Raw genomic sequence first — 236,981 nt, forward strand, 5'->3', positions numbered from 1 at the left:
CTAGTGCAGTGTGATTGTCTGGCACACCGTGTGCCAGGGGAAGGATCCTCTTATGAAGATCTAGACCTTGGCTCGACGGCAGGTTACTTCGGTATAATTTGTCGCTCGGGGGTGTGAATAATCCACATCCCTGAGCAACGTAAGTTACGCTGACCTAAGCGCTGCTGTAGACAGCACTGTGTGGGCGGGAGATCTTCTCCCACTGACATAGCCACCGCTGCTCGTGGAGCTCTCTCCCGTTGGCTTAGAGTGTCTCCACCATAAGCGGTCAAGTTGCAAGTGTTATAGTGTAGCTGCAGTTCGCCATTGGAATTTCCCAAAATCAGGGGTACGTGCTAAAGATCAACCAGGAAGGGGGCCATTAACTATGTATGTAGGCCTTTAACACATGGAAGTGATGCACACAGGAGACAGGTGGTTGGTTTCGTATTCCAGAGAGGGGGACTCAGCTTTCAAAAGTTTGGGAAACACTGCACTACAGTAGTAGTATCATTCATTTACAAAGGTCCAACGTGCCTGGGGCTGTACAATGCATGTAATAATAAAAAAGAGCCATCGTTTGAGCTCCCTCCTCTTATTGATTCATTGTGATTTGTGCCTGTTTTGTGGCATTGACAGCAAGAGGCCCAATGGAATGTATTGGCAACTTTATCACAGAAAGATGAGTCAGTCACAGTGCTAAGTAGTCCATTGGTATTGGATTCCTACTGAGTTACCACCAAATCCTACAATTACTTCTAGGGGAACTCCCATGGTCCTGCTTCATAGAGGTGAACTTTTCCCCCGGAACAGACTGGTAGACTCAAGGGACTCTTAGATCATCTGAATCAGTTTCAGATTCCAATTAAAAACCAGACAGTTGAAAAACTCAGCATAGACCACACAGCGTAAGAGTGGGGACTCCTCAGATCTACATGTCTGAGTATAGGAATAAAACAAGTTTGAGCTTGCCCAGCTCTAACGGTTTGAGGACCCTATGATAGACCCTCATGTGCTGAAAGATGCTCATTCTTGGGGCATCTTTTGAAGCGGTCACCATGTGCCAATGGATCTGTCAGGATAACACCTCCTCTCCCCCTGTATGACATACAGGGAAGAGCAATAAACATCTGTGCCCATGTGGCCAGCCAGGCTTCTGGGAGGCCACCCAAGGCAGCAAGTACAGATTGAACAATCTGTGCAGCTATTAAATTTGTCAACAAAAGTGCTGGAGCAGCAAAACCAGCCCCAAACTGCAGAACGCTTCTGTCTGGACAAGAACTGTTAGTGCCCTTTGTTAAATAGTAGCAGTTTCTGAATGTGCTTTTGAAATCCTCCTTTCCACCACTCAATATAATAGCGTGCTCTTGCCTCTCTAATGCACAGGGTGCTGGTCACATGGTTTCACAGTACAAGCCAGGCCAGGCTCAAAGATATTTGAGTGCTTTCTTTCCAACACTGCCTGTATCTGACCTGCCTGGCTCCTTCCTGCCTGTGAGTAAATACAGCAGGAAAAGCTGTTGAAGAGAATTGAAGCTGGAGTATCTGCTCTGCTTTGTATTATTCTTTTCAATCATTTTGTAAAACAGTAAAATTGATTTAAGGCGTGTATAGATATGAATAAACCTATTCGGTCAACAGATCGTTATGTGTTTATGCTTAGTCTCTGATTAAAGGGGGATCACGTTACTTAGTGGCTATCCAGTAGGGACTAACCCTCTCTTCCTGTTCGGAGACATCATCCCTCAGTTAAAGGAGTTCATGTTAACAGTAAATGTACATTGGACCTAATCAATAAGGCCTAATCAATGCTTTTCAGAAGCTTTGGGCTACTGGCTGAGGCTCAAGGGTGAGTTGAGAGCCATGGAGATTCTCAAAGCTGATGGGTGGTTGTGCCCAAGTTTTCTGAACGAACATGGGCATTCGTGCTTCAAGGGGGTGGAGCAGGGGCATGGTTTGGGGATTGGGAACTTGTAACAGGGTGGTCTGCCTCTCTGAGGGCCAGAGAGCAGGTGGTCCTGTTCTGGAGGAAATCTCAGCAGGCAGGTGCAGGGGAATCAGCCCCCCTACTTGGACAGCAGCTAATGATTCAGGCTGATTTCCATCTGGAGGATATAAACGAGGGGCAGCTCCAGCTACATGGGGGAGCCTGGGATTGCTGAGTACTATCGCCTCTGGCTGCAGCAGCAACCTGTGATAGGGTGGGCAGGCCTGCAGACTGCCTATCCCCCTCCACAGCTGGGGAGGTCCAGACCTAGGATATGTCTATGCAGCAATAAAAGACCCATGGCACAGCCCTGGCCGGTCTGGGTCAGCCGACTTGGGCTTCCCGGGTATAAAATGGCAATGTAGACAGTCGGACTCAGGCTGGAGCCTGGCCTCTGAGACTCCAGGGCTCTTGCCCAAACCTGAACAGCTACGGTGCAATTTTATAGTCTCATGAGCCTGAGTCAGCTGACCTGGGCTCTGAGACCTACTTTTAAGTACTGGAAGCCAGAGGGCTCCACAATCTCAGACAAAAACAAGACTATTGCTTTTGTTTTGTGTTAAAGAATAAACAGAGCCCTGAACTAAGGGCTAGGAATGGAACTGGTGTGGCTGATTGATTGTCCCAGGCTGGTGATCAGGTCCACCAGCCACAGCCCACAAGCAGTCTTTTCAGAAGGACTGCAAGGTTGTCAAAAGTTAGTCAAATCAGAGGCAGGAAGGGGCAGGTTAAGGGTGTGCAAGCAGCAGCCCCCTCGTTGGCTGGTCTGCAACAGGATGTGGAGTAAGGATGCTGTCACCAATGCAAGGAGCTGGTGAAGAACCCTTATGTAAATCTGACCCAAGTACTACTCATTTCTAACGCAAAACTTGACAAGCTCAAATGAGAAATGCAATAAATAGATCCACCCTTGCAACAGCTTGAAAAAAGTGATTCTATATTGATGGCCAAAAGAAAACGCTCAGGCACCTCCAAGCAAAAAACTTATTGAGACAACAGTGATAAATTTGCTGAATATGGAGTGGTGCTGTACAAAGACAATCGAGTCCTAACACAGACAGCATGAAGTTGGAAATGTGAAGCATAAGCCACAGTGCCTAATGAGAAGAATAAGAACTGGGCTGAAGACGTCCAAGGATGAGTGCTGCTCATAAAGAGAGAGATGATAAAGAGAGAGACCCTCAGCTGTGTTCAGTACAGTGGGTGGGCACAATAGAGCAATTGGGCTGGTTCTGACACACGTGTTTTAGATGTGTGTATTTTTATATGGATGTATTTTTATTTACACAACTGTTTGCAAATATAAAACTTCACATGTGTAGAAATTAAGGCCTTTAGGCCTTCTGTAAACTGGGGACATTTTCATAAACATTCAAACAGGTTTACAGATTCCAAGTCTTTTGGAAAACTTGCTCAGCGTAGACAAAGGTGTATGGTTTACAAGAAGAAAACAGGGCAACATAGGTGTGGCAGCAGAAGGGACAACAGGCAGAAGGTGCCTGCTTAGGACATGAAGCAAGGAACAGAGGCTGGCTGAGGGTCTTTGATCAGAGTTGGCTAGGGAAACTGGGAAGCCTGTGAAACAGCCACAACTCTTCTGTTTAAAATGTTACACCCATGGCAGGGAAAGCTTTGACTGATGCCCAAGCTTTCTCCAACTGGTGCTCAAAGCATTTCAGGAAGCCAAGTTCCTTCTGCTTCACATAAAAGCTTTGAGCTCCATGCTTTGGAAGCTGGATTGTCAGTTAAAACTTGGTCAACTGGTCATGCAGTTTTAAACGCAGGAGATGGAATTATTTAACTCTGCTGCTCCCCAGCTAACCCCTTTCTCCAGACAGTTAACTAGTCTCCAGCCCTGGGTCCTTAGCCCCATGATTACATATATTAATTTAAAAAAAAATGGTAAGGAATCCGCCACTCCCCCCAGCAAAAAAAACCTCTTCATTAAGACTCAGGACTGCTCAAACATATTTCTTCATAATGCCCGTGGTAAAGAGCAAGGAAATAATAAGGTAACATTCACACCCAACACAATACCATTCTCCAAGTGTTAGCCAGCTACAATCATAACACCCATCTCAGCATGCGTACGTCCTTCAATTCAATGATTCTGCCAACCTCAATGCACCTCAATGCACCCAACAAAGGCCTGAAATTCAAACTGCAATGCACTGCATGCTCCCACCTGTTTCTGTCACTTCATTGTATTGCTGATTCCAAATACATATTGTATTTGAGTTGCAAAACTCAGCTTTTTTTCTCCAGGCATTTGAAAATGGGGAGTGTAAGGGTAGGCAACTGTTCAGGGGAGGTGGGCATTTAAGCTGCCCGGCTCCTTGGCTATGGCTATCTTAATTTATACTGCTGTACTTCAGCTGTGCAAACTATTTTATGAGCAAATTGGGACTTGAGGAGTTCATAATATCAAAAAGTTCAGAAAACTGAGCATCTCAAAATTACAGCAGGCTCAGTGCACAAGATGCAGGATCATAGATCACAGAATATCAGGGTTCGAAAGGACCTCAGGAGGTCATCTAGTCCAACCCACTGCTCAAAGCAGGACTAATCCCCAATTTTTGCCCCAGATCCCTAAATGGCCCCCTCAAGGATTGACATATGTACTGGGTTTTTTAGACATGAATATACTTTGTGTGAGCCGTGAATAAATAGCAACAAATCTGTCCTCTATTTTGCTTGGTATGTAATTGGTGCATTAATTTTTCCATAACCACAACCTCCTGTATTTTTGAACCATTCCTCTCGTGTTGGACTATTTTTCGTTTTCCTGGCTGGCATTTCCGTAACTCTAACGGAGAAATGTGACACGGCCCTGCACAGGCGCCGGTCTCTCCCCGGGACATGGGGCCGCCCTGTGCCCTGGTTCTGGAGCCAGAGGTGGCTAGGGAGTAGCCATGTTTCCGCGAGGCGCCAGCTTCCAGCCCAAGCCATGCGTGGGGCAGGCCAGGCGGAAGGAGGTGCCGCTGCCTGCTTGGCTGTGGGCAGTTCTGGTCTCACACTGGTTTGACGGTGGCACATTCCCATTGACTTCAGGAGTGACTCCTGATCTGCGGTGGTGCAGAGCAGGCACCGACTGTCTGATCCGAGCTGGCACCTGCCCTGGCTCGCCAGGTCCTTTGCCATGTGCAGAGCAAGTGAGCTGGGCCGTCATGTGACACGGCGGGGGGGGGGGGAGCTGGAGCCAGGTGGACTGTACCATCGCATAATACCTCAGGGGGAGGCGGTGAAGAGGAAAGATAGGTTTCAGAGTAGCAGCCGTGTTAGTCTGTATTCGCAAAAAGAAAAGGAGGACTTGTGGCACCTTAGAGACTAACCAATTTATTAGAGCATAAGCTTTCGTGAGCTACAGCTCAAACTGAGCCATACCACTACGGAACAGGGTGGCGGGGGAGAGCGCGCATGTGTGGGGGCGGAAAAGGGAGGGGGTGGGGTGGACTGGACTGTACCATTGTGTCGGTGCTCATGGGGGGAGAAGTCTACCCGGGTTGGAGTGCAAGAGGTAGGTGGACTGTACCATTGGGCGCACTGCTTACACCATGAAGCAGCGCCTCAAGGACTGCACCATTGGGTAGCACCTGACGGGGGTACCGCGCAGGAAGTGTTGTCCCTCCAGTTGGGGCTGGGCAGCCCCTCCTCTTCCCCAATGTCTCCGCTCTCGCCCTTTGCGGCCTCCTTCACTTCCCCTTCCTCCTTGCCCAGCCGCGCTCCCCTGCCGTTGGCCGGACCCTGTGCGCCCAGCGGCCTTCACTGAACGCCGATTGGCCGCATCCCTTACGCGCAGGCGCCCTGACCTTTGATTTGCAGAGGGGAGGGAGGAAGGCCTCCATCCCATTAACCAATCAGTGGCAGGCCCTTGCTTTGGGGCAGAAACTCAGCGCTCCCATTTCTTCCCCCAATGAACCCCAGTCGCTGATTGGGCGGATCCCACGAGCGCAGGCGCCCGTGCCGCCTGCCTGGATTGTGATTGGCTGGAATCCGCGTGCGCGGGGAGGAGGGCCGCGGCCCCGCCCTGCGCCTGGCGTGCCGCGAGGGGACTGGGGAGGGGAAAGGCCGCGACGTGAGCGCGCGACCCCGTCCGCCATTTTGTATTGAAACCAGCGGAGGCGAAAAGCTGAGAGAGGATAAAAGCGCCAGAGGCTGAGCGAGGCGCCTGCTGCGGCCCCACGATCCCCAGCCCTGCCGTCTGAGGTGAGAGCCGCGACGGGGCCCTGGGCTGGACGCCTGGGAGCAGGCCGCGGGTACGGAGGCCTGGGGCCGGGCTCAGCCCTGGGCTTAGAGTATGTGGGGCCCGGGCCCAGGCGAGCAGGAACGGACCGGAAGGATGGGAGCGTGGGGTAGCCCGAGTCTTGTGGGGGGCTCGGAGCGGTGCTGGGGCGGTCGTGAGGCGCTCGGGGGCTAGGCTGGGACGTGACCCGCAGTCTGGGGGAGGCGGGAGCCCGGGTCCGTAGAGGGGGCACCCCGCACGTCGGGGGCAGGACAGCCCGGCGCCCGCCCGGAGCGGCGGGCGGGCTTGCGGCGGTGGGGCCCGTGAGCCCGGCCGGAAGCTCCCGGTAGGGGGAGCCCGAGTGGAGGCTCCGAGGCCCAGCCGTTTGCGGGGCTCGACCGTGTGTAGGGCTGGGCGGTCCGTGCTGGACCAGTCTGCCTGGCTGCTGGGGCTCTCGGCGGGGAGTGGCTGGACTCCAGCTCCCCAGTTTTCCAGGACGGGCGGGGGGCAGAAACTTACCTTTCTCCTGGGGCTACGGTTCTTTGAGACACCAGCGTTAATGAGCTTGCTAGGAGGGAGCCTAGGAAAACCTGCCTCTTCCCTGGTGGGTGAGGGAGGATGGACTTAGGCTACCACATCCCCTTGGGCTCCTTTTGGATCCCCATGAGTTACTGGGTTTGAAATGAGTTGGATCAGGTCTTTGAATACCTGGCCCTCACGGATCGTTTCCAACCTCTAGGCTGTTGGTTAACGTAAAGAGCCCGTGGTAGGCCTGACCTGACATGGGTTCTTGAAAAGCCGAGTAAGAGGAGGTCTTGAAAAGCCCAACATTTACAAGACAGGGTTATTCTGTTACTTTGGCTGATGAAAAATAAATATATAAAAATGGAGTTACATATTCATACAGTAAGTACTGTGAGGACATGGTCTTTAATTACAAATTATTTCAGCATACCAGAAGTGGCTGTGCTATTCAGTTGAAAGGAAAAAACATTTCTAAATTCTATCATCCAGTTAACTTGAGTGATGAGCAGCTGCTTAGTCCTAACATTTGCTTAGTTCAAAACTAGAAAACTTAATGTAATTGTAGTAACTTAGTGTAAACTGTTCTTTAAAAATAGCTCCCTTGAAATGGGCATTCATTGCTTGTGTAATAGCCTTCCCTTCCAAGGTCTTGAAACTGAAAGGTGACTGCCAGCTAACTTTAACAAATTGCAAAAGATTTTGTTCAGTGCATACAACTGCAAAAAGAGTGAGACGTGATGTACAAGGGCCTTAAATATAATGAACAGATAAAAGTTGACACTGTGACAGCCAAATATAGACTTAGTGCCTGGAACATAAAACTTAAAGTTTAGAAGTCTCCAGTTTTGTCATGTGATCGGATAATGCAGATGCTTTCTGAGCTCAACTTCAAGGACTCTATGATGGAAAGCAGCTGTCAGATTGTTAAGCTGGTAGTGAAATACAGGTATTTCTAAAGAGACTTGTATGACAATTCATTCTTGATACATATAAGTAACTTCAGGAGGCTTCCTGTTTCCAAGGTAACTATACTTTGGATTGAATAAAATGAAGGCAAAATTAGCCCGGATGAGGTAATTGCCTTGTAAACAGGAAGCAGTCTTGGATGGCTGTGCAGAAATGTACTTTCCATCCCACTCCTGCATCTAGATTCAGTATTGTCCTTCACTTCATATCCCTATAAACATGGCTGTCTAAATTTCTGACCCTCATCCTGTTGCCCTACAACTCCAGTCTTGAGTCTCCCCTGTGCTTCTCCCTAGAGAGATTTATTCCTGTCCATTCTTCTGATCAGTGTTTACTTTAAAATTGTATTTAATAGCTGGAGTTGGATAGAAATGAGATACTGAGTTGGCCATGTTTAGCTATTTGGATGGACTGTACTGAAGGGAGTAGAGCAGAGATTTTTATAACTGCTGTTACTGAGGAGGAAAAATTAATCAAAACATTGTACTCTAGTGAATGCCCATCAGTAAACCAAAGTGCAGGGAGAAGTGTCATTCATTGAGTACAGTATTCCTGTGCTCTAGCGAGATTCAGTTTGTGTTTTTAGTTAATAAATAACACTGTATGTAGTATTAATCACTGAAGTTCTCCTTTAAGGCGCTGGCATGTAACATTTATCAACAGTTTTAAACGTGTTTTTGGTAGAAAAAAATCAGTTCTAATCCATCTTCACTGGTCACTGAAGATAGGTCCTATCTATTGTAAACTTAACTACACTGACTAGGGAGAACTTCAAACTGCATTGTTAAACTGGAGTGCAAATAGGATATAAATGTGTATCCTGGTTGCTCTACAACAGTGGTCACCAACTGTTAGATTGCAATCAGCTGGTCGATCCTGGAGCCTCTGACAGTCAAATGTGATCTCTGGCTGCAAAAAGTCCAGCAGGGCTAAGGCAGGCTCCCTGCCTACCCTGGCCATGCACTGCTCCTGGAAGTGGTCAGCATGCCCCTGCAGCCCCTGTGAGGGGGAAGGGGGAGTGGTCTCCATGCTGCTCCTGCCTGCAAGCATGGCCCCCGCAGCTTCCATTGGCTGGGAGCGGGGAACTGCATCCAATGGGAGCTGTGGGGGCAGTGCCACATTCCCCTGCCACAGGGGCATGGTGGCCGCTTCTAGGCCAGGGTAGGCAGGGAACCCATCTTAACCCCGCTGCACTGCTGACTGAGGTAAGTGCTGCCTGGCGGGAGCCTGCATCCCAGCCACCAGCCCTGAGCTGTTCTCCTGGAGCCTGCACCCTGTACCCCCAACACTGCCCCAGCCCAGAGCACCCTCCGGCACCCGAACACTCTCCTAGAGTTTTGCACCCCAATCTCCTGCCCCAGGGTCAGCCCTGAGCACCTTCTCATGCTCCAAACTCCTCTGCCCCAGCCCAGAGCCTGCACCCCAACCCCCTACCTCAGTCTGGTGAACGTGGGGGAGAGCGAGTGATAGAGGGGCGGAGGATGGCATGAGTGGGGCAGGGCCTTGGGGAAGGAGCAGGATAGATCCTGGGTTGCACTTAAATTCAAAAAGTGATCTTGTGCATAAACAGGATGGAGATCAGTGCTCTACAGTATGTACACTACCTAAGTGTTTTTCACATTCTTCATTTGGGACACTAGCAAAAGGTACTTGCTGTGTTCCCCAGGATACTTACCAACATTCAACACACTCAATGCAAAAGAGGCTGGAAACTGATATTTTTAACTAGTTATAATGCTCTGTAGCACAAAATTGCAAGACCATGTATTTAGGCAAGTTTGTGGCTGAAATGTAAGTGTGGGGCTACATGTTGACTGCTGAAATCATATTGACTAAATGGAATTTATAATCTTAAAATAAGGGAAGGATGCCAAAGCTTGTTCAATAGCTAATTAAAGAAACATTTAATTGAGTTACTACTATGCCAGTTGAGTTAACAAACTGCTTTCTACAAATTATTTTTCTCTAAAGTAAACCTAAACTTTTGTTGGAGAGTAGCTGTTTGGGGTTGTGGTGAGAGTTACTAGACCAAATATTAAGCTTGTTCTACTATATTGGAAAGAATGAGTAAAATTTCCCAGTAATGTAATTAAATTGTCATCCATGTGGCTTATGCAGTGAGTTTTCTCTTGCCATAAATGTTTAAGCAGTAACTGTCTTGTAGTCTAAATTAGCTTTGAAGCATACCTCCAGTTTCTTCCCTAACTGAGTTTTTTGAGGCACTAGCAGAGTACTTCATAAACTCTAGTTATGTGGCTTTGATGGGAGGACAAGATGAACATATTCCACCAGAAACTAGTTCAATAATTTTGCTCCTCACTGTTTCCTTATGCAGAATCTTATAGAACTTGCATTCCTGTAATGGCCTCACATTTTTTGGCTCAGATAAAATGCTAACATCCACATTGGAGGTGTGATGTTGTTTAACTACTGCCTTTGAAACCCAATGGAAATGCTTGTCTCGCACCTTGAAAAATTCCTAACATTCAAATAAAATCTTACCTTTCCTGAGCCATTTTAAGACTACTTTTGTAGAGTGTCTCTTGTTTTGAATGACAGATTTCAGAGTAGCAGCTGTGTTAGTCTGTATCCGCAAAAAGAGAAGGAGTGCTTGTGGCACCTTAGACTAACATTTATTTGAGCATAGCTCACTTCATTGAATGCATGCATCTGATGAAGTGAGCTGTAGCTCACTAAAGCTTAAGCTCAAATAAATGTTAGTCTCTAAGGTGCCACAAGTACTCCTTTTCTTGTTTTGAAGTATTTCAAAGCACTTCAAAGGCATTTTCAGTTCACCCTCCTCAGTGGTAAAATACACAACTGAACTGCCACATGCCTTTAGATTGGAATACTGTATGCAACTGAAGTGTCACACAGTAACTGACAGTGCATTTCCATTTACTGGATTTATAGATTAGTAAAAACGTTTCAGTACTGAATACTGACTTTTCTGTGGAGACTGAAGTTTGTGCTCACTGCTAAACTATTGGATTCTTGCCTAGAATTTTATTCTTGTGTTTATAGCCCACCTGAATTCCACAATATTAGAGCCACTTCAGAAGTGGCTCTGATTACCAACTGAAACTTTACCTGCTATACGAGTTCCTTATGATATACTTGTCATTCTCTTTAGGAAGTGTAATGATTCCGTGCAAGATTTATAAGTTGACTAAAGTGGGTATGCTGTACCACTTGAAATAAAATTTTATACTTTGTGTGAGAGTATGGATAAGTGCTAATACAGATGACGATAATAATTTAAGGGGTGACCTAAGGGCCAAATCTGTTATGAAGGTAGTGCCCCTTGTAACGCAGGAACTATATCTTAAATAATCTAAATAGAGCCCTGTGCAGATACAAAACTTGTATCTGCATCCGATCTGCAGACATGGTCTGCATATTTGCAGGGCTCTAACTTCAAATATGCTGATAAAATTGGCTTGTAACAAAATGTCTTGGGCTGAGCCTGTTTATCTTAAAGTAGACACAAAATCCTAGGTGCACTACACCTTGCTTTTTTAGTTACTTTAGGTGAAGGAGTGCAGTCTGATTGTCCTATTGGGTCACTCACTGAGTTTTGCAATGAAACATTCAAGGAGAATGGCTTTCCTTGCCTGTTACATTCTAGACAGTCTTGTTTTAAACATTACAGCTGAATAAAAACCATTTTGTCCCTGTTGATGGCTAGCTAAACCAATGCAGTATTCTAGAAGTCCATTCTTCATAATGTTCTGAAACTTTCATATTTAAGACTTTTATGAAGACTGCTAATGAGGAAATTCCAAAACATCATTTGCATCAACCGTGACTTCTAATGTCTTGTCATTCAGTTGCCATAATGCTTTCAGCTTCATAGTTTAAAAATTAAGTCATACACAGTCTAACATGAAATTTATGATCCACAAATCAGACGTTTTTCTGCCCTGTGAATGACTCTTCACTTTGGTATATGATCACTTCAGCTGGTTAGCCTAATTTGTAGAATAGGCCAAGTAGGTCATATCTGGGCAACAGAAAGATGAAAACTACTGTGACTTTTTTGGAGTGGTGGTGAGGAAAGGCAGCTTTCCACATGCATTACTTAAGACCAGGGACTCTTACTGAATTTTTCCTTCTTTAGAAGATAAGGCACTCTTGATTAGTTAAAATGTCTTTTGGAGAACTTTTCTATAATTGACTGGGATCAAGTTTAATATCCGTTGCCTGAACTCTGACACACGTCTTTCAAGTGTGAAAAATGACTAGATACATACAGTAACTGATTGACATAGTGAAAACATTCTTTCTTGCTGAGTAAAGTGATGGATTTCTCAGGGTACATCTTCCCTGCCAAGTTAACATAGGTGATTATCATTGAGGTTAGCCTAGCCTGTCCAGATGTGAGCAGCCAAATGTGAGTTACTGTGTCCTGGTGCTGCACTGCTCATCAGCATGTTAGGACTTCTATGGGCATGTCACAACTGCTCTTATTGCTGTAGTAAGCTGAGTCACTCTGATTCTTTACTAGTGAATTGTGGAAGAACTTGTCTGTCCTGCTGGGCACATGGGGGGCTGGGAGGGGTGGTAGGAAGGCATTGGAGGGCTGTGAGCATTTGGGTGGCTTATCCTCTGATCCTCATTGCAAAGTGGTTGGGTACCAGCCCAAGTGAAAACCTTTCGGGTGTTTGATGTGTACCCTTGGACAGCCCAACTAGCACAGGTTGAAACCACCACTAATCGTGGATCAGGTTTTGTGTGGATCGGAGGAGAGTGTAGTGATTGTCTCATGTCATCCACATAGTTCTTGTTGGGGCATTTGATGATCTGGATGAGCTATACTACATGTTGTGATCAGCATGTGTAGAAACCATGAATCTTGAAAGGTGTGGTGTGGGTGGAGTATCACATGCTTATCACACTGGATGAAGTATACCACATGTTGTATCAAATGCCCCATAACTATATGGGTGAAATCAGACCACCATTATGCTCTTGAAGGAACTTGCACAGAAATATAAGACAAAAACACCATATCACCTGTGGGCAAATAATGTGATAACTCCATATCTGATTTTTTCAGTACCCCTCCTCAAGGGAAACCTGCACAACACCTTCAGAAAGCAAGCCTGGGAACTTCAGTTCGAAACTCTGCTAGACACCAAAAACTATGGACTTAACAAGGACACTAATCTTATGCATAGTTCATTACAACAACTTGTAATACATCTGCACTATCTGCTACCCTTAATTGCCCACTTCAAAACCTTTATGCATAACAATCTGACTCCCAATTGCTTTCCAATGCACTTTACCTCTTCTGCTTATCAATCTGTCCCAACTTGTATTTAGTTCAGACGCTGCTTTCTTCCCCCAAAGAAGAGTTCTGAGTAGCTCTGTTGATGGAAGATACAAGCTTTAGAAGTTGGTCCAGTGGAAGTTATTACCTCACCTACCTTGTCTCTGAAGAATGTACTTGCCTAAAATATCTACTTATTTTCCCCTGGAACTCTCTACTACTCAAACTCACTCAAGTTTGATCATTCAGTGAATGGTGCAAGACATATCTACTTGTGCAAGCTCTTTCCCAAGTACTGCATTAATTTTCCTTATCTTATCAACAGTCATTGTCCTTTAAGAAGGTATAATGATAAAGGGTTTATAAGGTATTTTCTCAGTTGACATAGTTGCCTTAAAGTTCTCTGTAATGGGAATAAGCACAAAAGCTTGTAACAAATATAATCCACCCCTCCTTAACATACTTTATATCTTGATGTGTTTAGAGCATTGAGATGAGGCTCCTTCCTAGAACTGTATGGGCCGTTACTACTGTATTTCATCTTTGAGCCACAGTATCACTTCAGCCATTCTCAAATCCTGCTGACTTTAAAATGAGAGCCAAATTTGGGATCCTAATTTTGATTACTGTATTGTACTGTGAGATGCTGCTGCTCAAGGCTTGCAAGGAGGAATGCTTGTCATGGCGAGGTGAGATGTCAGGAGAAGGGAGTAAGTTCCCAGCTTCCTCATAAATTAAGCCCTTGTTTTACTGTTGTTGCTGCTAGCTTTTCTAAGCAGGGCAGAGTGAAACTTTAGTTGGTGTTGGTCCTGCTTTGAGCAGGGAGTTGGACTAGATGACAACCCTAATCTTCTATGACTCTAAGCTAACAAAGCTGTGGTCAGTTTCACTGCTGTTCACAGGGTACTGCATAGTAGGTGATGAAAGCAAGAACCATGTCAACCTCCTATCAGCAGCAGAACTAGTTGCTGGAGCCATGTGGTAAGAGGGCCCAAAAATACAAACTGAGTTTTGGGTGGTACAGTGGTGACCACGCTACTCTCTCATCAGTCAGATGCTCTTGGGTTGAGGAAGAGTTCCTTCTCACTTTTCAGCAGCCACATGGGTGAGCTTTAAGATTTTGATTTGGTACTAGCTACCCAAAAATAGAACCCATGAGCAAAATCTAGGTAGAGTGCTGTTCCTAGTCCGTACCATAGCAATCACTGTGGAATCCAAGTATTCTAGTAAAGGGAGGGTGATCAATTCTTGTCAGCATCTTGCTGATGAGCTCAACTTCTTAACTGTGCTGTGCTGGACCTTGCTGGTGGCCATTCCCTATCTGCTATACGTATAGTAGGTTAGTATGAAAAACTTCTCAAGCTGTACAGTTGTTGGGCCAGTAAGCTGCCTCTGTGTGTGCAGTGAGAACTTTTGAAGAATGTACACTTGACGTGTTCAGGAAAACTAGTCATTGAAAGATTTATTTATGTATTTATTTTAAATGGGAATCTAGTAATCTTTTTTAACTACTTTTTTTTAAAGTACATATCTGCTCAGAGTACTCCTGAAGGTCTTTGTGGCCTTAAGTCACCTTTTGTTTCTTTTCTCTGCTGAGTGAAAGACCCCCAAATAGGGTGAATGGATTATATTCCTGTGCAATGCCCACAGTAAAACTGAAGGGACTTCTCTAATCTTTTAGTTAGACATGTTAGATGTCTGTAACTTTCCCTTTGCAGTACAGTTAACTGGCACTTTTATAAGCTGAAAGTCTCTCTTAGGATTCTGGAAGTTGAAGCCTTTTAATTCTAGGGAGTTTCTTTCCTCCCAACTTCTGAGCTTGTAATTTTTTCATAAATGGTGGCAATTGGGTCATACACACAAGTTTCAGTAATATTTATTTTTGTAGCATAAGGCAGCCGTAAAAATGTGGGCTTTTCTAATACAGCAGAAGAGTGGCTTTAAAAATCCAACAGTGGTCTGTAGGTTGATAAAGAATGTATATAAATCTTTTTCCTCTCGCTTGCTAGTCCAATTATGCTTTTACCAGAATACCAAAAACGGATCTGTTGAATATAAAAACTAACATTTTTGTGAAATGTAATGAGCCCCTTTAATTTTGGGCATAATTGAGAAGAAGCATGTCAACTTCTTAGGTGTGGAAGACTAACTTACATTTTGATGGACAGTTGTTAGCTAGCTAATTGTGCCCCAGGAGCAAATGTGCTGCTTATATGACTAAAACGATCACCTGGTCAAGTCCTTTGGAGTGACAGCAATCTGTGATACCAGAAAAGTACAAAATGCCTAACCATGTGTACTCCTCCCACTCCAAGCATAAAGCCAATGTCAAATAAACATCATAACTTGCAATCCTAATTGAAGGGGAGGAGATTCCTTTATATAAATGTGGGGAAATTCTTGGTTAAATTTGAGATGGCAGAGGTTGAATAGCACAGCTTTTTCAGATTTGTTGATATTGTTACTGTTGTCATAATTTTTGTTGAATCCAACTTTAAATTCTTGTGTGGCAGAAAAACCCTTCTGGATAAGGCCATACCTTTTAAAGAAGTAGCAAATCAACTTAGAAAGCCACAAGTATGAGAGTCAGGGTGAATGTTAATAATCTATGTCTGCCCTCTTAGTGCTGAAACGCAGCCCATGGTAACATGTCCCAGCATGTATGATCACATTTGGTCAGAGTATATTCCTCAGTACCTTGTGGCAATATAATGTTTTCTCTGAATAAGGTGACGTCTTCAGATTTCTGGCAAGTTGCCAGCTTGACTTCTGTTTTTGTATACTTCAGATAAATGGCATTTCAATACAGTGACTCTCAAGAGTTAGTATGATGGCTGGCTGATTACAATGTCTTTTATCAATATAGCTTTCAGTTTCCTATCAGTCTTAAAGATCTAGAAGACTCTTCAGTGTACATTCTTGTTTTGGCATGCAATTTTACCCCACTGGCAGAGTCCTTAACTTGACAAGCCAGATTTCACATTAAATAAGATTTCATACTGTCATAGTAACTTGTTAAGCTGTCAAGCTTTGGTTTTGTGGTTGGAAAGCTGGTTTATATAAAATTTTAGGGTCTGTTGCAGATCCTTGTATTTACTCTTTACAATTGCTTGGTGTGATCTATATGGCAAAGAAGGACTGCACACTGCAAAAACTTTCAAATAGTGAATTGTCCCTAAAACCTGTGTCTGAAGCTTGGAATGATTGACTGTCGGTTCTTGCTCTCTGTGATATCTCATGTGTTATGTGTCTCTAGTACAGCTGACAGATTAGAGCTGTTGAAATATCTGCAGTGATCCCTTTGTCTGTTTTGAGCTCTTTTTTTCCTCTAGCTCCTCAAAGGTTGCTGGAGACCTGCATAAACAAGGCTGGGCTGGGGGAAAATCTGTAACAGAACTTCCTTCTATGGACACTACACTTTATTGGCACATGCACATAGGCTACCATGAGAAATGATCCAAACAATGTTCCATGTGTTATGGTAGGCCTTTACATCAAAGGGAAGCTATCAAATCATAAAATTCCTTGTTATCAGTACCTCAGACTGTAAAACCTGGTAACTGACTCCTTTTCACCATTTATTTTGCATTTCACTCCTCTTGGACAAAACCTAAATTGTCTTCTGGTTCTTATGCTGTCATAATGCTCAACTTCCACCACTGCTGGAAAATATATTTTCCCAAGTCTGGTTTTTAATGGAAATACCTAAAAACAAAAATGCAGGAAAACTTTTCTGTTAAGCTTTGTAAAAGTTCTTTTCAAAACTCTACCCTTGAAGTGATTCAGAAATGCTATGTGAAACTTACAAGGCTAGTTAAATATTATACTAGTTTCAATGAAAGACTTAAGTGAATTTCAGAAATCTCTGGAAGATTCGTAAACTAACACAAATTCAACCTAATGCAATGCTATTTTGTCTTCTAGGTGCCATGTTTCAGAACAGAATAAGAACACTTGGAAAGAAGAGCTGAAGAAATAGCACAGAACAGATATAGGCTAATTGAACAAAAATTAACCTGTCTCTGAGGTGACTAAAGGGGAATAATGGTGATTTTGCGCCGGGCTCGGCCGCCTGCTTCCGCCCCAACCAGCAATGAATCTTGACTCGCTCTCGCTGGCCTTGTCTCAAATCAGCTACCTGGTGGACAATTTAACCAAGAAAAACTACCGAGCCAGCCAGCAGGAAATACAGCATGTAAGTAAATTAACAGAAGAGAGTGCTGCAAAGGAAACTTTGAATGGAAGAATGGAAGCATCAGATGTGGTCTTTCCCTTTGAGTTGTACCTCACAGCATTTGTAGTATATTTCTACACATTTACTAACTCCTCTTTTCCCCAAGGTCCAGAACTGTAGCCTGATTAACCTAATTGACTTCTATGGTGAGATGACTGGCTCTGTGGATGAGGGGAAAGCAATGGATGTGTTTATTCCTTGACTTTAGCAAAGCTTTTGATATGGTCTCCCACAATATGCTTGCCAGCAAGTTAAAGTAGTATGGGCTGGATGAATGGACTATAAGGTGGATCGAAAGCTGGCTAGATTGTCAGGCTCAATGGGTAGTGATCAATGGCTCCCTGTCTAGTTGGCAGCTGGTGTCAAGTGGAGTGCCCCAAGAGTCAGTCCTGGGGCTGGTTTTGTTCAATATCTTCATTAACTATCTGGAGGAGGGCGTGGATTGCACCCTCAGAAAGTTTGCAGATGACACTAAACTGTGGGGAGTGGTAGATGCACTGAAAGGTAGGGATAGGATACAGAGGGACCTAGACAAATTAGAGAATTGGGCCAAAAGAAATCTGATGAGGTTCAACAAGGACAAGTGCAGAGGACTGCACTTAGGACAGGAGAATCCCATGCACTGCTACAGACTAGGGACCAAGCAGCTAGTCTGTAGCCCCCCCTCCCAAAAGCTCAGCAGAGTCTGTTACTAACTTCATTTTTTTAACTACTGATTAAGTGTTCTATCAGCCTCCTGAGAGAATCTACTATGCAAATATATCTACCTAAATTCCTTCATATCAGGATCCTTAAGTTTGTACCATTGTTAACTTACAAGGCTATTTGCTTGACACTTCTTGTTCAAAATGTTCTCACTGAAACCTTGGATGCAATAAAAGATGATAACTATAATTCTAGAGTCACTGTTCAATTTCCTGGCAAAATCTGAACACTCCTTTAAAAGGATACCATTTTAAACACTTCTAATGGTCCTTGAATCTTACAATGCTAAATTTAATTGGCTAACTGTTGGATGCTTGTATAACATGTAAAATAAGTCCAGTTTGCTTTCTGGGTTGCAGATAAAACATAGAAGCTTAAAATGTCCACTGTTAACACTTTTTTTTAGGTTTGAAATGTTTTGACGTATTTGTTAAGATTCAGGCTACATCTTGAGTTCATAGCTTTTTACTGTAAAGGGAACCCTTGGGGCTGAAAAGCCTTGTTCACAGTGGATTGCTGAGGAGGAAACACATGTTACTGAACCAGTTTCTAGAACTGGTTTGCCTAAAGCAACTGGTCTTCCAGACTTGAATGAAACCGGTTTAGTTAGTTCAGTTCCCAGCAGGCAGATAACCATATCAGTTTGCACTAGTCATCCAGTTGAGCAATGTCAACCGAAAATCAAAGGGTTGAATGAGTGTGGAGACAGAACTAACCTGTCACTTATAGAGGGGACATTCTAAGTCAGGATTGAGACATAGTAGCAAACATAGTGGGCACTGTTGCCTCCTGTGAAATCCTGCTTTTGTGGAAAACTTCACTTTTCTAGGTCTGTCGTCATGGTACCTTTTTTGAGCAGTAAACTAAAATGTTTTCACACTTTTCGTTATCTAATGCAGATAACTTTAATTTTTCAAGCTGCATGCCACAAAACGAGCATTTGTTTTTTGAAAGCCCTTGAATTATTGAATGTGTCTGTGATCATTGTGTCTGTGATAGCTGGCTCCTAGAACATACCTGTAGTGTTAAATATTTGGATTTTGCCAAAAAAGTGATTGTAATAACTAAATCTTAATGTTTCATACAACTTCCTTCAAATTCACCCAACTTAAATGTTGCTGTTACTTAAACAATGCCTACCTCTTTTCCTGAAAATCTGTCTGTAATCTGATTTATACATCTACTTAGACATTTTTATTGCTGAACTATTTGCATAAGATGCTAAGAAACAAACTCTACTCTAACCTATGTTGCTGAGTAGGCAGTAGTGAACTTGCCACTGGCTGTCAGCCAAGCAGATACATGATGTAGTACAGTGGCTTTTTGTTTTTATAAATTCACTGTATGAACAAGTGGACTGACCGGGATGGGAACATCCTCAACTGTTAATTTTCCTGTAGCAGGAATCATTGACCCAAACTGGCAATTATTCTACATTTCCTTGAGGAAAAATTTAAGTGGATGTAGTCCTGTTTGAAAGGTACTAGAAAGCATTTAAGTCAGAGTTGTGCCTGTGGAGACAAGAACGGCGGGGGGATAAGTTTTCCTTCACCCTGCTCAGAAATGTACCTCACAGTAGGAAATAAAACATCTAAATGAGCAAACAGCTTAATTCTCATGTTATGTTAGTTCATGGATGCTAATTAGTGCAGTGGTACAATTGTAATGGTGGCTTTAACATGGATACTCATTCACTTTTCCTACCTTTAGTGACTCCGTTGAGTCCATAGATTTATTTGGTATAGCACACTGAAGAGCCAGGGGTTTGTAACTGCCTTCAAATGCCTGGGACATAGGCGTGGAAGCTATGTCTGAATACCAATACTTAAGTGATTTGGATTGCCCATAGTTCTAGATGCATTCTGAAGCCTGGATTGACAGATTCACACTCAACAATTTATCTGAGACTTTTGGTGTACTGTAAATACATCTGGACTTTTCATTCTCCTGTGTGAGCATGACCTGCTGGGAGGCCCTCGCAGTCAGGGAGTGGGGTAGTTACTCTTGAATAGAGGGCAGTACTACTCTGTCCTGTTGCATAAACAAAGAAACCTATTAAAAGAGAAGCATGTGGAAATAAGTAAAATGGGAGGGTAGGGAAATACACCATGGAAACTGAGTAGGCTAGACTACTGAAATGTATTTATACACTATTTCTGTTTCACAATTTAGTGCTTGGAGGAGGTGGTGGTGGATTCTGCTCAGACTATTACTGACTGGGCTTGTAATGGGGCAGGTGACTTAAAAAAAAATTACATAGTTATCTAAACTTGGGGAAGGAAATGGTTAGAAGTAGCAATAGTTAACAGATTATGTGTAAAAAGCTCATGGTAGTTAAAACAGCAAGGGCCTGGACTTGAGCTGTTTAATAGCCAAGAACTTAGAAACATAAGACAAGAGGAAGGCGGGCTTTAAAGACAGTATACTACAACCTCACTAAGTCGCTGTGATGGCAAGGAGGCCTGTTGCAAAGTAGCTAATTCATAAACTATTGATGCTGTGCCTTTTGACAAATTAGTTTTAATTCTTCAGTTTAGGTATAAATGGACTAACGTTGGAGGGGAAAGTGTTTGGTGCAGAGCCTCCACCACAGCTGTCTGATGTAAAATATATGTTGAAAAGCTTGCTGATCAGTGAGAGTCTAACTCAGATTACAGAAAACCCTAGTATTTAGGGGTTTATTAAGGTAGTAGGGAGAACAATGGGAGGCACTGATAACTGACACTTGTTCCAGTCTGTGTGTAGTTCAACACCATGGGTATGGGTGGATGGTGATAGTGAATCCAGAGGGGCTTGTGATCAGAAGGATGTGGTGGAGCATGCTGGCTTTATGGAGCTCAGTATATGGCTACTAGTGCAAGGTCAGAGTTGACACTACAGAACTATCCTTCTGTATGACTGCTGAGGGGAAGAGTCTGGAAGTTTGAACAGGTGTCAAGACAGCTGCAGTTTTATGGGATGTGGGGGTAAAGTGGGATGTAAATGAGAGCTGAATCCCCAAGATTCGTCTTAACCCTGTGCTTTTAGATATCTTTATTCTGTTATATAGATAATTTACCAGTTGTTTTAAATAGCTTTGTTTAAACTAGGATGTGCAAAAGGCCATGCTGAATGAGCATTTCCACACTTGCAAGAACTACACAAGAAAAATAGTGGACTAGACTGAAGGACATGTCAAAGATCTGATGCTTGTTTACTTTCTGAATGGCCTGTAATCTTGGCATCCTAACTTAATGAGTCAAAAATTCATTTTAGCACTTAGACTCTCACTATATTTCCTTGCCCACTTGTATACTCCCTTTACCCCTGATTGCCGCCTCCTTCCAAATAAAAGAATTGAGGTACTAGTGTATTAACTCTAGGAGGTCCCCAACCTGTGACATTGGTAGAACCAGGTCAAATCTGGCTCTAGCATGCTACTAGATAAAACAACATTCCAATTTAGGTGGGTCACTGACTCAAAAGTTCAGTTAAGTAACTTGTAAAACACTAATCTTTTTGGTTTCATGTGTTGGTATCTGACAAAATAAATGCCAAACACTTTTCAGTTCTGCAGACTGTATAGATAACTAGGGATTCTCCCATGTGTTGGAGCTGAAACACTGCTCACACCACTTTGGCTCACAGAGCCGTCACTTGGCACAGTGCAGGTTAGTGGCATGAGGCTCATTAGGATGTTAAAGGAATTCTCTTATGTACTGGTTCCTTCCTCAAAAACAAACCAGTTGAGTGCTTAAGCTGGTGTGCCTTAATGTGGGCAGAAGCATGATCAAAGACTACAACTTCGAGTTAGGAGATTGAGGTTCTATTCCTGTCCTCATTTTACTGCTTTGATTCTGTCTTTCCATCCCCAAATGAGGTTAACCCTTACTTCACAGGGGGTAGTGGTATCTTGGATCCTCAGTGCCTCCTATTTGAATTGGAGTATTCCATTGTACAAAGTAGTGAAATTACTACAGTTACCAAAGTACTGGTGCCCCATCTGTGTCTGACAAATTTCCATCAAAATTGTTGGATGTCTTGTTTTCTAGATGGTTTGTTCTTGGTCTTTCAGATTGTGAATCGGCACGGTCCCGAGGCAGACAGGCATTTACTACGCTGTCTATTCTCGCACGTGGATTTCAGTGGCGATGGTAAAAGCAGTGGCAAAGATTTCCATCAGGTAAATTCTAATTACACTTTTAATTGGCTTATTGCAAAGCTCTCAGGCCATTTTAAGCACAAAAGCAGGGTACAGGTTAGAGTCTTCAGTTAATTGGTGGAAAATAATCTGCATAGCTTCTGAATTACAACCCCTTTTGTTGGCTCTAAACTAGTGAGAAGGTAGAAATACTGAGAGCTTGTCTCTGGCTTTGAAAGAACTGACTCAGAAAACCTGCTACTGAAGTATGCTGGCCCCACTTTTGCTTGCCCCATGCAGTACCTTCTTAAAACATCCCTTACCTTTTTAAAGCTTAGCAGCTCATTGTATTGCTAGTTTGGACTATCTTACATACTTCCAAGATATTTAGACTTTTGAGGCACACCTGTTTCCTGGCTTAACCTCCATTCTTTCCTAAAATCTCTTGAGAAACATTGATTAACTTAGCATACTGTGCTCCTGTTTGGCATACAGACAGTGTCTATGCCAACATCTGTAGGAGCCTGAGACAAGTGAAATAAAGCACCAGACTTGCACATCGAGTTTACTGTGCAAGGTGACTGCGAAACATGTTTGGTTAGCTTGTCTAGTCTGGCAAATATTAAAACCTAAATTTTAATGACAAGGAAAGTCAAATTCTGATGGACACTAGTCTGTCTCCTTCCATGTTTCTTTGTACAAAATACTGAATTCAAAATCTCAGGTGCTCCGTAATCTGACTGGGTTATTGCTACTATGGCTGTGGAGTGGAAAGTAGAAGTGATAACTAAATACAGATTCAATATGTCCAAGCAATAGCGGCTTTACAGTTACCTTGTTCTTTTCAGACTCAGTTTCTGATCCAGGAGTGTGCGTCGCTGATTACAAAGCCAAACTTTATCTCGACGCTGTCCTACGCCATTGACAATCCATTGCACTATCAGAAGGTTTGTATTCCCTGTTTTAAAAGGGTCCGTCATGGAAAAACAATGCAGTCAATGAGTTGCATTTAAAATATTTTTTTAAACGGGAAAACTTGTCAAACAAGGCAGTAACATTCTTGCAGTGTGTAACTGCACTAGCAAACTAAAAATCCAACATGAGGAGTGTGACAGAGGTTTTGCTAGAGTTGGAGGGGAAATGGATTAACCCATAGGAAGGAAACCTTTACCCTTCAAGAACTACTATTTTCTAGATTTAGATGGATTGAAGGGGTGCTAGTGCAGGAGGACTGAGGACAGTCTTTAGCATTGAGAACAGGATCCTTATCTAGAGTAAGACTTGACATGCTTCCATTGTTGCCTGAAATCCTCACTGGCCTTGCTTTTTTTTATAGTAGTTTATACCCTCTATTTGTTTTTACTGGGATTTAATTTCTTAAAACTTAAGCTCTTGTCTTTTTTAGTACCATGAATTTTAAAAACTGAATAGTCTTACTCTCCTTATTATCGCTCCCTGTACTTCACTCAGGTTTCCCCAGTAAATATAAATTAGTCAATTTCAGGTTCTTATGCATTCCATAAGCAATATTTGGATTGCAAACACTTGATGGGAGTACTTAAAACCAAGCAAGACTCAGAGCTCAGTTTGTTTCATGAAAAAATATTTGAGTTTAAGCCTTTCTTTATAAACCCGAATGTTGGGTCTAAATTGTATTCCCTTACGATATTAGCTAACGCTAGCTGTCCGTGTGGACATCTGGGATTGCACAGTCTGCTATATCTAACTTTATTCTCCTGCTACTCATCTCACTTTACCATTTTCACAGAAGCACTGTAGTAGTGTCCAAGCCACTTTAGAAAGGGTCTTTCTCTTGATTTTGAAGTAAGCTGGTTTAATAGTGTTAAACTTTTGTGATTTTGAACATTTTGTTATAGACCTCAAAACAGTGAAAATACAAAATAGGTCCCGAGTGCTACTATATTTTTATGTTGATGTGGGGGAGGTCCTGAAAACAATGACTTAGTAACTGAACTAGTGTAACTCCCGGGAAGTATGTCTGAATCTGAACTTTCTACCAAGCATGGATCACCTTGATATTAACTCTGAAAATGGTAGCTTTTGCTTGTTTTTTGACTGCCCTATTCAGGCTTTGTGAGCTAGTCTACTGCAAAATGGCTTCCTTTCCTGCAAATAAATTTCCCTCTCCTGCACATAAAACCTCCGGGCTGTCTCTCATATTACAAGCTAGACCATCCATAAAAATAATTCATACTTTATTCTGTTTCAGAGTCTAAAGCCTTCGCCCCATTTATTTGCCCAGCTGAGTAAAGTTATCAAATTAAGCAAAGTTCAAGAGGTGGGTAAACATTTGTTTCCCAAACTAGCTGGTTAAGTTTTTACAATACAAAGCTTGATTGAAATTAAATGCGTGATGGGTTTTTACTTTCCTCTAATTTGTTCACAGGTGATTTTTGGTCTTGCTTTACTGAACTCCTTCAGCTCAGATCTACGAGGTTTTGGTAAGTGTGGAGTTTGCAGAATACTACAGCAGAGACTCACCAAATTTAAGAACAATCCTGACAATGGTTTAGGGTCTGGGTTACCTGAGTTTGCTGCTTCAGTTGAAATCAATAGGCACTGGAACAGGAGTTGTTCCTCCTTCCTTTCCCCGGTTCTGATTCACTATAGCCATGTCTGTTCCAGACCTACTGCGAAGTCTGTCTTGCCTACTAAAGGTGGGGCTGAGGGGTATGGAGCATGAAAAGGATATTGTCTATCAATGGTAGACAACTACGACGTGGTGTGGAGTGTTCAATTTGCCCAGAGCAATGCATGACCAACCGAACCAAATTAAGTCTTTGACTATGCTACATTTTTAAAGTAACTTTCAGGCTTTAACTGTAGCCTCTCTTTCTTAAAGCTGCCCAGTTTATTAAACAGAAACTTCCAGATCTTCTGCGTTCTTACATTGACGCAGACGTCAGTGGAAATCAAGAAGGTGGCTTCCAAGATATTGCAATAGAGGTCCTGCACCTCCTCCTGTCCCATCTCCTTTTTGGGCAGAAGGGAGCCTTTGGGGTTGGACAGGAACAGATTGACGCTTTCCTCAAAACATTACGTAGAGGTAAGTAGAACATCCCCATTCAGGAAGCCTGTTTGAATGCCTGTCATGATGCACCAGCAGCCTGTCATTCCAGTGGCAGAAGTGTGATGGTGTAATAGGATGCTTAGTGCATAAGGTTTCGACCAAGTTATTTTTCATGAGACTAAATTCACTGAGAACAAGTACTCTGCTGCAGTGTACTACGTAATCATGCTGGTTTGAAATAGTTGGAATCTTCTTTCCATTGGTATGTGGTAATGTAGTATTACAGTATACTAAAAAAAAATCTGCAGAATTTGAGGGGAATGCAGCCTTTCTTTAGGGATATCCAAATGAACGGGCTTTAGATAGTTCAGAACTTCTGTCCTGTGGCAAAAGTTCATTTGTTGTATATTTTCCTTCTGATCTTTCTAAAACGGAATTTTTCAGAATGCGAAATGAAGAGCTACTGGATTGATGGGATATAGTTAAGGCTTCATAATATTTACATTAAATCGGTGGCTGCTGCTGCAAGTCCTAGAATACATAAGTTCCGAGAACGCGTTTAGGGGAACTTTCAGGGAACATAACTTTGCATATGAACTTTATTGATGCCATGCATGTTGCAGAGACCATCTCTGTCTGTGATGCTATGGCCGTTTAAATATATGAAATAACATTTTCCCTGGTGTTCAGTGTGTGAAGTGGCTTCTGGCAAAATATCTTTAATAAAGGGGCCCTCTGTTCCTGATTTAAACTTTTAATCTTCTCCCTGCCCTTCCTCACTCCTCCGTAGTTCTAAAAAGAAGTAGATATACAGTGTGTATAAACAGATACATAGAGCAAGACAGCTGCTTTTTTTGCTTTAGAGAATTTGGTGTGCTGACCACCATTAGTTTCCCTTGATCAAGCCAATAACTTGCCACACAAGCAGTCGCACTAACTAACTTGTTTTGAGGGAAGGCTAGCCCCTAGGTTGTTTCCACTGGGCTAATCTGTCCTATTGTGGATGGGTTGCTGGCATAATAGCCCAAAACATAAGTCCTTCTCTTGTCCCATGGTGCATCTGTGTTTTGAAACCTCTGTCTCATGGAATGGAGAGGAGCACCCCATGCCAGTAACCTATTACCAATACTTTCTGGTGGAAGGGGACAGCTGCTCTGTCCTACTGTGTTCTTCTCCAACCTGTGCTTTTTGGGTGGTTGTCCCCCCACAGGAATAATTCTAGCACCTGTTTCTGCTGCAGTTAGTAGCTTTCCCAAGCAGCTGCAGTGAAACTGTAGAAGTCTTGTCAATTTCATGCTGGTCCTGCAGCTTGAGGAAGCTGTAAACAGCAATAGAGGACCTAGAGCTATGTTGGCAGGCTAGATGCAGTGATTTTTCTTAGCTTACATTTGGTAGATTTTCTTTACGACTGTAGTGGCTAGAAACTTAAAAGCTTCAATTCTTCAGGAATTGGAAGCTTTCCTGAGGGAGGCTTAAAGCCTTCATTTTCCAGGGGTAATGTGTAATTGTCTTGAAAAATACTATTGTCATTTGAACATAAGCACTTAGAAACAAAGAATCCCAATGGTCATCTGTGACTGGAAGTAGTATTGTAGAATTTCCTGTTTGTTAGGCCATTATAATGCTCCTGAATACATGCTCTTCTCTCATTTTTAGATTTTCCCCAGGAGCGTTGCCCTGTGGTGCTTGCACCACTTCTATACCCTGAAAAACGGGACATCCTAATGGATAGGATCCTGCCTGATTCTGGAGGGATAGCCAAAACAATGATGGAGAGCTCTCTGGCAGACTTCATGCAAGAAGTAGGCTACGGCTTTTGTACAAGGTTTGTAGGAAAACTGTGCGTGCTCTCTCTCCACACACGTATCAAGCCTCCTTGTCTGGGAACGGTCCCTTTTTTTCTTGAGGTAAAGGAAAAGAGGGAGACTTAAAGTAAACTACACTAACCTGTATCCACCAAGTAGTAATATGAGATCGCTTGTTCTTGGTTTATGGTATGTTCACTTCCAGTGTGTGTTTGTTTGTTTGTTTTTTTTTTATTTTCTGATTGTAAATGTAAACTACCTTCTGCAGGGGGAGAGCTGGGGGAGTCCTCTCTCCCTGCCCATAGCCCCAGAGCATCCTCCTGCACCCCAAACCCCTCCTCCCCAGTCCTGAGCCCCTCATCCCTGGCTCTACCCCAGAGCCTGCAGCCCCAGCCAGAGCCCCCTCACCCTGACGCACCAACCCTCTGCCCCAACCCTGCGGCCCCCTTCCACACTCTGAACTCCTTGGCCCCACCCCCACCACATAAATTTTGTTGTGTGCACCAATGTGAACGTGATTTGTCACACCACCTCCATAGAGGTGCATATAACAAAATTCATTCTGCACATGTGTGGGGAAAAATTAGAGGAAACACAGTTCCACACTTTCAAAAAATTTCTTCTGAATAGCCTTAAACGCTTTCCTGCCGTGTTTGCCATCTCTGGTTTCAGTGTCCAAAAGTGAAAATAACTTTGGTTTAAAAAAACCTTACTCTTACTCATAATTTGTGCAGTTTATGTAAATTATTATTTTCCCAGTTCAGACAAAAATCAAAGGTATTCGAGTTTCCTTTAATCATCACAATTTTTTTACCAATTCTCCTATAGACTGGGTAAATTTTCAGAGAGTAAAATGAACTTTGAAGGATATAAAGACCTGAGCTGTAGGAAATTTAATTTACCTTTTTGTATTTGACTCCTGCAGTTAGGTCAACTGCTAAAATATTTCATGAGTTGAAATTTCATTGTGTAGTTATATTAAGATGACCCTTGGTCTAATTGAGGAAAATTTGACAACTGTAGAGTGAATTTATACATGCTCATTTCCCACAAAGCATGTAGTCATGGTCTCAAATACCTGTTGCAGATGGGTGGCACTTAATGAAGCTTCTGTAACCTTTGAGTACTCCAACTATGTCAGAACCTAAGTTGGTGTTCATGAGTAATCTACCCATAGTCTTTTTGACCCCTTTCCTGTCTAATGGAGAGCTGAGAGAGTGGCAGAGTCCTACAGTTTAATTTGTATGAACTATGTGCAGTGGTCAGATACAGGTCACATGGTTATTACTTAGTGGAGATATATGGTTTTGAGTTGAATATATGGCAGTTTCCCAAAATATCTTTATTGCAAACAGTGGATTTCTATGAAAGTTTATATATAGTAGTGTGAATTGGAAAGCAAGAACTCTTCTAACTGAAAACATTGCAAAGCCCAAGCAGTTTCATAGTCCTTATTATATACACAATCAGGTTGAAATAGCTAACTGTCTCAATGTTTTTTGTTATCTTTAACCAGAATATCGCACTCTAGTCTCTCTCATGTTATGTTATGCTGGCTGTCATGGTGAAACCTGCTTTGGTACTGAGCTCAATGTCTATTTCTTCTGGTTATATTTTTAGTGTTGAAGAATGTCGCAACATAATCATGCAGTTTGGTGTTCGGGAGGTCACAGCTGCCCAGGTTGCCAGGGTTTTGGGAATGATGGCTCGAACTCATTCGGGATTGACAGAGGGTATTCCATTACAAGTGAGTAGTCTTATTGAAGAGTGGTAGTAAACCGTGTACATTTACATTTTAGTGAGAGGAGTGAACTTGTTGCTAAAGCAGGGGACACTGGGAGTTGGTGCTCCAGTATTCCATTTCTGGCTCTGCAACTACTGTTACCTTAAGCAAGTCATTTAACTTATATGCTTCACTTCACAGTTCATTCCTATTTTGCAGAGGGGTATTGCATCACAGTGAGGCATGTCTGTAAAATGCTTTGATTCTTAGGTGAAAGCCTTTCTTCCTGCTTACTTAACAGCTTGATTTTGCTCATAATGCAGGATGTTCTGAAGCTGTTTTCTGGTGCTTGTTTTTTAAGTTTAACTAGTATCTGATCAGATGCCTTTAATTTGTAGTCTATTTCGGCTCCTGGCAGTGGGATCTGGAGTGATGGGAAAGATAAAAGTGATGGAACGCAAGCCCATACCTGGAATGTGGAGGTCTTGATAGATGTTCTTAAAGAGCTGGTGAGTTTGTGACTTCTTGCTTGTAATATATCAATATAGACTGCTTGTAATTAGCATTCGGAGCAACCAGTAGTCACTTCTGGTGTACTCTTCTTAGGCGTAGAGTACCAGCATTTCTGAACTGCCTTTATTGCTTCACTTGAATAAAAAGTCTCAAAATAATACCACGGGAAACTAAAGATGCAAGAATGGCTAACTTGAGTGACTTTTTTTAAACAGTGACTATTTAGACTCACTATTTAGAGTGACTATTTAGACAACCTTTTTTTAGTGACTAGACAGAAAACCTTTATAAGCACTTTTGCCTCAAGCAGTATGCACCTTGCATGGAAGAGAGTAACACCTAGCCAGAATTCAGATGCTGCAGTCTTTTCTGGTTGTGATGCCACTAGTTAAGTTTGTCTAACACTGTTGTAAGAGCCTGTTTTCAGTTAAATTGTAACTTTGCCAAACTATCTATTTGTGCTGAAATTTTTCCATTGGAATGCAGTAATCATTGATTGCCTGGTGCACTTGCAGAAAGTATTGAGGAATGTTTATGGATGTTATCTTGATGCTGGGTAACCTGTTTTACTGGTTGCAGAATCCTAGTTTGAACTTCAAGGAAGTAACCTATGAACTGGACCACCCTGGGTTTCAACTTCGTGACAGCAAGGGTCTGCAGATTGTGGTGTACGGTATCCAAAGAGGGCTAGGCATGGAAGTCTTCCCAGTTGATCTCATATACAGACCTTGGAAACATGCTGAGGGCCAGGTAGGCTTGTTCTGGAGCTGTTGCCAAATTCATGCTATTGGGCAGTTTACATGCTTAACAGTTACAATTGTACTGGGTTATTATCTTTGTGTAGTAAGGAACATCATTCAGGAGTGAAATAGCAACTTAAATAGACTAGTCCAAGAACTAAGAATGAATTTGCAATTCTGTCTGGGAGGGACTACAGGCCAAGAGCACATATCTGAAGTATGATCTAGTCAACTGTGTAGAACTAGTTTATCTGAAGGCTTAAGGCATATTAAAGCACATTGAGTTGAAGAGCACGACACATCCTTGTTAGGGAAGACGGTTACTAACACTATTACAATTTGTAGTGTAGATGGAACTGGAACTATGTTCAATAACTGCATAGTGCCAAGGCTTTAACCTGGTTACACAATAAGATTAAAGTCCTGGATACAGTACAAACTGAACAGTTTTTAACCAAGTCCCCTGACATAGGTGTGTAGATGTGTCCTGAGAAGTCTAGGTGCAAAACACACACTAACTTTTGGGTCCCTTCTGAAAATCTCTGTCATGGTGGCTGAGGAAGAAAGAGGGTATGTAATTTTGCTGAAGCTCTAAACTGCTTTTTCTGAACACTTGTTCTAGCTCTCCTTCATCCAGCATTCCCTTATAAACCCGGAGATCTTCTGTTTTGCTGACTACCCCTGTCATACTGTTGCCACAGACATCCTGAAAGCACCACCAGAGGATGATAATCGAGAAATTGCCACATGGTAAACCTGGTCACATAGTTGGATTTATATTCTCATAAGTGGAGGATAAGACTAATTTGACAGTTAACTGTGGCTTTTTCAAATGACTTGAGTTTTTAGCTGCACGCATATTCCAGCAGATGAGCCATTAAGTATTTTGTGTATAATTAGTGCTTGGTTCTTGCATTATCAGAGCACTTCCCATATATGCCCATAGTAACACTTGAAAAGCATGCTGCCAGTTGATCCTTCCACTGGTGTCTTTAGTAGGAACTCTTCCAGACGATGTGTTTTGGGAGTGCTTTTTCACTTCTAAAAAATATATAGGTATTCTATTCAAGAACAGGGTTCTCTGATGCAGTTGGGTGTGTTCTAAAGAAGTAGAAATATCTGGGAAACACTAAGCACAAATGCTGTGAGCTGACTACAGGGAATGGAGGAGATATAATTTCCGGTTGTCTTTTTTTTTTCTTTCCATGACACTGGAGGAGCTTGCTTCATGTACCTGAAATAAAACATGAGTATTTAAAGCATATACATATAGCCACAGTTTTCAGTTGTATATTCAACCTGAAATATCTCAGTTGGAGGTGGGTTTTTTTAAATCCTCTTCACCACAAGAGTAGTTGACTCTGACCTTTTGAGCCGTTTATTAAACACTGAGTTTTTAAATACTTAATGAAAATTAAATAGGAATATTCTCATTGCAGGCTCAATTGTGTTCAACAAAAACTGTAACAGTTGTATGAAGTTTGCTTATTTGAAATTGGCATTTTAATAATGCTTAGCATTGCCTGCAGACCAGAATCCTGTTAGTCATCTAGTATGTAATTTTGTTTTTGTTAGGAAGAGCCTGGATTTGATTGAGTCTCTGTTGCGGTTGGCAGAAGTGGGGCAGTATGAGCAAGTTAAGCAGCTCTTCAGTTTCCCTATCAAGCACTGCCCAGATATGTTGGTATTGGCCTTATTACAGATCAACACTTCCTGGCATACCTTGCGCCATGAACTCATCTCTACACTTATGCCAATTTTCCTTGGCAACCACCCCAACTCTGCCATCATTTTGCACTATGCGTGGCATGGACAGGTAAGTGTTTCAATTGAGTATTCAAATGCTTTGATTACTTTTATTTTAGAAGCTTGTGTTGGATTGATTTGGCAGCTGGAACAGCAAAGCATTGAAATGTCTTCATTTATGACCAGGGTATTGTAAAAATAATACTTTCTATAAAATATTGCAACTCACTGGTGACAGCTTACCACTTGGATCTTAAGGCAAACTGCTGTGACTTGGTCTCTTTTTTGCATTGTGTAAATAAGTACTCTTTAGCAAAAGATCAGCTTAGGAAACTCAAACTTGAATATAAGCTCAATCTAAGACCTTGTAAAATTAAAACAAGTCTTTTCTCTTGCTGGTTGGCACACAGGTTTTTGGGTTTTTTTTTAAAACTCATCTTTTGTTTCTCTGTCTCCTGTAAGAAGTGCATTATCTTGGGATATAAACTGTCAGGTTCAGGCATAAGCCCAATTGTTAGTTTTCCCTAGAGATTGGCTATTCCATAGTTATACATCCTGGGCTGACGTATCCATACTGATCACTGTCTGGCAGTATACGCTACAGATGTCACACTTGTCTGTTGCAATATTACAATTCCTGTATTTTTTAAACTGAGAGCTGTCATTAAGTGACTGCCTGTGTATCCTTTTAGTGTATGCAAATGTCAGGCACTAAATGAGTACATAAGCAGGCTGTTTTGGGGTTACCTGTTGCCCTCTCCATGCTATAGCTTTCACCATTGCTACCACTGATGGAGCTGCCCAAATGCTTGGAGGTAAGGAAAAGATGGCTGTAGCTGAGACCCCTGTCTTTTGGCTAACTGCATTAGAAAATCTTGTGCTCAAGTAGATCTGAACAGTGAAGTTCAATGATACAAAACCGACCTGGTCCTGGTCTATACTGACTACAAAGTCATGGTCATTCAGCATTGTTGGTCATCTCAAGCTCTTCCAGTTGTGGTGGGTTTTTTTGGTTACATTAGGAAAATCTCTTAAATTGAGGGCTAGAGTTGTCTTTATTGCTTGACCAGAGAAAACTTGCTGCAACAAAGCATGAGTTGAGTAAAGATCTTAACTGCAAGATCTAGCATTTTCCACTGGCCCAGGTTGTGGCATAAATGCAGAACATTGGTCTATCTTTCATGATGCAGTTCCATCAGCTGGTAAAACTTAAGTGTTCCCAAGATAAAAAGCAGGGAAGGGATAGCTCAGTGGTTTGAGCACTGACCTGCTAAACCCAGAGTTGTGAGTTCAATCCTTGAGGGGGCCATTTAGGGATCTGGGGCAAAAATTGGAGATTGGCCCTGCTTTGAGCAGGGGGTTGGACTAGATGACCTCCTGAGGCCCCTTCCAACCCTGATATTCTATGATCTATGTGAACAGCTAGACTTTAAAGACCCTTGATACCAATGAAAAGCTGAATTCTGTTTGTTTTGGGATCTCACTCCCATTCTGTCTCCAAGAACATGTATTAAACCATGAGATATGGTATTCCATTACATAAGTGCAGATGGGATGCTACAATAGCTTATTCCAGTCTCCATTCCTGTGTGAATGGGAAAAGAATTAGACTGGTTTACTGATGGAATAATATGGGATGTGAACTCAACTTGTTTCACCATTCAAAAGGAAATTCAAAGATGTAGAATCATGTCTAGGTGGTGATTTTAGGCTCTTACAGTAGATTAACTGAGTGAACTATAACTGGTATTAACTACAGAACTTGCATGTAAACGCCATTAAAACTGTCACATATAGGTGAAACATCCTGCACAAGTGTGAGTGAGCTATTCCAAATGTAAACTTCTGTAACTGTGTGTGGGGTTTTTCTAAGCAGCTCTGAATAAAGTGAAATCACAATTTAACTTTCCCTAGGGCCAGTCTCCTTCAATACGCCAACTTATCATGCATGCGATGGCTGAATGGTACATGAGAGGGGAGCAGTATGACCAGGCAAAATTGTCCCGTATTCTTGATGTTGCCCAAGACTTGAAGGTGAGTGGTTTTGAGAGGCATTTGTCATTATTTAGAGTGTTTATGAACTTAATGTTCCTTTTTTATAAGGGGAATTAAACTAGCAAGTGATAGAAAGTTAGTAAGAACTGTATTGCTAGAATGTGTTTGGATTCAGATGTTGGCATAAGTGGGTATCAAGACTACAAAAATTATGTAGAACTATAAGAATAGTTTCAACACTTTCTTTTCTTGAAGATGCTAGAAGTGGGAGCATAGGAAACTTATTTTAGAAAATTAAACTTTGTTTAAAGAGCACAGTTGTACTTAAGTGTGGTAAACAAGTGACACTAGTTCAGTAACTTTCCATACTAGTTCACTGAAATTGTATGTGCTGTACAGTTTCAGCTGACTTATTTTTGAGGTATTTATCACCTTTTTGAGGTATCTGTCACCTGTTAAAGTGGATGTAACAAATTTGGGGTGTCATTTGGTATAGCTGGACAGACTGCCTTCTGAAAAAAAATTTCTGTGCATCAACTACCGTTGACCATGAGGCACATTCAGAATGGATGTGAAATACTCATATGTTGTGCTCAGGGAGTGATAGGATAATTTGATTTGATTTCTGTGGTGTTGCAATAGAAACTGAGTAACTTTTTTTTTATTACTCTGCCACTTATTGGTAAGGCTTCATATTAAGACTGTAAAAGCCCAAGCACAAGGTCAAGTCTAGTTGAAGGTAGCGTCATGCTTTCAGATCTAGAACCACTTGCTTAGTCTTATAAGCAAGACTTAACTATGAAGCTAATAGCACCAAATTTTTTTTGTTGACCAAGAAAGCAGTAGCAGCATGTTGTAGCAAAACTTGTCCAAAAAGCAGGTGGGGAGCAGAGAGCGTGAAAGAATGGGTAGGGTAACCTGATATTTTCACTAGTAGTCTTATTTTTTTTTCTTTAGGCCTTGTCAATGCTGCTAAATGGTACTCCATTTGCCTTTGTTATTGACCTTGCTGCACTTGCCTCTCGACGGGAATACCTCAAACTTGACAAATGGCTCACAGATAAAATTCGGGAGCATGGGGTAAAGCAGGATTTTTATTTCATTTCTGCATTTTATTTTTGGTGACTTAGTTAAGTCACTATAACAGTTTTAAGTAGTATTGAAGTTGTGGAAAACTTCTTTAGTCTGACAGTTCAGTGAAAATGTTGAATTATATAATAGCTTAGTGCAATTCTTTCCACCTGGCAATTGCTAAATTTGAAATCATGGCTGGTATGTGGTCTAAATAGAGATTAAAAGAATTTCTCTTCCCCAGGAGCCCTTCATCCAGGCCTGTATGACCTTCTTAAAGAGACGATGCCCATCTATTTTGGGGGGCCTTGCCCCAGAGAAAGACCAGCCCAAAAGTGCTCAGCTTCCTCCAGAAACACTGGCAACTATGTTGGCCTGCCTGCAAGCTTGTGCTGGGTAAGAAAATTGCATGCTTATGGTAACTGCATACGCTTGAAGACTCAACTGCAAGTGTCATAGTTGCAAAAGTATCTTAAAACTTGAGGTTTGGATTCCCTTGGTGCATGTGAAAGACGGGGCTGTACCATTTAGAGCCAGTCCCAGATAGAGCCAGTGTGTTCAATCTTACTGCTAAATTCCTCTTGACAGTACTCTCAAGTGTTATGCATAAGCTGTTAAAATTTTGTTTATCTCTGGATTTAGAAAGCTTTAGTCTGCATAGTAGTCACTTAAGAACAAGCAATAACTTTGGCTGTACTCTGAATCCTAATGTCCTCTGGGCTGGAGAACTAGAAGGTCCAGAAAAATCTTCTCAACCCTTTGTTACTTCCTCTTTTTATCTAAGAATCTGAACCACTTGCGCACAGTAAAAAAAATTACTAAAGGAGACCAGATTGAGAAGAAAACAGTCTTGTATGCAGGCTTTCCTAATCCCAATCACAGGTCTGAAATCTTGGATTTCAGCCCTAATCAGAAACAAGCATTTTAGTAAACTTTCTGGCTAGAAATTAATTCCCCATTTATTGTAATTTATGGGGGAAGTTGTCTCCCAAACATTTTACCTTGAAATTGCACCATGGTGCAACATGTATTTAGGAAGATATCCCTATAACTAAAGTGCTGGTGAATCTAGTTTCAACACACGATGTGCAGGAACTTCTAGCGATGCCAGAAATGTCCTGGAAACCTGTTTGTTTTTGTTTTTGACCAAACCACTTTGTCCTTATGCTAGTAAAAACCGCAATCTTGTTCTATAGCAATAAGTGTTTTAAACAGTTGTTTACTCTGAAGAACAGTTTGTAGTGAAGTCAGACAAGTGTAGACACTGAAATCTGTTCATCTACTAAGTGTCTGATAAACTCACAGACCACTAAGTTACTTGAAGGGAGGGGGGAAACAAATCTTCTACTCAAGGAATATGTATGTACCGAGTCAAAAATTAGTGGTAACACCTTTTTTAATTTTATTTTTTAAAGTACTCGTGGCAACTTTTTAGGGTCATGAAACCCCTATAAATGTAAGTGTCCCCCTAGGTGCAATCACTGGGATGAAATTGATGCGCATGTTCTCTTCCCCCACTCCTCCCAAACATTCCTTGCCTGCTCTGTGTAGAGGGATTAAAATGAAAAGGTTTCTTCTTTTCCTCTTTCTTCCAAGAACACATCATTTTCTCTCTCTCACCCCTAGTTCCTGTTGGTGCTGACTGGCTCCTGGATCATTGTATCTGGCAGAGCCAGTGGGGGGAGGAGGAGGAACAGATACTGCCTCACTTCCTCCTCCTTCAACAGTTTCCCTTCTCTGAGCAGGGCTAGACTCATGTTGAGGTTGAAGGGGCAAAGTAAGTGGGAAGAATAACAAGTGCAAGTGTGGGAATCAAAGGGCTTGGAGAGCGAATGGCTGCCTTTGTGCAAATGTAGGGGAAGGAACTACTGTAAGACATGGATAGAGAACTGAGGAGGAGAGGCTGCTTGTGTGGGTGGGCATGAGGGGGTTGGGACATGCTTGGCACATGATACATGGACTGCCCATTTGGGCTCCTGGGAAGCTGCATGAGAGTGAATGTTTCTTTTTGGGGAGGGGGGGAGAAGGAGGGTTCTCAATGCCTGTATACGTGCTTGATTTTTGAGGAGAGGATGGTAGTGTGTGGACTTCAGAGGTGTGAGGCTGGCTGATGAACTTCTGTCCTGGGAAGAAGTATAGGAGACAGTTTGGGGTAGGGGGAGGAAATGGAGGTTGAGAGAGTGGGGAGACTGAATAGTAAACACAGGAAAGGAGTGATAATGTGGAAAGGGGCAAACACAATGTGGGAAAAGAGAGGACAAGAGGGAGAATACAGGAAAAAGTGTGTGTGGGGAAAGTAAATAGGCTTCACTTACAGGAAGGAATGATACAATAACACTTTTTTTAAATTTAGGTATTTAAAAGGGTGGGATTGAATGTTTATGGAGCCAGACCTAACTGGCAATGCAGTCTCTCCAATTTTTTTATATTTGATGAACAAAATTTTTTGATCCTCTTTTCCTGTGGTTGCAGAGTAAGTAGGTGCGGCATCTTCCTGTATTTCTCAATAGGGCTGGTACACTAAAAGCAAATGGGCATCCACGTTTCATACCAATTCTAAATGATCCTTTACAAAGTTAACATTATGCAGAGATACTTAAATTTTAAACCTAGAATTTTACATAATGTACTTCTGGGGGCAGTCTGCACCAAAACATTAAAAATTCTGCACACTATTTTAAAATTCTGCAAATGTTTGTCAAAATAACACTACATAATCATGCCAGTTTTTCAATTATTTTGGTAATTTTTGTTTCAGAATACTGGTCAGCAAGTGTTTATAACAATACATACATTTACGCTTCCCCAGGAGAAGTTACAGAAATCCCTATCACAACCCAGTTCCTGTTTCTTTGCCCCCAGACACCCACACCCTCTTCTCCCCCCGCCCCTCCCTGAGCCCAGCTGCACATGCCCCCCATACCCCACCCCAAGCCAAGGGATCCAGAGAGAGAAACAGCCTGATGCTCAGTCCCAGGCTTACATGGCGTTTCCTGTGCGCTGCTCTCTCCTTCCCTCAGGGCATGCTGGCAGCTGCCAGGAATCTGCTGGGTCCAGCAGTGGCTAGCAGCACTGCAGCCTGTTTCTGTGGGGGGGAAAGGAAATTCTGCATGCACATTAATTTCTGCAAAATTCTGTGTTGTGCAGAATTCCCACAGGAGTACTAATGTTATAAGATGAAAAAAAGAGTCTTCAATTTTACCTATTTTGAGGTGTATCAGTTCTTTCTGCTGCCTAGATATACTAATGTCCTGACGAGAGATTCTTGTAGAATTCAAGGTATATTAGGTTAACATTTGAGTTTTCAAACAGGGTGTAGTGACTTCAAATCGCCATTAATTAAATTTAAATCAGCAAGTGGGAATCATTAATTGATATTAATCCTGTTTTTCACTTGTCTTTTTTTAGTTATTTTCCTAAAGAGAGGTTGATCCTCATTGGTGGATAACCATTAAAACAGATTTAGTTACAAATCAACATAATGTTATGCTAACCAGGAGGATATATCATAACTGTACACATTTATTCAAGCAATTAAACAGTTTAATTTACACTTATTCAGATTCTTAATTTGAACTTAGTATTTTAGAAAATGGTGGATAATGCATTTCTCTTCTACATAATTTTTTTTGCTTGTGATTTGTCTATTTAGATGGAAATACAATTTAATTTTATTGTGCTGGAAACATACATGTTTCACTAAACTTGTTTTGCATTTAAAACTGATTAATGAACAAAGGAACTATTCATTGTAGTTTGTGTTCAGAAATCAGTTCAATTTACTATATCCTTCAAGATTATGTAACTAGTAGATCTCATCGTCGCATCTAGTATGTGTGTACATGGGTTTTTTCCAATCTAAGTTTTTCCTCCTTTTTTTCCCAACTCCCCAATTGGCTTACCTTAGAAGGAATTAGTCATTGACCTGAAGTAGTTGAATAAACTGAAATGAAGAAAATATTCTCTGCACCTGTCTACAGCTGCTTTAGCCCTTCAAATTCTAGTTCCAGGTGACTAACTAGTGACTTTCACCTAGTCGGTTATTTGACTTTCTTTAAGACTTGGCATCAGATGTACTGCTTAATATTTTTAGTATTTATTTTAATCATTTTAGGTCTTAACATAGGGTGTTAACTTCAAATTTAATCTTAAATGGGTTAATTTTTTTAAAAGAACCTGTATTTAATTTCAATAAAATTCTTTTTAGTTTTTATCCAAGCTGGCTTCAAACTTTCATAAGTGTGAGCTTTATTTAAATAACTCCATAATGAACAATCTCATCCTCCCATCCACGTAGTATCCATGCAGCAACTACAGCAATGGCTTTCATAAAAAGGGCTGCTCTGAAAGCATTTAATGTAACTGACTGACTCTCTTGATGTGAATTAACAACTACAAATGAGAATGCATAAGGAAGGATGGCCTAGTGGTTGGGGGTTAGCTTCCGACTCTGGAGACCTAACGGAGCAGGGACTTGAACCCATCTTACTTTGTGCACTTGAACAAATCACTGTGTCTGCCTCAGTTCACCATCTGTAAAATGGGAATAATAGCACTTTCCCTACCTCTTGGGTGCTGTGAGGATAAATACCATAGGGGTTGTGAGGTTCTCCTCCTACAGTAATGGCTGGTTATAGATGGAGAATAGGCAATACTTGGGGCATGCCTACACAGGGGGCATCCAGGAAAATTAATCCAAATTAATTAAAGGTGTGAATTGTAAGTGGATTAGTTGAACTGCATTGTATAAATCCCTGTGTGGATGTTTCTGTTCAGAATTGAAGTGACCATTATTCAGTTTAGTTTTAATTGGTGAATTAAACTGAATTAAGGCCACTTTAATTCTGAGCAGTCCGTGGAAGGGGAGAAATAGGGAGAAATAGCACTTATACAAAATGCTGAGGTCTGCTTACTGGGTAGCTGCTCACTTCCCACAATGTGGGCGCTATAGCGAATATAGAACAAGGGATTATTTTTATAAAGACTTGTCTTGAGAGGCAAATGACAAGTCTAGTCTTGGATCTATTTCTGTATGCAAAGGCCAGTTGTAATATTTCAGAGGATAACAAATTAATAGTTTTATCTTCTGACTACTTACTACTATATAAGGTCTAAGATCCCACTGAAAAATGTCCTCGTCTTGGGCAGCATGCACATTTGACATTTACTTAAGGCTTTCTGAAGCAGTACAGCCCTTTTTTGTCAGAGATCCCCGTGCCCAGCCTAATCAGTGGTTTTAAATCAAGAGGAATGTGGGTTTTTTAAGATATATTTTGGGATGGTCTCTATCCTCCTAGTGTCCCCCTGAGATCAACAATCTTAGAATGGCTGGGAAATGCCTCTAGTCCCTGCTTCAAATTATTTCAGATAAAAATAAATTTCTTGGTGAAGTAATTGCATGTGATGTTGAATGTTCACCTCTTTTCCTTGGCTTCTGAAAATTTTATATATACATACATACGCACCTGGAATTCCACTCAGACTGCAGAGGTTCATTGTCCTTTTTACAGATATACCACCAAGAAGGGAGTCAGAGCTGGGGAGACCTAGGGCTTGTCTACATTACCTGCTGGATCGACGGGCAGCTTGGGGAAACTTGAGGCACAGGGGAGCTGACTTAGAGACACTACACACCTCTTGCCATGACAGTGCTGGACTTCTAAAGTCCACATGGCTGAACTATAGATAATGGTAGCCCACAGCATGGGAGTGGTAGGTAAAGAACTCTTTGAGGTTGATCTGGGACATGTTGCTCTAGTTTGCAGAGTGTGGGAGTAGAAACCATGTTGGAGAACTGTGGTGGTATGAAATATCTGAAAGGGTTGCTGCTGAGCAATGCTTAGACTTCTTAAAAACTTGAACTTCCAGGCAAAGAACTTGTTAAGGTAGAGCTGAGGTTGAGTAGACATAGAAAGCTTTTTGAAAACATTAAAAAGAAAAGGAGTACTTGTGGCACCTTAGAGACTAACCAATTTATTTGAGCATAAGCTTTCGTGAGCTACAGCTCACTTCATCGGATGCATGAAAACATTGTAGTTAAGCAGTTTTTTTTACCTGGAAATACTTGTTTCCTCTTAAACATATGGAAGTAAGTTGATCACCCAAACATCATTAACCTTAAATGCACCTTTAATTAAACATCCTTCACCCCCAAAGATTTAGCACCTTTGAACAGACTATTGCTAGTTGTCCCTGAATTAGGACGTAGTCAGTCAAAATAATCTCTGGGGTTTACTAGAGTAAGTAGATCCACATCAAAGTTAAATTGTGCAGTTCTTGTGCAAGAATATCTACCCCACTGTCTTGCAAACTAATTCAACAAATATACTATTGGAGCAAGAAACTAATCTGCTGAGCATGAAAAGTAGGCTTACTAGCAATGGGTATGCTCTCTTGCAGAGAGAAAGCACTTTGACTATTCCCATATTATGCCCGTCTCTTGAAGACCTTATTTATTGGATCTTGCTTTCTTGGTCTCTATAGAGAAAGCTGTTAGTGACTTGTCCGGTCTTTTCTTTCATCTAAATATATTGAATCCTCCTGAGATCTTCTTAATGTCTTAGATTTTTCACTGTTGCTTAAGTCATGGAAATGCCCGTCCTCTTAGAAGCTTTCCTGTGACGCTAGCTAGCTAGGTCAAACCATAGCCCCTTATGGCTGCATAAAAATGCTAGAGAATGGAATGAGAGCAACGCAGTGATGGTCTTGGACTTACAGTAACAGAACTCTAATTATATGGTGTATAACCTTGATACTCCAAGTACAACATGATGAAATAGGAGAACAGGGTAGTCTTATCCAAAAGGAGACTTCAACCTTCCCCCTCCCTCTTAAACTACTATCTCATTCTATTCTTCTACAGAGCTCATGTTTCAAATGTTGTCCAAGAAATAGACTAGGGCTTCCTAGGAGTCTGTTCTTTCTTTAAACCCTGTTAAGAGGCATATTCTGTTTTTAGGAGACCCAGTATGTCTTACATTACTGAATAACTTTTATTTTAGGATTATCTAAGACATGAGTATTGACATAGGGAAAATCAAGTGTGGGAAACTGGTTTCCCTATCAAGACTGTCCTTTCCTATGTATCTAATGGAAATCAAATAAAATGTAGCTAATATTCAATACACAGTTATGCAAATGTTTATGTACTGACAGCTGTCAGCACTTATGAATTGATACCCTGATTCGACTTACAGTTGGTTTCGACTTTACGACGCTGGGTCCTGCAATGGAGTGGATTGTGGTTCCAGGTTATTTGTTTCAACTTACAATGCAATTTTCAGAAATCAATTGTCTTAAGTCTGAGGACTGCCTGTACACCAGAGGGGGCAGGGTTTTGTTGCTTTCTGGGAGCTAGAAGGTACTCCATGTTCACTGCTAATTACTCCTTATGTTCCAGTGCCTGGTCAAATGTGGACCTGAAAACATACATCATCTTAGCATGAGGGGATGTACCCACACATATTGACTTAAGTGTGTAACTTTTCACTAAAGATGGTATCTGCGGTCACTCAGTCACTGGGTTTAAGGTCTAGTGTAAGTCTTTTAGAAAGACATGCTGCGGTTTGTAGGCTCTAGAAGTCTCTAGAGTGCTTCTCAAGTTACTTGACTGCTTAGTGAGTCTAACAAAGATGCAACAGTAGGGATAGTATAATTATTGTAAAGTAATTGCAAAATCTTTTATCTACTTCTCGAAAGCCACACTTATTGCCTGTCTTGAAATACATGGTCCCGTTTGCTAAAGAGAAACTGAACAGGCTGGATTGGCCAGTCTTAGGAATGCTATATGGCTTATCACCCAAGTCTTCTCTTCTTAGGAGTGTTTCACAGGAGCTGTCAGAGACCATCCTCACTATGGTAGCCAATTGTAGTAATGTCATGAACAAGGCTAGACAGCCACCACCTGGAGTCATGCCAAAGGGACGTCCACCAAGTGCTAGCAGCTTGGATGCCATCTCTCCTGTACAGGTAGATTAATGACATGCTACAGTTTCAGAACAGTGGTAATTGGCATTTGTTTGCTGCATAAACTGAACTCTGGTAACGGAACTAAATAATATGTCAGTTGGCTCCCTTAAACTACTTATGCATGCATGTCTATATAACTTGCTTGTGTTTTAACTACAAAATAGTGTGTAATGGGTTTAGTTCAGAGCTAACTTTCACTTCTGGAATGTTTGTAACAAGTAACTGAAGCTTAGCAGAATGGGAGCAATAAAAAGTGAAATACAAACTTGGCTTAATTAAAAACTTAGTGAAGGTTTCTTTAAAGTGGTAAAGAATTTACTTAGACTTTTGAGGACTAAGCACTGCCTTTGAACCTGATGTGTCTTGTTTGTAGCTTCACGGGCCAAGCAACAGTGCTAGAGCATAAGGACTTGTTATAACTGGGGCTCTTCAGCTCTCAACTGAACTGCTCTTTTAAAAACAAGGTACATTTTACTCCCTGCCGCTCACCACCCCTTCCTCCTCTGGGAGCAACACATTCCAAACAGATTTTACTTCTTGCAACTACATTCGATGGCACATTGAAATGTTAAGAAATGAACTTTTCCCCTATAAATTAGTGGCACTTCAGTATTCCTATAGATGTCGAAGGCATCAGTATTTTGCAGGCTAAAGAAGTAAAGCAGTTTAACAGCTTTCAGAAGTGGGAAAACTACTCCTTAGATAAAGCTATTAAATATCCTGGGAACACTACAAACTGCTACTGTGAGCAATTAGAGCAGCAGAATGTTTTGGATAACTAGTCTGTAGCCTGGCCATCTTCTGTATAGCTGGTGCAGTTTCTAGAACTCTCACCTCCTAGAGTCAGCATCTCTAATTATAGGTGCTATATTGTGGGACCTCTGAAGGCCTATGCAAAAGATCATGTTCCAGTTCTCTTAAAATTGGACACAGTGGGATCCCTTATACAATGCGATCTATAAATAGTGTTCATTAAAAAAACGTTACTGGCTGCAGTAAAATTTCATGACCTAAAACTGAAAGTCATAAGTTGCTGTAATATCAGATATATAAGTATTGCTTTTTAACCCAATTTTTTGTTAAAGTCAAATGTGTAATATTAGGGTCTTGAATCTCAAAGCTTTTAATAGACTTGGATTTTACATCTATAGGGTTGTAGCAGACTTAGGTTAAATCTAAAAATGTGATAAATGTCTAACATTTTGTAGATAAACAGGATCTTGTTGGGGTGACCGGTATGATGTCATAGGCTAAAGTTACAGCTATGTGTCCAAAATAGTCCCTAAGAGAGTATTGGAGTGGTGTCTAAGTTATTGCCAAGAAGAGCTGATAAATGTATATGGCTGTTTATAATCTGCATTTCTTTATTCAGATTGACCCGCTTGCTGGGATGGCATCTCTTAGTTTAGGTGGTTCAGCTGTTCCACATACCCAGAGTATGCAAGGCTTCCCTCCAAATTTGGGTTCTGCTTTCAGTACACCTCAGTCACCAGCAAAAGCATTTCCTCCCCTTTCTACCCAAAATCAGACAACTGCTTTCAGTGGCATTGGAGGACTCTCTTCACAACTTCCAGGTACTACCTGTTTGCATTTTGAGGTAACAAACTGTTCAAGTGCTGCTACAGTTGCCTTGGTCAGAGGTATTGGGCAAGAACAGCAGTATGCTTATTTGTTAGGATTTAATTAAAATTTGCTCCCGCTTCCACACCAAAGTGCTCAGTGCAGCAAAACAAATCAATATAATGTACTTCAATAAAGGGAGGGTCCCATTTTAAAAAAAAAAAAAATTATGGGTATGCAGTTCTGACCTCTTGGAATGTTTTGCCCATTTAAGACCCTCTGAAGTATATTAAAGTGCTGCATATGAATAAAAGGATGAAATTTTGATTGGGAGCAATCTGAGCCTTTTGACAAACTTCAGTAGACCACTTGAAGTAGCGTAACATGGACTAAAGAAAAGGAGTCACCTTAGACTAACAAATTTATTTGAGCATAAGCTTTCGTGAGCTACAGTTCGCTTCATCGGATGCTGTAGCTCACAAAAGCTTATGCTCAAATAAATTTTAGTCGCTAAGGTGCCACAAGTACTCCTTTTCTTTTTGCGAATACAGACTAACACGGCTGCTACTCTGAAACCCATCATTATGGACTAAAGAGTTGCATATGAAATTGGATAACATGGGGATAGTTATTACGTGACCTAGCTGGTCAAGTTTGTGGGAATAATCATTTTTTCTTACTACATGCAAGTAGTGGAGTACAAATGAGATGACTGATACCTTGTTTGGCCCCAGTAGGTGGTCTTACTACGGGTAGCCTAACTGGTATAGGGACTGGGGCCCTTGGCCTCCCTGCAGTGAACAACGATCCATTCGTGCAAAGGAAACTGAGTACATCTGGACTGAACCAGCCTACATTCCAGCAGAGTAAGATGAAACCTTGTAAGTGGTAGTGTTGTCTGTGACTGAAGTGTGACTGTGGTCTGCAGTTAACCTGCATTTCCTCCAGGGCAGGCTTGCGGCCAGTAGATGGCAGATCCCAGAAATATGGCTCTGGTTTTCACTCTGCAGCATGAAACCGGCTACTTTAAAACTGCTGGCATTAGAAGCTTGCAGAGTAGCCCTGAGGGAGTAGAAAGAAGCAGTTTTATAGTGAAGTAAATAGCTCAATGAAATGTTATAAATCTGCATGAACAGTGTTGCTCTGCTTCTTTGTTCTGCTGTATATTGAACAAAATATGCCCCATCTTTTTATAAGGGGTTTTATATATATATGTGTGTGAGAGATTAGTGTTACAAAAATGAAATTATGTAGAGAACTAATAAACCAGAGGTGCTTTAAGTGGGATATTACCAATCAGAGGATTTAATAAAGGGAGGAAGTGGTAAATTAGGATGTTAAAACTGGGAAGAAAAACAAATTCAGGCTAGTTTGTTTCTGAGAACGGAATATTTGGTCTCCCCAGTCCAGCCAAGAGTCTGTCTGGCTGTAACTGGCACAGCTGTATCTCTTGACTGCATACAGTCAAATTTCACACCGTTTGCTTTGGTGACTTTCTAAGATGTGCAATCGGATATTAAACCTTTCAGACATTATTATGTCAGTAATCCACTACCTGGCAGCTTGTCCATAAAACTGAATGTGTGAAAAGCTAATCTAATAGGTCCCCAGTGAACATACAGCTGGAGGTTGATTTGACCCTCTTTCTGCTACTTGGGCTGAGCATTCAGTGACTTGGCTTGAAGTGCACTGGTTGATCTGAAAGTGCTTGTGTGAAAGACTGTCTGCATGTTAGTGTTGTGTAGCATGCTCTTTTTATGTTCACTTGCACATTGGGTTAGGCTTCAATTTAATTTTAGAGGTGAAATATATTCTAGGAGCACTAGCTTAAGATTCAGTTTATTTCAAATTGATCACTGTTAGCGAAACACAAATCTTACTAAGTTAACAGACCCATGGTTTTAAATAAAATGTGCTCATTAAATCAACAAAAACTACTTAAAAGCATATCAGCCCTGTCAAGAGGATTAAGTAGGTTCTACATATGTTTGAACAGATATCTGAAAATGAATTGAAAAGAACAAGAAAAAAGTCATTTGCTAATGAATTAACTCGGATGTTACTCTTTACTGTCCATTTTCCCAACAGCTGACTTATCTCAGGTGTGGCCAGAGGCAAATCAGCACTTTAGTAAAGAAATAGATGATGAGGCAAACAGCTACTTTCAGCGCATTTATAATCATCCACCACACCCCACCATGTCTGTAGATGAGGTGAGTTTCCTTCTGCAATGATCACATCACTTGTCCAGAGACTTGTTTTATGGTTGAAACTAATTCTCTTTAAGGTCTTTAATAAATATTGAGGCAATAGCAACATTGCTTTTTGTTTGGTTGCAGTTTGAGGAAGTAAATTGAGTGCACAAATTTTCAAGGACCTGTCTGTGGTACACTGGGTAAAAACACCCAGTTGCACTTGTGCATTAAGTGCAGTTTTAAGTTCTAGCTGCTGAAAATGTTAAATTGGATGGACCTAGTCATGTGAAATCCAAGCACAAGTATTCAACATTGGTGCCAAAGCTTAAAGGGACACCGTCAACTTAAACCATATTTTTATCTGAAAAGAATGAACATATGCAATTAACATCTAAAATTACTATAAATGACAAGTGAAAAATGCTCTTTTCAGTTTTAGCTTATACACTTGACAGTACTGTGTAGTGGTTTACTTTCTCCTCCTGTCACTAGTCAATTTCCCCTTTCTTGGGTGTCTCGCACAACAGGGAGAGGAAAACACTTTATTAAATTTTTTTTAAAGAGACACAAATATCAGGGAGACTCAGTGGCAAGTATAATCCCGAGGCTAAGTTCAATTTGCTTGTTGAAATAGACTATTTCAAGTTAACGATGTCCCTCTAAATATATTTGCACACTTACGGATTATTGAAAAGCACTGTTTAATGAGCTCTACTTCCTGTATTTCAGAATCAAATTTAGGAGCAATACAAAGCAATATTAAAGTCTCATTTGAAGACCATTGCAAATAAATCTGACAAATGTATAAATATAAACATGGTCTCTATCTGATAAAGGAAAAAATGAAATTATGAGCAATACTGTAGCAGGTCTAATCTACAACAGATATTCTTGGGAACCTCCCCCAGCAATTATTTCACAGTCCAAATACTGTAAAAATCTAATGCTGAATTTCCAATTACTTCATGTGTATTGAAGGGGGAAAAATTTGAAAGTAATTACTCTGCTAAAATGACATACAAGGGATTGTCTTTAACTCAGAAGCAAGCATGTTGGAAGTATTGTTCTGACAAACTAGAATGTCTGAGGATTTGAAGAAAATGGATAAACTGTCCATTTGACCTGAGTAAAATAGGATTTTGCTCGTTTATTCCTTTTTGCTGAGGCCACAGGTTTGAAGAAAAATCACCTTTTTAAAAGCAATATACATGCATATGAGGCTGCTACTTAGTACAGTCTGACATTTTATTTGCACAGATGGGCATAATTAGTTATTGGTGAGGTGCACAATTAGTATGTAAAGTACTTGCACACTCGTTCTTTACTGTGTGCTTGAAACACTCCTGTTGTGAAGCCTTGAATGTTACTTTCGTGACTATTTTGAGATTCCTGGGGAAGATTTAAAACTATTATACCAGTTAAAATGACTTCTTGGGATTCCATGTTTTGATCAAACTCAATCAGATTTACAACTAAAGATCTGTATAACTGCCAGTCCTATAAACTCAACCTTAGAATGAAATTCAAATGAGAGGGGTGTGCGACTTGTGTATTATCCCGATGATTCTGCAATCAGAATGTACTCTGAACCAAATAAAATCTAGCTTTCTTTCTCATTTCTGTTAGCTGTACTGTGCTAACAAGAGGTCTTTCTTAAAATAAAATAAGGCCTAAAGCAGACATCACCTGGGATATGTAGAGAGCAGATCTGAATGAGAGGTAGTGGTTTTTTTAACATGGTCCCTTTTCTGACCATAATTGCACTTTTCAGTGCTTTAAAAATTAATACTTTTGGGCTGATAGTATGTACATAAACTTAGCCCAATTTGAATATGTACAGCTGAAATGAAGCCTCATGACCTGTAAATGTAGCAGTGCTGTCAGATTGACAAACTACTTGAAAGCTTTTGCAAAAAAAGATACTGGCCTGAAAAATTGTAAGAAAGCTACAATACAAACAGATGAGGTTTCTAGCATCCACAGAATCTGCATAACAGCTACACTAAAAGCTAGTTGTCCCACCATTTCTTGACAAGACTTTAAATAATAAATAAATAAATTTGAGTTTTACATATAGATTCCTGCCCTCAGGTTTGGCAGTTTTGCACTGGGAATTGGGTTTTCCCAGTGCAATTTACATTAGTGACTAGTTGCAGGTGCTCTTGAACCCACTGGTGTGAAAGGGCTGAGATGAAATAAGTCTCTTGGTAACAGTTTCTATTTCTTTGCAGGTGTTAGAAATGCTACAGAGGTTTAAGGACTCCAACATTAAGCGGGAACGAGAAGTGTTTAACTGTATGCTGAGGAACTTGTTTGAGGAGTACCGTTTTTTCCCCCAATACCCAGACAAAGAGCTGCACATAACAGCCTGCCTCTTTGGTGGGATAATAGAGAAAGGACTGGTTACTTACATGGCATTGGGTCTGGCCCTGCGCTATGTTCTTGAAGCCTTACGAAAGCCTTTTGCATCCAAAATGTACTATTTTGGTATTGCTGCACTAGATAGATTTAAAAATAGGTGAGTGATTTTTGTAATCTTTCAAAAAAAAATGCATGGGATATCTTATTAAACTTATGTCTGCTCTAGTTATGTGCTTCAGTAGTAGCAATACAGGATTAATGGTATATGTCATAATACTTGCAAATCTCACAACTTGAACATAATGCACCAATTCCAAGCTCTCTCTCAGCCCACGGAAGATAATCAGTTTGTGTTAAATATAGTACATTTAGTCAACATAGGTTGAAACTACATTCAAACATCTCTATCTCTAAAATTCAGCTGACCATATTTTATGAAATCTAATTCAGTCAAGTGTTAAGGCTGGTGGTATATCAGTACTTTAGAGACTAAGTTGGTAAAGCTTGATTCCCCTGGTTAAGAATTCTGTACATGTGCACCCTTATCATTCAAGAGTAACTGAAGTTGCTTAAGTGTGAGACTGGTCAGACACTTAAGTGCTGCTATAGAACCCAAATTTTGGTCCCTGCACTAAAGTGTTAAATCATCTCAGATGAGCCATGTTGCAGAATGTTTTACTTAACTGGCTATCTATAGGGTTACAAGAAATACCCCTGTAGTAATACAAAGAATCTCCAAACTTCACCATCTGCGTACGTTTCAGCCAGCAGATGCTTAATTTTTCCTCTTTCCACAAAGTGCCTATGAAATATTGTCAGTGAGACCACTTTCTCAGACACTTGTAGACTTTCCCAGGTATTTGGGGCAAGGAATATAGGCTGTTTGCAAATGGCGAAACTGTCCAGAAAGTCTGGCTCTATAGGTATCACTGGAGACACAAGGGAAAACACTTTATTCTTATAGTTAAGAAGACTTCCTTAATTCAAAGGTGCCAGTGTAGCACCTTTAAATGTGTGCTCTAAAAACATGATTCTACCTGAGATGCTTCTGTCCTTATTCCACAATTTCTTCTTTATCACCTTATCCAGCCTTGGAATATTTCAGGCTACATTTAAGATAGAAACAGCTGTTTGTATATCTTAAATGTAGCCTGAAATATTCCAACAGCTGTTTGTTTTTGTATAGCTGGATGTCTTGTTACAGCTATTAACATTCTCTAGCCTAGCAGAATAAAATGGCACTGTCAAGACTGACAAAAGCAATACTTCAGCAGCCTTTGTTACTTCTCTTGGTAAAATGCACATACCATTATAAATGGGATTTTAAAACTTAAAGCACTAATAAAATTGATGAAACCATCTTGCATTTGCAAATACACAGAATAAAACCACTGTACATACAGGGAGAGGCTTCATTGTCAGGTATAGGGGGTAGTTCTAAACATTCAACTAGAAGTATAATCAAACTGCCATTGTTGCAAACACAATTTAGCGTCTAGTAAGATTGTTGCCTTGCTAAATAGTAAACTGTCTAGATGTTAAATATTTGGGAATAGATGGGTTAATTGGACTTAATAGCAGTGCAATGCAAGGGTAACTGCTCTCAAATTATTTTGCAACAAATCCTCATACAAAAATCACTTGTGCAGCAGAGCTGGAAAGTTTAGAAGCAACTTTGATGTGTTAAGGGAGCAACATAGCCAGTAACCAGTTTGTATTGCTCTGTGGTGTGTTCTTGATCAGGGCTCATGCTTTCTCTCTGACTAATGGATAGTTTTACTGTTGACAGATTGAAGGACTATCCCCAGTATTGTCAGCACTTGGCTTCTATTAGTCACTTTATACAGTTCCCTCATCACCTACAGGAGGTGAGTGTTTAAAAATGATAGAACTAATTCATTAATTTGAGAAACCATCTACTGAGTTGATTTGTATTTGCATTAAAAATGGCCTAAACTTTCATAAGTTTTGTATGACAGTACAAGTCCATAAACACAAAATACAAACAATTTTTAATGTTTTGTGTGAGCAAATTATAGACTTGAATGCATTTTCCTTGGGTTTGGGGAAATGGCAGTAGGGGTAGGAACCAGTGCCTTCCATTTTTCTGTAAGTTTATTTGGCTTGCTTGTTTTGAAATAAGTACCTAACCTGTGTAGCCATATGGCCATCCAGGGCATATTGCCACTTAAAAAGTGATGTCATGTATTAATGTCTTAGATCTAATCCTTGCCATGAATCTTCTTTCGGTTTATATTCCTGTCTCCTTCAGAATTTTGGGCTTCCCTATTGAATAAATGCCTCTCTTCTGTGGTTAATGATCAAATTGTGTTCAGACCTGCTAAAAAGTAATCCAAACAAGGGACAGAAGAACTAGATTCCTGAAGGTCTGATCAAAATAAAGGGAATGCACTGTAGTCCAAACAGTAAAAGCAATGTTGATTATGGGTTTGTCTCAATGATCCTTCTGTTGGGGTGGGGTGGGAGGAGGCATGTACAGAAGGTTATCCTAAGGCCACACTCTTGAATGTTTAGTTGCAGCTCAGGAAAAATAAAGGTCTGCCATGACATCAAGTAGACAATACCTTTACTCCACAAATAAAGCAATTTCATAGCTGTCTCAAGTGATACATCTGGCATCTGTGTACTTTTTGATTGGTGCATTATAAATATCTAGGCCCGTGGTTCTCAAACACTTATATTGGTGACCCCTGTCACACAGCAAGCCCGTGAGTGCAACCCCCTTATACATTTAAAAACTTTATTATAAATGCTGGAGGCGAATATTTTTTGGTGTTTAAAGTGGGATTTGGGGTGGAGGCTGACAGTTTGCAACCCCCCCACATAATAACTTTGTGACCCCGGATGGGTCACACCCCCTAGTTTGAGAACCACTGATCTAGGCAAGTGCACCACTATGGAAAGAGAGTCTACCACTGTAGGATTCCTTCTGTGGGTGCAGAAATTTAAGGCAGACTATTGGAACTGGCTTTTTCCTTGATCACTGCATGGTTCAGGCTTCCTCTATCTTTATACTGTCATTGAAGTCTTTGGGGAAGACTTTTCTTGTCCACTCTGCATAGTAGGTCTTTTGATCACACATTCTCCTTTATATTTTTCTCACTCTGCAGGCCAGCAGTGTGGGGAATGCTGGGTGGCTGTCTGTGGACTTGGAATGGAGTCAAGCCTTGTGGCACTCAGCAGCAGCCTGTCTAGCTTGGGGATAGCATTCATGCCTCTGAAGGCCATACCGTTCAGCCCTTTACCATTAAATAAGCAGGGACTGAAAAGAGGCTTCTTTGGTAGAACTTTTCTTAACAGGGAATTCATCTCTAGGTTTTGCTTACTAGATTTTTTTTAAAGTGAATTTACGAATGTTCTACATCATACAGAGATTTTAATTCTGGTTCTGGAATTACCCAGAAACTCTCCTACAAAATTGCCAGACTGCAACTTTCTGTAGAGTTCAATGCAGTGAGCTAGAGTTGGGAGGGTTCTAGTATTAGGATGCAGTTTCATTGCTACATGTGTGGATTTTAGCGTCTCTCTTGTCTGCCTCACTCTAGTACATTGAATATGGGCAGCAATCCCGAGACCCTCCTGTGAAGATGCAGGGTTCAATCACCACCCCTGGAAGTATTGCACTTGCCCAGGCTCAGGCCCAGGCTCAGGTTCCAGCAAAAGCTCCTCTTGCTGGCCAAGTCAGCACTATAGTAACCACCTCCACCACCCCCACCACTGTGGCAAAAACCATTACAATCACGCGACCAACTGGAGTCAGCTTCAAAAAGGATGTGCCGGTAAGTTACCCATCACTTCATGGGGCTCTTATTGGGAGAAGAACAGCATTATGGAAACAGCTGGCTCTCAGTGAGTACCTAGAGGTTAACCAGTCATGAGAAGTTTTATATTTTAGGTTGTCAAGTTGTGATCCTGTTTGGATTCATATTTGTAGCTTAAAGCATTTAGTCTCTTACAAGTTTTTGTCATTGGTTGTAAGTAACTTTTTGTTCTTCACAGGGCAGCCTTTTGCCATTGAATCTTTGGCTAATATTGCTTTTTTGCCTAGCAAATATTAAGGGGTAACATGGTTTTTCTGTTGCAGGGTACCTTTTTTTAAATAGTGGAACTATAGACCTAATGAATGGGGATTGGGTTGAATAGTCACACTTCATAGACACTATATTTTTTCCACTCTTTAGGTCATCTTTCTCAATAGAAGATCAAAGTACTAACTTTAAACTGAACAAAAGTCCTCCTTGACCTCTTGCCTCTTAATACTGTCCCTCTTTGCAATATGTTTTTTTTCTTAATTGTCATTCTCTTTCTACAGCCTTCCATTAATACAACCAACATTGATACCTTGCTAGTGGCAACGGATCAGACTGAGAGAATTGTGGAGCCCCCAGAAAATGTTCAGGAAAAAATTGCTTTCATCTTCAATAATCTGTCTCAATCAAATATGACACAGAAGGCAAGTGTGACAGAACGTTACCTTGTTTCATTTTATTACCTGTTTCTAGCAGGAAGTAATCTGTTCTAATGTCATGGATGATGGTGAACAGAAATTCTTGCAAAAACAAACCTTGTAGATCTTAATCTAACTACAACTATATTTTGTAAAACATTAACTAATTTCCTCTCATCTCAGAGTCTTGAGTTAGTAGCCCTTCTACTGTGGGAGTAGAAGATGTATATTCCTACAGCACTGCATTGAATAACTCCCATTTCCCCCCCCCTTTTTAGGGAGACCTACTTGAAATCTCATTGCTTACATTTTTTGGTCTTTTTTTTTTTTTTTTTAAAATAGTTTCGGGTGCGACTGATGTACAGGGGTAGGTGTCACACAGAAACATGCTTTGTTTAATAAAAAAAAAAAATTTTGATGGCAAATTCAGGGACCGCTCTAGTACTTGAAACTATTACTAACTTTTTAAAATGGACTAGATTTCAAGTAAGTCCTTCTAAAAGATATTCTTTTCATCCTATTTTCAACAATTCTCCCAAAGACAAGAGTACCAAGATGAAATAGTAATGACCAGTGGGTGGGTGAGATTCTGTGGCCTGCGTTGTGCGGGAGGTCGGACTAGATGATCATAATGGTCCCTTCTGACCTTAGTATCTATGAATCTGTTAGTGTTTCTATATTTCACATCAAAGAAATATGTGGTATCCAGTAATCTTTGAATAGTTAACTGCTCTTGTTCAATGGTGCTGCTTCATTCTTGTCACAAAGCAATATCATTTGTCTAAACTAGAACTGTGTATTGTCACATTCTCTTCCCCTCTGGTTTCAGGGGAACACTTCCTAGTAGGTAGCTGCTATAATAATGTTTTGTACCAGTCATATAATTTTTTGGACAATACTTTGATGGCTGTTTTTGGTGTGATCTAGACAAGTGTTCACATTGCAGAAAATGCAACCACAACAAATACCTGTTTTATGATCAGAGCTAAGGATTGTATAGACAGAGAGTAAGCTGCTCTCCTCTTCCACTAGAGTCTCTAGGTTAGAGTTTAGACACATGCTAACAGTAGAAACCTACTCTGGTGCAGCCACCCAGGGTCTCTGTTCTGTGTACAGACAGCTTCCTTGTCCAGGGCTGTCCTTTAGTAAGTTATACTAAATTAAACTTTCTTTAATGATCTGTACTGTAGTAAACATCCAAAATGTCACAAAAGATGGGGATACTGCACTCTAGTGCTTGAAACAGATTTAAGTTGATTCATTGGCTAAAGTAATCCTGAATGACCAAAATGGTTCTGGAATCACTCAGTCAAAACAAACACTAAAATATTTAGTAAAATTTATGATCACTACTGATCAAGTCATTTGCCCACAATCTGTTTTCATTGTAATTTCTGTGATTTTTGGTTTGTGGTGGAGCCAGGTTGAGGAGCTGAAGGAAACTGTGAAAGAAGAGTTCATGCCTTGGGTTTCACAGTATCTTGTGATGAAGAGAGTCAGTATTGAGCCAAATTTTCACAGCCTATACTCAAATTTCCTTGACACTCTTAAGAATCCAGAGTTTAACAAGATGGTTCTGAATGAAACCTACAGAAATATCAAGGTGGGTAGTATATCACTTTTCTTCTGACACTTCATTGAAGTTTTCAATAATACAGACACTGCACTGCTATCCAAATATGGCATGGAACTTCTAAATTATCCATAACTTATCAAGTAGACAAGTTTTTTTCATAATGTGGGTAGGAAAGTGCCTTGAGTACTACAAATGGCCTTTTAGATGGCCCTTTCTAAACCTTGAGTAGGTTTGGTATCTACCTGTGCTACTATTTTGGCTGAGCACTCTCCTGCAAGGCTTGGTTGACAGGGACAAAAGTTCATTATGAAGCTTTTTGTCATGGGAGGATGGGGGAAAGATGTTTTCCTTAGCAGACTGCATACCTCCATAAGACTGAGACCTTACAATGGTGTATTATTCTTTCTGTTGACTCTGCCTGTTGGTTACTAACAATTAAAATAATGTAAAGAGACATTAATAGGGACACAATCAACTTAAAAACTGCACTTGCATCTGGAGAATTATATACCTAAAAACATACGTGAAAGATTAGAGGGGGAAATGTTTGCATTTGACAGCACTCTGTATAGGTAACTTTTGTGCTACTGTTAGAAATTGAACAAAAAAATCTCCCCCCTCCTACACACAGAAAAGATTATTTCTTTAAAGGGAAAATGGAGTTATAAAACCAACTGCTTGGGAGACTCCAGGGCAGGTGTAGTATGTTCAACTGCTGTTTACTTATTTTTCTATAGACTAGTTATCTGTTTTGGTGTTAACATACATAAATCCAACAAAATTAAAAAATGCTTTTCTGAAACATTTGAATTAAATCTTTATATTAAACCATTCAGAATTTCATATAACATGGGAAGACAGTGTCCAGATGGTCATTATTTTAACAATCATAACTTTATAGAAAGGGGAGCAATCCCTCAATTTTATTTCATGTAGAGTAAGGTTTTTGGGTTTTTTTGGACAGGACTACTAAGTTCCAAAAAGCCTGGTTCAGCAGACTTGGAGTAACTGAGCTTATGTCAGGAAATATCTATCAACATTTTTTTGGCTGCTAGTTATCTATTACAAAACCTGTTTAGTATAACAACGCTTTCGGTTTAGATAACTAGGTTTTGAATCTGACAACGAAGACTTCAGTGTGTAAACTGACTGGCTTGATAGCAGTATGTTGCTACTTTTTTCTCTATCAGTGACTTGTTAATTTTCAACTTCTTATAGTAACGTTATTGCAGTTGGGATAGACTTTAATTAAATACTTGTGCTTACAGACTATAGTGAACGGCCAGCTGAAATACTGTACCTATTATTTGTACCAAGAATCGGAGTTGCAGATAGAGCCTTCTTGAATGCATATCCAGGAAAATGTTGACCAGTTAATGGATGTCTTATAGGTGTCATTCGTTGTAATAAATTGAAGAAATTAAATTGTCCTGTTGGAACTGACTAGTTCGTTACGTAGGATTTCTGAAGCAAAACACTAGTGCCAGTCCTTTTAAATAAGACATGCAGTGACATGATGAATCTAGGGGTGTCAGTCCTTGATCCTACAGTTTACACCATTGAAGGACTTGTCTAAATGGCAAGAGTTCTGGCTGGTTTAAAGGTGTGATTAGAAATCAACTCACTTGTACTAGTAAAAAGGTTGTGTGGATGCTCTTACTTGTTTTAAATTGGGCTCATTTTTGATTTAGCTTAAGTTGATATGTTGAAGCTAAATTTAAACAAGATAGTCTTAAACAAAAGTAAGTATCCACACGGTTTGCAGTGGTTTAACTGTAACCTTGTAAATTGGTGTAGACAACCCCCGAATTAAATGGGCAAAGCCATGCAGATACACAATATACTGGCTTACTGCTGGATAAACTTAATCTCAAGGCAATCATGTTTTTAAAAATGTCTTCTGCGAAGTGTTTAATTGTTAATCCACAAGTCGTGTGCCTTAATTTTAAGGGTTTGCATGAATGATAGTGGCCATTTTTCTCAGTGAGTTCTCAAGTGGAAAAGATTGCATGGAAGGTGTTAAGGCAGTAAAGCAGCTTGAGGGAAGCATAGTTTGTGTACTGCTTTGGCAACAGAAGTGTGAGGGAGAACATAAGAACGGCCATAGTGGGTCAGACCAAAGCTCCATCTAGCCCAGTATCCTGTCGTCTGACAGTGGCCAATGCCAGTTGTTTCAGAGGGAATGAACAGAACAGGTAATCATCAAGTGATCCATCCCCTGTCTCCCATTTTCCACTTCTGGCAAACAGAGGCTAAGGATGCTATCCCTGCCCACCATGGCTAATAGCCATTGATGAACCTATGCTCCATGAATTTATCTATTCTTTTTTGTATCCTGTTAGTTTTGGCCTTCACAACATCCTCTGGCAGAGTTCTACAGGTTGCCTGTGCATTGTCTGAAGAAATACTTCCTTTTAAGGAAGCTTTAAACCTGCTGTCTGTTAGTTCCATTTGGTGACCCCCTGGTTAGAAGGGTGTTAAAATGAAAATGGAAGTGCAGGCAGGGGAAGATGAAATCCAGCCCAGTTTTAACATAAGAAATTTTTCATTTTCCACTTCCCATTTCTACAAAACGGGAGTGAATTGGCAGTATATGTCAATTAGCACTATTCTTAAACCTGTGGATGGGATTTCTCTCCACTATAGGTTACGCTGTAGTGCAAAATAATTCCTTGGCACTCTTCTGAGCACAACTGACCACCTATTTGGTTGATGCTACTGTAAGCTAAGGAACAGAACTACATGTTTAAAAGGTTTTCAGAGACCAGAACTGACTCAAACTATATTTGGGAAACTAACTACTTATGCTTCACTGCTGATGGTTTACATGCCGTTCTATGGGAGGTATGCAGTGTGTTTGTAGCCATGTTTGGTCCCAGGGTATGAGACAACGCAAGGTGGGTGAAGTAATACCCTTTTTATTGGATAGACTTATGTTGGTGAGAGAAGCTTTCGAAGGCTTACACAGCTGCTTCACATCTGGGAAATGTGCTTAGTGTCACAGCTAAATACGAAGTGAAACAAATTGTTAATCATAAGAAGCTTTCAAGGGACCATTGAAGGTGATGTTAACAGGTCACTTCACCTTGAATGGTCCCTTGAAATGTGCATTAGCTACTTACGCTAAACAGTCCTTTCCACCTTGTATTTAGTGGTGATACCTAAGGCCTGGTCTACACTGTGCACTTAGGTTGAGTTAAGGAGCCTCGCATCGACCTAGAGGCCAAAGTGTCTTCACTTAAACTTGTCTCCTTCAACAGAAGTGCCCCTCTATGCTGATTTAGTAACACCACTCCGAGTGGTGTAGAGTCACTGATGTAATTTGATCAACAGTGTCAGTGTAAATACTGCGTTGCTTATGTGGATTTGTTGGCCTCCAGGAGCTGTCCCACAATGCCCCACACTGACAATACAATTGATAAAGTGCTCCTTGTGAGGAAATGCATCACTGACACGAGCCAAGTGTGCATACAAGCAGTTTAACTGTAGTGTCTCTATGCTGACATAAGTTAGGTCAACATAATTTTGTAGTGTAGACATGGTTTGAGTACTCTTTCCAGGCCTGAAGAGCTTTCTGTAAGCTCGAAGCTTCTCTCCAAGAGAAGTTGACCTAATAAAAATAGATATCACTTCACCCACACCCTGTCTCACTAGGTAGGAGGGATTTCTAGCTGTTTCTCAAGATACATAGGTGTGGTAGTCCTGGCATGGAGTTGTACTTTTCTATATCTTGTCAGTTTACTTTTTTAGGCTCCTTGAAGGAGAAGAACTTATTGTAGTTCTTGTTACAGGACAGGCTAGTAGGGGGACTGTTCCTAGAAACTTGACAAACCATAGTTTCAGTGTATTCAAGTCAAAGGACTGTCTCCTTCATGGTTAAAGTGCAGCTAAATACTTCAGTGGTCTAGAACTCAAGACTTTCTAAAGTCAATGTGTATTAAATGCTTAAATTGGCTTTGGGTGTTTATCTCATAGTTTTATGTTTGTTGTTCTCCTTTTTAATCATCTGTTAGGTGCTACTGACATCAGATAAAGCTGCAGCCAACTTCTCTGACCGTTCCCTTCTGAAGAACCTTGGCCACTGGCTGGGAATGATCACACTGGCTAAAAATAAACCCATCTTGCACACGGTGAGCTCCTAATCTGTCCCCAAAAACCTGTTGACTTCAAATCTGTCACAAGCTTAAGAAATTCAGCTAAACTCTTAGTTCTTTCCTTTTTGTACAACAAGTTTGCTGAAGTACAAAAATCTGATTCTCTAGTTTAAAAGGCTTATGAACATTTTGATACCTTGTTTATCAAAGGTTCCTAAATCCATACTTTTGTGATATTTAAGTAACTTTGTCTCCATAAATACACATTAGGTACACTTTGAAATGTTTACTATCTTGTGTGCGAAGTAATTACTTCCCACAAAAAGTAGCAGCTCCATAAAATTCTAAGGTCTTGATTCAGCAAATGTCAATGCTATAATGAAACTGTAGCCCTACAAGAAATAGGAGTGTTTATCCCACCCCCAAGTTTAATTGACATATTTTTGTGTTTTTAGGATTTGGATGTGAAATCGTTACTTCTGGAGGCTTATGTTAAGGGGCAACAGGAGTTGCTTTATGTAGTGCCATTTGTTGCCAAAGTCTTAGAATCTAGTGTCAGGAGTGTGGTAAGTGAACTCAAACCTGCTAAATGAGACCTAACTATTGAAGTAGCTCTCCAAACTAGCTAGCAAAATATCATGTAACAAATGTAAACTAAATGTAGATTTTTTAACAAACGATTAATTCAAAACTAAATATCTTATGTCAGGTGATTGGGAAGGAAATGGATGGAAACAAGGTGTTCAGAGTTTAGAGATATTGTGACCTGGGAACAAAGGGAAAAGAGATCTTGTAGATGTTGCACTTTGTTCTGGAAGGTTTCAGAGTAGCAGCCGTTAGTCTGTATTCGCAAAAAGGAAAGGAGTACTTGTGGCACCTTAGAGACTAACCAATTTATTTAAGCATAAGCTTTTGTGAGCTACAGCTCACTTCATCGGATGCATTCAGTGGAAAATACAGTGGGGAGATTTATATACATAGAGAACATGAAACAATGGATGTTACCATACACACTGTAATGAGTGATCACAAAAGCTTATGCTCAAATAAATTTGTTAGTCTCTAAGGTGCCACAAGTACTCCTTTTCTTTTTGCAAATACAGACTAACAAATTTGAGCATAAGCTTTCGTGATCACTCTCATTACAGTGTGTATGGTAACATCCATTGTTTCATGTTCTCTCTGTATATAAATCTCCCCACTGTATTTTCCACTGAATGCATCCGATGAAGTGAGCTGTAGCTCACAAAAGCTTATGCTTAAATAAATTTGTTAGTCTCTAAGGTGCCACAAGTACTCCTTTTCTTTTTGTTCTGGAAGAAAGGGTTGGTTGGAATATATGTGCATTGTTCCTCTTTGCCCACAAATGGGGAAAGTCCCAGAGCCCAGTTTTCTTCTAAATCTCATGAGCTTTGTGTCCCTTTCTCCTTCCTGGATCAGCTTTTCTGTCCTCCCCAATTCTACTTCTGCAATGGCAGTGTTGATCTGGCAAATGAAAACCACAATGAACTGGCTCCTTCTAATGTTCCTGTTTGGAATTAACTTTAATGCTAAACTGAGGTGTTCCCCCAAATGTACTGCTGGGACAGAATATTGCTATACTCTACATAAACGCCATTATTGAAAAATATGTCCTTGTTCTTTCACAGCCATACAAATTGCTGTTAATGTGTTTGTGTTTTAAAGTACACTTGTGCTGAGTTTTTTAATTTACACCTTTTGGAAAGGAATTGCTTTGTCTGATACACCTCTCTCCAATTCTCTGGTAGGTTTTCAGGCCTCCAAACCCCTGGACGATGGCAATCATGAACGTTTTAGCTGAGCTGCATCAAGAACATGACTTAAAAGTAAGTTGCTTTTAACATTTTTCTACACTTACTGAACATTAATGGATTTTCTTGACTGATCAGCTTAGCAAAATGTAATGCAGGAAGACTGTTGGATTTCCAGACTTCAGTCCTCAACTCCATCTTTAAAGAATTGCTTAATTTGACTGAATTTAGATAACTTATTTAGTCATGGTGCTAACTTTGGTGCTTCTAGACAGTCCCTTTGCAGAATATTGGTCTAATGCCTAGAGTCTTAAGATATGAGAGGTAAAATGGAAAACATAGAGGGGTTCCTTTATTAGTGTAACCTAAAATGATCATACTGGAATTGTTGTGCAGCTAAATCTGAAATTTGAGATTGAGGTGCTCTGCAAGAACCTTGCACTAGACATCAATGAGCTGAAACCTGGAAACCTCCTGAAAGACAAGGATCGGTTGAAAAATTTGGATGAACAGCTATCTGCTCCAAAGAAGGATGTAAAACAGCCAGAGGAGCTACCACCGATCACCACAACCAGTAAGTAATTGGAGTTTCAGCTGTATTGCAAAAATACAATCGGCTGCTTTTGAAGTTTAAAATGAAGCTTGCTAAATTACTTCTAGCAGCAGGGTTTAGTGATAGTGTATATTTGGTGAGAACCCAGAATCTGGAGAAGGAATTGAGGAGAGAGCTTCTAGACATGTTTGCATGTACCAAAAACTGAACCCTCCCTCCTTTCCCAGATATCACTTAGGGGACAAGTAAAGCTCCCATATTTGTCATGCTGTTTGCCAGAATGGCGCGCTCGGTTTTTTTACAAGGGTACGTTGTTTAGCCTATCCCCTGATATGGAGACCAGTGGGCTGCTTTTCATCTGTTCCCTATCCTTTGACCTGTCTGAGTTGGTGCTCTCCCACTGGTAGAGCACTTGGGTCATTGACATGTCATGGTGTCAAGCTGCAGTCCCCAGTGAAGGATGTACCAAAAACTGTCCACATGCTTGGGGTGTGTATGCACCATGGCCTTAAACAAAAAAGCAGGATAGCGAGGATCACTTATTATTCTGCAGGATTGTTTTTAAACTCTTCATAAGTGTAATATAAGTAAGCAGTCCTGTGTAACTTACGCTATCTCATAAAAGAATCTTATGTAGTGGGCTTGAATGAAAAGTGTACAATTACAAAGTCTCAGTGCTTGAACAGACAGACTGGGACATCAGTGAAGTGAGATGCGTAAACTATAGACTAAATTACTTTTTTTTCAAAAGAAATGAGTGGAAATGATGGTATATATCAGGATGGTGTAAATAACCTGTAAATACTGTATGCTGGGGAGGGTGGCAAGATGCACTTGCAGAAAAGTAGCCAAGGATTGCTATAATTGTGCATGACACAGTAAATAATGCTGTCTTTCTACAAGCTAAGGTGGAGATATGGTGTAAGCTGTTACTGGCTTATCACCCTGCTTTTTCAGAAGCTTTGCGATTAAATGGTTAAAGCTTAATTTTTCAAATGATGTACTTTCCAAGTGTACGAGACAAGCATAGAACTTTAGTTTCTTAATGAATTAGTTTCTAGAAAGGAAGCAACTCTAAAGAATTCTTCACAACTTCTATGTTCTACAGCTGCTTCTACAACCCCAGCTACTAACACCACTTGTACAGCATCCGTTCCTCCACAACCTCAGTACAGTTACCATGACATCAACGTCTACTCTCTGGGAGGGCTGGCTCCGCACATTACTCTAAATCCGACTGTAAGTACTAGAGCTCATTGTGGTTTGTTACAGAAAGTTTCTGTAGTCCAGAGTAGAAGATTGGCCTGCAGGGTCTTTCGCCAAAAAGCACTCTGCTTCTGAAATTGAAGGAACTAGTTATGTTGACTTACGGAAGTTAAGCACAATGTATACAGGTGGTCTGCATCTTTCATACAAGTATTTCAGTCCTCATATGTCCTGCCAGAACTGTTTCTGCACCAAGCTCCTCCTAGAAGTGGTGTCAAATTGCCTTGAAACTTTTTAGGCAAGGATCTACTAGAACCAGAATGAGACCTATCTGTACCTTGTGAGTTGAACCAAATTTGAATTGATTTTGTAGTAAGGTAAGTGCAGTTAGCATCTCCGCATCTACTGGAGTAAGTCCAATCTGTGGTAAAGAGATTCAGTCTTTTACTTCTGAATGCCTGATTATTCTTCAGTTCCAGGTAGCAGCAGTAACTAAGAATGCTTTTCTGTTACTAGCTAGTACAGTACAGACCCGTTTACGTGTGAATCCGCTTAATGTGCGGTAGCGCCATGCCTCCCAGTGCTACGTATTTAACACGGGAGACTTGTTAACACGCAGTACAGGCACTTGCTATGTAGCTCTAAAATTTTTGCTCACTAACTCACTGACCTAGAAATCGACAGGAAGTGCAGAGCGGAAACGTGTGGTACGTCTTTACCGATATTGGTAAAGACGTATCGCACATGTTTAGTCATGCTAGAGAGAGATATATATATATAGATATAGATATAGATATAGATATATACTACATTAGAAAATTTTAACCATATGCCTATATAATGGCAGAAGGCAAGCGTCAGCGTTCCTACACTGTAGAACGAGTAAATAGTGGAGAAACCCAGGCCAAAGTTTCAAAAGATATTGGGATTGCTGAATCTACTCTAGTTTTTTAGCCATCCTCAATCTAAACTGAACAGCTTTGTACAAAATATCGATTCTGCCACGGGGCTTAGGCGAAAACATGTGCGCTGTTCAGCAAAACCCACAGTAGACACAGCCATGTGCATGGGGTTTGCCCAGGAAAGGCTGAAAGGAATGCTGCTAAGTGGCCAATTCTTCAAGCCCAAGTGACAAAATTTGGAAATTTAAAGGGATGAATCCTTCCAAGCCAGCAAGTGGTTTATAAATCATTTTAAAAAGCGTCATGGCATAGCGCAGGTATTGATTTCTGGAGAAAACCGATGAATCGGCCGTGAATGCGTTTCCTGCCGAGTTAAAATCTATTTTACAAAATGAAGACTACCACGAAGAACAACTTTATAATTGTGATGAAACAGCTTTATTTGCAAAACTGCTACCTGATAAGACTTCAGCCTTTAATTACGAGACACAGAAAACAGCTGGATTTAAAAAGAGAAGATCGTGTGACTTTTTTTTTGTAGTAATAAGATGGGCAGCCATAAGCTTGCCCTTCTTGTTGGCAGCTTTCATAACCCTCGCTGCTTTAATCACCTCATAGAGCCAAACTGCCAGTAATATATGCTAACAGGAAAAATGCTTGGATGATGAGATTGGTTCCACAACAGCTTTATTCCAGCTGTTCATAAGCCTCTGCAGTTGAAGAAACTCGAAGCCAAAGCACTTTTGCTACTTCACAATTGTCCAGCCCATCCTCCAGCCGAATCACTGGTATCAAGTGATGGAAAAATTTGAATGCTATACCTGCCATTCAATGCAACATCAAAAAGTCAACCTTTAGACCAGGGCATTCTTCAGAATTTTAAAAGCAGTTATTGAGGGGAGCTGATTTCGGTGATTGTGTCATGCACGTCTTCAGGCATTTCCAAATTCCTGAAACAGTTAAACATCCAATGAAGTGAGCTGTAGCTCACGAAAGCTTATGTTCAAATAAATTGGTTAGTCTCTAAGGTGCCACAAGTACTCCTTTTTGCGAATACAGACTAACACAGCTGCTACTCTGAAACCTTAAACATGAAGGAAATTTATTTAGTTAAAGCTTGGGACGGAGTAAGACAAAAGTCTGGCACTGATTCAGAGCCAGACATGGAAGGATTTTTGGAAGAAGGCGTCCTACAAACATGTACTCAGACAAAAGAGGATAAAGGTTAAAGGTAAACTTCTTCTCTTTCAAATGATAAAAGGTTTTAGTTTGGATATGTCACCGGAAATCATTACCAAGTGGCTGGAGATGGATGAAGATTGTCCAACTTCAGAATTTCTGTCCGGGGAAGAAATATTAACAGGCTGCAAGGCTACGTCGGACCACGAAAGTGATGGTGAGGATGTCGTTGAAAAGGTCAAAATTTCACCCACAGAAGCCCTTAGTGTTGTAGAAACTGTTGTAAGATTTATGGAGGAGCAAAATGCGGAAAATATCGAAATCATTCATCTGTGGCAAGTGAGACTTCATAAGAGGGGAAAAAATGCGAGCCAGAAAGAGCAGAAAATAACGGCGTTTTTTTCTAAGTGAATCATAGACACTTTTTTCAGCATGGCCCTTTTAACCCACGGTCCGTTAACACATGGTTGCGACTGCTTGACTCCCAACATCTGTAAGGAAACAGGTCTGGACTGTAGTTATGGTCTAACATTGCTAATGTGGAAGAGGTGATACTTTTATTCACCACCAGGTATGACTATTGCAATAGGCTATATTTATCCCACCCTTAAAGATCCTTTCAAAACTTCTGCCTCAGTAGAATGCAGTCGATTAGAGTAACCACAGCTTACAGGAGTGCACAAAGCACAGGTGTGGCTACATTTTTTTAGGTACAGTTTGAGTTCCTTTAATGTAAAAGTCAGTATAGTTTAGGATTAACTGCATAAAGACCGCTTTACTACTGTTATGACAACTGAGATCAGCTGAGGCTGCTTAGCTGACTCAAACTGCACCCTGCTTCTAGTCAAGAGTGAACATGTTGGAGTCAGTGAGCATAGAATTTACTCTGGCAGGCCATCAGAACGCTAACTTTCACTGATGTGCAAAATCAATCTCTTCAGCCAAACCTCTGTGGAATGGGTCAAAACTAAAATGTTCTGTGTTGAGTTGTGATATTTTTCTGTTGTGAACTAACTGCAATTGTCTAAACAATTGTACGTAGGAGTACCTCAATGCTAAGTCTTTAATAGGTGCAGGGAAAGCATCTGTCTGTGTACACTAGACAATTTTTAGAATGCTGGTACTGAATACTTAATTTCATATAATTTTCATCTGTATGTGAAGCTCTGCTTGGTTTAGTATTTTAAAATGAACTGATGTCATGAATGAGTGGACACCTGAACCTTTTTCAGTTAGCCTACTGTAAATTTTGGTTGCCTCACTTCCTCATTGGCATTGAGAGAAGTTTTTTTTGTAACCTTTGTTTTAAGATACCAGTTGATCCTCTAGTAAGCGAAGGCCCTGAAACACTCTTGTATCAGAGGCCCAGTCTGAGGTCTGAAGCCTGAACCAAAGTACTTCCAGGCAGTGTTAAGCAAAGCTGGGCTGTGAGCCAGAGGCAGGTGCCACTCTCAGAAGTTGGCAAGAAAAGGTTGTTAAAAGCACATGCGCACACGCACAAGTGCTAATGAGAGGAACTTGCTCCAGGATGGCATCAGAACACTCCACAGACATAACAAGGAACAGGCAGGTGCATCTTAAAGACAGGGTCAAAAGAAAAACATGATGGATAGATTCGTTTGAACTACGATGAGTAATCGGTCCTGCAACTGTATAAAAGTAGGTTCGGGAGCTCACATCTTTGTCCAGCCTAGGGGACAGTGGAGTGTCCCGCCACTGACTGAACTGTGTTCATTGCCAGGGAGCACAAATTGGTAGTATGCCCTGTAGAGTCTACAGGGAACTATTACTGTGCTTCGTTTGACAATAAACCTGGCTCGGGTTCCTTCATACCTTACTAGAGTCTGGTTTTGGGGGGTTCTCTCGGAGCCTTCTGTGTTAGCTATCTGCGCAGAGCGGAGGCGGCACAGAGGGAACACACGCAGCCGACTTACCGAACAAGAGCAGAGCACCACACTGGTAGCTACCAACGACAGATTCCACCGGCAATCTGACTGAAAGAGCTGTGCAGAACAAAGCCTGTTGAACTTGTAACTCTCATTTCACTCTTGTGCACACTTGAACATGGGTGGACAACTGCACCAACAGAAATATTTTAAGGAGACTTAGTTTCTTTCAGTTAGTCTCAGGTTTTACAAGTAACACTAGGAGGTGTGTGTTTGTTTTTTTTTTTAAAAAAAGAGCATTTTCTATTTTTGTGCATTGGGATAGCACTTTGTCTATCTTCCCTTTTTGTATGGGTTTTTTAGAGCAACAGGGAAAAAACAGTTCACCGGGACTCAGAAGGGGGTGTACTACCTGATACTATCATTTTTAATCCAACTTTATTTTAAATCCCTTTAAGGGATGCCCTTTTGCAAGGTAAAACTGCAGCTTTGTAGTTTTGCTGCCCTGTCTCCTATATACCTCCCAGTTTCTTTCTCTTTGCTTCTTACCCTTTTTAAATGCCTTTCTGTTCATTTCCAGACTTTTTTCTCTAGTTCTTTTTGAAAGGGTTACTTCTGCTCTCTTGTAGCCAAAAGCACTCTGCTACCAATGCTGTCAAACAAGTACCTGTTGGTTGGCTGAGGAGTGAGTGTCTTGTGAGCTGGAAAGCAGTGGTTCACAGCTAAAGTTGCTAATGTTTCTTGGCAATCCACATGTGATTTTTTTTTTAAAAGATCAGAACTATGATTTTACTATTTTTTAAAAATAGATGTAGCAGTTAAACTTGCTGTTTCAAGTGGTCAAACAGGTGATCTCTGGAAATTAATTATCATTCCATGATCTAATTCAGAGTGGTTGCTTACTTAAGAGCAGTCTAGGCAGCTTTCCACATGTTTTGGCCATCTCATCAGTTGCCTAGCTCTATTGGCAGATGTATTCATTGAGCTTTTATATTGCTACATCACCACTTCATGTGTTCAGATGTGTCCCTCCCGAGCTAAGTCTCTATTTTGAACAAATTATTTGGAACAAATAAGATGAACAAAACTAAATCTGACAATTTGAATTTCTGTGATCTACGTACTAAGCTCATACATCAGTCGTGGCTCTATATAAAGATTTAATGTTTTGAAATTGTGGATATTTAGGGCAGAGTGAGTCTTGGAACACTAGTATGACTATATATGTACCTGTTCTTTGACTTTGTTTTGAGCCTTCTGTTGCCTAATTACTTAGTGGTTTTCATTTTCCCTTGTAGATTCCACTGTTCCAGGCCCACCCACAGCTAAAGCAGTGCGTGCGTCAAGCTATAGAGCGTGCAGTGCAAGAGCTTGTCCATCCAGTGGTAGATCGGTCCATTAAGATTGCCATGACTACCTGTGAACAGATAGTCAGGAAGGACTTTGCACTGGATTCAGAGGAGTCACGCATGCGTGTAGCAGCACACCACATGATGCGGAACCTGACTGCTGGTATGGCCATGATTACCTGCAGGGAACCTCTGATGATGAGCATTGCTACCAACTTGAAGAACAGTTTTGCTACTGCGCTGCGGGTAAGATGGTGCAACTTCATTGAACTTCACCCACTAGCATTGACTTTCTAATTAATTGCATTGCCATAAATTGAGTTCTTGTCTATTGGAGTTACCTGGAATCATGAATGTGGGGGTAGAGGATCCCAGGGACCAAGAAGTTTTTTGTATGATTGGTGTGACAACATGGTTAGCTGAAGTGGAACTAAGTTTGCCTTAAAATAGTAGAGGAGTTAGCCCTCAGTCTTTACAGACCATTGAGAGGCATCTTCTGGTGTCTCTTTTCCTGATTGCCTTCACCTTTCCTGTACTTGACATGCATGGGCCTGCTACCTTTAAAATAGAATCCAAAAGCAATGGGAGATTAGCCCTTGATACTGAAAATTAAATTTCTTGACAAAATAGACATTTTGTCTTTGTATATGTGTATATACTTCAGACCATCCATTCCATTCACTTAATTGTTCCATTAGCAAGTATAAAATTGAGAGATTATTCTGTACAATTAAACTGCTTGATTTATTGGCTTTTCTAGAGGCTGTTAAGTCTTCTAACACATTATTTTAAAGCTTCCCCTGTGGTTTTTCTCCATTGGTTAAAGTAATGTAAGATGATGATACAATTTTGTTTTAAACAATTTATGAACTGCCAGCCCCTAACAAATCCATTTAGTAGGTCATTAGCCAGAAAACTTACCATACTTACCACCAGCACTCAAGTATACGAACCATTTTGGGTAGACATGAGGGTTGAAGCATCATGCAAGTTCAAGGTATAGCTGTTTTGAGGGGTAAAATTAGGGCTCCAGAAGAAATCTGTTTACATCTTGGTTATGGGCAAATCCCTTCCCCCTTTTCTGTGGCTGTGAGGGGTCATGTTGTAATGGAATGGCTCCATTGCATAGTAATGAGCTTAGGGCAGGATTTCGAGGATCTGTGGAAGGCATATGAAAGCCCCTGGGTTAAATTGGGGGAACTGCTGGCACAACTTCTTGACTCTGGAACTCCCCAATTCATCTGCAAGGGTTGAGGGGCATAGAGTGTAGATCAAGACCTATTATTGCAACGGGTGACTGAGGCATTAGTCAGTTATATGTAATTGTCTTGGTATGGTTTAAGCACTCAGAGGAATGGATGGAGGCTTCTGCCTATCAGAATAATCTGTTAAAAGATACTAACTTAGACTACCACCTTGTATTTTTCCATTTCAGTCCTAACACAGCTTTGGCAGTTGAGATCACTGATGGCATTGATAAATGCTCAGTGTAACTAGAAAAACATAGTGCATATCTACCATTGCAAACTTCTAGTCCTGGCAGCGCATGAAACTGTGAATAGGTCTCATTATAGCACTGTCTTGTTGATGATGCATCCAGGACTAGATAGCAAATTTATAGCTAGAGTACTGTTTGACTTCTTGTCTCTTCTTTACTTGTAGTACTATAATGGATTTTTATTTTGTTTTCTTCAAATGAACTGTGAAGGCATCTTATATAATCTCAGGATCACACTGTCACCAGAATGCAGTCTGAATGTAGATCAAATGTTGATCTGATATGCCTGATCCTTTAAATCACTTAACAGATTCCTTCCATTTCAGCAGTATGTGTAGAAACCCTGTTGCCAGGCCAAGAAGGACAGCGCAATCTTCTTCTGAGGTGTTAAAACTAAACCAGGAAAGCATTTTAAAAAATTCATTGCTTTAGTTCTCTGACTAAAACAGAGTGAATACCCCTTTTGGTCTGGCATTTGTAGTTCAAAGGAATTTTGTCAGCTCATCTCAAACAACATTTGCTGCTTCATAAATTGGCTTGAAGTGGCTTTGTGGAGGTAGGTGGGAGGGTGTCACAGATCCACAGGATCTGTGCTATGTCCCAGCTTTTAAACAGTCCTTTGGAGGAACACTTCCAGCGTGCCAGACCCCCAAAGGGTCCCATTCTTAAAGGTAAGCCAGATGGCTTCAGCATCTTGAGTCTTTGGGCTCCAGCACTCCTGTTTCACATCATGAGCTCTGTCTAGCGAGTCGAAATAAGACTTCTTCTGTTCCTAGACTTTTGCCTTCTTCAGGGATTAGTGCACCTCAGCAAGTATTTGCCGTGACATCAAGCAGCCTTTTCAAAACAGTAGGGTTTATTAGTCAACTGGAACACAGCATTGGGAAGTCCTCAAGATAGCATAGAAAAGTAAAGGTGGAGACAATTCTGACTGGCCAACATCAGGGTTGTACCCAGCCAAGCTACTGAAGAATCCTGTTTTGGCACGCTCCTCCTCTTGGCTTCTTTGATGGTCCCGGGTGAGATCCCTGTGTCTCTCAAAAAGCTATCGCTTGTCCTCACCCCATCAGCTCTTGGTCCTCTTGCAGGACCCTTACTCAATTTACATGTTCTGCCTGCCACAGTTTCCTACTGTTAGGAATTGTCCCGTTCTTGAGGCTCCCCTGGTCTTTCTGGATTCTCCTTGCACATTCCTTCAAAGTGTGACTGCCTAGTATGAGGGGAAAAGTAATGGCATTCCAAGTAGTTGAGGCTCGTATACAATTAAAAGAATGCTCCATTAGGCCCCAGTGAGATCCTGGAGCCTCCTCCCCATCTTGTCAACCTGAGCCTTTGGGTAGTGCCAGTTTGGCACCAGAGTGCTCTAGCTCAGACTCCTGCAGTAGGCCCAGACTCCAAAGGATTGTTTCTCCTCTCCCTCTTGGCACCAAGTGAGATGCTGTGCCCAGGGCTGGGTGCACCAAGAGCTCATGGTGGGGACAGCACCCCTGCTATTGGGAAGTGCTACCGCTCCAAAAGAGTCAATGAAAGGGACCAGGACTGACCCCTGCACCACACATGGGTAGAGGGAGTGTTCATCCCTGGAACACATCATAAGAAAATTCCTGTGCCAAAACTCTCACCCAGTGGATCCACCTGTACCAAAAAGAAAAGGAGTACCAAGACACTCTCCAGCACTCTTTCTATTAAGCCAGTGGTTCTCAAAAGTTCGTATTAGTGACCCCTTTCACACAGCAAGCCTCTGAGTGCAATTCCCCATATAAATTAAAAACACCTTCTTTTATATTAGCACTATAATCGCTGGAGGCGAAGCGGGCTTGGGGTGGAGGCTGACCACTTGCAATCTCCCATGTAATAACCTCGGGACCTCCTGTTTGAGAGCCACTGTATTAGGTCTGAATATGCTCTTCATAGGACCTGGCAGTTTTACACTGTTCCCAAGTCACTGATCCTTTCGGACCAGATGGTATCGGGGGACATCCCTAAATCATTGGCACATCGTTTGCCAGTCCCAAGCACCAGCCATGCTGTCGGCACTTGGATGCTGTCAGTGTACTATTTGCTGGTTACTGTGACCGTTTGAGTGGTCGCTTCGCCAATAGTTGGATAACTCCTATTCCTCAGACGAGCAGAAAGAGATACCAGTGGTTCCCCTGGGTGGTCTGAGTCCAGACACCAGCTCAGACAGTTTCCAGAGGCTCCTAGTTGCCTTCACCCCCTTGTGATCTGCAGTGTTGGGTTAGTGACTAGTAGTACCCTCCTTGGGAACTGACTCGTATCCTTATGATTCCACCGTTTGAGCTCCTGAGGTCTGTACTTTTGAGTCCCTGACTCTGAGGGCACTGGGTGGTGATCTTTGACACTGGTGCCCAGAGGAGCCTCAGTCCTTCCCAGATTGCTTGTTGAGCAGGAACAGCCAGTACAGCTGGAACTGTCAGCAGCACTTTTTTCCTCTCCAGACAAGGCGGTAACATTGGCCTCTTCCTCACCACTGGATGATCCTAGGCAGTATTGGGGACCTATTGAGGAGGATCACAGAAACTCTCTAGAACCCACTAGAAAAGGTTCACAATCTTACTTGTAAACTGGATAGTCTCCAGACTGCAGCTCAGTCCAAGTTGGCACTGCCTGCAAATAAGGCCTGATTAGAGCCCACTAAGACGTGCTGGCATACACCAGCTACCTGTGCCTCAACCCCATTTTGTTCTTTCCCAGGGGGCAGAATATTTCTTTTCCTACTCTATCCAAGCTCCAGGCAGTCAGGGAACAAAACAGGATGCACTAGCATAGGTATACCCCTTTGGACAAAGATTCAAGGAGACTAGAGCTCTTTGGCAAAAACTTTTCATCAGACAGTTTACTGTTCTGCAGAGTGAATGATCAGGCATTAATGTCCAAATAGGATATTAATTACAGTAAACTGTTAGCTTATTAGCAAGCTAATTCTCTCAGAAATGTAGGCCCAAATTCTGGCCATCCTGGACAAAGGGAAACTAGTTGCCAGATCATCTCTCTGGGCATTCCCGATGCAGTGGACTTGGCTTTCTGCCCAGTGGTCACTTCAGTGGTTGAGGCAGGCTTCTTGGTTGCAGTTTTCAGAATTCCCAAGGCAATCAAAGGAACAGTAGAGGATCTCCCCTTCAAGGGTAACAACCTATTGAGCGAGAAGACAGATGAGGAGCTTCACTCCTTCAAGGACTCTTATGCCACCCTCTGCTCTTTGAGGATATATACCCAGGCACTTCATAGGAAATGTTGCAGGCTGCCTTCTCATCAGTACCACCTAGCTGTATAGCCTGAGCTCCCTAAGAAGTGCTAGAGGATACAGCAGAAGAGATAAACCACAACCACTGCCTTCCCCTCTTCAGTCTCACCTGCCTCCTAGGAAGGCACCACCACCCCCTTAGATGGCTGCCTGACATGTTTCTCCTAATGTGGCAGTGTATCGCATCGGACAGATTACTGTTAAGTGTTATCTCTACTAGCTACCTAGAATTCCTTGCTGCCCCCTTCTCCAAACCTCTCTCCCTATCTCTTCAAGGACCCCCCTCTCAGAGCATTCTCAGACAAGAGGTGGGCTCCCTAATCCAGTTAGGGGCAGGAGAGCCTGTACCACCCCCACATGGGGGAAGAACTTTTATTCCAAACACTTCCTCATCCCTAAAAAGAAAGCAGGGCAGGCCTGAAGAGCTATCCTGGACCTTGCAGCTAAATGTCTTCATTCGTTCTTCAAGATTTAAGATAACTACACTGGCCACTGTAATCCCCTCCCTGAACAAAGGCATTTAGTATGTGCCTCTTGATTTGAAGGATGCTTATTTTCATGTAGACCTTCACCCCACACAGAAAAGCTTTCTGTGCATTACAGTGGGCTTAGACCACTTTCAACAGAGTGCCCATTCAGCCTCTTGATAGCCCTAAAGGTTTTTATGAAGGTACTGTCCATGGTAGCAGTGGATATGTGCTGACAAGGCAGCCTAATATTTCCCTACCTAAGTGATTGGCTGCTCAAGGGACAATCATATGAGAAGGCACAGGTACCAGTTGCCTCCTAACCCAACTCTTTCCTTCCTTGGGCTTTCAGGTAAATCTAGAAAAGTCTCCTTTAATCCTTGCACAAGTTATAGAATTACCTTGGGACAGAGGCCCAACTTTGGCTCAGCCCCCAGATGACAGTCCAATTCTACCTGATCCTGGTAGGCTATATGGCCTCATATACCTACATGATCCCCCTTTGCAAGGCTTCACTTATGGTGTCTGCAACCATGCCTGATGACAGTCTACACTTTGAGCAGGGTCTCCCTGGACAAATGAGTCTTGCTTCTGCAGAGCATCTGGCCATCACTCACCTGGTAGGAAAGGAAGGATAGTGTGTGTGGAGGGGTTCACTTTGTTCTCACATCACCCACCAAAGATAGGCAACACACACACGTGACTATACTGCTCAGGGTCTCCAAACTCTGCAGTAGTCCCGATTCTTTGTCTTCTCAAGCTTCAGGCAGTGCATGAAGTGTGCAAGATATTCCTACCCTTCATATGGTCCACATTTGTCCAGATCAGGTGGGACAAGATGACTGTTTTTGTTTTATATAATAAAGGGGAGTGAAGTTTGTCCCACTCTGCCAGGAGGCAATCAAGCTCTGGAACTGGTGCATCACAAGTGGGAGCTGTACTCTTCAGGAGTATTGTATAATTTTCAGCAGTAGGGATTCCCATCCTGGGACCTCTTTGCAATCCAGAGAAACATGTATGCAGCCTATTGCTCTCAAGCTGCCATGGGGCACAATTCCAGAGGGCATGCCTTCCTGATACAGTGGCTGGACTCAAGAAGATCAGGCAGGAAAAGGCAACAGTAATCTTGATGGTGGCCTTGGTGGTGGCCAAGGCAGTTCTAGTTCAGTGTCCTACAGATGGCCTCTGGCCCATATGTACACTTAATGCCTCAGAAAGGAAACAGGATCATCCATCCCAACCCAGCCTCTGTCCATCTGGTAGTCTGGATTTTGTATGGACAACAAATTTTTAGAGAGCATGTTCGCAAAAAGTACAGTCCATCCTCAGTGACAGCAGGAAACCCTCAAGAAGGAAGGGCTATACCGCCATGTAGAACGATTTTTCATTTGGTATCAGCAATGTCACTTATCTTCTGTGAGGAGTCTGCGGTGCCTCTTATCCTGGAGTATCTTCTCTCCTTGAACACATCGGCTGTATCCATTAGTTCACTACTTAGCAGCTATTAATGCTTTTCCTGCTTCAATGGACTACTGCTTGGTTTTCCTCATCCCACAACTGTGAAATTCCTAAAAGGCATTATTAGAACATTTCCTCCAGTATTAAAACCTGGTGCAGTCGGCACATATGAACCTTCAACTTGAACCCATGAACCCCTTATCAGCTCCAAGGTGCTGCCCTGCATCTCTACATTCACACTTTTAGTAAGCATTTTTACCCAGTGCAAGCTTCTGCCAAGGATGCTTCCTTTGTTTCAGCATTCCCGCAATTGTGGTGTGGAAAATTTCCTCACATCCTCCTCTGTGAGCACTATTTGAGAGTTCACCAGCAGTGCCTGCCCAGCATGTGAAGGAAGGAAGGTTACTGCTCTTATTGTAATGTAGTTCTTCAAGATGTGTGGTCCCTATGGGTATTCATGTCCCATTCTCCTTTTCCCTCTGTTCAGATTCTCACTTGATTCATGGCAGAGTAGGAACTGGAGAGGCAGTTGGTCTGCACCACCCTTTATACCCTCGGTTTAGAGCTTGAGGTGTAGGGCACAGGTGCGGACCAATTGAATATTCTTCCGGTCTTAGACGTATAGAGTGTATGCCGGAGTATAGGGAGTCCCATGGGGACCACACATCTTGAAGATCTCCAGTTACTATAAGGTAAGTGATCTTCCTTTTCTGACAGTCTAGCCTTCTTAGAGGTGAGATCACCCATTTCTGTAGACTTGAGTCATAGAAAATTGGATATGATGCAAGCATCCACCTCGAGTTTCATGCTTAAAATAGATACATTGGATTTTTGCCTGCAGATGCTGACAACTCTCTTTTTGGGAGACTGACTCTGTCAATCATGGCTAAAGCTATGATTATCAAAATAACCTGAGCTGGAAAAAAGGATTGATTAATCTCAGAATTTGTGGCAGTTTCTCAGAGTCAGAAGCAGGTAAATCTCTGCATTTACATGGTTTTCTGAATTAAGGGACAGCCAAGGTTTATTTCAGTTTTGCAGAGGCTCACTGCTTGTGTGACACTTTGTACTATCCTTGTTTGTAGAAATCTAAAAGCAGCAAGGATTTCTCTACCCTTGAAGCTACAGGGTATTGAAATAGAATTTTCCTGGATTACAAACTACCTTTACTGTAAAGTTATGCTGTTTAAAAAGATAATATGCAGGTGGTGAACCTTAAATCAGTTGTTAAATCCAGAGTATGTCCCTAGAACGGGTTAGTAAATGCCAATTTTAATATGTAGAGGCAATCTGGTTTTCAGAAAATAGTAGTAAAAAAGGAGTAACTCTGATTTTGTGGGGGAGGAGGAGAGGGAGGGAAGCCGAATGGTTCTGATAGTTTTGACATCTTGTGTATGCTCCTAAACACTGTTACAAAATGTCTCGATTCATAATGCCTTTTCTTGTCTGTCTTGTCTGTCTGAATGTAGCCTAGATTGTGCTGTTGCACACGTAGCATTTCCAAAGGGAAGGGAAAAATACTGTCATTCTAGTTAAGGCTATATTGTATATGAAAATTTGACTGAACCATATTGACATGGTTTTCTGAGGTACTGGGCACCCACATCCTATTACTGCAATGCAAGTTCTGTACCCCTGTAAATAGGTCTGTCTGTGACCTGTATTTCCCATCAGGACACATTAAAGTAGAGCAGTGGTCACTTAGTCTTTCTGGAGATGGAAGCCGTTGACAGATTTACATTTTTAGTCAGTGTTTCACACGCCATTGGAATAAATAGAGCAACTTACTCTGCTAGCTGCAGATGACTTTTTTCTTAGTTTGTGTGGGCCATAGACTATTTAACATGAAGCTTGTTTTCTCCTGCATAGGAACCGACTGCTCTGTCAGCCTAGTACTGATGGGCTTTCTTCCTTAATTCCGCACACTGGAGGTACAGGAGATCCCTCTTGATTTTATTTCTTGATCAAGTTGCTTGTTAGCTCCCCTACCTGCATGGTTTACTGAAAGTTTTGATATAAAATATAAAACATAAAGCATTTAACTTCATGCAAAGTGACTCATGTTCATGAGAACATGCCTGTTTGATACTGGCATTATGTATAGTCAGTGGCTCAAATTTCAAGATTAACTGATGCATTTTACAGTGGAAACTTACAGCCTTCATTAATATACCATTTTTTTTAATAGGCAGCATCCCCACAGCAGAGGGAGATGATGGAGCAGGCAGCTGCACAGTTAGCTCAGGATAACTGTGAATTAGCATGCTGCTTCATTCAGAAGACAGCTGTGGAAAAGGCAGGCCCTGAAATGGACAAGAGGCTGGCAACTGTAAGTATAGAAGTGTCTATTGTTTATGTGAAGCCTCTAGAAGATACCTACTGACAACTTCTCTGTATTATTGCTTTTGCAGGAATTTGAGCTCAGAAAGCATGCTAGACAAGAGGGTCGTCGGTACTGTGATCCTGTTGTATTAACTTACCAGGCTGAACGGATGCCAGAGCAGATCAGATTGAAGGTGAGAACAGACTTGCTGAATTTTAATTTTTGGTGATGTTGCTCTTCTCCCTCTCTTCCTAATCTTAAAACTGCAGGAGGAGGTGGCAACACTTAGCAGATGAGTCTTTATTTCTTTGCCTTGGTCTCATGGTTAATAATCCAACTGCTTAGTAGCTGAAACATATTGTGAAATAAGCTATTCAATTCTCCCCTTCCCTTCCTCTCAACTCTGAGGATATTGTATGTTCCTTCTAGAGCTTGTCTACAGTACTGCTTCAGTGGTGGTGGAGGAAGGTCACTAGAGTGTCTTCCATCTTTCTATTTTTGCTTCTCATCACCTTCTAAGATGACATCTGCTTCACTAAAGCTGCAGACAGTGTTCACAGTGGCAGAAAGAAATGGATAGACTGCATACTTAAGTGCAGCAGCATAGACTGGGGGATTTTCCTGCTTTGCAGTTAAGTAGGGTGTAGGGAATATAGGATTCCCGCCAATCCTGCACTGAACTCTTCCCCAGATGTGTACAGCTTTGAGTTTATGCTCTATAGGTCAGTGGCTCTCAACCTTTCCAGACTACTGTAGTCCTTTCAGGAGTCTGATTTGTCTTGCATATCCCCAGGTTTCACCTCACTTAAACTACTTGCTTACAAAATCAGACCTAAAAATACAAAAATGTCACACACTTGCTGAAAAATTGCTTGCTTTCTCATTTTTGCCATATAATTATAAATCAATGGGAATATAAATATTGTACTTATTTCAGTATATAGAGCAGTATAAACAAGTCACTGTCTGTATGAAATTTTAGTTTGTACTGATTTCGTTAGTGCTTTTTATGTATCCTGTTGTAAATCTAGGCGAATACCTAGATGAGTTGATGTACCTCCTGGAAGACCTCTGTGTACCCCCATGGGTATGCATACTCTTGGTTGAGAGCTACTTCTATAAGTCACTTGATTAGAACTAAAGGGCAAGTTGTGCAATTACAATTTTTCTCCACTGTCAGAGCCAAATAAAGGACTTGCCACTTTTTTTCATTGTAAAGGTTGGTGGTGTGGACCCAAAACAGCTGGCTGTTTATGAAGAGTTTGCACGCAATGTCCCCGGCTTCTTGCCTACCAATGATTTAACCCAGCCCACAGGATTCTTGGCTCAGCCTATGAAGGTACAGATTTCTGTAACTGTGTTGGCTTGAAGATATCAAAGCCATTTTGATGAGCCTTGCAGAGTTTCACATTGATTACCCACTGGTATTCTGGCTTTAATGGCACTTAGAAAACTTTTTTTTTGGAGGGATGTTGATGGCTTCTACAGCCAAATTGAAGGAAACGTAACACCATCCTCACATCATTGTGTGTGTGTTTTGTGTTGAGTTCTGAAATGCTACTCAGGGAACTGAGAGGACTAGATATGTAACTTTTGAGAATGTAATGGATAACAATGCTGGTATTTCTGGGAGCTTGTTAATGGACCAACTTGTAACTAAACTGGCATATTTGGATCGCCTCTGCCAGTTACACAACTTAGTATGCTACCAATATTTGACTGTACATTCAAGTAAAATATCACTAATCAAGCAATTAAATTGGCGTTTGAGTTAGGATTCTTCTTTACGATGCATTTTCTGGTGCCAGAGGTTCTGCTGCAGTCAAAAGATTAATTGGTATTTAATGAATTGTACATACTTGTTTGACTTTTTAAACCCCCCCCCCCCACCCCTCAAGTAATCCTTGCCAAGTCTTACTAAACATGTCCACTTCCTTTTAAAACAGCAAGCTTGGGCTACAGATGATGTAGCACAGATCTATGATAAATGTATGACAGAACTGGAGCAACACCTGCAATCCATACCCCACACCCTGGCCATGAACCCACAAGCTCAAGCCTTACGCAGCCTGTTGGAGGCTGTTGTGGTAGCTCGCAACTCCCGTGATGCGATAGCGGCGCTTGGACTGCTCCAGAAGGTTAGTGTAAACTTCTCCTGTCAGCTAATGTGCAGTTCCGTTTGCTTTTACGACTCCTTTTGCCTGTAGGTTACTTCTTGGCTGGCAGATGCGTAGTTAGAATTGAACAAATGCAGTGGGGAACTACTCGGTGAATTGTATTGAAGGACCACTACTGCCTTTTTCAGATGTTAAGAAATGAAAGAAGCAAAAACAGATTACACGCAAGATGCAGACACTTGACATTATGCCCTCTAGGATGCCAGATTTAGGCAAGTCACCACGAGGAACAAGTTCCAACACTATAGAGGTTCCTCGCTGAGACCCTGCAGCTGGGAGAATTAAGTCTGTGGAACTTAGTTAAGATCAACCAGTCTCTTAATGTGCTTCCAGATCAACTTGGATTCCTTTAAATATGCTCATCAGTACCTTTGAATTGCACCTGGAAGTAAACAAAACAAATCAGTGCTGAGCACAGGGGGCTATACTCCTAAACAGAATTGGCTGTGATGAGACAGCTGCATTCTGCAATAATTGAAACATCAAGGATTACTACTAAGTAGAGCATATTACATTACTCCTAACCTAGGGTCTGAGCATGGTATGTATGGCTTTATAGTGATGAGTGTCTAGAGATGACAAATGCAGAAGAATCTTGCAAGCTCTGTGTGGAAACTAGTATTAGACACTCGGTGCCACTGCTCTTTTACAATCCAGGAACAGTGATGGAGCCAAAAGTGCTAAAAGCTGAAAACCAGTGTGAAAGATAGTTTTACGTCCTCAGGAGGTGGTGTGGACACCCTCTACTGGTTTTTGTCTTGACTAGGTCTTGGCAGGAGCCTAGACTGCACCTTGATCAGCTAAATTGATCTACAACAGGGGTGGGCAAACTACAGCCCAGGGCTACATCCAACCCTTCAGATGTTTTTAATCTGGCCCTCAAGTTCCCGCCAGGGACTCGCCACTGCTTCCAGGAGCAGTGTGATGTCCTCCTCCGTGGGGCAGCCAGAGGGCTCCATGTGCTGCCCCCAGTCCCAAGTGCCTCCCTGCAGCTCCCATTGGCCAGGAACCACGGCCAATGGGAGCTGCAGAGGTGGCGCCTGCGGATGGGGCAGTGCACAGAGCTGTCTGGCTGCGCCTCCACACAGGAACCAGAGAGGGGACATGCCACTGTTTCTGGGAGCTCCTTGAGGTAAATGCTGCCTGGAGCCTGCACCCCAACCCCTTCCTGTGCCCCAACCCTCTGCCCCAGTCTGGAGCCCCTTCCCACACCCCGAACTCCTCATTTCTGGCCCCACCCCAGAGCCCTCACCTCTTCCCGCACCCAACCCCCAATTTCATGAGCATTCCTGGCCTGCCATACAATTTCCATACCCAGATGTGGCCCTTGGGCCAAGAAGTTTGCCCTCCTCATGTAATGCAGGATATCAGCTTGTAGATCAGGGGTGGGCAAAGTTTTTTAGGACTGGCTTAGATAACTTGTGTTTAAACCTCACCTGAACTGGTCAGGTCTACTAATGTAGACCATCTGAATGCTTACTTCTATCAACAGGTATAACTTCTCTCCCAGTTTTTCATCCACATTCTTATCTGAGCCAGACATAGAATTTGACTCTAGAACCTGGGTTTGATGAAAAGACATTGGCTTATTGATGTTGCAGCCCAAAGAGTTGCAATTTTTTTCTTATTGTTTAGTGTTTATATAAAATCATTGCAGAATACTTTGTTAAAACCTTTGTGGAGAATGAGCAGTTAACTAAATGCCCTCCATGTGGTAAACTTATATAAGACCTTTCCGGATATTCTAGCATTATGACCAGAGATCACTGGTTTTTGGATAGTATTGCAGCTGCCACATTTTAAGGTTAACTGGTTTTGGAGAAAAGTACTTAAAGTTCATTGATTTTCAGGAGGCAGTAGTGAAGGACTGGGTTTTCCATATGTGCTGACCAGCTGCTTCTCTTCTAGGCTGTTGAGGGCTTACTGGATGCCACCAGTGGTGCGGATGCTGACCTCCTGCTCCGCTACCGTGAGTGTCACTTACTTGTACTAAAAGCTCTGCAGGATGGCCGTGCCTATGGGTCTCCATGGTGTAACAAGCAGATCACCAGGTCAGTAATGGGAGGAAGAGAACACTTGTTTGAATACCTCATACCTTGTCCTCTAGTCTTGTTGAGTTACCATATGTGATTCCAGAACACTTGTGTGTAAAATGGTGTAACTGTACAAAAGACTAACTCCTACATAATTTGTCACTTCCCATTTGTCTTGAACTAAAACTAGGTGTCTAACTATTGCTCCTTTGCCCAAGAGGTTGATAGGAAGCTACTTTTTTTATTAAAAGGTTTAAAACATACCTCAGGCGTGACAGGTTTATCACTTTTTTTTTTTATATAGAGAATCTAATTTTAATAAGTCGTCTTCATGTTGATGTGTTTCTATTAGAGACTGATTCCAGGAGTGCTTGGTAGGTAGACATGTAATTTTCCATGCTTTGGAAATAGAGCTTCATCGGTTCAGTGTAAAAAGCCTTTTAAAAAGGACTGATGACTAGAGCTAAGATGTGGCAAAGCTTTAGACTGCTCTGTGATGCAGTTGAGACTGTTCTTAAGCTCAAACACTAACTTGGTGAACCCTGTAGAGGAGATCGCTGTTAGAGTTGAACAATAAATCAATGTCTCAAATCTATAGCTGTCTTGAGGTATCACATTTTTCTAATAAGTGCAGCTAGGCTAAACAAGCATGTCTTAAAAAGGTGTAATATTTATAGATGCTTGATTGAATGCCGGGATGAGTATAAGTACAATGTAGAAGCTGTGGAGCTGCTAATCCGCAATCACCTTGTTACCATGCAGCAGTACGATCTTCACTTGGCACAGGTAAGAGTTTTTTTCCTTTTGAACACACTTCATGTAAGCAGTTCATTAAAGGATTTACACTTCATATTCTTGACTACATTTTCCATCTTGGCAGTCAATGGAGAATGGCTTGAACTACATGGCAGTGGCATTTGCCATGCAGTTGGTGAGGATCTTGTTGGTGGATGAGAGGAGTGTAGCCCATGTAACAGAGGCAGATCTGTTCCACACCATTGAGACTCTGATGAGGATTAATGCTCACTCCAGAGGGAATGCTCCAGAAGGGTGAGACTGAAATACTGGTCAAATACTGAACTTCTCTAAGGTGCTCAATACTGATCTGATTTAAAATTGTTTAAAACTGTACTCTTTTTGCATATTCTGACTTAAACTTCCTCTCAGACACATTTCTGCACTAGATTAATCTACTTCTGTCTTGATATCACTGGTGTAGTTGTCCCCACCTGAAACTCTTCTATATTTAGATTGGTAGCCGTGTTAGTCTGTATCAGCAAAAATAACAAGGAGTCCTTGTGGCACCTTAGACTAACGCATTTAAACTTTTGCACAAAAACCTATGTGCACTTCAGAAAAGCAACTGCAACGAGGCTTGCTTTCTCGGGGTGGACAAAAAGCTCTGTTCACTAGATTCTCAGTGTCTAAGTTGGTTAGTCTCTCACTCAGCCATTTTAGGTTTGTCTAGATTAGATTAGGCAGAGACTGGCAGAGAATAAACCTGTATTAGCGAACATGTGGTCTCTAACCCAACCTACCTTTTTTCATCCTCAACAACCTTTCTGTTGCTGCAGCCAAGTAACTCCTGGCTTGCTCTGATGGTCTGAGATCTTGCATAAGGAACACTTTCAGTGCCGCCTACTCTGCTGTCACCGATCTGGGTACTAGGCCGTGGCATCTGTCACTGGTCCCTCTCCTCCTAAGGGCCCCACTAATCCATAGGAAGTAGAACTCCCATCCTGTGATGGGAAGGATGGCTCTGTCAAAACACTCAAGTTCGGGGAGTAGGGCTGGGCTTCAAAATTTGACTTTCCCTAAAAATGAGTTGATTTTTGATTGTACAGGGACGCTACGGGGTAAAGCTCCTTCCAGATAATTGTATTACATGTAGCACAATGAGACTAATATAAGGTATCAGAAGGGCAGTTGCTAAATGGTTTACAATATGCTTTTAATTTATTCTCAATAGCTTCTCATTTACATGCTGTTCCCAAAAATAAAATGTATAGGACTAATTCTTAATTTGGGTCTGTTTGACTAGATTACCCCAGTTGATGGAAGTGGTCCGATCCAACTATGAAGCAATGATTGATCGTGCTCATGGAGGCCCTAACTTCATGATGCATTCTGGGATCTCCCAAGCCTCTGAGTATGATGATCCACCAGGCCTGAGGGAGAAGGCAGAGTATCTACTGAGGGAATGGGTGAATCTCTACCATTCAGCTGCAGCTGGCCGTGACAGTACCAAAGCTTTCTCTGCGTTTGTTGGACAGGTAGAGCTTTTGGAAAGAAAGGTGCTTTTTATTCAACATAAGTAGGGTGTGATGCCCTCCATGTTAAAGCACAGTGTTATGTACCAGTGTTAAACATCCTTTTGAAGTTTTCATGAGTATGACTATCAAAATTCTGTCTATCTTATCTGCTATGGCATGTTTTTCTAATCACTGATGATAGACACTTTAGTGGAAAATCTCTCCTCCCTTCAGTGATTGTTGTTCCAATTCAGTTACCACAGCAACAAATTGTCAGTGCGGGTTGTGATTCTACTGAGTAAATCTGGCAGAAGGAGAGCTGCTATTGAGACAGATCTTGGTAATAGCTGCGTCAAACGAAATTTGGCTTAACATTGCTTCTCCCCTACACTTAGCAGAAACTGTGTGGCAAAGTCAGTCTAGAGAAACCAATGTCTGGTGGGTGGAAGTGCATCTGATTGCCTTGTCCTACCTGAACAGGAAACACCTTCAATTTTTATCCACTGTTTTTGGAGGAAACTGTTAAACTGGATGGGTTAAAATGGTTTCTAAACTTAGACAGTATAAATGCCATTCCTCTTGCTTCTACTTTAACACGCATGACTACAGGGTTTGCCTGAAGAGATGGAACTCTATCCACTTGGGTGGGAGTAGGATGGGGATTGCAGTGAAGAGAAGTGGGAATTAAGTAGCCCAGTGTTTCTACTGACCTTCGTTCTTTGGGTATGGACAAAAATGCAGCCGTTCGACATATGTTGTAAACTGATGGCAGCAAGACTTATGCTATAATGGAATTTGCAGTTAACAGCTGCACTTGCTACAAAGTCAACTTAGCCATGGCTGCAAGGAGAGGAAGTTCCCAGTTTACTCTGTAGATTGATTGCTGATATCACTTCCCCCTTCAAAACTATAAGCAGTGAGAACCTAGATAGTCCACAGAAGACTGATGAGCCACAAAGCAACAGCTATATGAAATCTAAACTGGAGTTCAGGTGTTTCTCTGAGAGGCCAGGGCAAGTGGAATGGAGCCTAGCTAAGGGGTATTGCTTTCTTTATCCATCTATTTGGGTCAGCTCTAACTCGAAGCCCCCCCATTCTTTCTTGATGTGAATAATCTAGTCTAGCTTGTAACCTTTTAGACTTGAGAGAGGCTGACATGCATTGCCAGTTGCAGTTCTCAGACTTCCGGTCCTCTCTTCAGTCTGGCTTCAGGCCAGGTCATGGCACAGATGGCCCTAGATTAGTCAGTGTTTTCCTTGTGAGGGATGGGAACTAAATTCATAGTCACTATTTGATCAGCTACTTTCATTACTGATGCCTGTGAAGTATTGCTGATGTAGCTATGAACTCTGACAGGCATAAAAGGATCACTTATGTGGCTCCTTTTTTGTATGAGGGGACCAAGAAACTAGTATGCTTTGCTCTTTTTCCCCTGAGTGCTTTTGTGTGACGTATAGAAAGGTACCTACTTTTCTTGGCTTATGTGGGGCTATTGAAAATGCAGCTCAATCACATCACTATCTTCACTTTAAGTCAGCTCTATATCTCCTTTTTATTGGCTCCAGGTGGTGGAGCCTCTTTGCTTCCCTGGTTTCTACAAGAGATTGAGGGCTGTATGAGCACTAGGAGGCTGAAACTCCTGGCAGGCCCTTGACTGTAAGATTCTATTCTCCACACTGGTCTAATGCAACAAGCATTTTGTAATCTTTTCTCTTTCCTTGTGGTGGTGGTGGTGGTGGTGCAGTATGGGTAAAAACAAATCGTGCACAACCTGGGCTACTCCATACACCCTCTAGGGAAGGGACCTCACTACCCTCCCTGCAGCCTAGACGATCCCCTTTCCCTGCACCAAAACATGTTTGTTTGAGTGAGGCAGATAACCCTATGTAAAAACCCTCTAGCCCATAAAAGAGCAACTACATAGTTTATAGTAATGTCTCGCTTTCTGGCTGGCTGTAAATACTATATGGTGATCTTTATAAAGATGGATACTGTATATGTTGCAACTTGCACCTATATTGATTTTTGTTTTTGTTTAACTTTCTCTTGTTGCCTTGCCATCACAGTTGGTCTTTAGGGAGAGTAAATTATGTTGTGTATGCTCTTTCTGCTTCTTGTCATATAACAACCCTTTATGGGTCTTGTACATGACGCTTTGTAGCATGTTTCTCTACCTCTTGTCTCCACTCTCCATGAGCTATTTCAGTCCCACTTCTGCCCCCTTAATGAACAATAAGAAAATGGCTACTTTACACTCTGAAATTTTAGGCTACTTTACACTCTGAACAAATTTCATTAGGGCTGCTAGATATTTCATAAGTCTTTATTTGGAAAGGTTTGGAATAACTGAAAGCTTTTTGAAATGCTTTGCTGTAGTCTTGACTTTTTCCTTAAGTTACATGAGACCAAAAGGAGCTCTGGTAATAATTGGACAAGGGGATAGGGCTCAAAACAGTCTGTCTGCTTTCATTAAATACTATCGCCTCTTCCCCAACGCCTCCTTAAATCGGGAAGGAGCACGTCTTACAACAAAGCAGGCATGTGCCTTCACTTTTCCAAAGCCACTTCATAAGTTCTAAAAGCTTCCCCAGAAAGTTTAACATGGCTACTCATGCCAGTTTCACTGCAGTAGAATTTCTGCTGCTTTTAAGTACGCTGTCAGCATGGCTGTAGCAACTTCCAAAAAGGTTTGTTCAAGAACTGCAAAGTTGGTGTCCACTACTAATCTGAATCTGGGGGGGATAGCTCAGTGGTTTGAGCATTGGCCTGCTAAACCCAGGGTTGTGAGTTCAGTCCTTGAGGGCCATTTAGGGATCTTGGGCAAAAATTGGGGATTGGTCCTGCTTTGAGCAGGGGGTTGGACTAGATGATGACCTGAAGTCCCTTCCAACCCTGGTATTCTAGAATTCTGTGATGCTAATAGCTTACTCCTGTTTAACCTTGTACTTTGGTAACAAACCCAAAAGAGATTTTTATCTAGAGATATGGGCACTGGCCATTGAAACTGTGTAGAGTTTAGCATTCCTTTTGGCATGTTATGTTCCTATGAAAAAATTTATCTTCCTTAACAGGTGAAGTACAGTATCCCACTATGACTTAACAAGTAGATTTGTAGCACTATAATCCAACAAGGCATCAGGCAAACTTTACCAACCCCAATAACTGATGCAATCTGTAGGCTCCTAAAGGTGAGGCAACTTGAACTCTTGCTTCCACTCTTCTCCTTCCAAGGCTTAAGCCACCAGTAGCAGAGGAAGGATACTGCTGCACTGACAGTGAACCACACTTCATCAGCTCTGTTGATGGTTGAAAAGTAGGATTGCGTGGTTTTTTCCCTCAATTTAGAAGCAGGTGCCATTGATAAAGTACTTTTATGTAGGCGCACAGCTTTAACTCTCTAGCTGTTCCCATTTGCTTTAGAAACATCTGTTTTGGGGTAAATGAAGGAGGTAATCTGCTGCCTGTTTCTTTTTATAGAGGTAGCTGAGTTACATCCATGTTGCATGGCAGATGAATTATCATAAAATGTTACTTGTTTGCTTCAGTATAACAGTGAAGTTTTTTTTTAATTACCATATTCTGTAGTTCTGAGGGTTTTTCTTGTCCTTGTAATAGATGCACCAGCAAGGAATCCTGAAAACGGATGACCTGATAACTCGGTTCTTTCGTCTTTGCACTGAAATGTGTGTTGAAATCAGCTATCGTGCTCAAGCTGAGCAGCAGCACAATCCTGCCGCCAATCCCACCATGATCAGAGCCAAGTGCTACCACAACCTGGATGCCTTTGTGCGGCTTATCGCACTGCTAGTGAAGCACTCTGGGGAGGCAACCAACACTGTCACAAAGATCAACCTGCTGAACAAGGTTGGAAATCTTCCCTCTTCCAAGCAGTACTTGGCATACTTAGATTACATAACCTGATGTATTTCTGCTTATGAGCTAATGCATAGGCCTTAACTTGGGGCGGGGCAGACTGTCTGAGATGGGAACTAAACTTTCAGATGACTCTTAAAATGGAGTATAGGCAGGACTGCAGGCAAAGCCAGGTAGCTTTCTCCGTGATACAGAACCTTTGACCAATGTCAAACATGGTATCTGTCGTCTTTGTTGCTGAAAAGGCCAATGCAGCCAGATTTTAAAAATGAACATAAAGTGCCCCAGATACAAAAAATAGCTTAAGGCTGAAACTTACAATAAATACCATTTGGTTGAGTGAGAACTCGGATCTGTTTTGTGAGGCTGAGCTGCACGCTTAATGGACAATAATCAATGTGATGCGCTCCGGTTACCAAAATGGCTTTCAGCTCTTCATAGGTACTCTGAATGCAGGCTTTGACTGTAGTGAAATGGTTTGTACAATTGACACATTAAAAACAGTGAAGCTTGTTGATTCATTTCTTTAGGTTCTTGGTATAGTGGTGGGAGTTCTCCTCCAGGACCATGATGTTCGGCAGAGTGAATTTCAGCAGCTTCCTTACCACCGCATTTTCATCATGTTGCTGTTGGAATTAAATGCTCCTGAACACGTGCTGGAGACCATCAACTTCCAGACCCTTACAGCCTTCTGGTACGTACTTCTGAATGAATGGCTGTTGCAGAGAACTTAAGCATTCCACTAGGGTGAGGACTTGGATTTAAAAGTAACTTGACCGCTCCATAGTGGCAGCTCTGATCATTTTTGTAACCATTAATATCCTGTATTGTCTAATTCATTATTAATGGAGGTTATTAGTAAAACAGACACTAATGTCTTATGCACTACATACATTCTCTCTCAACATTTGTGAAAACAAGTCTTACCGCTGTGCGCTCTTAATCACCTTTAACTTTTCTTTCAGTAACACATTTCACATCCTGAGGCCTACAAAAGCTCCAGGTTTTGTTTATGCCTGGCTGGAACTGATCTCCCATCGGATATTTATTGCGAGAATGCTGGCACATACACCACAGCAGAAGGTGTGGCTGCAGTTTATCTTCCATAAATTATAAAACTCTTACTGAGAAGGCTGCTTAACTGATTTGATGCTGTTTCACTTTTTTTAGTGCATTATTTGTATGTCTTCACATGTAGTTTTCTGTATTCATGATAACTACATGGAGGGGAGACGGACTGGGGAATTTTGTAAATAAGGGTTTCCACTGTAAACCAAATCATCAAATTTACCACAAGCTTTCTGTCACTGTCAGAGGTTGTATTGGTCATTGCTTTCCATGTCACTTAAGCATAGCATGCTTGGTGCTATACAAAACATAGAGGAAGACTTTTCTTAAATACACATTCCAGGTAACCCTGAGGCCCTCAGAAAACTGGAGCTGTACTGTAGTCGTTGACTAGTCGTAGTGCAAATGATCATTTCAAACTTAGACGGGGATATGTCTAAACATGATGTATCTCTATCTGACTCTGCTTTTTACCAAACTGTAACAATCTAGGTTTAATTGCTTTTGTTTATACGTTACTTATGTGGTGGTTTTCTCTTGGCAGGGTTGGCCTATGTATGCCCAGCTGCTAATTGATCTCTTCAAGTACTTGGCTCCTTTCCTTAGAAATGTGGAACTCACTAAACCTATGCAAATTCTCTACAAGGTAAACAGTATTGGCTGATGCAGGTATTTTCCAGGAAAGCACTTTGAAGATGGGTTAGAGTGCACAGGAAAGCAACTTATTTTTGTTAGCTGAATATAAATGACTGACTATCTTTTGTGAATTAGAGGTTAATTTAAGTACAGTTTAGGTATTTACACTGGTCAAGAAATCAGTGCTTGACTGTTAATCACAGGTAACTGATCAGAGGTTGATAGTATTACCTGTTTCTAGCAGGAAGTAATCTGTTCTAATGTCATGGATGATGGTGAACAGAAATTCTTGCAAAAACAAACCTTGTAGATCTTAATCTAACTACAACTATATTTTGTAAAACATTAACTAATTTCCTCTCATCTCAGAGTCTTGAGTTAGTAGCCCTTCTACTGTGGGAGTAGAAGATGTATATTCCTACAGCACTGCATTGAATAACTCCCATTTTCCCCCCCCCCCCTTTTTAGGGAGACCTACTTGAAATCTCATTGCTTACATTTTTTGGTCTTTTTTTTTAAAAATAGTTTCGGGTGCGACTGATGTACAGGGGTAGGTGTCACACAGAAACATGCTTTGTTTAATAAAAAAAAAAAAATTTTGATGGCAAATTCAGGGACCGCTCTAGTACTTGAAACTATTACTAACTTTTTAAAATGGACTAGATTTCAAGTAAGTCCTTCTAAAAGATATTCTTTTCATCCTATTTTCAACAATTCTCCCAAAGACAAGAGTACCAAGATGAAATAGTAATGACCAGTGGGTGGGTGAGATTCTGTGGCCTGCGTTGTGCGGCAGGTCGGACTAGATGATCATAATGGTCCCTTCTGACCGTAGTATCTATGAATCTGTAAGCTGAAACTTTGCTGTAAGACACTGGAGACCAGGGAATGGATTTGTCTGCTAAACACTGGCTGCTTAAACTCATTACCAGGAAGAAGAAACTTTTTGATTACATGATGCGTCAGGAGGGAAAAGGCCTCCCCCTTTCTGCTTGTCTGGCTGTGGTACAGTTGCTGTTGGGGGAAGCTCAGAACCTGCTAATTACATGCCCCATTCCTTTGTCTTTTGTAGGGCACTCTGCGTGTGTTGCTGGTCTTATTGCATGATTTCCCAGAATTCCTTTGTGACTACCACTATGGGTTCTGTGATGTGATCCCACCAAACTGTATCCAACTAAGGAATCTGATCCTGAGTGCCTTCCCACGTAACATGAGGCTTCCAGATCCTTTCACTCCCAACCTAAAAGTACGTAGCACGCTGTCTCAAACTATCACACATAAGGAAACAATGGGAAACGTTATTGCATGGCTTCTTTTAAATCTAATATGAAAGGGAGTGAAACTTCAGAAACAAAGTCCTATTTTGATAAACACAACAATCTAGAAGTTCCTAAGGTATGTAACACTTTGGATATGCAATTAATCATTGGAATTAGTTAAGTAAAATAGCCTGTTATAATTGCAGGCTTCAGAGTAGAAGCCATGTTAGTCTGTATTTGCAAGAAGAAAAGGAGCTGTAGCTCACGAAAGCTTATGCTCAAATAAATTTTAGTCTCTAAGGTGCCACAAGTCCTCCTTTTCTTTCTGTTATAATTATAACTTGGTATAATAGTCTTTAATTGACATTGCTGTAGCACTCAGTGTGCTAGAGACTTTCCAGAGAGAGAGAGAGAGAAACTCAGTCCTCATCCTGTAGAACATAAGTACAAGACCCTGGCCCTGCAATCGGATCCACGTGGATAGACAGCTGCACATGTGTGGTGCTTCACTGATGCCAGTGGATCTTTGCATGGCTGCAGGGGTCTGCCTGTATGGATCCAATTGCAGGATCAGGTCCTTTGGCTTTCTTAGCTCAGCTGAGGAGCATTAAACAGGAAGCTGGATTTCTCACAGTAAAATACCATAAGGGTTTTAGATATGAAAATCTGAAGCAAATAGAGGCTTTTTTGATCATGCTTGACTACTAAACACTGGAGCAAAGATATTGAGGCCACCACTTAAGACCAGTGGAGGTATGATACTGGGATTAATGCCCCCTTCTCTAGCATTCCAGTGTTATGTACTACACTAGTTTACCTCCTGTTCGCTTATCTGTGAAACCACTGACTACTTTGGCAGTCTTCCATATTGGTTCAGTATGTTCTTTTTCTTAAAGGAAGAAAGTCAGTAAAACAGAGCTCAACTGACAACTTACACTTCATTTCTTGGTCTGGTTTCTAGAAGTTGGAGGTATACAGTATATTTCATCTACCCTGGTGTATGCTTGGCTGGAATCCAGTTGAGCAACCAGTGAAAAGAGCAATTGTCCTCTCTATTGGATCAAAAAAATGAAGTGCTCTCTGTATGGTGTACTTATGACTCTTCTCAAAATACACATTAGTTACTTGCTGTCTCCAGTAATTTTTTTTAGATCAGCCATTCTGAAGTGTCATAAACTTTAACAGAATTACTGCTTTGGCCTATTTAAATCCTGAAGACCATAGTCTTCTAATCCACATAATGGGTACAGCTGCAGCAGTGAGAGTTTCCCCACAAGTCCCAGTGTGCCCTCGTTGCCAAGGCCAATGGCATATTGGGCTGTATTAGTAGGAGCGCTGGCAGCAGATCAAGGCAAGTGATTATTGCCTTCTATTCGACACTGGTGAGGCCAAACCTGGAGTATTGTCAAGTTTTGGTCGCCCACTGCAGAAAGGATGTGGACAAATTGGAGAAAGTCCAGCGGAGGGCAATGAAAATGATTAGGGGGCTGGGACACATGACTTAGGAGGAGAGGCTGAGGGAACTGGGCTTATTTAGTCTGCAGAAGAGAAGTGAGGGGGGATTTGATAGCAGCCTTCAACTACCCGAAGGGGGTGGGGGTTCCAAAGAGGATGGAGCTCGGCTATTCTCAGTGGTGGCAGATGACAGAACAAGGAGCAATGGTCTCAAGTTGCAGTGAGGGAGGTCTAGGTTGGATATTAGGAAACACTGTTTCACTGGGAGGGTGAAGCACTGGAATGGGTTACCTAGGGAAGTGGTGGAATCTTCATCCTTAGAGGTTTTAAAGGCCTGGCTTGACAAAGCCTTGGCTGGGATGATTTAGTTGGTGTTGGTCCTGCTTTGAGCAGGGGGTTGGACTGGAAGAGACTTCAGGAGTCATCTAACTAATATTCTGTGATCCCTTACTGCATGAACCACCTCTAGAAGTGGTAGGAGTTACGTTTTTTAATGGCCCGTTTTTGTTTTAGTCTTCCTTGTTGAGACTGCAGAAAAGAGAACTGAATGTGGATGGCAGTTTTTGATGTGGGAGCTAGAACAAGACTTCCAAATCCACTTCACACAGATATCCATCATGGTCTTTGAATGCTACCAGTCTGGGCTGATTTCAGACAGTTGATTTAGAGTGGCCACGCTGTGTATCCCATTATCAGTCTTATGACCTACCCAGTCTTCAGCAATTTGTAAGTGACATCAGATTAAGAAACCAGCTATTCTGAAGTCTGAAAACTAAGATACAGAGCTCCAGCCCTGCACCAGGCGAATTGAATTTCATGTTATACCTTCTGATATAAAAATGTATAGTTAAGAGTGGCTGGTATGGCGAACTTAAACTTGCTTTCCTTAGAAAGTCTTGCAACAATAATTTTGGATTAAAATAGCAGGAATTGGTTAAAGGATTATTAACTGAGTTTTTCTTTGGCAGGTGGACATGTTAAGTGAGATTAATATTGCACCACGGATACTCACCAACTTTACTGGAGTGATGCCCCCTCAGTTCAAAAAAGATTTGGATTCCTATCTCAAAACTCGCTCTCCTGTCACTTTCCTGTCTGACTTGCGCAGCAATCTACAGGTTAGTGGATCCATTCTTGAAAATGTTCTTAGAGTCTAAGGCTGAAAACCATGTAGGAAGTGAGATAATGTGACTCAGTGGGTATAAAATACCATGTGATGTACTGTTTGGAAGATGTGACTGGGATAAGAGCCTCCCAAAATGCTCTTTCCTGCTAGATACTCAGTGTTTTTCCCAGTGCATGACAAATATAATTTGCTAATTTAGTATCACCAAGAGGAATGTGGTGTTTTGACAGAGGGAGTGTTAACTGCAGTGATCCTCAAGCAATGTAGCTTTGAGAAGAATCCATCTTAGTCCTGTAGAAAAATAGGACTTCACTTGCCATTCAGGGTACCATAAACTCCTACTCCTGAAACTGCTTCAGTGCATGAATTGGCAAAAATTCTCCAAACCAATGTGTTCTGATGGTTTCATCCTGCAGTGAGAGCCTCTGATACCAGTGGGCTGAGGAGGTGTCCATGTCTGCTGTCTTTTCAGCAGTTCTCAAATCAGCTTAGCGTTTATAACCTGGACATCTTTGAGACTCTCACCAGACTTTATTGCATTCACCTCAACTAATCAGTTTCTAAAAGTGATTAAACAAGTTCGAGTCAAAGTTGCTTTTGAGTCACTTGTTAATGGAAATTCCTTTTTATTTGTGTAATTATACATTCAGATTTGGTACATGGTTTCATGCAGTTGCAGATGTTTCATGTATACACAAACACTTCTGAAAATCAGGCCATGGAAGCTAAAGACCACTTTAGTGTATGTTAAATGTGAATTCAGTAACTGCAGAGCTTGACCTGCCACAGAATTAGGTACTAAAGGTTGGCTATTAGGATCTAATTTAGGCTGTAATTAATTTAGAGTCTCTTGGGTCTGTCATACTCTGAAGGATTGTAAAAAGCTAACCTTTTTCTTGTGCTGTGCCTACCTAGGTATCAAATGAACCTGGCAATCGCTACAACATCCAGCTGATTAATGCACTAGTGCTCTATGTAGGCACTCAGGCTATTGCACATATTCACAACAAAGGCAGCACACCCTCTATGAGCACTATCACCCATTCAGCTCACATGGACATCTTCCAGAACTTGGCTGTGGACCTGGACACAGAAGGTAAGTGGAACTTCTCTGGATCGGTTGTTTGCTTCTAGCCTGAAATGGTTCTTGAAACCTTCTTAGTTAAGAGAGCAGATTAGTTCTGGTTTCAGAGTAGCAGCCGTTAGTCTGTATTCGCAAAAAGAAAAGGAGGACTTTTCATCGGATGCATCTGATGAAGTGAGCTGTAGCTCACGAAAGCTTATGCTCAGATAAATTGGTTAGTCTCTAAGGTGCCACAAGTCCTCCTTTTCTTTTTGCAGATTAGTTCTGGGTACTGTGGGAAAAAACTGAAATACCACTTAACTGCTAGTGGTTTTGTATTAAGCAACACTGCATTAGAAGATAGAATTCTGAATACCCTAAAAATATTTTATTGGAACTAAACTTATCTGAAACACATTAACAATTCGCTAAGTAAAAAGTTAATTTTGGAGTGAACTAGATTTTGAATCTTGTTGGAGAAATATTGATTCTTTCCTCTAGTGGAGACTTACTTATGTGCTGAGATCAGCTAGTCACCCTCCCACCCCCTTTACGCAGTATAACCTTTAAGTGTAGTGAGCTTTGCTTTAAGATGGACACCAAGGTCATGTTCTCTAGAGTCTGGAATAATCGGCACACAAACTGGTATTTCTGTCCTGGGAAGATTTAATAAATAGCATCCATCCAAGATTAGTAGTGGGTAAGATTGCAAAAGTTAGATTTACACCTGCATGGCTTGTGAAATATAAAAAGTGTTATAACAGGATAATACTTGGCATGTAACACTTCGTTTTGAAACTTCCATCTTTTAAAGTGCTTTATGAATATTAATTAATGTAATAGATTCTGAATTTGGAGTAGGAATGTTGCTTTGGCAGCGAATTTTGAATCGGTACAATGAAAGGAAATCTTGTTTAGCCTTCCTGGGCTAGCTGCAGACCTGAGGGGATGCACGACTTTGAAACACTTCTCATGAGGAGGAAGCCCAGACTCTTGGTATGAGAACTCCAGCTGGGATCGGTGTTGTGAAGCACCCCTAATTTTTTTTAGCTTTATTTAACTGAAGTTTCTTTAAACTGTGTAGTGCAGAGCCGTACAACTGAATCCATAAGCGGTGCTAGGGTGCTTCCTTGCGACATTGTGTTGTCTAAGGAAAACCAATTCCTTCCTACTAAACGCCTGCTCTCTTTCCAGGTCGGTACCTCTTCTTGAATGCAATTGCCAATCAGCTGCGGTACCCAAACAGCCATACGCACTATTTCAGTTGTACCATGCTTTACCTATTTGCAGAGGCCAATACTGAGGCTATCCAGGAACAGATCACTAGGTGAGGAGGGGCAGTTACATTCACAACCTTTATAGTTCAACTTTTCACTTTGCTTGACATTAAATGACTTCTAGTGTTGGAGGCAGGTGTTGAGTTGTATAATGTTACTGTCTAGTGCTACAGAAAAAGCAAACCTGTGTGTTCTCTTCACTGGGCTGTAGCTGTAAATATCTGTGTCTGTCTAGGAGATCTCTGAGCCTTCCCTGTTTTTTTTTCCTTTGTGTACTTCAGGGTACTGTTGGAACGACTGATTGTAAATAGGCCTCACCCATGGGGTCTCCTCATTACCTTCATTGAGCTGATAAAAAATCCAGCGTTTAAATTTTGGAACCATGAGTTTGTTCACTGTGCTCCAGAAATTGAGAAGTGAGTAGATAACTTTTTGTATGGTTTAATTACAAACTCATGCTCGCTCGGTTTATTCAGTCATGTAATGGAAATATCAGTGGTGATATTCCATTTCATACTAAGCTGACATAGGCCCATTGGATAAAATAGGTGACAATAAATATTACTATTTTGGCCTTGTAAAATGCTTTACGTGGATAGATATGTAAGTGCATCCATAAAGCAGGTGAAATAATTGCATTTTACAGATTGTGGGGAATGAGGCACAATGTTAGAATACGTTGGCAGAAGTGAGAATAGAACTTGTCCGACTCCCAGGACAGTTTACTGTCCATCTCACTGTAGTGCCTCTGTTTGCATATTTGATTGCATAACCCCATGACAGCATGTTCCCATGTAATTTGATATTTCATAAATCTCTAAATGTTGTGTTCAGTAGTGGAAGGTGGCTTTCTTTTTGAAAGTCTCAAATCAATGTATTCCTGTCTGAAAGCTAAATCAATCAAACTGGAAAAAGAACGATCCATTATGCTGTAGCTTCCATGACTGCTACTTCAGAATAGCATCTCAAAATGCAGCTTGGTGCTACGTGGGTTGTGAGCGCTTGTATTCCTATGGTTATAGGAAATCCCCGTGTTGAAAGTGTCTCAAAATGAAGATTTTTAGACTGAACTCTAGCTCTGTCTCTCAACTTTTTGCTCTTCTGTCCATGTTTAGGTTGTTTCAGTCAGTTGCACAGTGCTGCATGGGGCAGAAGCAGGCACAGCAAGTGATGGAAGGGACTGGTGCCAGTTAGATGAACTGCAGCTTGTATTGTAAGCGTGCCAGCCTGGAGGTCCCCTTCCCATCAAACTGACAGAAGAATCCTTAAAGCTCTTCCTGACCTTCCCAGCCCCTCGATTTGAGTACACACAAGCAGCCTTTGGGTGAAAGTCTGTGTGGGCATGTTCCAAAGTTTAAAGCAAAATTTTGACTCTTGGCCAAAATTCAGAAGATGCTGTGAATATCATTTTGAACTAGTGTAAATACATGGAACCGAAACGTTTGTCTGGACTTCTTGGGTTTGTGCAAATTGTGTTAAAGGCAGGCAGATAACTGGTGCCTGTCCAGCTTGTAATAAAGGGGCAGCTGCTGATGCCAAGCACTTGTCTAGGGCAGACCTCCTTGTCCTGACATTCCCGGACTCCCAAAGAATATTGAAAAGCCAGTTTTAAATATTATGTAACTTATTTTTTTTCTTTGTGGATGGGGGACCTTTAAATCACTAAGTTGTTTAAAAAAAAAAAGTGGATGTGTTGGGATATGGGAATACTATGGAATGTGGGAGGGAGGGGTTGGGATTAAGGTCTAGTGTTGCTTCTTCCTCCTGCCCCCCAATCAACTGCTGACAGTGGGGGGAGGTAGGCTTCAGAGCCCTCCTCCTGTTTGGAGAAGATAAACATCAGGCCCTTTGGGAGAGGGTCGGCTGTTTTTAGTAGAGAGACAAGGCCTATAGCATTTTTTTCCCCCTAACACTTGTAAATTTTGGAAGGGGGGACCTAAATCTAGAACTGTCCCCTGTGGCCACACAGCATAAGTTTGTAAAAAGAACAAAGGACCAATACAGCCCATTTTGTAAGGATTTTGAATGTTTTGTAAATGTATTGGTCCATGTGTTGTATTTTGTAGCCTTTCTAGTTCTTGGGCTTTAGTTCTCCCACTTCTTGTATGTATGCATACTGTAGTTACACATTAAAGTCATGACATGCAGCAAGTGCAGCTCTGCTTATTCAGTAGTACCATTATACACAACACTGTTCTAGTCATTCACTTGAAAGACATTATAGTACAATACTACCTGGGCCAGGCCTCTTAGACATGTTTTGAACTTGAGCTAATGCTGAGAAAATTCAAGTAAATGTCATGTTTGTAACTCCAATCTCAAAGGAGTGGATGGTAGTGTAACATGAGGGAGGCTCATAAGGTTAATCACAAATTCACATGCACAAATGATGACATTAGCAGTTTGTCAAAGCATCCAAACTTGAGCTTTGGGTACTTTCCTGGCTAGACTAGCCTCTGTGTTAATATAGCATTATGGGAAAGTGGATAAAGCAGTAAACTAGCTCAGTTGTCTTAATCCTTGGTGATCGAGTAAATATAATTCCTGCATAAGTTCCCTTTGAAGGAATCTGATCTTATTAATGTGTAGCTGTCTTTTAATTACTGACACTTAATAGGTTGGCTTTCATCCATCAAGGTTCAGTTTAACAACTTCATGTAAAAATACCCACTTATTTTTCTTAAACTCCACACAGTAGCCTGTGAACAGTTACATGTTCATCTTAATGTTGTCTTCCTTGGCAACACACAAACTAGAGCTAAGGATCCAACAATGGTGAACTCTGGCACCCTAAACTGTCTCTGAACAGTGTTTTGTACAGCACATCTCTACAATACTTCAGAGGCAGTTGGACAAAACCTAAGCAGTTCTGGCAGGCTGGCCACCAGCTGAATGTGGTGAGAGGCCTTACTAGTTATTAACAGGGATCCTAGTTTATGAAGAGGAAAAAATCCAAAGTTTTCCATGATTAAAATGAAACCTGACCACAGAAGCCCTGCCACATTGTGTGTTCCCTATGGTAAATGAATTTCTAGGGTACTTGGTTATTTGTTGCAGATACCAACAAAACCCCTAGGTTCCCCTTTTTTCCTAGCTTGGGCTGCAGCAGAGCTTTGGATACCAGCAGCATAGGTGCTGTTATCCAGTCAACTAACTGCTTTTCAGCTGTAGCAGCCCCTATCAAGAACTGAACTAAATAGTCACTGAAGGGAGTAGATATGATGAAGTTCTGGCATGTCTGGTTTTTAATCAAGCAATGTCTCAAAAGACTGAGCCTGTTCCTACAAAATTGCCTAAAGCTGGCAAAGCAGAATGAGGGAGAGCATCACTGCCTGGTTGCAGTGAAGTTGGGGGGTGCTGGCTAAGGGCTTCCTTCTCTTTAGTGGGCACCTATATTAGGGTCCTGCCATACAGTGAATTCTATCTGGGTGAAGGAAGCAGGCCTGTGGCTAGACCCTGGGCAATGCAACCATGGCTTAAGACTAGCACCACAAACTACCTGCTAGACAGTATGCACACACCCTGTGGTCAATCCCACAGTAGTATTTCAGGTCACTCATGGTAAAGGAAAAGCTCACTGCCCCACCACTTTCAGTTGGTGGGAGAAAAGCAAGCCCATCTCCCATCCCCTGCCTACTTAGAGGCTTCAACTACTGCAGTGGTGAATAAGGGGAAATCAGGGACCCAGCTGTCAACTGGACAAGTACAAGTGATTAAAAGAAGACATGCAAAAGCTCTGGTAAGTAAACCTTACTGCAGCTGACCTCTTCCCTGTGTGAATTGTCATACCTTCATTTTAGCAAGCACCCAGCTACTACTCCTGTCAGCAAGCAGCACCAGCAGAGTCCAGCTCAAACTATGAAAGCAAAGGAATTTGTACTCAAAGGGCATAATTGGACCTACAGAGCCTTTATTAATAGGCAAAAAAAGCCTCATTTCACTAAGGCATCGGCACTTTTAGTTATAGCATTCCTAGAGATGTACCTACCTTAAAATAGGGAATTCCAGGCTCTTAAGCTTCTAGCAGTGACCATCCAGGCCTCTAGATAGTAGTGCAATCCTAAAGACAACTTGTGATGCCAAGGATCCCTTACCTAATGCATGACAGATCATTTAGCTGCTCTCTGCTGACTGAGGAAGGCAGATAAGCAAGCAAAATAGCCGCTGCCACTCAGAGGAATTCTTGACCTCTAAGCAGCAGGTAAAAACATCCTGTCATGTACAGGCCAAAAAAAATGCATAACACTAATCCGCACTAAAAGCCTGTTAGTCTCAGTGGCACCTCCAAACATAGGCTTTACCTACAGCAAAACTGAGGTAACAGTATGATGCTAGCTGTCTTATGGTTTGTTGCTTGACCATCGGCAGAATGAAGTCCAAGGGAGAGGTACTGAGCCAACTGTAGCAGATCAAGGGGTCTGAAGATTGGACAAATCTGCAGCCCTACTCAGGCTTTGAACAAATCACTACCACTGCTGCAGGCCCAGCTGCTTCAAGTTTGCAGGCTGTTCCTGCTTGACTGGACTCCCTCTTGACTACCATGAGCATTTTCTGAGATGCTTGTAACAGTGAAGGAGGAGAATCCACTTCAAGCTGTCATCCTTGCTAAGTATAAAATCATCATTCTGACTACCTTCCCTGCAAAGCACTCCTTGGTCAAAGTTAGCATAGCTAGACCGGGTATGCTTTCTCCTCAACTCTCACCCATGTTGGTTCTTAAACATGGGGAACCCTCCTCCATGTCCCACTTAAGGCTAAAATCTAATGAACAGACTTTCCTCCCCAGTAAGACAGGTATGTAATTTATAGAAAAGTCAAGAGGTAGATGACAAGCCAATACAGACATATCAGGAGTAACTGGGTCCAAATCAACTCTCACCCTCTGTTCTTCCTCAATACAAGTGGCCACCCCATCTGTCCTGACAGTGGGGGAGAGAGCACAAGGTTTGCTTTATACAAAGCCTGCAATTCCCTGCTTCCAACAGCTGAGTTCATCCTCTGCTAGCTGGCCAGCTCCAGCAACTGGTGCAAGATCCTCTTCTGCCCATAGCGCACTTGCAAGGCTTGCTGCTCTCGCTGGCTTAGTTTGCCATAAATCACCTTGTCATTGAGCAAGTCCTGCTCTGCTTTAAGGTCTGAGCTGTAAGACTCCAGAGTGAGCAGCGCACTGTCATGGAGCAGCTTCTTCCATGAGGCTTTGAGTCTGGGTATTGTCTCGTTAGACAAAGTAAAGCTCTCTTCATCCTCTGTGTCTTCTTCCCAGCCCTCGTGCTCTTTAAACTCTTTGAATTCCTCTGCAGCCATACACAGCACCTACAACCAACCACAGATACCTAGTCATTATCTCAGGCAGTGAAGCTTGACTACAGCTGAATAGAATCAAGGTCCCAATTTTCAGCTACTGAAGTTAGCAAAACACAACCCTTCTGGACTCCCAGCGATTTGCATGGGGTTATTCACTACCTCCTTAGCACCCATTCTTATCAGCAGGATAGCAAAGCAGCTAGTTGGTTTAGTGGGGGCATTTGGCCAAGATGTGAATGCTGAGCATGCTTGCTTGCTTCAGTACAGCATGTGATCTTCAGGGGCCTCAGTTTTATTGCAACAGTCCTGAGGGGGGAAGGCTGGTGTGTTTCTTAAAATTCCCTGCTCCTGGAACCTTATCAGATGAGAATCTGTTTTCATTTCCAGAGAAGAGATTAAATGTTAGTCAACTGCACTGTGAAAGCTTTAAAAAAAAAAAAAAAAAAAAAAGCAAATAAAGCAGCTCAACATTTAAGATCATGGTTTTCAGAGGTCTGATTCCAAGTTTTCAGTGTTGCTAATGCACAGCTGGGGAGTGAAGGGGCCTCATGTTAAATACTTACTTCCCCCTTCCCAGCTAGCTTCATGAGGGCTGTCACAAGCATAGACCCTCCAATACGGATAGCCCATGACTGCTCTCAGCTTCCTGCACAGTTTCTCCACTACACATCAAGTCCCTGCTACAAATTGGAGCTCGCAGCCACCAAAGAATTAAATGCCACATCCCCCAACCTGTCACAGCACTTCTCCCTCTTGAAGAGGATCAGAGCACAGAACCTCAACTACCCTAGGAAGCTCACACATCTCCTTCCACAATAAAAGGAGTGCAAACACACTAGACTAACTTGACCTCCATATAACCCTAGAGCGCCAGACTCCATCTTTGCAATTAGGCCCTTTCCTCCCAGTTCTGAGTAAAGCTATAATCACAGGAAGGCAAAAATGTCCCCATCCCCTTTATTCTTACAGTAAAAATCTCCGTAACAGGTCAACATACTGTATTTATAAATCAGGGGTCGGCAACCTTTCAGAAGTGCTGTGCCGAGTCTTCATTAATTCACTCTAATTTAAGGTTTCACGTGCCAGTCATACATGTTAACGTTTTTAGAAGGTCTCTGTCTATAAGTCTATAATATAGAACTAAACTATTGTTGTATGTAAAGTAAATAAGGTTTTTAAAATGTTTAATAAGCTTCATTTAAAATTAAATTAAAATGCAGAGCCCCCCGGACCGGTGGCCAGGACCCAGGCAGGGTGAATGCCACTGATCATCAGCTCGCATGCTGCCTTTGGCACGCATGCTATAGATTGCCTACCCCTGTTATAAACTATTCCAGAGCAGAGATTTTACCTGTAACCCCACATAGAAGGAACAGCAGCACAAGTCATCGGAGCCTTTGGAGAACGAGACTCCATGGGGCAGGATCAGTGTAGACCTCAGACATCTCTGCCACCTAGAGATGAAATCACTTCCCCCAGAGCACCACACACCTTCAATGTCATGGACAGCTCTTCCTCCGTCAACACTTCCTCCCAGCCAATCACAAAGGCGCCTTCTTCCCCCACCATCTCCAGCTGGCAAAGGAAATCCCACTGCTCAGAAACCAGCTGCCGCTCCGCTTCAGTGCTGGCACCTGTTTGAGGCCAACGGGGGAGACCCATCAACCACGCCCGCTACATACTGCAGGGGGGACGGACAAAACTCTGTAGAGCGAGACACAGGCCGAGACTTTCAAACGCCGCTAGCGAATTTGTACCCCAACGTGCAATGCCTTAAAGAGGCCCAATTGCCACGACGTGCTGAGCACCACACCCCTTAAAACCCAGAGGCAAGAAGCACTTTCAGGGACTGTTCCTAAAGCAGAGGCAGATGTTGATTGTGGCGGCCTTGAAGCTCATCCCTGATGGTGGAAGGAAAACGATGAGGGTGCCCCACAGTGAGTGGTTATGAAAGGCTGCCTACCATACGCTTCGTTTAAAGGGCTGCAGATATGGCCCATAGTCTCTTTCTACCAGAGTCATTCAGAATTAAGTTACCCTACCTCCAAATGCTACAGGCCACTCACCCTGCAGGGCAGCTCTGCGCACCGTCACCATCTGGATGTCGGCGGTGTCGTCCGTGTTGCCGGGGTACGGCTCAGCAAAGCCGTACATGTGCATGAGTTGCCAGTTGGCCATCTGGCCGTAGGTATTGAAGATCTCTTGGCCTTTGCTGATGGGCTGCGTGGTGACCATTTTCAAACACTCCTGTAGGCAGAGGGACAGAACAGGCACGAATGTGAAGGCAGTGTCACGATACTCAGAGTAAGAGACTCCGTCCTTATGGGGCAAGTGTGGCCGAATTCCCCCGCCACGTCTGCAAAGGGAACTACGCCTTGCTGGCTCCCCACAATGGCCCTTGCGCATGAGAGAAAGTGATACTGGGACACACCAAGAAATCCTATCGCCTGGCAAACACAGGAGGGTTTCTCCATGGCCCAGCCAATACCAGGCACAATAGGCTGACCTGGGAGAGAGAGAGAGTCCCTGGCAAACACAGAGGTGAGTGTAACATCAGCTGCAACCTCTCAGTCTCTGGCCCCGCTCCTGTCACATAAAAGCACCCTGGTGGCCCATGTGATCACAAAGCCCTTTCCCCTGCCCCAAGTCGCTGGGATGGGAGAGTCTGCGCTGCCATTGCCCGTGCTCATTCCATGGCAAACAGGGACATCAGTCTTCAAAGAGGGCAAACTAGGCCAGCATCATTCCCTACTGCAGGGGTCGGCAACCTTTCAGAAGCGGTGTGGCGAGTCTTCATTTATTCACTCTAGCTGAAGGGTTCGCGTGCCACTCATACATGTTAACCTTTTTAGAAGGTCTCTTTCTGTAAGTCTATACGTACAACGATAGTTTACAGAGTAGCAGCCGGGTTAGTCTGTCTTCGCAAAAAGAACAGGAGGACTTGTGGCACCTTAGAGGCTCACCCATTTATTTGAGCATCAGCTTTCGTGAGTTTAGTTATATACTAAAGTAAATAAGGTTTTTAAAATGTTTAAGAAGCTTCATTTAAAATTAAATTAAAATGCAGAGCCCCCCGGACCGGTGGCCAGGACCCGGGCAGGGTGAATGCCACTGAACATCAGCTCGCGTGCCATAGGTTGCCTACCCCTGCCCTACAGGAAAACGTACCTCCCAGTGCTCAGGCCCTCGGCATGTCCTGGAGCCAAGCCCCCTATCTGCCACCAGGCTGACAGCTCCCAACATGGAGGCATCAACGCCCCCTTTGCAATCAGATTGGCAAAGGCACACCCTGCTGCCCATGAAGAACCCCACTGGGCTTCACACGGGAAGATCTGGTCATTGCATTGGGGGCCAGGAGCGTGGAATCTCCTAGGGCTACTGTCGCCGAGCAGTGCCTCCACCAAGCAGGAGCAATATGGGTCGCAAGTCACGGCGCTCAGTACTGGGTAACAGGGATGGGGCTGTGGGCTGTGGCAGGCAGGGCAGAAGACTGGATGATTTAACAGTCCCCCACCTGGCTTTGGAATTTAGGCGTCTCAGTGGAGAGCAAGGGCTGGGCTTCCCCTCCAGCACCCCCATCAAGAGGGAGAAAACCAGAGGGGAACCACACTGCAGCTTGTTGCAATCAGACAGAACCAGCTGGACGAGTAATGAGTCCTGGCCAATACCTAGGGATACATACACTCTCCACTCACACGGCTCCCCACCTACTCACCAGGGAATATTCCAGGTTGGCATTGTGATTGGCCACGTGATTCAAAATGTCAGCCATGGGCACCATCATGGGCGGGTTGGGCTCCTTCTCATCCTCGTCTTCCTCGTCCAGGGGCTCCTGGAAGCTATTTGGGAGGAGAGGAGAGGACAAGCCGATTCCCAGCCCTGTGAAATGAAGCCATGGCCCTTAGCCCACCCTGGGCCGGTGACTGCCAGGGGCCGGCTGGCTACCTCGGAGGGCACAGAGAAGAGTAAGCAGTGTGAGTGCCAGAGCCACCTCCTTCCAGGAGAAGCCCGGTGAGCTACAATCTAGCCCTCCTGTCTGACTCCCCAAGGAGATTCCTCAGGCTCACCCAGGGAGGCTTCATTTCCGCCCCTCTGGATCCAGAGATGTCTGCTGCGGAACTGCCCTCCCCATCTCACCTGTAGGCCATGACGAACGCCACCAGCCTCCGGTACAGCTCTGGCGTGTGCAGCTTGGGGTCAAAGAGGTCCAGGTGGGACTCCATGAAGGGCAGGATGATGGAGGTGTACTCCAGCTGGATGTTGGCCAGGTCTTTGTCTACTGCTTCTAGGATGCCAGTGCCTTGTAGGAGCCTCACCCTCTCTTCTTCAGGCCTGTATCAAGGGGCAGGGAGGGCAAAGACGATCCCATTATCCCCACCCAGGAAGGGATTGAATTAATATAGTTACCCTTGAGTCAAGTCTCCAGGATCTCCTATGGCCTCCCACTCCACTGCTGTCTGCATCCAGTTAGCCTGGACCCCAAGTTCAACCCACCATAAACCCTGGCTAGCATTTAGGATGGGCAGCCACCTAGGCTGCTAACGTATCTAACAGAACCAAGCTACAAACATGCCTAGCCCCAGTGCTGCTGACCCCTGGGGAAACAGCCAAAGAGGGCAAGAGGCACATAGCCAGGAACAGAACCGAGGCCAGACCAGCGCTTTATCCCCCGTAACACACCGACTCCCAAGAGCCAGCGCCCCGGCGGCAGGAGGGACCCAATGCCCAGGACCGAGTCTCATGCAGGCTGCTGGATTTCTGCAGCCTGACGCTAGCATGTGGTATAATCTTACCAGAACATGGGGTGATCCATGCGGCTGAAGTCAGGCCAGAGCGAGAAGTAAGGACGCCAGTGGGAGTTGCTGGCCGTGTATTCATGCAGCAAAGACAGGAGAAGAGGCACCCAGCCAGACTGACTCTCCAGGGACGCTTGGTCTAGGGAGCCAAACACAGAGGAGACAGGAAGGAGAGGAGAGGAAGAACATGCCGAGATCCCAGGTCCTGTTATTCCTTCACCGGAGAGCCAGTGCCCTAGGCTGTTACGGACCAAAATCACTGCACTGCTCCAGGCTCCCTGGCAGAAGGGGTGGGGTTGAGTTGGGGACTCCAGACTTGCTACTCCCAGGATGGCGGGGAGACACGAGGGTGGGGGTGGCTCTTCCACCAACAATCCCTTCTCCCACTTCTGTTAGAAGCCCTGCCAACCACTGTCCTCTCCAGCTCTAGCTCAGACAACTCCCTCTTCAGGCTACAGGCTGCCTGAAGCAGACGAGAGCACATTGGCCATTGACTAAGGTCCAATCAAAGACAGCCAGGTTAGAAAAGCACCGAACTTTTAAGAACTTCATTCCAACGTGGCAGCCAGTTGAAGTCAGCTGCAGGACTCCTCAGCTCTACGCCACGTGCCCTGCTCTCCTACCTTTTTCCAAGAGGGACCGGATGGAGGTGGTGTGCTGGGACAGGAGCGCAGCTCTTGGAATGGTGAAGAGGACTTCTCCCATCTGGAGGTCCTCTCTTGCCAACAGGCCGTAGTCTGACACCGTGCCCTCTTTGCTCACGTAGACCTATGAGAGAGAGGCCTGTCAGGGCCTGTGGGGACCCTGGTGAAAACCTGCCTCTGATGGGACAGCAGTGAAGGGTTGCAAGAGAAATGAAGCCAAGAGGTCAGGAGAATAAATCCAAGCAGCATCCATGGAAGCCCAGACAGCTAGTCTCATCCCCCACGTGGCCGAGGGATTTCCTGCCAACGTAAACAGGAGGTTGGTTTTTAAATAACAAACTGATAGCCGACCCGACGGCTGCACCCTTGCACTAGTGCATGTGAGAAGTAACTGGAAATCACCACCTCGTAAGCCCTCACACTCAGCCTCGCTGCTTCCTGGCCCACCACTCCAACCCCTCCCCACTCATCTGCAGAAGTTCTGGGATCACCCTGCCCTTGGGGAGCCAGCCTTGCCCTATCAGCCCGATGGGTTGCAGATACCCATACGCCACACTCAGCCTGAGACCTTTGAACACTGGGACTCACACCCAGGTGAGGGTCACTCGATACCCAGCTTCCATCATCCGGATCCTCCTACCTTTGGGCTGAGCTCCAACCCGACCTTCTCACACCAATCCAGGAAGCCAGAAAGGGCGTCAGCACTGCCATCCTCGGCAAGGCTGCCCCCCGCGGCTACCTGCTAACAGAAATAGGGGTCAAGCTTAGAAAACAAGGACAGCTCAGGCACTGGAGAGATCTTATGGCAGAGAACGGAGGGTAACCCTGGAGGCCTCCCTAAGTTCCAGGTTGGGTAAATTACACCACAGAGGGAAGCCCTAGGGTCCAGCGGATGGAACAGATCAGACGTTAGGAGACCTGGGTATTATTTCCAGGATCAGTCTGGCATTGGGCAAATCATTTCATTTCACCTGGGCCTCAGTTTCTCCATCTCAAACAGGGTGATACGGGTGCCTATCCATCTTTGTAAACTGCTTTGAAGCCTACGGACGGACCAAGTATTATTAATAGCTATCCCTATAGCTTCAATTGGATACCCTGGTTCCTTCACTTCCTGTCTTTAAGGGCTGCTATGCACTGTTACACATCTGTTGTGTTTCTGGGCAGAGATGGCTGCATTCCTGCAGTGAGTGAAGTGCTTTGGGATGAAAGGGGATATTTATATATGCGAGATCACCATCAGAAGACAGGCTAGTCACGCTTGTCTCTCCCAACACAGGCCCTGGCTGCAGGGAAGAAAGGAAGAATGACAGAAAATGATTGTTCTCGGCTGCGATCAGAAGATTTGAACTGGAAGCTAAAAGATCTCAGAAACATTTACAAGAGATTAAGTCACTTCTTCGGGTAGGGCTTCCGTTCTGTGGCACAGACAGATTATTTGCTATTGCTCTTCGATTCAACAGGGCCCAGCAGTCTTCCAGACTGTAACAGGTACTGTTACCCCCTTCAGTGCGAGCATGGCTGCTCCCCACACCACTGGTGAGTCTGTGCCCCAACAGGAATAAAACCCATCTCCCTCCCATTTACTGTGGGTTGAACTGTTTGCCTGGTCAGAACAAGCTTATGTTCGAGGGAAATGCCGGGAAATGCCAAAAATCAAAGTATCGTTGAAAGTTAGCATTTGAAACTGGATTGTTACTGAAAACGTTAGACAAGTAGCAGGCAAAACACAACGATCTGGGATTCCCCCCCCCCCCCCTTGGTCAGAACACAGAGCTCCATTTGCAAGGATTTGTGGGGCCATTATTGTCATTCACAATCACTCGACTAGCCCATGCAGGTGTCTAATCCTTCGCTAATCCCAAACGTTTCAAATTGCAGGGTGATCATTCTGGTCCAAAAGTTCATTCTAGAAGAGTGTTACAAAGGGCCTGTCTACACTACTGCTTAAGTCAGGGGCAGGCAAACTTTTTGGCCTGAGGGCCGCATTGAGTTTCCGAAATCGTATGGAGGCCCGGTTAGGAGAGGCTGTGCCTCCCCAAACAGCCAGGCGTGACCCGGCCCCCGCCCCCTATCCGACCCTCCCTGCTTCTCACCCCGACGGCCTCCCCCGGGACTCCTACCCCATCCAACCCCCCCTGTTCCCTGACTGCCCCCCCCAGGACCCCTATCCCGTCCAACCATCCCTTCCCCCTGACCACCACCCCCCCCGGAACCCCTGCCCCTGACTGCTCCCCACCGCCCCATCCAAACTTCCCTCCTTCCTGACTGCCCCCTGGGACCCCTGCCCCCATTCAACCCCCCCGTCCTCTGACCGCCCCGCCCCCTATCCACACCCCCACCTCCTGACCACCACCCCGAACTCCCCTGACGCGCCGCCCAGAGCACCAGGACAGGCAGCTGCACTGCCCGGCTGGAGCCAGCCACACACCGCGCAGCACAGAGCACCGGGTCAGGCCGGGCACAGAGCACCGCTGCCCCAGGAGCTCCCAGCCCCCCGCCCTGAGCATTGCACGGGCAGCGCAGTGAGCTGAGGCTGCGGGGGAGGGGGACGGACAGCGGGGGAGGGGCTGGGGGCAAGCCTCCCGGGCCAAAAGCTCAGGGGCCAGGCAGGAGGGTCCTGCGGGCCGAATGTGGCCCGTAGTTTGCCCGCCTCTGGCTTAAGTCAATGTAACTTGCGTTGCTTGGCATGGGGTTTTTTCACACCCCCGAGCAACATAAGTTACATCGCCATAAGCAGTAGTGTAGACGAGCCCTAGCTCAAAGGGTCACTTACCCAATGAGGCAGCAGAAACAAGACTGCATGGCCATTCATACAACACAAAACAGCCAAGGGTCAAAGCGGGCGGTCTGGAAACAACCCATAGGTAAAAATTCCATAACCAGACTATTAGGCAATCAGCTTTGCAGAAATCAGGGCTGGTTTGTGACTAAGCTGCTAATTAAAGGGAGCTACTTTGCTAGTGAAAATTATTTAAAACCATTTGACAAGCTTTGATGAAAAGATTCCACCTAAAACCTGTATTCACTCCCTCTAGAGTCAAGTTGCTTTGTTCGGTGTTTTTCTGACTCATTATTCCTACATATTTATTGCTAACGTGAGCAAGGTGAGAAGGTTGGTTTGATTTCATTTTCAGGATTTTAATCTTCATAAGACCAGCCACACGGGGTCAGTCCAATGGTCCAGCTAGCCCAGTATCCCGTCTTCCGACAGTGGCCAGTGCCAGGTGCCCCAGAGGGAATGAACAGAACAGGTAACAATCAAGTGATCCATCCCATCGCTCATTCCCAGCTTCCGGCAAACAGGTTTAGATACACCCAGAACATGGGGCTGTATCCCTGATCATCTTGGCCAATAACCATTGCTGGACCTGTCCTCCGTGAACGTATCTAATTCTTTTTTGAACCCAGTTATACTTCTGGCAGGGGATGCTGTGAAGGCCAACAAGTTCCACAGGCTGACTGAGCGCTGTGTGAAGAAATATTTCCTTTTGTTTGTTTTAAACCTGCTGCCTGTTAATTTCATTAGGTGACCCCTAGTGCTTGTGTTATGTGAAGGGGCAAATAACACTTCCCTATTCCCTTTCTCCACACCAGTCATGATTTTATAGACATCCATCATATCCCCCGAGTTCTCTCTTTTCCACACTCAACAGCCCCAGTCTTTATAATCTCTCCTCACACTGTTCCATACTCATCATTTCTGTTGCCCTTCTCTGTACCTTTTCCAATTCTAATCTATCTTTTTTGAGATGGGGGAACCAGGACTGTGCACAATATTCAAGAGCTGTATGTACCATGGATTTCTATGATGGCATTATGATATTTTCTGTCTTATTATCTATCCCTTTCCTAGCGGTCCCTAATGCTGAACATTGAGATGTTTTTAGAGGATTCTCCACGACTCCTCTAATCTCTTTTTCTTGACGGTAACAGCTAATTTATTTTAGGCCCTATCATTTTATATGCATAGTTGGGATTATACTTCCCCGTGTGCACTACTTTGTGTTTATCAACACTGAATTCCACCTGCCCCTTCCTTGCCCAGTCACCCAGGTCTGGGGGATCCCTTTGTAACTCTCCCCGGTCTGCTTTGGACTGAACGATCTTGAGTAACGTAGTAGCATCTGCAAACTTTGCCACCTCCCTGCCCACCACCCATCTCCAGACCTTTAGATTCAGACTTTAACCCGCTTTAAGAAATGTTTAATTTAAGTAGATTTCAAGGGAGTCAATACAGGGGCCGACTCTTGGCTCTCACCGGTCGCGCTGATGACAGTGACTGGCTGTTAGGCTCGGAAGTGCCAATATAAAGATGGGTTTCAGAGTAGCGGCCGGGTTAGTCTGTGTTCACAAGAAGAACAGGAGGCCTTGTGGCAGCTCGGAGACTAACCCATTTATTTGAGCGTGAGCTTTCCTGAGCTGCAGCGGCAAGGTGCCACAAATCCTCCTGTTCTTAATATAAAGAGCAGGAGACACGGCCCCTAACGAAGGCAGAACAACGTTTCCGGCAGAGCTGGATTCGGCTACCCGGGGCGGGGGGTTTATTTCCCCAGCCCGGATCACACCAGCCCACAGGCTTCCCCACCCCGCCCCAGTAGTTACTGGCTGCAGCCGAGCCCCGCCGCTCCCTCCTCGGCCCGGCCCAGCCCAGCCCAGGCGAGCCTGGGAGAGCCGCGTCTTCCGCCCTCCGCTGCAAACGCTCCTCGCTCAGGCAAGTGGCCCCGGCTCTGGGGCCGGCCAGGGAGGAGCGGCTGGGGAGGCGGCTGTTCCTTCAGCGAGAGCCCCCGGCATCTCGGGGGCCCGGTCCCGCCCCACGGGGCTCGCTCCCTCCCTCCGGCCCCCCCGAGGCTGGAGCCGCCCAGGGTGGGGGGGCAGGGGCCGGAGCCCCGAGAGGCGCGTCCGCTACCTTGGGCCTCTTCGCCGCCGTCGCCATGCCCGGCCTCCGGGTGGGACAGAGCCGCGTCCGCAGCGCAGAAAACAGGCGGCGGCCGCCGCTTCCACGTGGTTCCCCAGCACCCGGGGCCGCCTTCCGGGCTGGGGCCGGCCACGCCCCCTCCGCTTACGGGGGCCGAGATGGGCCTGCCGCGGCAGGTTCCTCCCCCCCCGCCCCCCAGCCCCAGGGGGCTCCCTGGGGACTAGGGGGCGGGGCTTCCTGGGGACTAGGGGGCGGGGCCAGGGGGGAGGGGTGGCGAGGGCCGGGGGCAGGGGCCAGGAGGGGTGACTGGGGGAATGGGGCCAGGCTCCCCCACCCCACCCCCCAATAAAGTGCAGCCCCAGGCCCTGGGGAGCAGGGTCATTCTGGCGGGACAACCCCTTCCAGTGCGGGGGTCTGTGGGGTCCGCGCGCAGCCCGTGGGCCCTTGGCGTGTAGGGCTCCCCTGGGAGGCGCCCTGAAAACAAAGGGCGCACAGTGCTTTGGGGAATGCAGCTGGGGGCGGGGGGGTTTTCAAAAGGGACCAGTGATTGGGGGGAGGGGGGACAAGAGGTGCCTCAAAGGAGCCTGTTTCCAGAGGGCAGGTGGCTCAGCAGGGCCTGACTTGGGTGGCAAGTTGAACACCCAGAAATCAAGGCAGTCCAGCCACTGGTCCCATTGGAAACACTTGGCCTCAGTGTTCTGGTTTCAGAAGTTTCCAGCTGAATTAAAATTCAAACCCTTTGCTGCTGCTTTTTGCAGTAAGAAGGTGCCATTCCCACTGGTGAAGTGAGCTAAATCAGTTCTCAGAGGGGGTGGTTATGAGAGCAGCCCCATGGCCTTCCTGGGGTGGTGGCCCCACACTGTAGTCACTTCAACACTGACACTGTAAACCTTGTGCCCAAGTCATTGGTTTTCCCTTTTAGGAAGCGTTGTCAGACACACTGATTTGTAGCTCAGCTGGCTTAGCTTCAAACATTTAGCCAAAGGAAGCGGGTTGGGATGTTGGTGTCATTAATGGCTTTAAAGGGAGCCTCTGAGAATGCCTACAGGGTCGGGCCTGCAGGTGAAATAGGCAGGGGAATGCCTAGTTTGTGAATCCTACCAGAGCAATTCAGCAGTGGCAGGAGTTAGGTGGCTTTGCGCATGCCCACTGGCAGAAATGTAGGCACCTGCAGGGTTAGATAGGAGCTGAGCAGGGGTTTTGAGGAAGCCTGTGGAGGAGAGAACTGCAAAATCCCAGTGTGGCACCCTAACCACTGGCCCATCCTTCCTCTACCGGCCGACATTCCTTGGGAGGTGTCAGGTGGAGGACCTACTACAGAAGGCTGAAAGTCAGACACGAACTCAGTCTTCTAGTGACAGTAGGAGGAAGTAGCTCCTGGGCCATCCGTAAGGAATATACATACCTAAGAACTGTCCTACCAGTCTCTGCCCTGGCCTTTCAATCTGACGCGGGAGCTGGAAGATCCACAAACCCCATCACAAAAGGGTACAGTACAATAAGGCTACTGAGATCAAGGTTCCCAATCCCATTCAATCCCTTACAACACGCGCCCCAAACTCCCGCTTTTATAGCGTACATGTTGCTAAAAGACAAGCCTTATTCTGATCAAGCCCTTTTAGAGGGAAGTTGATGATCAGACCACTCCCCAAAGCGCTCTGAAGGGATCCCTCTAGGGCAGACAGAAGAGAACAAGGTTCGCTGTTTGCTCTGAAGGGCTCCTAGCCAAACTCATTGCCAGTTTGGTTGGGGAGATACACAGGGAACAGGATGCGTTTTCCCTCCTTTCGCTTCCCAACCCAACATGCCTGTGAAGGGCCGGATTCTGCTGCTGAGAATTCAGCGCCATTGATTTCCATGGAACCAGGATTAAGCCATATGTTAGAGAAATGCCACAAGCTCTTTTTTTCTTTGTCTCTTGGGCCTCTTGAATCCAGTCTGACCAGTCTAGAGACTTCACCAGAGTAGTTTACCTGCCCTCCAGTAATCACGCCCCCACACCGCATTTTGGTCCCTGGGGAAAGGTTAGTACCCCCCCCCCACACACACACACAAAGATATACATAATATTGATAGATACAGAAGTAGGAGAGTCTGCTAGGTTCTTCTTAATGTCTTTATTAATTTTCGACACAATTTTCTACATCAACCATTTTTTGTTCCATTTTACATTTTCGTAGTCGTCTGTAAATACCATGGCATCGATGCAACTTTCTGAGCATCGACCATCTGAATGCACACAACTATGAGGATTCACCTCATACAGAAGTCTGAAATCCATTAAATTCCACCTTAACCAGGAAAAAAGAAAAAACTCAAAAACAAACCCAGAACAAAATTACAGCCAGAACACCTTAAATGTTAAAACCACACATTTGTTACCAGTTGCTACAAGAACGAAAGAAATAGGGGGAAAAAATCCAATATATATATTATGTATAGGTATTTATATATATATTATCTGAAAGGACACACTAAAAAAACCAAGAAAAATTGCAGCAGTATCTACAGTAAAAAGAATTCCTACTAGCTTTCAAACATTCACATTTAATGTTCAGAAGGAAGCACACGGAAAAACAGAGTCTGGGACAAACTAATACACAACAGAGAGTTTCTAGAATGCTTGTGGTGATGTCATACCATTTAAAGGCAGTATGCTTGTGTGTGGCGTGTGTGTTCTGTATTTATCCGTATGGTAAGCAGAGGTGAGAGACGCACACTCTCCTCGACAGCATAGAGACAGTGTGTCTGGAACACCACGGGATGTTTAATGCTGTCTCTCTTTATATCTCTAATAGAATTTCTTCTTGTTGCTAGTATGATCAGCTTTGGATTTGTTCCCTCCAGCACCTAGAGTGGCAAGCCAGGCAGCTGAGGAGCCCTGTAGGGACTGTGTGGTCACAAAGGACCAGAATGGAAGTTGGGTGGATCAAAGGGACTGGAGACCCAGCATCTGAGATGGTGAATGCTCAGTACCTTAGTAACTGGCTCTGCAGCCCCCCAGTGCAGTGAGCTGGCATTCACCAGCTGAAATGGCACAGAATGCCACTGGTTGTGTTCCTCATGGTCTTCGGTAGTCCCTTTGACTTCATCTTATGGTCCATTTCCCCCCTCCCTGGCCCAAGGGCAATACAACAGGAAGGGGAGGGTTCTCATCCTAACAGAGAAAATATGGCACTCCCATGTGGCCGTGGCTCATGCTTGGGCCCACTGGTTTGTGGCCTCCCTTGGCGACTCACTTTTGCCTGGGACATGGTGGAAGGAGATGGTGGCTAATCCCGGGAATGTGTAAGGTCAGCTCTTGTTTCTCTCCCTGCCCCCCAGGACTGGTGAAAAAGGAACAGTTCTATAACCATGCAGAGGAATTGCAAATGCTGGCTGTCTCCAGCTTATGCTGTGATGGGGTTTTGGGGGCAGAGCCCCAGAGCCAGGTGACCCTGAGGGGCTAACATGAAGTTTAGGAAGCCCTTTCATACAAAGTACATGATAACATAGCTCCCCTTACCCCAGATGCCCTCCCAAGCACTCCTCACCCTCTGCATACAAGGCGCTGACAACCAAGGGAATCCCATTGACAGGTGAGACTAGGGAAATTTCCACTCCCAACGCACCAACTAGTAAACCCTGGAACAAACTGGCTAACAAGCCATTTACCAGATGGAATCAGAAATGCTCAGCTGCATGTCATGGGTCCTGTACTGCTAACAGCTCACAGAGATTCTCCTTTAGCTCAAGTGGGTAGGGCTGGGCTTTTGGAACAAGAGGATCTGTGTTCAGTTCCCCGCTGTCACCAGGACATTCTGAGCAGCCATGCAGCACAGAGACATGGATTTGTTACAATACAAATTCTCATCCTGTGCCCGAAACACCAGACCCAAACCACACTCAGCCCCAGATCCTCAGGACGGATCACAGACACGTAGGAACCTCACCAACTCAAAATGGATCGAGCCACAACACTGAGGAAGAACCAAGCCCTAGACAGACACTCAGCACAGTACGCCAAGCGACAAATGTGTCTGAGACAATGAGAATGGGGCGTGGGGGGAGAGGTGTTGGCTCTGGGGGTTTCCAATGGGATTCCCACCAGAATCTGGGGAGCAAAACTCTTGACTGGCACAGACTAAAATATCCCTGTGAAAGGTGGTACCCACTTGCCCTGATTCCACTGCGCCAACCACAGAAACACTGGCACAAAGCCAAGAAACAAGGCCTCACACCTGCCTAGCAGTGGGCATAGGATGCAAAGTTCAAAGCCCAATTCACATAGACTAACAGTAAACAGAATAGACTGGGACAAATTACAGACTTAATTCAGCTAGTACTGGACACACAGTCAGAGGGAGAGAGACATTTCTGGAGTCCATGCCGCCTGCTTGTGGTACGCACACAACACCCAATGAAGTCACGTCCCAATCACGCAAAGATGCATCACCCATTCGCTAGAACTTAGCCCAGTTGTGGTAGGTGCTGTACAAACAACCGAAGATACTTTTGTCCAGTGCTCAATTTGTGATGAAAGAGGTACCAGTGCTCAAGCAATGTTTTTACTTTCATATCGGAGGCGGCAAGCCCAGAAGTGCCGGGGCTCTGAACTGCCAAGCCTGGAGGTGCTGGGGATCAGCCCTGGCGAGCTCTGGCACAAATTAAGCACTGCTTTTGTCCCTTGGGCAGGCTATCCCCAGCACATGGCCTGTAAATACTACAGTTGTCCACCAACAGAGCACAAAACAGCAACAGAACAATAGCAGCTGCCCCGTGGGCCTTTGGACGCTCCTTATAAGTTCCTGGAGTGTTTGCTTCTAACAGCCTTTCTGGAGAGCAGAAACAGGCCTCACATTAAGGGAGGGAGAAAGACACCTGCACAGCCAGCAGCCCTGTCACGGACATTGCCACCACCTGCCGCTGCATAAATTTCCTCCATCCTCTAGCCCCAACATCCTGCCCCTGGCAGCACTGCCATGAGCCAGGACGGAGCTTTTCCCTTGTGAATCTTGGATCGGTGTGGAAGGGAGGGGGAGGTGCAGAGACCGCGGAGGAGTTTAGTCTGGTTTTGGTTACTGTCGTTGATTGTCCTTCTTGCAAAAAATAATTGCGTGTGTGCACGAATCACAAACACACACGCACAGGAACCCCAGGGCTCCGTACTGCCATGGAGCACCTGGGAGCTTAGTTTATAGCACTGGCTCATGCGCGACTATTGTTTCTAAATGCGTCTGGGGCAAATTTAAGATCCTGTGACTTGCGCGCTTTATTGGAACCAGAAAGGGCAGAGATCACTAGGTCTCATTTAGTGTAGGTATTTCTTGGGGCATGGTTATTTTTATTATATGGTTTTACAGCTCTCACCCCTGTGGCATTTGGGTGACGTTGTCTTGTAGGGGAGGGGCTAATGCCCAGTCCTCATGACACGTCACTTCCTGCCTTAAAACAATTCTACTTCCTGTTTTGGACGGACAGGCCAGAGGGCTAGGAAGGAAGGTCCCAGGGAGCCATTCTGCAGAGAAGCTACCTTTCGGATTGCTCTTTCCATGGCTAGGCAAATGCTTAGAGTTCAGCGTGACCGGGATTAAATCCCAGTGGGCAGCAACGTTTTAAAACCAGGATTTCTCAAGCCCTTTTTTGTTTCTTCCTCCCCATCTCCCATATTATCCCAAGGATGCATGGACCCGACCCTGGGTACGGCTACCCAGTGACACTCAACACCATAGAGTGTTTAACCCGTGTAAATGCTGTGTGGGTCTTTGTCCCCCCTCTAGTGGCCGAACCATTTATAGCAGGGTAGGAGTGTACTGTGGCTAACTGGGGTGGTCTTTTTAGCTCAAGTGGTAGGGACTCATGCTTTTAGCTCTTGGGGTCCTAGGTTCAATTCCCCCAGGGGCAGGTCAATCGGAGAAAAAAGGACGGTGGCGATCACTGGAAGGTGGGGGGCCCATGCGACATTTAACTCTTAGCAGTTTATTTAAACAAACAAACAAACCCAGATGGTTATGAACACCCCACCTCACGTGAAAGAATTGTGGTGAACCCTTCGGTGACTATGGACATTACGTGCTTGCTTGAGTTTTCCCGCCGTTGGCCAATTCGCTGACACTTCCCACGGGTGACCTGAGGAAACCAAGCCTTTGGCTAACAAGCTACCGAAGTGGCTGGGCGGAGCCAACACCCATTGCCTCTGCCAAGGGCTTGCCTCAGGAGCCTCTCCGAACCAACTGCACGGCAGAAACCTGCGGGCCTGACCAGTGGAGAGACTTGTTGCGGCTCTACTGACAACAAGATAACGTCGCTAATTCAAAGTTGCAGCTACAGCTAGAGGTGGATTGAACCGTCGGTCTTACAATGGTGTTTCCCCACTCCCCCTTTTTATGTAATATTAAAAGGAAAAAAAACCCCAACGAGAAAGAAAACGAAACCCCAACACGGTAACGGTTGGAAGCCGCACAGGGTGGCCGTTTGGATGGTGACTCGATGCAGAACGATGCTAAATGTCTCCAGCGGAGGAGGAAGAGGAGGAGGAGGAGGAGACGGTGGAGGGACCAGAAACCTCAGCACGAAACCTCCATGGTGTGGTTGATCTGCCCCATGGCCTCGCTGCTTTCCGAGTGGGTGCAGGCCCGAGGGCGGCTGCCGTCCACCGAGCTGGCGCTGGTGAGGGAGGCAGTGCGGGAGCGGGCCAGGCGGGTCATGCTGGCTGAGGGCACTGGGAGGAGGGAGAAAAAGATGGGGTTAGGGATTGCACCCGGGGCCTGCAAGGAGGACTCAGGCAGACACGACACACAAGCAAAGCCAACATTGGTGAAGTAACGGGCTCTCCAGCCCATCGAGTGAAGCGCCATTCTCCCAGCCTCTGCATACTGAGATGCCAGCTTCCAACTGCTCAAGCTTGAAGCATGCGGTGTTACAAGAGATGAGCTGCTACCGGCCTAGGATGGAGGGCAGCAGGGGTCCATTAATCCATCTGTCACTGGGATGGAGTGGGAGGTGGGGAGACTCCTGCTGCTAAGCCCAGATACCTTTGGAGCGGTGCACTCTAGACTGTGTGGGAACAGACTATTGGAAGGGCTGCTCCCCAGCCTCCAGCAAGTCCCGGTGGGAGTTTGCAGGCGGAGGTTTTAACGTGTGATATTTTGCCCCTTCGGGCGGTCAGGTGTTCTAAAGACTTTGAGGATCTGGGCCTTAACACCCAACTGGTATGCTAGCTGGTCTGTGCACACAGAGCATCTGATATGGCCATGAAAATCCCCACGCACAAGAATGCTGGCATGCCATCGTGCACTCACGATGATCTGTGAAACATACCCCTCCTAGTGCAATGCACAAGGGGTGGTGACGTGTCTTGTGCCTTAAATACATGGGCTAAAGCAATGGGGTCTCAGCCTCCTGCACTGTTCCACACAGCTTTTCAATCACTGTGCGGGGCAATATTATCCCCATTGTGGATAATAGGGCGTATTATCCACAATGGGGACCCTGGGGGTTCTGCCTGACACTGGGGGAGGGGAACACTGCCTTGGAGCTGCTCCCTACGGAGAGGGTAGAATAGGGGAGACTGTTCTGTGCTAAATGGACATGGGAAATGGGATCCTTCCCATCCCCATCCTGTGAGACTGGGACACACCACTGCTACTAGAACTCCCCCCAGAGCAGAGGTCAGGAAGGAGACACCCCCCAGCAGCAATGAACTAGTCCAGCTACATTTTGTGAATGCGGCTTATTCCCAAGGGATGTGGCAGTAAGAGCCAAAGTGGGATGGAAGCCACATTCACCCACTTGTGCTGTTCGTCTACACCTGGGGGCCACGAAAGTAGGCTGGTCTCTCTTGGGCTCTCATGCACTAGCCCACTGCTGGATTTCAGAGTCACAACCCCACGGGGGAAGCTGTAAGCCCACCGCTCCCCCAACATCTGACCGGCACTCTTATGCCGTGATGCTGCCCTGGGATTCCCATCTGCATCAGGTTTGAAAAGACCCTACATGTGCGGCCAAGAAGAGCAGCTAATTATTCTCATGGTGGTGTTTCCGCAGTCCCCAGCGCACCATCCGGTGGGCTCTGAATGCACTTTGCCAGGACAGGACATCCCTAAATCTTCCCTGAAATAGGAGGCAGGACCCCCTGCAGCAGCTGAGCCGGCGTCCTGGGCCCCAGAGGAGCCAGGAGGCAAAAGACCCAATTCAGTGCAGCAGAGCCGGGGGAGGAGATCATCCGAGAACTAGTTATGGTTCGGTGATTCGCTGCTCCAGTCCCGGCCTTTAGAGCAGCCAAGGGGTCTCCTCCCTGGTTTGGGGTCCCAGGTGAAGCAGCCTTCTCCTGCCTCCCTGGGAGGGGATGGAGAAGTGGCACAGGAATGGTCCCAGGCCACAGGAATCGTCCCCTCCCCTCCCCACTAACACCTCTCCAGCCTTTCCAAGCAGCTCAGGGCGGGTGTCGGGTAGGCAAGCAAGGGGCTCTCGAAAGTGAGGGGCAGCAGCCCTGGCACCCCTAGAGCCAGGCTGCTTCTCCAACCTAGGTGGGGGCCGCAGAGCAGCTGGTACCCAGCAGGGGAAACATGTAGCAGCCCTGAGCTGTCCCAGCCACACTCCCATCCTCACCACCAACACGCACAATCCACAGCTGGCCGCTAGCCCCGGCGAACAGAGCACCCAGCGGCACAAGGTGCCACCGCAGCACCAGCCACTCACTGGCGGCCAACAGCAGGAGTGGAGGATGCCGATGCCCAGCTGCGGGTAGAGATCCCAAGGGGTCGGATTCCAAGCAGGGAGGGTGCTCCCCACCCTGCCTGCCCCAAGCAGCTATTCCCCCGCCTCTCCTGCACCCGAAGCCTAGTCCCGTCCCCATCCCTGACTTGGCCTCTTTCACAGCTTGCCGGAGACTTTTTCACTCTGGGAAGCCTCTTTCTGCCACCGCTCCTCTCCTGGAGAGGGCGGGGCTGGGGGTGGTCACTGGAACTCAGCCCCCCCCCCCGCAGCAATGCATATGGAGTTGGGGGACGGGGGCGCATGCAGCGGATGGGGAGGAGGGTGAGCAGCAGTGACGGGGGTACCTGCTCCTCCACTCAGCCTCCGATCCTTCAAGTATGCAACTAAGGGAGAGACAGAGAGCAAGGGGGGTGGGAGGGGGCGGGGAGACAAGAGACGTTGGGAGAGAAAGAGAGCGTCAGCATTCGATCTGCCCCAAAAACCAAACAACTGGGATGGCAACCACAAAACGGAGAGAGTGGGAGGGAGAGAGACAGATGGCAGGAAGGATTACACCCCCCCCATCTATACGCCCCCCCCCACACCCCCCATCCACACACACACACACACCCCTGTCTACACACACACCCCGTCTACATGCCCCCCCATCTATACGCCCCCACACACACACCCCCATCTACACACACACACCCCTGTCTACACACACACCCCGTCTACACACACAGACCCTGTCTCTACGCACCCACCCACCCAGAGTCTACACAGACACACACACACCCCTGTCTACACACACACCCCCATCTATACGCCCCCCCACACCCCCCATCTACACACACACCCCGTCTACACACACAGACCCTGTCTCTACGCACCCACCCATCCAGAGTCTACACAAACACACACCCTGTCTCTATCCTCACACACACACAGAGTCTCCACACACCCCATCTACACACCCACACCTCCGTCTCCACCCCCCCACACCCCATCTCTACCCCCCCAGTCTACACAGACACACACACACTCTGTCTATACCTCCCCACAAACACACCTATCCCCCGTCTATACACTCCCACAATTACACCCCCTATCTATACTCACACACACTCACTCTCTCCTGGGGGCTAGCCCAGTGATCTGTACAAGGCAAGTCAAGTCGCAATGTGATCGGACAACGCTCGCCCCCCACCTCTCTGCCCGTCTCACAGAACCATCAACGGGACCGCACGGGTCTAATGAAGCGATGCTGGTTCCTGGCCACCCCCTGGAGACCCCAGAGCAGCCAAGGCCTGAGAGAGCAGAGGGGTCAGGGGAATCTCAGCTCAGTCCCATCCCCCTCCATTCCCCCACTGTGGAATCAGAGCTGGCTCGGACACCTCCCAGTGCCAGGCCGGGCCCTGCCCTTCCCCTGTGCACAGGCCCCTTCGTCCTGCTCGAAGGTGGCAGCAGTGTTGATGGCGAGGGGGGGCGCTGGGCAGGCCCCCTCGCCGCATTCCCACACTGTGCGCACTGCTTTGCAAGGAAGTTCAGATGGCCTTTGCTGTGGGGCCTGATCCTGAGGTGCCCGCAGCTCCCACCAGCCAGTGGGTGCTCAGCACCCAGGGAGACCAGGCACCTTGGGCTGGGACTGGCTTTTTAAGGGCCAAGGGCTCTCCGCCTGCCTCCCTCCAAGGGGCAACCTGCCGCCTCTGTCCCTGCAGAGCTGAGCCACGCTAATTAATCTGCAAAGAGCAGGGACTGAGCATGGAGCCCAGAGAGCCCGTGGGGAGGCAGCCAGGTTGTCTCACTGATCTGTGGTTTTCACACGCACCTCCTGAGTGCCGAAAACCAACTCGGTTCTCCCCCTCCTGGGTTCCCTGGGCCCAGGGGCCTGGCAGGGGCTTCTGGCCCAGGGCACATGCTCACACCACGGGCAGTGACTACACAGGCAGGGCAGGGGGGACCGTGCTGTCAGCACAGTGCCATGGGGGCAGAGCGCTGGCATGCCGGGGGCTCCGGGCACTGCACCGTGCCAGGCTGAGTCGCAGAGATGGGTACCCCACCACGCCCCGGTGGGCATGTGCCCATCCACCCAACCTGTGCCCTTACACACACACAGTGCCGTGCGAAAGACAACTTCACGCACCGGCATGGATACACGCCTACCTACACACCTGCATGCACGAACATTTACACACACACACACACACACCCCCCGCATGTGTAGGGCACATTCCCACCACCCTACACACACCTGTCCCCCCAGCCATATCCACACTCACACCCACACACACCTGGCACCTGCACTTACTGTAACCCATCCCTTGCAGGAAGTACTTAAAGGCTTCGGTCAGTTTTCCAGGCTGTTGGAGGGGAAGAGAGGAAAAACAAGGCTGAAAGGGCGGGAGGAGATGCTGGCTGCTGCTGGCTCGCTCAGCAGGGAGGGGCTGCTGGGACACAGACTGCAGCCCTCCCTCACCAAACCCAAGAGGCCAAGAGACCCCATCCCCGGCAGCCCCTTCCCAGGCTATGAGGAGACTGCGGGGGTGGATTTCCCCCTCTCCTGGGCAGCGGTGATGCCCCCGCCCCCGGGGCTGGCCTGACTGTAGCAAAGCAGCCAGGTGGACTCTGCACATGCCCCTCCCCCACTATTAGACAGGGCCAGGGGCCACCCCAAGCCCCCATGGGAGCGGAGCAGAGTGGGGGCCTCCGCAGGGCCTGGGCAGAGCAGCGGGGGCAGCTCACCGAGCCCCTGGGGCAGGGATCCCACCGCCCCCTCCAGCCACACGCAGACACACCTCTGCCTGCTGCTCCAGCACAGAGCCAGGGTGGCGTGGAGCTGAGGACCGGGATGGGGGAAGGGAAGAGAAGGAGCCAGGGTGGGGGGCTGGAGGACTCACCTGTGTGACTTGTGGGAGCCCCCCAGAGTCGGCCATCTGGAGGGGAAAAACAGAACTCTGTTAGTGGAGGGCCCTGGGGACAACTCTACCGGCGCCCTGGCTCAGAGCCCAGCCCACCTGCTGCATGGACATTTCGGTGGCTGCTGGGGCAGTCTGCAGGGACCCTCTTCCAACCTGCCAGCACCTCAGCCCAGCTGGCTGCGCAGGGGGAATCCAGCAAGGTGGACATGGGCGCTCAGGAGTGGTGGGGGTGCCCAAAGAGCCCTTTCCCTGCTGGAACGCCCCTGGTCACCTGCGGGCGGGGGACAGGCCACAGGGACACGGCGCGGGCCATTTATTGCAGGCCACTCCTGGGAGAGGCCAGCCCTGCCCATGGAGGGACAGCTAGCAATTCCTACTACCCGAGTCTAAGCTAGCAGAGCTGTTGGGGGAGGAGCGTGCAGGAGAGGTTTGGCATAACGGTGGGGGGTGTAGCGGGAGGACTCCAGGGCAGGATTAAGGGGCCCCCATTGGCAGAGCTGGGGGGGGGCAGGACTGGTGTAGCGGGAGGACTCCAGGGCAGGATTAAGGGGCCCCCATTGGCAGAGCTGGGGGGGGGGCAGGGCTGGTGTAGCGGGAGGACTCCAGGGCAGGATTAAGGGGCCCCCATTGGCAGAGCTGGGGGGGGGCAGGGCTGGTGTAGCGGGAGGACTCCAGGGCAGGATTAAGGGGCCCCCATTGGCAGAGCTGGTGGGGGGGCCAGGGCTGGTGTAGCGGGAGGACTCCAGGGCAGGATTAAGGGGCCCCCATTGGCAGAGCTGGGGGGGGCCAGGGCTGGTGTAGCGGGAGGACTCCAGGGCAGGATTAAGGGGCCCCCATTGGCAGAGCTGGGGGGGGGCAGGGCTGGTGTAGCGGGAGGACTCCAGGGCAGGATTAAGGGGCCCCCATTGGCAGAGCTGGGGGGGGCAGGGCTGGTGTAGCGGGAGGACTCCAGGGCAGGATTAAGGGGCCCCCATTGGCAGAGCTGGGGAGGGCCAGGGCTGGTGTAGCGGGAGGACTCCAGGGCAGGATTAAGGGGCCCCCATTGGCAGAGCTGGGGGGGCAGGGCTGGTGTAGCGGGAGGACTCCAGGGCAGGATTAAGGGGCCCCCATTGGCAGAGCTGGGGGGGGGCAGGGCTGGTGTAGCGGGAGGACTCCAGGGCAGGATTAAGGGGCCCCCATTGGCAGAGCTGGGGGGGCAGGGCTGGTGTAGCGGGAGGACTCCAGGGCAGGATTAAGGGGCCCCCATTGGCAGAGCTGGGGGGGGGCCAGGGCTGGTGTAGCGGGAGGACTCCAGGGCAGTATTAAGGGGCCCCCATTGGCAGAGCCGGGGGAGGGGGGATTCGGGAAAGGAATAGCGGGGGGGCCAAGAGGCATGGGCAGAACTCTGAGGGAGAAGTCTGCACCACTCTCAGCCCTGACTGGCTGCCAGCCCCCCACGCAGTGGGAGGTGGCTGGCGGATCCAGCTTACCTTCAAGAATGTGGTGGTGACTGGATCCAGCTTGGAGTTACACTCCACCTGTCAAGGAGAAGAGAGAGGTTTAGGATGGTCAGAGAGCAGTGTGCCGGGGATGCCTGCCACACCTCCACGGCATGCGTTTTTAACCACTGGAACAATTTACTAGGGGTCGTGGTGGAGTCTCCAGCACTGGCAACTTTAAATCAAGATTGGCTGGTTTTCTAAAGGATCTGCTCTGGGAATTACGTTGGGGAAGGTCTCTGGCCTTGGGATCTATGAATTGAAGGGTGCCCCACCCTCTGACTCTGTCCCAGACAGGCCTCCCTCTCCATGTGCCCAGAGCTAATTCTCCTTTATGGGTCAAGAAAGCAAGACACAGAGAACCAGAAAGTAGCTGAGGGATTCCTCATTTGGCCCCGTGGCTGCAGCATGCACTATCCGCTCCATGCCAGGTGGGGCTCAGCTCGGGGTGAATCTGGGATGCAGGCAGAGGCTGGGACTTGGAGAGAAAAAGTGCCCTGCAGGGTGGGGCAGTGGCCCCCCAGTGTCCGTAGGGAAGGATTGACTTACTGTGTCTGCCCGGAATGGGGAGAGAGCAGGGGGCAGAGAAGGGAAAGTGGCAGGGATGGGGGCATGCAGAGGTGCTGGAGGAGAAACCCGGTGGAAAACGGGAATTTGTTCTGCAAAAACCCGGGAGAGCAGGGAGAAGAGAAAGAGAGACATGCTGAGAGAGAGGGAGAAGAAAGGGACATACAGCAAAGGAAAAAGAAAATCAAAATGTCAACAAATTTTGTTTTTCAACCCGCTCGAGAAGAAACCGACTCTCAGGGAGTGAGGACAGGAGAAACCGCTCAATGGAGAAAAGAGAGTGGGGGTGCAGCAGCGAGAGAGAATCTGGATTCCTGCCTTACTCTGGGGAGCCGGTTTAAATCCCCCTAGCATGAAGGCTGGTGTATTGGAACAGCCTGAAAGTGGCACAGGATGCCGAGGGTCTGGGCAGGACATGACAGTGCCCTAGGAATGCCCGCTCCTGCTAGGGGGAGAAGTAGGCAGCATGGGGTTTAACCCTTTACTCACCACCCCATCTTCAGCAGGAGCGTTGTCCCCCACCACCAGCATGACTGGGCAGCTGGAAACACCAAGAGGAGGAGAGTGGTCAGGGGCTTGGTCTTTAACACCCGGTTGCAATTCAGCCCCACTGGGACCAGTGTGTGACTTACCGAAGTGTTTTGGCATTGGGGACAGTCCCAGGCCGGTTAATGTCCAGGTCTCTGCGGCTGAGGGGGAGAGAGTGGGGCCAGAGGTTAGTGCCCCAGAGCAAAATCGCAGACCTTCCAGAATACCCATAGGCAAAGCACGCCAGCAGCTTCTCCGGCCTGAAAGCTTCTCTCCATCCAGACAGGGGAGAGTCATGGATGGAGGTGCAAGAGGGCAGCAGAACCCAGCCCAACCCATGGAAATGTGGAGTGATGGTCTCCGAACTCCAGCACATATCACAACGGCAAAGTCTTGGCACGAGCACTAAGTTCCCCGAACCCAGTGTCAGAGGGGTTAATGAGACACTTGGCCGTCTTCCTCTTACCCTTGCAACCATGCGTACCCCACGTGGCCCCAGGCCTGCAGGAGGGCCAACCCACTTGCCTGACTCCCGCTGCCCAGAATGGGCCTGGCCGGTTTGGCCCACCCCCCTGCCCAAAGCAGGGCTGGATCGCACACCCCACCATTCCTCAGCCCAGAGCACAGAATCACGGAAGTGTGGGCCTGGAAGGGACCTCAGCAGGGCATCTAGTCCAGTCCCCTGCACTCAAGGCAGGACGACATAATAACTAGACCATCCCTGACAGGTGTTTGTCTAATTCTTAAAAACTCCAGTGATGGAGATTCCACAACCTCCCTAGGCAATTTATTCCGGTGCTTAACCACTCTGACAGTTAGGAAGTTTTTCCTAATGTCCAACCTAAACTTCTCTTGCTGCAATTTAAGCCCATTGCTTCCTGTCCTATCCTCAGAGGTTAACAAGAATTTTTTTTCCCTCCTCCTTGTAACAGCCTTTTATGTACTTGAAAACTGTTATGTCCCCTCTCAGTCTTCTCTTCTCCAGACTAAACAAACCCAATTCTTTCAACCTTCCCTCATAGGTCATGTTTTCTAGACCTTTCATCACTTTTGTTGTTCTTCTCTGGACTTTCTCCAATTTGTCCACATCCTTCCTGAAATGTGGCGCCCAGAACTGGACACAATACTCTAGTTGAGGCCTAATCAGAGCGGAGTAGAGCGGAAGCATTACTCCTCGTGTCTTGCTTACAACACTCCTGCTAATACATCCCAGAATGACGTTCCCTTTTTTTGCAACAGTGTTACACTGTTGACTCATATTTAGCTTGTGATCCACTATGACCCCCAGATCCCTTTTCACAATATTCCTTCCTAGGCAGTCATCTCCCATTTTGAATGTGTGCAACCGATTGTTCCTTCCTAAGTGGAGGACTTTACATTTGTCCTTATTGAATTTCATCCTGTTTACTTCAGACCATTTCTCCAGGTTCTCCAGATCGTTCTGAATTTTAATCCTATCCTCCAAAGCACTTGCAACCTCCCATCTTGGTATCGGCCCCAAACTTTTTAAGTGTTCTCTCAATGCCATTATCTAAATCATTGAACAGAACCAGAACTGATCCCTGTGGGACCCCACTTGTTATGCCCTTCCAACTTGACTGTGAACCACTGATAACTACTCTCTGGGAAGGGTTTTCCAACCAGTTCTGCATCCACCTTATAGTAGCGCATCTGGGTTATATTTCCCTAGTTTGTTTATGAGAAGGTCATGCAAGACAGTATCAAACGCCTTACTAAAGTCAAGATATACCACATTTACCACTTCCCCCCCCACATCCACAAGGCTTGTTACCCTGTCAAAAATAGCATTTATGTTGGTTTGACATGATTTGTTCTTGAGAAATCCATGCTGACTAACTTATCACCTTCTAGGTGTTTGCAGATTGATTGCTTGATTAGTTGTCCCATTATCTTTCCAGGTACAGAAGTTAAGCTGACTGGTCTGTAATTCCTCAGGTTGTCCTTATTCCCCCTTTTTATAGGTGGGCACTATATTTGCCCTTTTCCAGTCTGCTGGAATCTCTCCCGTCTTCCATGAGTTTTTGGAGATAATCGCTGATGGCTCAGTTATTGCCTCAGTCAGCTTCTGGAGTATTCTGGGATGCATTTCATCAGGCCCTGGTGACTTGAAGACATCTAACTTGTCTAAGTAACTTTTAACTTGTTCTTTGCCTATTTTAGCCTCAGATTCTACTTCACTTTCACTGGCACTAACTATGTTAGACGTCCAATCGCTACTACGCTTTTTGGTGAAAACAAACAAAAAAGGCATTTAGCACTTTCATTATTTCCACATTTTCTGTTATTGTTCCTCTCCCCTCCTCATTGAGTAATGGGCCTGCCCTGTCCTTGGTCTTCCTCTTGCTTCTAACGTATTTGTAGAATGTTTTCTTGTTACCTTTTAGGTCTCCACCTAGCTTAATCTTGTTTTGTGCCTTGACCTTTCTAATGATGTCTCTACATGCTTGTTGTTGTTTGTTTGTATTCATCCTTCATAATTTGACAGAGTTTCCATTTTTTGTAGGACTCTTTTTTGAGTTTCAGCTCACTGAAGGTCTGGTTAGGCCAGGGTGGTCTCTGACCAGAGTTCCCGTCTCTTCTATGCAGGGGGATAGTTTCCTCTTGTGCCCTTAATAATGTCTCCTTAAAAAACTGCCAATAACTGATTTTCCCTTTCGACTTGCTTCCCATGGCTCTTGCCATCTTACTCCCTGAGTTTGCTGAAGTCCGCTTCTTGAAATCCATTGTCTTTATTGGGCTGTTTTCCCTCCTACCATTTCTTAGAATCATGCACTCTACCATTTCACCATCATTTTCACCCAAGTTGCCTTCCACTTTCCCATTCTTAACCGGTTCCTCCCTACTTGTCAAAATCAAATCTAGATTAGCCTCTCCCCCGGTGGCTGTCTCCACCTTCTGAAATAAAAAATGGTCTCCGGTGCATTCCTAGAACATGTTGGATAATCTGTGCCCTGCTGGGTTATTTTCCCAACAGATGTCTCGGGAGTTGAAGTCCCCCAACACCACCAAGTTCTGGGCTTTGGACGATTTTGTTAGTTGTTTAAAAAAAGCCTCACCCATCTCTTCTTCCTGGTTAGATGGGCTCTCGTAGATTCCAGCCATAACCCATCACTCTTGTTTGCACCCTACCCCTATGTCCCACTGCCCAGAGAGGGGCCAGCCCACATGCCCACACCGCCCCACTGCTCGCAGCATGGCCCGTGTGCCCCACTGGCCCCAGGCCAGAGAGGGGCCAGCCTACATGCCCCCACTACTCCCTAGCCCGAAGCAGGCCTGGTCCGCATCATGCCTCCCACCACCCCCTGCCTGGAGCATGGCTTACCTGGGTGTCGCAACTACCCGCCCTGCCCAGAGTGGGGCCAGCCAGCACACCTCACCAGTCCCCTGCCAGAGTGTGACCTATCCATGTGCCCCATTGCTCCCCTTCCCAGACTGGGGCTAGCCCATACCCCTGCCACCCCACCTGCCCAGAGCAGGGCTGGATCACATGCCCCACTACTCCCCTGCTGGGAGCACGGCCAATCTGTGTGCCCCACTGCCCAAAGCACACGAGTGCAGTGACAGCCTCCCCGCAGGACCTCAGGCACCACGTTCGCCATTTGTTCCCGTCAAAGCTGGATTTTCGGTGGTGCTTGACCCAGCTGTAATTTGATTCCCACCCCAACAGCCCCTAAGCAACGGGGGTGCCCAGCTCAGGACCTGCCTCTCACAGGCAAAGAGCCCCACTCCGGCCACGGTCCCGTGGGTGGTGGCCAAGCTAGAAAGGCCAGACATGCTGCGGGCTATTTCCCATGCCTCTGGCTGCCGTTCACCAAAGGCCTGTGTCTGTGAGGGTGCTGGGTGCGAATCCTGATCTGGAGCCTGACGGGGGGCAACACGACACGTACCACCCCAGCTCTCAGAGGGTGGCCTCCTGCACCTCGTCCCCAGGGGGCCCGGAAGCAGCAGGGCTCTATGGCTACCCGCATGGGGTCTCCTGCTCCTCGACCAATGAACTGCATCCGATGGTCTTGGGCTCTTGGTGGCACCAGGGGCATCCTCAGCTCCGCTGCTTGCCATCTCCAAAAGCTGCCACCCGGGCAGATGGAGCAGAGATCTCCCTCCCATTCCCACCGGTGCCGTGCCACCCTGCCCCACCCATGCCCCAGCTAACAATGGCCATTAGCTATGAGGCACAAGAGGGTCACCCCGTGAGGCACCCACCCTCTGCTGGGTCTGCATGTGAAAGGCCAACGGCGGCCGCACAGACCCCCCAGCCAGCTGGAAGAGATTCCACCGCACCACAGAGGATCTGCATCTGGCCAAAGGTGCCCGCTCCCTTGTGCTCTTCAGCCCATGACGCCAGAGATAACCCCTCCCGGGTGGTACAGTCTGCCCCAGGTGGAGACGTGTGCCATGCGGAGAGGTGAGGGGGGCAGTTACCTGTTGTACATGTTCCAGAACAGCTGCAAGTTGTATTGGTTCACCACACTCCCGATCTGCTGTCGATAGCTCTGCACCAGCTCCGTGTTGCTCACCAGCTCTTCCTGAGCAGCAGGGGCGAGAGAAACGAGAGATCAGCTGGCCCGTGGCAGGGAGGAAGGGCTCGGCTTGTGTTTTATGGAGGGACAGGCTAGCGGGGCATGGGGACTGATCTGAGTGCAACGGAGGAAAAAGACCCAGTTTCCCCCAGGATCACCCTGCAGGGGCTGTCTTAGCCACTCAGCCCGCAGAGCATTCACACCCTGCAGGGCTGTATTTGAGGGAGGGGAGTGCTCCTAACGAACTCCCGAGATTGGCCTCTGGCTGCCACCAGGAGAGGGACTGAAGCTGCAGACCTGGGATCTGGAGTCTGAACATCGCACAGTACCTGGGTCCAGGACAGGGGTTCAGCCTGCTCTAAAGGTGACGCCACTTGAGACACTGGGAGTCAGATCTGGCTTCAGTTTTCCAAGAGTTGGGGCTGGCTCCCAGGGACTGGTTCTGACCCATCCCGCTAACTAGTTTGTGCTGAAGAGGCTGCAGTCTGGGAGAGGGGTGCTGGCCAGAGGAGCAGAGCATGCATCACTGTGGGCTGTGGGGCCCTCCAGCACTGCATCCTGGGGGAGACACCCCACGTTGTGCCCTACAAATCCAGTTGTCGATGGGCCCCTCCTATACATCCTGGGCACAGGCGGGCAAAGCACTCACAACTGCGCTCTCTTCGGGGGCCTGCATCTCAAGCCAGCTCTCCTTCCCCATGGCATAGCCCAGCTACAGACAGGACCAGAGAGGGAGGCATCTCTTGGCCTGTTCTTCCTCCATACAGCAGCATGGCCAGGAGACAGCAGAGCAGCCCCAGTTACTGATCCAGTCCAGCCGGTAGCTGGCTGACCCTCTGTCTGGATTGTACACTGGCCCTTTCTCCACCAGAGTCTGATCTGAGCAGGGCAGCTGTGAACGTGTCCAGTGCTCTCCCCCTTACCTGGCTGAACAGGTGAGATAACACGGTGTCAGGCAAAGAGCTGGTCAGGCCAGAGAGCTGCGGACAGAGAACGCTAGAAGTGTTACGCTGACTGGCGCCAGGCACCACGCACTCCCACCCCTGCACCTTCGCCAGGGGATCCCTCCTCGCGGCGTTAACTGGAGACAGGCAGGCGTCACTGGAGCCAGAGCCCAGAACCTGTTGAGCCAGCGGGGAAGAGCAACAGCTGCTCTGGCTCGGACCAATCGGAGCAGAAAGAAAAGAAGAGGAGTCGGAGACCATCCCCTGTCTCTGGGGAGCCTGCTGTAGACCAGGGCTGGGTCAGGGAAGAGCCCGATGATGGTATCTGCTGTGAGGTGATCACCCATGCCTGGAGCTTCTGCACCCTGGGACTACCCAGGTCCATGTACCCCGAGGGCTGATCTTCTTGGGGATACTGACTTCTTTAACCCCTAGGGCAGTGGTCCCCAAACTTTTTGGTCTATGTCCCCCCCTTACCTGGTCCATGCCCTCCCAGGAGCCATGGTCGGGGGCCACAGCCAGAAGCGGGGCCCTAGGCAGGGCTAGGGGCTATGGTTGGGAGTGGGGTCAGTGCTGCAGCTGGGGCATTGGCCAGGAGCAGGGCCGCAGTCAGGGCTGGGAGCCAGCGGCCGCAGCCAGAAGCAGGCCTGCGATTGGGGCTGGGAGCCAGGGGCCGCAGCCAGAAGCAGGCCTGCGATTGGGGCTGGGAGCCAGGGGCTGCAGCCAGGAGCAGGGCCGCAGTCAGGGCTGGGAGCCAGCGGCCGCATCCAGAAGCAGGCCTGCGATTGGGGCTGGGAGCCAGGGGCCGCAGCCAGAAGCAGGCCTGCGATTGGGGCTGGGAGCCAGGGGCCGCAGCCAGAAGCAGGCCTGCGATTGGGGCTGGGAGCCAGGGGCCGCAGCCAGAAGCAGGGCTGGGAGCTATGGCTGGGAGCGGGCCTGGGCCAGCTGGTGGCTGAGGCCAAGGCCGGACCTGCAGCTGGGGCAGGGCCGGAGTGGAGCTGGGGCCAGAGCGGGACTGGGTGGCGCTCCCTCCCTGCCCCCAGTCAGGGCCGGCTGGGTTCTGCCGCACACTCCCCCCAGGGGGGCACTGCCCTAGGGGAAGCAGGCACAGTCCCTGCACACTACCGGGGCAGCTCCATGGGTGGATTTTCAGGCAGGATTTGGCCACAGGAGACTATTTTAAACTCAACAATCCGCGTTATTCCTTCCCTGCTCCCTCCTCTCCTAAGCACAGAGGCCTCAGTCAAGGCCATGCCTGAGGAAGACACGGTGTGGTGAGACCAGGCAACATGGGCTGTGGTTAGCCTCCAAGCTGGGGAGCCAGACGGAACCACAGGGTCTGTCTGTGTCCAGCGGCCTCATTAACGAGTTCCCTTTATATTCATTACAGCCGAACCCCGGCTCTCCTGTGCCCCAGGAGACCCTGCCAGTGCCTACGCCCGCTCCAAGTGATTTCATCCCAGTGCATCCCAGCTGGAGCCTGAGAGGTGGACGCTGCTCACCTTGGTGGCTGCCCAGTCAATCCAGCCTTTGCCGTTGGGGTCGATGTTCATCAGGACGAGCCCTTCCACCAGATCTGGGAAGATCAGCTGCAGGCAAGCAGACACAGGGCTATTGCTCACGGCACTGGTGCGATAGGAGAGGCCTATGCTGGGGGGGCAGTTAGCAGATGTGTGGATTCACCATAGGTGGAGATCCTTTACTGACAGTGACGCACTTCTCCAGGGGCAAGGGATGGGTAGGAGACCACGTCCTCGGATGGACCCTCCCACCACCTTCCGACATGAAACAGGCCAACCAGTGCCAACGAGGTAAAGGCTTTGCACACCACTGCTCTGCACCTCTGCCCACGGAGAATCTACAACAAGGCTGCCAGGATCCCTCCCAGCCAGGCTTGGGAGCAGGGCATGGTCCAGAGATGGCTCTGGTGGATAACTGCCCCTACCGCCAGACAAGGGAAGGGCATCCACGTTCACCCTGGTGCACCTCCCTGCATTCTTTACACCAAGGAACTGCAGGGATAGAAGGAACTGCCCTGAAATGGCAGAGGCCCTTCCTGTCGGCCTGAACCCAGAGGGCTGTCACAGGCAGCTCCAGGACGCAGCCCCAGATGGTCCAAGCCTCTCGTCCATGTGACTCATAAGAGCCTACAGGATACGCCCAGGACTATGGCTCCCAAACATCAAACGTGAACAGCACCATCTCCTAGCTCTCTCAACGCTCAGCCAAAATCACCAGCCAGATGAAGAACAGCTGGCTAAAGCCAAGCTCTGGCTGGTCAGATGCGGGACGCACTTTGAAGCACTTGTCTCCTCTCTCAGATCCCCGACTTCTCAGAGAATCTGGTACCCCAAGGCTATGGGCTGACATTGTTGGGGGCTCCTCAATGCTATTGGATACCCAAATAGCCACAGTGGCAAAATACACCTGCTTTGATTGGCCAGGAAGTTGTATTCCAGCCTATCAGAAACAGCCATGGCCACAGTGATCCACACATTGATGACCTCCTTTCAGGCTTGATTACTGCAACTCCTTCCATCCAGGAATGAGCCCCACACCCTGAGAAAGCTCCCGCTGGTGCAAACGGAGCAGCCTGACTTGCTGCCTGAGAGATCAGCTCTCCCTCTGCCCCGTGACCTCTCTTGGAAGTGGGTCACACCTGCCCTGCTCTATGGGATCCTGGGTTACTCTGCAGAATGCTCCCAGCCAGGGCTCACTTACAGCAAACTTGGCCAGGACATAGGCTCCTGCTCCCACGCCGATTCCGATCACGTACTTGAACCTGAGAAACAGAGACAGAAGTGTCCCTGTGCAGCTCCCAATAGCCCTTGCTAGGCCAGTCTGGCTTTTTAAGGAGCCTCTAGGCAGGGCACAGGGAGTAGCAGAGAGAGAGGGAAACGGGGCCAAGGCAAGAGGAGGCGGTACCTGGGAGATCTTCCCACAGGGCCCTGGCTGGGTCTCCACATAAAATCATAGAATCTCAGGGTTGGGAAGGACCTCAGGAGGTCATCTAGTCCAACCCACTGCTCAAAGCAGGACCAATCCCCACTGTTTGCTCTAGATCCCTAAATGGCCCCCTCAAGGACTGAACTCACAACCCTGGGTTTAGCAGGCGAATGCTCAAACCACTGAGCTCTCCCTCCCCTGACATCCTGGGCTCCTTTCCTGGCTCTCAAGTCCTGGTCAAACAGAGTTCCTTGTAGCCTATAGGAATTGGGTAGTGTCCCTTTAAATAGGTCGGGAGCCCTCTAAGAGTGCTCACCATGTTCTGTGGTTTAGAAGCCGCCAGAAACAGCTGTACACTACATTCCTCCTCTTCTGTGAGTAAACCTGCCCCCATCTTCCCTCTCTCACTTTAGGGGCAGCATCTGATAAATCAAGGCCAGACTGGTAGGGAATATGAGCATCCTGTGGCTGTCACCAGACTGTCGTCCTGAGCCACGAAATCCAGCCTGGGGGCTGGCACCGCGCCTCGGGGCTAGAAGACTGCTACCCACGGAACCTGGCCAACTGCCATGCTAACCCCCTCACACACGTGGCCCTGACCTGCCGGTGAGACGGGAGTTCAGGCCCCTTGGCGTATTCCCTGATGAGTGGGGCCCTGAAGGAAGCCAGCTAGAGCCAGACATCAGGGTGGCTTTGGTGAGGACTGGAGACCTCCCAACTTTTTCACCACAGGGCATCGATCAGCTGCTTACTACTGACTTGGGCTGGATTCAGACCCCTGGGCCAGACGGGACAGGCCCTGGGGTGCATTTCTAGGCTCCTGAAACGGAGAAAGCAGCTTCCCTTATTCCGTGCCGCGAAGGTGACGGCACAAACCACGAGCAGGGGACAAAGGGCGAGAGTCTCTTGTGACCCTGGTCTAAGCAGTGACTCTGTGGCAAGCGGAGTCTGTTGCGCACCACGCGGCTCTCCCACGGCGTGGAGGGGATTGACCTGTCTCACTGGGGGTCACCGAGCCATGGCCGAAGAGCTAACTGTTTCCAGCGCCAGCCAAGTGGACAAGGCAGGAGAGCAGGGAACAAGCTGTGAGGCCTGGAACCCCGAGTTACCTGGTGTTCGTAGGTCAGTCTCGGCACTAACAGTGTGCATTGCAGGCATGGGTGCTTCGATCCCTGTTTTTCAGCCAGGCCCAACCCTGCATCGCTTGTGCATCCCAAACGCCACATCATGGTTTCTGCCTCCCTACGCCCGCTGCCTGCCCTTGGCATTTTTCTTGACATCCCACCCCTCCCTGCTGGCCACATGGCACTAGGTCACAGGCCCCCAACACTTACCCGAAATGCTGCACCACGCTAGGGAGCATGGCAGCCAACTGGTCCATGGATGGAAACTGGTACCTGGGGGCAGGATGGACACACAGTGAGAAAAGGAGTGTTGGGGCAAGGCCCCAAAGTGCTCATACAGGGGGAGCCCAGGCCTTGGGGCCTGGAGAACCCAGGCCAGGGCTGGGAGAGGCTCTGGGCACCTACGCACACGCATTACCTCCAGGGAGAGACAGCTCTTCCCCTCCCACTCCCCACTACCTGGCCTCTCCTCCCAGAGCAGGGCACAGCCCTTCCCTTCCCCCCTCTGGGACAGACACAACTATCCCCTTCCAATTTCCCCCCACAGGGTGTGGGCCATGCCCAGGGACCCCATTGGTGCCCCTTCCAGCCGCCCTCCCTATTGCTACGCTAGGAGCCGTGCTGATGTGCTCGGGAGGAGGAAGTCCCCATGATCCTGACCCTTCTAGGGGTTGAGGAACCTGACTCCCCTTCAGAAACGGGATGCTCTGCGGGGCCCAGGATGAGGGAGGCCAAGTCCCAAGTTGCTCTGCAGCGCCTCCTAGCAGCTGGTACAGGCCGGGCGTTCCCGGCAGGAGAGCCCACCTTCTGAACCAGGGAAAGGAGCCAGGAAATCAGACAGAGACCCTGAACATGAAGAGCTGGGCTCCTCCATGAACAGTATCCCAGACAGGCTGGGAGGGCTTGGGCACCTACCCCTGTGGGAACTGCGACGCTCCGGCCTGCTGCCCTGGTGCATCCACGTGACACACCACAAAGTGCTTGGTGATCTCCTGCATGTCCTCGAAGTTGAAGAATGTGTTGAAGCACAGCTTGTCTGTACAAGGTCGGGGGAAGGAAGGAGGACAAAGGACAAAGGGGAAAAAAGACCAGAGGCAAAAGGTCAGCAACCATTTAATTAGGCATGGAATGATTAGATTTTTAGCAGTAAATGCTGGTAAACCGTCAATTTCACCATACACACACAAACCAATAAAAATATTTCCATCGATCCTGATAGAAATTTACAGACTGGCCAAGTAAGAAGAACGCTGCCTGAGAACAGGATATTTACTCTTGGTATATTTTGACGTGTTATGGTAATTAATTGTCTGACTAGGGTGACCAGACTGCAAACGTGAAAAAATCGGGACAGGGGGTGGGAGTCTACATAAGGAAAAGACCCAAAAATCGGGACTGTCCCTATAAAATTGGGACATCTGGTCACCCTATGTCTGACCCCCCCTCCCCTCCCCATGGTCCAATCCCTCCGTAATTTCCTGCAACTGTGACAATGTAAATCATGAAAAATGTTTTTAAATGGTTAAGAATAAACATCGACAGGATCTATTGCAATGGTAAAAACATACAAATGGAATTCTGTCAAGCTGACATTTAATCAAGATGAAGGCTAAAGAAAACAAATGCATAGAGAGACAAACGTTGAGAGAGAAATCCTGGCCATCAGCTGCTGCTCTCAATATCTAGCCTGGCTCTGGGGTGCAGAGCAGATGTGGTATCCCAGGTATCTGACTCCTGGATGGGCCTGACTCGCCTTTCACACCTGCCCCTGACTCGCCTTTCACACCTGCCCCACACTCACGCTGCTGACATCAAGAGCGTTACTCCTGATTCACCCTGGGGTGAACGAGATCAGAAGCAGGCCTGTCCTCTTCTCAACATCTTGTGTTTCTTGGCCACAAACACCAATCCTTTCTGATGGGCTTTCCCTGCTACACTTTACTCACCCATCGCTAGGGGAGACAATGTGGTCTAGTGGTTAGCACACAGGTCTGAGAGTCAGAATTCCAGGTTTCTACTCAAGGCTCTGCCACTGACTTCTCATGTGGACTTGGGCAAGTCAGAAAGGCCAACATCTTCAGGCACCTACATCCATACGGAGGCACCCACAGCAGTGGCCTGATTTTCAGAGCATCTGCAGAGCTGCGTGGCACTGAGAATCAAACCACTCTTCGTGGGGTCTGTCTAGTCGTTTGGGTGTCTAACTACAGGCAAGCACATTTCGAAACTGGGCCCGTGGCGTGGGATTTTCCAAAGCATCTAAGTGACTTAGGCACACATGCCCCACCAAAATGCTATTGGGCTGCATTTGTGCTCCTAATCCCCCTGGGCTCTTTCAAAACTCTCATCCCCTAATTGTTGTATGCCTCACTTACCTGGCCTGGGAATGCCCAGCTCACCAGGGCTGGTTAAGATGGTTACCATCCCCCCTCTCTCCGGCAGGCCAGCCTGCATGCCGTTCCCCTCCCCCCTCTGCAGCGCTTCCAAGGTGACCTTCCTGCAGCAGCAGCTTGCCTCCAGCCTGCAATCAGGTGACATCCATTCTGCTCCCATCCAGTCCTCCCTTTGCACAGCCACAGCCAGCTTCTGGGAAAGAGCAGGGGCTGCTTTCATACCCAGGGAGGCCTTCGGTGAATGCCCCATCCAGAGGGGATGCCACCGGGAAGGTCCCAAAGCCCCCATCACTTAGGAACTCTTCCCCCCAACACTTAGGAACTCCCCCCAAGGAGCCTTGGGCTCCTTGTCACAGCTGAGCAAGGGGGACAGGAGAGGACGCCCTTCTCTGGGCAGGGCTCCCTTTGGATCCCATCAATGCTCCCCTCTCAGCTCCATGGTGAACGATACAAGGTTCCCCCCTTTGCTTCCAGCCATCGCCTGTCTGAGGAGGAAGTCCGATTCAAACCAGAGCTTGCCATGCCCACAACTGCTCAGCGAGGCCTTGCTGGGCCACAGAACTGAACACAACCCACCAATGCCCCAGAAAACATTCACACCGCGATCCCAGGGGGAAAGAACAAACCTCCGGGCTCCTCCAAGCAGCTGGGGCGGAGTGGATGGGCAGCGAACACCACGGCATTCAGCTCTAGGCCAGCGGTTTGAATGTGACCCAGGCTGCCGTGAACCCAAGGCCAGCTCCAAGGGCACGGCTGTGTATACTGGGATCGCCATTGCAGCAGCAGACTCAGCAGCCTGGCCAAGAACCAAATGCGTCATGGAGACGCTCCCTCATTCTCCCCAGAGGGTCAGGGCAGGGGGGAAAGCATCCCTTGCTGTGGATCAGGAGAGGACTCTGCTCCCCAACCCAGCGCCTGTTGCCAGCACTGGAATTCACAGCTGACCAACCGTCCAGCTCCCTGCAGGCAACCCAGCAGCATTGGCTGGCTGCCTGCGCCCCACTGTCCTTTCGCCCTGCCCATCTGCTGTGCTGGTACGGGTGCCCCGGGCAGGGGATCGCTTTCTGAGGGTTCTTGTACGCTTCGGTGCCAGGCTGCTCTCAAGAATGGAGTGGGCGGAGAGGAGAAGGAAAAGACAGTGTGATGCACGCATGGGCCCCACAAGCCAAGCCAAGTCAAGTGATGGGGGCTTTGGGACCTTCCCGGTGGCATCCCCTCTGGATGGGGCATTCACCAAAAGCCTCCCTGGGTATGAAAGCAGCCCCTGCTCTTTCCCAGAAGCAGGGCTGATCTCGATCTCGATTCTCTGCCCTAGAATCCCCTACTGCTTATCCCTGGGGAGAGGCAAACGTTTTTAAGCACTAGCAGGCTGATTCGGCACAGCCTTGTTCCTCGTGTCTCAGGGTCACATCAAACAATGTTTGCTGGCTCTGCGCTGTTATACTGGGCAAAAAAATAAGCCAGGTGTATCAGACCTCCCCCCACCGCTCCTCTCACCCCAGCCCTCCTTCTGAGGCTTCAGTACAGTCCCTAAATCAGCGGCTGATCATACTGCTCCTGTTTGCTTTTCCACGGCTGCAGCCTCCATTAGCTTGGAATCCGCAGCCTGCTTGGAAGAAGGTCTCCTCCTTGTTGCAGTCCGCAGGCTGGAGGCAGGCATTGCTTTCTGCAAGCTTTGGGACTGTATTAGTATTGGAAAAGTACTACAGACTTACACCCATATAACTGGTAGCAGAATTGGAACCATTTCAACCTAGCTGGCACATCCTGTCACAGAAGGCAGCATTCACCACACTCTGGCCACCAGCAAGTCCAGAGATAGAAGGGGGCATGGAGGAGTTTAATATCAATATTCACTAGCTTCCAAATAACTGCACTGTGAAATTCCCTTTGTCAAAGCAGGGCTTTCTCGCGGAATTTTTATTTAGGATGAACAATGGATTTATTATAAAGTAAGGAAAACGCCATGTGATTACTCAACGGCTGCATACTGTGGTTTAAACGACCATTTCTACCCCATTCTTAATTGAATATATTTTGAAGAAGCCAGATGGTGATTTTTAAATATACAAGGGTCTCACATAATCCAATGTGAATGTGCTCAGAGACTTTGGATTTTATAATCCTACATAAAATATCATCTGCCATTTTGGGATTTGGGCTCCTCTGTACTCAGCCTGTTGCAATCACTATGTACTATTTTATTTTGACAGCAACTTTGGAGGGTCCCCACTGTCTAGGAGTTGATAATTCTATCCTGGGTTAATTCTGAAGTAGAAGTGGGCAAGATTTTCAACCAAAACTTTTTTTCTGCAAAAAAATGCAGATTCGGTGGCACAGAAATGTTTCACAAATTCATGCTGGATTTGCCGAATGGGTTTTTTTTTTTTCATTGAAACCAAAGTGTGGAAAAACCAAAAAGGTTAGTTTCAACTTTTTTTAAAAACAAAACGTTTTGATTTTTCAGTCCAAGATTCCCTTTAATTAAAAAAAGCAGTCAAAAATGTTTGAAACGGGTCAATACTGAAATGAGCAAAACATTTTGTTTGGACAAAATCGAAACTCTCTGCTCCTGAACAAAAGGCTTTGAACTTTCTGATTCGGCACACATTTCAAAAAAGTTTGTTTTCGCTTCAACCCACAACAAAATCTCCCCCCCCACTTCTCATTTTTCGAAAGTGCCAGAGTGCCAGCTCCCTACCCAGCTAGGATTATTGCGGAGTCATTATTATACTCAGCAAGGCTGACCCTCCCCAGAATGGATGCAACCCTTTGCTGTTGCTACTTTGTTTCACAATGGAATTGGATGGGAGGGGCTTGGATTCTCTCAGAAGGTAAAAAACAGCCGCTGTTGTAGGGACAAGAGCTGTGGTAGGCTGTAGGGACTGCAGCGAAGCTAAGGGACAGGCATGAGGGGCTAATCCTGCAGCCTCTGACCTCACTGGCAAAGCTCCCATGGACGTCAGTGTGGGAGGAGAAAATCCCTGTCGCCAGCTTGGAAGTAGTTACAGGAGCTATCCTGCGTGCTGGGATGATGTTAGCCAATCAGAGTAGACAGATTTGTATATTCACAGTTTGAGAAAACACTGTATGGTGCTTATGCAAATCTGTGTAATCTGATTGGTTAATCACAGCTGCCAATCACACTACAGCCATTCACACTGTCAGTGGATACAGCTTGGTAGCCCTACAGACATGATGCTGGCCCCACTGTAGTCAATGGAACTTGGATTTCACACACACTCCAGTATGGGGAATTGCGTTAATACAATTCTGCATCAAGAACTGTGTACTGGAGACAATTCCATCTTGCAAAAAGAAAAGGAGGACTTGTGGCACCTTAGAGACTAACCAATTTATTTGAGCATAAGCTTTCGTGAGCTACAGCTCACTTCCATCTTGGTGTCATCAAAAATAATCAATAATAATAATCAATTCACCAGGAGAAGGTAATGGGATAGGAAGGACAGGTTGGTGGGTAGGGGACTGGATTGGGACTCAAAAGATCATGTCTCAGCCAGACTCTTTGGCTACGTCTATGCTGCAGACCTCCCCGTGGCAGCAAGTCTCACAACCCAGATCACCTAACTCGGGTCCTGAGACTCACACTATGGAGCTAAAAATAGCAGTGTAGACGTTCCCGCTCGGGTGCTGAACAAAAGAGGTGGGTCTCAGAGCCCAGGCTCCAGCCCCAGTGGGAATGTCTATGCTGCTATTTTTAGCCCTGTAGCGTGAGTGCGAGTCAGTTGATCTGGGCTCAAACTCACTGCCAAGGGTTATTTTTGCAGTGTAAACGTACCCTTTGTGTCACCTTAAGCAAATCACTTCATCATCATAGCTTGCTCTGATATGGCAATTTTCATCTATAGATCTCAAAGCATTTTACAAAGGAGGTCAGTCTCATTATGTCCATTTCACAGATGGGGAAAGTGAGGCACACACAGGGAAAAGTGACTTGCCTAAAGTCACCCAGCAGGCCAGTGGCAGAATTGGGAACACAACCCAGGTCTCCCAACTCCCATTCCAGTGCTTTAGCCCCTAGGCAATATCACTGTGACTCGGTCCCTGCTCTGCAAATTGCGGATAAAAGCCCTTCCCTACCTCACAGGAGTGTTGTGAGGATAAAATCCATTCAGGATTGAGAGGTGCTCAGCTATTACAGGGCTGAGGGCCATATAAACACCTAGATAGATAGAAAATAACTAATATACATGCTTTCCCTTTCATCCAATGTGCTTTACTAACATTCACTTGGACTCACAACTACTGTCTTGGCCCTTAAAAATTCCTCTGTTCAGTTTTTTGAACAGGAACTCAGTGTTATTCAATGGAATTCACCCTTGCACGGCAGGCAGGGCCAGGGTTGAGGGCTGTACAAAATATTGGAACAAAATCTGAAATCCTCAAAAGTAGACTTGTGTAAAAAAACAGATTTTACAAAACTATCTCAAATTTCACAAAGCACCTGGGAAAGGTGGGGTTTTGCTACAAATAAATAAAAAGAATTTTCACTCTCAAATTGTTGATTCCGTTTTAAGGCAAATAGTTAAAGGTTTTTCAAAAGTCACAGTGTCACTGCCTCTAAAATCAGTTTTTCTCATCCAAATATGTGAAATTTGGAAATGTGAGAAACTTCAATTTTGAAGGGGGCGGGGGGAGACCATTTCAAATAAAAGACATTTTGGGGTCATAAAATGATCTAGAATGAAAGTGCAAATAATTTCTTCTCAAACATTGAAGTAAAAATAACAACACCCTTGCGAGACAAAAATGGGAACAATAATCTTAACTTCAGGTGGGAAAACTCAGAGAGTTAAATGGGCCTTTCCCCGTGCACACAGAGTCAGTGGCAGAACTGACCCAGAAGTCCTGACTCCCAGTCCCCATCCTCTAACCACAACACACTGTTCTGTCCCAGTGTCAGTCACAGAACCCATCTGTGCTGATCCTCGGACCCCTGCTGTCACCACTAGACAGCACTCCCTGCCTCTGCAGCCGAGAGTATAGACTGCAGCTTGATTGCAGAGGTGAAATCCTGGGCCCAGTGAAGTCAATGACAAAACTCCCCTTGACTTCCCTGGTGCTAGGATTTCACCCCAGGTGCAGAATTTCTGGAGGACTTAAGTTGGAAGCCAATTCGGCCACCCGTGGTGACTGCTGCTCTGAGCCATCACCCATCATCACTGGCTAATAAGCCCCTGGCTCCAGTTCATCTGGGTTTGCTCTGAGATCAGGGAGCAGTGGCTGTCTCAGATCCACACAGCCATCAACCCCAACTCCGGCAGCAACGGGCAAGGAGCCCCTCAGCTATAATCTCCAGTCTCTTCTGGACTAGGATTACTTTCTTCTGCCCTTCTTTTGTGGCTGGCAGCCTGCCTCCGGGCTTGCGTCTAATCCCCCTCACTTTCCACTTCCACAGAACCTCGCTGCTCTCCGCTGGGGCTGTGCTCAGAAAACCGACCCCCTGCCAGCTCTCTCCACCACGCCCGCACTCAGACCCCTGAGTGCGCTTAGCTCAGGATGGAGCGCAAATGCAGCTGCCTAGGATGGCACGGCCCTGTCAGTTTGAGGCATCAGAGAGGACGTTAACGAGGTCACAGGCGTTCAGCCCCTACTTGGCGCCTTACAGCCGAGGTGTCTCAGTTCCACCACCCAGCAGCTCAGGGCTCCCTGGCATCATCCTGGAGGGTTGGGAGAAGGTGTAATTCACGAGGTAGACATGCCCGTCTCCAGGAGCACAGTGACCCCCGGCACCTCTGCAGTGTCGGGAGATAGAGGCACAGACATTCCAATACTGGGGCAGACCAAGGCTGCATCTTGTCCCGCATCCTCTGTCAGTGGCCAACATGGGTTCCTTAGAGGAAGGTGGAAAACCTTCAAGCAGCATAACCTGCCGTGCGTCATACACAGCCATGGAGGGGAGAGGGAGAACTTCCTGCCCCCTGCTGGTGATCAGTTTGCACCATGCACACAAAGAGTAATACCTCTTGTAATTTTACCCCAGCATCTAAGAACCCATGCTACTAGGCCCCATTGCACGTTCTTAAATCTCTGGTAAATCTTATTCAGCTTCAATCACATGTGGCAGCAGTGAGTTCCACAGATATCCTGAGCCTGCCTAGAAATGGGATCTGAAACCCAAAAGGCGAGAACATTACATCCCAGCCATCACTACCCTCGGAGCTGCAGCAGTTTGCTCACTCTCAGCAGGTTGCATTGGCAACCTCTGCTAGTTATTCCTGATGCCAAACCCCAAAGGCAGCCAGTTGATGACTGCAGCCATGAAACATTGGACTCCTTGGGGATAACACTGACTAAACTGACAATGGGATCACGCCCCCTCCTCCCCTACACGGTTAGCAGCTTGTGGCCAGGATGGAAGGGTTGCACTTACGGTTGAGTCCAACATCATGGTAGGTCAGGATGGCCGGGCGATTTCCCTTTGGGGACCCTCGAATGACCACATGCAGCAGCCCGTATGGGGTCTCGATATCATGCTCCTGGAAGAGAGAGAGAAAAGACAGGGTTACATGTCGCCCCTCCCTGGGGTCACCCTATTACCGAAAAAGGTGACCAATAACAAAGTTCTACCAAGCAACTTCTGCCCTCCTCAGCTCTCTCACTCGCAGAGCCATGCAAGCCTGGCCATGCATCGTGCTGGGATGGAAGTAACCAGTGACAGCAATCGCTAGAGACACACTCTGCCTGCAACAGATGCACCCCTGTCACTGACATCATCACACGTGTGTACGCTGCCATGCATTCAAGCCTGTTCACACATGCAGCACACACGTTCACTCTCACGCACTGACACACCCATGCCTTTACACACTTCTAGCGTCCACTCTGCCAAACAGAACAGGAGGACTTGTGGCACCTTAGAAACTAACCAATTTATTTAAGCATAAGCTTTGGTGAGCTACAGCTCAAAACAGGTGTACCCTCACATGCAGATGCACGCTCCAGTCGACCCTTCCCTCCTACAGACGTTCCCCAAACTGACTCCCATAAATGCCCATAAACACAGCAACCATTTTCATGGCATTGGATCCGATCGACACAAATATCCCCCACATCCTTCCCAAAGATAGAAAAGGGGCGATGGATTTTTAACAGCCGCATCCCAAATCCACAACCTCATCTGCATACATGACTCACACCCAAATCACCAACTGGAAACACACATGGTCATTTACATGCACAAATACCCAACCGGGATGAGCAATGGGACAGACAAAAGTATCCAAAACCATGCCAGATATCCCCCACTGGCAGGTATTGGCAGGAGACTCTGGATTACAGCAACCCAGATTTGTCTTGCCATTTTGCATTTTTAAAAGGCCAGATGTGGATCTAGAGCAGATTAGACAGGGCTGTCCTGCTGTCTTCCAGCCCCAGGAAGGTCTTGAAGTATGCCCCAAAGATTAGGAGCCTATGAATTGTCAGACTGGAGCAGACCTGAAGGTATCTAGCCTAGTGTTCTGTCTCTGACCGCGGACAGAACCCGATACTTCAGAGGAAGGCGCAAGAACCAAGAGATGTGGGATTATCTGCCCCCCCACATTGGTCTCTAATAATTGAATGAAGCTCTGAAGAACAAGGTTGAACCCCTTCCAACATGTGTATCATCATTAACTCTGATAACTCTGGCTATTCTAGTTATCTAAACAACTGTTCAATCCCTTTTTGGAATCTTGCTAAATTCTCGGCCTCAATGACATCCAGTGGCAGTGAGTTCCACATGCTAATTGTGTGTTGTGTGAAAAAGGATTTCCTTTCATCAGATTTGAATTTTCCACCTTTAATTACACACACACATGCACACGGCAATTCCACACAAATCACTGCATTTCACCCACTCCTCTATTATTTAACTATATGAAGCCATCAGGACACAGGGACCGGTCATTCTCATTGACTTAAATAGCAGCAGGCCCATAATATGTATGAAAGAGGCTATCCAAAAATAATCTTTTGCCCTTCTAGGGTCTATTCCATCCAAGGATGTCAAACCTCTTGAGAAACATTAGGGTGATGTTCGCCCCATGGTGAAGGCTGGCACAAAACCACCTGAACCATTTAAATCCCACTAAATCCCTACTTAAACCCCCTCTGCACAGGGTGCCTTTCCCCCATTTGTGAATTAAGCTTTACAACTCCTCAATGAGGCAATCATCAGGATCTCTTTACAGATGGGGAAACTGAGGCTCAACAAGAGACAGTGACTTGCCCACGGTCACACAGAGAGTCAGTGACAGCTCCTGGCACCCATAAAACGCACAATCCTTCCTGTAAATGTCAACTTCATTAGGCTCTTATTAGCACAGATTTCTTGACACTCCAGAGAGTAGCGGCAGCTTCATAAAAATTAATCACCTAAGAAATTTCCCCCTCCTTCCTAAACCATCAGAGTTAAAGGCATCACAAGGCAGCCTTGGGACACCAATGTTGATCTCTATGCTGCAGTTCTAGCATTTACCAGAAGCCCTAATGAAATGGGAAGATCCGAAGTGGGTACACAGGGGAATAATGTCCTGTCCCATTAAGCTTCTTGAATTAGCAGCTCAACAGTTGCAGAGAAACAGGGCCCAAATCCTCAGACAGTGGAAATCACCATAGATCCATTGACTTCAAAGGAGCGATGTCAATTTACATCAGCGGAGAATCTGGTGAAGGGAGGTTCATCACAGCAATGCTGAGACACACACCAAATTGCAGACAAGCAAATTTCGCACCAATTCACTAGCTTGACAGCAGATACAAGAGATCTGGGAAGATCACAGGGACTGAACTCAGCGTGGTTTTTACTGACAATAATGGGATGACTGTCCAGGCAATTATAGCTGACTCATCAGCATGATATCCAAGTGCCTTACAAGTTAAAGACCCCAAAGGGTCTGATGTGACCCAGGAACGTCTTAATGCCAACTGGCAAGCAGCACAAAGGGGGTGCAGAGAGGTTGGGTCACAGTTTGGGATCTCTTGGGTCGGGTATGTACATTATAGTTCACCAAAGAACGTCAAGTGAGGTCTCAAATGAAAGCCGATGTCACACTGGTCACCAACATTGTCGTGAAACGTACGTACAGAGGCTGTGTGAGGAGTTATGTATGTATACTGAAAATTGTGTTCTTAGAGTCGGTCTGGGGACCAGTCACCAGCAAAAGTGAAAGGTAGGCTCTCTTTCAGATAAGAAATATTTATCTAGCTGGCTCTTGACATATAAATTAAGTATTGTATGTTTCACAACAGGTCTCCTCTCACCTGTCTGAACTGCCCGTAAGGATTGTAAGAATTTCAAAGAGAGAAAATTAAAAGTAAACCCTGCAGGGAGTAGGGAGGGGTTGGGGGAGAGGGCTTTCCCTGAGGTAAACATCCAAGGTTTGCTCTAGTGTATCTGGGGAACAAAGACGACACTCTGTCCTCCTTCGCCTAGCAAGTAAACGGGCAGCGGGTTTTACTTCATGAAAGAGGAGTCTCAACCAGGCATGGTTGAGAACGCTGAAGAGAACATTGGGTCGATAAACAGACGGGGGAGAACAGGTTAGTTAAGCTTAGGCTCTAGAAAGTGTGTTATGATTTTGTTCTGTACGTAACCACTTGTTCCCAATGTTCTTACTCACTCTCACTTGAATCTCTGTGCTTTGACAACAAATTTATTCTTGTTTTCGCTACATCTCAATGCTGTAGGGTTACGCGAAGTGCTGGCCCTGAGATGTGTTCCTTTGGGAAGAGCAGGCCTGGTAAGTCTGTGACTGTCCAGTGGATAAGGGGCTGGACTATACAGGGAACACGCAAATGAGGCAGGGGCTGATGTGCCCCTTTTGCCACCTGCGCAGAGACAGAGAGGCCTGCAAAGCAGCACGCGTGCTGCCAGAGGCTGCTGGTGTCAGGGAGCTGACCCAGAGCAGGCACAGACATGACTTCCTTGTGCTCAGGGCAGGTGGTGGTGAGGTGCCTCCCAACCCTGGGTAATGTCACAGTCACGCCTTTCCTGCCCCATGGATAGGATGTTTCTGTTCCCGGGGGAAGGCTGGGCCGTTGCACTAGGAAGATGCTATGGTTCGTGATCATTCTCATTTCCACCACGAGGGAGTCCCACGGTACTGACCAGGGGCTGGGGCAGCCCCGTTTCCTGCTCCCACACATCTCACGCCAGAGGTTGAGAGTTTCCTAATTCCAGTGGGAGGTCACGATGCAGGGTGAGGAGGATCCTAGGGTCATGGCAGACATGGAGGCCTCCGAAGAGAGGAACCAACACCAGGAGATGAGCTGCTCAGATACTATAGTGACGATGAGCACAGGGTTAGGAGAGAGAGAGAGAGAGGGCAATTACGGGGCCCTTCATCCCTAGGTCACTGGTTCAAACCAGGCCTAAGTCAGCCATCACGATCACGCAGGCGTTTGCTGTGGAATGAGCTGGAGAATCTCAGGTTAGGTGTCCACCTCACAGACCCCCATGACGCCTGGGATGCTGCCTGTCTCAACGGAATGGGCTATGGCGTCTGAAATGCCCTTTCACATGCAGATTGCCAGACCAGGCCACAGCCCTGCTCAGCTCCACCCACTCCAGCCCCCGCATCTCCAGCAGCGGCCACAGCCAGCTGCTCCTGAGGAAGGCACAAGCATCCCCACAGCAGGCAGTTACGGGCCCACCTGCCCCCAGGGAACACTTCTCCCCATTTGGTACAGGTTGGCTTATGCTCCTGCCTAGAGGTGGTCCCTCTGGGCTGGCATTAAGCTTGTCAGGGCTGCCACTTCCCTTGCCCTTAAAAATTGCCAATCACACCCGCACCGTGATCTCCTTGCCAGCCAATCAGAACACACCATTCCTGCCTACCGGAGGAGGAGGATAATGTAAGCAGTCAATCGCAGACAGCCTCTGTTGTTATTGGCTGGAACAGGCAGTCTTTCAACACCTTCCTCCAGCTCCCGGTCCCCCCATCGGTACCCAGTGCTATAACCAGAGAGGCAGCAGCATTGGCAGGAGGACAGATTCAGGGCAGCCGTGCCAAGCCTCTCGGGGTTTTGGGGTCACAGGCACATGGCTGGAAACAACCTCAAGACAGCATGTGCCGGGGCTGCAAACTGGCCATGGCAGGGGTTTTCCCAGAGCGCCTGGGGGGAGGACTGGAAAGTTGCCAGATTCCAGAGCAGGATGCCGGGCTCAGGACATCAGTGTTCCCTTTTAACGAAAACTAGGGCAATTAGCAAACAGGATCTGCAGCCAGAATCAGCAAGAACTTTAGTGTTAGAGAAAATCATTCTTACTGGAGACAATGGAGCCTGCTAGAAAGAAAGAATCATTCCCAGCATGGATGTGGGTGGGTGGGATGAGGGGACTGGAATAGCACAACAAGGACCGTGGGGTTAAAACGGGAAGCTAAATCCCAATAAGGCACGATGCTAAAAGACGCAGTGAGCCCTGGTCCCGCTCAATCGCAATCAGCAGGAGCTAGAGATGCTCTAATTCCAGGTTCTCCCTCAGAAAGAGCCCTTGACCCTAATCTGTCTTGCTGTGGAGGGGGAGGAAGGGCAGCCCTTGTCAGACAAAGAGTCACTTGAATGGTTTCCAGACGACACCCTGAGCTTTTCATCCTGCACCATCTGCTGCTCTGCCTCCTAGCTCCACTGTACGGCTGCTGAAATGGCTGAATCCTGCCCCCTTTGAACAAAGCTGGCCCTTGTCTGTCCCAGGACCACAGCAGCGAGGGGAAAGCCGCTCTGTTCTCCTTCTCCAGCCCCTAAGCTGCCTGGCCTCCCTGCTCAGCATTCATTCCAGTTCCCAGCTCAGTCAGATCCAGGGCACAGACCCAATCGGCTCTGCTTGCCAGCTCCCACTCGCCCTCTTATGAGCCACATTCCAGCTGCCTGCTCTGATGGGTTTGCTTTCTCGACTCCCACCCCTGGCGGAGTATTGATTTGGGGCAGGGATTAATGGTGGCTTGGCAGTATTGCAGCATGCACCAAAAGGGAGCGGGAGCTCAGAGCCCTGCAATGCGCTGGAACAAACAGGAGGGAGGCAACCAGCCCCGGGATTTTGATCTACGGTGTTTGCTCGTTTAGTTTAGTCCCCAGTAAAGCGCATCATAGATGCCCACAAGCCGAGGGGTGAGTGAGGGTGCGTCATGGAGCTTTGTTCACGCAGCAGAAAGCAAGGACATCTCCGGCCAAACCTCCATCCGCTGTATCAGAGCTATTCTGCTACCGTCAGACCCATCTTCCCGAGGAACCGGATCTTCTCCATGAAGTCTCTCCTTTTTGTAGGGGAAAATGGTGTTAAGTCAGAACATTCACCCCATTGCTAAGAACCCATCCCCTTGCACAGCTCTGGTGTCTGCATCAGATTGGTAAACACCTTGGGGCAGGAACGCCCCATAGCACCGAGCACTCATATATAATAGGATTAAAGAGGGGACCCAACCCAACACCCACACCACACCCAGGGTCGGGGGGTTCGAAATCTCAGCCCAAATCTGGATCTGGACTTTCCAGTTCCAGTGGGTTGATCTGAAATCTAAAGTCCACTCGGGACTTCGCTGCTGCTGTTGATTTTACAGCACCGTGCCGATGGGCAGAAGTATAAGCCCCTAAGACAGACAGATCGACCAGAAGTCCCCAGACTTCAGGGCTCCCCCTTCCATTCTTAATTAGCCCCCCGTACATTCTCACTGCCGGCAGTGAGGGGGAAGGGCATATCGGATGCCATAGCCCAGGGTGTTACATCCCCAGCTGGAGTCCACCTCTGGGCACCTGCCCGTGATCCCAGCAACGTGTGTATCACCATGCAGACGAAATCGACTGCACAGTGCACCTGGCCATGTGCTAATAATTGGCCACATTCCAGGGAATGCAGGCCTGGGCTCTGGGATGGCCTTGGGGAGCCTTCTTGATGGAGCCGGCCTTTCATTGCTACCTCAAGCATGGCCATGCTGCTCAGACCTGCCCTTTGTGGATCAGAGAGGAACAGTTTACAAGAATCAGGCATGAGTCAGCTTCTGTTGGCTTCCCGGCATTGGTCGAGTCACTCAGCCGGGGTGAGGGGCATTGGGTACAAGGGGAGGAGGTTCAACTAATCATTCCACAACCCCTCTTTCTCTGATCCTTGCTTCCACCCCATGCCCGGTGCTACAGGTCTCTCTGCCCCTCTGTCACGAAGCTCTGTGGTGGAGGGGTTTTGCTCCTTTTCTTTGTCAACAGAGCGGGGGACTGTGTGTTTGTACAGCACCTAGCACCATGAGGCCTCAGTCCTGACTTAGACTTCTGGCATTGCCATAATACTGCAGCACCCGTTGACTTTGACAGGAGTGGTGGGTGCTCAGTATTTCGAAAACTAGGCACCAGACCAGAGGAAAATTGGGCCCATGGTATTTCTTTGCCCTTGGGTATCTCCCCCTAATATGTATATTTTGCCTCACAAGGGAGTCATAAAAGTATCTCCCAAATCAGTGATCTAATATACATCACATCATTGCCATTCCTTTAAAAGCACACGGGTCAGGGCTTGCTGGATGTCTCCCCTCCATACCTTCCCTCCCTCTCATGGCTGCCATTTTGGATTCACTCTGCCCAAAGTGGCCAAGTTCCCATGGTTATGTGAAAGGGTAGAAAAGCTCCACCAGGCCCAGGGTCTTAAAAGCTTATGAGAAATGAGGGTTTCCAAAACAGCAGCTGCAACAGGGTGGGTCATATGTGCAAGGATGGAAAACGATACCCCGAGACCCAGGCCCACTGGTTTAAAGCATCAGCGGTATGCTTATAGTAGTGTGCTTGCAAAAATCCCCCCCAGCAAAAACCTGCAGGCCTGATGCTGTCCCCAGGGTGCCTGTCCAGCCTCTCACGAGCAGAGCCATAGACAAATCACATTTGGTTTATGGAAGGGTTTGCTTTAATTCCAATCAGTTAAATACATAAAAACTAGGAGACGGGAATGTTAATGGAAATTTTGTCACCGGGGCTTAGTGGGAACAGGACAGGGCAGGATGCTTGGGCATCAGAACTAAGCATCACCCTTGGCTTGCCACATGGGAGTCTCAGCACCCCAGTGAGTGTGCAGCGTCACACACCAGTGCCGCCGTGCATGACTTACGGGTCAGACTGCCTTTCTGGAGATGAGCTTCTGGGCTTTGCTCAGTGTTAGTGAATGGGGATTGGGAGAGGGCATGGACCCCTTACCCAGAACTGCTCCTCTGACCCAGACCTTAGCTAGGAGGAGGACGAAGAGGAGCAGTTGGAGTACATGTACAGCACCCAGAACAATGGGGCCCTGTCAGACTTGGACCTCAAGGTGCCACCAAACTTTGTTTGGGACATTGAGAACACCCCTCCCGCATCCCCCTCTTGGCCCCGGTACCTTACACTGTTTTGAGAGCACGTGTGCAAAAGTGCACTCCCACCTGCAAAACACCTGATCTGTACGCGCAAGCCAGGGCTATGCACGCAGACACATCTGCAAGCCAATCCCCTCCTTGCTCAAGCATGCCAGGTGTTTTGCACATGCAGCTTACATGTCCCCTGGCCTGGATTGCTAGTGTGCTCTCTGCTTGACCTCTCAGCTTTGTGCATAGCTTTGGCTGGAGAGTCTGCATTTCTCCAGCACACTTCACAGTGACCCTGTGCTTTTCTTCCGAGCCTTTTGGCAAGGATCTCCAAGGACTTTAGATGCTCTAATAGCTACACTTCACAGCTTCCCCTGCTCCTGTTAGGTAAGAAAGAATCATTCTCTCTAGGGGAACTGAGGTACACAGCAGTTAAGTGATTTGTCCAAGGTGTCCCAATAGTTCAGTGGCAGGAATGGAAACAGAATCCAGAAATCCTGACTCCCAGGTCTCTGCTCTAACCCCAAACCAACACTCCCTCTTCAGCTGTTCCTGACAAAATTCCAGTTGCAACAAAGGAAAAAAGCAAAAGGTGGCTTTGGGATGCAGTTTCAGCTCTCTGACCGGCTCTCAGTGATGTCATCCCCTGCCTGTGTTCCCAAGGACGGACTCAGGTTAGAGACTGCGTCTTGCTTTTGTCCATTTTTTAGAGCTGTGCATTTCTGAAGAGTCCCCTCCCAGTGAGTTAAAGGCCCTTTGGCTCCTAATCTAGACTCCTGGCTGGTGTCACTTTGCTGGCTTTAATAGAAATACACCCCATGGGGAGGCTGGCCAGGTGTGGCTTTTGCTTTTATGCAAGGGACCTGATCCTGTCCTCCCTGGTATCCATGCAAACTCACTGATGCTGCGCAAGGATAACTCACGGTTGACCTGGACCCAGTGTCTGTCTGGCTAGGAAAGCTCTCTGTTGTCACCTTAACTAAACTGCTGTGCTTTCTGTCTCAGCCAGTACATCCCCCTTCCCATCCAGGCACGTTGGCTTTGCCTGCTCCTCCTGGCTCTGGGGCAAGGGTCACAGCGGTCTTTCCCTCCCCGTGCCAAGGCAGAATGCGTCTCTTCCCAAAGGGGCAGAGGCAGAAGGGAATTCGGCATGACACGCACAGCCATGTGTGTCTCCGATACAGACAGACAGACCATGGCTCGGGAAGGGAGGAAAAGGGGAATCCCAGCCATCAGCCACAGAGACCGAGATGCTCAGGAATCACCCTCCCTGCTCCAAGGTTGGCCCATCCTCCAAAGGAGGCTGATGAGCTCCAGCCAGCTGCTCAAGGTCTCAATGGGGCCAGAGGATGGTGCTGAGCCTCCAGGTCATGAGTCCCCCCTGCACACCCCATCCTGACCACCCGCTTGTTTCTGCCCAAGCGTAATTTGTCCTAAGCTCTCTAACGAGGCCTCATGACCCCTCCGGGAGGCAAGTACTTATCATCCCCATGACCGTCCCTACTTCCGCTTGGCAATTATATTCCACTTCTCAGCCACCGTTCTCACAGGAGGATCACGAGCCCCCTTTTCCAGACAGGGAAACTGAGGCACAAAGCAGAGACGGGACTTGTCCAAGGTCACAGAACAGGGCAGAGCAAGGACTAGAACCCAGGTGTCCTGACACTCAGCTCTGAGACCTACCTACCAGCACCCCCATGCCCTGCTATCCCTGGCTAGCGACTAACAGCTAGCACATATGCAGTGCTATGTAGCACTTATCCCCCACCTTATGGGTCGGAAATAGGAAGCTACCCAAAGCTGCTGCTGCTGCACCTTCCTCTCCAGCCACGCGGTGCCCCAGCCCCACACCTTTCTACCCCGGCCCGGCTCCTTCCAGCGCAGGGTCAATAGCCCAGAACTTCCCTGCCCCTTCCCCAGCGTCCCCCTGCAGCTTCCCACACGCTCCACCCTGCCTAGCAACACCGCTGCGTCCCTGAGCCCAGAGCCCTAGGTCCCCCTGCTTCCCCCTGGGCTGAGCAGAAGGGCCCCTTTGCACCCTGCTTCCCTACATGGAAGGAGGGCGGGGGGGGGGAGAGACCCTAGCTCATCACAAATTAGCCCAACTTAGGTGCTCAGATGCCGTTGGGCCAGGGTCGCAGCAAAGGGAGGAGACTGAGCCTGGGTGGGCGATATGGGGAGCACCATCCAGGCCCTGGGTGTCATCATGGGTCGCCCCGTACGTTTGCTGCTCACGGGGACGATCCATCACGCTGCGGCGGGGCTCGTCAAGCCCAGCCCTGCGCATCTCGCCTCGATGTTACAGCCTGCACAAGGTTATCCACTACACCCGCTGTAGTGCTCCCCCCCCGCCCCAGCAGTGCCTGTTGTCATTTGCTACTGCAGTCCCTGCAGACTGCAGAATGTGCTTGGCTTTGATGGCTGCTGATACATGCAACAAGCCACGCAATGCCCCCCATCGCCCCCCAGCCAGCACGCAGACCTCTCAGGACACAGGCATCACAGCTGGGAAAGACACATGCAGGGATGGCCCCGGGACTCCAGGCATGCTTCCCTACACCTCATCTCTCTTGCCCGAGAAAGCTCCTGAATTCATTTTCCTTCCCTCAGGGCTGCAAGGACCAAGGCGGTTCTCTGCAGCTCCCGAGCCTAGTGGGGACGAAGCCTCAAGGATAATGCTGGGGACTGGGCACCCCTGCTTGCAATTCAGGGGTGGGGGGAAACGGGGAAATGCACAAGTTAGAAAGCAGGGTGAGATTTCTTTGCCCTGGTGCCTGGGCTGGCTTGTGAAAGGCAGCCCTGGCTGGTGCAAAGACCCTGTGTGGATCATGGGTGTTGCTGCCTGGGAAATCCCTACCTGACACTGGGGAGAGGTGGGGGCTGTACCTACCCCGTCCCAGCACTCTGGCATCGTGAGGAGCTCGTCCGGTGCAGATTCCTCAGGGGAGAGAAGGTAGCACTGGTGACAGTGGCCCACCTCCTGAGTCCCTGTCCTGAGTGCGGAGAGCTGACAGCCTGGCTATGAAGTCAACCTCTCGGCTTTGATTTATAAACCAGCTCCATCCCCTTTATTAGCCCCTCCCATTGCCCCATTCTCCCTCCACCAGCTCTGGCTTAGGAATTGTTCCTTCTTTTTTATTGCAGGCAGTTGTTGAAATGGAGCCCAGGAGCTTAGCAATTGGCTGCTGATAAAATTATGCATGCTCCAATTGGCTCAAAATACCCGTTTAAGAAAAAAACAAACCACTGCAGATCATCACTACGCCCTCCATCTTCCTTGCCCTGACAGAGAGAGAGAGAGAGAGACACACACACAAAAGGACATGTGCTGACATGCATGCACACACAAACACAGAGATGGAAACATGCACAAGCATACATGCACACAGACCCACATAACAGGAAGTATATTAACATGCATGCATGCATCAGAACGCCCAGAGAGATGCAGCTCCACAAGGGCATGAGCATGCCTACATGCAAACAGACACATGCCCACAGAGACATGAAAAATGTGCTCACGCACAACCCCACACAGGTAGGGACACAGGTACACGGCTTCTCTAGTACATGGTGCATTTTTAATAGGCCTCACTCTGTTTGGTGTGATAGTGCAGAGTGGTACCCGTTCTGAGAGCAGTGGCTCTCAACCTTTCCAGACTGTACCCCTTGCTGCAGTCTGATTGGTCTGGAGTACCCCCAAGTTTCACCTCACTTAAAAACTACGTGCTTACAAAATCAGACATAGAAATACAAAAGGGTCACAGCCCACTAATACTGAAAGATGGCGGACTTTCGCATTGTTACCCTATAAATTACAAAATAAATCAACTGGAATATAACTATTGTACTTACATTTCAGTGTGTCGTATAGAGAGCAGTATAAACAATTCATTATAAGAAATTTTAGTTTGCACTGACTTTGCTAGTGTTGTAAAACTAGGCAAATGTCTAGATGAGCTAATGTGCCCCCTGGAAGACCTCTGCGTCCCCTTGCTTAAGGACCACTGCTCTAGAGGGACTGGTTCAACCTGCTGAAACATCAGGAAGGCTGAGCTGTTAAAATCCAGTGGATTCAAGTACTTTGCAGGAGTGGGGGTGGCAGGGGGGGGTAGATCACCAAAAGAAGGAACCAGTGAAAGGGTCAACCTGGAAAAGAGGCCACAAAATCTAGGATCCTTAAGAAGGGGCCTTTGCATACCTGGATGGCTCACTGGCACCTCCACTCCTCATCCCTCAGTGCTCAGCATCTGTCAGCATCAGACCCTGCTCCTTGCCCAGTTCATTCTCTGCTGGGCTTCCCCTCTTGACTGCAGGGCTAGGATTGCTTAGCCCAACAAGGGGGCTGCTTTGGCCAGGGAGTCAGAGGGCAAGCCCATGACTCAACGCCACAGTGGGTGGATGTGACATTACCCGGAATACAATCTGTACTGCTGAACAGCTGTGTCCCGTTGGTTCTCCAACCCGGGGTGCCTTTCACACTGCTTCGCTGTGAGAACAACCACTCCAGGTCTGTTCACACACAGCTGCCAGTGTGCAAAATCACTCCTAGCTGAATTACACGAGTGCTTCTAGCCAGCCACTCCTGAATTATATTACAGAGACACCAGCAAATTCTCAGTCCCAGACTTGTCCCCAGGAGTGTGCATCTTGTATTGCCCAGCTCTTTCCTTTGGACAATACAAGCTCACAGAAAGTCCCTCATTTTGTTAACAGAAAGTGATATGCACAGACTCTGGTATCTCAAATGGAGTTTTCCCACACACTTCAATCCAAACACACACTGGGTTCAGATAAAACAACACAAGTTGATTAACTACAGAGAGACACATTTTAAGTGATTACAAGTAATGAGGCTGGCATAAAAGTCAGAATTGGTTGCAAAGAAATAAAAGGTCAACGCAAACTACTACCTAACTTAACAAGCTACCTGAACTTGAAGCAAAAAGTTTTTCCTCACCACATGCTCACAGCAGTCTGGCTGCGTCTTTTAGACAGGACCTCTTCCCCAGTTCAATGATGCTTCCTTTGTCTTTCAACCATTGTTGATGCCATGAATAGAGATGAGGGAAGAGAGGTGATTTGGGGCCTCTGTTCCTCATTTGTATATCTTTTCCTTCTCTTTGAGAATCATCTCTAGCTAGGGTTCAGGCGACAGCCAGTCTGTTTACATGGGAACCCCCAGCTGTTCCACTGCCAAAAACGTAAATTTCTCACTCCCCCCCTTCTTCCTGCCAAAGAATGGCCACTTAACCAGGTGATAGTCCATTCAATTGCATTGACACCTGGCTGAGGTGCCAGTTTGCCTTTTGTCCCCGAGAAACTGGTCAATGCCTGCTTTTCTAAAGTTGGAGCATGTCTCAGTAAAATCATACAATAGAATTTTATAACTTTGCATACAAATTTGCCACACATATTGTACCAGGACAATAATGATCAGCCAATTATAAGTTTTCAAGTGATACCTCACAAAACATACTTTGTACAAGATTGATCATAGTTTTGTATAAGTGGTGAACGTAAAGCTACAGACTGTCACAGTGGGAGGAAGGGTTGTCAATGAACTCCCTGGGATCTGTCATTTTCATTTTCGACAGCCCACTGCACTCCAGTCTGGAGAGCTCCCTGAATGGGGTGCTGGCTCTGAGACTCCCACTGGGAATTAGCCCGAGATCTCCAAACTCTTTGCACATGTGCCGCCAGTGAGATTTTTATCCCTGGTCTCCAGTGGCACAAGGCTAGTGAGCTGCGCTAGCAGCTCCCATCCTTTCCTCTACCTCCTCCTCTCCTCTGCAACGCACTGGCAAGCGGGTGATCTTAGCGAGGTCAGCGCCAGGTAACTCAGCCAGGAGAAAACGGCAAGCTGGCAGCTTTGAGCATCTCAGTGGTGCTGATCCCAGCTCAGCTCCTGGCCTTCCCCCTTCACTTCCTAGCTGAAGTGTGGGAGAAGGAGACTGATGGAGTGAAGAAAACCCTGATAAATAATATTCAGGATGCTATGGGATTAGGGGATGCATCAGAGTGGGTTACATAATTAAGGAGTCTGGATTTCCTTGGGAAAGTCATGGGGGGGGGAAATCAATATCCCTAGTCTTTCCTGCCTAAAAATCCATTGGAGACACCAGGTGGGCGAGGGAACCTCTTTTATTGGACTAACTTCTACATATAAAAATCCATCGCACATTCTCCTCCCGCTGACGTAGCTGCAGGGCCTGGGTGAGGATTCTTGCTGCCCTAGGCAGACGCCTGGCCCTCCCAGCCCTGCAGTCACACACAAACGAGGAGCAGCATCTCCCTTGCTGATGTTTTGCTGCCTATGTGTTAGAGAGGACCCTGCTGTGCCAGTTCGGGGAAGAGGAGCCGTGTCAGTCCTCTGAAAATGACTCCCACGTTGCTGTGCACTGCAGAGGGGCCCCGCAAACCCTGACCTGCTTTCAGGGGAAGACCAGCCAGTCTTTCAGGGACAGAAGCAAGCACAGCTCTGCTAACACACCTCAGCCGTGAGCTGCAGCACCACATGCTGTTCCAGACCAGGCTCCCACAGACCTGCCCATGCTCCTCCATCCTGACCTGCAACTGCCCCTGCTAGGCTAGCCATCAGCCCAAATACAGGCCTGCTGACACACCCAGCTCTCAAGGTGTCAGGGCCCACAAGCCATGCTCTGGAATGCCAACCCCCTGTTCAGCCACTGTACTGACATTCCAAACCCTGGAGAGCGCTCTAGGGGGCTCAGTGCAAAGTCCCCAGAGTCCACCAATAGTGCCCTACTGCACGGTGGGGCCTGGAGAGAGGTGCAGTCCGGCTGGCCAGCTACTGATGTATAACCAGGGCCACAACCCCACTGTCGATCTAAACTGGCTGGGGCGCTGGGCACTGCCCCAGGGTAAGGGGAGCTGGTGGATGTATGGAGGCGCTCCGCCCCGGCTCAAATGGCTTATTTTTGCTGAGTGACGCACCGTGCCAGGGACATGCAAATCAGTTCTGACAGAGCAAAAATCCCTGTTTGCGACTGCTACTGGACCCAACAGTCAGAAAACCTTCCCCTGCTGTCTGCCATCACCCCTCATCACAACACCACCTCGTTACAGCTGTAGCCAATGATTTTAGGTTATTAGTTAATCATAACATCACACCATAAATGACCAACATGTCATGTCATATGTGATGGGTTCGGTCACAGAGACCCCCTTGGGACTGTCACCTGACCTGCTGAATTTACCTCTGAGCCCATTTTCCCTGCCAGCTTGGGACTCCAGAACCCCGCCTTGTTGAGCCAGACATGCTAGCCACCTGCAAACACAGACCCAGGTCTGGTCCACGCCCCCAAAGCTGCAGACTTTAACCAAAAACTGCTCAGCAGGCTACCTTCCTGCAGCATCCAGACACCCAGTTCCCAATGGGATCCAAACCCCAAATAAATCCATTTTACTCTGTATAAAGCTTATACAGGGTAAACTCATGAATTGTCCGCCCTCTATAACACTGATAGAGAGATATGCACATCTGTTTGCTCCCCCAAGTATTAATCACTTACTCTGGGTTTACTAATAAACAAAAGTGATTTTATTAAGTATAAAAAGTAGGATTTAAGTGGTTTGAAGTATTAACAGACAGAACAAAGTAAGTTACCAAACAAAATAAAACAAAACACGCAAGTCTAAGCCTAACACATTAAGAAACTGATTACAGGTAAATCTCACCCTCAGAGATGTTCCAATACACTTCTTTCACAGACTAGACCCCTTCCTAGTCTGGGCCCAATCCTTTCCCTTGATACAGTCCTTGTCGGTTCCAGCAGGCATCGTAGGTGAAAAGCAGGGGCTTTCTCATGACTGGGACCCCCTCTGTCCTGTTCCACCCCCCCTTTATATTTTTGGCACAAGGCAAGAATCTTTTGTCTCTCTGGGTTCCCACCCCTCCTTCGAAATGGAAAAGCACCAGGTATAAGATGAATTCCAGTATTAGGTGACATGTTCACATGTCCTGTGAGACCCCCCCTCCATTCTTCCAGGGCTGGTCCGCACATATACAGGAAGGCTTGCAGGTAAATAACCCATTTACAACCAATTGTCCTAGTCAATGGGAGCCATCAAGATTCTATCTTTATCATTATCATCATTAATGGCCCACAATTTGCATAGTTACAATAGGACCTCAGAGGTATACTTCATATTCCTAGTTTTAGATACAAGAATGATACATTCATACAAATAGAATGAACACACTCAATAGATTATAAGATTTGTAATGATACCTTACAAGAGACTTTTTGCATAAAGCATATTCCCGTTACATCATACTCACACTTATAAATATAGTTTTATAAAGCATATGGAGTGCAACATCACATCATATATAATTACTGTATGCTAATTAGTGTTAAATTGTTGGATTATAGAAGTATGAGACTGATCAGCAGTCAGAAGGATTAAGTATGCATTAGGTATCTAAGTAAGTAGGGCTGAACGTAAGGCCTGTAAGATTTTATGTTAGCCATACCAGGCCAGAGGTGGGCAAATTACAGCCCGCGGGACCATCCTGCCTGGCCCCTGAACACTTGGCCAGGGAGGCTCGCCCTCGGCCCCTCCCCCGCTGTACTCCCTCCCCCACAGCCTCAGCATGCCACGTTGCGGGTGTCGTGTATTAAACTGCTCCGCGTAGGAATGTGCTACTGGTAGCCGTTAGGGAGAGCAATTTACTACGCTACACAGGCCTCTGGGCGGCCGGGCAACACTCTGGGCAGCACGGCTATAGCACCGCCAGCCACCGGTGCTCTGTGCTGCGCAGTAAGGGGGCAGGGAGCGGGGGGGTTGGATAGAGGGCAGGGGAGTTTGGGGTGGTGGTCAGGGGGTGGGGTGTGGATGGGGTCGGGGCAGTCAGAGGGCGGGGAACAGGGGGGGTTGAATGGGGGCAGGGATCCAGGGGGAGCAGTCAGGAAGGAGGGGGGGTTGGATTGGGCGGTGCGGGACAGTCAGGGGCAGGGATTCCAGGGGCGGTCAGGGGACAGGGAGCAGGGGTGGTAGGGGATGGGGCAGGAGTCCTGGGGAGGAGGGAGGTGTCAGGAGGCGAGAAGCAAGGTGGGGACGGATAGGGGCCGGGGGCACCGCCTCCTCTAACTGGCCCTCCATACAATTTCCGAAACCCGATGTGGCCCTCAGGCCAAAAAGTTTGCCTGCCCCTGCCATAGGCTTAAGAGAAGGCTTGACATACGTAAGTGACCAAAGAATGATCCTATGCCACAAGATGATGGGAAAAGAGGTCCCAGTGGGTGATACTGCAAAAAATCAATAGTAAGAGCAATGTTTTGCTTACCAGATACTCGGTAATCATATTTTTCTAGCACATGCCATCACCACGGGGTGCAATATGTGCATACCTGCGAATGAGGTATAGTCAGAATCGCATTATAAAAAGAGGGTGCCCAGAGTGGGACAAATTGAGCTCCCTATGGGAAACTCCAGCAGGAACCATCCCTTTACTGATGATCAAACCATGAGAGACCCATCAGACCCTGACGCGATCCAGGAGGACGTGAGTAACTTGTGCACAGGTCTTGACCCATGCATATCCAAATTCTATCATCATAACTTTAACTGTAACTTTAATAAAACTTGTAAAACGGACTAGACCTTCAGATCTGTCTGGGTAGTGACACTCCACGCTCTGAGGGCAACAAATGGCTCAGGCTGTTTCATTGCTGTGTGGCCTTCCAGGCTCAGGCTGGAGCCCGGGCTGTAGGACCCTGTGAGGTGGGTGCACTCCTGGAGCTGGCCTCTCAGCGCAGAAGGATCCACGCCCCACAGCACCAACGCTGGAATTCACACCACCAACCTCCAAGCGCTAGTGCCCAAAATCTGACTCCTGGCCTCCGAGCACAACCCGAGGAGACACAGATGAGCTAACAGCCCAGTCTCCTTGGCTAAAAATATATGGATCTCCCATGCCAGAACAGAATCAGGATTAAGCAGTTGGTAGTAAACAGGCAAGTGTTTCGGTGCCGCTGCCCTCTCCTGGATGGTATCGGAATGGCAGTACTTGTGCCATACCCCCCGTACTACTAACGCTCACTGGCGATTCACCTTTAGCTGAAGCGGTAAAGGCCTATGCTTTTAGAGCAGGAGAGCCTGAGTTCTACCTCCGCCGACTCAAAGAGGCCACGAGTGGCTGGTGGCTGTAACCTAATGACAACTAGGAAGGCCAAAGGGGTGAGGGGTTTTGGTTTTTGTTTTTTTTAATTAACCATTCTTTTATTGGCTGCAGCTGTTCAGGGGACAGCAGATACCCCCAAAGAATCTCTAACCTGCACATCTTGTGGCTCCTAGGTACTGCCCATGGTTTACTACATATTTTATTTCTTAGAAGGCTCATTTAAATTAATGTGAACTCAAACAATCAACAGATTTGCTTGCAAATGCTCAGAAAATGGATTCTGTCTTCAAAGAGCCAGCACTGGAAGGTTGGAGAGGACCCAGTGTAGCATCCACGCTAACACAGAGGCTGCAAAACTCAACTCGGCCTTAATTACAAATTCAAAGAGGTTCAGACCAGAAAGTACCATTATGATCATCTAGTCTTACCTACTGCATAACAAGTGTTTAAGGCCTTCTTTCCTTCCGTCTCCACTAAAAAGATCTTTTTAACACAATGAATATTAACCAGGGAGAAGGATCTCAGGCCAGAATCGGGAAAGAACAGGTTAAAGAATACTTAGATAAGTTTGATCTATTCAAGTCGGCAGGGCCTGATGAAATGGACACTAGAGTACTTAAGAGACCAGCTGAAGCAACCTCTGAATCATCATCATCAATCATCTCTGAGAACTCCTGGAGGATGGGGGAGGGCCAGGAGGGCTGCAGAAAGACAAACAGCACCTATCTTCAAAGAGTGGGGAGAGGGGGACCCCAGGAATTATAGAGCAGGCAGCCCAACTTCAATACCCAGAAAGAGACTGGAACAAAGTATTAACCAATCAGTTTGGTCAAACGTAGAGAATAATGAGGTGCTAAGGAACAGCCTGCATGGATTTGTGAAGAACCATTCCAAGCCAGCCTAGTTTCCTTCTCTGACGGGGTACCCAGCCCAGTGGATGGGGGAGAAGCAGTAGAGGGGATACAGAGGGAGTTCAGAAGAAGCCTTTTGGCACAGCCTCGCAGGAGCGGCTCATAAACAAGCGAGGGAAATGGGATGGAGATGAAATTACTAGGAGGTGCGTGCACAACTTTGCCATACTCCCAGAGTCACTGTCAAACTGGCAGGATGGATCTAGTGGGCTCTGGGACGGGGTTTACGACCCCTTGCTAAGGCTGGGAGAGGCTGGAGCAGCACTGGGCCAGGAAAGCTCTGTCCCACTGGCACTGCCCAGCTTAACGAGAGCTCCAGCAGCCCAGGCCGGAGTGGGGAGGAGAGAAACCACTTTCAGGAGCAGCAGGAGCTCGTCCTGAGGAGGCCTGACTGAGTCTTTTCCCCCTCCTTGGAGGCCGCCCCAGAGACATGGAGAACCACTTGCAGGGCACCAGAGGGTCCCTGCATCAGCACTGAGATCCTGGGGGTTTGGAGCAAAGAACTACAATCAAACAGCAGCCATGCCTGAAACGGAGACATCGCGTGGGACAGGAAGAGGCCCAGGGGAAGGTGAACAGGAGGTGGGCCAAGCGTAGGCCAGCCTGTGCTGTCACATCTTCAGAGCCCTGACCTAGTAAAGGCCTAGGTCCCCCTACTCATCCCAGATTCCTCTACGCCTAGCCCTGGGATGGCAGGACTAGAGAGCTACCAACAAGAAAGCGGATCCAGCTGAACCCTGTCCAGGGGATGCCAGACACATTGAACTGAAAGACTAGAGCAGCAGGCCACTACGCCTGCTGACCAGACAGCCCACCCCACTACAGGATCACATAGGAATCTGTCTTGGGACCGGTATTAGTCAATATTTTTAATTAATGGCTTGGATAATAGAGTGGAGATAATGCTTATAAAATTTGAAGATGACACCAAACTGGGAGGGGTTGCTACCACTTTGGAAGACAGGATTAGAATTCAGAACAATCTTGATAAATTGGGAGAATCGGTCTGAAATCAGCAAGAAGAATTTCAGTAAAGAGCAGTGCAAAGTACTACACTTGGGAAGGAAAAATCAAATGCTCCACTACAAAATGGTGTAACTGGCTAGGCAGTAGTACTGATGAAAAGCACCCAGAGGTTATAATGGATCACAAATGGAATACAAGCCAACAATGTGATGCAGCAGCGAAAAAGGCGAATATCTGTCTGGGGTGTATTAACAGGAGTGATGTACGTAAGACACAGAAGATATGTTCCACTCTACCCAGCACTGGCGAGGTCTCAGCTGGAGTAGTGTGTCCAGTTTTCAGCACCACACTTTAAGAAAGATGTGAACAAACTAGAGAGAGTCCAGGGGAGAGCAAAAAAAATAAGAGGTTTGGAAAACATGACCTACAAGGAAAGATTGAAAGAACTGGGCATGTTTAGTCCAGAGAAGAGAAGCGAGAGGGGACTTGATATCAATCTTCAAATATGCTGTTATAAAGAGGACAGTGATAACTTGTTCTCCATCTGCACTGAGGAAAAGACAAGAGGCTTAGTCTGCAACAAGGGAGAGTCAGGTTAAATATCAGGAAAAACTTTTAAAACTGTAACGACAGTTAAGTGCCGGAACCTGGAAAAATCATGGAGCAGGTCCTCAAGGAATCAATTCTGAAGCACTTAAAGGAGAGGAAAGTGATCAGGAACAGTCAGCATGGATTCACCAAGGGCAAGTCATGCCTGACTAATCTAATTGCCTTCTATGATGAGATAACTGGTTCTGTGGATAAAGGGAAAGCAGTGGACGTGTTGTTCCTTGACTTTAGCAAAGCTTTTGACACGGTCTTCCACAGTATTCTTGCCAGCAAGTTAAAGTAGTATGGGCTGGATGAATGGACTATAAGGTGGATAGAAAGCTGGCTAGATTGTCGCGCTCAACGGGTAGTGATCAATGGCTCCATGTCTAGTTGGCAGCCGGTATCAAGTGGAGTGCCCCAAGGGTCGGTTTTGTTCAATATCTTCATAAATGATCTGGAGGATGGTGTGGATTGCACCCTCAGCAAGTTTGCAGATGACACTCAACTGGGAGGAGAGGTAGATACGCTGGAGGGTAGGGATAGGATACAGAGGGACCTAGACAAATTAGAGGATTGGGCCAAAAGAAATCTGATGAGGTTCAACAAGGACAAGTGCAGAGTCCTGCACTTAGGACGGAAGAATCCCATGTACTGCTACAGACTAGGGATCGAATGGCTAGGCAGCAGTTCTGCAGAAAAGGACCTAGGGGTTACAGTGGACGAGAAGCTGGATATGAGTCAACAGTGTGCCCTTGTTGCCAAGGAGGCCAATGGCATTTTGGGATGTATAAGTAGGGGCATTGCCAGCAGATTGAGGGACGTGATCGTTCCCCTCTATTCAACATTGGTGAGGCCTCATCTGGAGTACTGTGTCCAGTTTTGGGCCCCACACTACAAGAAGGATGTGGAAAAATTGGAAAGAGTACAGCGGAGGGCAACAAAAATGATTAGGGGACTGGAACACATGACTTATGAGGAGAGGCTGAGGGAAGAGAAGAATGAGGGGGGGATTTGATAGCTGCTTTCAACTACTTGAAAGGGGGTTCCAAAGAAGATGGATCTAGATTGTTCTCAGTGGTAGCAGATGACAGAACAAGGAGTAATGGTCTCAAGTTGCAGTGGGGGAGATTTAGGTTGGATATTAGGAAAAAAACTTTCACTAGGAGGGTGGTGAAACACTGGAATGCGTTACCTAGGGAGGTGGTGGAATCTCCTTCCTTAGAAGTTTTTAAGGTCAGGCTTGACAAAGCCCTGGCTGGGATGATTTAGTCGGGGATCGGTCCTGCTTTGAGCAGGGGGTTGGACTAGATGACCTCCTGAGGTCCCTTCCAACCCTGATATTCTATGATTCTTACCAATCTATTCGGGGTCCATATTGCATTAGCTCTATGAAAGGGTTATGTATGATTATGTTCTACTCCATGGGAAAAGGGGGTTATGACAGCTCCTCCTGGCACTAAAAACAGTGATGAAGATGAATCATTGAGACTGAATAACCCTAGAGAGGTACCGCTCCCTGGAGGGGTTTGCAGAGACTGGTTCAAGCTGGTTTTCCAGAGATGAGGAGACAAAGAAAGGGCTTTTGGGCATAAAAGGATGAGCATTTACTGAGACAGGGCCTGAGACACAGCAATGCTGATCCAGCAAATGGACAGACCTTCTGCCCGAAGGGGGCCCCCCAACCCTGGTGGAAGGGTTGGAAAGACTTTGGTTGACGAGGGTCCCATAAGAGTGGCCCCCAGTGAGCTTTAAGCATACTTATATAAATATATGTTCCTATAGGTTTTCTCTGTAATGTTTTTACCTTAAGAATAAATGTGCTTGCTTAGAAGGAGCTGTGTGGTAACTGTAATTGCTCGCAGTTCACTGCCTGTGGAGAGAGAAAGCAAAGCACAGGGGCTGGTCTTTAGGCAGACTAGCTGACTGAGGATATCTCAGTTTCAGGGTAACAGCACCTGTATTCCCCCTCCGTGGTCCCGTGGGGGCACCCATTTAAGGTTTCTGGCTCCCAGCCATCACCTCTCCTGGGTGGAGACCGTGGTCTCCTTCCCTCCTGACTGGGGGTTTTAAGGCTGCACAGCTCCCTGCCTTACACTGCTGATATTCCCAGACTGCCAGTCTGCCTAAAGGAGAGGCCCTGTGCTTTGCTTTTTCTCCAAGAGCTATGAACAGCATCTTGCCAGCAGTTACAACAGCAAACGTTACCGGCAATGATTTTATGTTTGCCTTTATATCACGGATCAAGATATTGAATAGCCCTGGGCAAGGAACAGAACGCTGTGGGACGCCATTAGCAATGTCCCCATCGGATGAGGATTCTCCATTTACCGTTACTCTCAGTTCTATCAGGTAGCCAGGTTTTAATCCATTTTATATGTGCTGCACTGATTTTATATACTGCTAATTTTTTATTCAGAATGTCATGTGGTGCTAAGTCAAATGCCTTACAGAAGTCGAAGTATATTATATCACAGTTATCTGTCAATCAAACCTGTATTCTCATCAAAACATACTAACTTTGTTTGATAAGATCTATTTCCCATATGACCATGTTGACTGATATTAATTATGCTGCCATCTTTTAATTCTTTACTGATTGCACCCCATATCAGCGTTCCCATGATTTTCCTAGGGATCGAAGTCAAGCTAACCAACATATAGTTAACTAGGTTATACCAATTGCCTTTTTTATATATTGGAACAAACCTAGTTTGTTTTTTTTCAGTCCTCTGGGATATCCCCTGCACTCCAAACACTGCTAAATATCAATGTCACAGAAAGCTCCTCGGCCAAATCTTTTAAAACTCTTGGGTGCAAGTTATCCAGTCCTGCAGATGTGAAAAAGTTTAGTTTTAGCATTTGCTGTGTAATATCCTCCCCAGTTACTGCCAGAATAGAAAGTACTACAACCAGTTTCTCTGTGAGCATGCACAAGTCAAATCCCTGGAGCTTAACCTGGTGCTGAAGAGGTACTCAGACTACTATACCTTGTCACAAGAAGGTCCCACCAGATCCCTGTCTCAGGCTGCAACAACTCTTGCTCATGAATTCTAGATGGTCACTGCCTTTGTGCTAAGTTATGGCCAACACCTGGTCCAGCCACTTCTGGAGGGCAGGAGAATGGGCTCAGAATTGGGACTCATTTGGTCATGTCAGGCTGATTGCTGAGCATGTGCAACTCTTCCTCTTTAACCACCACCGTACACGTGAGGACAGAGGGACAGCTGCTGACGGACTGATCTAGAGTCCAATATATTTAGCCAGATCACGGGACAGGAGAGTGCTAATTGCAGCAGCCGGCTGCTGCACTGCACCCAGCGATCACAGGCAGGGCAATCATTGTCAATTTCACAGCTCTCCAGAGTGACACAGCCACTCCTTCCCATTTGTGCTAATCCTCAGAGAAAGCAGAACACCCAGCTGTGTTAGCGAATAACCCTCCTGCCAGGAGCAGCAGCTCACCAGCCGAGGAACCTCACACTGGAGCACGGATTTCAGTGCAATGGCGGCTGGTGCCAGACTGACTCACCCACTCTATGGGAGGGGATACTCCCGGACGTAGGGCCATGCCGCTACTGGGGAAGAACTTGTTCCCTCCATTCCTGGGGCACAGTGAGCGGCTGTCCCTGAAAGCCTCTGAGGTCATGGCCTTGTTATTCATTCACTCTTGTGAGGATGCTGTGATGCAGCTGATTAATGCACCGTATCTCATCCCCTGCAGAGCCCGATTCCCCGGACAGCAAGGCTTGCACTCAGGGAATCTGGACTACAGCTCCCTGCTCGACGGCAAAGGGAGATGGGGGCAGATTCTCCTCTAACCCTGGTGAAACTAGTGACTTAGTAGACTTGCTCCTGATTTACACCAGCGTAAGTGAGAGGCTAATCAGGCCCAGAGAGAGCTTGCCTGCATGGAAGGGACCTTAACAATGAGCCCAGGATGGGAGGACAGCATTGCTGAGTAATGGTCTTGCTGATTACGCCTCTGAGGATGCTCATCTGGACTCAGCCCATCACCCTAGACTACTTTCCTCCGCCAGTGTCCCCACTCCATCCCACACAAGCCCCAGATCAGAGTGTCTGAGTGCCCCCTGCTGGTTACATGCCCTTAGTGATTGTTCACGGCATCCAAGACGAGGAAAGCACCGTACAGCACAAAGAGACAGACCCATTCTCTGCCTCAAGGCACTTGTGTGATGGCCACCATACCAAGGACTGAACCGGGGACTTCCAGAGCTTAAAGCATAAACTGCCACAGTGTGAACTCCAGAGCCAGCTCTCCTTAGGTGGGATGTAGCAGACTCATGCCACCTGCAGACCAGGCGCAAAGGGGGGAACCTGACACGCACGCACCAGTGGGTTACACCTGCAGCCCAATTCTCAAGGGGTGTTACAAGCGTGGACAGCAAATGAGCACGCAGAGTAACACCGTCAACTCCTGACATCAGTCCCCCCCCGCAATGCTTCCCAGCTCACCGTTAATGGTGCAGCAGCCAGTGCCCTACTCAGAGACAGTTCAGCACCCAGCTGTGGGGTAATCTAAGCCGCAGGGTGTGCTGCCCAAGGCTATGGAGAAGGGGCGGTCATCTGAGTGCGGGGAGGGTTTGGCGCATGTGAAGAGGGTTATAAAGAGCAGGTGACGAAAACGCAAGTGCTAATTTGAGGGACAGGGATGGCGACAGGAAAAGTCACTTCTGCGGTTTTCCAGTGGGTTTCAGCTTTAGATTTGCTGCTAAAAAGAACAAACAGGGGGGGAGACTAAGCTAGCTGCTGTTGGATGCCTGCTGCACCCTGTTGCTTTATGCTGTGGGCTGGATGTGCTGGCCCGTTCTAGGTCTACGCACAAGGGTAGAAAGCTGTACAGCAACTTGGGCCAGACAAGGGGGAAAAGCAGCTTTCCAAGAGGATGCTAAATTTGGAGCTAGGCTACATTAGTCTGGAATAAGCAAGGCTCTGAACTGAAAGTGCTGTAGACATTCAGAGTCACACCACATATGGACACTTATTCCCGAAATGCGTGGGTCAGCTTAATCTACTTCCGAAGTGTTTATAAGAGTGTCTATACAGGGAGGTATTTCGGAAGAGCTATTTGGGTCAATTTCCCCATGTGGACAAACGCTTCGGGTTGGTCCAAACGGAAAGAATGGCTCACAGGGTTGAAACCAAGTTTTAACAGGGTTTAAGCCTGAAAACACTGGAGCCAGCCCGGTCTCTGTTAAAGCGAATAGAAGCTGTGTCACTGGCTTCACTGAGAGCTGGGACAACAGGCCTGATTACAGTCCTCTAAGACAGTGTTTCCTCAGCCTTCTTGATACCAGGGACTGGCTTGCTGCCTTCCTAAACTGCGTCAGATCTCAGGAACCAGCACCGGTCCACGGACAGCTCATTGAGAAGCTCTGCTCTAGGATCAGCGACTGGCATTGCTGTGATGGATTCATGGGAACTGGATTTGGAAAGACAACTCCAGCAGCTACTTTTCCTAACTGTGTGTGTGTGGCGGGGGAGGGGGGGCCCAAGAAACACCCAGTTCTCTAGGTCAGAACAGTGGCAGGGTTTTTTGCTTCTCGAGGACCAGAGGGACTTATTTTTAAACCATGCCCTGGGCTGAGTCCATACAGAGGACAGGAGCCTTTGAGGAGTAGAAACAAAGCTGGTTTAGAAATCAAGTTATAATCACATCCTGCTTAGCTAGCATCACCTAGCAAGGCCAATCCCACCCCTGCTGACTTCAGTGCAAGCAGGGTTAGGCCCCAGGAGTCAGATTCAGATCTGACAGACACAGGTGAGAGTCACCCCTGAAGTCACAATTTCACAGGTGCAAGACCCGTGAGAGCAAAATTTGGCCTTAAGTTCTAACAACATAGTGCAGTGCACAGCAGAGACCCTGTTATATGCATGCTCAATACGTATGTGTGTGTGTGTACACGCATGCCTACAGGCTACATTCACATTTAGCCTTTGTGGAATGCCAAAAACGTGACGTCTCAGGCCTTTAAACTCTGCAGCATCAAATAACCCCGTTAGCCCCTTGCCCTTGTATTGAGAAGCTCCGATCTCTTTACCAGCCTCAGAACATCCCTGTGGGGTAGGCAAGAATCATTCCCATCTTACAAGTGGGGAAACCGAGGCGAGTTGCCCAAGGTCACCCAGTGAGGCAGTGACAGAGCTGGGAATGGATGCACAGAATTCTGTGCATCAACCACAGGCCTGTTCTTCCCCTTTATATAGTAAAACACATTTTAAAATGGTTGCCCCCTGCAGCAGGGTTTGAACCCAGGACCCACAGCCCATCAGCACCAAATGCTTCCCCAAGCCCACTCTATGCCTGTTAACTTGGTTCCACTGCACACTGCAATCATCATGGTATTGCTCTTCAGTGTCTTGCTGGGAGGGTGGAAATTGACAGTCACAATCCATGGGCCTGGACCCCGCTATAAACAAACATGGTTTAGAGTGGGGATCAGCAGTCCTGGCTTCTATCACTAGCTCCAGCACCCATGTGCGGTGTGACCTTGGGCTAATCAAGCAGCACGGGGCGGGGCGGGGGAATGTGAGAAGTAATTCATTACTACATTTGCACCATGCTTTGGCATTGTCCGGTGACAGAGGTAGAAAGTATTGTAATGAACTGGGATTGGGACAGGAGGAGGAGCGAGACACACTGCTGCCAGAATCCGATGTGCGTGTCATAGCCCTGATACTGTCTCTTTCTCCTTCCAAAAGATCCGAGTTCCCTGAGCACCGTCAGCGTGTAGTTCCAAGGAATTCTATTGATAATATATTGCTCTTCTACACAGCCAGTCTAATCGGCAGATCTCAAAGTACTTTTAGAAAGAGGTCAATAGCATTCTCCCCATTTTACATATGGGGAAACCGAGGCACAGCAGAGCACAGAAGCGACTTGGGCAACAGAGTGACAAGTCCTACAGAGGCCACAGAGTTGTTAGCGTAGGTATTACAATGAGATTCACACATACGCCACTCTCCAGTCATTCCTTCGCATGCTCCAGTTCTGTTCAGCTGCGTGGATGTTGTTAGCTGGGAGAGCTGCTCTTCAGAAAGCCAGACTCAGCAGGACCCAGACAGCCTAACACAATTGGATAACAGCTCTCCACGCAGCACCCTGCTGAGACAGGGCTGGAGGAAATGGGCTTGTTCCTCTTGGTCTCGGTAAGAGATGCGCTGAAATCTCTCTGCCGCACAAGCAGGGGGTACCTAGATCTCTGAGCGCAAGCAAAGCCGCAGCTTTCTAGGGCCCAAAGCCCTCAGAGGAAGAGGGAGATTTGCAGGCTTGGCACAAAACCCAGGGTGGAGTTGCCCAGGCAACTGTCACCGTGGAAACGGCAGCTATTTCTGAAAGTCAGCTTGGTTTTTATTGGAGGAAGTTGCTAGTTTTGACAGCCTCCCCCCACTCCTGTTTAGCCGATCAACACCTGCCCCACAGCAACTCCTGGTGAGAGTCCCTAGGAGCGCCCCACAGCAAGTCCTGAGAGATGGGGGGGCTGTGTGTGCGTGAAGCAAACAGCAACCCCCCCCCCACAGTCAGGGCTGCTACTCCATCCCCTGCAGCGCCTCCTGCTGGAACACGCTGGGAGCTCCCCTCAGGGCTCCCAGCTCATAGGGCCCCTCTCCGCTCTACTGAGGAAGGGAGACTGGGCCAGCCTGTGAGCTGTTGAGACTCTGTGGCCTCCGAAAGGCAGAGACCCCCAAGCGTTTGCGTGTGTGGCTCACGCTTCAGGCCAAGGCTGGCACCGCACCAGCCAGTGCTCCAGAGACTAGGAAAAGGGAGCTTACTAGGGTGACCAGGAACACCCGGGGGCTCTGGTCAGCACAGTGGACTGGGCTGTTAGAAGTCCGGTTGGCGGTGCTGCAGAGCTAAGGCAGGCTAGTCCCAAACTGTCCTTGGGCCCTGCCCTTCCTGTGCCCAGGAAGCAGCCAGCAGATCCAGCTCCTAGGCAGTGGGGAAGCCAGGAGCCTCCGTGCCGTGCCCTGCCCTCGCCCTGAGCACTGGCTCCGCACTCCCATTGGACAGTTCCTGGCCAATGGGAGCTGGGAGGGGGCGGTGCCTATGGGTGAGAGCAGTGCATGCCATGGAGCCTCCTGCCTCCCCCACACCTAGGAGCCAGACCTGCTGGCCGCTTCCGGGGTGCAGTGCGGTGCCCCAGGACAGGCAGGTAGCCTGCCTTAGCTCCCCTGCTGTGCCACTGACTGGGAGACACCTGAGGTAGGCCTGCACCCCAACCCCAAGCCCCAACCTCCTCCCCCAGCCCTGATCCCCCCAAACCCAGAGCCCCCTCCTGCACCCCAGAGCCCACTCCCCCAGCACCTCAACCCCCAGCCCTGAGCCCCACCCAAACCCGGAGCCCTCTCCTGCATCTCAGAGCCTGCACCCCCAGCCCAGAGCCTGTACCCCCTCCTGCACCCCAACCCCCAGCCCTGAGCCCCCCAAATCCAGAGCCCTCACCCCCCCTGCACCTCAACCCCCTGCCCCAGCCCAGAGCCTCCTCCCTCACTCTGAACCCCTCATTTCTGGCCCCACCCCGGAGCCCACACCGTCATTTAGAGCCCTCACCCTCTCCCGCACCCCAACCCCCTGCCCCAGCCCAGTGACAGTGAGTGGGGGGGGGGGGACAGTGAGCCACCGAGGAAGGGGGAATGAAGTGAGCTGGGGGCGGGGGGAGTAGGGGGCTTCGTGGAAGAGGCGGGGCTAGGGTGTTCGGTTTTGTGCCAACAGAAAGTTGGCAACCCTAGAGCTTGCAGCTATGCCATTCCCCATATCGCCCCCTTCTGGTAGAAGCAAGGGACTGCAGTAATGACCCCCCCACCAGACCCAGCGTTGCTGTGTAATTCCCCACAGCGCCTCCTGCTGGAGGAGGCAGAGACTGGAGTAGCTGTGAGCACCGCAGCCTGCGCTCCTATTCCATCCCTACTCCTGGGAGGAGTCGGTTTTCCTGAAGGCCAGCCCGCTGATTCCATCTCTCCAGGCAGCACAGCCACCCCGAGGAGCATAAGTGCCAGGGGAAGCCAGGGCACTGGGCAGGCGTAGGCATGAGGAGAGATTTCCTTGATTTGTTTTGGTATAAATGGAAAATGATATTTAATAAGATCCAGCCTCCCATGCTGCCTCATGAAAGAGAACAGGAGACAGGGGAGAGCTGCCAACGTGTCCCCTACAGGGCCCATAAACCCCACAGATGTCACTCTCCACAGCAGTGTGACCATCAGGGGCAACGCTGACAGCAGCAGTTATGCTCTTACACCGCAGCTGAATTTGGCCCCATGCACTTAATTGCATTGGGGCGGGGGATTTTATTGCAGGTCTGGATATTCTGTTCTCCTATAGTGTATTCTCTTTACACTTCCAGCCCCCAGCTGTAGTGGTGCCATTAACCAGCTGCCAGGATACACCACAGAGGTGGCTGCACTTCCATGGTGGGTGTCGTGACTAGAATAGATCGAGATGGGCGATTTCAAAGCTGAACTATTTTAACAAATCCAAAGCCAGTCACAACGTTATGGCTGTCACTATACCACATGCCACCGCCACTTGCAATGTCACTGTGACAGTGCGGTTAAACCTGCTCAGTCTCCACCACTTGAGCTAATGGAGGATCTCCATTAAAGGTTAGCAATATAGGGCCAATGTCACACAGTGTAGCAGGTCCAATTCCCTCCATCAGAAGACAGCGATGCGAACACACACTTGCGGCGGAATACTGTAATGTGCTAACTATCTGCCACTCCGAAGATCATGGCTTCGGTCCCGTTGATTTTAGGTGCACAGAGACCCGTTAGCATTGAGAGTATTCGTATTAGTGTATGAGAGACACAGAGCCTCAGGCTGGGAACCAGGCCGAATCCCCCACAACAGCCATCCACACTCAGGGATGTGCCCACAAGCCATTTTGTCCCCCTCGCTCCTGAAGTTCAGGCATGTGGAGTGGGTGACTAGCCACAGAACCCAAGCGCACCAGGAAAGGAGGGCCGAACGGCAGCTGTTCTGCAGCATTCCCAGCTGAGCAGAGCCCGGTAGCACTGGTCAGGGAGCAGGGGAGCCCGTTGCTGGACAGCGCTGGAACAGCGGGGCCAATCGGGAGAACACGACCATCCCACCCAGGTCCCAGAGAATAGGCAGAGGGGATGGACAGTCAGAGGAGGGGCCTTACCTTCCAGTCCGTGTCCACCGCGGAAAGGAACGTATCCGAATGCTCCTGGAGGGGAAACAGACCAGAAAGAACCATCAGAGCTCATATAGGCCCGACCACGGAGCAGTAACACAGACATCTGGCTATCGCCTCATCCCTATGCCCTCGCTGCCACCACCTGCCCTCCAGTCACCCGCTGAGAGCTCTGATGAGCCTCCGCACAGCCTCCTCCTCTGGACCCCGGAGAAGGCTACAGCCGGCGATCACGAATACCCCAGGGAGGAATTCACGCCACTCAGAGCTGGGAAGGATCTCGGGGACCGCAGCAAAGCGGCCAGTTGAGACTGCCGGCCCAAAGGCCGTCGAGATCAGGGAGGCAGGGAGCTGCCAGTCCCAGTGGACAACTGACCCGAGAAGCGTTAAGACGGCAAAGCCCTGTGCTGTGCGGCTCATCCCCTGCCGCTGACGCAGGCCTCAGGGTGCAATCTCTGCCACAACCAGCTCTAGGAATGCTGTCAGAGGGGGATTACGGAATTGAAGCCCTGGCAGCTGTGTCCACCAGGGTTTGAGAGCCCCCCTCCTCAGTACGTGTCCAGCTGCCACCAGCTTGGCCAACACACTGGGGACTGAACTGGGGACCTTCAGAGCTAAAAGCATAATCTGCGCTAGCCTGAGCTAAAGAGCTGGGGTTGTAACACTCCTATTGCCGGTGGATCAGGCCCAGAGGGGGACGTGCCGAGGTTACACCAGCATCCCACATCAGCGCCTGGGCGAGCCCTTGTCTGGGTGCAGGCATGTGCCCTGGATCAGCATCCGCACATGGGCATTAGAGATGCCACCTGGGCTGTGTCTCGGGCATAGGACTGCGTGTCCTCATAACGCGATGGCATGCGGTACTGACGCACGGATCAGAGGGCTCAGTCAGGGAACACTCAGGAGCACAAGGAGGAGGACAGGCCGGAGCAAGATTCCTCCCGCTGGCGTCTCAGGTGGTTCCCGGCTTTTTGAGTTGCTGGGGAAGCTTCCTGTTGCACGCTTGGTTAGGTGAAGGGAGAGTCTCCCCACGGAAAACGAAGCAGAGCTCTGCTTGGTGTCAGCAGTTGACTCCGATCCCTCAGTACCTCCAGCAGCTGGGAGGCGGGTCACAGCGTTGTCCATCAGCTGGTGGCACCAACTTGGGAGGAGGCATGATGAGATGGGAGGCAGCAGCCTCTAGAGGCTTGAGCCTGGCAGAAGTCACTAGGCCTCAGAGTATCTGCCCCTGGACATGGCACGAGTCCCCCACACCCACGCAAGTGCTTGTAGCTCCCGTCCATCCCGTCCCCAGCACCACAGCCAGGGATCGGGGGGGGGGGAGGCAATATTTGGACTCCTGGAGCCTTGAAATCTCAGTATTAGGGAGCCCAGGATGGAACAACTCAGCATGAATGTGCAGCTCCCCCGCATCCAGACTTCAGGCTGCATTTGCAGAGACCCAAAGGCTGGAGTGACCTGAGACCCAGACATACCAGATAGCTGGGCACAGGCTTCCTGCTCTGATCTCTGCAGAGATTATCTTCCCAGCACAGTTCCAGGGCTCCAGCCTGCAATTGCTGACCACTGCGCCCTCCCCTATCACCACCAAGGAGTGTGTGTTCTTCCCCTCCCCTCCGTGCCAGGATGAAGTGATGGAGCCACCCCTGGCTGGGTTGGAAGAGTGCCTCTGTCTTCACTGGCCACCTGCCCAGCTCCAGCAACCTGGCATCTGCAGCTGACTGAGCCAGGCCTCACCTTCCCCCAACCCCTTGCTGCCTCCCTCGGCCCCCAGCCAGTCATTCAAGTGGATCAATAAAGCTCTTAACGTGCTCAGTCTCCCAGCAGTTTCGGCCTCTTGGCATCAGTGACATAGTCCGAGCTTTACCGCTCCTCCGAGTGATCAGGCAGAGACAGGATCCGGGGGGCGGGGGGCAGAGAGAGCACTGGTGGGGGTGGAAGACAAGGAAGAGTCACATTTTTGGTAGAGGAATGCTACCATCCCCAGCGCCCAACCCTTGGCTCTACAGAAGCGGACACCCAGACGCCAAGGTTAGAACGTATTGGCCTAAAGTTAGGTGCCCAGTTCTCAGAAGTGCTGAGCACACAACTCCTGTTAGCTTAGAAATCCGGGGAAAGGGGCCCTCACCAGATAATTATTTGGGGGTTTAATACAGCAGGGTGAAAAGCACACGAGGCAACAGTCTAGCAGAAAAATGCTATTTTGCTGAAATTGAAACGACGCGTTTGCAAGAACGCGTCGATTTCAACAGAAATGGTTCCAGGTAACTTGTTTGGACTTTCTGGCTTTGTTCCCTTGAGACTTTTACTGTAATTTTACTTCATTTTATAGAAGAATGTTTTGACATTATCAAAATTAAACGTTTTGACAAGGTCGGTTCAGTGTTTCTGAATTTAAATATTTTGGAATTTCTGTTCCGAGAACATTTCAACTCTGTCCCGATTCGAAATGCAACAAACTTTCAGGATGTCGGAATTTCCTGCAGGACAGAAATCCCATTCTCCAAGCAACTCTAGTGCCTGACTATAGGCATCCACACTGGAAAATGTAGTGGGATGCATCTCTGCTGTAGCACCATCCAGCTGGAGATGGATCTGCTGTTCTGAGCCTGGTCTAACTCCCCCAACCCCTGGCGGGAGTTCTGACTTGTGTCAGATCTGACTTGTGTCACTCAGGCCTGTCTGTAACAGGCTGGACCAGAACACTGCCTTCCCCCTTGTGCAACTGGTTTTTACCAGTGCAATTGGCACATCTCAGAATGGCAGCAGCCGAGCCCCGCGTTGCACAGGTGTAAACAATTCCATAAGGGGAAAGGCAGAGGAGAATCCGGCTCAAATGTCCAGACTTCGCAGGAGTTTGGGATCAGATCAGATTCCAGATCCAAACCTCAGGCTGAAAGGATGGTCCTGAGTTGCAAAGGGTCCCAGAGCACTTTACAAGCCAAACACTGAGGCCCTGAAATGCAGCCAGCTCTGGGGTGGGGGGCAGCCACCACCACAACAGCACTAGGAGTGGAAGATTTTGACCATGGACACGTGGGAAAACCCCTTCACTTATGAGATTTCCAATGCCCACCCGCAGGAAGCAGGATGTGACCTCCTCTGCAGCATCCCCACCAAGCAAATATCCACCTCCGAAAGGTGGAAGGGGCCAAGTCAAACCTCTTCAGATTCTAGAGTCCCGGCATCAGACCAGATTCTGGGACACTAAGACAGTCCCCAAAGGAACAATGCTGGAGGACACAGCTTCACGGGCACGTCCAGAGATGCAGTCTCTGGTTCAAAGCCACGTCTGCTTCGCTAGGAGCCCTTTGTTATCCCTGACCCGGCCACACGCCATGCCTGGGCACCACTGCAGAGCCCAGAGGAATGTCCCAGTGCAGCTCCAGAGCGAATGAATGTTTGCAGGTTCTGAGGACGGGCGGCCCTGCCCACCACACACCCAGTCCTCTGGCTCCCGCTCTCGGATTGATGAGGCCAGCGAGAGGAGCACAGACACACGGGTGGTGACACACCCAGCTTAGCAGGTCCATGCTCACACGCTGGCTTGGCAAAACAGCCTTTCAACTCCTGAGATCAGGTAGGATGCTGGAGACTGGCTCAGCGAGAGGGGGCCAACCCCCTCACTGCTGGGGATCGCCTTTCGACCTGAGAGAGCCAACCTACCGTTCAGCAGGCTGGACAGCATCTGATATGCCTGCAGTAGCAGGGAGTGCCACAGGCCAGGCTGGAGGTGCATGGACATAGCTGGGGCAGCAAGGTAGGATGGTGCAACGATGGATGCACCATCTCAGTGTAAGCTGCAGCCTGCTGGCTCCTTGCAGCTGCCTCCTGCCCAGTTCTTTCCCCTCCCATCACTACTCCCCTCCTCCCTGTGAAACTCAGAACGCAGATTTCTTGGCTGGGCCTGGCAAGCTGCCTGCTCCTTGAACTCACCCAGGTTACCAGCCAGCCCTCCCCACCTCCCGGCATCCAGATAGCACGGTCCTCCAGGAGCGTGGCTTGGGGGAACCCAGGAAAGCGGCAGACCAAGCTCGGCCCTTCAAGGTCAGCATTACGACAGGGAGGAGGGCGTGCTGGAGCGCTCATCCTCATAGGGGATTAGGGAAGGGACATTAGAAGGCCACAGGAGATAGCGGGATGGGGAGGAACAAGCCCACCCACACCCAGCTAGTGAGAGTCGTTTCAACCCCTTCCTCCCCCTATCAACTCAGCTCCACCAGACCTGTCTCTTGCACCCCACCCACCCAACAGGCCTCAGGAAGATGACCGTGCATTCTCCCCTTCCTCCAGGCCTCAGAGATTGTGCTGGGGGCGTGCTCTTTGGGCTGGCTGGGTCTCCCACACTTTCTAGCCTGTAGGAAGAAGTCAGCTTGTTGACGTTCACCAACTCCTTCCCACTTGTTTTCCAGACAGCACCTCCCTCCCACTCTGAGACAAATACCTAAGGTCTGATCGCGGGGTGGGGGGAGTCCCTGTGAGTCGTCCCTTACTCCCAGGCCTGGCAGGGGCAGGTGGGTGATCTTGCATCATTCGGTCAGAGAACCCCCTGCAGCTGAGCTAGGAGCAAGACTCCAGATGGAACACAGGCTGCCATGAAAGGAGCCTCTGAGGAACAGGAAGTGGTGGGGGAAGCCAGATCACCCTCATCTCCTGCCTTTGCATTGTTCACCCTCCCATCTGCTTCAGAACCTACTGCCCAGCTGGGCGCTGCCCGTCACTGCAGCCAGCCTGTACTCCAGGCTGTGCCGAGGGGAGCAGTGGAGACACTAGGAACAGACAAGCACTTGATTCTTGGCCACCTTCTCCACAGGGGCCCAGCGGCTACCAGATGCTCAGAACCTTGCAGAGTGCAAGCTGCCGTTCTTCACTTGGGCCACATGATGTCACCCTCGCGGCTCACAAAGCCAGCTACGCCCTCAGCTCAAATCCCGTTGAACTAGTCCAGCCTATAATGGCTTCCCTTCAGCGTGGGCAAACACTGCAACTAGTTTCAGGTCAGCTAGTCCTCCTAGCTGCATCTCTATGTGGAAGTTATCCAAAAGCCCATGCTCCGAGAAACGGATCTTTGGGACAGATGCATATCCCAGAATGCACTGGTAAATTTATGGTTATAGGACAAGCTGTGTGAGGAGGAGAACAATCACACACACACACAGAGCCAGGGCTAGATCCCTTGCATTTGAGCTAAAGGAGAGCTCCCCTAGCTGGTGGCTGTAGTAGATCCCTTATCCACCTTGTCCGCTGAGCCACTAGGGGGCAACATCACCCACGCACAAAGCCAGTACGTTACAGATACCCCATGCTGTTGGGTGAACAGATCAAACCAAGGCTAGAGCAAAGCAAGGCAGGAAGCCTTTCCATACAATCAACACCTCCTCGCTCGGCACAGGCACCTCCGTGTTGGGAATGAAGGAGGCTGACAGGTGGGACGGGGTGGGGCAGGAAGGCAACTCACGAGCTCGGTATCCTGGCCTCGCAGCAGTGGCTTCTCCTCGGTGAATCGCAGCTCATGCAGCCCTGCCATGGTCACTTCCTGCAGCAGCAGCCCTGCAGGGGGAAAAAAACCCAGCACACAGGTCAGCTGCCTGGCAGCCAGCCTCCTAGCACTGCCCACAGACCTTCAGCCTGAGCTCTGGGCTGGAGCTGGCGAGGGCCAGCTGCAGAGGAGAGCAGCCAGATCTCTGCTGTGCGCGCCCCAAGGATCAGCTCTCCCATAAGGTCCATCTGGGGTGGCATCAGGATGGGGCTGATGTGCCCAGCACATGGTGGCTCTCTCAGCAGGCAGTAGCTGGTCCCCCGCATGGACAGCCATAGCAAAGGGGCCAGGGATTGACTGGGCCGTGGAGTCTGACCCTAGTCGTGCCTAGAGGGGGGCGCATTGGTGGGGTGGGTACAGCTTGCACTACTGCTGCCCACGCTATACAGGTTCGGGCAGCGGGAGGGGAACTTCCCCACCAAGGTGAGAGGGAGGGTCTGACAGGCTTAGTGCCGCTTGATGCCCCCTCACCTTCAGGGGGGCAGGCACGTGTGCATGATGCCTTCACCCAACTGCTCTGCCAGGAGAGGGCACCCTGGGGTGCAGCCTGTGAAACCCTCCCACGTGGGGAGGGAGGCTCCTGCGTGTCGCTGGGTGACAGACTCTCCAGAGGAATCGCACCCCAGCTCCTTGCTTCAGCCACGAGCCCGTTACCCGAAAGAGGGGCATGTCCCTCACCGCTCCAGGGGCCCTGGGGTTTAACCTCAGTGCCCTCATCCTAGCGCACCCCGCTGAGCTGGCTGGCCCAGGGGGACCCTTTGGGCTGAAGCCCACAAGCACTGACAAATTTGTGGGCAGCGTCTGGCTGGATCCTCCAAGTGGTCATCGAGGGCAGGGAGCACTCTGGGACTTGGGAGAGCTGGGTTCAAATCTGTGCTCTGCCACTGACGTCCTGGGTGACCTTGGCTGAGTCACTTAGGCCCTGATTTTTAAAAGTATTTAGGCAGTGCACCACTCAGGCTCCTACGTCACTTCAGCATTGTAAAGCTAAATCTCACTGAAAGGGGCCCAGGATCCTCTGTCACTCAGGCCAAGCTCTGCAAAGGTATTTAGGTTCCTATTTCCATTGAAGTTAGGAGCCTAATGACCTTTGTGGAGCTGGGTCTTAGGCCTTGCAACACTGAGCAGAACGGCGCCTAAAGGCATTTTCGGCCTCGGTCTCTCTGTGCCTCCGCTCCTGCTTTGCGTCACGAGGATAACAGGTCTGCCCTGCCCACCAGGGGTGCTGTGGGGAGAAATGCCTTAACACTTGTGAGGGGTGCGCAGGGGTCAGGTGAGTACCCCGGACAGCTTGATCTAGAATCAGGGCCATCAGTTCTGCAGGCTTTGGAGCTGTCGCCCCCTAATAGCCAAGAGTTTGAGATGTCCAAGCCCCTGGAATAAATCGAGATTACCTATGGAATTGCAGGGTGGACTGTTACAGCTGCATAACCCTCAGGCATATCAGACTGGGCTGTCACAAAAATCCTTCCTTCTGCTCTGTGTCCACATGCAAAGCTGCACCAGTTTCAACGAAAGGTGCAACTGAAAGTGAAGTCAGTTGAACTGATGCAAAAAGCGGTGCGGACGCGCTTAAATCCACAGAAACCTGGCTGATTCGGTTTAAACTCCTGCTGATTAGGAATAAAGCTAAACTAAACTGAAAGCAGCTGCTCTTAACCAAGCGTCCATGCCGGAGTTTGCACCAGATTAACCCATCAGTGCACCCAAGTGCATGTACAAAGCCCCAGCTTGTTTGAGGTTCAGAGGCGAGGGAAAAGCTCAGCTGGAACGGCCCAGGTTTGCAATCTGAGCTATGGGGAACTGTTGACTCTTAACAGCTACATATGGAACCCACGCAAGTCAGCGCTGAGCTGGCTCGAACCGTTTGGGACCTTGGGAAACTGGGCCCAAGCTCCTGCTTGGCAACAAGACAAGAGCTTCACTTTCTGTGCGCAGGTCTGTGCTTAACTCCATCCTGTGAGCAGAAAGCTGGTGCCAAGCAGCGGTTACCTTCAGACCCGTTGCCGAGTAATCTGCAAGAGCATGATGGTTAGGGCCCTGCCAAATTCACCATCCATTCTGGTCAATTTCACGGGCATGGGATTTTAAAAATCGTAAAGGTCACGATTTCAGCTATTTAAATCTGAAATTTCACAGTGTTGTAATTGTAGAGGTCCCAACCCAAAAAGGCGTTTGGGGGGGGGGGTCCCCTTACTTCTGCGCAGCTGCTGGCGGCAGCGTTGCTGTCAGGGCTGGGCAGCTGGAGAGCGGTGGCTGCTGGCCGGGAGCCCAGCTCTGAAGGCAGAGCCCACGGTCAGCAGCAGTGCAGAAGGAAGGATGGCTTGGTCTTTACTTCTGCGCTGGTGACTGCAAAGCTGGGCCCTCAGTCAGCAGCCGCCGCTCTCTGGCCGCCCAGCTTTGAAGGCAGCACAGAAGTAAGGGTGGCAATACTGCGACCCCCCTAAAATAACCTTGTGACCCCCCTGCTAATCCCTTTTGGGTCAGAACCCCCAATTTGAGAAATGCTGGTCTCCCCTGTGATATCTGTATAGTATAGGGTAAAAAAAAAACCCCACAAAAGACCATATTTCACAGGGGAAGACCATATTTCACGGCCTGTGACGCGTTTTTCATGGCCGTGAATTTGGTCGGGCCCTAATTATCATTTATTATTTGTATTGCCACAGCACTTAGGAGTCCTAGACACAGCCCCGGACCCCGGCATGCTAGGGGCTGTACAATCACAGACCCAAAAATAACATCCCTGCCCCCAGAGAGCTTCCAATCTAAACTGGACGGGTTTAAACAGAGATTTCAACTGTGCAAAAGATCTTGGAAGAGGGGGGAAACAAGCCTCCCGTGTAAACCCTGGAGGGGAGGGAGACACAGCAGGGAGATGCTGCCGATAAATTTAATCTCAGCTGCACAAAGCAGTTTATACACCAATCGTTTCACCCACCCCAGCCACCTCTGGGGTGCTATATTCCACTGCACAAGAGTTTACGACAGACTTGAAGGAGGCTGCATCAAACTGACCGAGCAGCAGGGGATTCAGCATGTAGAGTCCAAGCTGGAATTTCAGGCAAAAACTCTCCTGCTTCTGTAGAAAGAGCCACAGGATTGTGACCACACGTGGCCAACCTACCGTGAAACGTGGCACCATCCCAGCAGCACCACCCCCAGCTAAGGGCCAGCCCCGCTTGACTTTGGACATGTGTCAGGCTTGCCGCAGCACAAGGAGGCTACGCACAAAGTGATACGATGGGGGACTGGAACAAAAGCCTGCCCTCAAGGGGTGCGCCCACACCTGAATACTGCAAAGAATACGGAGAGCAGTGCTTGGTGTGGGCCCCCCCACCCCCCCAAGAGAGAACAGAGCCCCTCCAGCCACACAACAGCTAGAGCCTGGAGTAATACCCATGGATCTGAACTTCTTCTACCCCATCTGCTGAGCTAAGCCTCAGGCTTGAAACACACGCACGCCTACCTAGGAGACATCACAGCCCCTCCGCACCCTCACGTTTGTACTCTCCGCCCTCTATATATAGCCTGAGCCAAACCATCCTCCCTCTCTCACTTCCCTAGAGAGGTGTCAGGCAGCTGAGATTAATTAACTCCCTTGTAGACAATGCTGGGTTAGAGGGCAGGGCAGCAGCGTGAGGATGCCCTAGTTTGCCCATTACAAGTCATTTGCTCATTACCCTCCTGTTGCATTTCTGCACTGGGCTCCTTAGCTCAGCACGGGGGGGGGGGGGCACTCCCGCTCCGGAGCAGCTTGCAGTTGGGTAAGTCTTGCCCTGTCCCAGGGTCCAGGCTCTGCAATGGAGCAACGAGAACCACTGCCCTGGGAGTGCAGGGTAGGGGGTCTTAAGTAAGGGCTTGTCTACCAGGAAAGTGTTCCCAGTTACACCGGTATAACTAAACCACTATAGTTATGCTTGTGTGACTACCCACACGGACACACTTTTTCCAGCACAGCAGTGGCATTAGGCAGTTTAATTTACTCTGTGTTGGAAGGGGTTGAGCTAATCCAAAACAAAGCTGCTTTTTGATTGGAATAAGCGTCCACATGGGGAGTCCTACCAGTAGTCCCACCTTCTCAGCATCAAAGAGGACGCCGTTCCCATGTAGACAAGCCCTAAGAGGGTTTGGAGACTTCAGCAGGGCTACCAAGTCTTATCCTGCCCCTAAGAGACAGCTGTGCATACCCACAGGCCACACTACTGGGCAGGACTGGGGAACTTCTGCTCAAGAGAGGCCCATGGATAGGACAGCAGAGGAGTCATGGCCCATGGGCCAAAATGCAGTGAGGAAGTTTTTATACACACAGATCATGAAAAAATGGGTGTTTATCACTTGAAAAGGTTTTCTCTCCCCCCCACCCCACGCTCCTGCTGGTAATAGCTTATCTAAAGTGATCACTCTCCTTACAATGTGTATGATAATCAAGGTGGGCCATTTTGTAAGGAGAGTGATCACTTTAGATAAGCTATTACCAGCAGGAGCGTGGGGTGGGGGGAGAGAAAACCTTTTGAAGTGATAAACACCCATTTTTTCATGATCTGTGTGTATAAAAACATCCTCACTGCATTTTCCACTTTTATGCATCCCATGAAGTGAGCTGTAGCTCACGAAAGCTTATGCTCAAATAAATTGGTTAGTCTCTAAGGTGTCACAAGTACTCCTTTTCTTTTAGACATACCAGGCAAGACCTAAGGGAGGAACACATTCATCTGGAGCATTCAGTTGCACAACATGAAAACCAAAAAATGAAAGTATCAGGCAACAGGAGCGTTGGGGGGCCGGGGGGAAGGGCAAAATCACCCAGACCGTGAATACCACCACAGCAAACTCCTGGTGTTTCCTCTAAAGAAAACATGCAAATTGTCTTGTGCTATTTGCCTGTCTTTAAGCCCGTACCAGGCTTCTCATGGTAAAGTAATTTCATTATCCTGGTTATCTTAAAAATGATAGGACTGAGGCTCAAGTCTGAGCAGAACTAAAGAAGAAATCCCAACTCTCGGCATCTCTGAAATAGAATTAAGCGAAGGGAGAATCTCTACGTTTCTTCTTCCTGTTCTGGGGCAGCCATCTGAGGGTAAGAGGAAGCCTGATTCACCTCTCCCATTCCCGGCTGTACGTCAGGAGTAGCGACCCTGGAGTCACATCAGTGCAGAACTGGTGTAAGTGAGGGGACAGTCAAGTCTTTTGAATTGAGGGACCAAAGGGGGACAAACTGTAAGACCAAGGGCCAAATTTTGCCCTGCTACATCCATGAAACCCCATTGAGGTCATGGGTGCTCCAGTGGAGTAACCGAGGGCCAAACTTGCTCACCTGGAGTACAACAGAATTTCAATATCCCCCTATCAAGTAGGGGATGATCTCAGGGGAGATCTAGCCCCACTGAAGACACTGGCAGTTCCACCACTGACTTCAGTGGGTCCAGGATTTCCCCCATTCTGAAGCCAGCAGGACAGAAGGGCTAGAAGCCTCGGCCAGTGGAGAAGTACAGGGCCAACCTGCCAAAAGCGTGACTGGGGAAGTTTCCCCAGGTTGGATGTGGGGATGCATTGAGTGGAGAGAGAGGAAGGAAGCACCAGTCAAGAGAGCCAGAGCCCAGGGACCCTGACAAGCTTGGTATGATTGGAATGGCTCTGAAAGTGGCCAAGTGGTGCGGGCCCCTTTCGCAGGACTCATCCAGGTGCCTGGCACAACAGGTGTATGTCACAGGCGTATTCGCTTGTGCCTGACGGAATCAGAGATTCAAGGAGAACAACACTTAGGCCCACGTTATGCACCCGCAGGGAAAGAAGGGCCCAGGAAATTGTGCTTGCCAAGACTGTTGCCCAGAGTAAGGTTGCAGAGGAAGCAGAGGGATGGTACTTGCATCCCAAGGTGAGACACACCTTAGACACCCCCTGGCTTAGAGTCAATTCTGATCTCACTGATGCCAACGTCAATCAGCTGTAACCACCATTGTAACCTATGGGGATTCAATGCTGCAAAATGGGTGCAACTCCATGGACATCAGTGGATTCATTATTCACCCAGGCATGAGATGAGAGTCAGGTGCAGAGCCCTCAAGACCCACACATCCCAGAAGCATGTTTTGCCCCATGGATCTGGTGCACTAGGCAGCAATGAAGTGGTTGACTGATACCTCAGGCTTAGGCCTCATTTCCTCCTCCCAATGGAAATCTTTTCTATTTAGATTTCTTTTGACAACCCAGGGCTCCCAGCCAAGGCAGGTCTGGTAGGTCTCTACTGATTCCCACACCATCCCCTCCTGGGTCTGTGCAGGAGGCTAGCGGTGATACTGGAGAGTCACACATTGCTAGCCAGCGCCAGCTGGTTTCCTGGGTGTTCCCAGCAACAGTAGCCCCACATCACTGATAGGGAGAAGCACCTGGCTTCGTTAGTGCACCTGGACTGCACCGGGGACAGATCGTTCCTGTTCCATCCAAGCCCCTGGCCACACAGTCCGTGGCTCAGCTGTATCCATGGAAACTGGAGGACCCAATGCAGACAGGATGTATTTTTAGATGCCAAATCTCTCCCCAGCTGTTCTGACGCGGGGCTTCACGCGCAGCCATTGCGCACCACGCATGGCAGAGGGCGCTGCCTGGTAACTCTCCCTGCTCCTTGAGTGATGCGGGGCGGGGGGGGGGGGCATGCGGGGTCATGTGCCCACCCCCAGATTTGCGGCTTGGCTTGTACGGCGCATGCTCACACGGACTGAGCATGCTCAGTAATGCTGCTGAAGCCAGTTGCCCTCACTCTGCCCCTCCTTCCCCCCCCCACTATCGGTATGCACAGGTCGTCTCTACTCCACTGGGTATCTTGGCGCAACCCCTTGCCACTCAGCTCCCCAGAGGAGGCGGCTATAAAAAGGGTGCAGTGGAGACAGCGGCATGTGGAGGGATGGACTGAAATAGGAAGGAGCTGGAGCGGGAGAAAACAAGAGTGGCAAGGGAGCGTTCATCTACTCCAAATGCTCTTGTAAATTGAGCTTCTGGCAAAGGCTGGTCGAACATTTTCTGTCAGAACTGCAGGGGGGGGATTAATGCAAAATTGGGTTTTCAGCCAGAAAACGTTTTTGGGTGGAAATGTCTGCTCTCTCCTTTTTTTTCCTCATTAAAGTGACTGCCCAACCCAAAAATACTTTGAGGGTGAAATGTTGTTGAGGTGCCTCATGGGAGTTGCAGTATAAGTGCTTTGTTTCTCCCATTCTTCTCGAGAGACTGCGATTCCCAACTGGACTACTTCTCCCATGATGCACTGCAGCCATGCAACTGCACCACTTCCCCTCACCAAGAGGGTAGTCTGACCAGGGAGCCTGGCATGTAGGAGAGGCTGAAGGCAGAAGCACCCAAACTACAACTCCCATGAGGCACCATGGTGGCATTTCAGAATATTTTGAGTTTGGATTTTGCATTGAAAACTCTAAACTTTCCATGGAAACGGTCGACAAAAACAAAATTTCTTCATTTTTGCTGAAATTTTCCACAGAAAAGTCCTAATTTTTCAGATAAGCTCTAGTTCCAGCACTGGCAACTCAGGGCAGAAAGTCCCCAGCTCATGGGAGGCTTTGGGCACGACTCCAATGGTCACCCTTTACAGAAATGTCCTGGGGAATTTCATGGAGAAGACGACATTAACAGGGTTCTCTAGGAGATACTCTATCGACCTATGGAGTTTGACAGGGAATGAGCCTCCTGCTACAGAATTCCATGGGCTGTCCAGGAGAGAGACTTCTCTGTTCAGTTCTGCAGACCTTTTCCATAAGGGCGACCCCAGTAATGAGGTGGTTAATGCCTCAGTAAAGCAAGAAGGAGCGAATGCTGTACAGTGTGATGAGCAAACTGCGCCACAAACGGAGCCGCAGGCCCAGTGAACTCAGCCCTGCCAACGAGGTCGGGGGCTGCATTTCCCAAGCAGCACTTGCAGCCCTCTGTCAGGGAGATTTCTGGGCTGAGCCCCCCTGAAGACCCACCCACCCCCAGCACAGACCCAGGGGGGTTTCTATTCTAGCCAAAGAAATTATCCCAGGTGATGGAGCGTTCGGGCGGCACGCAACACGCAGACGGCGGGTTAACCCAAAGAGTGGTGGGGCAGACCTCTCTCTGATCACTATCCCCCATCACCATCATGGGGCACAACCATGGCTTTAACCCCCGACACACTTGAGCATTCAGCACAGGGAGTAGACCATGGCTGCACAAGAGCAGCGATGACCGCGGCACATCCATGGAAGGGTTAAAAAAAGTCTCTTTCCCCCCCCCAGCTCAATATGGAAGAAACCTGGCACCTTTAACATGGCGGGGGGGGGGGGGGGGATTTTCATCCAGCCCCAGTTCAGGTCGGCAACCTTAAGGACATCAGAGAGGCAGCTGATCGATCATACAGCAGCAGGGAAAGGTCAGGCTGGCTGGGCAAGCAGTTAACACCCAGTTAATGAGCAAACCTCCAGTCTCCAGGCACTTGGAGAGGAAGGATGGTCCAGTGGTTAAGGCCCCAGCCTGAGACTTGGGAGATGGGAATTTTCTGCCACAGACTTCCTGTGTGATCTTCAGCAAGTTCCTTAGCCTCTCTAGGCCTTGCTTCCCTACCTGTACAATAGTGATAATGCCTCACAGGGATGGGGGTGAGCTAGGGCCATGGGGCCAGGCTACATAGATAGATGGGGGGTACTATTGTTAGTGTTACCCAGCTGCATCCATTTATATCTTACTGGGGATTCTCCCGCAGTTACCCAAGCTTGGGTGCAGGAATTTGTCCCTTAAATGTTATTTTTATTATATAATAGTTTGCCCTTCCACAGGGGAGGATCTCATAGCATCTCAGAACATTGTGAATACAGCCAGCCAGCACCCCCGGGAAGTAAGGAATGATCATCCCCATCACAGCTGGGGAAACTGAGGCACACACCAGCAAAGCTGCTTGCCCAGGTTCATGCAGCAAGTCAGTGGCAGATCTAGGAACCAAGCCCAGGAGTCCCAGCTCCAGTACATTAAGGCTTGTGAAAGCCATATTCTCGCCCTGCCAAGGTCCCAAGTCCACAACAAGTGAACAAGCCCCAACACATACAGCCTCATGGCATAACACAGCAGCCTTCCTATTCACGAGAGCTCACCTAAGTCTCCGTGCAAACAGCGGAGCACATGCACTGTGGAACAGCCCAGCCCAGGCTCCAGACTAGGTCAGCTGCTTGCTGGGTCTCCTTCTCTCTAACAGTGCATAGCAAAAAAAAATTTAACTACATCAGAAGCAGGAAGTCTGCCAAACAATCAGTGGGGCCACTGGAGGATCAAGGTGCTAAAAGGAGCACTCAGGGAAGGCAAGGCCATTGCGAAGAAGCTAAATGAATTCTTTGCATGAGTCTTCACTGCAGAGGAAGTGAGGGAGATTCCCACACCTGGCCATTCTGTTTAGGTAGCTAATCTGAAGAACTGTCCGAGAATGAGTGTCAGAAGTGGTTTTGGAACAAACGGATAAATTAAACAGTAATAAATCACCAGGACCAGAAGGTATTCACCTAGGAGTTCTGAAGGAACTCAAATATGAAATTGCAGAACTACTAAATGTGGTATGTAACCCATCACTTAAATCAGCTTCTGTATCAGATGACTGGAGGATAGCTAGGGTAACACCAATTTTTTAAAAAGGCTCCAGATGCGATCCTGGCAGCTACAGGCTGGTAAGCCTAACTTCAGTACCAGGCAAATTGAGTGACACTATAGTAAAGAAGAGAATTATCAGACACCTAGATGAACATGATTTGTTGGGAGAAGCGTTAACGTGGGTTTTGTAAAGGAAAATCATGCCTCCCTCATCTATTACAATTCTTTGATGGGGGCCCAATAAACGTGGACAAGGGTGAACCAGTGGATATAGTGTACTCAGACTTTCAGAAAGCCTTTGACAAGGTCCCTCACCAAAGGCTCTTAAGCAAAGTAAGCAATTATGGGATAAGAGGGAAGGTCCTCTCATGGATCAGAAACTGGTTAAAAGACAGGAAACAAAAAAGATAGGACTAAATCTAAACTAAACTTCAGTTTTCAGAACTGAGAGAAGAAAATAGTGGTCTCCCCAGGGAGCTGTACTGGGACAAGTGCTGTTCAACATCTTCATAAATGACCTGGAAAAAGGTGTAAACAGGGAGGTGGCAAAGTTTACAGACGATACAAATTTACTCAAGATCGTTAAGTCCAAAGCAGACTGTGAAGAGTTACAAAGGGATCTCACAAAACTGGGGGACTGGGCAACAAAATGGCAGATGAAACTCAAATGTTGATAAATGCAAAATAGTGCTCATTGGAAAACAATCTCAACTGTATATATAAAATGATGGGGTCTAAATGATCTGTTGCCACTCCAGAAAGATCTTAGAGTCATAGTGGATAGTTCTCTGAAAACGTTTGTTCAATGTGCAGCGGCAGTCAAAAAAGCGACCAGAATGTTGGGAACCATTAGGAATGCAATAGATAATAAGACCGTAAATATCATAATGCAGCTTTATAAATCCATGGTATGCCCACACCTTGCATACTGGCTATCATTTTATGGCAATCATCCTCAAATGCCAATGGATTGACGACAATGATGATGTGCAGTTCTGGTGCCCCATTTCAAAAGATATATTTTAAAATCATTACAGGGATGGAACAGCTTCCATATGAGGAGAGATTAAAAAGACTGGAACTGTTTAGTCTTGAAAAAAGACAAGTAAGGGTGGATATGATAGAGGTCTATAAAAATCATGAATGGTGTGGAGAAACAAGCATTATTTACCCATTCACATAAACACAAGAACCAGGGGTCACTCAATGAAATTAACAGGCAGCAGGTTTAAAACAAATAAAAGGAAGGACTTCACGCAACGCACAGTCAGCTTGTGGAACTTATTGTCAGGGGATGCTGAGAAGGCCAAAAGTATAACCGGGTTCAGAAAAGAATTAGATAAGTTCCTGGAGGATAGGTCCGTCTATGGCTATTGGCCAAGATGGTCAGAGATGCAACCCCATGCTGAGTGTTGCTAAGCTGCGAGATGTGGCATCTGGGCAATAGGGGATGAATCACTTGGTAACTCTCCTGTTCATTCCCTTTGAAGCATCTCACATTGGTCACTGTCAGAAGACAAGATACTGGGCTAGAGGGACGACTAGTCTGACCCACTAGGGCCATTCTTGTTTTTACGTGGTCGCTAGACCAGCTCCCCATCCATAGCTCTCCAGACGCCCTCCCGCAGCTCTCTGTACACAGCACGGGCCAAATAGGGTTCTTCAGGTTTCTCCCCATACCAATACACATCCAACCACTCCATGAACCCACACAGACAGTGCAGTCACAAAAACCTGCTGGCCCAAAAGGCTTGAAAGGTTTGCAGCTTGCCTACAGCATAGGGCACCTGACTGGGAATCAGAAGGCCTGGATTCTATTCCTGGCTCTGCCATGGATTAGCTATGTTGCCTTGTGTCATAAATATAAAGGGAAGGGTAAACCCCTTTGAAATCCCTCCTGGCCAGGGGAAAGCTCCTCTCACCTGTAAAGGGTTAAGAAGCTAAAGGTAACCTCGCTGGCACCTGACCAAAATGACCAATGAGGAGACGAGATACTTTCAAAAGCTGGGAGGAGGGAGAGAAACAAAGGATCTCTGTGTGTCTATATGCTTTTTCTGCCGGGGATAGACCAGGAATGGAGTCTTAGAACTTTTAGTAAGTAATCTAGCTAGGTACGTGTTAGATTATGATTTCTTTAAATGGCTGAAAAAAGAATTGTGCTGAATAGAATAACTATTTCTGTCTATCTTTTTTGTAACTTAAGGTTTTGCCTAGAGGGGTTCTCTATGTTTTGAATCTAATTACCCTGTAAGGTATCTACCATCCTGATTTTACAGAGGTGATTTCTATTTACTTCTATTTCTATTAAAAGTCTTCTTGTAAGAAAACTGAATGCTTTTTCATTGTTCTCAGATCCAAGGGTTTGGGTCTGTGATCACCTATGCAAATTGGTGAGGCTTTTTATCCAACGTTTCCCAGGAAAGGGGGGTGCAAGTGTTGGGAGGATTGTTCATTGTTCTTAAGATCCAAGGGTCTGGGTCTGTAGTCACCTAGGCAAATTGGTGAGGCTTTTTACCAAACCTTGTCCAGGAAGTGGGGTGCAAGGTTTTGGGAAGTATTTTGGGGGGAAAGACGTTTCCAAACAGCTCTTCCCCAGTAACCAGTATTTGTTTGGTGGTGGTAGCGGCCAATCCAAGGACAAAGGGTGGAATATTTTGTACCTTGGGGAAGTTTTGACCTAAGCTGGTAAAGATAAGCTTAGGAGGTTTTTCATGCAGGTCCCCACATCTATACCCTAGCGTTCAGAGTGGGGAAGGAACCTTGACACCTTGGGCAAATAACTTGGCCATTCCATGCCTCAGTTTCCCCATCTGTAAAACAGGAGGGCCAGTGTAACTATTCCTTTGTAAATCTCTGCGATCTAGAGATAACTGTGACTGGTATGGCTGTGTACTGGAGGTAGAGCTGACTCATTGCAAGGTGTTTCTGAAGTCCGAGCCCTGCATCAATCACAGCCCTGCCCCAGTGTTTAAACCCAGCTGTGAACCATGGCTGTGGGCCAGCCATGTTCTGATATGGTTCCTTCCTGCCTGTGTGAATAGAAAGTAGTGGCCCATGTTCTCCCCTGGCTGACAGCCGCACTAGGAGTAAGACTCTGCTGCGACAGCCTCCTTGCTGGGGGATCATCCAGTTCTCCCCTGAGATGGTTTTATCTCGGATTGACAGACACCTTTGGGGACCCATCTGCTTAACCCACATTACTGGCTTGGACAGAGCCAGGGCGGTAGCACAATTTAAGCAGTTAGTTCTCAGAATAAAAACATGATTTAAACAGTGTCAAAGGACACTCACGGTGTCAACAGGGCGGCCTGGCAGAGCTCCCCTAGCAGAGACGCGATCCAGGACATGGTTCCTTCGCTTGACAATGAGAAGCCCTGTTATAATGCACGACCATGTTTCAGAGCAGCAGTTAGATAGGTATTCTGACAGAGCGGGCAGGGCTTTAAGAGGAGATGGGCTCAGCGATAGCCGTGACATTCATAGAATCATAGACCATCAGGGTTGGAAGGGACCTCAGGAGGTCATCTAGTCCAACCCCCTGCTCAAAGCAGGACCAATCCCCAATTTTTGCCCTAGATCCCTAAATGGCCCCCTCAAGGATTGAACTCACAACCCTGGGTTTAGCAGGCCAATGCTCAAACCACTGAGCTATCCCTCCCCCCCCCCCAGCATGCTGGGGGCACTAGAATATGCACAAGCCAACAATCTACCTGCCTGAAAACTTGCTGACTGGCCTCTTCCCTAGTGACTAGTGGGCACTCAACACGGCATCCCAGTGCTGACGCACTGTATTCATGGAGGGGATGGCCCTTCAGTGCCTAGCCTTGTGCTGCAATCTCACGGCCAGGCCGAGGTATCGCAGGGTCTGAGAACTGTGATGACTGAGTGTAACATGTGGTACATATACTAGGACACAGTGCGAGTGAAGGACAGAGCCACACAATCAATTTTATCTCGACTCTCAATGTTCAGGCTTTTTGGAAGTTTGAGGCAGGCAAAAGGACTTGAAGGAGAATGGAAAAGCATTGTCCCTTTTTAGCTTAAGATCCCAGACCAGAAATAAAACAGCTTTATACTGAAGTTGCAAACAAACAATCGGAAGGTACATTCCCCCCGTGCAGGGCTCTGGGGTTCCCGGCAATGGCAGGTAACGGTCCTAAAGCAAAGCAGCTTCCCGTGTTTCTGGCATTACTCCAGGCACTCAGCCAGCCACACAGCAGTCGGGGGAACACTCGGTCCTGCCAGGAGATTAAGCGGAGGAGAAACTCTGGGGTGGCTCAGTGTATTGGGGCTGAGGAGTACATTCTGCCAGCAGTTTGGATTCTCAGAAGAAATGGAGTAGTTGAAATGGTTTGGACCACACTCAGCACGGACATAAGGAGATGCATCTCTCTACCCCATTCCTTGGCAACACCATTCCACCAAGAACAGAGTCCCTGCCAACCTCTGTCTTCAGCCCCTCAACTCAGGATTCAGACCTGGTCCCAGCACAGAAGCTATTTGAGCAGCATGTGTGGTCAGACTCCTGTGCTCTTCCTATCAACAACCTACAACACACCAGATCACACAGTGCTACTGACCTGCCCTCGTGACCAGGCAGGATGGGCAGCCTGATGCTAGCCTAGGTCATCGCATCTCCCCAGCAGATCTCCGCAGTGATGCTCCTCCTCCTCAGTGAAATCCTGCAGAAGCTAAGCCTGCCCCCTCTTCTGTTCAACAGACTCCTATGGGAAATCAGCAGGCACCGCAGGCTCCTCTGCCACGGGTGTGCTGATGCCACCCTGCCTTGTACGTCTATCTCAGCAAACTGCCCTGCTGTGTGCTCTCGCACAACGTCAGTGCCGGCCACAGACAGACACCGGGATGAAAACAGCTGCCTGGAGCTCTGCCCAGAGGGGCGCTGGAAAGGGAAATGGTTTGAGGAGCCAGCGACCTTCCCCTCTACTCCTTGACTGCCATCCTACTGCAAAGCTGCATGGCAGTATTAGACTTATCCTTGCTCTTGGGTAACCAGGTCGAGAGAGACCAGGAAAAATGTCTTTCCAACTTGCCAGGAGACCATTCCCTGTCCTCCGAGGCCTGGCAACTGTAACCCACCATGCATCACTCAGACTTACTGACTGTAACACCCTCTACATAGGGCTAACAGCCAAGGCCACCCAAATTCCACCTTGCCCAACATTCAGCTGCCCACCTCCTGAGCAGGCCTGGTCATGGGAAGAACATCACACCCGGGCTCCGACTCAAGGCCTGCATGCTAATCGTAGTGCGTTGGGACCAAACCGTGTTATAACCTGGTCAGGGCACTCCTGTGTTCTAATGAGATCCCCTGGCACAGCAGACCTGCCTCTGTATATGGGGGCCCCATATGTGTTGCCATCTTTCCATCCACAACCCTCCAATCCAGCATCACTGGCCCAAGACACAAACAAGGAACAGGTACGGTAGGACTATTTGGGAGAGGGAGACTGGGGATTTTCTGTGCGAGGTCGGAGGTGGTGGAATACTCCCACCGAGAGTATCACACTGTGTTCTCCCCTGGCCATGTTCAGAGCCACGGGCTAATCCCACCAGAGTGCAATAGCCTCACCACACTAACTGGGGAGGAGACTTAAAGCAAAAGCCAAGAGACTGAACCCCAGGGGAGCCCAACCAGAGCCCATGTGGGCTTGTCGCTTATGCCTCTTATTTTGCTGTACTTCAGTCCTCAGATTCTGCAATGACTGGCTCTCTCTTACCACAAGAAAGAGAACCTGCACTGAAGCATAGAGGAGAAACACCCACTTGTTCCAGGGCTCAATTTAACTCCATGTAACACAGCCGGAGAGTCTGCTTCCAGGGGCTAGCTCTCCCCCTAATCCCACACTGCAGAAAGAAAAGCCTCCTCGAATCTCCCTCTACATGTGTCAGGCAGGGAGTGCTGATGAATGGACGGGCTGCTCTTTGCATTATCACAGCACCTAGAGGCTGCAGCCATGATCAGGCCCCATTGCGCCAGGCACTGTACAAAGTGAGGGCCAGCCCTGGCCCCAAGGAGCTATCAGAATAAAGGAGCACGTCCTGCCTTTGCTCCCAGACACCCTCTCCTGCAGATCCCAGAGTACAGGCAAAGAAGCAAACGAAAGGCAACCACGCTGGGCTTTCACTGCACCGGCGAACTACAGCCAAACCTCCTGGAGAAGGAATAAACTGTACGTCAGGGAGAGAATATTTATTATGAAGCTTCGGGAAGGATTCTAAGAACGGGAGAGGGAAAGAGCAGGGGAGGCTATAAAGAGCAGTGTCCCTGTAAGGGCGGCGCAAACAGATCACACAGTGCCCGCCGTTACGCTCATGAATTACAACGCTGCACTGGGGATCTTTGAACAAACTGAACGACTTGTTGGCTCCCCGGCAGTTCCGTCTGCCACACACGCAGGCACGGCCTGCTGGCACGGCGACTAATGTGTCAGCACGCCTGCTTGGTGCCGGCCCCCACTCCTTAGGAGTCCCATCACGGAGCCTTTGGGCTAATACAGGAATCCTTGATCGACGGGGAGTAACGAAACCACCTCCCGGAGGAGCCAGGCCTGGCCCAGCGCCAGATGGAGGAGCGAAGGAGAGTTGGAGCAATCGGAGGAGGAGGGAGGCAAGGGAAGCATTCAGGAGGAGACCCTGAATCATGAGTGTGTAGAACAAGGCCGCAGCGAAATAGGAGGCAAGGGAGTTTCACCTCCCCCCATCCCCAACTGGCAATGGATGGAGAAAGCTTACATCAGAGCGTCAGTCTAACCTGGAGTCCCTGAGGAGGGGAGGGGAGGGCACCACTGGTTCAATGTCAATACCAAGGGAAAGCATCCTCATACAATTCATCTTGGCCCCTTGCAGAGCACATTTTTCCCCAGTAGGGTCTGCTCCCCTCCCCTCCCCACTCTAGGAAAGATCAGTGGCCCCGCATACACGGCACCCCAGTTTGGACAGATCCCAGGGCAAGAGAATCGGCATCATTCTCCAGCATCCCTCCAGTCCCTACCCCAAGAAGCCCAGGCCGGAAGGCCACCCAGCTGGTGCCAACATTCTCGCTGCTTTCACAGTGCCTTAGACGCCAGCGGCGGGAGAGTCCCATGCCAAGGGAAGCTCGCCCCCTACTGGTCAACAAGAGAGCAGCACGTTCCATGCGGGGCACGGGCCCAGACACGAGGGTATGTGCGCACTTTCACATCCACTCTGTCACATGGAAGGCTGAGGTCTGGTTCAGTCTCGTCTGTGTAGATGGAACCATGTTACAGATTTCTATTACAGCCCTGATCTTTCCTGATAACTGTAAAACACTTTGGTCCCCAAAGAACTAAACCGTTTTATACATACATCAAGCTGGTTAGGTGCTATTGTGAGCTAATGAGATCCCCAAGCACAGCAGCCTTGACCGTGAAGAGGGACCCATTATATACTGATTGTCTACATGGGCTGCAGCTATGGCTGACTGTAACCTATTCTCCACCCCCAATCCCCAGAGCTCAGAGCAGGAAAGCCAAAAAAAAAAAAGCAGCCAGACAGCGCAGGAGGGTTTGGAGCAAGAAAGAAAACAGACAGTACCCATGCCTATTCCAGCACTTTCCCTGCAGCAGCTCCTCTAGCCTGCCATAAGAGGGACCCTGGCTTCAGCCACATCTCCTTACTCGCTTGGTGACACTCCAACAAGGTGGGTGCTCATAAAAACCAGCAGATTATGCACCTCAGGTCAGCTTCCAGATATCCTGTCTGGGTCCCCCACCAGTTGGTCATGGCTTCCCTCGTTACAGACTGGGCTGCCTCCTCCCCCAGCTCCAGCCCTTGCTGGGGTGCAGGGGATTAGCCTCTGGAGGAGATCAAGGATCTCTTCGGGTCTGAGATGCAGGAGCGCTGGATTCTATTGACCTAGACAAGTCATGTTCCCACTTTGTGCCTCAGTTTCCCTATCTATAAAGTGCAGATAATGACACTGTCCTACTTTGTGATCTACTGATTAAAAGTGCCATAGAAGAGCTAGGGATTATTGTTACAGCAAAAAGATCCTACCAGAATATCTCCATATTCTCCTGTTGGGGGCCATTACTGCAGAGTACTGCAGTAAAACCAAGAGTTAGAGCTGTTCTTCGGGGTTGTGAATCCTGCCCCGCAAACATGATGAGGAGCTGCAGCTAACTCAGAGCCCCAGACATATTTGGGGCCAAGTACAGGCCCTTTTCTTTGCCACCTCACAGCCCTATCATAGGTTGGGGGCCCCAAACACACAGTGCCCCCATCAGAGGGACCCGCTGCCATAGTACACCCTGAATTGCCCAGTCACAGCATCCTGGCAGATGCACGGGCTGTTGGCAACCAGAAGCAACACAGGGAAAAAGCCAAGCGAGATCCCCAGGTACCGTGGGTGGGCAGGCAGTGGTGCCGTTCGGCAGCAGGGGAAGTCAGGACTCTCCAGTGCCCATCCTGTCCGAGGAACCCTGACGCAGTACGGGGGTGCTGACCCACCCGCACATACCAGGGTTTGGGATCAATCACTGGTCCTGTGGAGGAGGAGGCAGAAAGCATCATGCGTCACATAGGGCATAACTGCGGCCTCCTGCACGGAGAAATGGCCCCCTTCTCCATTCCTTAACCACCCCCCACAGCAACAGGCAGATTACCGAGCAGGATGGAGGTCAATACCCCAGAAAAAACTGCTGGCTGCAGGGAATTTGCTGGTCACTGAGGAAAAACAAACTAGACTTACATGGCACTTCACGTTTCCAAGCACTGCACAAACATTGACTAGCTAAGGAGAGAGAAGGATCAGGGAAGGAGAAAAACTGCCCCCAAAAGTGAAAGATACCCAGACTCTGAATCAACCTGGACTCCTGCAGCCAGCCAACCCATCCCACTGCCTCCTGTTCAGGAGTCAATAAAGAAGAACTCTCCACCACTATTTTCTTGCATAAAGCCACATCCCCACCCTCTCCTCTAGACAGACACCTGACCAAGGGCTCAAGCCAGTCTCTGATGAGGTCTGCGCCTGGGGATTTCCCCCGACTCGCAGGATTTTGCCCCAAGTCATTACGCCACTGCAGTGCCGCTGAAAGTAGCTATATCAATTTAAGAATCTTTGCTTGAGCTAGAAGTAGGAAAACCCATTTGACTTTAGCTTGGAAAGTAACTTGGCCATCAGCCCAGCAGACGGAACAGTGCCTTTGGAATGGTGTCGAAAAAAAACAACAGCATTTACCTGTTAATAATTCTATCTTATGTCCCAGAACCTTCATTGTGATTCGTATTCTCCCAACAGGTGAAAATGGCAAGGGGGGGGGGGGGAGGGAAGCTCTTGGAGACAATCAGTAAGGAAAATCCACTAGCGAGGGATGATCAGAGTCCTCTGAGCCCAAAGCAGCTTGGATCAGGAATGAGACAGGGCGCCTGGATGGAGTGGGAAGTGCAACATGGAGCATATGTGTGTGTGTGTGTGAGAGAGAGTGAGTGAGAGAGAGAAGGCGCGAGACTGGCTGTTCAATGCAGATAGGTAAGAGCTTCACCCATTTCACAAAAAAAGACAAAAAAACCCCACCCCTCACTTATGCTGCAAAAATGCCAGATATTAAAAAAGCTGATAGCCTGGCACCGCACGGCTGGGGTTTTCCAGGCACAGATGGACCGCCAACCCAGGCTGTGGGCTCGGAGACAAAACCCCAGCCGCCCCCGCTCCTTCTCGAACAAAAGAGCAAAGCTTTCTCTCGCTACACAACAGTTGTCATGTCTGCAAAGCTGGGGGGGGGGGGTCTGTCGGCACGCATGCAGCAACAAGGGGCGCCGGGAAAGCAGGGCTGCTTCCCAGCTCCAAAGAGGGACGCCCACCCTCAAAGGCCAGGCTACCGGGGTGGTGAAATGCAGCCCGATTTTACCTTTGAGCGCTATACAAATAGGGCCCCGTTTTTAGGGCCGCCGCTGGGAAGCTCGTGCCTGGACCAACCAGCTGCAGAAGAGCCAAGAACCGATCCCCCCCACCCCCGCTTGCGTTTCCACCTCCCTGGGTCCGATCTGGGCAGAAAGGCTTTACTGGGGGAGGGGGGCATTCTCGTGGGGTGGGGGTGACTTCCAGGAGGTGGGGAATGGGCACGGGGGAAGGGGGGGAGAGACACGGGAGGGGGGGCCGCGCCCCCAAGACTCACCAGATCAGTCCGATGCAGGGCGGGGGTCTCCGGCTGCCCTCTGCGCCTCTCTCTTTGCAGCCTCCCGGCGGTAAAGTCCCCACGCGCGGGCGGGTCGCGAGCCCCCCGCCCCGCCGCCGCACCGCGTCGCCCCCAGGCTCGGTCCCGGGGGGGTGGGGGGGGCAGGGGAGGCAGCCGGCCGGCGCGGGCTGTAAATCCACCCACGTGCGGGGGCTCGTCTGGCTGGGGCGGCGGGAGGATGCGGCTGCCGGCGGCGCGGGGTTTGCAGCCAGGGGGAGGGAGCGGCTGGGCTGCCCCGCTTTAAAGGGGAGAGGAGGCACCGCTGCGTCGGGGAGGGCTCGGGGCGCGCAGCGCGCAGCGGCGGCGCGGGGAGCGGGGAGCGGGCGCACCGCACCGGGCAGCGCAGCGCAGCGCGGGAGGGAGGGAGGGAGGCAGCGCTCAGCCCGGCTGCGGCTGCCCGGCCCGGGACTGGGGCTGGCAGCTGGCACCGCAGGGGGGCCCCGCGAGGCCGGGGGCGTGGAGGGCAGAAGCCTGGCGGCGTCTAGACCCGCACCTGCAGAAAGGGGCCTGGGGGTTACAGTGGAGGAGAAGCTGGATAAGGGTCAGCCCTGTGCCCTCCTTGCCCAGACGGCGAATGGCATCTTGGGCTGTAGTAATAGGAGCTTTGCCAGCAGATGGAGGGACGTGATTATTCCCCTCGGCTCTGCACTGGTGAGGCTGCGGCTGGAGTACTGCGTCCAGTTTTGGGGGCCCCCCCGCTACAGAAAGGATGTGGAAAAATTGGAATGAGTCCAGCGGAGGGCAACAAAAACGATCAGGGGGCTGGGGCGCATGGCTTATGAGGAGAGGCTGAGGGAGCTGGGATTGTTTAGTCTGCAGAAGAGAAGAATGAGGGGGGATTTGATAGCTGCCTTCAACCACCTGAAAGGGGGTTCCAAAGAGGATGGATCTAGACTGTTCTCAATGGTAGCAGAGGACAGAACAAGGAGTAATGGTCTCAAGTTGCAGTGGGGGAGATTTAGGTTGGATATTAGGAAAAACAATTTCGCTAGGAGGGTGGTGAAACACTGGAATGCGTTACCTAGGGAGGTGGTGGAATCTCCTTCCTTAGAGGTTTTTAAGGTCAGGCTTGACAAAGCCCTGGCTGGGATGATTTAACTGGGAATTGGTCCTGCTTTGAGCAGGGGGTTGGACTAGATGACCTCCTGAGGTCTCTTCAAACCCTGATATTCTATGATTCTCACATCTGTTACCCCCCTAAAGATGATGGTGAGCCCAGGGCTAGGGTGCAGCCCCTCTGCTCAGTCCACATGTGCTGGAGCCGAACCTGCTGAGGTGTTAGCCAGGGCATGTGAACTGCAAAGCCTGAGCCTTGACTTTAACTAGGGGAGAGTGGCTAGTAGGTACACCTTGCTGCCCGTTCCTGCACCAGCCCCTATCATAGCCCTATACTGAATGCAGCCAAACGAGTTTTGTTTCTTAGCCTCAGTGGCAGGGCCTTGTGCTTTTGGAGCAGGGGGATCTATGTTCTGTCCTGACGGTAGCCCGTTAGCAGCCCAGTAAACCCCATATTCCACTCCAAAACCCAGCACTCACTGGAACCAGTTGAACATTTTCAACAGGAATTTGTAGCAGGGATGAAAACGTTTCCGCTTTCCACATTACACACTAGTTGCCAAAGCCACCAACTGGCACTGATTTATAAATGATTTTTAAGCATCTCATTTATTTCCCAGCCTATGTAAGTCACGGTTTTGACCTAAGGTCAGTTGCTTTCGCTTCCTTTGAGCAAGAAAGAAGTTCTAGGCCAAAAGCTAGCGGTATGTTAAGTGCTGTGTTTAGGCTGAGATTGTAAAGGGCAAATGCTGCCCTCTGAGTGTGGAGCGACCTGGACTGGGACAGTTACGCTGCACGCGGAGGCAGGATTTAGGGATGCTGTGCAGGGGATCTGCAACTCCAGCATACCTCAAAGCTCCATGAAGGCTCTCTCTGTGGTATCAATATCTCCTGCTCACGCTGGAGCCAATGGGAGCTCAAGGTTCACATTACCTCTGAAGAAATCCATTTAACCACTCGCAGAGTAACAAAGGCATAATGACGCCAAGATGCAGGTGTTATGGAGCCCTTAACTTTTGAATGATCATGAATTTATCAATTTTAAGACCAGAAGGGACCTTTATGATCATCTAGTCCAGCGTTTCCCAAACGGTTTTGGCCACAGAACACTTTTTAGCCTATTACAGAACACGCATAATATTATTTTGCAGTCGTTTGGTTTTCAAATAAAAAATTGCGTTATTTAGGCTCAAATATATTTTATTGTATAAAACAAAGCAAAAACACAAATTTAAAATAACGTGAACTAACAATTTCTAACTGGGAAGCGCGCACAAAGTAGTGCAAAAATCAAGTGCAAGAGTCAAAATTAAATTCTAGATCCTTTCACGGAACACCTGTTCACATCATGTGGAACACCAGTGTTCCACGGAGCACAGCTTGGGAAATGCTGATCTAGTCTGACCTCCTGCACGACACAGGCCAGAGAACCTCACTCAGTAATTTCTGCATGAAGCCAATAACTTCTGTTGGAGCTATAGCATAATTTAGAGAAAGAGATCCAGATTTTACTGCAAGCGATGCGGGGGATTCCCTTGCTAAATTCTGGCTTACAACTGTGACATTAAAGTCTCAATCTTAACAGGTTTTTGCTTAAAATGTATTTCCATATATTTAGGAGTTGCCATGTGACCTCAGATCATTTGGTTGTAGTGAGCTGGTGGTTCAGAAAATTACTAATGAACTAGTTCACTTTCCTTGCCCCAGATTCTGATCTCACTCACACTTGTGTAACTCTGCAGGAACTGCATTGACTCCACTAGAGTTACCCTGCATTTACCTGGGCATTAGAATCTGGCTTCTTGTCATAAAAATCCCAGGACTCAAAGATCTTTCAGGAAGAAGGCTGATAGAGATGTATAGAGACGGAAGCCACAAGCTTCACCCTGTTCTCTCTTTAGCTGACCAACAAGGTTGCTCTAATACCAATGTATTGTGCAATGTCTTAAAATGACAAACACACATCCCTACAATGGGAAAACCTGTAGGCTGCTAAGTATATTCATTCAAGGAGGGTTCATAACTTCTGATAACTCCCATTATTCTCATCACCCGAGTGGAATAAGTGGCTGATGAGACACAAACTATTGATATAAACATTTAATTTCATCGTCGGTGCATCATCACTCATCTATTATCATACTTTGTGTGTCACCTGGCAGCCCTTTTTAATTTTAATTCGACCTTTCTGCCGTATGAACAGAACATCTAATAGCTAAGTATCAGGTATAGCATTAATCTTCACTTACCAGTGAGAACTCCTGAGAGAACATGAAAACACAGAGTGCATTTAATCCCCACAACTTACTACCAGACAGGTCACCAGCAATCACATGGCCTTAAAGTCTGCACTCTATTGTCAGTCATCTCACCATGGCTGGGAAAATTATGGGTCTGAATTTCATGGTGCTTCCCTAAGTCACGGGGGAAAGATGAGCAAGGAGAGAAAATACAGAACTCAAAGGTTTATGTGTATTTCTGCTATGGGAATAAAATGGACCAGATTTCAGTCTCATTTACACCAGCGTAAACCTGGACTAACTCAACTGACTTCCAGGGACTTATACCACTGTAAATAAGATCAGCATCTGGCCATCATCTCTGCACCAAGTCGAGCTTTATTGAATAATGGAATAAAGGATTTTAGATGGATACCCATTAAGAAGAACAGCCTGCGTGCCAGAAATAAATTGCAATATTAATTAGACCTCCAAAAGCACAGGCTTTCTGTACAGTAAGCCAGAGAATGTAGAACACAGTTTGACAGACACTTCAGAAACAGAGCTTGTGAAAAGAATACATCTGTTGGTAGGACAAATGTGTTGTGCATGGAAGTTGTGTGTTTGAAGAGAGAGAAGATGGGGTTCTGCAGTATGGATTTTTCCACATTGCTTTTCAATTCAGGTCAACATAGCATTTTCCACATTGCTTTTCATTGTGCTTTTAGTTCAGCCAACCAAAGCTAAGAGGGTTGAATATTGGTTGGGCTCTAGAAGGAAGATCAGGAAGGCCAAGGTTCTAAAACGTGGATGCCAAGAAGACCTAGGCTCGAGGAGACAGATTAAGCCTGTTCCTGGTCTTGCAGGATTGGTTTCTAGATGCCCAAGAAGTTTGAGTTCCAAAAGACAATGCTCCAGCTCCCATCGAAAAGCCTTGGCTTGATTTGTCCAAGTCAGTTCCTAGGAAGTTTGAGTTCTAGAAGTTAAGACCACCCAGAAGCTTTTCATTACAGGATTAGGACCTCCCAGAAGGCCCACCCACCAGAAATTAATGCCTGCTACTGATGGCTCGAGTTTTAGAAGTTTGACCCCATCTCAAGAAGTTTTGAGTTCCAGAAAGCTTGAGTCCCAGAGTCCCTGGGAAAGGTTTTAAGTTCTAGTATTTATACCCACAGGGGCTTGGGTTCTACACACCTTGAAGGGCTGGTGTCTAGTGACTGATCCCTAGAAGCAGTAACCGTTTTGTGCTATGGGCTAAGCCACTGTACACTAAGCAACTCTAGTATCCAGGAAGCTGAAATAAATGGCAATTTTAAGACCAGACTGAGTGCATCTTAAGAGAAAGGACTTAAATGAGGCTGTGGAAACAAAGTAGAGTGGTGTTGTGGATGTGAAAATGGGGTGGGTGTCTTGAGCCAATCTTGGGAGCAACATTCACATGTTCCACGACAGCAGTCACCAGGGCTCCAGGCTAAAGGATGTGCTTGACTTCAAGGCACTGAGGAGATGGTGGCCTCTTAGGGTCAGAATTAAACCTGTTGGGCTCCTTGGAACCTTCTCTGATTTGACCTGGACCTCAGTGGGCATAGGCACCAGGGGCCCTATTCTGATCTCATTTACAGCAGGGTAAATCTGGATTTACCCTGGTGTAGCTGAGAGCAGAATCTGGAGCAAAGACACCTACAGGCCAAAACATTGATTAAATCCTGTTCCCACTGAAGTCAATGGGGATTTTGATTGACTTTAATGGGACCAGAGCTTGGCCCAGGGAAACAAAAACAAAAAGAGGGTTGCCTATGTAAGCAGTGTCAGGATGAGCTCCACCCTGACATCTGGTGGTGAGGTGTGGCAAGTTGTGGAAAAGAACTTCAGGGGCCGATCTCATTTGCATAGGCACACCCACCACGCCTAGAATGAGACCATAGCTGCCCAAATGGTCACTTTGGCTGCTGTGGGATCCCCAGTGTCTCTGTTATTGGGGCAGGAAGAATAAATTGCTATTACCCTGATTATGGGAACTGTGCTTGGAACTGTACGTGGCCTTTTGTTATGATGGAGGGATTCACCATCAACTAAGTAGCACTCGCTAGGCAAGGGTCATGGGTTCCAAAACTGTGTGAGTGGAGAGAGGCTGGGGACAAGTATTAATACTTGGTGGCATGGGCCCCTTGGTGAGGGCCTTACATGCTGATTGCACTTCCTCCTCTCTCCACTGTGGAATATCAGAGCTAATTTTGATTTCATTAGAAGTCTAGTTATAGGCTGCTGAGCTCACTTTGGGCTGACAGTGCACCAGCACTGGGGCTCCCCTACTATAAGCTGAATTCACCTAAGAGCTGAAATCACTGAGTGTTGTGTTAAGTAGTGGGGGAGCCTGAAGATATATTGTGGAGCAATTTGCGGGACGGCTGGTGAAGCAGTTCGACGCGGAGCAGTGTGTGGATGGCAGGAGCTGCTTGTGGGCCGTGGAGCTGAGTGAAGGAGTTCGTGGGGCGGCTGGCGGAGCGGAGCGCAGCTGAGTGAAGGAGTTCGTGGGGCGGCTGGCGGAGCGGAGCGCAGCTGAGCGAAGGAGTTCGTGGGGCGGCTGGCGGAGCGGAGCGCCGCTATGGAGCTATGGGGCGGTCAGCTTCAGATCACGTAAGGTGCCTCTTACCCCTGTCCCATTTCCACCCAGATTGGGAGGTAAAGCTCCGCCGATAAACTTTCGAACTCTGGGGCTGCCCTGACCAGGGACAGAGACTTTTGGGGCATTGGACTTTTGGGACTTTGGGTGATTTGGGGTTGCTGGACTCAAGAACCAAAGGGAAAAGGGCATGCCCCAATTTGCCTGGGGTGGGGTTGTTTTTGCTCATGGGTTGTGTTATGAATCCTGTTGGTGGTGTTTCCCCAACATAATGCCACATTGTTTCTCTCTGTTATTAAAAGACTTTTGCTACACTCAGACTATGTGCTTGCGAGAGGGGAAGTATTGCCTCTTGGAGGCGCCCAGCGGGGGTGGTATATATTGGTCCCAGGTCACTGGGTGGGGGCTCGAGCCGGTTTGCATTGTGTTATTGGAATGGAACCCCTAGATATTGAACCCGGCCCTTGTTGCTGCCAACTCTGACGGGCAGAAGGGTTACACCTAGAAAATATCCAGCCTTTGGCATTCAGGGACTTCCTGCAGGAATACAGGGCCTGATTCCCACCCCAACCCCACCCCCTGAGTATGTACCCCCAGGGCCAGGTGGGATGGTACTTGGGCAGAGAGCCTGAGCTGCCACCTATGTCACCATGGCCACACTGATGGTTTTGGTGCACTAGGTCGAACAGAGCTAGGATGTGTAGATCTACCTGAGCTGGGAATCACAGCTCTCAGTTGCTGTGTAGACAGCCTGTCTTTGCTGTAGGTGAGATCAGAATTAGACCCACTGGCTTGGCTATACCATAACCCCCCAACGAGCCAGCCAGTCTGATATCCTGTTGCCCATGTGGTTGAACGCAAATGCTTTGGAAGAAGGGACAAAACCCCTAAAAGAATATAATTGTGCCTGCTTTTTGCACAGTAGAACAGGGTGAAATTTCTCCTTGATCCCAGCTGGCGGCCAGCTTTGTATCTTGAAGCATGACAACTGGTGGGTCTTGTAATTTTATCTGTGCTAGAGGTTTCTTTGCAGAAACAATCAATCAAGAGATGTTTCTCCTGCCAGAACTTTGGCAGGATGCCCAAAAGCTGCGTTCCAGCCCTTTCCAATACTTAATCTCCCAACTGCTCCTTAATTCTTCTCCGAAACACCGCAGTGGGGTTGACCAGTCTGGGGGCGTCACGGAAGTCAGGTGCAGGGAACAAGACATCAGTGGGGTCCCACTTGATTCACACACACTTTAGATGGAGGGATGTCAGCTCAGCCACACTAAAAGTGACACCTGCACAGATGCTCCAAAACAATGCTCATCGCCTCCCCGGACAATGAGCAAAACCTACGGTCTCCTATTCCACTGAGATCCTCGCAGCGGGGCCGGCCCGGTTCCAGATGAACCCTGCAAAGTCACACACAGATCAGATCCAGTTTGGTTCCATTGTCAGCAGGAAGTTGTCCGTCACCGGTCGGTCTGGTTGTTCTTCCACCTTGCACTGAAAGCCGGAGTGGGAGGAGGAAGGGAAGGCAGCCAGGTGAGTCAGGGCTCGGTCATAAGACCGAGCACACTCCATTGACTCAGCAGTTCAGGGAAGTCTGGGCTTCTGCCGTAATTGCAGTGTCATCTGCCAAAGCCGTCTTTAAACCTTTGCCAGGCAATAGGTTGAATATATTAGACACAAGGACCCACATGACAGAAATAAAAGGCAGCATCATTAACCCCCTCATTCCCAAATGCACATCACTAATTCTCCCCACCACACCCCTGCGAACAAACACGACAGCAATGGCCTATGCAGCTGCTAGATGCTAGAGATGCTAGCTTAAGCCACAGTGATGGGGAACTAGGCCCCTGGTTGCAGAATACTGCCGTAGTTTGTTTTACAATGATATAACCCAGGGACACATCATTCACCAGGCCTTCAACATGTATCATTCACCACCTCCATAGACACGCCCGTTTCATTTTCCAGGGCACTCCGAGTGCCAACACCCACACACAGCTACAACAGGGAGTACTGGATTGTTCTTTCATTGATGTGAAAGCAGCAGCTGTCTCTGTGTGTCCCATGAATTACTTTTGTAATAGCTCTGTATTGGGCAGATGCTACTGTGTCCGGGGATGTGCAAAGAGTGAGTTATCTGCATACCAGAGAGTTCATGGACCAAATCCAGACCTGGTGTAAGCTGGTGAGGTTTAGTTGAAGCCCAGGGAGTTGCAATCATTTACACTAGGCCTGCATGTTACATCCTGTGTACATGTATCCTTAGAACTAACATTACTGTCAGCTGTAATAGTTTGCACTTATGTCCAAGGATCTCAAAGCACTTTATGAAGCTCAGTTAATTTTCCCAACATTCCTGCAAGCTAAGTTTTATTAGCCCCATTTTGTAAACTGAGGCACAGAGAGGCTGAGTCCATGGTTGCCGATTAGAAGGAGGAATGAGCTGTAGGTCTTGGAGCCTTAACCAAAGGACCATCCTGCTTCCCTCCAAGTGGCCGCTGTTGCACAAGTTGCCTATCTGTGCTCCGAGGGCAGGGGTACTGGGGAGTTGGGGTCTGATCAGGACAGAGAATCAGACAGAGAAGTTAGAACCTCCTGACTGCGGAGTACTTAATTCCTCGACCCTGACAGGCATCAACGTTTACATTTAGTTTCTCCTTTATTGGAGAAAAACAATGGAAAGAAAATGTAAGAAAAGCAAAACAAAGACCATCAATCCCTAGCTAATAGGTGTTGATTGGCTTTTGTCATTAGGTCACTGCCCCCTCTGCAATGCCAGGGTCAACCCACCCCACAAGTCCAATGCATTTAGGGGCGCAGTTTGGAGGCTTGCTCCCCAGAATCTACAGTGGTATCCAGCCTGCTCTCTCCCCTAACCAGTGCTATCCCCCACCACCTCCCCTATGCCTAGTTTACACTCCACGCAGTCTTCTCCTCAGTATTTTCATTACTATGCTGTTTCTTAACTGTCAGACTCTTTCTCAAGATGAGAGGCCTCCTTCCTCACATTCACTTTCCTTCCTCTCTTCCCTCTGCTTCTGTGACTGTTGCAAGGTGGTTGCCAGAGAAACCAAGACAGGTGCAAAGGTGATTGACCGGTACCCTCGGTGCCCCAGGCACAGTTCTTCCAGCGGAGTCTGCCTCTGAGGTAGAAAACCAGGGAGCTCTTTCAAAAGGAATGGACCATCCTGCAGCGAGATGGAAAAAATTACCTTAAACACAGGGAGAGGACATAGTGCGTTGCTCTGGGACAGTGATTGCTAGCCTGGAAGGGGACACAGAGCAGTTCTCATAGGCTTTAAGGTCAGAAAGGACCATCGTGATCATCAAGTCTGACCTCCTGCACATCGCAGGTCACAGAATCTCACCCATTCCTGTAATAGACCCCTAATCACTCGCTGAGTTACTGACGTCCTCACATCATGATTACCAACATTAAGTTACAAAGAATCCACCATTTACACTAACTTAAACCTGTAAGTGACCCGTGCTCCGTGCTGCAGAGGAAGGCGAAATAACCCCAGGGTCTCTGCCAATCTGATCCAGTGGAAAATTCCTTCCTGACCCCAAATATAGCGATCAGTTAGACCCTGAGCAAGACTCAGACGTGGGCAAGACTCACAGGCAGATACCTGGGGCAGAATTCTCTGCAGTAACTCAAAGCCCTGAACAGGCATTTTCAAATCTGCTGTGGGTGGTGTCCAGTGAGGCAGATGATACATTCCAAGATGCCCGGTAGTGCGCAATTATCAACAGCATCCCTCTCTGTTCATCCATCTTGAGAGTGTTTGCAAAGACAGCGAGGCTAATGAATAGTGCTCTCAGCTGCCTGTGAACAGGAAACTCCATATCAAGCTGGAGCTAGACGGTAGTCATGCATGAGCAACGAAGGGAGGGGAGAGAGGGGGCTCAAGAAGCTACTTGATCACTGGTGGCCTACCGACAGCCATCAGCACTAGCACGGGACCTCCCAAAGGGGCAGGTCCTTTTCTATGAAGAACAAGAATAGCCAGAGTTACCAACTTTCCCTGTGGGCAGGTTATTCCATAACTGCCAGGGTTCTTGCAGCTTCTTCTCTGACACTGGGTCTGGTCACCACTAGAGACAGAACCATTGGTCTGACCCAGCCTGGCAATGCCTGTGTTCCACATAGGCAGCCGGGAAAGACCCCAGGGCACTGGTGTCATGCTGACAGCTATGTGCAAGGCTCAATCAGAGGGCTGCCCTGTTCTGTGACAGCTTCAGATTCCAAGTTGTTTCAAGGCGTAGCCCCATGTGGAGTAGTACGTTGCAGGGATCTGATCTTGAGGGGACAGTCACAGTCCTGAGGCAACTGCGCCTAACCCCTATATAACTTCTTTAAGGACTTTGATCTCGGGCCTCCAGCCATCACCTTTCTCAGGACAGGATCCTGCAGTCTGCTCCTGGGCCTTAGGCTGCAGGCTCCTGCGATTCACTGGGATTATCTGAGCAGGTCTGATTCCTTTCAGCATCAGCAGTTCTGTTCTCTCAAGGGCAATGACAGGGAGAATCAACGACCAGCCAACAGTTCTAAAGCAAAGGACAGGTGACAATTTATTCAGAACAAAAGCATTTCAGAGAAAAGCTATCTCAAAAACAACAAAGAGCTGCTACGGCTAGCTTACCGGGCCATCTCCATCTTCCCTATGGAGACCCTGGTAGGAACAAAGTAATTCAAGTCCTCTCACAGGACCTGTCTCTCTTGGTCCCAGTTTCATGTCAGTTCTTGGATCGAGTGTGAGTGACGCTCCCCTCTGGCCAGGGCTGATATTTTACAGAATTTCAAGTCTTTTGTCTTCCCGGTCTCTTGAACCAGGTCAAACCAGTCTAGGCTGGAGGCATACTTTCCACAGACTTGATACGTGCATGGCTCCAGGATTGGGGACCTGAAATAATTATCCCCCGGGACTTTAGTTCCTGCAAGAAGCATTCATTGGCTCATCACTGAGCCAGGAATACAACCGCTAGCCAGTCCACAATGGTACATACAACAGTATAACATCCGTACAATAGTCTGAACATTCCATGTTTCCAACGTGTCCGTCACATCTCAGTAGAATAGCCTGAATTTTCCGTTTCCAAAGCATCGTGTCTGTCGCAGTGACGTAGACATGGACTATCGCAGCAAGACGCCCATCTTGCAGTAATGGCAATCTCCAGTCCAGACACAGACCATCCGGCAGCTGCCACAGGATGATACAACAACAGGCAGAGAGACAACTACTCCAGGCTGCAAACTCTCAAAACAAATGGTGCTCGTGCGCACACAACGCACTCACAGTTAAAGGGACAGATACAGTTCTCACGACATCGTCCAGATGCTTCCCCACCCTCCGCTCAGCATACCTGGATTGAATTTCTGCCAGTTAGTTTTCCTCCATGCTCCAGTCATTACCAATCACCTAGCAATGCTTTCAATCTGCTGGGCTGGATGGGACAGCAGGACAGAGTCGAATGTTATCAGCACACTGAAAACACTGAAGCACGTGCCTCCTCACTAAGGCATTGACACAGTGCCTGTTAGACTCAATGGGAATCTTCCCTAACAGTTCCATGTACACAGTGAAAGGGGAACAGGGGCATAGAGAGCTCTAGGGCCTGAAAAGCAATTGCTCCAAACCACGCTCACAGGGATCTTTCCCATTTTGAAAAACGAAGCTACTGCAGAGAAGCCCAGTCTACTCCTGCTTCCGTTGGCAAGTGAGTCAGCAACCCCTCATGGCCATGAGTATCGAAGGGAGACAGCAGCTGGCCAGGAAAGAGGGAAAGAGACCCCAGAAGAGCCAATTGCCCCCTCGCTCTCATTTTCCACAAAAACAATGTTGGCAGGTCTCCGTTATTGTCCCAGTTCAGAACAGGGAAAAGTTTTGAAATCTTAAAAAATGTTCACAGGACGGGAACCCCGTTTCCTGCTCAGCTTATTTAACACCTGCCTGGATACCTGATCTCCATCCAACTCTAGGAGTCGATCATCTACTAATGCAACCAGTGCCCAGCTCTGTACGCAGATTGGCCAGGCTCAAGGCAGTTAAAAGCAGTCAGGTACTCAGACTCGTCTCACCGCAACCTTCTTCTCAGTCATCTTCGCCAGGAGTGGAAGATTAAATGCTGGGGTAGGGGAGTGCCTTCCTGCCCTCTGCTCTGCTCAGTTTATGTCCTGAAGCATGAAGCTGGATTCAGGCTATACAGCTACAAGTGTTATTGTTGGCCATGGGAAGATGCAGAACAGCTTGCAGTTCTGAAAAACGTCCATGTGAGAACAGATCTGACATCCATTCTCTTGCATTCATTTGTATCTACAGACAGAAGCATTTTCCAATATATCAGCCTATGAGAGCCCTGCAAACAGTACATCACTCCCACATATTGGTCTATGGTATATAAATAGATATCAACATAGATACAGAGCAATCAGGGGGTGTCTGTAAAAGAGGAAAAGGGGTGCATAGAGACGGATGACAATCAGGGAGGGCTCTACCAATTTTGCCGCCCCAAGCAGTCGCCGCCAAATTGCCGCCAGGCCCGGAAGAGCGGCGGAGCTGTCACCCAGAAGCCGCCGAATTGCCGCCGCGGGACACGGACGGCTGCCCCAGTCTGAATGCCGCCCCAAGCACCTGCTTGGAAAGCTGGTGCCTGGAGCCGGCCCTGATGACAATCCACCAATTCCGTGTGAAGGTCATTCTACATAAGGTGCAGCTGGTTTTCAGTGAAGCCGATCTGTCTCCATCGCAGTGCTTCAGAAACATATGTCACACTGAGGTACGTTCCTTCCTGCTATAAAGCACATTGAAGAAGAAATAAATCTGATCATCAGTTTGGTTCAGTGACTAGCTGGCCTCTGCATCCCTGCCTTGAACGTCTGATGGTCTGTTTTGGTTCCGATTGAAGGGATTAGCAATTTTGGAAGCCTTGTGTCTCAGGTTCCCAACCCGAGACACCTTAAAGGGGGTGGATTTTCAAAAAATGCTCAGCCCCCCACCCCCTAAAAATCAGGGCTGGTCTCCCTAGAAAGTTGTATCACTTTCTCTATAATGATCCATTTAAAGCGGTACACCTGGACTACTGTGGCTGCAATTACATAGGCAACCCTTATACAGCTCTTTTCTTCAGTAGATCTCAAAGCACTTTACCAAGGAGATCAGTATTGGTGAAGCTGTCCCTGTGGGGATGGAGAATACGCTCTATGGGTATGAGGCACTTTTATACCAGTAGAACTGCAGGCAGAGAACGGCTTGTACTGGTATAGCAGGAAAAAAAACGTAGCCCCTAACTGAAATAATTATGCCAGGACAAAACCTGTGTGTCCAGCAGGCCTCAGGGCCTTTTAAGGCATCTCAAGCCAGACACCCAAAAGGAGGAGGCACCCCAAAATCTCTATCACTTCTGAAAATCTTGCCCAGCTGCCTCGATAGAGACCATTTGTGTCAACTTTGGGTACGTCTACACTGCAAAAAAAAAACCCCAACCAAACCCACAGCAGCGTGTCTCAAACCCCAGTTCAGCTGACTTGGGCTGTGGCTGTGGGGCTATGAAATAGCAGTGAAGACGTTCAGGCTTGGGCTGGAGTCCAGACTCGGAGACCCTCACCGCCACTCACCGGGTTTCAGAGTCTGGGCTGCAGCCCAAGCCTGAACATCCACACTGCAGTTTTTAGCCCTGCAGCTCCGGCCCCACAAGGTCCATGTTAGTTGACACGGGCTCTGAGGGTTGCTGTCATGGGTCTGGTTTTGCAGCATAGATGTACCCTTAAAGGCCAGAAATTCCCATTGTGGTCATCTAGCCTGACCTCTTCATAACACAGCCCATAGACTTCCCTGAATGAATTACTGCTTCAAACCCAAGAGCTGTGGTTGAGCATATCGGTCAGGAAAAAAGAATCAAAAACCACCATCCAATTTTGATTTCAAGATTTCCAGCGATGGAGAATCCACCATATCCCTGGGTAAGTTGTTCCAATGGTTAATTACCTTCTCTGCTAAAACCCTGCACTTTAATTTGCACCATTCCTCGTGCTATAACTTAGTAATGGTTCCCATGTTTCCATGAGATCGTCTATTGCCCATACACTTTGACTCAGTTGGACCCCAGAACCATCTCCTTTGGGCCCTGACTCAGCAGTTCATCCCTATTCAGCAATGCACGTTAAGCACTTGGTTTAAGTCCCGGTGGCTACAAAGACTTCCACATCGGCTTAAAATGTGCACGTACTCTGTCTGTGAAATAGACTAAGGCCCAAGTCCTGAAGCCGTGGCTCGCTCAGGCAAAACCCGCATTGAAGTCAGTTGGGGGGTACACTGGGGGAAGGGCATGGGGCCACTTTTGTCTTCGTAAATAAAAATGGAGTGAAGATTTTGTCCTCTGGCCCAACAGGAGTTTTCCCTGAGTCAAGACCAAGCTGAGCAAGAACCTCAGCCCATGGCCCGCTGGGGTTGTCAGACTGACACTCCTGGAGGACTTTGTTTCCCTTGGCTTTGGCTGTAAACCCCCCCAGAGAAGGCAAATCAGCTCCAGGATTCCAAATGAAGCAGATGCGTATAACAGGATGGGGGGTGGGGGGAGGGTGGAATTTCTCTTTCCAGCACCCTATGATGCGGGGCATATATAAGGCCCGATCCTGCAAGGAGTTCAACATCCTCTACCCTCATTGAGATCAATGGGTGGAGGGGGTGCTTAGCACCACCCAGGATCAGGCCCACAGCCTTGTCTCTGAAGGCCAGCACAGCCTGCTTCCTTGTAGCACAGAGTCGCGGCTGCTCCTCTCCCTCAGCCTCAGTGTGTAACATGTGCTCTGGCTGGAAGGACGCCAGCTTCCCCATGCCATTTCCTCCGCTCTGTCAGCACAGGGCTGCCAGTAATTTTCCACCCTGGCAGCCAGTGCCTCCCAAACCAGAGTCCTTGCAGGAGAGATTCTTCTTTAAGTATCTTGAATAGGGCTGGGTCCAGTTCCAGATTTTCTTTTCATGAAGCCCCCAGTCCATGCAGTGCACATTTATTTTGTTATTCATGTTTCAAGTCAATTAAAGTCATGATTCAAAGGGACGTCTGGTCTCCTTGTAAACACAAGCTCCTCCCTCCCCACACTTGATCTTGTGCAAATATGGAGGATTTTTTTTAAACCCGACCATAGAAATTCCCATAGGACAGCTGCGTCCGAGTGGTAACTCCACTGGGTTCAATGGGGTTGCACCCACGAGGCTGCATCTGGTCTCCCTGTGCCACTCAGCATTTCTATCTGGATTCTTTTGCTAGCCAGACACAAAATACTGTAGCAAGTGTCACTCTGAGGCCTGATCCTCAATGGTGTAATTAAAGCACAGCTCCGCTGGCTCCAGTGACTTCAGTTGGCTTCAAAGAGCTGGGCTGACGTGTACAGGTTCTTACAGATCTATAGAGATCTCAGGATACACTTATTCCTCTGAGGTGCACCAGTTTCCATTCTAGCTCCCCTTATTTCAACTGCTCAGAACTGGCCAGTTATGACATGTTCCAGTTTTGGTCTCAGCCCAAAGGTGACTTTTTTTTAAGGGTGAGGACAATTCGCCCAGCGATTTGAGTTATTTAGTTAGTTATATATGTATATATATATATATATATAGTCAGCCCTGATTTTTAGGGGGTAGGGGGCTGAGCATTAGTTAGTTATATATGAACCCACTTCAGCGGCACCAGTCGGCGACCCCGCTGCTCTCCAAGTCAATGGCAAAGTTTCCACTGACTTCAATGGGAATGGCCCTGTGGCCACATCATTCCCCCTTCTGCCCCAGCTCTGCATCCAGTTTCCTGACCCTGCGGCTCTGCCCAGCCCCTAACACCATCCGGGTGGAGGTGGCTCAGCCCTCCGGCTATGTCACATGACAGTTCCACCCTTCCCATGGCACCCGGAGTTCACAATCATCACAAAGAAACAAACCATTCCTTTTCCTAAGGAGCAGCCTTCCTTAGCTCCTGGCTCCAGCCTTGTCCCCGCCACCGAGAGCTCAAAGTCTGCCCCCACCCCCCCGGCCCACTTCCCGGCAGCCAGGCAGCTTCTGAGCTGGGTTTTTCCTTTTTAGCTCCTCTTTTGGTGCCTGACACCTGTTTCTGGTGTCACAAGGCAGGGCGCACTGCACCCCCAGCTGCCTGTTAACCCTTTCCTGGCTCGGGTGGGGACACCCCGTCACTATCTCCTACCACTAACCCTAGGCACTAACTGAATCTGGCCCATAGAGCCTGATCCAAAGCCCACAGACATCAATCACAGTCTTTCCATTGACTCCAAGCCCTTATGTCTGTGGAAAGTGCATGTAAGACACTACCATTCTGATCACATTTGACATCCACTCTGTACAGGTCCAGTTGGTTCCCCAAGGTGCCAGACAGTGGGGAAAGCAGGCCTTTACATTGAAGGTGCAGTGCAGGGAAAAGCAGAATCATCGTCCCTACATTTCCCTAGCTACGTATGCCACAGTAAAGAGGCCCCTTTGGATGAAAGACAGACCGAGCCCCAAACCAGGAATTTAGAGTTTCTCTAAAGGAGACGCACAAGAGACAATTGTCTTTACAGTTCTGTGAGATACAACAGCCTTGGAGACCAACCTCATACCTAATGAGATAACCACGTTTTCCTATGGACCTAACCAAACATATTGCATCAAATAATGGAACAAGTGTGTTCCCACTCGGATAAGTGACTGTAAAGATGATGTCTTCTAACTCAACAGATCTGACCCCTTATTGCATATTCAGAATCCTATCTTTTGACTACTTTTTACTCATTAGCCAGGGAAGAGCCAACACAGGTACAAGAAAACAAGCTAAAGGGGAAAATCCTGGCTCCATTGAAATCAACAGCAAAACTCCCATTGACTTCAATAGGGCCAGGATTTCACCTCCATCTCATGAACTTCAACGACACAGTGTGCTAAGGTCCAAATCCATGTAACCCCATCAGGTTTGCAGCGGTGTCAACAGCTCTCAGCAGCAGCCCCTTAGTGACATGGTGAGAAGCAAGATCCCCACTCGACATCTGGATCCAAGCACGAATTTGCCAGGCCAGCAGTTCCCCAAAACCAGTTTTCCTTGCAAACTGTGCACCTCTGACCTGGAGTCAGTGAGAGGTGACAGACATGAAGCCCCATGGTGACAGTACTGACAGACGTACTTTTCAGAGCAGAGCTGGACTTTAAACGAATACCTGTCAAAGGAACAGAGAGGGGCTGTTAAGGGGGCGATTGTTTGTGTGCAAATGTGTTTAACAAGTTGATACGGCACAGAGAGGCCAGGGATAACAGGGTCTCCTCTATTAAGTGCCAAGGAATCAGCATGTTATCAGAGGGAGTGTTAATAAGCATTTTTAATAAAGCAGCCACTTATCAAGAGGGAGGATGACGCCCACTTCCTTACTTTACCTCCAGGGAGCAGCACAATGCACCTGCTCCAAGTCGCTGATCTGTGGCTTTTATGGGGGTCGGCGTGGAAAGAATCATTTTTCTAAAAGTTTCCACACGTTCAAAAAATCCATGACAACCAGAGCCCGGTTTGGGAAATCAAAGGGCAGGGTTTGGAATCCAACTCCTACAGTCCCGGGGAACGTGGTTCTCAACCACAGAGCACGTCAATCCAGCTGCTTGTCAGAAGCTCAGCTACCAGAACAGGAGTGGGCGTGGGGTGGTACATTGCCTTTCACACCAAGGTCCCACTCTGCGAAGGAGCCAGCCTCCTTCCCCAGGTACTGGGCACATTTCTGGCCCCAATTACAGCTCGGGCCATAGTATGTCACGAACAACCTGTTCCAGTGTGACGTGCCTGCTGCAGACCCGCGGGATAACACAGAGCACAATGATGTGTTCGCCTCTGAAATGGGGTGCTCAGATCCACTTGAGACCCTGCATCTCAGAGGTGCGGAGCACCCAGGGTGACAACTCAAGATGGGCTGTTTTTCTAGATCTGCTCTAGGAGTTGTTTTGGGGAAGCTCCATGGCTTGTGTAATACAGGAGATCAGACTGGTCCCTTCTGGCCTTGGAATCTATGACAATCAGGGGAGATTTCAGCTGAAGCCCCCAGCTTGTGGGGCTTGATTGGAGTTCCCTTCTATTTACCGAGTTGATCCAGCAAACTGTGCTCTGCTATCAGTTCTCTCTAGACTATAACTAGGTCAATAAACATCAATACACCCCTGCATGACACTAATAACCCTCTCTGCCCAGGATATGGTGTGTTTCCCAACAGCCAAGATGAGGTCCCTTCGAACCCTGGTATTCTATGATTCTATGACCACCCATTCTGACAAAGCCACTAATTACCCATGTTTCTTTCCATGGATCTGACAGGCTTATCATCTCCTTATTCAAGCTCCCATCTGCCTGGGTTGTACATCTTCTAGTGTTGAAAGACCCTAACATGCCCATTCTGTTTAAGCCACTAGGCAATGATGGATCCAGAGCATCTGTCGCTAGGATCCACACCTTTAGCAACAAGAATGTAACATTACAAAAACTAGACTCCCACAGCGTGGTGCGTAATGATGACGGTAACATGTCAGCAGTTCTGAGACCTGGGTCTCATTCTCGGGGATGCCAGAGCTGGGGAAGCGGCATGCTCAGATTCAGGAAAGGGGTCAGAGGCAGAAGACAGGGAAATAGACCTCTGGCTGCTTTGTGAGTGACTCGTCCTGGCTGATTCCTGGAGATGTATCAGTGTCAACTTTAGGGAAGGCTGACCGGAGCGCCCATCAGAAAGATGGTGCATGGAAAAGGCAAAGGGAGGTTCTTCAGAATGAAGCTTGGGGTGGTGGGCCATCGCTTGGCTCTGTCCCTAGGATCACAGTAGTGAGAGAAACAGCTGTCAGACCACCGAGTCCACGTCCTCACAAGGGCAGGCAGCCCCTGTAGAGGACACAGCAGGTATCGAACTGAGCCTACATGCTTTTACTAAGAGCTGTCAGAAAAGCTGGCACTGAAAGGCAAGGCTGCCTGCTCATTCGCAGTTCAGAAACAGCACAGGGTGCCCTGCATCCCTTCCAGCCCCGCAGCTGCTGCCCTTCTCCCTGACCCATAGCCGATCAATCCCTCTTTCTCTGGGGATGGATCCATTGTTCGTAACGATTACGTCCTGGCTCTCGCTGATGCACTAACATGCCACTCGGGTTTTAGGCTGTGGATATTTCTCCGCTGGGAACAGGGGTGGAGATTTCCAAGTACTGTGTCTCACAGGTCCCGAAAGAGGCTGGACAGAGGCCCTAGAGAACCACAGGGACTGCCTGATCAACCAAGCTAGCACAATGCAGGCTAACGACACAGGACAACGGGCTAACCCTTAACAGTGCCGCCATTACAGAAGTTCTCCAGCCCTCTAACGAGAGCCTCCCCCAGCTCCCAGCCCACAGCAGTCTAGCTCGGCACTGTCATTTATCATCGGGTTCAATCTATACCGCCCTTCACTCCCCTTGGCTTCCATGGGAGCTGCTGGGTGCTTGGCACTTTTGCAAATCAGCCCATTGATTTAGGAGCCTCCATCAGGATTTGGGAGCCCAGCTTCAGGCTCCTGTTTTTGAAAATCTTGGCCCAAGTCACCTTTCGGAATAAAACTGCACTGTCAGGGCGAAGCCCAAGGTTCATTTATCCAGGCCAGTTTGGAGCGGCTGAGCTGAGTGGGGAGGGGTCTCCAGTCACATGGGCAGGGGAAAACGTTAGCTGAGGATCTGTTCTGAAACACTGAACTGCTCGTGGGGGCAGTTAGATGATAGAGCAGCACAGTGCACAAGCTGAAATAATAAACGGGTGGAATGAAATGTCTACGCTGGGTCCTGCCCTCCTCCCTTTTGTCTTTGACCCAGTCCATTTCCTGGATTCTGCCCGTCAGAAGCAGGCACTCGTCATACAATCCCTCCACCACTGCAAACGCCCTGCTCTCGCACGGCACCTGGGCCCAGCAGACAGTCTCTCGCTGCGAAGCTTCCACACAAACATCTGCCTTGCTCCAAGGTGGAGGCAGCCCTGGCTCTGGGGCATGCCAAGCTTTTCCAGCACTAAGTCCACAGTTAACATCCGAGGACAATATGTTTACACTTGGGCACCTAAATCCATATCTGAGTGGAATGACACCCGGGGTTGGGCATCTTTGGGGACTGGACCAGCGATCCTCCGGGTCTAAAAGCTCGAGCCTCCCTTGCAGGAAAGAGAAGCAGCCTGCTAGTCTGAGCACCTCCAGGCCCTGTTGATCTCAGTGGGAAATCACACCTCTCCACACCAAGCCATTTTTATTTACAGTTGTGCTCAGATATGGATTTAGGTGCCTCATGTTAGATTCCCCAGCTTGACATTTTTGGCCTGAATCTCTTTTTCTTCTGTGTTCTCACTAGGTTCCCAACCCCGGCAACCCCCTTTTCAGAGCAGCAGAGCCCTCCAGCTGCTATCTCCCTTGAAGAGGCAGATAGCAAATCTCCTTGCAGAATCCCAGCTGGGATACCCTTGAGCCAAGCCCGCTCCCTTCTCTCGGGCCCTCGACCTCTCTGCACAGTGTCTGTTCCTCTGTCCTCCCACCAGGGAAACCTTTTGGCTCAATGTGACCAGCCTGGGCCACACAGAATTCAGTTCTCAGGACTAAGCACCAGCTCCTTCCGGTGGGCCTGGGCACGCACTCACCTCTTGCTCTGCAACACAGAAGGATCTCAGTTTACCCAGCATCCACTGGAGCTGGCCCATCTGCTAGCTCCCCTCCAGGAGCAGTTACTTCACTGGCCTTTGCGAGGTCCCTTGGAAAAGGGCCCTCGCTGTTTGTCCCTTCTATGGAGTGTTTCAGATCATGCACATACCAGGATGTGCACTTGGGAGGCAGTGTGGTCTAGTGAATAGAGCACTGCACTCAGAGTCAGGAGACCCAGGTTTTGCTCCTGGCTTTGTGACGGTCATGGGTGCACAGACTCGGTATTCTGGAGCCACTCTGAATGAACTTCAGACAAGCCCCTCTTGCAGTGTGACATCCCTCAGGGCACACTCTCACTAGGGCAAGCCTCCCTGGCTTCAACAGCTCCTGGGCCTGACCTCGGGGTGTTCAGCACCCCTGTTTCACGCCGTGAGCTCCCCGCAGTGAGTCCACATGAATAGGACACCTGGGGAAGCCTTACATGCCCCCTGAAGAGGCCCTGCACCCAAACTTCACAGTCAGCAGTGATTCTCAGCCAGCGTTGTGAAAAGAAGGGTTTACTGGTTGACTGGGACACAGCGTAGAACAGTTCTTAGCTAGCACAGAAAGCAGGAAGATTCATCAGAGTCCATCTTGGGGGCGGGGAGCAGGGGATCCAGGGCCCTGGGTTCTCCCTCCGAGCCACAAACCAGTAGACTGTCCAGTTTCCCACAGCTCACCCTCAGTAACGCCCAGCTGCCCTTTCTCGGTCCTTTGTGCTGTTTTCCGGGCAAACCAGTTACCTGGCCTCCACCTCTCTCTTTGTTCTGCAACTCTTCCAGCTGGCTTCTTGCTGAGGGTGGGCCCCGGCCAGCAGTTACCAGGATCAGAGTGTCCGGGCATTGTGTGTGCCCAGGGAACTAGACGGCAGTCACACCCGCCCCTCTAGGGGTCTCCGCAATGACCACACATCCTTGTCCCACCACCTAGAGACTAGTGCAACACATAGGGGAAACTGAGGCACACACCGTATTCATACAAAACATTGAGAAAATTCCCACTTTGACACAGTCACTAACCCTCTGTCTGTGCTTGAGCAAGTCTCTGCCCCACCCTGTCTGCCTATTTAGATTGACAGCTGTCGGGGGTAGGGACTGTCTCTCACTAGGTCTTTGTACAGTGTCTGGCACAAGGTTAGAGCCTCAAGACACTACTGTACGTCAACTAATAATACTGCATTTCATTAACACCTGTGCCATCAGCTCCTGCAGCTCCTTGCCACCCGTAAGTGTATTTCTTGTACTTCAATGCTTAAGCATAGATGTGTCACTGTCACAAGGTGACTGGCCCCTTTAAGGGGAGATGGGGCCAGCCACACCTGTGCCATAATTAATTAGCTTCCCAGCAGCCTGAGGGTGCCAGGCTAAGAGGGTCAGGTGATAGCTGAATCAACACCTGGGTCTTGTAAAAAATGTTAGATGAGAGCCCTCAGAGTGAAACCATAGGGAGCAGGCAGGAAGGCTGGCTCCAATGGAAGGCCCTGAGCCAGGGTCTGCAGGAGGCCAGGTACTCCAGGGGAACCAGCCTGGGGGCCCAGCGCTCTATACCAGAGTCCAAAAGACTCTGGGAATATGGCCCTCAGGGCTAAAGAAATTAGGGTTGCCAATCCTCCAGGAATTAAAGATTAATAAGAACATAAGAATGGCCCTACTGGATCAGACCAAAGGTCCATCTAGCCCAGTATCCTGTCTTCTGACAGTGGCCAACACCAGATGCCTCAGAGGGAAAGAACAGAACAGGTAATCACCAAGTGATCCATCTCCTGCCACCCACTCTCCGCCTCTAGCAAACAGAGGCTAGGGACACCATCCCTGCCTATCCTGGCTAATGGCCATTGATGGACCTGTCCTCCATGAACTTAACTAGTTCTTTTTTGAACCCTGTTATAGTATTATCTTTAATGAAAGACTAGATCACGTGATGAAACCTCCAGGAGTGTGTCCAACCAAAACTGGCAACCCTAGAAGAGATGCCCCCAAAAGGGAGAAGAACTTTTGAGGTTGTTGGGACTCTGTAGTTTGGACTTTTGCTACCCTGGAAGTGGTTAAGTGTTGTTTGTGACTTGGCCAGAGTGCTAAGCCACATCTCCAGCACAGCCTGGTATGTGGCGAGCAGAGGAGACCCACCTTGGGGAAAGAAACTGAGCCAGGGAGTGCTAGCAGTACGGGCAGCCATGCCCCAGGATAGTCACCCGTCAAGGAATGAGCAGTTAGCTCATTGTACAGTTCGGTGGAATTTCTCATGAAGAAATTCTGTTATTTAGTGGGACTAGCTCAGCCAGAATCATAGAATCACAGGGTTAGAAGGGACCGCAGGGGGCATCTAGTCTGACCCCCTGCCAAGATGCAGGATTTCTTGTGTCCTACTGTTCTTCCAGTTAGGAAGCTTTTCCTGAGATTTAATCTAAATCTGCCATGCTGTAGTTTGAACCCATTGCCTCTTGTCCTGCTCTCTGTGGCAAGAGCAAACAACTTTTCTCCTTCTCTTTTATGGCAGCCTTTCAAGTATTTGAAGACCGCTATCATGTCCCCCACCTTCAGCGTCTCTTTTCCAAACTAAACATACCCAGTCCCTTCAGCCGTTGCTCATATGACTTGCATTCCATCCCTTGGGTCATCTTTGTCGCTCGCCTCTGGGTCCTTTCCAAAATTGGACACAGTACTCCAGCTAAGGCCTAACAGCGCTGAGTAGAGCCGTACTATCACCTCCTGTGATTTGCATGCTATGCCTCTGTTAATGCAAACTAAACTTGCATTTGCTTTTATTTTTTGCAGCAGCATCACCTCACTGACTCGTGTTGAGGTTGTGATCCACCACAACTCCCAGATCCTTCTCAGCAGCGCTGCTGCCAAGCCACTTATCCCCCACTCTGTATTTGTGCATCTGGTTTGGTATGAAGAATTTGGCCCCTCTGAGACATCAAACTACAACACTTCATTCCTTTAAGCCCAGCTCTGATCTCACATTGATGTTACACTAGTGTAACTCAGTGGAGTCACTCCTGGGGGGAAGGATAGCTCAGTGGTTTGAGCATTGGCCTGCTAAACCCAGGGTTGTGAATTCAATCCTTGAGGGGGCCATTTAGGGATCTGGGGCAAAAATTGGGGATAGCTCCTGCTTTGAGCAGGGGGTTGGACTAGATGACCTGAGGTCCCTGCCAACCCTGATATTCTATGATTCTACGATTTGCACTGATGTAACTAAGCAGAACCCAGGCCCTTAAAATGCTATTCCTCCCTGAAAACCTCCCTGGCTCCCACGTCCTGACGCAATAGTTCTGTTCCCTTCAGAGTCACATCCGCTTATTTCACTACCTAAATAAGACGATCTCCCCTGTTAGTGAGGCAGAGCTACCAGAGCTCTGGACGAAGGAGCTGGCTATTCTGGATCATGCACCATCAGAATCGGGTCAGCCAAGCTCCAGCTGCCAAATCTTTACTGGTATTGGTGTAGGAGCCCAGCAGAACCCTGAGTGACCTTCGCACCCAGGAGGAGTTTGCGGGGCTGGCTGTTAGGGTATGTCTACATTCGAGCTGGGAGGTGTCAAGGAGACTGTCATGGGGCAGCTGCAGGCAGGGTGTTAAAAGCAGCCAGGGAGAGGGCTGCAGCTGGGAAAAGGAGTGAAAGCACCTGAGTGAGGAGCTGACCACAGGCGTGGCCAGCTCAGTCAGGCCCCAGCTGGCCCTGATAAGAGGGCTGGGGGCCAGGAGCTGAAGGAGTCTCACTCTAGCGCTAGAGGGGGAAGGGCCTGGCTGCCTGGGAGTGAGGTACCTGAAGTGGGCAGTGCTGGGGAAGGACAAAGGGAGCTGGGGAGCTCCAGCCTGGTAAACCCCCAGGCTGCAGGCGTTGCTGAAGGCCTACAGAGGTACTGGGGCTGCAGAGATACAGCCCGGGAATAGGCAGAGGCAGCTGGTCCTAACCCCTGGCCGATGATGAGTGGCCACTGCAGACTGCCCCAGTGAAAGGGGGCTAGATGATGACTGGCAGGAGCCACTGAGGCAAGGTGGGTGTAGAGGGTTGGGGGTTCCCCTGGGAGGGAAGACTCAGAGGGTGGGGGTACTGCTGGGGCAGAACCCTGAGGAAAGGGGTACCAGGGCCCGGGAGGGACATGGCGCCAGCAGTAGGCGAGACACTGGCCTGCAGAGGGCGTGCCGTCATCTGGAAAAGAGCTAATTCCCAGATGACCAGCAGGAGGCGCCGCGGGGGTGAGTCCTGCTTTGCTACAGAGACGTATGGGCACTGGCTGCACTCCGGCTAGAGTGAAGCAGTGTTGCCATGGCAGCACAAGCAGGGCGATGGGCTACCCGCCCCAAGTACGCACCTAGGGTCTCGGACAGGATTGTTCTTGGGGCTGCTAAACCCTCCCGCCGCTTGCACTGCCATGGCTATGCTGCTATTTTTAGCACACTAGCTAGCACCGGTATGTCTCCCTGAGCTGGAAATGATCCCTCCCAGCTGTGTGCAGACAGGAAAGAGCCACCTTTTCCCTTGTAAGCTGAGCAGCTGTTCTCTGGGAAACCCGAGATACAATAAGCAGAGTCTCATGGTGCCAAAGTCACTTTCAGCCACACTTTAAAAGGACATTGTAGCTGCTCAAGGGTTGTTTACAAGTCACACGCTCCTGACTCTAGACCCAAGACCACCACCAATAGAGATAACAAGCAGGAGGCATGTGCCATGCAGTACAATACTCAGAGCCGCGTATCAGCACCTCTCTGAGAGCTCCTTCGCTCAGTCACCTCCCTCTGGTGCTGCATGGACTCCCCGGGGAGAACCTTTCAGAGCTCCTTCTCACGGGAGAGCCACAGGGGTTCACACCTCTCCAATCCTCTGCCTCACCTTGATTTGATCTGTCTTTGATACAATGATGCCTGCCCACAGTGAATTCCACCAAATGATATTGCATGCCAGTAAACAAAAGGCCATTTAAAATTGAAGTAAACAACCCATTCTCTTCCTGCACAACGGATGGGATTGTAAAGCCACTAAACGACTGTAACATCACGCAGCCAAATAACCAACCTACCTTAATGCAGTTTGTTGACAACAGTTGTATATTTCAGTGGGTCCTCACCCAGGACAAGGGCTCCCAGGTGCTAGGGTAACGCAAAAAGGAAAAAAAACCACATTGTTCCCTTTCCTCCGTTTCAATCCTGTAAGTGAAGCAATTAGACAGGTGGATTCTTGCATCCTGCAGCAGCGCAGATGAGATCAATAAAGGTAACTTGCTGTACTTGGAAACCCGTGGAGTAGTGTCAGAGCGTGAAAATATGAATGAATCCTTCCTGCAACTCCAAAGAACAGCTCTTCTCCCTTAGGGAATGAGATCATTTTGTGAGGTGTCTTGACCCCCCTGGCCCTCTCACGCACAATGCACCTGGGCCATCAGATTTAGTTTGTGCAGACACGATGAAAGAGAGGCGAGCAGTTGCTTTAATGCGGTTAACGTTGTTGCTGTGATGGTACTGGCTATGCCACTGGTTGGTTGGTTGGGTTTTAAAGGGAGGCGGTATTGCCTAGTGGTCGGAGTGAGGGCCTGGGAACTGCGAGACCTTGATCCTATTCTAAGCTCTGCCACCGATTTGCTGTGGGATGACGGGCCAGTCACTCAGACCAACATTTTCAAAGTTGGGCACCTCGTTAAGAGTCCTGATTATTTTTCCCCCCGAGATGCTGACATCCAGAACACCCACTGGGGATAGTGGGAGTTGTGGGTGCTCATCATCCATGAAAATAAGGCTTAAACATGAATTACTGTGCCCACCTTTGAAAACACTGATCGTATCCTCTGTGTCAGTTTCATAGATAATAAGGTCAGAAGGGACCATTATGATCATCTAGTCCGACCTCCTGCACAACACAGGCCACAGAATCTCTCTCACCCACCCACTCCTGCGAAAAACCTCACCTATGTCTGAGCTATTGAAGTCCTCAAATCGTGGTTTAAAGACTTCAAGGAGCAGAGAATCCTCCAGCAAGTGACCCGTGCCCCATGCTGCAGAGGAAGGCGAAAAACCTTCAGGGCCTCTTCTCCATCTTTAAGAAAAGTCAGTGTTATTTTCCTGTTTCACAGTGGGTTATGGGGTTCGTTCAATGTTCGTAAATTGCTTTGCAATCCTCAGGGAACAGAGGCTATAGATGTATAAAATGTTTTTACTATTCACCGGCTTATTGGTTTTTATTATGAATATTATCAGTTTCCTTATTTCTAAGACAGTTCCCGCTACCAGGATTGGTAGTGGGAACTGATGTGGGTTTTTCTGGCCCTAGGTCATGTTTTCATGACTGTTTGGTTTGGGTACACAGTATTCCCAACTTCAGGAGATAAAAAAGCGAGAGTCGGATCCCCCAAAATTATGAGATTGCCCCACAAATCATGACAATTTTTTAAAAAAAGATCATATTGTGGTTTTTTAGGTCAGTCTCTTGATTTTTAAACTCCCCTGGCCATCCCCAGGATGTGTACTTGTGACAATTAGTGTTGCCCACTCTCCCACATGTACTGGATAAGGTAATTTTTGCTCCTGCTGCAGGAGCTCTGACCCCCACAATTAATCCTGTCCCCCGTCAGTTCTGTCCCCATCCAGTTCAGCTCTTCCTCAGTTCAGTCCACAACCCGCATCATCAGCATCCCATCAGTCCAGCCCCCCTACCCTAGCGACCCCCACCACTCTCAGTTCACCCTCCCAGCATTCACCCCACTGCTCAGAGCCCACCATCAATACAGCCCCCTTAACCCATCAGCCCCGATCCTCCTCAGAAAGCCTGACATTTGAGAGTTCTATGGTGAGATCAAGGGAAATGCAACCTAGATGGAACTATTACAAGGTGGGTGCACAACTGGTTGGAAAACCATTCCCAGAGAGTAGTTATCAGTGGTTCACAGTCATGCTGAAAGGGCATAACGAGTGGAGTCCCGCAGGGATCAGTTCTGTGTCTGGCTCCGTTCAACATCTTCATCAGTGATTCAGACAATGGCATAGAGAGTACACTTATAAAGTTTGCGGCCGATACCAAGCCAGGAGAGGTTGCAAGTGCTTTGGAGGATAGGATTGTAATTCAAAATGATCTGGACAAACTGGAGAAATGATCTGAAGTAAATAGGATGAAATTCAATAAGGACAAATGCAAAGTACTCCACTTAGGAAGGAACAATCAGTTGCACACATACAAAGTGGGAGATGACTGCCTAGGAAGGAGTATTGCGGAAAGGGATCTGGGGGTCATAGGGGATCACAAGCTAAATATGAGTCAACAGTGTAACGCTGTTGCAAAAAAAAGCAAACATAATTCTGGGATGTATTAGCAGAAGTCTTGTAAGCAAGACGTGAGAAGTAATTCTTCTGCTCTACTCCGCGCTGATTAGGCCTCAACTGGAGTATTGTGTCCAGTTTTGGGTGCCACATTTCAGGAAAGGTGTGGACAAATTGGAGAAAATCCAGAGAAGAACAACAAAAATGATGAAAGGTCTAGAAAACGTGACCTATGAGGGAAGATTGAAAAAACTGGGTTTGTTTAGTCTGGAGAAGAGAAGACTGAGAGGGGACATGATAACAGTTTCAGGTACATAAACGGTCGTTACAAGGACGAGGGAGAAAATTTGTTCTTCTTAACCTCTGAGGATAGGACAAGAAGCAATGGGCTTAAATTGCAGCAAGGCCGGTTTAGGTTGGACATTAGGAAAAACTTCCTAACTGTCAGGGTGGTTAGACACTGGAATAAATTGCCTAGGGAGGTTGTGGAATCTCCATCATTGTAGGTTTTTAAGAACAGGTTAGACAAACACCTGTCAGGGATGGTCTAGATAATACTTAGTCCTGCCTTGAGTGCAGGGGACTGGACTAGATGACCTCTCGAGGTCCCTTCCAGTCCTATGATTCTATGATCATGAGTAAAGTGTAATTTTACTTCGGAATCGCATCTCTCACAATAAATTCCCTGAGAGCTGGCATGCCTGCTACGGTGTTAAGCAAACTCTAGTGATCACATAGGAGAGGATCTCTGAGTGCGCAGAGCAGGATCTGTGCTCCTGGCATCACTCTAAGGGAAGCAACCTGCCTTCCTGACGTCTGTAATTGATCCAAACCCACGAAGGGAGCTACCTGATCAAATAGCACAGAGGCGGACCGGTGAGTTCCTGCCATTCTAGTGTGTGTCTCATAAGGAACCAAACTTTGAAATGTCGATTCTCCCTGGACTAAGGTATAGCTACAGGGCAGCTGGGAACAGGCTTCCCAGACAGACTTGTGCTAGTGGGTCTTGAGCTAGCGGGCTAAAAATAGCAGTGTGGACGTTGCGGCTTGAGTGGCGGCTTGGACTCTCAAGCCGACCTGACCCACTGGGGTTGAGCTCGGGTGGCTTGACTCTCTGCCAGAGTCCACACGGCTATTTTTAGCACAGGAGCTCAAGCCCCACTCGCGCAAGTCTACCCGGGCTGGGAGGCTTGTTCCCAGCCGCAGCATAGACAGGCCCTAAGTTACCAGCGCTGGTGACTTTCTCGGGCTGCGTTGAAGACACCGTACTCCTGGCAAAGAAACGCTGGCAACAGAAATGCTGCAGAATCTGTTTTCTCCTCACTCTGGTGTAAATCAGGAGTAGCCCAGTGAAAGTCAAGGGAAAATTTAAACTGGTGTAAGTGAGGGGAGGATCAGGCTGCCTGTGTCTACTACAAGGTCAGTACCAGACTTGCAGCATCAGCGATCGATCCCGTCGCCCGACAAACAAGCTTTGCTTCTTGTCAATGCAGCCGCGTATCAACCCAGGGCCATCAGGACAGGCACGCATGTGTGCCAGGCAGCATTCTTCTGTGCAGCAACGTAATGCCTCGGGTGATCGCATTTCACCCTCTGTGCAGGGCACCTTGGGCCCAGCTCTCTGCAGCCTGGCGTCATCATTTGCACCTGGCCACAGGGAATGTAAAACGCTGGTACTGCTGCGAGCGGAGAATTTGGATCTGGCCGCACTTTGCACCCTCTTTGCCCAGGTGGCTACAGGAGTTGTGCTCCCGCCATGCGTCTGTTGTGCTCACCTGTTGTCCCGGCTGTTGTACTTGGATCGGAAGCTCTTCAGTTCAGGGGCCGTCTTTTTGCTGGGTGGGTGTTTGTACAGCGCCTAGCACAATGGGGCCCTGATCGGGGCCCCAAGCGGCTTCCACAATACAAGTAATACAGGGCCGAGGAGAATCAGGCCCCTGGAATCTGCCACTAAGTGGGCCATAGAACCACAAAGGAGAACCAAGTATCTTTGGTGGGGACAGAGGAGGTTTCGGTGGGAGAATGAAACTCAGGCCTTGCACTAGGGCTTTGCTCCAGTGTAACTGCATTCGTGCAAATCCCTCGTGCAGACAGGCTACGCCACTATAAGCCGTGATTTCAAGTGAGGAGGCGCTCCGCTCCCTGGGGCTGATAGTGCCTTTGCCTGGTTACTCCAGGGGTTTGCACTGGCTGCTTGTCACTGGTAGCGGAAATCAGGGCAAATCTGTGCAGACAAGGCCTCGCTTCTCTCCTTGGAATGGTGCTGTGTGGCTCCACCTAGGACGCATGGATTCTACAGACCAAGTACCTTCCTCTGTGAGTGCCTCTGCATTATTAATAGCTGACATGCTGGGGCTGGCTATACTCCTTTGTAAGAGCGGGTTCGAGGAACAGTCTCATCAATTTGTGCATTTTGCCTCTCCCTGCTCTGTAACCTTTCATCTACCTTCCATGACCTTATTCACAGGCTCCTACCAGGGCTTTCAGAACCAGCACGGACTGGCTTGCATTCCCCTTTCGGCTGTCCTCCTCATTTTCTGAGCATATGGTGCTCAGCGCCTGCCTTAGGCGAATTTTTAGAGCACACAGTATAGCGAAGCAGTCAAAATGTGGCATGTGAGAATCAGGAGCCCTGGGATTCATTCCCAGCTCCGGCACTAACTCACTGCGTGACCGTGGGTAAGTCACTTCACCTCTGTGGCCCGCAGCTTCCACATTTGTAAAATTCTGATAACAACTCAGAGGGGTGATGCGAGGCTCAGTGCCTGACTGTTTGCAAAGTGCTTGGAGATCCCCGCACGAGAGGATCTGCAGAAGTTCTGAGCCTCCCTGCAGTGCTGTAGGCAGTGGAGGAAAATAGATCACGCACATTCAGCCAAGAGAGAGATGCTGTTGCCCTGTATCCGAGCATCACAGCAATCCAGCTCATGTCACGGTATCTGGCCGTGTGACTGCGTTGTATCCAGCGCCCGCCACAGACAGACAGTTCTCCAGCATCTGCACCCACGGTTTTAAAAAAGGAATTAGTGGCTCTCCTGGGCCAGGGAGAGAAGTGGCAGGCAAGGGGATGGTGGAAGGAGTCGTCCTTGCTGCTGCTGACAATACACAGCATGCATTCAAGCGAGGGAGCAGACGGGGTATGATTGAACATCTCTGCTGCATACTGTCTAACCAAAGCTCCCTGAGCAGAATTTCTGCAGCCCGGCCTCTCTCAGGGACCCAAGCGTCTGCCCTGAAGTGTGGGCCAACACTGGAAAGGGTCCATGGCAAAATGGCATCGTGGGACTCAGAGAGACCTCCTCCTCCGCCTGTATCCAGGGTTGCATCCGCTCTGACTTCAGAAAATGGAACTGCTTGTAACTTCTACACAACTCTGGGAGCAGGACCCTGTTCTTTCAGTGGTGGCTGTTCCATAGCGCCTTGCAGCCCTGTTGTATTAGGTGCTAGACACACACAGGTGAGACTCGAAGTAGACAAAAAGTTGGAGGGGAAGAGGAGAGCTGATTTGCCTAAGGTCACACAGCAGCTCAGGGACAGAGCTAAGACAAGTACTCAAGTCATCTGACTCCCAACCAGTGCCCTACGCATTAGACCATGCCATAGCTCCTGGGTATTATCGCTAGAACTGATTACTAAGTTATGTTTACACTAAAACTAGTGAAAGCAGTGTGACTCCAGAGAGGTCCCACAGGGCATAGCTTAAAACCACTGGTGTTGTAAAGGTCTAAATGAGGACAAAGATTATTCAGGGCAAATTATATTACAGCTGATGATGCTCAAGAAGGAAAGAACCAAGCTTGAGTCTCAGATCCCAAGGTGAACTTGCAGACCTGGCCGTTAGAAAAATCGTATCTTTGTCTTAGTAAATGGCAAACATTTGAGATGGAAATTATCGGTCCAATGAACAAGGAACCTCACAATGTCATTTTCACAGAGTCACTCTTCAGAGAAAGATTAATGGTCACAAACTGGTATTTCAGTCCAGACCACACATCACTCGTGTGTGGGGCTGGAAGCTGGTTCTCAGTCACTTCCCAAGGGATGCAGAACACAGAGGGTAAACACCAAGTTCTGTGGTTTTCATGTTTGAGCTGCTGCCCTTTTAACAGAGAAACCTGCATCCCTAGGGGCTGGAGGGGTACACTTGGCAGCCCTAGCAGCTGCTCCAACGTGGCCTCCTATTGGAATAGCCCCATGGGCCACTGCAGGCGTGCAGAATCAGCAGGCATAAGAACACCCCATCCATGCCCCTGACACTCTCTCTCCTTCCTGTGGTCCACTCCTGCTCTGCCCTGAACAGCCCCTGTTGCATGGGCAGCACGCAGCTGAATGTGTACCTGGCGTAGAGGGCCCCTGCACCAGGGCTATCCCCTGGGGTGGCTGTATGCCTGCCCTAGTGGCCCCTTTGCCCCAGGCCAGCTAGTAGAAAGCCACTGCAGGGCAACAACAAACAGAGCCCTGGCACTTCTCCTTTCCCTGTTTTCATTGCCCAGTCCCCAAGATTGAGCCTGGTACGTCAAGAAGCAGCCACACCCCAGCCTGGCAGTCTTCCCCGCCGGCACATCAGCGTCAGACGGGCACTGGATCAGTGCTGATTGATGAGACCTGGCGTGAGTGTCTGAGCAGGTTTCCAACACTGCTTACACACACCCACCCCGCCCCCGTGGTAAAGTACGGGCTCTCAGCCTCCCTGCAGACACCAAGCCAGGGTGCGGTGCAGCAAGCACTCAGCTCAGAGTTCTGTACACCTCCTCCTCCCCAGACTGTTCTGTCAGCCCCTGCTGCCTTTCTCTTGCTACTCTGCTTTCAGAACTTGCTGCAGCGTTCTGCAAGAGCACGATGAGCTCAAGGAGGTGCCAATTTGGACCTGGATTGCAAAGCAACTCAGCCCAGCAATTTGCCAGAGAACAATTTACTCAGGGGCATGGTGAATTCTCCATCTCTGGCAATTTTTAAATCAAGATTAGATGTTTTCCTAAAAGATCTGCTGGAGGAATTATTTTGGGGAAATTCTCTGGCCTGGGTTATGCAGGAGGTCAGCTTAGATGATCACAGCGGTCCCTCCTAGCCTTGGAATCTGTGAAACAGCCAATGTGCAGAGATGCTCAATAATAACACTCAGCAAATCCCTCCTAAGGAGATCAAAGCACTTTACAAGGGACCACTAACCCCTTTTTACAGATGGGGAAACCGAGGCACAGAGCAGGGAAGTGACTTGCATCAGGTCACGCTGCAAGTCAATAGCTGTGCCAGGAAGAAAACCTAGGTGTCAGTCTGGAATCCTCCCCACTTGGCTACTCTGCTCCCTGGATTGGAGGAGTGGGGGTTGGGTTCTCTCCTTGTTTCCTTGTACTCTGTATCCATCTGTTGTCTCTCGTCTTGCCCTTACACTGGAAGCTCTTTGGGGCGGGGACAGTTGTTTTGTTCGGTGACTGTACGGCGCCGAGCACCAGGGGGTCCTGGCCCATAACTAGGGCTCCTGGGTGCTACCAAAACACAAATAAATCGTTGTTAATCATATCAAGACAAGAGCCGCTTGTCAAATGCAGATCTGGATTGGAGTTTGGATTTCAAACACCTCCCCAAGTAAAGGGCTGTCTCTAGGCTTTGCTGTCACAACCGTAGGCTGCTGGCCTGTCTCCCCAGCCTATGAGGGATTCACTGCCACATCCAGGGTCCTTCAGCCCCTTCCTCCAAACCACCGTTTTCTTAATTCAAATAAAACCTCCACAAGTAACACAAAGCTCCCAGCCAATGCAGACTGCTGGGACCCAGAACCTTTCACTCTGCATCCCAGGGCTAGTCACAGGAGCCAACCTCCCTCCTGCATCCCCATCTCCACCCCGGGGTCTCTCAGCCCTTTACAGGGAACACCGAACCTCTTCCCAGCTGGGTGTGATAATCAAACAGGACAGGGGCCGCACCCCCTGTTCCACAGCCCCCTCTTTGGTTCAACCCACTATTACAACTTCCCTGGGGTACTCGGATACCACTGCAGTCCTTTGGCCCATCCCCTACTTTAGGACTTTGGGGGAGTCCTGTGAGTCATTCACGGGTTTGGATTTTCCACCTCCTGCAGGGAGTGGAGATGGCACAGAGGTGCCAGTGAGGGGAACTGCCCTCACAAGCCCCTGCCCTTCGCCTCCAGGGTGGGTAGGAAGGGTTAGTAGACAGTGCTCTTGGGGCTGTATCCCATCTGCCTTGCTGACCCTGCGCAGCTGGGGGAACCTCTGAAACGCCTATCCCAGGGGAAAGCGATCACATCAGCTCCCCACCCCTTAAGAGGCCGTATCCCCCACAAAGCCATGACGTCCCTGGGGCAGCTGAGCAGAGATCTTCCCAGCAGCAGCCTGCTGAGCTGCAAAATAAGAAAACCCAGGCGCAAGGAAAGATGCCAAATCCCCAGGGCCCGGGCTAGCTCAGTGCATGCTGGTAGTGACGTGCGAGACTTAGCGATTGGTTCTGCAGTAACCTCTGCCAGCTGATCTCCACAGCACATGCCAGATGCTGCTGCCACTGACAGCTAGCCTGTGGTGGCGGGGCGTGGAGAGGGAAGGACTGTCCCCCCTCCATGGAGAGGTCTGATCTCTGCCTCCTACCCACGTCTTGCTACCTGGCGGAGCACGAAAAGGCACCAGCCTCGCAGCAGTAGCTTACTGCCTCTGGGTCTCCAGCTCTGTTAATATTTCACTTGCCAGGGGACACGATCTGGACCCCCTTCATGCCCATTGTAATGGCTCTGAGTCACACAGGTGCTCCAGGACTGTGTTCCGGGGGCGGAGAATGCCAGAAACAGCCAACCCCCCCCTAGGCCAAGCGCTCCAAACTTGTGCAGGGACTTTCCAGGCCTGGTTCTCAGGAATCGGCCTCTGAGGGTTGCGCTCAGGACAGCGCAATGGTTCCGAAAAGAGAGACAGCCATCGAAAGCATGAGGGGGGTGGGAGAAAGAGCCACCCCCCTCTTGATTCAGCCCCACCCACTCAGGCTGTAATCTTGTGTATTAAGCAGGATCAGTCCTGCTCCAGAACTGTGGGAAACCTCAACATCAAACCTAGGAAGCAGTGTTAAAGATTCAATAGGGGGCGTTCTTCCCCTCTGCCCCCCCATCCCTTGCAGAGTCAGTACTGGAAAGAAGCCCCAGCATGGTGCTAAAGGGGCACAGTGCTGCTGGCAGGGCTGTCTTGCTGATGAGATACCCCTCATGGGCCTTAAAGATCTGTTCAAGAGCAGGGGTAAGTGCTCTGGGATCTTGGACAAACTTCAGCTCTGCCTCCTTAAAGTTCCCAAAGGGGTTTTGATGCAAAAAGATGTTCTGCTCTGCCCCTCCTGAAAGCTGTTGCTAGAGTAAAGCAGGTGCTACACCCCAGAGGTGGCTGCATTTCAGTGGTTGGTGACTTATCCCCACAGACCCAGCATGTAAGGCAATTGGGGATCCTTCACAGTGAGTGGCCTGACACACCTGCCCACACAGTCGGTTGCTTTGCTTCTCATAGCAAAGCCTCAGCCTCGTGTTTTTATATATGTTTAAGGTTTAAACAGCAGGTTCGGGACTATCTAGAAAAGTGGGACGAGCACAAGTCCACGGGGCCGCATGCACTGCATCCGAGGATGCTGACGGCGTTGGTGGATGTGATTGCAGAGCCATTGCCCACTATCTTTGAAAACTCGTGGCAATCGGGGAAGGTCCCGGACTATTGGAAAAAGGCAAATATAGTGCCCACCTTTAAAAAAGGGAAGAAGGAGAATGCAGAGAACTAGTCTCACCTCAGTCCCCGAAAAAATCATGGAGCAGGTCCTCCAAGAATCCATTTTGAAGCACCTGGAGGAAAGGAAGGTGATCAGGAACAGTCAATAGAGATTCCCCAAGGGCAAGTCATGCCTGACCAACCTGATTGCCTTCTATGATGAGATAACTGGCTCTGTGGATGAGGGGAAAGCAGTGGACATGATATACCTTGACTTTAGCAAAGCTTTTGACATGGTCTCCCACAGTATTCTTGCCAGCAAGTTAAAGAAGTGTGGGCTGGATGAATGGACTATAAGGTGGATAGAAAGCTGGCTAGATTGTCGGGCTCAACGGCTAGTGATCAACAGCTCAATGTCTAGTTGGCAGCCGGTATCAAGCGGAATGCCCCACGGGTCAGTCCTGGGGCCAGTTTTGTTCAACATCTTCATTAATGATCTGGATGATGGGATGGATTACATCCTCAGCAACTTCACAGATTACGCTAACCTGGGGGGAGAGGTAGATACGCTGGAGGGTAGGGATAGGGTCTAGAGTGACCTAAACAAATTGGAGGATTGGGCCAAAAGAAATCTGATGAGGTTCAACAAGGACAAGTGCAAAGTCCTGCACTTAGGAAGGAAGAATCCCATGCACAGCTACAGGCTGGGGACCGACTGGCTAAGTGGCAGTTTTGCAGAAAAGGACCTGGGGATTACAGTGGACAAGAAGCTGGATATGAGTCAGTGTGCCCTTGTTGCCAGGAAGGCTAACGGCATATTGGGCTGCATTAGTAGGAGCGTTGCCAGCAGTTCGAGGGAAGTGATTAGTCCCCTCTATTTGGCACTGGTGAGGCCACATCTGGAGTACTGCGTCCAGTTTTGGGCCCCCGACTACAGAAAGGATGTGGACAAATTGGAGAGAGACCAGCGGAGCGCAATGAAAATTATTAGGGGGCTGGGGCACATCACTTATGAGGAGAAGCTGAGGGAACTGGGGTTATTTAGTCTGAAGAAGAGAAGAGTGAGGGGGGATTTGATAGCAGCCTTCAACTACCTGAAGGGGGGTTCCAAAGAGGATGGAGCTCGGCTGTTCTCAGTGGTGGCAGATGATAGAACAAGGAGCAATGGTCTCAAGTTGCCGTGCGGGAGGTCTAAGTTGGATATTAGGAAAAACTATTTCACTAGGAGTGTGGTGAAGCACTGGAACGGGTTACCTAGGGAGGTGGTGGAATCTCCATCCTTAGAGGTTTTTAAGGCCCAGCTTGACAAAGCCCTGGCTGGGATGATTTAGTTGTGGATTGGTCCTGCTTTGAGCAGGGGGTTGGACTAGATGACCTCCTGAGGTCTCTTCCAACTTCGATCTTCTATGATTCTAAGTGAAGGCCCCAGCGCAGAGGGCTGAGTCAGCTCATCTTAAGGCAATGCTCTGCTCATGGTCAGAAGGCTCCTCCTTCCAGAAGTGCAGCCGAAGCTGGGCAGATGGCCGAACAGTTGGAGGGGCAGCTGCAGGAGTCCAGGAAAGCAGACTTTGTAGTGTACATCCCATGAGCATCAGCAAACCCGAGAGAGGTTGAGTTCCCTGCCTCTGCTTCTGGCCAAGAAGCCATCACATCACATCACATCCCATCACACATGTGGGGTTATTTTTTATACATGCAGCTAACTGCGGATGCAAATCCAGCCATGTCGAGGGCCCAGGACCTTGCAATTCAGAGGCTTAACCTTCTAAATAGTCAGATGGGTGCCTGTCGTTCATTGCCGGGGCAAAACAAATATGTGGGCACACGATCTGCAAGGGCAAATTGCATCCAAGGAAAGGGAGGCTGTCCTTTAAAAAAATATATGCACTGGCCAGCTCTGAAGCTGAGAGGGTTTAGTCCCCCCCGCCCATATCCCTGCGTACTTCTGTGCCATGTTGACCTCAGTGGGTCTGAGCACACCTAGGTGTGCCTAACACCCATTTTCTCTTGGCTTCTCCTCTCTGTGCCTCACCTTCCTCAGCTCTCATCACGGAGGCCTTCTCTGCTCTGCCTGCTCACTTGCAGTCCCAGTGCACACGACAGGAGTGTGCCCCCCACCACTGGGGTTTTTTTTAGCACTGCACCATAGCGTGCCAGGCAGCCCGAGCAGATTGCTGGGCAGTGACTCCAAAGGATGGTTTAAAGGAGCAGAATGGGTGGACTCCAAAGGGAGACCTCTTTAGCAGGAGGGTGGGATGGGCGAGGGGGCTGTCAGC

At 47.7% G+C, this 236,981-nt stretch overlaps 3 protein-coding genes across 16 annotated transcripts; 1 reads left to right on the top strand and 2 right to left on the bottom strand.

Moving 5' to 3' along the window:
- The first annotated feature begins 6,035 nt into the window (after positions 1-6,035).
- On the top strand, positions 6,036-97,083 carry CNOT1 (CCR4-NOT transcription complex subunit 1). 6 transcript variants are annotated; one of them, XM_084644570.1, is made up of 49 exons: positions 6,036-6,172; positions 16,879-17,149; positions 21,948-22,055; positions 22,862-22,960; positions 24,244-24,312; positions 24,421-24,475; positions 24,877-25,080; positions 26,701-26,869; positions 28,470-28,596; positions 28,971-29,081; positions 29,665-29,835; positions 30,448-30,575; positions 31,401-31,641; positions 33,486-33,605; positions 34,524-34,646; positions 34,882-35,033; positions 42,455-42,605; positions 43,978-44,179; positions 44,900-45,046; positions 46,254-46,378; positions 48,592-48,878; positions 50,511-50,589; positions 52,288-52,521; positions 53,055-53,195; positions 54,613-54,792; positions 58,779-58,895; positions 59,315-59,425; positions 60,629-60,706; positions 61,028-61,205; positions 62,293-62,423; positions 67,656-67,952; positions 76,583-76,723; positions 76,806-76,910; positions 77,937-78,056; positions 78,664-78,855; positions 80,803-80,945; positions 81,605-81,713; positions 81,808-81,977; positions 82,969-83,221; positions 86,795-87,043; positions 87,583-87,746; positions 88,018-88,135; positions 88,665-88,766; positions 89,829-90,002; positions 92,439-92,588; positions 93,512-93,692; positions 94,854-94,986; positions 95,218-95,352; positions 96,052-97,083. In XM_084644570.1, the coding sequence occupies exons 2-49, from the start codon at positions 17,048-17,050 to the stop codon at positions 96,128-96,130; spliced, it is 7,155 nt and encodes a 2,384-aa protein (XP_084500696.1). In that variant the 5' UTR covers positions 6,036-6,172; positions 16,879-17,047; the 3' UTR covers positions 96,131-97,083. The 6 variants fall into 6 exon arrangements, with proteins under 6 accessions (XP_084500696.1, XP_084500698.1, XP_084500697.1 ...); XM_084644572.1 differs by having other exon boundaries at positions 44,900-45,031; XM_084644571.1 differs by having other exon boundaries at positions 44,903-45,046.
- A 2,639-nt stretch (positions 97,084-99,722) lies between these two features.
- On the bottom strand, positions 99,723-110,742 carry SETD6 (SET domain containing 6, protein lysine methyltransferase). Of its 2 annotated transcripts, none has more exons than XM_084644576.1 (9): positions 110,590-110,742; positions 106,321-106,422; positions 105,660-105,804; positions 105,034-105,175; positions 104,378-104,572; positions 103,956-104,079; positions 102,307-102,487; positions 101,732-101,874; positions 99,723-100,249 (listed from the first exon to the last, which is right to left on the bottom strand). In XM_084644576.1, exons 1-9 carry the CDS (start codon positions 110,614-110,616, stop codon positions 99,938-99,940), a joined length of 1,371 nt encoding a protein of 456 aa, XP_084500702.1. In that variant the 5' UTR covers positions 110,617-110,742; the 3' UTR covers positions 99,723-99,937. The 2 variants fall into 2 exon arrangements, with proteins under 2 accessions (XP_084500702.1, XP_084500703.1); XM_084644577.1 differs by having other exon boundaries at positions 106,321-106,419; positions 110,590-110,734.
- A 1,958-nt stretch (positions 110,743-112,700) lies between these two features.
- On the bottom strand, positions 112,701-199,434 carry NDRG4 (NDRG family member 4). Of its 8 annotated transcripts, none has more exons than XM_084644709.1 (17): positions 199,127-199,434; positions 179,286-179,377; positions 173,816-173,860; positions 143,111-143,216; positions 135,239-135,359; positions 134,534-134,596; positions 132,975-133,035; positions 131,756-131,842; positions 130,233-130,289; positions 129,212-129,315; positions 124,873-124,929; positions 124,730-124,781; positions 123,665-123,712; positions 122,175-122,210; positions 121,586-121,637; positions 119,640-119,678; positions 112,701-117,298 (listed from the first exon to the last, which is right to left on the bottom strand). In XM_084644709.1, the coding sequence occupies exons 2-17, from the start codon at positions 179,352-179,354 to the stop codon at positions 117,144-117,146; spliced, it is 1,152 nt and encodes a 383-aa protein (XP_084500835.1). In that variant the 5' UTR covers positions 179,355-179,377; positions 199,127-199,434; the 3' UTR covers positions 112,701-117,143. The 8 variants fall into 8 exon arrangements, with proteins under 8 accessions (XP_084500835.1, XP_084500842.1, XP_084500837.1 ...); XM_084644716.1 differs by lacking the exon at positions 199,127-199,434 and adding an exon at positions 148,893-148,973; XM_084644711.1 differs by lacking the exon at positions 119,640-119,678 and having other exon boundaries at positions 199,127-199,430.
- Between the last annotated feature and the right edge of the window lie 37,547 nt (positions 199,435-236,981).

This window comes from Lepidochelys olivacea (genome assembly GCF_965140295.1).
Source record: "Lepidochelys olivacea isolate rLepOli2 genome assembly, chromosome: 12".
Taxonomy (NCBI): Eukaryota; Metazoa; Chordata; order Testudines; family Cheloniidae; genus Lepidochelys; species Lepidochelys olivacea.

Excerpts from the sequence above, each read along its gene's own strand:
- CNOT1 (XM_084644570.1), top strand. The coding sequence starts at position 17,048 with ATGAATCTTGACTCGCTCTCGCTGGCCTTGTCTCAAATCAGCTACCTG. Across the intron at positions 76,724-76,805 it reads TGGACAAGAGGCTGGCAACT|GAATTTGAGCTCAGAAAGCA; the intron begins GTAAGTATAGAA and ends TTGCTTTTGCAG. Across the intron at positions 92,589-93,511 it reads ACTTGCGCAGCAATCTACAG|GTATCAAATGAACCTGGCAA; the intron begins GTTAGTGGATCC and ends GTGCCTACCTAG.
- SETD6 (XM_084644576.1), bottom strand. The coding sequence starts at position 110,616 with ATGGCGACGGCGGCGAAGAGGCCCAAG. Across the intron at positions 105,176-105,659 it reads CCGGTCCCTCTTGGAAAAAG|ACCAAGCGTCCCTGGAGAGT; the intron begins GTAGGAGAGCAG and ends TTGGCTCCCTAG. Across the intron at positions 104,573-105,033 it reads ATGGATCACCCCATGTTCTG|GCCTGAAGAAGAGAGGGTGA; the intron begins GTAAGATTATAC and ends CCCTTGATACAG.
- NDRG4 (XM_084644716.1), bottom strand. The coding sequence starts at position 179,354 with ATGGCAGGGCTGCATGAGCTGCGATTCACCGAGGAGAAGCCACTGCTG. Across the intron at positions 124,930-129,211 it reads TTCTGGAACATGTACAACAG|CCGCAGAGACCTGGACATTA; the intron begins GTAACTGCCCCC and ends TCTCCCCCTCAG. Across the intron at positions 117,299-119,639 it reads GAGGCTGAGTGGAGGAGCAG|TGCCCTCAGCCAGCATGACC; the intron begins GTACCCCCGTCA and ends CCCTCCTCCCAG.